This window comes from Carassius gibelio, chromosome B17, assembly GCF_023724105.1.
Source record: "Carassius gibelio isolate Cgi1373 ecotype wild population from Czech Republic chromosome B17, carGib1.2-hapl.c, whole genome shotgun sequence".
NCBI classification, from domain to species: domain Eukaryota; kingdom Metazoa; phylum Chordata; class Actinopteri; order Cypriniformes; family Cyprinidae; genus Carassius; species Carassius gibelio.
Genome location: NC_068412.1, coordinates 25,691,310 through 25,979,667, shown reverse-complemented (window position 1 = coordinate 25,979,667; position 288,358 = coordinate 25,691,310). Strand labels below are relative to the sequence as shown.

At 36.7% G+C, this 288,358-nt stretch overlaps 17 protein-coding genes and 3 long non-coding RNA genes across 45 annotated transcripts in view; 7 read left to right on the top strand and 13 right to left on the bottom strand.

The window, feature by feature from the left end:
* LOC127976276 (SAM and SH3 domain-containing protein 1) overlaps positions 1-1,383 on the bottom strand; it is an 81,595-nt gene extending 80,212 nt beyond the window's left edge. Inside the window, exons 1-2 of one of the 3 annotated variants that reach the window (XM_052580583.1) lie at positions 1,171-1,383; positions 312-1,017 (exon numbers count right to left, since the gene is read on the bottom strand). In XM_052580583.1, the coding sequence (XP_052436543.1) occupies positions 312-803 (492 nt within the window). In that variant the 5' untranslated portion in view covers positions 804-1,017; positions 1,171-1,383. The remainder of the gene's footprint in view (positions 1-311; positions 1,018-1,170) is intronic. The other 2 variants (XM_052580584.1, XM_052580585.1) reach the window with 2 other exon arrangements.
* Positions 1,384-2,403: 1,020 nt separating this feature from the next.
* On the bottom strand, positions 2,404-42,690 carry LOC127976083 (syntaxin-binding protein 5). Of its 4 annotated transcripts, XM_052580200.1 has the most exons (28): positions 42,163-42,652; positions 38,522-38,619; positions 27,889-27,970; positions 27,622-27,722; positions 26,911-27,045; positions 26,694-26,757; positions 26,498-26,581; positions 25,946-26,069; positions 24,068-24,146; positions 23,633-23,787; positions 23,014-23,086; positions 22,793-22,940; positions 22,649-22,716; positions 22,445-22,485; positions 22,002-22,222; positions 20,314-20,501; positions 20,033-20,158; positions 19,006-19,157; positions 17,758-17,817; positions 15,842-15,898; positions 15,713-15,760; positions 14,805-14,849; positions 12,560-12,799; positions 11,170-11,527; positions 10,930-11,095; positions 10,736-10,847; positions 9,683-9,903; positions 2,404-6,206 (listed from the first exon to the last, which is right to left on the bottom strand). In XM_052580200.1, the coding sequence occupies exons 1-28, from the start codon at positions 42,298-42,300 to the stop codon at positions 6,165-6,167; spliced, it is 3,426 nt and encodes a 1,141-aa protein (XP_052436160.1). In that variant the 5' UTR covers positions 42,301-42,652; the 3' UTR covers positions 2,404-6,164. The 4 variants fall into 4 exon arrangements, with proteins under 4 accessions (XP_052436160.1, XP_052436161.1, XP_052436162.1 ...); XM_052580201.1 differs by lacking the exons at positions 15,713-15,760; positions 15,842-15,898 and adding an exon at positions 15,309-15,338; XM_052580202.1 differs by lacking the exons at positions 15,713-15,760; positions 15,842-15,898 and having other exon boundaries at positions 42,163-42,690.
* Positions 42,691-48,513: 5,823 nt separating this feature from the next.
* On the bottom strand, positions 48,514-53,175 carry LOC127975770 (ras-related protein Rab-32-like). Its single transcript, XM_052579730.1, has 3 exons — positions 50,870-53,175; positions 50,282-50,559; positions 48,514-49,411 (listed from the first exon to the last, which is right to left on the bottom strand). The coding sequence occupies exons 1-3, from the start codon at positions 51,081-51,083 to the stop codon at positions 49,271-49,273; spliced, it is 633 nt and encodes a 210-aa protein (XP_052435690.1). The 5' UTR covers positions 51,084-53,175; the 3' UTR covers positions 48,514-49,270.
* Positions 53,176-53,323: 148 nt separating this feature from the next.
* On the bottom strand, positions 53,324-69,594 carry LOC127975768 (metabotropic glutamate receptor 1). 2 transcript variants are annotated; one of them, XM_052579726.1, is made up of 9 exons: positions 69,464-69,594; positions 68,192-69,024; positions 66,366-66,615; positions 63,434-63,669; positions 59,579-59,825; positions 59,066-59,234; positions 58,852-58,978; positions 55,883-56,813; positions 53,324-54,476 (listed from the first exon to the last, which is right to left on the bottom strand). In XM_052579726.1, exons 2-9 carry the CDS (start codon positions 68,922-68,924, stop codon positions 53,672-53,674), a joined length of 3,498 nt encoding a protein of 1,165 aa, XP_052435686.1. In that variant the 5' UTR covers positions 68,925-69,024; positions 69,464-69,594; the 3' UTR covers positions 53,324-53,671. The 2 variants fall into 2 exon arrangements, with proteins under 2 accessions (XP_052435686.1, XP_052435687.1); XM_052579727.1 differs by having other exon boundaries at positions 54,190-54,441.
* On the top strand, positions 68,818-77,382 carry LOC127975769 (kelch-like protein 10). Its single transcript, XM_052579729.1, has 8 exons — positions 68,818-68,965; positions 72,376-72,868; positions 73,712-74,137; positions 74,884-75,081; positions 75,275-75,424; positions 75,971-76,087; positions 76,440-76,531; positions 76,675-77,382. The coding sequence occupies exons 2-8, from the start codon at positions 72,449-72,451 to the stop codon at positions 76,805-76,807; spliced, it is 1,536 nt and encodes a 511-aa protein (XP_052435689.1). The 5' UTR covers positions 68,818-68,965; positions 72,376-72,448; the 3' UTR covers positions 76,808-77,382.
* On the bottom strand, positions 74,766-78,115 carry LOC127975771 (uncharacterized). Its single transcript, XR_008157615.1, has 2 exons — positions 77,981-78,115; positions 74,766-75,095 (listed from the first exon to the last, which is right to left on the bottom strand). It is a non-coding gene; the product is annotated as an uncharacterized LOC127975771 (long non-coding RNA).
* A 6,191-nt stretch (positions 78,116-84,306) lies between these two features.
* On the top strand, positions 84,307-89,578 carry LOC127975787 (pancreatic secretory granule membrane major glycoprotein GP2-like). The gene is made up of 9 exons (XM_052579754.1): positions 84,307-84,578; positions 85,089-85,177; positions 85,270-85,374; positions 86,921-87,081; positions 87,377-87,512; positions 88,031-88,125; positions 88,497-88,665; positions 89,067-89,181; positions 89,261-89,578. Exons 1-9 carry the CDS (start codon positions 84,497-84,499, stop codon positions 89,431-89,433), a joined length of 1,125 nt encoding a protein of 374 aa, XP_052435714.1. The 5' UTR covers positions 84,307-84,496; the 3' UTR covers positions 89,434-89,578.
* Positions 89,579-90,049: 471 nt separating this feature from the next.
* Positions 90,050-95,902, top strand: fbxo30a (F-box protein 30a). The gene is made up of 3 exons (XM_052581368.1): positions 90,050-90,227; positions 92,037-94,062; positions 94,155-95,902. Exons 2-3 carry the CDS (start codon positions 92,065-92,067, stop codon positions 94,356-94,358), a joined length of 2,202 nt encoding a protein of 733 aa, XP_052437328.1. The 5' UTR covers positions 90,050-90,227; positions 92,037-92,064; the 3' UTR covers positions 94,359-95,902.
* A 1,371-nt stretch (positions 95,903-97,273) lies between these two features.
* LOC127976746 (uncharacterized) lies at positions 97,274-99,283 on the bottom strand. Its single transcript, XR_008157922.1, has 2 exons — positions 99,158-99,283; positions 97,274-98,161 (listed from the first exon to the last, which is right to left on the bottom strand). It is a non-coding gene; the product is annotated as an uncharacterized LOC127976746 (long non-coding RNA).
* Positions 99,284-100,779: 1,496 nt separating this feature from the next.
* LOC127976501 (utrophin-like) lies at positions 100,780-114,877 on the bottom strand. Its single transcript, XM_052580950.1, has 11 exons — positions 114,618-114,877; positions 111,241-111,316; positions 110,333-110,393; positions 109,919-109,980; positions 109,671-109,745; positions 108,820-109,021; positions 107,313-107,398; positions 106,886-107,043; positions 104,924-105,090; positions 103,576-103,687; positions 100,780-101,190 (listed from the first exon to the last, which is right to left on the bottom strand). Exons 1-11 carry the CDS (start codon positions 114,717-114,719, stop codon positions 101,050-101,052), a joined length of 1,242 nt encoding a protein of 413 aa, XP_052436910.1. The 5' UTR covers positions 114,720-114,877; the 3' UTR covers positions 100,780-101,049.
* A 1,095-nt stretch (positions 114,878-115,972) lies between these two features.
* On the bottom strand, positions 115,973-121,794 carry LOC127976032 (utrophin-like). Its single transcript, XM_052580128.1, has 5 exons — positions 121,402-121,794; positions 117,905-118,035; positions 117,665-117,821; positions 116,636-116,747; positions 115,973-116,064 (listed from the first exon to the last, which is right to left on the bottom strand). Exons 1-5 carry the CDS (start codon positions 121,534-121,536, stop codon positions 115,973-115,975), a joined length of 627 nt encoding a protein of 208 aa, XP_052436088.1. The 5' UTR covers positions 121,537-121,794.
* Positions 121,795-128,896: 7,102 nt separating this feature from the next.
* LOC127976660 (syntaxin-11-like) lies at positions 128,897-131,275 on the bottom strand. Its single transcript, XM_052581248.1, has 2 exons — positions 131,112-131,275; positions 128,897-130,216 (listed from the first exon to the last, which is right to left on the bottom strand). Exon 2 carries the CDS (start codon positions 130,209-130,211, stop codon positions 129,330-129,332), a length of 882 nt encoding a protein of 293 aa, XP_052437208.1. The 5' UTR covers positions 130,212-130,216; positions 131,112-131,275; the 3' UTR covers positions 128,897-129,329.
* Positions 131,276-139,263: 7,988 nt separating this feature from the next.
* On the top strand, positions 139,264-151,996 carry akap12a (A kinase (PRKA) anchor protein 12a). Of its 14 annotated transcripts, none has more exons than XM_052580571.1 (5): positions 139,264-139,629; positions 141,484-141,583; positions 141,746-147,267; positions 148,282-150,687; positions 150,777-151,996. In XM_052580571.1, exons 1-4 carry the CDS (start codon positions 139,513-139,515, stop codon positions 150,646-150,648), a joined length of 8,106 nt encoding a protein of 2,701 aa, XP_052436531.1. In that variant the 5' UTR covers positions 139,264-139,512; the 3' UTR covers positions 150,649-150,687; positions 150,777-151,996. The 14 variants fall into 14 exon arrangements, with proteins under 14 accessions (XP_052436531.1, XP_052436527.1, XP_052436523.1 ...); XM_052580567.1 differs by having other exon boundaries at positions 141,746-147,930; positions 148,432-150,687; XM_052580563.1 differs by having other exon boundaries at positions 141,746-147,951; positions 148,123-150,687.
* Positions 151,997-152,084: 88 nt separating this feature from the next.
* On the bottom strand, positions 152,085-156,222 carry LOC127976269 (zinc finger and BTB domain-containing protein 2-like). The gene is made up of 3 exons (XM_052580575.1): positions 155,955-156,222; positions 153,507-153,688; positions 152,085-153,436 (listed from the first exon to the last, which is right to left on the bottom strand). Exons 2-3 carry the CDS (start codon positions 153,677-153,679, stop codon positions 152,275-152,277), a joined length of 1,335 nt encoding a protein of 444 aa, XP_052436535.1. The 5' UTR covers positions 153,680-153,688; positions 155,955-156,222; the 3' UTR covers positions 152,085-152,274.
* Positions 156,223-156,602: 380 nt separating this feature from the next.
* Positions 156,603-160,275, bottom strand: LOC127976271 (required for meiotic nuclear division protein 1 homolog). Its single transcript, XM_052580576.1, has 12 exons — positions 160,108-160,275; positions 159,375-159,781; positions 159,185-159,293; positions 158,999-159,074; positions 158,885-158,924; positions 158,538-158,638; positions 158,323-158,429; positions 158,149-158,213; positions 157,896-157,972; positions 157,674-157,794; positions 156,984-157,100; positions 156,603-156,791 (listed from the first exon to the last, which is right to left on the bottom strand). The coding sequence occupies exons 2-12, from the start codon at positions 159,777-159,779 to the stop codon at positions 156,759-156,761; spliced, it is 1,251 nt and encodes a 416-aa protein (XP_052436536.1). The 5' UTR covers positions 159,780-159,781; positions 160,108-160,275; the 3' UTR covers positions 156,603-156,758.
* Positions 160,276-160,918: 643 nt separating this feature from the next.
* On the top strand, positions 160,919-166,347 carry ccdc170 (coiled-coil domain containing 170). Its single transcript, XM_052581424.1, has 10 exons — positions 160,919-161,753; positions 161,829-162,085; positions 162,369-162,513; positions 162,581-162,766; positions 162,840-163,157; positions 163,236-163,415; positions 163,540-163,713; positions 164,341-164,583; positions 165,067-165,282; positions 165,375-166,347. The coding sequence occupies exons 1-10, from the start codon at positions 161,592-161,594 to the stop codon at positions 165,648-165,650; spliced, it is 2,157 nt and encodes a 718-aa protein (XP_052437384.1). The 5' UTR covers positions 160,919-161,591; the 3' UTR covers positions 165,651-166,347.
* A 177-nt stretch (positions 166,348-166,524) lies between these two features.
* On the bottom strand, positions 166,525-260,686 carry LOC127976769 (nesprin-1). Of its 6 annotated transcripts, XM_052581418.1 has the most exons (146): positions 260,454-260,685; positions 259,172-259,233; positions 254,102-254,197; positions 253,875-253,958; positions 252,143-252,235; positions 251,870-252,048; positions 251,554-251,750; positions 250,546-250,655; positions 249,503-249,535; positions 249,194-249,301; positions 248,892-249,029; positions 248,388-248,552; positions 248,191-248,303; positions 246,985-247,153; positions 246,782-246,878; positions 245,180-245,382; positions 244,932-245,096; positions 244,585-244,737; positions 243,593-243,736; positions 243,336-243,503; positions 242,483-242,641; positions 242,058-242,222; positions 241,802-241,936; positions 240,916-241,074; positions 240,620-240,828; positions 239,565-239,673; positions 239,317-239,481; positions 238,109-238,276; positions 237,851-238,027; positions 237,587-237,727; positions 237,109-237,269; positions 236,840-236,990; positions 236,119-236,346; positions 235,944-236,042; positions 235,676-235,863; positions 235,462-235,585; positions 235,055-235,221; positions 234,270-234,423; positions 232,216-232,841; positions 231,958-232,137; positions 231,024-231,174; positions 230,768-230,926; positions 230,500-230,682; positions 230,306-230,407; positions 230,027-230,230; positions 229,337-229,544; positions 229,124-229,236; positions 228,249-228,454; positions 227,912-228,061; positions 226,964-227,255; positions 225,852-226,024; positions 225,465-225,774; positions 224,231-224,395; positions 223,754-224,110; positions 223,529-223,665; positions 222,759-222,936; positions 222,503-222,685; positions 222,096-222,239; positions 220,935-221,090; positions 219,184-219,348; positions 218,770-218,942; positions 217,741-217,894; positions 217,508-217,651; positions 217,266-217,430; positions 216,058-216,375; positions 214,519-214,674; positions 214,232-214,405; positions 213,078-213,404; positions 212,385-212,537; positions 212,142-212,309; positions 211,802-211,978; positions 211,570-211,716; positions 211,343-211,468; positions 211,074-211,250; positions 210,285-210,550; positions 208,016-210,176; positions 207,479-207,816; positions 207,201-207,345; positions 206,877-207,095; positions 206,412-206,680; positions 206,025-206,190; positions 205,585-205,740; positions 205,301-205,453; positions 205,012-205,194; positions 204,708-204,845; positions 204,426-204,611; positions 204,134-204,256; positions 203,283-203,465; positions 202,764-202,907; positions 202,106-202,294; positions 201,482-201,622; positions 200,201-200,320; positions 199,955-200,116; positions 199,656-199,850; positions 198,829-198,990; positions 197,990-198,181; positions 197,116-197,160; positions 196,728-196,862; positions 196,463-196,563; positions 196,205-196,382; positions 195,130-195,261; positions 194,822-194,971; positions 193,705-193,914; positions 193,527-193,628; positions 192,989-193,108; positions 192,635-192,835; positions 192,371-192,544; positions 191,738-191,869; positions 191,373-191,569; positions 191,143-191,275; positions 190,421-190,603; positions 190,136-190,285; positions 189,762-189,938; positions 188,558-188,713; positions 188,311-188,466; positions 188,025-188,195; positions 187,811-187,944; positions 187,432-187,636; positions 186,208-186,390; positions 185,989-186,135; positions 184,989-185,143; positions 184,718-184,865; positions 184,442-184,536; positions 184,109-184,343; positions 183,838-184,032; positions 182,870-182,995; positions 182,645-182,800; positions 181,926-182,084; positions 181,627-181,793; positions 180,256-180,418; positions 179,985-180,172; positions 178,969-179,119; positions 178,710-178,892; positions 177,987-178,124; positions 177,713-177,904; positions 176,186-176,519; positions 176,007-176,075; positions 174,385-174,527; positions 174,169-174,295; positions 173,554-173,765; positions 172,291-172,491; positions 172,070-172,198; positions 171,772-171,984; positions 170,840-170,932; positions 169,175-169,233; positions 166,525-167,424 (listed from the first exon to the last, which is right to left on the bottom strand). In XM_052581418.1, exons 1-146 carry the CDS (start codon positions 260,530-260,532, stop codon positions 167,175-167,177), a joined length of 26,460 nt encoding a protein of 8,819 aa, XP_052437378.1. In that variant the 5' UTR covers positions 260,533-260,685; the 3' UTR covers positions 166,525-167,174. The 6 variants fall into 6 exon arrangements, with proteins under 6 accessions (XP_052437378.1, XP_052437381.1, XP_052437383.1 ...); XM_052581421.1 differs by lacking the exon at positions 197,116-197,160 and having other exon boundaries at positions 166,525-167,421; positions 260,454-260,686; XM_052581423.1 differs by lacking the exons at positions 176,007-176,075; positions 197,116-197,160.
* Positions 260,687-270,089: 9,403 nt separating this feature from the next.
* On the top strand, positions 270,090-271,963 carry LOC127975947 (myc target protein 1 homolog). The gene is made up of 2 exons (XM_052580010.1): positions 270,090-270,218; positions 270,722-271,963. Exons 1-2 carry the CDS (start codon positions 270,164-270,166, stop codon positions 271,237-271,239), a joined length of 573 nt encoding a protein of 190 aa, XP_052435970.1. The 5' UTR covers positions 270,090-270,163; the 3' UTR covers positions 271,240-271,963.
* On the bottom strand, positions 270,551-273,575 carry LOC127975948 (uncharacterized). Its single transcript, XR_008157705.1, has 4 exons — positions 273,261-273,575; positions 272,877-273,022; positions 272,205-272,316; positions 270,551-271,244 (listed from the first exon to the last, which is right to left on the bottom strand). It is a non-coding gene; the product is annotated as an uncharacterized LOC127975948 (long non-coding RNA).
* A 134-nt stretch (positions 273,576-273,709) lies between these two features.
* tulp4b (TUB like protein 4b) lies at positions 273,710-287,968 on the top strand. 2 transcript variants are annotated; one of them, XM_052579986.1, is made up of 16 exons: positions 273,710-273,815; positions 274,634-274,926; positions 276,137-276,406; positions 276,711-276,839; positions 277,520-277,681; positions 277,834-278,014; positions 278,555-278,662; positions 278,945-279,111; positions 279,855-280,079; positions 280,161-280,395; positions 280,493-280,637; positions 280,836-280,977; positions 281,954-282,047; positions 282,143-282,286; positions 282,380-285,858; positions 286,229-287,968. In XM_052579986.1, exons 2-16 carry the CDS (start codon positions 274,906-274,908, stop codon positions 286,343-286,345), a joined length of 5,619 nt encoding a protein of 1,872 aa, XP_052435946.1. In that variant the 5' UTR covers positions 273,710-273,815; positions 274,634-274,905; the 3' UTR covers positions 286,346-287,968. The 2 variants fall into 2 exon arrangements, with proteins under 2 accessions (XP_052435946.1, XP_052435945.1); XM_052579985.1 differs by having other exon boundaries at positions 280,493-280,655.
* Positions 287,969-288,358: the final 390 nt, after the last annotated feature.

Genomic DNA, 288,358 nt, shown 5'->3' with positions numbered 1-288,358 from the left:
TACATTTTGAACGTTAATTTAGAACTGGCCAAACAAAGAAAACCTCACACCGGTCGACCACCACAACACACGAACATTTAATAATGGATGACATTTACAAGCGACATTATGCTGGCACAACCTTTCTTTGATGTTTATTACTCCAAAAACTAAACCAAATCCACACACACCAGGTGGGTAAATTTCAAGCCAATGGGTAACCTTTGAAAACCTGAAGAAAATGTCAAAAACTCTTCTGCAAAACAAAGAGACGGTGCAAACATTTTCAGGAGATGTGACCAGAACTGTAATGATGTGAGGTTAGTACTCACTTTATACGAGTAGGGCATTTTGCTCAGGTCAATTCCATCCTTCACCAGCTTATCCCTTATCATTATCTTCAGCTTGAGTTTAGGATACACCACCGGCTCCTTGTGGTTCTCTAACGCTTTGAAGTCATTGGAGAGTCCGATCCTGGGCCGGTCCCAAGTAGAACTGACCCAAGACTTGGTGCATTTCTGTTTGCAGTCACTAATTTGAGGGCACGTGTCATGTGGAAGTGGTTCAAGGGTGAAATACAGTCCCGGTGCCACCTTCTTGTCATCATCCCGGAGTCGCTCCACGGCCCGGAGAACCTTTTCCCGATGATGTGGAGTGAAGACGCCGATGGCATCCAGGTCAGGGTCTCCTATCTGTTTGCACACCTCCAGGTCATCATAACCATTGTCAACAAATGACTCCACATACTGACACAGCTGGAGGGTTTTCAGCCACTCGTAGACGATAGTGGGTCCGCTGTTCATCATTCCCAAATCACAGGACATTCCCAAAAGCCATTACATACATTCTTGCCATCTTCAGTGCTATGAATATCAACACTGGCAGTCCATCAATAGTAAACAAGACTTTCCAGTGCTGAATTCAGTAATAAAAGGCGAGTGTTACATGCCTAAACATATGAGGGAATAGTAAATCTCAAATCAAATTTGGTTTCAGTGTAAAGAATCCATGTAAACAAAGTTTAAAGCGCATCATCACCTGCCGTGACGCACAGAATATGAATACAATGAATACAAGCTTTCGCGTTTGGAAATGCGTTCGCAAAAGTGTATCTTTTGTTAAATAAGTTACCCAATCTCCCAGCTTTTGGGAACTTGACAGACGCTAGTTTCCTCTCAGCAGATAACTTACACTTTATTCCTCACAGCTTCTGATCGTCTTTGGCGAATCGCTGTTTGTATCCAGTGTCATTGAGTCGCTTTCTTCCGCGTGTCGGTTTATTTTCCATTGATCCGATCCTTAAATATACAGGGCAAATGAAAACAAAGAAGATACAGCTTCTGCTGTGCTGCGAACCAGACAGACTGAGCTCGTCTAAGTAATTCAACAGACGCCAAATTGAAGTTTCCCTCCCCTTCATTCTGATGCGCGTTTCTCAGCTGTTTGACTTTAGAGCCCCCTGCAGGCCACGTGACGAACCGCAGCGCTATTTGACCCCACAGAGGAATGTTTTTAACTAAACGTTTCTTAGATAAATCAAACTAAGTGTAATCGTGACAGTTTTGTGTAGAGTTAACATAAATGGAATTACATAAATTGTTAAATAAGTGATTTATCGACATTTAATATTAGCCTTTATTACATTTTTACTCCTGTTTGCTTTCATTAGGCATCTATTAAATAAATAATTACTATATATATAGCCATCTTATCAAAGCAGTTGATATAAATGCAATATTTAAATGCTATTTAGATTATACATTTTCTTTCATATATTTATTTTAGTGCTGTTAAACGATTAATTGCAAGCAAAATAAAGGTTTTTGTTTACATAATATATGCATGTATGTGTATACTTAATTTGTATATATAAATACACAGACATGCATGTACATATTTAAGAAAAAACATGTTATGTTTATGCATTTAAAATATTTGTATATAATATAAATTATATGAAATATAAACATGAAAATATTTTCAAAATATATACTGCACGTGTGTGTATTTACATATACATAATAAATATACACAGTATACACGTTATGTAAACAAAACTTTTATTTCGGATGCGATTAATCGTTCGACAGCACTGATTTATTTTTCTAAGGTAAAACAAAAACCAGAAACAGTGAATATATATTGTATAATTATTATGTATTAATGAAATTATAAATATACTCAAATTGTTTAATCAGGTGTATAAAAAGCCTACTCATTTTGATTAGTTATCTAAAATATATAAATATGATGTATAAGTGTGTGCGTGTTGCAGAAATACGCATAAATATGTTTTTTATTTTCTATATTATATTTCTATATTACAAATTATTATTTTTTTTTTTCGGAATTGAGAGTTCAAGTTGTAAAACTGACATCTAGTGGCCAAAGTTTGCAAAATGAGGTGTGGAATCAAAACGGCTGTAAAGACATCTTTCCGTTACATTTATTTATGCCTTATAAACATGTTTCCTAAACTGTTGGGTGGCAGCAGATTAAGACAAACATTCATGTGAAAGTCTGAATAATAAAAATGTACATTAAGTCGACTGCGATGAGAAAACCTGCAACCCCACGGAGAATCTTCCCCAAAACTGACCGTTTTCAGGAGAGTATTTTTTTTCTGGAGTACAGCAATGATGTTCAGGGAAACTCAAATAACAATGCTGTGTGTATACTATCAGAAAAATAAAATAAAAGCACGCTTTCATAATAATCAATAGAGAGGAAATACTTTTGATTCGTTCCTTTACAAACATCTCACTAGCAGGACTAAAGAAAATTAACCAATATATAAAGTAGATGGATGTTTCAAGTTTGTAAACACGATATCATGCTGCCTTTTGTGCAAGAGAAACCAGAGAACGAACAGTACAGAGATGGCCAGTGATTTCAGAGACTCTTCAGCTCATCTTTTCCTCTTCCACAGACGACCAAGCAGATGGCTCACCAGAAAAGATTTCATATTTGATTAAGCGAGAATATTTACACAACAAGTTCATCTCAAAATGCACCCTTTCATATTCATTGTAAATTTAAAGTCAATTATATATATATATTAGAATATGATTAAACTGGCAATGAAGACAAATCTGAGAGAGTGTGCGCCACATTTACACCTAGCATATAGTTAATTTTGGTCCTTAAAGAAACAAAATGTCCAAAATAAAGACCAATACAATAAAATGATTTTGATGTGATTACAGTATAAAACACACAGTGCAAAACCACACAACCGCTCATAGAAGAGAAGCTGAATTTGATTTTCAGTTTGTCAACACTGACATTTGCAGATTTGTGAGATATTTACACAAACATCATGGCAACAGAAGGAGTAGTTTGCTATGTCTATCTATCTATACATGATGTAGAGATGCTATGAGGCTGATGCATCCTCTCCTCTCTGTGAGATCAAGTTTCACAGCAAAGCAACTCTTTGGAGTCTAGTCAGATCACAGCCACCATCTTCAGTAACTTTGACTGCGTAAGCACTCTCAAGTTTGTCTTCAGAAATAGTCATATTTACAACATTTGGCAGCAATGTGACAAACAAAGAAAATGAAGAGAAAAGCCTTCATGGAACAGTTCACCCGAAAATGAAAATTTACTAATCCTCAGTCTATCCAAGATGGAATTTATTTGTTCATAAGAACAGATTTGGAGAACTGTAGCATTGCATCACTTGCTCACCAACGGATGCTCTGCAGTGAATGGGTGCCGTCAGAATGAGAGTCCAAACAGCTGGACACACAGCTTTTTAATTGGTGGACTGCACTCTTGTGATGTTTTCATCAGCTGTTCGGACTCTCATTCTGACGGCACCCATTCACTTTAGCAAGGGATGTAATGCTAAATTACTCCAAATCTGTTCTAATGAAGAAACAAACTCATCTGCATCTTGGATGGCCTGAGGATAATATCTTTTCAGCAAATATTCATTTTTTGGAGAATTAACTCTTTCATATGCCTGATAGGAAAATAACAAGCGTCAACCGATTTGACAGATGCTCGTAATCTGAAACACAGATAGCAGCAATTCCTTGCACCTCATAAATAAGAAAACACACTTAAAGAAAACATCCCAACATATGCTTTCAAATATATTGTATCTTTAGTTTATATAAACGTGAGCATACACATATTCTTTCGCACATGTATGTTCACGAACACACGTATATGCACACGAGGTTAGGATATATTCATGGGTTGCAAAAGCAAAGGCAGAAGGTAACGCCCATCCGAGGGGCTGCTGACCGAAAGCATGGAGTTGCACTGAACATTTAGTGGTCGCCTCCAAACACAGAGATAGATATATTCAGCTCTCTGTGAGGATGACAAACTCATGCATTAGTCCATCCGAAAAGTCTTCTTAGAAAATACACAGAGAAATCCATTCCTTACGTACTTCAGAGGAGGAAGTCACCAGGTACTGTACTGAGTCTCGCATTAGCCTCGAGATTTCCTCGTCCAGGAGCAGTTGCATCATGGGAGATAAGGAGGAAGATGTTTTGCATATGAAGAATCAGTTCTCTTTGCACATTTCAAAGGTGTCTCTTGTGTCCGGAGAACGGACGGGTTTCTGACATGTCATTCATCTCAAGGCACATAATCAAGATCATGCCTGACACTTACCAACTCTCACTCGTGCTCCTCTTCATGATAAAAATATCCTGCTCCCTTAGATCAAAAATAATTTACGTGCTCCAGATCTCTGTTTGTACATAACCAGCAAATATTCAGCAGTTGAAACCTTTTAAAAGCACGTCTGGGTCATATTTCGCCCCCAAAAAAGTTAGAAAAACTTAGAAATAACAGTTTTTAGAAAATTAAACCATTTTTTTGGACTGTGAATAATTGGGCATATTTTTATTCTGTAAGTGAAACAAAATAAATAAATGTACCAAAATGATAAAAAAACATTTTAATTGACAAAATATATATATATATCATAGTGGTATTTGAACTGTCTTTAATTTATGCAACTAAATAAAACATTTAAATTGTATTACAGTGTTCTTTTCTAAGCACAATGCGAAAATGAATGATCTTACAAAAACTTGTCTTCATGCTAAATATAAATTTTTTCTTTTGATGTTGGTATGAAATATGAGCCAGACACGTTTTTAGACAGTCATGCTAATTAAATCTTTATATATGTATATTCAAAATCAATATCATCTTTCTCCAGTGTCAACACAGCGTATGGAGTACATCAAGTCAGATCTCTTCCCTAAAAGCTCTTTTGAGACCTGATCAGCGTAAACCAACAAAATGATGCATGATCAGATCAGCTCCACTGCCCAGGCCCGTCTGCAATTTCATATGGCAAACTAATCACATGATATGTGGTAAATACAGCAACTTCCAGCCCTTTAGAGGTGAAATTAAATGGTACTTCATCACACCTTACGTAAGACAATCCGGCCTTTTCCACAGCTAACATGATTACCGGGAGAATCTGATGAAATCTACTTATGCTTCAACCTAAAATCTAATTTATGTAATATTTTGCTTGAAGAACACCCCTGCCTCCTAAAAATAGGTTTTCTTTATGCAAAATATTGCTTTTGAGGTGAAATATTAGCTAGTTGAGATTCATCTCAATTCCAAAAACAAGAAAAAGCACTAATTTCCTAAATTAAATCACTAGACATGCAACCCATTCTTGCTCTAGTGACAGATTATCAGAAGCATTAAGCTTGGCAATGCTGCAGACGTTAGACTTTCTTTTGTCAGCTCTATGTCCCTCTGACCCATTTCATTCATCTTAAATCTTTCATTTCCCTTAAGGTCCTTTTTTGAGTTTCTTTGCAGACAGAATGGCAGTGAAAATGACAGCGTGGCGGGTGAAGGTATAAGACAAGGGGCAGCTCTGGTGATGGGCCTCCTCTCCCAAGACAAGATCCACAGCTGTGTTTTCAGAAGAGGAAGCTCAACTGCCACCGAGAAGGAAAGGAAATCCCGTCCTGATGCGTTTCGCCTGTCCCGTTCCTTCCCCTCCTGTCTCCTCTGTCTTTCCGCAGCTCCTCAGCTCGAGGTAATGCTGCGTGACGTTGTGCTGAGCGCTAGTGGCAGTCTCTGGACATCACAGAGAGAGAAAGATACAGGAAGAGAAGGAAGAAACGGAGGAGAGATGATGGATCTGCTGTCTTTATAGGAAGGTGCGCTGACTCCCTGCAGGGACTTCAGAGCTGGTACCATTTCTTGTCCTTGTATTTCAGCATCACCTGGTGGAGAAAGGCAGATGGTTTACTCATTATGAAACAAAATATGCTAACACAAATAGAATTCAGAATCAGAAAGAGCTTGTGCATACAAGGAATTTGTCTTAGTGACATAAGCTTCCAGTACACAGAGACAACAACAACACACAGACAATAAAATATAAGATGAGAATTAAAAAAATACACATGTAAACATAAATAGACAAATGTTGAAAAATGAATTGAAAAATAAATAAATTGTATGTACAATTGTGCTATAGATGACAGAATGGAATAGAATGGAATAAAATAGAATGCAGGGATGTACTAGGATGGAGGTGGTAACAAATAAATATTAGGTTATTGCACATTTTTATTGCATAATCTGGGGAACATTTAACTGTTCATGAGGTAGATAGCCTGGGGGAGGAAACTGTTCTTGTGACTGGCTGTCTTGGTGTCTGCGACTCTGAAGCGCCGCCCAGATGGCAAAAGTTCAAACAAGGGATAACTTGGATGTGAGGGATCCACAGTGATTTTCTGAGCCCTTTTCCTCACTCTGGATGTATAAGGGTGGGCAGGGGAGCACCAATAATCCTTTCAGCAGTCCGAACAGTTATCTGTAGTCTTCTGATGTCTGATTTCGTAGCTGAACCAAACCAGACAGTTATTGAAGTACACAGGACGGACTCAATGACGGCTGAGTACAACTGTTTCAGCAGCTCTTGTGGCAGGGTAAACTTCCTCTGCTGGCGAAGGAAATTCAACCATTTTTGGACCTTTTTAACAATGGATTCGATGTGAGTGTCCCACTTCAGGTCCTGAGAGATAGTGGTGCTCAGGAATCTGAATGACTCCACTGCAGTCACAGTGCTGTTCATGATGATGAGTGGGGAAAGTGCAGGGGGGTTTCTCCTAAAGTCCACGATCATCTCCACTGTTTTGAGCGTGTTCAGCTCCAGGTTGTTAAGACTGCACCTGACAGCCAGCTGCTCAACCTCTTGTCTGTAAGCAGACTCGTCGCCATCTTGAATGTGGCTGATGACTGTGGACTTCAGGAGCTTGACAGAGGGGTCTTTAGAGGTGCAGTCGCTGGTGTACAGGGAGAAGAGCAGAGGGGAGAGAACACATCCCTGAGGGGCACCAGTGTTGGTGGAGCGGCTGTTTGAAAGTGAAAGTGACGTGACATACAGCCAAGTTTGCTGACCCATACTCAGAATTCGTGCTCTGCATTTAACCCATCCAAAGTGCACACACACAGCATTGAACACACACCCGGAGCAGTGGGAAGCCATTTATGCTGCGGCACCCGGGGAGCAGTTGGGAGTTCGGTGCCTTGCTCAAGGACACCTCAGTCATGGTATTGCCGGCCCGAGACTCGAACTCACTACCTTAGGGTTAGGAGTCAAACTCTCTAACCACTAAGCCTTGACATCTGCATTTGCCTATCTGTCATAAAGCTGGTGATCCACTGACAGACAGAGCTAGGAACAGAGAGCTGGGTCAGTTTGGTCTGGAGGGCTGTTGGGATGATGGTGTTGAAAGCCAAATTAAAGTCAAAAAACAGGATCCTCACATAAGTCCCTGTTTTGTCCAGATGTTGCAGGATGAAGTGCAGTCCCATGTTGACTGCATCATCCATGGACCTGTTAACAGTTAACAGTTGTGTAGAGAGATAGTAAGAATGGGTGTGGGGGTTTTCTAATCTACAATAAACTCATTCAGGTCTTCATCAAGTTGTTGATTCGCCTCAGTGCTGGGGGATGTTGTCTTGTAGTTTGTGATGGCTTTCAGACCATTAGAAGTGAACTGACCTTCCAACTTTTTAGCATAGCCACTCTAAGCTCCTTATTCAGTGTGTTTCTGGCTCTGTCTTTGTGATCTGATCAGTGAGTTTTTGCAAAGCCAGGCTCAAGTGCGCTTGCAGAGGAATGTACACACTCACGAGTGAAAGAAGATTTAAAGTTAATGAAGAGCACTTCTAGATCAGGACAGCACATCTTCTTTAACAGTTATATCTGTACACCACCTATCACTGATGTAAAAGCATGTCCCACCACTGCACGATTTCCCCGTTGATTCTTTCCACTCTGAAAAGCTGAAAGCTCGGCAGATGTAGCTCGCTGTCCGGTTTGGTGTCATTCAGCCAGGTTTCCGTGAAACAGAGCAGCAGAGTGTGAGAAATCCTTATTTGTCTGGGTTTGTTAGGTAGAGAGCAAAGATTTTCCAAATGGATGCTAGGCATCGGCATTCAAAATCCACGCTTTCTGAGCTACACAAGCGTGCCGGCTCGCTTCCCCGTCTGCACGTCCAGAAGCATCTGATCAGAGCCGCTGCTCCGACAACAACAACATTCAGTAAAACATCAGAATAATTGAAAACCGGTAGGAGATTGTGGTTTGTTCTGCAGAATGTTCAGCAGTACATCCCTGGTGAAACTGATCATGTTTGAAAAAAAAAACATTAAAACAACTGGAGAGCAACGCACCATGGCTGCCATGTGTGGTGTCACCTTGATTGTTTGTCAAAGATTACGGCTGCATCTCAAAACCTAGAGAGCTGCCTACCTAGAAAGCATTTCTGGACATCAATACTGGACTCTTTTGACTTTACTTTATGGCCTAAAATGCAATATTTGTGTCATTTGTCCACTGCTTCTGCAGTGTAAATCCATAAAAAAAACGATGTAGATAGCATAAATCAGTTAAAGAATACAATAACCTGTAAATAATGCGCACTCTCACTGAATCAGCGTGTAGTCAGTGAAACATTATATACATTTGAAATGTTATACATTACTTCATGTTTTAACTTGAATGTTTTAACTTTTTTAACATATAACAGATTATGAGTGATTGTATTCACTCAAAATATTTTAAAAATGCATATCCAGCAAAATACTCAATATATTATTAAATAAAATCTTATCTACTGGTGAAATTAACCATTATGAGCACTAGCAAATATTTGCCACAATATACATTATATTTAGTATTTTTTATAGTAGTTTAATAACATCATTAACCTCTAGAAACTTTAATTTCATCGCACAAACTTTTAAATTTAAACAAGGCATTGAATTGTTTATGCAGCCGTGTCTCTTATGCCTTTTGGAAGCGAATAGGTTGAAAGTCTGTAGGTAGTGAATGAATGAGCAATGTGAAAATTATTTTCTGACTTAAGTGTTGGTTTTCCAGTACAAATATCTAAACATTCTTAAATCAATATATGTTTACTTAAGAAACTATCAGAAAACAAGACCCAATGTCTTCAGTCATTATGCATCGCTAATAAATATAATTTTAAGAATGTTGATATTGGAACCGGAAAATGACAAAAATACTCCGTAAATAAAGTGACTGTTTGCAGTGAATGATTTAATTATTTCTGTGATTGCACAATTCTGGAAAGACTGAGATGTGCTCACTAGGTTTTGAAACGCAGCCTCTGTATCACTTTAAAAAGCAGCAGTTGTAATGAATAGCAAGAGATTGTCTCACATCATGCGCGTGTTTAGAGAAGGAGTCAGCGCTGGCCATCATGGCTGCTGTCCTCTCCTCCAGCTCGCCTAGTTTCTGTCCTCTCTCATCCAGAGCTATCCTCGCCCGTGCCAACTCTCCCACCACACCGGACGCGGCCCCCTTCATGCCCTCCATACCACCTGGACCTGGGATGTGCTGCGCCAGGCTGCGTGAAGCTTTACCTGCAGACACCTCTCCGACTGCAGGCCAGAACAAACAAGAGGGATAGGATTCAGTACCAGCATACATTTTTCAAGAAAGTACAAATTCTTAAACAACACTTAGTATCATCCCTTGTAGAGTCATAGCAGAAATTGAAAGCTTGTCTAATTTTTATCTGTGATAAGTACTAATGTAAGTGTGTTCATCTCATATTTTGTCTAGCTGTTTTCACTTTTTGATGAGGAAGTAGTCAATATGGTGCATTCATTATCATACCTGTATTGGCTAAAACTAGTAGTTGTTTTTAAGTAACAGCGCTGAAAGCAGATATTAATTTATGCAAATTACATGAGAAAAAAAATCTGAATTAACATTAATGAGAATTTGGAGCGAAATCTGGCTAATTTTCGTAAAAATAAAATAAAAATCTTCCTAAAAAATTAAATCCTGAAAAATAGGTTTTATTTTTGATTTCACAAAATATCTATATTTGATCTATATATGACCCATTTTTTATTACGTGTCTTTGTGATATTCATTATTTGTTTTTCTCTTTGCCATACTTATAATAAATAAATAAGAAATAAAGGTTCTTTATTTCTTTCTGAAAAAAGTTAAAGGTTCTTTAGGAACCTTTCCATTCCACTAAATGTTCTTTATATGATTTAATGGTTCTTTCTGCTTTTTAAGTGTACTGCACATACATTTTTTTGATAGGAAACATTTAAAAAGTTTAATTGATTAAAAACATTATAGATATCATACAAAAAAAAAAAAAAAAGATAAACAACCGGACAGAATTTTAGATCGCTTCAATTAAAACAGTTTAAGAAAAAGATTTGTATGTTTGAGTGTCAGATCACTGCTTACACAGATCCTCTCGGTCTAAGGACTGAGCCCCGCCTCCAAATAAGCCCTTGAAGAAGCCTTGGTTTGGAGCCTCTGGTGTCTCCACTGGAGTAAACAGCTCTCCAAGCATCTCCTGCAAAAATGAGCACCTCGAAATAATGCCAAAATGGCTAATTTTGCCAAAAGATTATAAGACATGATGTACACAGTCTGACCTGCAGGTTATCACAGGTTTCCTGGATATAGGTGATTCTTTGGATCTCAGTGGGCGATGTGAGGTACAGAGCTTGGCCTTGGTTTGAGAAACAGAAGGTTCTAGCTATCCTCATGTCTGTCAGGGGAAGGTAGTTCACATCTAGCAGTGGCCGCAGGCTGGGCAAACTAAAAAAACAGACCATTTATGAGACAAAAAACTAAATATTCAATGGCTTTTAATATCAGTTTAATCATGTTACCTGAGGGTCATGATATGGCCATTGGCACAGAAGCAGGCGATGCCGACCCCTGCGGTCATCGTCACCACATCAGCTCTCAGTACGAAGGAGGTCTCTGTGATGTTGTGTTCATAGACACAGTTTTGGGAGGGCATTGCCACCACCTTCGCCTGTTTCTCTGAGCAGACCACAGCGTACTGACAGTCCGGGTTCTCCTGAGACGAAGGAGGCGAGGTGGGCCGGCGTCTCTGTGGCCGTTCTCTCTCCTCCTCAGGGGCGTTGGGCTCATACCAGGACTCGTAAACATGGGGCAGAAGGGTCCCGCTGGCATCCAGCTGGGCCATGCGCAAAATACCTCCCTTCAAACGCACGACTGGACCTGTGATGACAAGAAATCAAGATAAAGGTATTAGTATAGTGCTTTTCAAAATAAATATTGTTTCAAAGAAACTTTACAGAAAGATGTGATGTTAATGTTTATAGTATCTTGACATCTTCATGCCTTATAGTTGCATTTATCAGATCTGAGTGACAATATAGTTACATTCTGCGATGATACAAGCAATTAAAATTTGAAATATAAGTTTTACTTTATGCGGATAAAGTAGGACATACTTATATATCCAACCAGGCAATAATATGGTTACACTATGTGACAAAATAAACAAGCCGAGATTGCTATATACTGTATAGTATACTGCGTGTACTGTATACATTATATGCAAATCAAGCTGTTTATACTTATATATGCAGCTTTATTTAAAGAGCTGGCTGATAGTTGTATTTTACAAGATTCGCTATAAAGTATATATTGCTTTACTTGAATTTACTGGATGTATGCAGGTGTGAAACCAATAGGTGTTTTTCCATCAGCTGCTGTTTCCATCCAAAGTTACAAATTTAATTTAAAGCTGCAAATGAAACTTGTGCGAAATTTGTAATAATGCATGAAACCTTTTCCTTCCCATGTGTTCAAAATCGTCAGTTCCTGGGAAAACGATTAATTTCAGCAGGACTGCGATTGAACTTAAAGTTCTTCACACATGTTTTGCTCACATTCAATTTGCAATTTTGACTTGAAAAGTGACTTCTGAGGGAGATGTGTTTCATACATCGGTACATATAGACATTAAAAATGTCACTTTTTTGCCTGCAGATTTTTGCAAGTTATCTAATCACATGTATTTATGCACTGAATGGGTTTCCATCATAGTTTATGTACATTTTGTGGAATGGAAAGTTTCCTTGGATGTTAAAGACAATATGATCTGCCTCAGTGGAATGCATATTCATGCACTTTTAAAGATTTTATGTGTGTCTTGGCAATTGTATCTGGTGTTCCTATGCAGTATCCCAAAGTTTGTGTTAAAATAGGTGGACGGAAAGATAGCTAATAGTAAGAAGATATTACCACAGAAAGCGACGCCCAAGGGCTGTTGCATCCTCTGCTCTGGTGTGGAGGGCACAGTGAGGACGATGGCCAGCATGCTGCCCAATGAGGTGCCCACCCACAGGCTGGGCACTGCCACAGTCTCGCTCTTCTTGGACAGAGAGTCACAAAAGTAGAAGGAAGAAATGACCTCACGTGACTCTCTGTCAATGCTGGTCACACTGGAGCTGCGTGAGCGGCTGAATGAGTTGTCCCTGGCGTCTGAGGACACGGTGAACCATCAGGGACAAAAAGACAATAATAAGAGGACAATTAGCATGACTTTTTTAAAATCAAGTCTGAAGCACCTCAGGATACCTGAAATCTAAGGACAAAAGCAGTCAAACCATTACGCAGTTAATATATTGATTATACATTCTTAGTAAATACGTAGTGTTAATTTAAACTTTACATACAGGAACCGCACACACTGCCGTGAAATCACAAGAACAATTCCAATCAGTATGAAAAAAACTCGCAATCACCAATTACAGAACATTGTCATGCTGTTTTATTTTCACTCTCAAGAAACACAGATGCATTCAGATATCTTTCTGGCAAGCCTATAATTTTAGTGTAAATTACACATTCTAAAAGCAATGCAAAGATGAGTCTCGCCAAAACTTCTAAATCATAAAACCTAATAATAATTTGGGGTAAAATATGTCCCAAGCTTTTTGTGCTCGATATTTACCTAAACAATGTCTGAAATTTGTTAGTAAACTAAAAAAAAAAAATGGTTTGATGGTGTGTTATGTGTGTATTTTGGGAAGATGAATTATGATAATAATTTTTTTGTAATGTTTCTGTATTCCACTAATAGTATTATATTTTAATCGGTTTAAAATCAGACACTGAAAAAAAAAAAAAAAAGGTGAGGGAATTTTTCAGTTTCACTAAAACCAAAATTGGACGGCAACAAGACAACGGGGCAAACCCCACACGGCAGGCTCCAGTAAGAGTTAGTATGAACCAGGCCAGGTCAGGTCAGGTAAGGTCAGCCTAAAATAGGACCAACTCACTGGGGTCACAGAATGAGGTCTCACGGAAAGAAGCTGAGCGTTTCTTCTTCATTTCCTTCACTGAACTCTGTTGTTTCTTACCAGGGAGAGAGCAGTGACGCCGTAAACTCCTTTCTATACGCAGAACAGTGCACATTATAACTAGCTAGATAATGCATATTTCACCTAAAAACAATTGTACACTTTTCCATTCATGCATGTCAGTCTATATTCTATATACATATATTATTACCATGAAATAAGGTCTTCATGATAACAACATTTATGATACCAAAGATATGTCTTAATTCTTGACAAAAAATAAAGAACATAAATAAGAAATGCTATTGTATGAGGTAATCAAATGCATAAAACACTGCATATTCTTCACTGTGTAAATTACATTCATATTTCTTTTTTTAGTCTAGAACAGTTAGAGATTTTCTCTCTTCTGTTGTTTGATTTAAATGAAAAACAGACAGCAATATTAGACTGCTGTCACTTTAAGAGCTGCCTGGATCCAATATTCGGTTTCCATCTCCGCTGTCTGCTTTCACTTTAGACCTAAATAATTGTGTTTGACAGGATGTTTGCATAGATGGCCATTTTGACACTTACAAGGGTATATTTAACCATTCAAGCCCTATAAAGCGACAAAAATAATGAAGTTCAAAATCAATACTCCCTCTCCGACAGTGCTCAGAAAGTCTCTCAGACAGCGGATGCATATAGCAAATGAGTTTTCTTTCACTGCTGATTATGTATTAATGGCTTAAATTCACGTATTTATAAAGTGCAATGCTTAAAAATGCATGCAAACGATACATTTCTATGACCAAATATCAAGGTCATGTGAGCGTGTAACCACGATAGAGACGATAGTCCAAAATCTCTCAGCTGACACATTTCTACTGGTTAATAACGTCCACCAGTATATCGCACACCCCTAATTTGTTGCATGCAAAAAAAAAAAAAAAAAAAGTATTTATTGTTATAGTGTCTACTATTTAAGCTTTATTCAAACTCTACATAAAAACGGCAACAATGACTAGTTGTTTGTTAAGACCTGTACAGTTTCATTGAGCAGTTCTAGGCTAGAATAAGCTGCAAACTGGACTTATAGGTAAAGTAATGCTTCGTTTACATCAGCAGCATGGAAGAATTGAATCCCCTGCAAAAGATGCACAGCTACTCCTAGAAACTAAAGGGAGAGAACAAACTCTTACCATCTTTCTGATCAGCAATCATGTTAATTTTCCGGGATATCTTAGCTGGAAAAAAGAAAACATTGTTCTGAACATATAATCAAAATCATTCATCTGGGAAATAATGCTTACTAAAGTTAAATAAGAATTTTGGTAAGTATTAATCAATCGGTTTAAGAGAGAAATAAGCAGGTTGAGACTAAATTTATCAGCTGGAGGATCATGATGTAGAATGAAGCCAAAGAGCAGCCATGAGCCCATCAGCAGCTTTAAAACGAGAGGTTTGTTCATCTAGTATGTTACAATCAAAATCAGAAAAATGAGTGATTAGTGGCAATGTAAGCAGAACCGATCAAGAGTCAGAACACCAGGAGCCTCATTTCTCTCCAAGACGTCTGTCATTGTGTGTGACGTCTGTCTATGATTTCAGATCTTCAGTAGAGATCAGTGTGAAAACATGATCTGGTCAAAATCAGAAATATGTTAAACGTCTGATATCATTTTCATCATCCTGTGTATTTTTACCCTTGAAACGCACCAGGGCAGAGTAAAAGCCTGCAATGTTAAAGAAGGTTAGAAAAAAGCACTCCTTGAAGAGACAATTTCTAAAATGATGAGAATAAAACAGTTTTAATCTAAAATTTCAGTGCAGAATTTACAAACCATTTTGTGAAAAAAAAGATGACAAAACTTTAGATTAACATGCACTTGCACGGAATCATTCACAACTACTGTTGAAAACTTTGAAAGTGGTAAAAACTTTCACTGGTCCAACATTTACTGGCACACCTAAACACCACGCTCAAGTTCAGCTCAACTACGCACTCATGTTAATTTGTTTGGTTAGTTGAAATGGTTAGTGCACAAGAGCCCATTTAGCACAGAAACTGAGAGACCCAGACTGCTGTAATATGAATTTTATACAGTACCAAAGTCATTGGCAACAGTCTTGGATATCCGCTTGCTTTTGGACTTCACTGGAAAATGTATTGAATAGAACCAATCAAATAAAATAAAAGATCTCCTAAGACAAAAAAGCTGTTTATAATGCATCGTACCCCTGTCAATGAACTTTTGTTTGCTGTCTTCATCAGAATTGCACGGTGAACCGGAGCCTATAGCAACAACACAGTACAGTATACATAATGTGACACAGCCGATGGGGTCTTACATAACTTTTGGCAACCACTGTACATGTATATCAAAGTCAAATTCCTTGTAAATGAAATGCACTTAGTCAGCCCACCTGATTGGGATTCTGATGATGCTTGCAGATTTTTTTTTTTTTTATTATTATTTTAGCTGTGCTAAAGAATTTGTAACTATAATAGAGTTTCACGTCCAATGCTCTGGCATTGCAGCATTTGTCAATATGTCTGTCTATAAGTTGCAGTGTGCAGTTTCTGCATGACCAATGGAATTGCATGGGGTTGGCAGGACTACCAGTTTGTCCTTTAGTTCAGTTTGGTCCTGCAGAAATGACACTTTAGACCTTAAAAAAGCACAGTCCACACCAGTGCTTTAAGTGGCCCAAAAGAGGTGCCGGTACTCTATTATAGCCACAAAACAAAATTATTTTGGTTTTTTTTTTTTTTTTTTTTTTTTTTTTTTTGATGACTCCCCTCATCCCCTGAGGTAACAACAACTATCTTGAAGGGCTTTTATATAGGCTACAGCAGTCAACAGGCAACCTTAATAATAAATACTTTAGCTCCGAACTCCCGAACTGACTCAAATGAATCACGCTCCGAACTCCCGAACTGATTCAAATAATTCGCGATCCCCAAAGTGACTCAAATGATTCGCGAACCCGCTTTGAACTTCCGAACGGACTCAAATGATTCGCGAACCCGCTACGAACTCCCGAACTGATTCAAATGATTTGCGATCCCCAAACTGACTCAAATGATTCGCGAACCCGCTTTGAACTCCCGAACTGATTCAAATGATTCGCGTTCCCCAAACTGACTCAAATGATTCGCGAATCCGCTTTGAACTCCCGAACGGACTCAAATGATTCGCGATCCCACTCCGAACTCCCAAACTGATTCAAATGATTTGCCATCCCCAAAATGACTCAAATGATTCGCGAACCCGCTTTGAACTCCCGAACTGACTCAAATGATTCACGAACCCGCTTTGAACTCCCAAACTGACTCAAATGATTCACAAACCTGCTACGAACTCCCGAACTGATTCAAATGATTCGCGAACCCTATACGAACTCTCTAATTTATTCAAATGATCCGCGAAGCCGCTCCGAACTCCCAAATTGATTCAAATGATTTGCGATCCCCAAACTGACTCAAATGATTCGCGATCCTGCTCCAAACTCCCAAACTGGTTCAAATGATTCACGCTCCATACTCCGAACTAGGAAGAATTAGGAAGCGTGCATTTTGAAGAGTGCTCTGAAAAGCGGCAGTGAAGGCAAAGGATTAAAACCTCTATTAAAACAGAAGTCCAAATGAACGTACCAGTACGCTAAAAGCACTTACTGGGCACACGGAGAGGTGGTGGTACACTCAAGAGCTATATTTGGAAGTAGCGGTAATGAGTACTGGTGCGTACTGGCCCACTTAAAGCACTGGTCCACACAAAACGAACGTGTTGTCATCATGAACTCAACCTCATGATATATCAATCTTGTTTTATTCTCTTTTGTTAAATACAAGAAGCTAGAATACTTAAAATACAGATGCATATTACTAAACTTCACATTTTTGTAGCAAGAAAGTGGGTGGTGATTTATGAAAAACAAAGGATTTATGTTCTGTCTCCTTAAATACATGTTTAGAACAATAGAAGAGAGAGTAAATTATGACAGAAGCTTCACGTTTGGGTGAATTGTTCCTTTAAGAGTCTGTCAATCAACTCATCATAAACTACCATCAGTCAATGCTGTCAATATATTTTGTTCTACCAGTAAATTTGACGGAGAATAAAAAAAGAAAGAAGAAAATAGAATATTTACCTGTTGGTGATTTGCATTTCTCCTCTGGTGCGGCTGATGCATCATTACCATCACAAAGACCTGTTGAAACAAACAAGTCTAACCAAACAGCCTGGCTGACTTCACGCAATGAACATCATGCAACACTTAAATAATAAACCAGCACAAAAACAGACTATAGTGTTAAACAAAGAGAAAAAGAAGAATGCAGACAGATATAAAGAGAAGGACAAGACCTTTGATGAGTGCCATGTGACTTACTGAGGTAAGACGAACGAAGCTTTTTCACAGACTCAGAATAAAAGTTAGAGAGGCCGGACATGCAAGACTTCTTATGCAGAGTGTCTTTACGAAACCACAGAGAGAGACGAATATTGAAAGGGTGAGACAGAACAATGACACAAAATCAACTGAACAGCTCGAAGGCCTTTGAACTGACCAGAGACTGGATTCAGGGCAGACTGGACATTTGTTCTGCTTTTATTATTTTCAATAAACGAGTGAAGTCTATAAATAATAATAATAATATAAAAAATGGACAAAAAATGCACAAAAATGCACAAGACAATGAATACTGCACATCAAAAATCTAATAAAAAATGTAGTTTTTTTATTATTATTATACTTCCCAATTCCAGCAGAACTGGAAGCTTGTTTCTGCAAGATTAAAAAGAATAAATTTTTTTTAAAAAAAATTAAGAATGTCATTCTGATTTCTGACTTCCTCAGAATTACAAGATATATCCTCCAATTCAGAGTAAAAAAAGTCAATTGTGAGATACAAATTGTCTAAATTTTATTTATACCCCAAAAATTAGTAATAAGTGATTGATTGCTATTAAATAATGAATAAATTGCCTTTTCAAACACATCTTAAAATTGCTGTTTGGTCACAGATATTTTGTAGCAGTGCATCACTAACAATAATGTGAAATGTCGCATGGCCTTAAATTCAGTCTGTTGGCATCCGTGTATTTCAAAGACTGAAACTCAGATGAGTGAACAACAAAAAGAACAAGCAAAGACGGGACAGAAAAGAACAAACACCGGTGCCCTATTCTGAGCATATGGATCGGATGATTTTCTAAGATCGGTGCAGATGGTTTCTCGGCCAGAGATGACCACCTGCAGTTTGAAGGATGCAGGAGCATCACGGTCCAGAGACAGACACTGCTCAAGATGAGCATGTGCTTTACTTTATCAGACACAAACACAGACTGACAACATGCAGAGGTTATAGAAGAAGCTTTCTCTTAGATGTCTGTTCACCTGCTGAGGGCTGTCTGGTTTTGCGGGGCGAGCGCGGTTGTCTGTGGTGAGGATCTGTTGATCCATACAGCTCAGCTATGCTCATGTTCAGAAGCAGTGTTTTCTGAAGGTAATCAATCACTGCAAGTCCATTACCATTGCCAAAAGCAACTCTGTAAAACACACAACAGATTCACACTACCGGTCAAAAGTAAGGAATGATTAAGATTTGCGTATGGGTACTGTGTAAAAAAAAAAAGCACTTAAAGATCTATACATAAAAAGTAAACTGTTATTTTGTGCAGCATTAATTTAAATCACAATTTCTACTCAAGGTTCCAGAACACACCAGATGTTAACCTGAAATCTCCATCCTGAAACCTGAAACCTAGTTCAAAATTCTTAAGTGTTATAATAAAGAACAATTATTCAAGCATGGCTGCAAGGCTTTAATATGATTGATCATGACACATATCACTTGTCTGAAAGATAACGAACAGCTGTTGTGGAAAGGAAGTGTTTTTAAATGCTCAGTAAACTCATCATATGTGCGGTAAAAGAGCTACTTGAATTTCAACAACTAGATGAGCCCCAGAAACAGATCCCCAACGAAGACCTTATGTCCTAGAAAACGGGAACCAGATGAGTCCTCTGCACAATCTGACTTTGCTGCAGCATGGATCAATCTGCTGGTTCGTCTGGTCAGAGGAGCACTGACCCCCGACTGATCCTGGTTTCTCTCAAGGATTTTTCTCCATTTTTGTCACCGATGAAGTTTTGGTTCCTTGCTGCTGTCGCCTCTGACTTGCTTAGCGTGGGACAGTTCATTTACAGCGCTATCGTCGACTTGATGCACAGATACTATATTAAACTGAACTGAGCTGGTCGATGACATCACTGAATTTAATTATGAAATGCCTTTAACTGAACATTGAGTGTTTACTATTGTCCTTTTGCACTGACACACTATTTTCCTTTTACTGTGAAGCTGCTTTGACACAATCTGACACTGACTTGACTTGACTAGTGTTGTCGTTTGTGGACTTACAGGCCATATGCAGAGTTGACGGCCAGGCTGGTGATCTGTTGTGGCGGCTCCCCGCTGACCCACACCAGCTGAATGAGCAGCTCCACCTGGTACCCCGCAGACTGTTTGAGAGGAGAACTCCTGACCCTGGTCAAGTAAGACACAGGGCACAATTAACCACATGCTAATGTAAGCACAGGCCAAATCTAGGGGTCAAACATGTGAAGCGCCCAAAGTCTGAAGTTGTTTTAACATGCGGCTTAAGTACGAGTAAATCTGAAATAAATGAAAACAGAGTGTACTTGAGACAGGGCACGTTATCTCGCAGGCCGTCAGACGAGTTGTTGCTGCTGGTGGAGGGGTGGGACTGAGGCAGGGAGGTCTGAGGGCTAGATTGGGTTCCTGGGGTGGACACAGCTGACGCCTGCTCGCCTCCGCACTCGGGAGACTCCACTTCATTCAGCTCACACTGCATACGCACCTCCAGGAGCTGCAGACACAAGACAACTCTCATCAAATCTACACAACCACCTGTATGTTCAGGGTTATATAGACAGCTGACATGAAAGCAATTGCACTCTGCTCATAGGAAGAGTCGATTTATTTTTGTCATGCATTCTCTTCATTTTGTCTATAAACACAATGCAATTATGCAAATCATTTAATATTTTAGAATTTTCAACAAAACTGAGTGTCCTTGTTAAAAAAATCATTAAAATGATTGATATGGAGAGAAATTATATGGATAGAAATACTAAATAGTGTTGTTGTGTTGGGGATAACAATTTGCATAAATGTTAACGTTGCACTTTATTCATTTTTGTGTTACTGGATTTTCGACTTAAATATGAAAAGAGGCTCCGCCCCCTTTGTGTGTGAGAGACATAAGTTGGGTCGAAAGAGTGCCTTGCTGGTTCAAGTCGGGGGGGGGTGTACGGTGTGGGTTGTGGCCGACGACAGCCCAAATAAACCCCGCTTTTGCATCAAAACGCCTCGTCCTTGTCTGAGAAAGACGTTTAAATATATTAGCCTCATCTTATTATTCTTTTTTTTTTTCAGGCTTTGAAATTATCTTAGAGGTTGACTCTACAATGGAATTTATATATTACCTTGAAATAATATTCTATATTAATTTGAATTCCATACCAAAAAAAAAAATTCAAGGTCATTTGTAGTCATATGTAAAGTAAAAAATCTAAAAACACAAAGGAATCTCCATAACTCCCAGAAACAACTGAAGGACACCAAGTATAAAATTAAGAAGAAGAAAAAAACAGAGGGACAAACAAAGGCGGAAAATAAAATATACAGAAGGGACATTAGATTGAACTGAATATGCTTACACTATTATATACTGATATAATGAAATATCAAAATTTCTACATTTCTATAGTACACAGATTTCTCTTGTTAAAGTGACTCACCAAATTCATTTCTAATTGAAAAATTTCTCTGGGAACTTTAATATATTATATAATACTGCTAACATGCAGACAGGAATATATTCTCCAGGCTTGTAAGTATAAAGAAGAGTTTTACCCACTATTAATTATATTTGTAATATTTACATACAGTTACTTCCATGTTCATTTATTCATTCCTGTGGTGTGACACCTCCTCATTAAAAAACAAGGTTTTTAGCATTAATAAGCATAAATAAGTGAGAGCTTTACTCATTTGTGGGAATGCAGCATATGGTTTTCCAACTGTTGGGAAACATGTGTCAAAACAACTTCATGCTTAATGAAATATCCTGCAGTGTGCGTACTAAACTCCATCTAAAACGGCTTGAAACAGCACTTTTATAATTGCGTTATAATCACCATGCATATTAATATTAAGCATTTGTCACATTTAAAATGACCTTGTTAACGAACGTAATTCAAATGCTGACCAGCTGAATCTGAAATGTGTCTTAGACATTTGTTCACTGCACATATATACATCCTGCACATTTACACATATATACATGCATTTAAATGGGTCAGACCTGAACCACTTCAGTGGTGACTTCCTGTTTGCTGAACCTGTACACTATGACATGAGCCGAGACTCCAGCCACACAGAGCACACGGCTCTCTGGACACCAGGACAGAATCTGGATGGCAAACGGATCTTCATCCACAATTTCAGTGCTGGATTTCTCCTCTTTACTGCGGGGCTTCTCAAACACCTTCGCTGTTTTCAGCTTATACAAAACCTGCAGCATTACTGACAGACACAAAAGAACCAATTCAACATCTTTATTAGCTGTCGCTAAATATTTGTACAAATTCAATTCGAACTTCAATAGCATTTTCTGATTTAAATTGGAGAGAAATCTGTAAAATATCTGCAGGAATGTCTTAAATGTCGCTAAGAGTGTTTTACTCTTGGCAGCTGAAAGCATTATCAAACTGGCCAACTAAAAATAATGCTGTACATAAAACTCACATGCTGAGGCATCCCAAAACTTGATCGATCCATCAGCATGCCTGTGGTTTTCAGAAAGAAAGCAGAAGAAAACAATAACAGCACTGGCGCCAAACAGAAAAGCATTTTTCCTTCAAATACCAAAATTTCCCTCTCTAATCCAATTATTATACATCAAAAGGCTTCGGTACAACAAAGAGTGTGTGCATGTGAAAGATCACTTACCCAGTGATGATCATCTCTGAGAAACTTAGTGTTCCCTGGCCCCAGTTACCTCCACTTATAGGCCATTCCTGCATTAAAACACAGTTTTGTACCAGCCGCTTTAGGACTATCCATTTTCTTAAACAGCAGAGGACAGGACATTACCTTCTTACTGAACCCTTGTCTCTTCTGTCTGGAGCCCACGGAGTAAAGTGCAGGAATGACTTCAGCTGGACAGTCCGCAAAATATTCACAGCAGGTCACTGGAGACTCGTGGATGGACAGAGGATATGGATTCTCAAAGATCGGATACCTGCGCAGAGAGGTTTCTATAAAAACAGCTGCACAAAACAAGACAGTGTGAATAACGTTTGGCATGTACTCACCCAATTTGTGCAAGATCAATGAGAACCAAATCCTTCTCCAGCAGGACAACAACAGCATAAGGCTCCTGGAAATCTGTGGGGATACGGAAGAAATAATTATTTTAAAAACTAATGTAAAACATTTTTTTTTTGATAAATGCTTTTCATTACTAGATTTGTATTTTAGTTCTTGCATAAATGATCTACTTTGCAACAACAACTGTCCAGCTTAAAAAATATAATTAATTAAAAAGAAATCTAAAATAAAAAAAATTCCCAAGATTATATTGCCCAGCATAAAGCGTTTTTTTTTTTTTTTTGTCAGTATTTATCTACAAAAATAAACCTAAATATAAATAACATGAATGTCATACAAAGCATATATAAATATTATAAAAGTACCTAAAAATAAAATAATAATTTCCAATATATTGCCCGGCCCAACAATGTAGCAATTTGTCCAGTTCTGATTTTAACTTACAAGAAAATAAAAAATGAATTTTTTTTTATTAAACAATATATATATATATATATAATAAGAAAAATTAAACCAATGCTGTTTTGTATTGCTTCTGTTGTTTTTACAGGCACTGTTAAACATTCTGGGAGAAATCCAGTGATAGGTGGGGCAGTGACTTGCCGTTTGGATATGGGGTTTCACACAGCGTAAGGAAATCCACTATGGGGTAGTCCATCTCCAGCACTGCAGTGCTTTTCCCGTGCATCACAGTCAGACAGGCTCGTCTACCCACTGTATCATATGACAAACCTCCACACAGTATCATGAATGGGTCCCTTAACAAAACAAATGAACATATCTCATTTTTCCATGATGCAAAGAGAAGCCATGCTGGAAGTGAAACAAATTAGTGCTTCATTCAGAAAGAGTGGAATGAAAAATAATAATTATTAAATGAAATATAAAATGTACTGTATATTAGCTGTATATTTTATGTCAGTCTTCTGAAAAGCAACATGTCATCCCTGTAAACCCTATAAAACAGAAGCACCTATACCAGACAGTCAACGTGAGCATTGCATCATGCTCTGTTTGCTTCCTGAATGCAACCCTTACCCTGCTCTCGTAGTTTTGTACTCCACTTTCAAGATGGGCTTGCAAGGCTCCGGCTTCTTTCCATCCTTGGGCTGTTTACCTGCGAGAGCATATTGCATGGTAAACAAGGTGAGCAAATATGCCCTCATGTATTTTATCTCCTTTTCTATCACCAGTCTCTTTACAGTCATTATCATGGGAACCACAATAAATTAAGTGTAGACAACTTTAGGCACATCATGCTTTATTTGATTCTAATTAGATTCCAAAACCATTTTCAGTGCATCTACTACTAATTGAAAACATAATAACATGTTAATGATTCATTTCTGTAAACAGATGCTGCACTTTTAAAAGAGAATCACAATGCAATTAAAAAGATTATTTAACTTGACCCTTACTAAGGATCTGAATTTCTTCAGTGAAAAATCTGGAGTATTATAGCTGAATTTCATAATTTTTTTGGAGGATGAAACACATTCACACAGTAAAACACAATCAAACACAGTTTTTAGAAGCAGAGGTTGTCATTGCTGTGCAAACTTAGTGGTGAACAACAACAACAGATATTATTTTTTCTCTCCCATTAACACCAATAGCAAAATTCCATGAGAATGTATCTATGACTTTACAAATGAAGAAAAAAGTTTAGTAAGATTGATTACTTTGGTCTTTTTATTTGTTCTTTATTTATTTACATTGGTATTTTTATTAGTTATTTGTATGTCTAAAGGAGGTTAAGTGTTGGATGACTCAAAATCTGCTTGAGATTATGTTTTTTGGCCCTGCCAGAGGATGTTTAGATCTATCCACATATTTGGGTTCATGGTTTGATTATTGCCGTGACCAAATAAGGAATTTAGGTGTGGTGTTTGAACCAGAGCTGAAATTTTACAAGCAGATTAATGCAGTAGTAAAGAGTTGTTTTTTCCAGATTATATCTTTTGCTCGACTAAAGCCTATTCTGTCAAGAAAAGACTTAGATGAGGTTTGTTTTTTTCTTATCTGGTCTATTGCAATGTGTTGTATGTGGAGTCCTGCCAGTCCACTATTTCACGCTTGCAATTAGTTCAGAATGCAGCAGCTAGGCTGCTAGTGGATGCTAAGAAAATCCATCATATTTCTTCTGTTTTAGCTTCTCTCAAGAGACTACCAGTGAACTACAGGATAAAATATAAAACTCTTGTGTACGTTTTTAAAGCAGTGCATGGGTTGGCCTCTGCTTACGTGTCTGAGCTCATTGCTGTTCGTCAAGCAACTAGGTCTTTAAGATCCAATAATAAGTTATTGCTTACTGTCCCTCTTACTTATTTAAAGTTAAAAGCCGACCGAGGCTCTGGAATAGTCTTCCTCAGGAACATCTTTAAATGCTTTTAAAATTGAAGCCAAAAACTACTTCTCCTCTTTAGCCTTTGAGAAGGTGGGCTAGTCTTCATTGTTTAATAGGATGTGTCTTGTGTTAAGTTATGTGTTTCAATGAAGTGTTTTTTGATTGTTCAGGACTTTGGTTTGCAGGTGCAGTTGTAAAATCCTCTGTAAATAAAGTGAATGAATGAATTGGTCACAGAAGAGAAATGTAAAAACCCTCAACCACTGTGTAAGAAACACTAATGCTGTTAGTTAGTGTTAAATACATAACTTTGTTTGATTTACAACATTGATAACTGTTGATATGTGAAAAGTATCCATAAGTAAGTCATTCATAGGCTGCTTGACTGAAAGTTTAGTGACTCTTTAAAATCACTGACCGGTTTCAGAAACCTGTTTGGAAACAATCATTCGTTTATTTCAAACCAAATGACATATTTCACCGCTATGGTCTTGCAATATTTATTCTGTGCTCCCTGAAGCGTTCAACCTGAGGAACTTGGAAGGGAGTTTGTTTGGGCAGAAGCGTACCATGTGGCGTAATGATCTGGGCAGGCTTGGCAGGAGCGCGTATATTCCATGTGGTAAGCGTGCCATCTGAGTGACTGCACACAAACTGTTTCCCCTCGTGATGCCATGCCACGGAGTGGATCGCCTACAGGCCAAACAAAAGATGAGTAATCAACCACAGGAGAAATCAGGTCAGGCAAACTACGGTTCATGGGTTGTGACAGCATATATGAGTTCAATCTTAGTTCCGTTCCTCATTGATAACACAAACGCATCTTAAAAAAATTAGACTAGAGTTGTTTATTTGAGTACTCAACAGAGTTTTAAGAAAATGATTTTTATTTTATGTTACAACTGCAACAGGAAGGATTGCTGGAATTGAACAGCTGTTAATGTAAAGTTTACTGCATTATATAGAATAACATGCCATAACTGATGTGTTTTTGTGATTAGTCACTACTGTCACATCTGACAGTACTTGGAGTTCATCCCATCATTACTGGAGACCTTCCTTCCTTCCAGGAGGAGAGTAAGTTGTTTTGCTTTAAACAATGCTCTAGGTTTCGGTCTCACCTCATCATAGCTGTACCGATAGTCAGCTTTCTTCGATTTCAAGTCCCACAGCACAACTATGCCACACTCAAAACCAATTAAAAGCTGCAAAAAAAAAAGAGACACAACTTTTCTGAAATGATGCAATTTGACAGCTGAGCATTCAAAAAGTGTTTTGTGGGAATACTCTTAATCACAAAGGCTCAAGGTTTCGTACTTTCCCTTCGTCCATAGGGTTATCGCTGATATGAACTACAGGTCCAGGATGAGTCTTTGAGGAACTGTTGAAGAGAGGTGACGGTTTATGAGAAAAAAATATTTCGAGGTGGTATGCAAAGATCATGCATGATGTCCTTGTGTTAATATTTGCATACGAGTCCTCTAATTAAAATCTCCCAAACACAAGAGGAGATACACTGTGTCTAGACACTCACAGTTCGATGGCTTTGTTCCACATGATCACATAGCCTGAGAGGGTGAAGGACTCCACATTGACAATGTGAATGTTCCCTCTTTCCGTGCCCACGTACAGCCATTTACTCTGAAACGGCAAATGGCAAAACGTGATCCTGCCAAAGACAAGGAGAGGGCTGACCTTAATCAAAGTGAAATATCCTCTATGATTATCTCATACGATGGCGAACATTTGACTGATCTGTGCCTCGTGACACATTAAGCATGAAAAGGCAATAACAGCAGATAAATCTGGCAAAATGAATGAGTCACGGTTGAGAAATCATCTGGTATTTCTTTGAACGACTGTGCATTATTGCCATTGTGTGTCTTTTGAATGGGACACAAATCAAGAGCACTTGAGGACTTTGTCCTGCCCTTGTCTCCGAACAAACATTCATTTCAAGCTTTCATGGTCTGTTGATTACCAGAAAATGTAGAAATTCAAAGTACATTGCTACTTATAAAAAAGACAAAACTTCCAGGTAAGGCCAACTTTTGTATTTTCTGAAGAAAATGTGAGTGTTTACCAAGTGACAGATGATGTTTTGTGCATGCTGTGTTCCCAAATGCATGTTAAAGTGACACATTCTCAGAGCAGATGATTTATATACAGTATATAATTTGCGTATCGATAAACACACCAACTCATGCATATTTGTGCATGGTTTCTTTGGGTACAGGATGCTTACCTCTCCCGGTTAAATTTAAGAGAATGGAGGACGGCTGGAAGTTTTTGCCTCAGATTCCACAAATGAATACTGTCATCTGCCAAAGCACTTACTAGCGCACCCTATGGACCAAACAAACAAGAACACAATAAAGGACTAAAGAGCTCTACATTTTTAATTCATTACATTTCGAACAGATTAAAAGACTCAGTATTCAACCGAGAGCTGCAGGCAATGTCAGAGAGAGGGATAAGATCTGGAGAAATTAAGAAAGAGGGCAGAACTCACTTCATTTACAAGAAACTCTAGCTGGATGACCGCCGATCCGCTCTCATGCTGGCAGAAACACTCCACTCCAGCTCGGCCGAATCTGTAGGCTCAGTTAAGGTACATACATCTCTGAACACCTCGGAGTCCCTGTTAAATGTGCTGAACACAGGATATGATGACCAGTGTATGAGTCTAAAATGAGACTAAAAATGCATTGCATAATTAAAGGGGTATTTACTTCCGACACAGTATTTTTTTCTTTTGAGATGCAATTTGCATGCAAAAAAACGAGATGGTGATTTTTCCCACCAAGCACCAAAAAGTAATCCATATGCTTTCAATTCTTTAGAAATCATACTTTTTGTGTAAGTACTAACTGGCTTAAATTTGTATTACTCTTACATGTGTTTACGGCAAAAAGAACTGATTATTGCATGTCAAATATGAGAAAAACCTCTTGGAGCTTTGCAGTAAAAAAAATCATCAGTTTTCACTGCATAGAGAATAGCTCAGACTTTTTGGTCACAGCATCTAAAAATATACACCTTCATATACATTTTAATATAAAAACTAAAAGAAAAAAGGTCTCTCAATGTGTTCATGTTGCAACATGGTTCAGAACTAGAGGGAACCCCAGAGGTCTGTGCATCATAGCACCGAGGGTCTTCTCCATTGACTTAACTAAATGGATTATACAAAGTCTCTAATCACAGTCTTAAGTCTTGTAAGTGAATGCTCTGGTGTTGCATTGCATGCTGTCTATATGCATCTAAGCACAAATGCAAGTTCTGTTTCATATCAGGTTGCAGATACCAGCGTTTCATAACAGGCGAGGAAATGTTTGTGTTGTTGGATGTTCTTTCAAATCTGTTAGATCGTAATATAATCCAAAGAAAACCCACAGATACTTTATAGCATTCACTTTTATAAAGGTCCACTCTAACAAACAAATGGAAATGGTTCCAATGGAAGTTAAAAGTTGTTCATAGTAACATAGATGCCAATAAATACAATATAGGCGAGTAAAAAGAGCCAGTGTGACCCAGGGGCGAAGGCTACCTCACTCCAGCAATATCCTCAGCTTAGAAAGCTTCTTATCTGCCAAGAAGAATCACTGCAAAACAACATATGGACGCTGTATGTTGTTACCTCAGGACATCTAACACACGTCTCATGCCAGGGAATGAATGCTAAAATAGTTGACACTATAAACAGGAAATGGGTGTCTCATCCGTACTGAATGAGCGGTTTCCTGCAGCAGTGTACTAATTTCCTCTTGAGTGACTTACAACTGTGAAAACATATTTATAAGACCTAAAAGTCTTACGAGTACACAGAACCAGCTTAAAGTATGCGAAGCTTGACAGCATCTAATATGTTCTTCAGTCACATGCAAGCTAATGCATCTCTGTTAAACAGATCAATTATGGTAAACAGCATTGGTAATATGTGCACAGGAAAAAGCCATTACACTGAAGATGAACTCACCTTGCTGACGCGACAGTTTGCGAACAAGACAGCGCCAGAGAGTTCAAGAGGGCAATGAACTAAAAACAAGACGAAGCTATGGCCTGTTTCATGCCTTTAGTCATGTTAATATTTCACAGCTTCTTCATAAAACACCGTAGAGATTCGCTGATCTAGAAACTTGCAATTGCTCAGCTTTTAAATGGAGTTCAAATCTCTAACCTAACAAATTATATCCTTAAATATAACACATTTAGTGAGTATTTTGTTTTGTTTTTTACTTCTCTGCAGCCTCAGCCCTATTAATCATAGAGACAAAATTAGAAAAACAGATACATGAGATATTGTGGACATCAAAAGCTGACAGGGACTTCAACATTTCAGCTGTACTTTTTGCAATGGCGTGCACCAGCTAACCAGGACTATGAAAAAACGATATTGTTTTGCTCTGTTGTGTAGAACAAACAGTGTTCTACTATATTATGTTACTTTGAAGGAAAATCGAACATATAAATATTTAATGAAAGGATGACAGAAAAGCCGGTTCAGTGTATGTGTGACTTATATTTACTTATGTAAATACTGGGAGACTTCACTGATGAATAACAACACTGCAACTGGCAGACTGAGTTCAGTTAACCAAATTTAATTACCAAAACTGTATTTTCTGCTAAATGAAAAATTAATAATTCAGTTGCAGTTTTCAGGTAAAATGTTCATTTCGGGGATAGCTTTTGGCTCTCTCTTGAGATGCATTCATTTCTCGAGATGCGCTGATAGGAACTAAACAGGATGTTTACACAGCAGACTAACCTTCACCATATTTGGACTGAATAAATAACAGAGGGCTGTTATAAATAAGTTGCAGAGGACCACTGACTCATTATTTATTCATAACTGTAAGCACCAAGCCCTTGACCGGCCAGTTTCTCCTCATCTTAAGCTCTCTGTTGCGCTGGATCAGACAGCAGCTCTTCACATTCCCCGCGATCTGGAGCCCAACCAAACAAACAGATTCGATTACTGGATATAATTATCACCACAAACCAGCTAATAACTCTTTTTCAAGAGAGACTCAGAAGCTGTAGGACTAAAGATAAATGCTGTCAAATATATACATATTAAAGTTTTCATTTACCTGAAAACCCCCCAAAAAAAGTATTTACATTTAAATTTCATCATGTAGTTCAATGCTTTTATCAAGCAACTTAGAACTGACTTGAATCTGAAACATTGGTTCAGGGTGTCATGTTCTCGTGTGATATGAGTCAAAGATGACAATATTAGAATGTGTCCTGTTTAATTTAATTTTTTCCTGAGCAAAAAGTAATGACTATCATAGATTTATCTTTAAAACCACTGGGTTCTACCAGTTTGTCAGCAGGAAGTGTATAAAATATATTAAATTAAATCAAAATATAATCAAATTTAGCATGATCAATAATTCCTTAATGTATTTAACAAGTGCAGATCAGAATAAGCATGTTACTTCATTTTTAAATAAATATATCTGTTATTCTGAATGACAACTGAACATTATTTCACCCATATTTTAACATTTTATTTTCACAAAAATTATTTGAAACATTAAAATCACTTTACTTGCATTTAATATGCTTTTTATGTATATAAAGTCACTTTTGAAAATGTTATTTGATACAGGCACCAAAATGTGTCTCTCAACATCTCATCTTTGACCTATAATGATGCAGACACTAATGTAATCATTAATAAAAAAAGAATTATGAAAACGAAACTTACCAGTGAACTTTTTTTTGGGAAATTATGTTACTGGAATTAAAATACAATTCAATTAAGTAAATTAAAATGAAATAAAAATGCATGCAATAGACATAATAAAGTAAATATAACATAAATAAATCTAAACTGACACTTCATTACGTACAAAAACAGATTAGAATGCATTTTGTGTTTCCCGTCTGTTTTTTTTTTTTCATTCAATAAATGGCTAACACTTACTGCATACTGGTAAATTATTGTTCTATTTAAATTCACCTATAAATATAGATTGTGGGGAAAAAGTTAGCTGACTGGTTGCATATAATGTCAGTTAAATGGCCACTTCCTGTCTAAGTGGGCGGCAATTATTTGCTAAATACATCACAGTGTGTGAGAATAACTTTAAACAGACCATCCACTTTTTTTTTTTTTTTGTGAGTGACACTACTTTCATGAGAATTTCTCATTACGATAACCCAAAAGTAATTAATAACATGTAAAAGATTTAGATTGTGTCAAAATATGACCTGGATTTGTTTATTCAATATGTTATTAATTGATTAATACTCAATATGTACATGCAACACAATTATACATCCCATAAAGAACAAATTATCATAGCGCTGTAACATTTCAAATGTGAAATCTACAGAAAAGCCGACACAGCTCTATGTGCTATAACAAGCAAATGAACAAAGCTCTGTAACATTTCACATGGGAAATCTACAGAAAAGTTTTACTTTCAAAAGCATCACATTGCCGACCACAATGGGTGACTCAGTTCAAACAACAGCAGCTTCCGCTGAGAGCAAACACTGCAATCTGATAAGGGTGCTGTCATACTATATTCCCTAATAATACAGGCCTCAAGAGCAAAAGATTACAATGCAGCTAAAGCAGACAGGCTTGTCAACGTTCCCTGCAACCCTGACATTTGTTCCTGAGAACTAAACAGTGCCAACAAGGCAGTGAAGCAGCTCTCAAGAGAGCGAACAAGGAGAAGAGCAAAGCAGAGAGGAGATGAGAATGAAGACGAGATGATGTGGAAGGTGTGAACTAGTCAGAAAACTAACCAGAGGTCCAGAAACGATCAAAGCCTTACACACGTCTGTTCTTTCCTACATCTTTAATAAAACTGGCATCGGAGCATAATTAAAATTCTGTCTCACCGGCCAAGAGCTTCTTGATAAGTTCATTAAATGAGACTCAAATATATTTAATAAAAACACAATCTATTAACAAAGAAAGGAAGCTCATCAAGACAGGATCGTTGGCCTAAAGTCTTGCTGGAAAGTATATATATATATATATACATACACACACACACACACACAAACACACACACACAATAATTATAAAAAATATAAAATATATATAAATACATATAAAATAAAAAGTACAAATTATGGATACATTATAAAGCTCTAAAATAAATCATATGGGTCAATTTTATTTTCATTTTTAATTTATTTTATTTATTAACATTTCCAAGTGAAACTAAAAATATTGTATGAGGCTTGCACTTTAAGTGACAAACTGAACAGAATTAAATTATTAAAATAGCAATTATCTGTATGACATTTGATCGCCAGCTCACTGTGATCATGTCATGCCTGTTTTAAGAGTTGCTACTGTAGGTGCGTCTCAATCAGCTCCCATGTTCAGTATTAAGGGCACTGATCAGGGAGCAGGCCAGTTTAAGGGTTGTCCCAATCACGAAATCCTTCCAGTGCACTGGAACATTCGCCCCTTGAAAAATCCCACAATGCACTGCAAACACTAGGGAGCGTGTTTGCTATAATGTCACATTTCTGAAGCATGAAACATAAACCAGGAGTCAACTGCAAAAATATAACGCGATAGAAGATTTGAAAAGACAATTTTTTTTTCCAACTTTTACACATCACTCGACAGTTAATGAACATCTGATGAACATTTTTTATTAACATTCGACTGAAATGTTGTAAGAACAAGAATACACAATAATATAAAAATGAGATTGGTCCTGTCGGTTGTTTATTAATTCATGTTCTACTACAGTATGTTGTCCGTTGACGTTGCACGTAATCATGTTACTAGAATTGGAGTGATCACTGTCCTAACATGCAGTGAGTCTAGGGAACTTACCAGTGATTCACGACGAGCTCGGGAGCTGATTGAGACGCACCCTAAATCATGCAGATACATAATGGCTTTGCTAGAGAGCTGTGAAGGTGTTTTGAATGGTTGCTAGGACACTGCTTGATTGATATAAAAAATATAATCATCTAATGTCTACAGCAGAATCTGGCATGCTTCGGCAAAACAGACATGCACATACTGTACCACATTAATCTCAAACTCTTGTGCAATGCAATGCAATACAAAAAAAAAAAACAATTATAAAGCTATTTGACTCTACAGCTTGCAACTCGAGATAGGATCTGTCCAAGCAAGATTAAGAACAGTAATCAAACAGACCCTGGGTGCCTTAAACAAACTCTGGAGGAGTCTCAAATGGCCGTTATTTAAAGCACTTGGAGGTGGATGCTGCCAACAGCAGCCTACAAGAGCAGCAGAGAGGAGAGGGTCATTGATCACAAGGCAATCAACACTGAAACACCACTGATGATATTAAAAATAGCACTAATCAATTCAATTTATACCACGCTGAAGCCTAATAAAAAATTATTTGAGCGTGAATTGTAAAGCAGCACTGGCAACGTATCTAAGCAAGGAGCTCTGAAGATGGTTTCAGTTTTCAGCACACATTTCCTCACTTGGTGAGATCTGGGTGGCACTTCCTCATTCAGATACGTTTCTTAATCCATCTTTTAGTGTGCTCCTACACCTAGTGTCTGGTGTCAAGTGTAATATTACACAATTTACCACAATATTTTATAACCAACACTTTCTAATCTAGACAAAACACATATCTTTGCAAAGTTCTGCATCTCAAAGTTGCATAATTGTTGGTAATATTGTGATAGAAGTAATATTGAAACAAAAACGTATACATATGTGAAAGGAAAATAAAACAAAATTTCATTGGAGTATTTTTGTTATAGTGTCTTAACAACATCTCACAGGAACCTAAATTTTTGCTATATCAACTTCAGATCTGGAAAATACTCTTTAGCACATTAGAGGACGATAAATATAATTATAACCCACGCCATTAGAGACAAATTGCTCCATTTACACACTAATCCTGTATTCAGCATCTTATTACGAAATCACTACGTTGACAATCTTTAACATCTGGTAAACATTTTACAGTACAATCTACACTAAATTTTAGTTCACTTATGAATAAAAAACAGATCTAATGCACCTAATGTACTCTTTAGGTCAAAATGTCATGGCTCAGAAACCTAGTCACATGCCATGTCCCTCTTTTTTAACCCTACATCATCAAAGTTCATACAGCATTATGCAGCACTCGTTGTGAACTAAGAAAGGATGAAAGAAAGCTGCATTCTCAAAGAAAAGGAGCCAACTTCCTCATCTGGTAAACCACAGTGGCTTGTGGTATTTCTAAACACAAATGCAAAGAAGGCTTTCCTCATTCGACTGATAATGTAAAAAAATGTAATGCTCGACTCAGGCTCAAGTTTTTGTGGGTTAAGCACAGAAAATTCTGATTTATGGGTTAAAGGGATACTCCACCCCAAAATGAAAATTTTGTCATTAATCACTTACCCCCATGTCGTTCCAAACCCGTAAACACAATTTAAGAAATTTTGGATGAAAACCAGGAGGCTTGTGAATGTCCCATAGACTATCAAGTAAATTGCACCGTCAAGGTCCAGAAAAGTATGATCTGCCATCAGTGGTTCCACCGTAACGTTATGAAGTGACAAGAGTACTTTCTGTATGCGAATAAAACAAAAATAGCGACTTTATTCAACAATTTGTCTCCTCTGTGTCTCTCATCACCGTTGTGCCATTTTGGAGAATATTAACTGAACGCACACTGCATACACTCTTCTATGTCAGCCGCACTGCACTGATGCGCTGTTTTCTTTCAAATCAAAGCATAAATAGATGCAGAAAACGTATTTTTGTGGTGCAGCTGACACAGAAAAGCGTACACGGCCTGCATACAGCTCAAATTCTCCAAAATGGCCACTGATGTCAGATGCACTATTCTGACGATGCTTTTCATACTTTTCTGGACCTTGACAGTGTAATTAACTTGGCAGTCTAGGGCAACAGTTTTCAACTTTCAACAACTCAAACCCCACCGGATATTCACCATGATTCCTGTTCGAAGCGAGCGTGTATTCCATTCAAAGGGCATTAATGTCTGCAAGACAAGAATTTTAATTGTCTTTATTTATAGAGGTATATTATGTCACAATTCTCTACTAAGATGCTGCAGGCAGCAGTGCAGCACAAATCCATGTATTAATGTTCCGAGGTGAAGTAAACTTCAACAGATTTCCCTATTTAAGGCGTGGGAAGAAGTGAACACTGTGTAGGGAAATGTCAATCGGAACACAGTTCATTCATGTAGCTCTCTTCTAACGAGCTGGTTATCTGAATCATGTATTTAAGATAAGAGAAACATGCTAACTGTGCAGAGCGTGGGGGTGTGCGAGCACTGGAGCCTCCCGCTTTTTATCCAAAATATCTTAAATTGTGTTCCGATGATGAACGGAGCTTTTACAGGTTTGGAACGACATGGGGTTAAGTGATTAATGACAACATTTTCATTTTGGGGTGGAGTATCCCTTTAAACTTGTATCTTCAAGAAACACATTAATGTTTCTTAAACACCTTCGTTGGCAGCGGTTGATTAAGGTTTCAAGTCTTTACCATGCATAAAACTTTACGGACCATAATCAGAACAAAAAGCATTCAACAACAATCCATCTGTGAATTATTCATGCATAAAACCTCACAAATGTTTGCTTCTTAGTACTGTAACAGTGACGAAACTGCATATTAAAAGAGCGCTTAACTGTTTTAATGCAGCCAAGCATCTATAACAACAAACTGCTAGGATTTATTATAAAGCCAAGGCAGCTGAAACTCCCAACTCCTCAACATCAAGCAAGGTTTCTAGATGAAAACACACAGATAGAGACACAGGAGACCAATCATGTAAAATGAGATATTTACTGTTAGTAAACACCTGAGTTTGTGTCAGCTGAGCTGTGGCGCTGTTTCCCAATGCTGGGGGCAATGAGGCAAAACGATACATCCTCTCTTTTGATAAATAGCCTAATGGACTGAATGACAGTAAGCCCATCAGCCCTCGCTGCACATTTACAAAGAGGAGAGAGCCAGTCAACTCAACTCTCCACCACTCAGATCACTGACCTGGTGGGTGGCTTGTGACTTTCCACAAGGACAAAATGCCATTGATACAGTGAAGTCTTGGGCAACCTACTGCACACCATTACAAAAGCATAATAGAGCTGCGCTCCCACGACCAAGATTCATATCTGACAAGAAGAAGTCTGGCCTTCAACCATGAAGCCTTTTTTGGTACTTTTTTGGTATAACTAAAATCATGTTTCATGGTGTATTTCACAAAATAGATGAAGACGTCAAACATTTTTGGGAAGTAGACTTGCATTGTGACATTCTAATACATTTTTATGATAAATTGTATTAAATCATAAATCTAGAAAAATTGAAAAAACAGACAACAAAGAAATCCGGAAATAAAAATACAACATTTCAGAGGGCCCTGTTAATTTTAATAAATGAGTAATAAATTATGACATTTTAAAAAGTTTTGAAATCAATTGATGAGACTTAATTAATTGATTGAATAATTAAAAAATGTAATCCAAAAGAATTCAAATGGAAAACTGAGAATGAGAACAGACTTAATTTTAAAATGTATTAATAAATTATTGTTAAACTGTATACATTTCATAATTTCAATTAATTAAGACACAATTTTTGACTATTGAAAATCAATTTATCAATGAAAACATTATACAGAAAATTTTAAATAGAAAAAATATAAATTGTAATAAAATAAAATAGAATTTGGGGGAAAAAATAAAACATTTATTTCTAACTTTCTTTTTATGTTTTGTTTATTTGTATACATTTGATCGTTTTTTTTTTTATTACGGAAATGTAATTTAAATAAAGTGAAAAATTAAAATGAAAAAACAGAGAATTTTAGAAGAATAAAACCAATTTCATATGGCCCTAAAAATTTACTTTTTCAATTGTAGAATTTTCCTTATTTTACTTAAGACATGCTTTTTGATTGGTCATTTGATTTAACAATTAAAACTGAATCTACAATGACTACTTTATTTATTTATTTATTTTTGCATTTTTTGTTATTTTTAGCAACTATTTACAGACTGTAAGAAAATAAATATGAAAGTTTTTTTTAATAAAAATACCATTAAAAATATATTTAAAAACTCTACAGTTGCACAATATATACTACCCAGCCCTACTCTGTAGCCATGTTTCTTTCAACTGAAAAAATGGTGTGGTGTATATCTGAACATGAAAACACTCAGAAATAAAGCTGAAGCAGCTCTAACAGACGTGCCCAGCAGGACCAGCGATGTTTCCAGCACGTGCGAGGTGGCTTTCTGGCAGATAGTCGGCAGCACCAATGATGAGACGAGCTCTGCAACATATGGCAGAGGAGCTGCTCATGCCACAGTGGAGATATATTAATGAGCGCAGCTCCTCTAGGAATAAAGACCCTGCTTCTAGGAAATGTGCCTCTGAAATGAGGCTGCTCAAATGCATGACTCGGGCTGCTTTGATTTTTACTGCTTGGAATCAACTGACCTTCTCACTGATGACTTGAGCATTTAGTGCATTAAAGCATCAGTTTTGAAATGTTTTATCAATTTCTTTGATTTGCATTTCAGCCAAGCAATGGAGGTACTGTAGATATGGGCCCAGGCTAATATATAAGAGATTTTTACATATTTTAAAAGCAATGACCCACATAGTTTGACCACAGTTAATATATATTATATTAGATATCAGGATTAAATCAGCCACCCTGCCTTAAAAATTGGCATTGACATTGTTACTGAATAACATATATCAGTTGATCAACAATACTAGGCATGTTGATTTGTTAATGCAAATTTTTCTACAAGCCCGGGTGTCTTTAGTCTAGTTTTTCATGTTTCTTAAATCATTAGCTCCTATGAAGCTTCTCTAGGGTAAATATTCATATCTCCTGGGGGAACAGCAAGGCTCTTAAAAGCAGATTTACCAGAGGATGTTGTTACTTGTATTTTGCAACTTACATAATCATATGTTTCTGTGGAGTTTAGGAAAAAAGAGCAACGCATGCTTTGAACAAGTCAATTACTTTGTGCAACAAGACTTCCAGCACAGAAGGGTGGGAGGACTGCCTTTGTTTAAATATACATAAACAACACGACCGCATTTGACACTTATTGCCCCCCAGGTGTGTAAGGATGGGTATGTTGCCAGCTCTTCAAATAAAGGATACAGTCTCAGGGCTCCACTTTGTGTGCCAATAGCCAAAATTTTCTGCACAGGGTCAAAAGCCATGGAGGAGGGTTGATAGGGAAAGCCATGTCGCACTGTCTGTGAAGCAGAAGATGATTTGCATTAAACTACAAACAAAGCAATTGTGTTCTTAAAGGAACAGTTCACACAAAAAGGAAAATTGGCATTTACTGGCATTTGGATCAAAACCTGTGTTAACCATCAAGTGCACTATAAGTCTTCTGAAGCCAAAAGATTGGAAATGACAGAAATGTAAATAATGATTTGCTGGTAATAATGTCTGTAACTGCACACATTTACATTTATGGTGTTTTTTCAGACAAATTTTCTCTTCTTTTATTTCTTAGGAAACAACCTATATTTCAATCTGTTCCTCATACCAAGCAGGGTTATTATCTTTAAATAAAACTTAAAAAATAATAATAATAAATAAAAATCATCACTTGAAATAAAATAACAATTAACTAAAATGTTCTTATTTTATTTCAGCTAGATACCAAAGCTAATTTCCATTAAACTTAAGCTGATGAGATATGTGTTTATATATATATATATGTGTTTAACATGTTTTTTGGGGAGCTTTACAGACATGTTAATGCATGCATAAATATCTAAAAAAAATTGTCTGTTTGCGTTCCATTGAAATACTTCACAAGGGTCAACAAATTTGATTTATAGTTATAACAATTCAGTAAAACACAAATAATTCAAATTGAGCATGGCCTGTCTTCTTATTATTAGTTTTAGTAATGAGGTAGGGGACAGGGGTTTCAATTAGGATTTAATTACTTAGAAATTAAAATGGATATTAGAGATTTGGTTCAGACAACATGATGCTAAGAAGCTGACTAACATGTGAATTACTGTAGTGATACCAAGGTACAGTGATGATATCAAATGGTAATACTCTAACATTTACCATGGTACTGAATGATTACCACATTTAGACATTTGACATTATATAATATCTAACAATAGCCCAACTAATACAGCCTGTTGGTCACCAGAGAATTATTGTAGTGATTGCAATTAAGAACAAAAAGCACATATCTAATATGCTAAATAAAATGCCTTATTACAGGAATAAAGATCCATTACAAAAGCTCAAAAATAACATGCGAAACTCTGATGAAATGAAGAGATTAAATATTTATTATGAGTAAATATTGACATGAGTAATATTTGTTCATTAGTTATCAGATGTTCTCTTACTGTATTTTTTTGTCAAATATTTTGTTTTTGTTAAGTCAGTTTTGTTATCATATTGTTTTGAATGGTTATTAATAACTATTTTCATAGCTTGATTCTTGGTGAATTGGTCAAGGTCAGTTTGACCTAAAAACAGCCTAATAATTATTAGTTATATTATAACAGCATATAGAACCCATGACAATTAAGAAACAAAAACATATAAAAATGTATTATAGATAATAACAAGTGAGAGGGATAATCACCCCAAAATGAAAATTACGTGTTCAACAGAAGAAAGAAACCTATGGGCTTACATGTTTATACAGGATGAGTAAATAATGTCAGAATTTAAATTTTGGGGTAAACTTAATGACCTTGTAAACAATAACATTATGAATGGTCATGTGACAAGTGTAAACAGGGCCTTATTAACTAACTTGTACCATTTAGCTACAACAATTTTCCACAATGAGCGAACTGGAACACAAAGTATCTGTTCACACTAGCAAAAGATCTAATCTGTTCTACAATCCAAATTAAACTGTTAGACAAAACATTAAGCACAGGTATTTCTTGACAGACGAGACTGGCACACCTTGAAAAATGACATGAATGAGTCTGTCATTCTGTCTCATCCTAACTTGAATCAGTTCCGCTCCTTACAAAAAGTAATTTGCATGTTAAAGGGTTACTTCACTCCAAAATTCTGTCATTAATTACTCTGCCTAATGTCGTTCCAAATCTGTAAGACCTTCGCCCATCTTATGAAAACAAATTAAGATATTTTGTATTAAATCTCAGAGCTCTCTGGCCCTGCATAGGCACCAACACAACTGAAATGTTCCCAGACATGAAAACGTTGTAAAGACAAAGGTAAAACAGTCCATATAACACATGGCTTAACTTAAAATTTGCAAAGTTACAGAAATACCTTTCGTGCGCAACGAAAACAAAAATATCAATTTATTCAACAATTCTTCTCCCCGTGTTAACATCCTCCGCCATTTGGGAAAAGAGTACCCAGAAAAATGCCTGTGCTTTCCCCAGAACATAATCAACGTAATCAGCATTGTTTACATTCTGGTGCGCATGCGTTGTGGTACTCTCTAAACAAACGGTTCTGGTTCTAGGAACGTTTTAATTGTGTTGCTGCCTATGCAGGGTCAGAAAGCTCTCGGATTTCATCAAAAATATCTTAATTTGTGTTCAGATGATGGACGATGGTTTTATGGGTTTGGAACAACATTTAGGGTGAGTTATTAATGACAGAATTTTAATGTTGGGGTGAACTAACCCTTTAAATGAATTTGCTTTTAAAATAACCGCCACCAATACAGCAATGGTCAACTCAGACATCACACGAGCGATTAATCTCATATATCTCTGGGTGGTTATTCCATCCGGTGGTGGTTATAAACGATAAACGAGGTGTTTTGTTTTAACCGAGTTAAAAACCAGTGAACATTGGTGAGCTGCACTTCTAATTAGAAAGGATGGGAGAATCGATCCTGAAGTTTTAATATATCGATACTGATGCAAGTATCGAAAGTATCGATACTCAAAAAAAAAAATATTGATACTAAGGTGTTTTTATTTACCAATGATTTTGTTTATTAAACAAAAAATAATGCCTGTTGAACACGCAAATGTTGCAAGGCAGAATCAATCAATTACAGAGAGTGTTCACTCACTTCTCACAGTGCATTTAAATAGAGCTGCGTTTCCCAAGAGCAGCCTATAATTTGAAAGCATTTATGTTTTTGGAAAAGGCAGCCCAGAACAATGCAGAAAAAAACATAGGCTATATTCACAATATGATGAGTTATTTATAACAATAAACCTATTGAAATTGTCACCTAGTTTGTGCAGTACATGTATTTAAATTTGAATGTTAAAAGTTCATATTGCTCATGTTCTATTCTGTATTTTTTATATAAATAATACACTCTCCGAATAAAAAAAGTTGGATTTTATGCATGCAACAGCCTATTACTGGTAGTCCTTTATGACAGTGAACCATGGTAAAGTAAACATAGTTTAACTATAGTATTTGTAGATTTCCTTGGTTACAACTACAGTAAACATATTTTAACCATGTGTAAACAAAAATATAACCTAATTAGTTGCAATTAAGGCATATTGAATGTTAAAATTCATTTTAAATATAAAGTTAAGTAGGTATTATTACCCATTCTACTCATAATAATTAAATACATTTCATGATCTAAAAGTTCATTTTAGAAGTATCGTATGGGTAACGATATATCGGTATAGACGATACAGGCCATTAAAAGTAGCGGTATCGTATCGGAAACAAAATATGTGTTACTAATTAGAATATTGAGTCGAGTTGACGCCACTCACTCACCTCCACACACTCACTCACTCACTCACTCACCCCCCGCATGAGATCACAGTAACTAATCCCACCTTGCAGAGCTGGAAATGCTCTGACTGCAGGGTCTCCTGAATCATGTCATTCTCCCGGTTTCCCGACTGAAGGGACGCGGCGGAGGAGGAAGAGGACGTCAAGCCGTCCAACACCTTCCTGATATTAAACTTCTTCATATTGCCTCCAAGCAAATGCGAAACGAATGCAAAATGTGCATCAACAGAGCAAGCATAAACAGACGGTGGCGGAGACAGCCACACAAGCGCACTGTTGTTGTATTTGTCCTGACGTCTCACATGTCAGGCAGTGTTGTCATTCCGTCTCGTGTCATAATCCCACGCTCATTCCTTAAACACGGACGCCGGATGGTATGTCACGTCTTTTTCATTTTAATCGCGGAACGGCCAGCGTAATTCAGTTATGTTTGGCCACTCTCGCTGTGCTCCGTTCCCCCCGCTACTAACGCGGAAACGCAGAGCGCTGCAATCACCGCGACGCGTCTGCGCTGAAGAGGCGACACCCGGATGTGAGGGAGAGAGAGACGCCGCTGCGGCGCACTGACTCTGGATCAGCGCGCGTGGCCTGTGGCTGTTGTCTATAATAACCTTCAGGAAAGTCAACAGTTCAAACATTAGATGATGATTGTGATGAAGATTAGGGGAAACACCCACCATGATGGCTTTAATCGGATTTATTTTTGTATACACAATAGGCTAATTATACGGTTATAGGAAATCAATAAAAAAAAAAAAAAAAATCCAATAATATTTAAAACAATGATATATATATATATATATATATATATATATATATATATATATATATATATATATATATATATATATATATATATATATATATAATATTATTGATAAAAAAAATTCCCCATTTACCATAATAACATTATTTAATTGTTAACCTATTATTATTATTATTATTAGTAGTAGTAGTAGTAGGAGTATTATCTAACAATATTTACCAAATTATATTTAGATTTAATGTAATATTATCATATTGTTAATAATATAATATTAATAAAATTATTAAATACTATTTTATAATAAAATTATAATATTAACTTATTTTTATATAACTAATTATAACACTGTTATTATACATTTTATTAATATATTATATAAAATATATATATATATATATTATATATATATATATATATATATATATAATATTATCATTGTTTTATTAAAAAAATACCATTTACCATAATAGCATATTATTATCTAACGATATTTACTAAATTATATTCAGATTTAATGTAATACTATCGTACATTTACTACTATAATATTAGTTAAATAATTGAGTATTATTTTAGAAAAAAAATGATAATATTAACTTATTTTATATAAATAATTCTATACTTAATTATAACACTGTTATTATAAATATAATTAATCATTAATTAGAATTTTCTGATAAATAATGATGCTAATCGTTTGGTCTTTAACTGTACATATACATTTATACTCAAGTGTTTTAGAAAGAGTGCAGTTAACAGTATAACTAATTAACTCAACAGCTTTCTCTCTGTTACAGTACTGATTGTTCAGGTCTTCTGGGTACAAAATATTCTCAATGAAGCCTGTGACAGAGACATGTGACCCGTCCCTCCTGTAATGGTTGTTTCCGGATGCTTAGTAACACACAGTCTCCAGGGTCTCCTCTCAGCATCTCAGGAGATGAATGATCTAATTTTTAATCCTACACTATTGTCTATGCAGAAAATATTACAAAATTCTAAATAATAATGTGCATACATACTAACTGCAGTACAGTAAAATAATGGATAGTGGAGCCAAATACTGTAATTTGTATATTGGTTGCTTTATCATCACAATGGGTTTAAAATCAAGTTTAAACTCAAACTATACTTTTAAGCATTGTACCATTTCTGCTTCATTATGGGTGAACAACAAACTTGGTTAATTTTAAGCAACAAATCACTGGCCTCTTTGAAATCAGAACTAATTTAAAGGACAGTCTGTGTTACACACACTAGATGGAGCCATAATCATTCTTACATCCCAAATCAACATTGAAAATAACACAATCTCTATATTATAAGAGATAATGCCTTAATTATAGTGTCATCAGTAGTACTATCTGAGAGCAGCGGTAACACTTAACAATAAAGTCCCATTAGTTAATGTTAGTTAATGCATTAACCAGCAGCGGGCAATACATCTGTTACAGTATTTATTCATATTTGTTAACATCAGTGTATAAAAATACATATTACTTCATATTAGCTCAGATCCATTAAATGATGATTATGATGAAGATTAAAGAAATCATCCATTATAATGGCTTTGCTCAGTTTTAATTTTGTATACACTGAATAATAAAAATAATAATATATAATCTGGTAACACTTTGGAATAGGTAACACTTGTTAACTATTAACTACGACATTTCTCTCAATAAATTCTTAATTTGCTGCTTATTAATAGTTAGTAAGGTAGTTGTAAGGTTTAGGTATTGGGTAAGGGATGTAGAATGAGGTCAAGTAGAATAAGAAATTAATAAGGTAAATAAATATAAATACAATGTAAATCTTGTATCGAAATATAAAAAACTATATTATATTTAAATATTATTACTAGTGTTCTCAAAAATATTTAATAAATAATATGATTTACTTATATTCAATAATATTTATTTGTTTTTTGAAGTAATGTATTTTTGTGATTAGTTTAGAGTCTAAAAACTCTACAATAAATAGGCTTGGATAAATATGAAGTCTAGTTCTGATCAATTTCTTTTGTTGCCAATAATACTAATAATAATAATTGGAAGGAAAAACAATTCAATGAAACTATAAATTTACTACAAATGGCCATCTTGAAAGCACTGTTCATTGTTAGTTAATGTTAGCTAACATCCATTAAATAATATCAGATTCAGCTTTAGATTTTAAAGACTGTATTAGTAAATGTTGACAATTATGAAGTAAGACTATTAAATGCACTGTATTAATACAATATTTTGAAAGTTCTAATATTGACAAATGGATCCTTCTTGTGAAGTGTTAACAAAAAAAGTTAAATCTTTGTTTTAATTAGTTTAATCCTAAAATGTATTTCCGATTATGAAATTCACGGATTTGCAATATGGACCTCATGTACAGTATACTTGTCAAGGTCAGAAACATATTTGCAGAAAGGTCACGATTGGTTTGTGTTGCAGCTCCTCATGTGTCCTGTGGACTCTCTTCTTTCTGTCCAGCTTCCCTCCTACTTGTGTGATTCTCAGGCTCTGTACGTCGTCACAGTGATCATCCGCTTCTCCATGAGAGCCATCTGCTCACTCACATGAAGCCACCGCTTTACCCATCGCACACAAATACAGTCCCTTGTGTCCCATGACAGGGTTTGCTCAGGGTAAGTTGTGTCTTGTGTAAAGGGGAAGGTTGATGGAATATGAGTGCTTATTTTGAGTGCTTATTTTGCTGAAAATTACTCACAATCACCTCGCACCAGACAGGAAAAGGTTTAACATTCAGAAAACAATTTTCCCCCCAAATTTCTTTGTAGTATTCAATGGAGCGTTGCCAACAGACCAATGGTAACAGTATTTATTTGCTGGAAAGCTATTGTCATTATGAACAGAGCCACTGACTGACTGACTAGTTTGGCCTTCATTTAGTAATTCATGGATAATTTGGCAAAAAAAGAATAAAATATATTGCATACATTCTTAAAATAAAGGTTTTGGGGTTTATGGTTCCAGGAAGAAACTTTGTCATCCATGGAATCTTTCCATTCCATATAAATTTGGAAACGGCTTCTTTAGATCACACACGAAAACTGCATTTTGATGGATTTGTTTCTTACAAACACACATTTTTTTGAGTGCACTGGAGTGGTGTGGATCACTTGTGGGTTATTGTGATGTTTTTATCAGCTGTTTGGACTCTCATTCTGACGGCACCCATTCACTGCAGAAGATTTATTGGTGAACAAGTGATGGAATGCTACATTACCCTAAATCTGCTCCGATGAACGGACAACTTATCTCTATCTTGGATATTCTGTGGGTGAGTACATTTTCAGCAAATGTTATTTTTTTGTTTAAACTGTTTCTTTTAAACAATAATAAAATATTTGTCAGTGAGGTAAGCAAATAATAATTTTAACTCAGAATAATATAGTTTATAAATACCTTTAAACAAGGTTTTTCTTTTCTTGTTAAAAGCTTTAACTCACTTAATTGTAATACATTTTTCAAAAAATGAGCTTAAATATTTTATATTCTTTAGATATTTGTAAAAAGACATTCATTCGCTGACATTAATGCAACAATTATTTCAAATTATGAGACCACCGGAAGAATTTATGTTTTTGAAATGTATTATACATGTACAATATTTTTTTGCTTATTGTTGATGGATTTCCTACAAACACTCCTTTACTCAGCCTCTGAAACTAGGTCTAAAGGATATGGGATACAGACTTTGGCTTTGATGGTTTTCCTCTAAGCAAAATATCCACTTCAAATGAAACCAGAAACAGTTATAATGCATGTGCATCCATTAGAGCTGTCACATTTCATACAAAGTACCAAAGAGTTGCTAAAAGTTTCATGTGTTAAGATCAATAATAAAGGTTCTCAGGCTTCATCAGGACAGATGAATTCACTCCACATTATTTGTAAACAACTGCAGCGGAGGGGCTCAGATAAGTGTATGTAGAACAGATCCCTAGACACACACCAAGGATGCTACAAAGTAAAACTACGGGACGGTGCTGAACAGATGGGAGGGTAAAAATATCTGCCCTCCTGTATGCACCATGTCAGCAAAAACCTGCCTTCAGGCTCAGCGTTCACACGATGAACCAGAATGAGACCACCACAGCCCACTGTCCAAGCAACTGAGAGATTAATCAGCAAATTATTGAGAGGCAGAAAATTGAAACGTTAGTTATTTTAATCGAAAAACTATAAAATGCCATACACATTCAGTGAATGGGTGCCGTCAGAATGAGAGTCCAAACCCACAAGTAATCCACACAACTCCAGTCAGTCATTCAATGTCTTGAGAAGTTAAAAGAAACTGCATGTTGGTTTTTAAACAACAAATAAACAAACATTTAAAACAACTTTAAATAACGCGCTCATCATCCATAAAAACATTTCCTCCAGTGAAAACCTCCTGTTGTCCTCTCACAATCAAAATCCACCAACATATTTATTTAGATCAGTTTTGGACAGTTTTCATCTCATAAATGGTGCATATTTCCCTCCTAATTCAGAGGTCTCCTAATTTCACTAGAGAAGTGAAAACAGTTTTTCACTTCACAAGACATTAACTGATGGAATGCAGTGTTGTGGATTACTGTGATGTTTTTATCAGCTGTTTGGACTCTCATTCTGACGGCACCCATTCACTGCAGAGGACCCATTGATATGCAAGTGATGTAATGCTACATTTCTCCAAATCTGTTGAACTCAACAAATGAGTTAAACTCATCTACATCTTGGATGGCCAGAGGGAGGAGTTTTTTTTCATGTTATGTGTTTTAATGTCACATTTCATAATGTGTTTAATATAGTACAATAGTTCAAATACAGTAGCACAATGACTGAAACAGCATTTTAAAATAAATTAACAAATAAAAAGAAAAGAAAATCAAATTGAATTCATGAATTTATGTTGAATTTAATAGTTTTTTTTAAATGATTAATTAATTAATTAGATTTTTTAGAACTTTTAAATTAGCATATTCATTCACCAAAACTAGCGCAGAATAATTGATTCATAGTTTTATAACCCTGTTCTTATTATTGAGCAAATTACTTAATTATGTTTTAAATACATTTTTAATTGAATCACAGTTCATCTTCAGCAACAACATTGCGAGTCAACAGTGCCTTCTTGTTTTCTCACAATACTAGCTTGGAAATCTGCCAGAAAAGGTAAAAGCTCTACACCTGTATAACCTGTCTAGCAGCGCTAACAGATGGGAAGCACTTATGGCTGAGACGGGAACATTTCTGGTGTCTCTGGGGGAACGTGGTGAACGGCACACCATCAGAACTGTGTGATAAGTTACACAGCCTCGTATGAGAACAAAACACTCTGTAAATCCACTGAAACCTGCTTTTCCACGCACAGAATCCTCAATATGTTGGAAGCGGATGAGTGAGTTGAGGCTGCTATGGAGGCTTGAACGCGGTATTGTTTGCGCAATATAGTTCAGATCTCTGGGGCAGCATCAGAATGCTGGAGTTTTTCACATTCACTCAAAAATGCGTGGCAAAATTGGGTCACGCTGGGAACGGCTTCCTATTTCTGTGATATTAAACATTGTGTATGGAAGCTGTGCATCATGTTGTGTTTGATTTCTCCCTTGACCTGGATACGCTGTATGAGGCATATTTCTCTTCTATATTTTATAAACTTGTTAAAATAGAGCAGCTTTTGTTTTGTTTTGGACTTCTCGGTTACTAAAGTTTGCAGAAGTCATGCAATGAAACGGAAATTCTGCCACTTTTTGTCAAATAATGTAAGGAGAGCTATATTAGCTTGCGATCTGAGGCACAGCGTTACTCATTTATGCTTCATGAGAAGTTTATTTTGTAACACAGAAACCCTGGTGGAATATGGAGTATTATCCTGAAGCTACATTTATTTTTCATCAGTCTAACTTCATTAGATTTATTTTTGATTTCAAACACATTCTCTCCTATTGAAGTTTTTTCAAAGAAAACAAACTTTTGACGGCTATGTATGAAAATATAGGCCATGTCTCTGTGCAAACATGCTTTCTGCAGAGAGAGACATACTGTAATGAATTTGGCATCTTGACAGTATTTCTCGACACTCCTGACATGTTGTAGACAGCGGATCTCGGTTCGTCTCCTTCCATGCTGATGTATTTAATAACCCCTGTGCATGTAGCAGATTAGCAGGGGAAATGAGAGGTATTTATTAGATACTCAGCATGAAACTCATTCAACATGGTACTTGTTTGTGGCCCCCAAAACGCTTAGATGAGTATTAATCATTGACAATAAAAAAAAATACAAATTGCAAAATGATATGCTATACAGAAAGAATGATAAACTGCACCGTTATCTCTTGATTTTATCCTCAATAAGCAAGCTTCTCAGACTAGGATGTGAATCAGCAGCAGGTTGATTTGCTCTTTGCCTGCTGCTTCAGGTTGATTTGCATGTTCTGCTCTTCTTCTTTCACTGATTCCTCATTGTTTTGGAGAATGTGCTTCACGAGGAATTTAGCAGCTTCATCCAAATTGATATTCTCCTAAAACACAAACGAAGCCACAAAACTCCATTGTAATGAAACAGAAGTGGAATAGTATATGTGACATTACTATACACTTAGGCAATATTATAGATAGTAGCTGACATACAATTTCTCATAAAACTATAAACAATATTTTCATGAAAAGAAATATACATATTGATATGCAGGCATTCAGTCTTCAGTGGCACATGATTATAATTGTGCTTAATAATTTCACTTTATCATCAATGTTGAAAATATTCCTTATAAATAAATGATTACTTTTATTATGCAGTTGATCATTAAATTGATCAAAAGTGACAAAGACATTTATAATGGAACATGAGATTTCTATTTAAAATAAATGCTGTTCTTTTCAACTTTGTATTCATCAAATAATCTTGAGAAAAAACGGAAGTAGTACAACTGTTTTTAACATTGATAATAATCTGTTTAATAAATTTTTTTCTTGAGCAGTAAATACGCATATTAGGATGATTTCTGAAGATCTGAAGACTGGAGTAATGATGCTGAAAATTCAGCTGCGCATCACAGAAATAAATTCCATTTTAGAATATATTCAAATAGAAACAAGTTCTTTTAAACTGTAATAATATTTCACAATATTACTATTTTTACTGTATTTTTTCTAAAAATGAATGCTGCCTTGGTGACTTGAAGAGACTTCTTTTAGAAACATTAAAACTTGTTTAATGTTTACATAAGTTAAAATACAAAACTAAACCAAAAAATCAAATTAAGTGTATATTAAGTATGTAATTAATACAAAAACGAGGAAGGTCACTGGTTGGGTGAGGACTGAAAAACCCCTGTTTCTTACCTAAAATAGGTGTAAATATGGAAATAGCACAATAATAATCAAGTCACCTTTGCTGATGTCTGAAACCATTCAATGAAGCCCTTCCCCTGGCAGAGATTCTCCAGAAGAGAGGCATTCCTCCGACACACTTTAGTCTCATCACATTTATTGGCCAGAAGTACAACAGGGACTGGAAGGCCGTTTCTCAGCATTACTTGACCATCAAGTTCATGTTTCCAGATAAGAGCTCCATCCAATGTTGACCCGTTTGTCACGTCATACACAACAAGTGCACCACTGGATCCCTTAAAGCACACGCGGTTCAGTCCCCTTACACGCTCTTGACCTAAATAAACGAGAAAAAACACTTCCATCAGAAAGCACCAAACGAGCCTCTGAGATGCAAATTAACCTTAGAGAATCAAAAACTGATCTGTTTACAGTTGTGCTATTTTGGATCTTACGGCATGACATGTTTTTCTTACCTGGAGATTTATAGTCAATAAATATAAATCTAAAAGTAAAACTTTAACTAAATGATTGATAATGGCCAGTGGCATTAAAAAGTTTTATGCACTGATGATCTATTATGACCTATTAAAATAAAAACCTGCATAATTCTATTATACTAATTTCAGGTTAAAATAAAGGCTTACCTGCTATATCCCAAAGCTGTAATCTGACCCGCATGTGACCATCCCAATCTATCACCTTCATGGAAAAATCCACACCTATAGTCGTTTTCAACTCCTCGTAGTATTTATTTTTCACATATCGTTTAACAAAGCTGGTTTTCCCAACTTTATGGTCTCCAATCACCAAAACTTTAAATAAATGTTCTGTGAATCCTAATTCTGCGTCTTCTGACATTTTCCATAACAAATCGCATCTGTGGTTAAAATGACCCAGTTCAGATTTATTCTGCTGGTTGAATCTCTGCGCATTTTCCAACCATGCTACCAGGAACACAAACAGTTTCCAGCATTAAAAACCATAAAACAAAGACTTTACAAGGTAAATCAAATGTCAAAGTTCATCCATTTTGAGCGATTCAGGTGCAAAGCGTGCATAAAGTGAAAGTGAGACACACAGGTGCTGAAGACGATTCTTTAACATGGTCATATGAAAGCAATAACTGGTCACATTTTGGGAAATTATTCACTAAACACCTACTGTACAGCAGCAACAACCCTGAGAGCTTATGTACAAAATAAACAATATTTATCATAATCCTAATAAAACATGCTAAACAATTCCTGACAAATACAGAAACAGTATATCTTAAGATAGCTACATCTAGGCTCATATAGTATGCAATGATTGATTCTATTTAAAAAAAACATAGTAGCAAAAATGTTTTCTTAAATCTAAAGTATAGTTTCAAAACTATAGAATGCAATCTGACAACACTTATTGCACTACAACAGAAAAAAAGAAAACTTACAGCATAATCATTTCAGATAATATCTAAAATGTTACTTGAATACAGTCTTCTATGATTGCTTAAAATCCCATAATAATTTAGAAACTGCCATGTCGTATAGGACTTAAATGGTCATAACAAGAGGATATAACTGTCTATGTCGTGGTACATTCTGGAGAAACTGCTGTCGGTGGCCCTGCTGAGCATGATCTTCATTAACACATTGACTTTATAAAGCACGCAAGCATTTGGAGCTGATATGAAAACATTTAACCAACAGTTAATAGACGTTAACAAATACAGACAATAATGTCTAATGGAAAAAGTCCATGAAATAACTCTTACTTTATGTTATGACCATTTTAAATCCAGTAATATACGATATATATTTACATTTTCTTTATTATAAAAAACAACAACAACAAAACCTAAATAGAACAAAAAAATATATATACACTTCTTATTGTACTTTAAACACACAAACTATAGAAAAAGTACATAAAAACAATACAGCATGAAAAAATGCAGGTGGTTCTGACATTGGCACTGATTTTTGCAAACAAATTTACTATCTACACGTATTGTAGTTTACTGCATACATATGCTGCATGATTTGATGCTTTAACTACACCTAAAACTGTTTGATCATTATGTTTATTTTAATATAGACTTTTTAAATACAGTTTATAAAAGTTACGACTGTATAAAATACCTTAGATTCATTAAATAGTCACTGATAAAGTTGCTGCACATTGTTGGAATTCCTAAAGCTGATTTTTTTTTTTGTTTTTTGCTACAGTGGTTGTTTTCTGCAAGTCCTTTAGATGATTTGATCTATTACGAAAAGCATAAAGAGCTCAGAATATACAGCATTACAATGACTGGTGTTGGTTTCATGTCAACTACTGCTGCCATACTAAAGCAAGTGATAGTGACACAAATCAAAGAGCACCTACTGTACACATTTAGTTCCTGCTTTTACTCTCTCACTGGCATTAAGGTCCAAAATTAACTTTTCTTTGCCACACAAAAATGGCAGGATGTTAAACTGTATTTTGCTTTTCAGGGTTATTATTGTTGACCAAAACTGAAAGCATAAAGAAACATTAAATAAAAATAAATAAATAAACAAATGTAATGAACAAAAAACAAACAAAACAATTGAAACTTATTTTATTTTAGTTGGTTGCCAAGACAGCATCTAATATTAATTTAGTTTAATTAAGTACTAAATTATCTAAAATTAAAATAACCAATAAAAGTTATAGACAATTAAAGCAAAAAAAGAAAATACTAAAACGGATAAAAACTAATAAAAATGAGAAACAAAAGCTGAAACTGTAATTAAAATGAAAATGGAAAATTTAAATGAATTCAAAGTATAAATTAAGAACTATAATAGTATATTAGTTAACATTTTCGTTAACTGCCAGTTGCAGGTGAATTTACTAAAAAATGTTCAGCCATTAAATAATATTTTGTTTTATTGTTCATTTCTGGGATATTTTTGTTAACTAAAAGTGAAATCATAAAAAAAAAAAAAAAAAAAAAAAAATCCAAAATAGAAATGAATATACTGGAATCTATACAGGAAAATTTTATATATATATATATATATATATATATATATATATATATATATATATATATATATATATATATATATATATATATATATATATATATGATAAAAACAAAACAAAATTACTAAAACTTAAACAGAAATTAAAATGACAACACAGTATAAAAACTAATTATATTTAAATAAAAAGTATAATAGTAAATCAGTAATAGTAAAATAACACTGGCCCATTTAAAATAAGTTTTAATTTTATGTGCATTTTGCACTTGGCAAGTCTTAATTTTGGACCCTGTTGAACATACATGCCTTTCCATACTCTCTCTTTAAATCAAGCATATACTGTAATATTTAAGCTCTCCAGTTCAGGCGACTTGCAGTCACATTATTGCACAAACTAGTACAGTAGCTATTATTTCACAAAGCTGGAGCTGACATGATCTCCTAAAATAGATTTCAAAGGGTCGAGGAGGTTTGCTTATAGTCTCTGAGAATGACGGATGCGTACGTCACGCTCGGCGGTGTGCATAAGATGGACTCGGACATGGGGGAGTTGGGAATGGGACTGCCCGAGCCGAGTGAATCCCTAAACGGAGAAGGTGGCATGAGGGCCACAGAGTCCTCCATTGTCATTTTAATCTGCACCAACTCCTCCTCATCATGGATCTGCGCATTGTCATACATGTAGCCCTGAAGAAGCCCAAACTGGTCATTTTCAACCTCCTCCAAAGGGGAGGCGGGTTCGTCCGGGTATGCATCCATGTGCATGGACAAAATCGGATGCGGGTGCAATATTTGGGGCTGAAGGGAGGAGATCACCTCATCACCCAGCTCGGGCAGACTTATGATCTCATCCAGATCGGGCATGCTTGAATTGAACTCGAGCACCTCTTGATCGGCAATACAATATTGAGGGAGAACACTGTTTTTTTGTGGCACGTGTTGCTCAGGAGTGTAAAACGTCATATCAGCGCCCGATTTGATCATAGGCTTGCCCATCAGAGGAGGACTGCCCGGGGGATTGTATCTGATCGGGTCGCCCTCATCCTCCTCGGCTACATTATACAGAGTCTTGGTGCTTAAATCGGAAAACTCCATGCCGGGGTTATTGAAGGTATTAGTTAGGGGTTTGATGACAGCCGTCTGATTGGATCCGGCTTCCTGCCTCTTCACATGTACAGACAGTCTGTGCCACATGTGTTCCCCTTTCGGAGGATGTCTTGAACCTGGTTCAGACCATGACACAGACTTTCCATTAGAACTATGAACAAAATAAAGACGACTGTTATTTCACAGGAACCGAGAAAGGTGAACACAAGAACAACATTTCTGGTTCGTGTAAAAAAATTGTGCCATGAATATATACTAAATATTAGTATTCAGATATTTGGCATATGCTTTAAAAAAAGTTTATTTTTACAGATCATTCTAATATGACCAAGATCATAATCACAGTATACAGTATAAGCAATTTTATTTTAAAGTGACACTTTACAGTGAGGTCCAAAAGTCAACAACTACCTTGAAAATGTATTTTTTTCACATGAACTTAGAAAAACAATTAATTGGGAACAATTCTGATCCTGCTCTATGATGACTAATCAAATGTATTTGGAGTACATTTTTGTAACGAGGGTCAGATTTTCTTCCAGTAAACCTCAAGATGCTTTTTGAACATCTCAAATCATGCCAAAAAACATGATTTTCAGATCCAGTGCTGCTGCCATTAAAGAAAGATTTTTTTATTTAAATTCTGAATTTGTGTGAAAATTCAATCAACTTTTTACTCAAACGTTTATATATATATATATATATATATCAAATAATACTCCATAAAAACAAATGCATAATATAACAAATACATTCAATTTAGTTTATTAAAATATTACATATTATATTAAAACACAGGAAAATTGAAGCATTTCTATTAGTGCTCTCAAACATTTGGACCACACTTTATATCCCAAAATATACGTTACACATAAAAGGAATTTAATCTCATTCTATTTTCATTTTTCTCTTTCCATCTGGAAGTTATTTCGATTCTCAGCAAAAATTCAGATTATTCATAACAAATGAATCAGTCTGGCATCAGGGCAGAAACAGCTTGCATTATTAACACAGAAGACTAATATTATAAACAAATAGTTGCAACTCTAAATTTTGACGAGAGCCATTGCAAGACAGCCGATATACATGTACATATATTATGCATTCTATATTATGCAACAATCACAATTGTAAAACAATTAGTCACAACCATCTTTTACTTGTTTATAACAAGTCCTTCCACCTTTTTGCTTCTTGCTTTATTTGTCTACTGGTAAAAAAAAATGATAGCAAAATCTCTTCCAGTTGACAAATTTCTACTATTATATACAGACTATCATACCAACCAGCAGTGGAACAATAACAATTCTTGCTCTTTGCCTTTACATACATTTAAAGCTACTATAGTCCTACAGTCTCTCCCAGCCCTGCTGCTCAGACGCCCCGGGTGTGCAGGTTTTAATTGTAGTTAACCTTAATTGAGATGTTAATTGAAGAAGCTCCTCTAAATGGCATGATCTTAAGATCTGGAGGGAAGCTGTATTAACAGAACTGGACCCATGGGCTCTAACGCAACAGGACGGAGAGAGACTGTGCTGACACCGCTGAGCTACTTACTTGGCATTTCCAGACGCGTTCTTCTTGCGTTTGAACATGTTTAGCAGGGTGTTGCTCCTACAAGCAATTTTCCCATCACCCACATGCATGCGCACCACGTCTGAGGTGGTGAACGCACTGCGTACGTTCCTCTCGGGCTTGGCGATGATAATGTACATTTTTGGTGTGAACATGCAGCCGAGAGCCACCGTCACGCTGAGGCTCACGGAGAACGATGTGGTGATGATCTTATAGTTGGAACCGAAGTAGATCGGCACAAAGGCCAACCAGATAATACAGGTGGTGTACATGGTGAAGGCGATGTACTTGGCCTCGTTGAAGTTGGCAGGGACATTGCGAGTTTTAAACGCATAATAGGTGCAGCTGAGAATGAGCAGACCGTTGTAGCCCAATGGCGCCACCATGCCCAAATTGCTGGTGTTGCATATTAGAAAAACTTCTCGAATGCTGGGGTAGGATTTTATGGGCTCCGGAGGCTCCAAGATGATCAGTGTGACCTCCAAAGTCAGTTGCACGCTGATGAGTATGAAAGCGATCACCACTTGCGCCCAGGCGCTCATGAAGCGTGGTTTGCGTGTGCATATTTTCTTCTTGCTGCCGGCTAGAATGCGAGCGATGCGGTTGGTCTTGGTGACGAGAGCCGAGTAGCACATAGAGGCCGAAAGACCCACGAGAAGGCGCTGCAGGTAACACGAGGCTATGGTGGGACGGGCGATGAGAGTGAAGGGGCAGATGTAGCCCAGGAAGATGCCAGCCAGGATGATGTAGCAAAGTTCACGACTGGAGGACTTGACGACTGGCGTGTCGCGGTACAGTATAAAGATGAAGGTGACGAAACTGGTCACTAGGATGCCCAGACATGAAAAAACGACAGCCGCGATGGATTCAGGATGACTCCACTCCAGGTATTGCAGGGGAAGGGGCTCACAAACTGAGTAGACAAAACAAAATGATTAGATCATATGTGACTATGAACACAATGTATTCAATAATTAATTGTAGTGTTTACTAAGACAAGCATCCCTATTATTCACATTTATATTGTGCTATTAATGGTGTGCAAATAATTTTCTAAGCATCAGACTTTTTATTTGGTTGACAATAAACCCAATAAACTCTGTGAGAGTCAGTTGGTACTACTACATTACTATAATATTGAAGGTTAAAATTGACTGATTGTACCAAAGTAGTCAAACCTGTTCATTAGAAGGGGTGTCCGAATACGTTTGGCAATATAGTGTGTGTCTATAGTCATAGGGTGTGAGACATTATGAATTAATGCTTCCACCAATAAGCAAACACTCTAAAAGGTCAACAGGAGGTTGAGATCAATGCATGCATTGTTGAATATTCAATAAAAATGGTAAAAGCATACACTCTGCATTGCTTCGTGTTTTTGTAGAACTGGCCATCTGAGTTTGACCAGCTCGCTTATGCACCAAGTACTAAAGTAGGTTTTCAGCTCACCTAAAAATAAACAGCCCTTCCACTTAGGGACCGGCCGTAAGAAAGAACCAAGCCAAAGGAGACTTGAGAGACTGCAGCAGGAGAGAGGAAACCAATGCTTCCTCATTACCAACACCAGTATTCATGAGAGCTAGACACTTTTACCAGTGATAAAACTCAAGTTGAGTTTAAGGACAACAATTTGTAAATAGAAACACATGAATCACAAATTAAATTTGTATTTGTCCCATGCACATGGTTTATTATTGAACTATGTTGAATCTGTGCATTACTGCTGTAGCACAGAATGGAGCTGCAGAATACTATAGTGAACTGATGAAAAATACATTGCTAGAAACACTCTAGGCTGCTGCATTGACATTGACCATCATAGTGTATGAAAATAGGACAGAGAAGTAGCCGGTGAAGTAGGGCTGTCACAGGCGATAAGTTGCACGGCGCAAGCAATCCGTAAAAATGATAAATGGCCTTCAGGTGTCATGGGAAACCTTCTGAAAATAGGACAGTGAAGGTCTTTTAAAAGCCAAATCAGTAATGTAAGAGCTGGAGAATGGGATTCTGCATGGATGTTTGATGACGCATCTATGATGCTTTGATTCAGACACATGCTTTTTCCTTTGACTTTCCAAAAGCATTAAAGTGATTTAAACTATGTCGAAAAATCTACTTTTTAACATTTTTTTGAAGAAAACTAATTGTGCCTGTCCATGCAAAAATCACCACTGCAACTCTATTATCATTTAAAAATAATAAGTCTGATGGCTTAGAAAGATATAGCACCGGTAACACATAATACGCACGCTCTGATTGGTCAGATCGCCTGTCAATCAAGCTCTTTGCAAGCGGTCGGTTTAAGGTGTCATTCTTGTCTGGCATAAATTGTGACACTGAATTGTTAAAGCTTGTAGACCAAGTTATATCTTTGAATATTTAGCTTTACGGAAACATTTCAAATTTAAAATGTTAATTATGCCACACAGCAACCCCCCCACCAACAACTATGAAATCAAATAGAGATAAAATTGAGACTTTTGCTTCATTCTTCTGCTGATTCTAGTAATGTCATGTCTCCTCTAGATCTTCAGAAGAGTTCTCAACCTCAAGAAAACCAAATTACCAAAGCCAACTAAAATGCAAGATTTCAGTACTTTATTAAACACTTCTCTTCAAAGAATGTACATTTTCTGAGCAATATTATGCAACTAAATTTTACAGGTCTATATATCAAGTATGGTCTCATTTGTGTCTATTGTTATTTCTCCTGAGGAATATTAGGAGAAACAGCTGTCACAGATGATCCTTCAAATGAAAACCAACCACATTTCGGTTAGCACTACACATTTTCATAGTTTTAATTTATTGAATGTTTGGGCTAATATGATAATGCTTTCAGCTGCTAATAAGAGTGTAGTACTTTCAGCTACAACAACTCAAATTCATCATTTGGCCAGGTCAAGTCTGGGCCTGAAGTTTAACAAAATTTGCTATTGCAAATGAAATACCTTGCAGTTCTTTGTCCGGCCACCATCCCAGCTCACAGGCTTTGCAGGTGAACTCATCCTGGACATATTCATTGTCCTTACAGGCCGTACAGATCCAACAGCAGCTCACCTCCCCTTTCCTGATCACCTGTGAAGACACATTATACACATTTGTTTAAGAAGAAATGGATGCAGTGGAAATAAAGTGTTTTTGCTAATAAATATACAAACTGACCTTGATCTCTCCTTTGGAGCAGGGCTCACTGCAGACAGATCGGACCATCTCACTGCGGTTCATCTGGATCATATAATCATCGATACTTAAAACGCCTTCATGCCACGAGCCAACGTTTATATAGTCATAAACGCCAGGCTCCACAAACTGCAGGTTCATAATGTCATACCTTTAAAAAAAGAGAGAAGGAAATTAATCTACAATACAACTATTATCGCTCATAGTTGGGGTTTGCAATTTAAACAAACCCCTAAACCTAAGTATTAAACTTCAGCATATAATTCATCCTATCTTACATTTTCTTTGGCATGAATAATGCAAAACATTGATTATTGCCACCAAAAGACAGAATTATGGACAGAACAGCCAGAGTGTTTTCCAAAGTCAGGTCACTGCATTTATTGGATGCACAGCACACTCCATGGTGGTTTAAAAATTAATGAATTGCTATTTTTGTGTTATTAGTTTAGTGAATAAAACGTAAATTTATGTAGGCCAGTAAGTAAGACTGACCTGCCTGGTAAGTCCCCGTTTTCATCAAACCACACATCTTCTCCAGACACACCAGTAAACGAGGTCTTGAGGAGAAAGTCCAGCAGTTTGCTGCCGTCAATGGGGTCCATGGCGTCACACAGTCCCACGTGACCCGGACACAAGTGCTGATGCATATCATGAAGTCCGTGAGCCATGGCGTAGATGGCATTAATGACGAAACCCATCTTACTGTCCTGGACATAGTTGTCCTCTAGGCTTTCGTAACCTGTGAGAATCAGAAAACCAAAAAGCAATTATTAGAACATCAATGCAATGCAACCTGAGTGTTTTAGTCAACATGAAACAACATTTGCAACCCATTTTACATCACTATAGATCTTAACAGCTATTTGACTACTGGTTGATAACATCCAACCGCCTACATGGCCTAAGTGATGTTAGTCTTTTCATACAGGCAATGTAGTTTTCTTTCAAATAATGTGAACTAATGAATCATTGACAGTAATTACATGCATTAAGTGAATTCTGATTTCATGTTGACTGCGGTAAATCATTCAGCAATACCAGCAAATCCTAGAAAAAAGTTCCACATTTTGCAGCTAAAAGGCTTTTACTAAAATGAAAATCACAATGAAAATCTCCACTGTAACAGTTCAGCCATGGTATTTCCAGACCCCATTTTATAGTCATTTTTGAGCATTAGAAAGGGAACGATAGGGTGTCCAAAGACATCATTATTCCTAAGGCACAGGAAAAACAGTTAAGTAAGTTCTGTCTTTTTCTATTGGACAGCGAATCAAAAGACTGCAGCATTAAAACAGAAGATCAAATGAAATGCAGTTGCCCTGGCGAGGCAAACCATTTATGTAACCCAACGCAGCATTTAATTAGTAATGGACATGATGGGGACATTATTATTAATTAAGCAAGGAAATTAACTATTCATCCGTGTTCTCATTCTTGCCCATCTCCCTCATGACTCACAGTAAATGTGTCTGACAATAAAAAAAAAAAAAAAAGATTGCTGTGTTAATTCAAAGGAACGGGCAATGTCAAAGGACACCCTACAGTATCATCTGGTGATCTGTAACAAGCCAGCAGGAAGCAGTATCAGGCACCATAACTGATAAATATGGTGTATTTCAAAGATAAAACATACATATTCAAAGAAAACGCTCAATGTGATGGCTCTAACATTATATCTGTGAATTAAAGTGCATTGCAACAAGCCACGAGTGAAAGCTAAAACCTAGGCATGCTTCGCTTGTAAATACCTCATTTTTTGGGATGGGCTCAAACCATAATATAACAGAAAAACTTGAGAAAAACATGAAATACATGTTTTATTAATACTAGAGGCATATTGCGAGGATTTCTCTGTGTTTCTAACCCCCTGGCTCTCTATTAGATCATTTTTTTCTAAACCAATTTCAAAACTTTTATTTGGTATGTCAACGTTTTGTTTACATGCAACGTGAAATAATTAGTACTGGAGGCTTCAGTAAGGATATGATACTGTGCTATGATATCTATTCCCAAATATCATCTCATCACAAAATTAATCTCATCAACAGTTCATCAAAATCATTCCAATAATCAGATTAAAAAATCTGAAAAACAAACAATAGACGAACAACATTCCTAGTTTAGTATAATTTATTTTAGATCCTTAAATATTGATTTTCTTATGAATAAAGAAATAAAGTCACCATATACTTTACTTTACTATAACTTCGTCTACCCTATTTACAATGTGACACCAGATTATAATGTCTGGTCACAGTTTTTTTTTTTTTTTTTTGTATAAATTAGTGAGCACCAAATAATATTTTTTTACCATAGCCACAGTATGACATCAATACATATCTATTTTTCTTTCTTTTTTTCAGTTGTGAATGTTTAGCAGATGCATGGTGCAAGTGGAGCCGAATCTGTAGAAATAAGAAGTGTGACCTCTTTATTTCTTCTCTCTGAAGGCTCTGATTCATATTAGCACAAGCATCTAAAAATGCTTAAAAGAGTTCCCCACTGGAACATGCAGCAAAGCCAACTGGCATGATAAATCTAGCTGTTATTGGGATATAAAGTGCCCTTATAGATGCTCATTTCTTATTTGGGGGAAAAAAAACATCCCAATAACTTCATATATTAGAGGTCAACCGATATTCAGTACTGCATTGTGACCTGAGCTTATTTACAAACTCTCTTATCTAATAATGTTTAGTGATATTAAAATATATAGTAAAAAGGCAGAGTCACACAACATAATTTATTTTGAAATCATATGGTTGTATTATATCAGTCGACCTCTATCTATATTGCTGAAGTATCTCCACGCTAGCTCTTCAGAAAAATATTGACTTACCATCTTGGAGTTCTAGACAAAGAAATAATAACAGAACAGCAGACTATGACTATTTCTCTGTTTGATTATTTGTAACAGTTTGCATTTTGTGTTTATGTTTACATTTCAAAAAATTTTAATTAACATTTTGCATAAAGATCGCCTAAAAAACTAATTTTTTTTTTAAGCAAAGCAACGCTGTAAAAATATGGACAAGCAACATGAAAATAGCATAAATGTAATTCAGATCATAAAGAATTATATAGTTTAAAAGCATGTAACAAGCTAAAACATAAATATATTGCTTTGTGAAACTAAATGTGGGACTGCAAATGCAGAAAATAAAGTGTTAAATATGAACCCAGCCAGATAGAAATGTGCCATAAAAAGAGTACATTTACCTATATCGCCTTTTCAGTCACCAGAGATGGTTTCAAAGATACAAAAGGAGCAAAAACACAAATATATGATTTTAAATTATTATAAACCCTTCTGTTTTGGGAAATAACAGCTTATAGCATGCAAAATGGGTCATTCCTGTTCTGCCGTACATTTTAGGCTGATGATAAACTTTCTTTGCAATGTTGCCTTCAGTGGGCAAACAGATGAGACAAGGGCCCACAACTGATCTAAAATATCCAGATAGAAATTTGTTGCCCATTCTCAGTGGGAAAGTGCCCAAGCAATGATGCTTAAAAAAGTCGCCCCATGTATCATCAGCCTTAAACTCAGTAATTTGATAAAAACAGGAGAAATTATTATTATTATTATTATTTTTGCATGACAACTATAGCTACAAACCAAAGAATCCTTCAAATCCACTGCTCACACTTACAATTGTTTGTGCTAGTCCAAAATACCAGTTCATAATCCATAAAAATATTTCCTCCAGTTAAAAAGTCCACCATCTGTTGTCCTCTCACATCAAAATACACCAACATATGTGTTTAGAACTGTTTTAAACTGTTTTCAATTGTAAACGGTGCTTGATCTGTGCATATTTTTGAGTCTGGACGACTTTTTCACCGGAGAAGGCAATAAAGCACTCGTCTTTTAACTTAAAACGCCTTAAAGATGGATTTGCTTTTTCACTTCACAAGACATCAGTTGATGGACTGGAGTCGTGTGGATTACTTGTTGCGAATTACATTCCCCCCCCCCCCCCCCCGTTTGGAGTCTCATTCTGACGGCACCCATTCACTGCAGAGGATCCATCAGTGAGCAAGTCATGTAATGCTAAATTTCTTCAAATCTGTTTTGATGAAAAAAACTAACTCATCTATATCTTGCATAGAGTAAATATTTAGCAAATTTTATTTTCTGCATGAAGTTTTTAATTTTTTTTATTTTAGAAGTTCAGAACATTTACCTGAACAAAGTAACACATTCTGTAAAATTCACCTCTATGTTCACTTATTTGTGATTTTTAAGATAATATTTTATCTAATATATTAGGTCATCTATGATGGGGACATGAAAATGTACTGCATACTAGGAATGACCCATATACAGCCTCGTTCTTCTCGTACCTGAGCAGTTCTTCTTATAATTAGTGTTTTCTTGTGGATGTCCCGGGAGGCGGCACTGGAAACGGTGCTGCCAGAATTCAGCGAACCAGGGGTTTCTATTGTTGGTGTTGAGCTGTAACTGCAGGTAATAGTCATCGAAGGACGTGACCTCCTCTGTCTGTAGCTTCATAGTGATGCCACCCACAGCTTCCTGCTCGTAGCCCTCCACGACCTCATCCCTGTCCGCCCAGCCGTCACTGAAGAAAGGGTCACAAAGTGTCTAATCAGTCACCTAATTACCACCAGCTTCCTCTTCAATCTCTCACCTGCAATGCCTGAATAACACTGACACTCGAGTGCATTGACCTACTTTAGCACAGGCTGAAAAACAGACTCAGCGTGCACAACACTTTGTGTTAGATGGTTCATCAGTCAGTTGATTGATATAATCTTCTCTGGTGCTTTTAGCAACAACATTCAAAATATTTTACAACTGGCTGCCTTTGCACGGAATAAGATGCTATTTCGGCATGTCAAAAGAGCATGAAAATATTTACATGAACTATATAATAGTAAGATGTAACCCCAGGCTGTTTTTTAGTCCTAGTCCATCCCTACTTGAACGTGTGTTGTTTGAGCTTGTAATGAAGGTGTCTTTCTGTGGTCATGGCATCATCAGCACCATCTGCCTCTCAGCATCTTCTCGGCAGCATGCCAAAAACTGACTATTATTAGTGGACACTTCATATTTCACAGATGTCAATTAATCAAGAGCAGCTGACAAGCATTGTGTGTTCTCAAAGTGATTACAGCTGACCAAAGGAATGCCACAATCAAGTGTTGCTTCAACTTTTATTAAAACTGCTTCAAATTTTAGGTCCCAGGTGTTTATTTTTGTATTAAAAAAAATATATATATTTTAGATTTTACTTTTGTGTATCAAACTGACAAATGGTGTTTGATGATTTATTGATTGGATTTAACAGATTACACTTTCAATAAAACATTTCCAATTTGATGTAAAAAAATTTTTTTTTTTTTTATGTTTTGGCCAAATCTTTGTTCCTTGTACAGCTGTGACCAGCAAGCATCAATGACGTGTGGTGTCTGGAGCACCATGAATTGAAGCAATGATTCAGTCAAGGGCTTAGAATTTATTAGGGATACTATGTCCCTACTAATGTCAATCGATGTTAATAGTTTTGATCAAACAGTTGAGTATATGTAATTACTGCTATTGGAATTTTGACTGAATTCTGAAATCCTAATATTGATATTACCTGAGAAGTTAAGGTAAATATGCTAAAAATGTACACCTTTGAAATGGAGCTTTTCAAAACCCCAAATCAGTTAAATCATTGCATCGCAAAATTATTCACTGTTATGAAGCACTACAGTCGGATAGCATATCACAAATCAGTTTGATTCAGATCGGGAATTCAGAGCGCTTCGGAGCGGGTTCGACTTCAAAGCACTTCAGATCTTCAGAACAGGTTTGAGAATCTTTTCATTCAGATTGGGACTTCAGAGCACGTATCACAATTATTTTTTCTGTTTTTTTTGTTTGTTTGTTTTTTCCGTAAGGGATATGTTGCCAGGTTAACAAAAACAGTAATAAATGTACACCTTAAGAGGACACATAAGATGAATAGATACATTTTGATTGCTTTAGGATTAACAGAGCTTTGGATAGTTTTCCTAAAACAACTCTAAATAAATTTTAGATCCAGATATTTGTTTATGTATGTGAAATTTGGCTAGCAGGAAACACAAATTAGTTGACTTTATTTTTCTATATTCTCTTTTGAGTAGTCAAACAATCCAAAGAAAACATCTTTAAAACTGCTGCTGTAATGTTGTTGGTTTTACATAATCATATAGTCAAAATAATGCCAAATTATAGTCTGATGAATATGCTAACAGATAAAAAGCTCTGTTTATGAATTATATGTTAGCTATGTTAGCTTCCAAAGTTTTGGAAAAGCCATGTTTTCCCCATCATTTGTCATGCAAAACCAAAAAATACATTTTGTATATATATATATATATATATATATATATATATATATATATTTTTTTTTAAACTACTAAAATTAATAATGAGTACTTCTTGTGCAACACACAGGCTTGACCTTTGACCTCATTTTTGAACATTTCTAACTTCTGCAATTAAATGACATTTGAAAACTCATGATAGTTTTAGAATCTAAATATTTCACAATTCTGGATACAAGTGAATACAAATTAGCAATTACATTTTGTTACAATATCATTTACTAAATTCATTTCAAATACATAATATTCAAACAAAATCATTTTAATTGTTACTGTGCGCACACTGTTAAAGGGATAGTTCACCCAAACATGAATATTCTGTCACTACTCACCCTTGTGTAATTCAAAACCTTTATGAGTTGCTTTCTTATTTTGAACATAAAAGCAGATATTTTGAAAATTGCTGGTAATGTAGGAAAATAAATACTATGGAAGTCAATGGGAACCACCAACTGTTTGATTACCAGCAATCTTCAAAATATCTGCTTTCAGCCTGGTATAACTAGTATTTCTTACAGTTAAAGTTATTAAATGATATAGCTTTGAATTAGCCTCCTTTAAAACAGTCTCCTTGACCCAGAATAAAGCAGCTTGTCCAAATGATGTTCCTCTTTTCAGTCCATAGAGACTGCTTTGGCATCAAGACAGAGGTATAAAATACTTTACGCCAACAAGAGAGGGTTCAGCTGATTTCAAAAACTCAAGGCACAGTCATCCATCATTTTAATATCTCATTAATAGAAACCTGCAGCATCAGGAAATCACAATCATTTCTAGCAGAATCCCTCTGATAGATCTGATGCTTTATAAAACGATTAAGGGTTATGTTTTAATGCTTCTAAAGGCCCCCAGCATCCCTGAAGTGTCACATTTCATTAAATTAGAAATGAATATTCACCTGCCGATGAGGAGGAATTCTCCGGCTACACCGAGGCGTCTCATGGCCATGAGGAGACCACGAACAGTCATCCCCTCACAGAAACACACCACCACACGAGCTTTGGGCAGACGCTCTCGCAGTTTCCTCAGCAGACGGTCAAAGTGTTTCTCCCCAGCGTTGCTGTAGATCTTGTCCGAATGTGCGATACACAAACCTTCCTGAGATGCCAGTTCTTTAAAGGCCTCCATCCCGCTCTCGCCATAGTTCCCTGAGGAACGACAGCCAACACAAGAGCGTCTAAATCAGAGTCTCTCAGTGTCCATGCAATGAGTTTGGCACTTTAGTCTGATTTAAATTACAAGTGGCACAACTTACCTTAATAGTCTAACAAAAAAAAAAAAAAGTTGTCTATTCGAATGTAATAACTTGCTCTTTTTCTTTTATGAGTGTAAACTTCCATGTTAACATTGAATCGAATTGTGAACTGGAATGAACATTTTTCTAAATTTCAGGTATCGTCCATTATTATATACATCAGATGATATTAATCCTCAATGTTTGAAATGACTCTTATGTTTGTTATCGGTGTATATGACATTGGACTGATGATGACACAGATATTTGTTTCACTGAATGATTTGAGAGCTCAGGTTGTGATCCTGATTGTGCTTTTGAGTGCTGTTAAGAAGATTAGATTACTGTGTCACTTTTTAATCACAGATTGGGTTGTATTTGGAATAATGTGACAGGATATGAGACCAACATCAATCTCTTGATAATGATATGGTGATTAAAAGACACTCAGCATGCATACTGATTGTTTGACCTTGTAGAGGAATTGAAGTGATATTTGGATTCAAGTTCTGTAACTTCTGGTTCTTCTGGTCTGATTTCATTTTACCGTCCCAAACAGGCATATTAATGTTATTTTAAATGCAATCTGGGCTATTTTTGAAAGTCAGACTGAAGCATGGGATGATAATGAGAAAATAAAAATCACAAATAAGATCTATATCTATTTAAAGCTGCAGTCGGTAACTTTTGACGCTCTAGCGGTTAATAAACGGAACTGCTTGCATCTTGCGGAAGAACATTGTAGCCGGAGCTACTTCTCTCTGTTTATGTCTATGAAGAATCACAAAGGTACTGGGTTACTCCGCCGCGGTACCCCCGAAGCAATCTAAAATAGTCCGAATATAAACACTTATTATAGGTGCACCCTAGTGATTAAGGACAAGCTAAAAACACGGTTTGGAAAATGGATTCATGGTGTACTCGCTTATTATATATTTTTTTTTACATTTTGAACACAAACAAAGTTACAGACCGCAGCTCTGATTGGTTGTTTCTTAATGGGAGCGGATGCATTTCTGCAAATGGCAATAGGACACTGGGAGGAGCCAGAGAGGAGCTTGATTTTTTCACAGATTATCTGTCTTATATTGTACTGTGAGGACATAATGACAGGTTTAACAAATATGTAAAAAATATATTTTTACAAAAGTTACCTACAGCAGCTTTAAAACCTGATCTGAGACTAAATAGGGTGCAAATGGAGATTTCTGCTTAATTCTCCTGAGAAACAGATCCCAATAATCTCACAAGAGTTTCAAAGAGATCTTAACATCCTAAACTGTGCTCGGTTTTGCAAAAAAAAAAACTAGTACATGTTAAAGACCTCACTACATTTTGCATAAAATTATTTTAAGACCAGACGATCTGACATGCAATGCACAATACATTTTATAGCTCTATGATGAGAACCGACTAATTTGTGTCTGTTTTTCTATTAAGTGTGTTTTAGGAGAACCACATGCTGATACTAACTCATATATATAACTCACCCTCGGTGTGAACTGCTGACACATATGTCCAGTTGTAGCGTTTCACGATATCCAGGAGAGCTCTGGCCTGAAGAGTGTCCGAGGGCACGACCCTAAGGAAGTACTTATAGAGGGTTTTATCGCTCAGATCAATGCTTGTAGCCGAGTACGCAATCTGAGGGATGTTGAACAGCTGCAGCAGGTTCTGAACTTGAATGGCCACTGAACTGGATCCAGGTCCAATCACGCCAGCGATGGGTTTTTTGGTGGCCGGCGCCTGAGCGGGAGGATTTGCCTCGCCGCACCACTTCGTCCCGTCTTTGTCATCACGGATGGAGATAAGCGAGTCTCTTATGAACTCAATACTCTGTTCCAAAGCAACAGATGAGTGCCAGCAGGAGTCCCTGATCTCACAACCCAGAGTGATGTTGGGAAGAAGATTGGGATCTGCGTTGATTCTATCTAGTGTATAAAACATTGCTTCCACCCTTTGGATCCCGTACTGTTCTCTGATCTCCCCGCACTTTCTTTCCGCGACCTTCTCTGCTGCAGGTTGATGATGGACAGAAAACAGAGCACCGATGATTATATCACCATCCATCCTTGCCACGGAGCGGGAGGCTGCTCTGGGTACCACTGACCTCTGATGAACATCAGCTGATGAGAGGGGACAGGTGCAAAACAATAAGACTGAGAGACACAAAAAAAGGAGGACATTCATTCTCATCATCACCATCATCATCATCGTCCTCATGGTGTCAGATGTCTTCAGTTAAAATCAACTCCATCTTGCTGGTAAGAGACAAAGATATTTGTTGCATTCCAGTCCAGCCGTCATCATCCAAACAGCTTCCCTGCAGAATGAGGATGAGAATAAATCACTTCAGATCACATCCTAGCAGCAGCTACAGATGCGATAACTCTCATGATTTGTTCTTTTTTAATTCATGCCAGTATATTAAAGTCTGATGAGCCAGAACCAGGACAATGACATAATCGTTCGTAATGAAACTATATAACCTTATTATTTTTAGATGAATATTTGATATTCACAGACAATACATATGCAAATCATCCTAGATATCTGCGGTGGACTTTTCTGAATCAAACAGAGATTGAAACAACTTACAGAAGTCTCCTTAACATGCTCCATGTGTTCTAGATGAGCTGTGCTATGATTCAACTAAAATATAATAGTCAGCATGCAATAACTCCTAACAGGACACTGGTTTAGTGATCTGGCTGATGCATTATATCTGTGTCATGCATTCAATCCTCATTTAATCAGCTCACCTGAAATCACAGCACGTGTCGATGCATCTCTCTCCCGAGCTGCTGGAGCACACACTGAGCCTCCTGTATTCATCCTCCAACATGAGCGCAGGAACCTCCTCCTCTATCATCACGGCTCACACACCAGACACACAAATGCAGAGGAATATGAGAAAAATATTATACATCACGTTTAGCCAAGTATGTGTAATGCATGCCTTCTTTAAAATTAACAACTAATCTATAATGCATTTTTGTTGTTGTCTTAAAATAGTACTTATTGCAATATTATCCACATTCCCCTTCAATTATGAAAATACAGATACACAGATTTCATACAATTGATAATTGCAATAGTTTGTAGTAAGAAAACATCAATATTACATATCACATTGTACAGAAATTCAATCAAAGTTTTTTTTTAAGATTGTATGAAATAAAATATTTGACTAACTCTTTGACATTCTCTGTGCTCATATATTCATGCTTTCTATAAAAAAAAGTTTAACATAGACATAGAACTGAATTATTATCAATGCTTCAAATATTAAGTAATAAATAAAAAAATACTGAATTGTGGGGCACTTTAGAGTCCATTGGAATAAGCAGGTGAAAGGGCCCTCTGGTGGTGAGATTAACGTACTGCACTGCATTCACACACTTTTTTGACCTTGAAACATCACTGATTCTCCATGTCCCATAATTTCACTTGCCATTAATTATTAATAAAACAGCAACATTGCTAGGTAATACATTTGCAAATGTTTAAAATAAATACCTGACACGATCTGTATCTAACAGATTCTGAATTATGAGTGATGAACATAAACAATCTTTTGTTGAAAACACTTTATTGGTCATAAATTTAAAAAGGACAAAACTAATATTAGTAACATTTGAGTAAACCATTTTGGGTATTTTGAATAAAAAAGGTAAAAGTCATAATTTGAGAATGAAATATCAGTGCATAATAATGTTGAGCTCAAGATGATCATTGAATGTATTCAAACTCTGCTGATCATTGAGTCCCACAAAGACTAAATCTGACATGAGTTTGAGCCACTTCTTCAGTTTGACTGTGATTGTGAGAATGAGTGATCAGGAAGAGACATCAGCCTTCTACATTCAGCATAAGATGTGCTCCACGGCCTTTAACATTTCTAATCAAGTGTGTTTAGAAGATGACCCTCGGTTACACTCAGAGCAAGCACTTGCTAAGAGCTGTTTCCTGTGAGAAACTAAATCTTCCTCAAGATGGCGTTCAGAGACTCAGAAAGAAGTCCTGTTGAGCTGCATTCAAATGTCCATAAAAACACAACATGTTTCCAGATTATGTTAGTTAATGAGAAAGGCAATGTCAGTGTGTTGTCAACTGTGTGTCTCAAAGGAAGCATAAAGACACTGAGGAGCCCCGATCAAGCCCAAATCCAGCATAGAGGGATGTGTGTGTGTGTGTGTGTGTGGGGGGGGGGGGGGGTCACTGATACATTCTATTTACCACATTACCAGTATTGATAACATGCATGTTTGCTTAAGCAAGGGATTATTGTGTTATTATTCTTTCTTAGTTATATAACTGTAGTATAATAAGTATAAGTTTATTTTTCTCGCTTTAGACTGAACCGACGTATGGAATACTTCAGTGGCTAAATAATAAATGAAATTTACCACAGGCTATAATTTTTTTTTAAAAAGTTGTTATTTTTTAACTGTGCCTCTCATCTGCTCCTCTGTGGGTAGCACAGATTCACCAATAAAAACTCACAGCTCATTAAAACAGCCTGGGTGCTGATAAATATTTCTGAAATCAATATGTCTGTGAAATGCATTAGGTGGCACCATAGACTGTATTCTGTATTTGTAATTTCACCTTTCACAGTGTTTAATCAAGTACCATGTAATACCAAGCTATTCTGCATTATGTAAACTGTCAGTGTTTGACATCTGTTGAATCTGCTACTGTCAAAAACTCACTTGTGTTTTGTGTCATGTATTTGCATGATTGCATGTTCAAATGTCTAATTATTTAATCTCTTTGTTTAATTTTATTGGTCACGGAGTTAAAAATCAAATGGTTAATTATTATGAATTGTTAATATAAACTTTGGTTTTGATGCAAAAGCCAAAGACTAAGGCCAAAACACAAATTAATAATAAAAAAAGCCTATTCCATCTCTGCCACTATGATGTCACAAAGATATTCTAGAACTAGAATATATGGAACTCCAGAGACTTCAATCTTGAGATGAGAAGACTGCATACATTTACTAAAGACCAAAAGCTGGTAAATATATATATATCTGTAAAATGGAGAACATCAGTCCCACAGTCTTGAACGTGTTTGATGAAGCACGTTTACTGGGTGAACATACTGACTTGATCATCAGGGCAAACGACAGAGAATTTCAAGTGCACAAGATCATCTTGTGTGGCTGCAGCCCTTATTTTAGGTGAGCAGAAGCATTTAAACTGCAACTGTGTACAAAGTATCCTACCTAGAAATAATTATAATTATATATGCCTACATAATTTGCATCAGTTTGCATCATACTGTTAAAACTGTCTAAGATGTCTAATGCATATTTTAAATGAATAGAAATTATTGAGTGCATTAGCAGAACACAGGATATTACTACAGTATTTAGATAAAAATGTTTCTTGAAATTAAATTCTTCATTTTAATGGAATTAAAAGAATGTTTACGAGTTTACGCAGCATGTTGAAATCAATATATGACAACAATCTGTTACAAATTAATCAATCTGTGAAATACCATTCATTGAAGCAGCATTTATTTTAAAGCAATATGTTTTTCTAGTCTACTTGTGAAAACTGATTTGAAAAGGTTAAATTGTAAATAATATATTTCTTAATGTGTGAAACAAAAATACTCATTAATAATGCCTATATTTCTTTTTCAAAATTGTTTGCAGGGTTCTCTTCTCTGCTAATTGGACCAGAATACCGGAACATTTCTATGATATTCCAGGATTGTCCCGAAACATCATGTCTCTTATTATTCAGTACGCGTACACAGCATCTGTCCTGATTACAGAGGAGAATGTGCTGGAGCTCTTGGTGGCGGCTGATCAGTTCTTAGTCTCAGGTCTTGTAGATGCCTGCTGTCAGTTCCTGGAGTCACGCTTACGTCCGGAGAACTGCGTTGGCATCCGCATGTTCACAGAGGATTTCCACTCCTGCTCAAAGCTCTGCCGTAAAGCAAAGCTCTACATCCTGCAGCACTTTGAGGAGGTTCTGCAAGTATCTGAGGAGTTCCTGGAGCTCTCACTGGAACAGCTCGAGGACATCATTGAGAAGGATGAGCTGAATGTCAAACAGGAGGAGCTGGTTTTTGAAGCCGTGCTCCACTGGATTGATTACGCACCTGAAAGCAGGAGGAAACACATCACCATGCTTCTGCCAAAGGTAAAACAGCAGAGCTATCTTTCAACAGTCTGCACTGTTTTGTTTTTTTAGTTAAAAAAAAAAAAATTATAGTATGTTTGCCTTGTTTTCAATAACAAATATCTAAAAAGTCTTAAATCAAGATACATTTACTTGAGAAGGACAGTGACTTAAGATACTAACTCTTGTGTATTAAACAATATAAATTAATAACAAAATTAAGTGAGTTTACACCTTTTTATCAATATATTAAATTAGTTTTATTCTTGTTTTCTGTTTAATTTTAGTTTTAGTAATTTTTTGTGTGTTTTTGTAATTCTTATTAATATATTTTTTATAATCTATTTGAAAAAAATTGTGTTTATTTATATAGTTTTTAATTTTAAATTCGTTTTTAATTTATATTTATTTATAGTTTTATTAATTTGAGTTTTATTGTTATTTCAGTACATCAAATTAAACTAAATGAAATTGCGAATGCATTTGATGTTGCCTTCACAGCTGGGAAAAAAAAAATATATTTATTTTATATATATATATAATATATATATATATAAATATATATTTTATTTCAGGTCTAGTTTATTTTACTTTGGGTAAGAAAAATAATACTTTTGAAAAAAGTTTTTCTTGAGATATTTTTCTTATTTTAAGCATAAACATGCATAATAATTATATATTTTTCAGAAAACAAGACTTAATATCTTAAATCATTTGTCTTTGTATGTATCTTAATTTTATAAAGTTTAAATATTTTTTCTAGAAACAAGACAAAAAATATAATATTTTGTAATGGTGCAAGCACTTTGAACACCATATCAACTGCCTAGTAACAATCTAGCAATTCTTTTCCCTGTGCTTCAGGTTCGAATGGGATTGATGACATCAGACTACTTCATCAATAATGTAAAGAGCAATGCACTGGTGATGGAGAATGAAGCCTGCATGCCTCTCATCATCAATGCAATGAAGGCTTTGTTTGAATTTGACATGGATTTACATGGACCCATCAGCTTAGAGCTCATTCATCAACTGACACGCCCACGTCTGCCCTCTGCGATCCTATTGGCCATCGGAGGATGGAGCAACGGCAATCCCTCCAATGTGATCGAAGCATATGATGCAAAAGCAGACCGCTGGGTCAGTGTGACTCTTGAGGATGAGCGTCCCAGAGCCTATCATGGCACAGCTGTCCTGGATGAGTTCGTCTACTGTGTTGGTGGTTATGACAGTGTGGAGTATTTCAACAGTGTGAGGAAGCTCAATCTAATCACTCAAACTTGGCATGAGGTGAGAAATGTTGTAGGTCAGCCAGTAACTTTAATTTAGCTTCCTTCAAAAAAAAACTAATGGTGAAATGATGGGTATCCGATTGTACTTTGATATGGACCACAGTACTGAATGAAATTGGTTTAAAGAATACTTTAAAGAATAACACTGTATTACCATGGTTCATGTCCAAAAAATGGTGAATCCAGGATACATTTTTGTTTTCCAACAATTATTGTAGTTTCAGATATAATATATAAAGTTTTATTCAATTGTATTTCAGATACGATTTTTAATTTGTATTTTTGGCATTATAATTTCTATATATATATATAATTATTATTATTTTTAAATGTTCAATTTTACCTACTTTAGTAGATCAATTTAAACTTAATAAAAATAAGAAGAGTTGTTTTGGAAACTTACTAAAATAAGTTTAAGGGTTAATTTATTTTATAAATAAATGTTTCTTTGTTATATCATGCAATAAAATGTCATGCATTTTTTTGTAAGGGTTAAGTTTAAGTTAACTATAATAACCCTGATAATATAATATAATATAAATGTTTCGACCATAACAATCATAATTATCCTCAGTGATTCTGTCAAAAAAGTTTATATTTATTTAAAAGTCCATCAAAAATCATGGTAATATCATTGTACTTTATTGCAACTGATTAAAGAGAACAATGAAATAGTGTATTGATGTATGCACTGACTTATATGAAAAAAAAAAAAAAAAAAACGGTAAAACCATGTTGTTGTAGGTGGCTCCCATGTATGAACGGCGATGCTATGTTAGTGTTGCTGCTCTGGATGGGTTCATTTATGCCATCGGTGGCTTTGATGGACATGGACGGCTCAAATCAGCAGAACGCTATGATCCTGACACCAACCAGTGGACACTGACCGCATCCATGAACGAACGGAGGAGTGATGCCAGCGCCACATCACTGCACGGCAGGGTAAGAACACGCACCTGTACAGCAGAAGGACTGGTGAAATGGAGAAAACGGGACTATACCATAAGAGTACCTTTAAATAAGAAAGAGAACATTGTATGAAATATACTGAGGGTCGTAAACACCATCTATCACCGCTGTGTCAAAGGCTTTAGTAACGAACAGCATGTGTATTATATTTGTGTGTGTTTGACAGGTTTATATCTGTGGAGGTTTTACTGGGACAGAGTGTCTCTTCTCAGCTGAAAGCTTTAACCCTAACACAAACCAGTGGACTCTCGTCGCTCCCATGAGAAGCCGGCGCAGTGGTGTCGGTGTGATCGCTTACGGGGATCTAGTTTATGCTGTGAGTATTAAACACCGGCATCACTGCTATTTTGAAATCATTGACATTCTATTTTAGCTTGGATTCATATTTTGCAATTGATTTTGAAAATATGCATTTATAGATTTATTTTAGTTTATTTAGCCAATTAGTTTTGGTCATTATTTTTTTTTGTTATTTAAATATATGTCTATAGTAGCATATGCTTCTTTGTATCATTTTAGAACACAGTTTATGCATTTAAAAAAAGCTGTATTTTTTTGTACATAATTTTAGTACAAGTTAAACTAAATTGTTTTGTCAATATGGTTTTAATAATTTTTATATTAGTTTTAGTTTATTTTACTACCCCAAGTTAAACTAAATGAAAATGAGAAATGGTGCTTTGCTGAACTATCTGAAATCATTTGTTAAGTTTTTGGTTTCAAGAACAATTTTTAAATGGGGTAATAACCCTTGCACACCTACAGAATCATGGAAGTAATCATAGTTTAAAGATTGTTTTGTGTCTATGTAAATGCATGCATGAAATGCATAAAAATTCACAGAATGCATACATTTTTAAAGGTTGGTGGTTTTGATGGTGCCAACCGTTTGCGGACCGCAGAAACCTACAACCCACAGACTAACATCTGGTGTGATATAGCATCCATGTACAATCCACGCAGTAACTTTGGCATTGAGGTCAGTGGACAGTTATTAGGTGTATTTGCTGAAACTATGAAATAACATTACAATAAGTACTTGGTAATTATGAATTCAGGGAATCTATATTGGTCCCATATTGACAGCAATTGGAAAATTGGATCTAAAAAAAAAAAAAAAAAAAAACTCCAGAAGGTTTAATGGAAATCAGAATGAATCAATATTGGAAAGTTTGTTGGATTATGAAAACATATTCCTAATCTCAATAGTCAAGAAACTCTACATTGTATATTATTGGGTTTCACTAAAGTGATTCATCATTTAGTCATATTAAGGTAAATACTTTGACTAAACATCACTTAATTTCCTTTATACCTTCTTCAAAATCTAGGTAGTTGATGATCAGTTGTTTGCTGTTGGAGGGTTTAATGGACTCAGCACAACGTCTGATGTGGAGTGCTACGATGAGAAGACAAATGAATGGTAACATCCACAAACACAATCTCAAATCATTTGACACTGCATGAGCTAATGAGACCTAATTGCACGAAAAAAAAAAAATAATATCACTCAATGAAAGTGTAGAGTATTTTTCTTTGCATTCTCAGCCTCTGTTTTCCACACAGGTTTGATGCAAATGAAATGGCCATTTTCCGCAGTGCTCTCAGTTGTTGCATAATATCAGGATTGCCTAACATGGCACAGTATGCTGCCCAGCGAGATGCAGTCCAGATACGAGATGAGTCTGGCAGTGAATGACCTGCTTTCAGCACCATTCGGACCTTTCACAGCACCTGTGATGTCACACATGAATAAATGCAATCAAAAAAAAATTTTGTATTCTGAGTGTTAATCTTCCTGTCAGATATGGTGTTGTTCAGAAGATTGTAGGTTCAAATCCTTCAAGTGTAAAAATAATTCTCAGTTGTTGTCCCATTAGGACTGTTCCTGTATTATTGAACTAAATTGCTTTGGATAAAAGCTTCTAAATTACAACAAAATCTGAATCTTAACATATTGATAAAAACGACAGTAAGTGACTAAAAATGCGGTGTCTAATATTGGGAATAATGTTTAGTAAAATGTTTTGTTTTCATGAACGGTTTAATAATCACTGTAAACGACACCATGAATACATGTCATTTTTATATATATCTGATTACATATCTTGTATGATTGATTTAGCTCCTAAATAATCAGTGATGTTTTTATTACTGTATGACTTCTGAAAACAATCAAGAGTACACCAGTTGTACTGAATGTGTGTGTAACTTAGTAATTTATTTATTCATAAAAACATACATATGATACTTGTACGTTTAGCGCCATCTAGTGTTTAGAATATTACAGTGCCTTGTCATCGTTTTGGTTCCGACTGACGTCGCTTCCTGAATTTTAAATATTGCGAAAAAAAAAGAAAAAAAAAAAAGTTGTTTGCTGCTGACAAGAACACATCCGGAAACAAAACAAAAGTACGTTTCGACAGCTGATGAGGTGTTATATCGATAGTCTGAAATCCATCGAATCAACTCTGAATACTGATGTTCCACACAAGTGTATTTTTTTAGGTAGCCTACTCTGTCCAAAGGGAAGTGAAGAGGACACCCTGTGTGTGTGTGTGTGTGTGTGTGTGTGTGTGTGTGTGTGTGTGTGTGTGTGTGTGTGTGTGTGTGTGTGTGTGTGTGAGAGAGAGAGAATTATTAATGTGAGCAAAGGCTCAGGGGAGGGCAGGGCCTAAAATAAAAATAAATAAAAAAAGTCCACCAACTAAGTTAAGTTAGTAAAAGAGCTCCAACTTACCTTAAAGAAAAGGAAAGGAAAATAGTAAACTTCCCTCACCTCCCTCGCTATACAAAAACAAAAACAGAGGCAACAAAACAGGCGCACACAGACTATTATTTAAAATCACTTGAGACAAAAGAACCACAATACCTTTTGCTCAGCCACAACCTGGAACATTATTCACTAACAGTCCATGCAGAAACAAGAACTAGCCACTGCTAAACACAACTATTATCTCTGCATGAAAAGCTAGCACAAGGTTCAGTCTGGAGCAGGGGAGAAGTGTGTCTCCAAGCAGAGTCTGAACTGCCCTGATATCCTCTTGGTCTTCAGGCAAGCTCTCACAAACAAGCTACAGGTGGTGATGATTTTCCCTGAGGAGAAGCAGAGAGAGAGAGAGAGAGAGAGAGAGAATGAGGGAGAGACAGATCAAAAGCACAAAAAGTGCATTTAACCATGCCCACACCTGTTAACAACAATAAAACAAATTAATGAACAATAATGGTATTAAAATAATAAATATACGTCCAATATATAGTGCATAGTGCAATAATGTTTTCTGTAAATAATTAAATGTACAGCAAATAAGTGATTACATTTTTTAATCGTGATGTATTTTGGTTTAACATGTACTTCTGTGTATTTATTTGCATTATATTCAAAATTGATGTACATTCTCATAGTGTATAAATCTGCTAATTATCCACAGACTGTCTATTCATGTATTCTGATACATTTAATGAATTAACTTCCATGCATTTTAACTCGAAATGGTAAATAAATAGGAAACATGTTATTTATTAAACTTTGTGTCAGTTCCTCAGTGAAATGGGCTCATTAAAAGAGCCAATCGGCTAATGCAAAAATGTATGGAATTCTTCTATGACCTCATCGTTCCTGGTAATCTTTCGTTTATGACAAAAATAATATTTTAAAGAACTGTTATACCAGACATGATTTAATAATCCTTAAAAGACTGCTTTAAGTTACATTGTAAAAACGTAATGCAGTAATGCACTTGAGCCTGGAGGTGGAGCTGCACTCCAAGACCCACAGAGCCCAGAAGCAGAGCTGCACCACAGGATCCACTGTGCATTATTCTAATGTCATTTGCATAAGCAAATAAATTAAATGTATAAATACATATTAATGGACTAAAATTAGTCTAAAATAAACAATGAGCCTTAATACACTTTACAGAAGGACCAAAATATGGAATGTTTGCTTTTCATAAAATAATAAATAATATTTTCTGAAAGCAAACCATGAGGTGATTTCAGTTTATTTTTATAAACTGAGTTACAATTTGAAATTATTGCTGTGGCAACATATAATGCAGATGCTGCGCATATATATTATGTTATGTGAACTTTATTCCAATGGTCTCTTATTTCCGATCAATGGTAGAGATGATGGTGAATGAAGAGAAGGAGTGTGACACTGATCTGCAAAAGCAACAGCTCTCAAAGTTCAGGCATGTTCTACCAATGTTTTTTTTTTTTTTTTACATTATCTTTGTTGTAGGTCACAATTTGTAACAAAAAGCTCTTTTACAATCCCTACACTGGATGGTATTCTTTTTCTGCTTGGAGCAAAGCATACTGAGACTGTAGTTAAAATAGATGTGCATGGACTTTCTAATCTAAAAATATTAACATAAGTGCATAAGTCATTGTTTACATTCCCTTCAGCTTGATTATTGAGTTTCCTCTGGCTGCAGTGGACTGGCCTGGTGGGATCCTTGCTGATGAGATGGGGCTTGGGAACATATGGAAGTATTGTCCTTTATTCTTTGTAACATCCAGCAAAACCTGGAGCACGTGTGCTCACTTTAACAGTGGTAAATTTAAGATTATGTAATAATTTCAGTAACACTTTACAACAAAGTCCAATTAATTAATGGCACCTGCAAAGATAGTCAGTGGCCCCAGATGATTGTTGTTTATATTCATTGCATGCTAAAACCATCACACTTGACTATCTGTGTATCCTTAGAAAGATATATCAATAAGACATTTTTGACATTTTGTATAGAATAGCTAACTTATTCATATTCAGTCAGATCTGCTCCAGTTTGTTTGAGTTCAGAGTTCTTTACTAAAAGTGTGTATTAGGACATCTATTAACTTTTGTTTGAACTTTCCAGAAATGACACTTTTTGTTTTCCTCTTGTGTCTCTGTCCTCTCCGGAACGATCTGTGAATTACTTTGTCCCTCCTCCACCATTAGAGAGGCAACGAACCATGAAACATGAGGTGAGGCCCAAGGAGAAGATCATTTTTCCAGGTAAAAATGTTTTTACTAAACAAGGACATGTTCCTGGTTCAGCATGCTGATTGGTCCTGGAGCAGCATTTCTATCAGCCATGTTTCATTAACATGTCATCTCATTCACACTTCCTCTCTCAGAGTGCTGGTAAGAACTAACTAGAGAGCAACTATTGCAATTTACTTCATTTGACTGGTGGTTAGGACTTTGATTCTATTTTGCATTGTTTATTAAAAATTCATTTGTTATTAACAATAATGTCTAAAAACTGTGTATTTCGGATGCTTTTATGAATGGAAAGTTCCAAATAACATTTTGTAACATTATAAATGTATTTACTGTCACTTTTGATCTGTATAATCTAATTCAAAATGGATGAAAAAAAGGGAAGTTTTCCACACTAAATACATGGAATTATATTTTCAAATCATGCATTTTATGTATTTACACGCACCAGTCTAACAATATATAGTAATACATGTTATGGCCCATTCATAGCAAGAGCTGTAACTATAGAGATATCGATATCACTTTACAGTAAGATTCATTAGTTAAGATTAGTTAACTACTTTAATTTATATGAACTAAGAATGAACGATACTTATACAGCATTTTGTAATCTTAGTTGATACTAATTTCAGCATTTACTAATGCATTATTAAAATCAAAAGTTACGCTTGTTAACATTAGTTAATGCGCTATAAATTAGTATGAACAATAATGAACGACTGACTTTCATTAACTAACATTAAAAAAGATGAATAAATACTGTAATAAATGTATTGTTAATTGTTTAATACATTAACCACACTAATGCATGATAATGTTGTTTATTAGACATTTTTATCATTCATTAGCATTGAAAATGCTTCCAATAAAATAATTGCTCTGTTTTGTTATTGTTAAAGGAGTAGTTCACTTTCAAAATAAAAATTCTGTTATCATTTACTCACCCCCCACAAACTTGTATGAGTTTCTTTCTTCTGTTTAACACAAAAGAAGATATTTAAAAAAAAAAATGTTGTGGTTCTGAACGGTTGAATAGCACTATTGACTTCCATAGTTTTTTTTTTTTTTTTTTCTACTATGGAAGTCAATGAAGCTCATCAACTGTTCGGGTCCCAACATTTTTCAAAATATCTTCTTTAATGTTTAAAAGAATAAAAAAAACTCATACAGGTTTGGAACAAGTAAATGATGACAGAATTTTCATCCTGAATGTGAATTACTCCTTTAAGTGTGAACTTCCCAGTGCTCATAGAATTAGAACAATTATCAAAACTTATAGTTATTGGTGTGAATGTGAATTTTTAAGGTGTATCAGGGTGTAAAGAGACACGGTTTCAGCACTACTTATCTCGATATGTTGACATCCCCTGCAGCAGTAGCAAAGACGGCTTCCTGCTTTATTTAGGCATTTAATATGTATTTTACAATCTATGTCAAATACAACTGTACTGTGACCATGTGTCATTTTCAGGTCAGGTCAGACTTATAGAATCTCTGTAATCTCTTTCCCCTGTAGGGTTGCCTCTCCACGAAGGTCGAGGCTGTTGTTCGAGCCTTAAAGAAAAATTCAGATGACCGACCATGGGAGCCAAGTCTCTTGTGTTCTCCACGGTAACACTCTCATTAAATGAGTAACAACATCAAACACCAGACTGCAGCTCTTAACCTTTGACCTTACATATACATATGAAGTTTGCGCAGATTAACGGAATTAAAAAATTTCAAGTTTGTGTAATGAAACAAAATGTTGTTCTTATGAAGGATTTTTCCCTCTTTCTTTTCTGTAATTACTTAAATATCTCATAAAATGTGTATATCCAGCAACAGTTTTAATTAAATGAATAAAAAAAATGTATTAATAAATGAGACACAAAACTCAAGAAATGAAATGAATCAGATTTAAAACTGATGAAATCTATGCTTTCTGTTATTCATCCAATTGAGCAGTTCACCGAAAAATGTTCACCCTCAGGCCATTCAAGATGTAGATGAGTTTGTTTCTTCATCTAAACATATTTGGAGAAATGTAGCATTGCAACACTTGCTCAGAAATGGATCCTCTGCAGTGAATGGGTGCCATCAGATCAATTAATCCACACCACTCCAGTCCATCAATGAATGTCTTGTGAAGCAATAAAGCTGCTTGTTTGTAAGAAACAAATCCATCATTAAGACATTTTAACTTTAAACCATAATTTAATAAAAGTCCATAATGCATTATAACATTCCTCCAAGGAAAAGTGCATCTCACATCAAAATTCACTCCAGTATTTGTTTAGAACTGTTTTGGACTGTTTTCTATTATAAGCAGTGCTTGATATGTGCATATTTTTCTCCTGATTCAGATGAGACCATTTTTTCTGATGCAAGCGATGCTTAAAACAGCAGAAAAGAGCTGAGTCCTTGACACACAAAGAGGAAATTTAAAAACTAGTGCAGGTATGTTTCTCCCACTTTAACTATCCCTGTACCAATTTACTGGTTTAAAAGAACAACACATTTCAACACAGAAAAAAAACTGCATTTGTCAAGCCACTTAATGTAATCTTTAAATACATAGTAATAGTATACTCAAGTATTTTGTAGATTTCCTTTGTTTACTGAAAATGGCCTTGACTAAACTGTCTAAAAACAACATCTTCTCCAGTCATAGTTCCACGTCTATGAAGCAATCGGAGGCCTCCGTGTTTACAGTGGCAGACCTGCCCGAGCTGTTCACTTAGAGTAAATGTCTCTCCAGACCTGCCAGTCCAGAGGCCAGTAATGTGAACACAACACTAACACCAGCCAGGAGACGAGCTGCTCTCCAGCTCTCCTTTATGTTTGCTTTGCACATTCCCTTTTGCTCTGTCCAATGGTCCCATTTATTCATGATACTCAATGTAATGTACCACAGTATCGGTCCTGTATCTCTGTTTGTTTTATAGATTGATATATAGTGGGTGTAATTTTTATCAATGCCATCTTGTGCATGCATAAACAAGATTTTTAATATGATTTTAATGAACCAAATTGAAATTAGAATGCATTTCTAATGATGTACAATGCATTGGTTTTAACATTAGCACTCATGTATTTGTGATTGATCGATCAAACCTTTTTTAAGAAACCCACAGTAATCACAGTATGTCAGTCTGTGCTGTAAAGTCAATTAAAAAAACACATTATGTGACATTTTATTGGAATTATGCCCTTGTTTATTTTTTTTTTATCTAAATGCATTTTATGATGTTTTGGAAGGAAATTGCTTGATTTTACAGCAATCATCTTCCGTTCAGACTGTCTTTTCAGTGGATTGTCTGAAGAAAGTTTTGAGCATTTATCTGGTGCTATTTGCAAAACAAAAGACACGTGATTCAGTGTCCATAAAACTCTTCCAATAAAGAGCACTTGTAAAAAGGAAAACCAGAAAGTAAAAGGAAAGAGACTTTCTTTGTCCTAGAATAGACAAGGGCAGAGGAGGAAACTGAACTCTTTCTGTCAAGCTGGACTAAAATGCCAAATATCGTTCATGTTAAGTTATTATAACCCAAATACAGTATTGCATATTTTCTCAGACTAAAAATTGTCTTCATTGAAAAAAAAAAAAAAAAGATTTGTCAACAGAGGAATTAACCAAAAATAAATATTCCATTTACAAGAAGAAATGCATTTTATTGTATATTTCATTTGAATTGTGTGTAGTTTGAAATGTTAACATTTTTTTTCAGGGAAATGCTTAGCATTTTTTTTTTTAAATCCCCTGAAAATTGATTGATTGCAATGCCATCGCTTTGCATTTTGGCATCTAACAATTGAAAATCTCCCTCACAAGGTTGAAGTACCGACTTCCTTCTCTGTCCAAACAGTCTTAAAGACATCAACTCTATGGCTAAGATGTCAGTGAACTGCCCTTGAATCACTCTGACGGGATTTCTTTTCAAACAAATCGTTGGGGTTCCCGAAACAGTAAAGCGTTTGCCATGCCCTTTAAAAACCTATACAGACAAAAGAGAGAGATAAAACAAAACACCGCCCCTGTACCTCCAATCCGTTTGCATGACAAACATACTCAGTACAGTGCGCCGTCTGCTAAGTGGGTTGTCTTGTCGGTAGTATTTTTTTTCTACTTTTGCCTGAACTACTTTTGGTTGGTGTAACCTTGGACTCCCCGCAACTTGTCCTATTCATGTGTGGAATCTCATTGTTGGTGTGGACATCATTCAAGCTGGTGTTCCAAAGCAACTGGAGGTTCCCACTTCATTAGAGCTGTGATTCGGAGGGCTGGAGAGAGCGCAAGCACTACGTCTGACTCTGACAGCCAGTCAAAGTGATAACCAGAAAGATTTGGCTGAAGGGCCGAAGACAAAACTACATTTGAGGAGAGAAGAATCCAGAAAGGCATTAAGGATGACACCTGCTACACTGGCACTGACATGGTCTTTGCTCTCGATATGGACAGTAATTTCTGCTGTGCAGATGGAAGAAGCTGGTAAGTCTGATTAAACACATGCAAAGAGAAATATTCAAGTGCATGACTTTATTGTTACATGCACGTAAACCAGTTTGAATTTGTGATGTACCTGTTGGCAAATTTATTATAATAAACCTAAAATTAGATTTTAAATGTCTTCCATGCATTGTTTTACATTTTATCGCATTACAGCATCTACCACGGCACTGCAAGTAATATATTGTGTGTGTATAAATTAATATATATATATATATATATATATATATATATATATATATATATATATATATATATATATATATATATATATATATATATATATATATATATATATTAATATATTAATATTATATATAAAATATAAATTAATTGCAGTGCAATGGTATATATAAAATAATGCAAATATACTATTTTTTATGTTTTACTTTTTTTATTTTTTTGAACACTAAAGCATGTACCATCCAATATTAAAATATTATTATATGCAAAATGAATACTTAAACATTCTTCCTCTCTGTTTTCATCTAGATCTCAATGAGACCGTCATCTGCACAAATGATCAGATGCAAGTTATCATTCCCAGTTTGTTTTTTCTGAACAAGGATCCACCTGTTTACGTATGTTTATTCCATCTATTTCATAAATAATTAAATAAATTGAAACTTTTTTGCTGTTTAATGCCATTTTTTTTTTGCTGATCTCTTTTCAGGTTTGGGATTTGCACTTGAATGATCCTGACTGTCGAGGTGTTGAGGTCGGGAACGACTATGTCTTCAGCATCAAGACAAACCTCACAGACTGCGGCACCATTATGGTAATCCTCATTAACATCGTCAGGCCATTGTGTGTAATCATAAAACCACTTTAGATGATCACAAGGACTAGTTTCCTCCAGCCGACTGTAAACACTTGTTGCATGAAGGCAAACTACAAGATGGGTATCTTTGCCTATTAAACTTAAAAATACAAACAGTAAATTTCCTTATTTTACAATCCTTTCATTGGTTGAAAGGTCATAATGTTCTTTGTTTATGGAATTATGAAACCTTCTAAAAATATAAAGAATAAAATATTATAGCATACTCATAATTATGTGCATTGTAATAAGGGGAAACCATGATGCTTAGATATCCTTTTAAGGAATAATTGAGTTTATTTAATTATTTTTCAATGCACATCATTGTTCATTTCCCTCCAAATTTGCAATCTAGTCCTTTTAGAGCTCGGAGGGGAGGGCACACAGCCATGCGGCTCTAAATTATCCTGATTTATATGGAAATGATTACTGTGTTTTCAGCCATGGTGAAAAGGCCGACCATAATTCAGTGCCGTACTTTATAGTCCTTCTTTTATTCTGCCCTACAGCCAGCCTCAAACAGCGCTAACGCAACCCAGAGGACAAGCTTCACTCTGGCACGGCATAAATCAGTACTTGAGACCATGAGTATCGTTGAGAGCCTCTCTCGGGACTCAGCAGACTATTTCTTGTAAAGCCAGCAAAAGGTTAACGCAGCTTAGAAAGGAGACGAATTCCCTCCTTCTCCCTCTTCAGAAGTTTTACAAGCTTTTTTCATACTTGCTGGTTAAAGTAGGGCGTCTTTGGATTAGAGAAATAAAATCCTTGGATGTAGAAATCAGCTGTTTTTGAGAATTAGAATCTAGATAGGCAGCTTTCTGTCCCTTGTACATGCAGGATTGATTTAAACCGAAAAATATGAGGCGAAGAGCACTAACGTTTGGTCAAGAAGATGCTTGTTCAATGAATCAGGAGGTGTGTTTGTAATGGTCGGGGAAATAAAAGGACAATAAAGTTTGTTTTACCGGATGTGGTTGGGCACAGTTTAGCCCCTTCAATAGCACGTCGTTTCCTAATGTTGACCTTTAACTTCTTACATTTTATTGGCCTGTGAATGTCACTCAGACATTATTAAACATAACATAAACCAAAAGTAAAGTTAGACAAGACAAAATATATCAAAAGACTTTCAATGTAAACTCATCAAGATAAATTATTAAATTTAGCTAGCCTAGTCTGTAAGTTTACATCCGTTTGAAGGATATTAGATGTCTGAAGGTTCATTAGCCCATGTGTAGTTAGAATACTTAGAGTTTGAATTGAAGATAGTTTTGAAGTTTGAAGCTTATTTAAACTCATTATTATATGCATTGAGATAGATAGATAGATAGATAGATAGATAGATAGATAGATAGATAGATAGATAGATAGATAGATAGATAGATAGATAGATAGATAGATAGATAGATAGATAGATAGATAGATAGACAGACAGACAGACAGAAAGACAGATAGATAGATACTTATTTACTCAGTAATTAAAAGTGTTTCATGTTTTCCTCAGGCATCAGATGATTCTCATATCATGTTCACCAACTCGATCCGCAATAATGAAACTGATATCATCACCAGAAGCTACATCAACATCACATTTGGGTGTCGATACCCACTAAACTACATGGTTCAGCAGCAAAACGGGGGGAATCTGGTCAGAGTGGATGTGAGGTGAGCTTCTCTGACATCACCAGTTAATAAAGTCTGCAACTCTTTTTGGTTCAGAGCTCAGTCTGTCTGGGACTGCAGCACTCCATATGTAGTAATGACTTTAATTATCACTATTTTTCTGAGCTTAAAAAAGGCAGAGCCCCTCACTAATTGTTTGTTTGTATGTAAACACAATAAAGGAAGCTAATGGTAACAAAAGACTGCTCTGGGGTCGAACTCAAGAGTTTCATTCAATATTCATTGAGCAGACCTTTCAGTCTCTTCAATGAGTCTTTTAACATTCTCTGCCCCGCAGGACAATCACTCTGAACACAGAGGATGGAAATTTCTCGGTCTCCATGCTGCTGTATAAAGACGAAGAGTTTCAGGATAAATGGACCACTGTTCCTTCTCTCACACTTGAGGACAACATCTATGTCAAAGTTTACATGGTGTGTGTTGAGCTGAATAGAGGACATTACTCACTACAAGCTACTGCGGGCTTTCATGAAAGCTGCCGTGCATGTTCTTTATGCTGCAGTTGAGAACTGTCTGGCTCTTTGTTTTCAGATGAGCAGAACATTCTATCTATCCATCCATCTGTCTATCCGTCTGTCTGTCTATTGTTTGTTTGTTTGATGTTCTATCTATCTATCTATCTATCTATCTATCTATCTATCTATCTATCTATCTATCTATCTATCTATCTATATCTCTAATATTCTTTTAGAAAATACTATTTACACTCAGAATGACTAAATTAATGTTGGAAAGATTTCATGTACATAAATCCTGCTAATTACTTTGAATCACAAATTCTACATTCCAGTCAAAATGTACAAATGCACAAAAAATTTACCATATTTTTATTGTAAGACGCTGACACGTATTCTCCATATGAGCAATAATTATTTTCTAACGGAATCACTTGGAATGTGCTAATGAAGCTTTCCGGGATTTCATCCTACAGATTCCAGCAAATCTTTTTCTGAGAGTGGACAGATGTTGGGCCACACCAACCAGTGACCCTTACAGCAACATTCAGTATATCTTCATCAGGGACAGGTATGGGACATAAGTTTTAGCCTTTGCCTATCAAGCATTTAATTTTAGTGATTGCTTCATTAGTCTTTTGCTCAGGTTTTAAATGCTTCATTCAATCATAATTATCACCAGAGGTGTGAAAGGATATTGTTGAGACATGCTGTTGAAACCATTGCTAAAGGAGCATGCAGCTTTAGTCATGTGACGACCATCAGCAGCCATATGTTTCAGTTTAACAGCTGTGCTTGTCCTTGACTACCCAAAGAGATTCTCCACCAGGAAAAAAAAAAAAACTATGAAGCATTTAGTTTCTGAGAAGAATAGAGAAAACCTAATTAACTCATTCCCTTGAGTACAAATATCACACTGACTTACATTTCTCTTCACATCAGCTGTCCAGTGTTGTGGGATGACCAGACACTAGCCATGATGAAGAACGGTCAAGGACCAGAAGCTCTGTTCAGGATACAGATGTTCAAGTTTGTTGGAAGCTCCTACACAGATGTTTTCCTGCACTGCAACGTCCAGATCTGTCATAACACAGGAGGAGTGTGCCGGCCTGTGAGTTCCCAAGTCATGCATTGGTTTGATTAAATAAAAAACACAGTAAAAACACTAATATCATTTTCTATTTTAATATATTCCAAAATGTAATTTATTTCTGTGATGCCAAGCTGAATTTCAGTCTTCAGTGGCACGTGATCCTTCAGAAAACGTTCTAATATGCTTATTGTTGCTTCAGAAACCGATCATTTTATTGTAAAAATTTACTATTTTTTACTATTGTAAAATTTAGGTAAAATCTTCACCATCACTTTTGATCAATTTGATGCATCCTTGCTGAATAGAAGTATTAATCTTACTGACCTCAGACTTTTGAACAGTAGTTTAGAAGGTTAGTAAACTTTTCCTTTAGAATGTTGTTTGCATCATAGTAACTTTAAACACTTGGTGCATCACAGAACTGCTCTTCTGAAGATGCATCAGTACGGACACGCAGGGATGTTGCATCATCTCACACTCTATCGTATGGACCAATCAGAAGGCTCAAAACTGACATGGAGAATACTAGCCCCAGTAAGTCTTAGAAACTCTTGTGCCTTCATTAGAGTCACCATACTCACCAAATGTGCTCAACTTATTTGAACATCCCCAGATTCAAATGTGCCTCCTGTGGAAACCTTTGTGTTGGGTGGTCTGCTGTTCATCCTGATTGTCATAACAGGAGTTTTTGGGAAACTCTGGCTCCAGAGCAGGAACTCGTATCCAACCCAAGAGGCCCAGCTCACTCTCTCCAACATCCACCACATCTCAGAGGTGGCCAGCTAACCTGGGATCTCATTTACACAGTGTTGTGTCAAATATGTTCAGTTTGAATGCATTGTCTGCTAACCTATAGTGTTTTTTTTTTTTTATAGTAGTTGTTCTTTTTTTGTCTGTTATTGTGAAATAAATAAAAATGCTTTTTGATTTCCTAATGGCTTACTTAATATAGCTACTTTTCAAAATTAGTAAATAAGCCACTTTATGGTTGTGAAGAGTGCAGTTGAACATGCTCAAAGTAAATATGATGATCTACACCTTGCTAGAACACCTGTTTGAACTTGTGGAGAGCTGACTTCATATAGTTAAGCTACATCTAAAAAAAAGAAAAAAAAGAAGAAGAATAGGAAAATCAGTGAAGAAAATCTCTGGATCTTGATCTTGGTTTGATATTTTTTAAGCATTTTAATGTATGACTTAAGTTTACAAATAACCTAAATTTTATAGAGAGATTTATATAGAGAGAGTGTATATATGTAAAATGTGTGTGTGTGTGTGTGTGTGTGTGTGTGTGAGAGAGAGAGAGAGAGAGAGAGAGAGAGAGAGAGTGTGTGAGTGTGTGTGTGTGTGTGTGTGTGTGTGTGTGTGTGTGTGTGTGTGTTTACTGTTTAGTCTCCGCCCATCTATGGGCCTCTGTTCAGTTCAGTGTACAGTGTGACACAGATTTCAACAGAAACACAGACAGACAGCAGTGAAAACAACATCACTGTCATTATACTCGATTAAATATTATTTTTTTATTATTAAATAAATACTTTATTGTCCACATTAAACTACAGAACATTCGTCACAGATCAACGGTAAGACACTTTAATGTCTGTTTACTTTGAGTAGTTTCCTGACCGGCTCCAAGCGAATAACAGCCCGATCTTCGTTAAAATAGAAAAATATTATTTTTCCCTCATACTAGCATGATATCGCTTCGTCAGTGTACAACGTTTATTAATTGCGTTTGTGTTGTTTTCTTTAAATCTTGCAGTTCGCGGCTAACCAGCTAATGCTAAAGGCTTTGTGTTTGTCAGTTTACGTCATAATACAAACATAAAGGTGTTTAAGGATGTTTCAATGGCGTTAAATAGTAAATTATTGATATGTAAGAGATCATGACACTGCTGCCAGGTTCATGATTAGAAAGAACAACAAAAGCTGCTTCAAGTTTCATAAGTTTGACTGGATAGTTTAGTGCGTCTGTAAAATATGATTGCCATCATGTCATATTTGGGAAATATAGCCTAAGCAACTGTAATTAATGGGGAAAAATGTGTGTGTGTGTGTGTGTGTGTGTGTGTGTGTATTGTATTGTATTATATATAAGTTATATTAAAATTATTACAATTAAAACTATTTAATGACCTGTTATGTCCATAATATTGAGCTCATACTGTAACTGACATATACCTTAAGTATAAACAGTGTAGACTGGCATGAATAATAAAATTAAAAATATTATAATATTATAATATATTTAAAAATATTTTGCTTTTCTCCACCTCAGTTGTGATGAAGTTGTTTTAAATTCTATTGTTTCATAGAATTCATCCCATTTGAAAATTAGGTGAAGTGATTAATTGAAGCGTTAGACTCTGTTGTTGTTGTTTGTTTGTTGGAAAACTGTAGGAAGACATTAGCTTATTACCAACACTTTTGGTATATTTACTTATTTGTCTTAACAGTTTTTGTTTGCTATAAATGAACCTATAAGAATTTCAACTGGATTGAATTGCTGACCTTTCTGTTCCACTGAAAGCACACAATAAAATCCTATCAAATAAGCATCATACATCACAGATCTAAACAAAATATTTGTCTAATGATATGCTTTGAACCACAAGTTCTCGCACAAAAATGTAACCTATATAATGCCACAAATCTGAACCCCTCTAACACTGGAATCCTGAAGTCATGTCATGTTTGGGGTCATACTGACATGCTGTTAAGCGTGCGGTCTGTTGTAAGACCTTATGAGTGATTGCTTGTGCAACTGTATGCCTTATTGCACATGAGCACTAGATACCAAACACCTAAGTATTCAGAAAACATCCTCAGATGTGTTTTGCTGTTTCAAAAGAAGCCATCACAAGACACTGTGGCAGGCTGACACGCCGGCATTGTACAAAAAGGTTTCGCAATGTTTATGCCCAGCTGGTATTACAAGGGCTATGTTGAAAGTCAGCTTACACCACAGCAGGACAACCCCCCATCACCCCCCCCACCAGACCCCAGACCTCAACCCGACCCAACTGACTCAGACGGTTTGTATTTAGATCATGCCGGCTGAGTCTAGCTGCACATGTCTAGCCAAGCCCTGTCATGCTGGGGAGAGAGAGAAGCTTCTTGAATGACATTTGGAAGTGTTTCTTTTGAGAGGAAGCCATGACTGATTCCTATAACATATGGTTCAGAAACAAGGGGTCATGTTCCTCGAAGAACCGTGCAACTTTAGTTGAGAGTTGTGAAATGACAGTGCAATAGTTTAGTAATATGGTAAACATACTTAGAGAGAGCAATGGGGTCTGATTTACAAGCCGTGTAGTGATGATCACAAAGACACCCCACATGTGTGTCAAAATAAGATCGGGTCTAACAATCTCTTTTCTTTTCTTCCACAGTGTTTTGTGTAGCGTCTTTGGGTTTGCAATGGAGGAGCTTCATGTTCATTGCTTGAAATGCGTCAACCGCCGATGTATGATTAGACCAGAGCCTAGCATTTCCTGTGATCTCATGGGTTGCCCTCTTGTATGTGGGGCAGTTTTCCACTCATGCAAACTGAATGAGCACCGCTTGCTCTGTCCGTACGAAAGAGTCCCGTGTCTGAACCGTGGATTTGGATGTCCATTCACGCTAGTCAGGGTCAAAATGGCACACCACCTTGAAACGTGCCCAGCCAGCATTGTGTGTTGCACTATGGAATGGAATCGATGGCCAGTGAGTTATGCAGATTGTAAGTCTTATGATAACTTGATTAAGGAGGTTTGTGACGTGGAGCAGCTCGACATGGCTTTGGCCCTCCAGGATCAGCGAATGTTGCTGGAGTCGCTTAAAGTGGCGACCACTGTGACAAAATCTCTGGAGGAGCAAAATCAGGACGATTCCAGCCCCCAGGATTCAGACCCGGAAAATGAATTTACACAACCTTACACAATTTCAGTGGAAAACAGTAGAAGCTTTGCTGCCACTTTGGACGTTCTCCGTAGTGCGAAAAATATTGACTTGATTGTGGAGAATCTTGATGGTGAGGAACTGAATGGAGGTTGCAACAGTGTCAGGAATGGCGATGGGGACTTCAGCAATGACACAAAGGAAAGTGACACTGATTCAGATTCAGATCTGGGAGCGGTAGGTGGTGCTGACTGTCCTTTTCCAGTAGACCCTGAAGATGAAAGAGATGATTGGCTGGAGAACAGTGGATGTGGTGAATCTTCTGAAGAAGAAGGCGAAATGAATGGTGGGATAGAACTCAGTGGACTTCCTAATGAAGGGAACACTGACAGCCAGGTTAGACTTGAAAGAGTCAATGCCTCTTCAAACGTAAGCCAGGTTTTACCTGATCATTCCATACCTGCTCTAGCACAGGAGCCTGAAATTGCCCACTTGCCCCAACTACCTATTCCTTTTCCCATCCCTGTGCCTAACCTAATGCACAACAATGTTCTGCACCACTTCTCTTTTAGAATTGAGGACCGATGGCTGGAGCGCAAGTTGGAAAATCTCCAAGTACTCAGGGGAATGAACTTGTTTACAATCAATGGGCGAAGAACTCTGTTTTCTAACCCCTATTTATTCAAAGCCAAGATGGAGGACAAGGCTGTGGACACGTCAGACCTTGAGGTGGCAGATGATCCGATGGGTCTTCACGGCATTGACCTCATCACTGCTGCTTTGCTCTTTTGTTTGGGAGACTCACCTGGAGGTAGGGGCATCTCAGACAGTCGCTTTGTAGATGGGTATCGAATTGACTTTGGCACGCAAACCTTCTCCCTCCCTTCCGCCATACTGGCAACCAGCACCATGGTAGGTGACATTGCCTCAGCATCTGCCTGTGACCACGCCAGTCCACAACTCTCCAACCCCATTCCATTTCACACCCTCAGATTAGACCTCGTTCTAGAGTGTGTGGCACGCTATCAGACCAAACAGCGCTCTATGTTCACCTTCGTATGCGGACAGCTGTTTCGGAGGGATGAGTTCTCCTCCCATTTTAAGAATGTCCATGGTGACATACATGCTGGCCTTAATGGTTGGATGGAGCGAAGGTGCCCATTGGCGTACTATGGATGCACCTACTCACAAAGAAGGTTCTGCCCTTCGGTACAAGGATTCAGAATCATCCACGACCGACACCTGAGCTCCTTTGGGGTGCAACCTGGGTTAGCAGCTTATCCCGATGAGCCTCTATCCAAAACTGTAACCTGTCAGTCCAGGTCCCACTGTGACCACCTTAGTGACCTTCCTTTTGAGTTACTCCAGCACATTGCAAGCTTCTTGGATGGCTTTAGCCTGTGCCAACTCTCCAGGGTGTCTCACACTTTGAGGGATGTGTGTGCCAGTCTTCTTCAATCACGTGGCATGGTGGTCCTGCTCTGGGAGAAGACGAAGCGAGCTGATGGAACCTCATCCTGGCAGATACAAGACAAGGTAATCAAAGAGCCTTCACCTGGTTGTCTTGAAGCACCAAGCATAAAAAGCAATTTTTCACAATCTAATCTTGCTGATGTTTTTCATTTTAGGTGTGGCGCTTCAGTACGGCATTCGAAACTGTGAACGAGTGGAAGTTTGCAGACATTTCCAGCATGGCCGACCACCTCAAGACGTGCAAGTTTAACACCATAACACGGAGAGAAGAGGCTGTCCCACTTCCATGTATGAGTTTCACAAAAGAACTTACAAAAGAGGGACGCTCTATACGTTCAGTGCTTAAACCAGTGATATAGACTGTGAGGATTTCATTTTATAATACACCATGCCTTATGTGTTTAAGTGAACCGTGGGATTTGTTTGGCGACATAATCATTAAAATAAGAGCCTCAACTTAAACCACTTTTGGAAGAGTTGTTTTTGAATAAACGATATCTACCTGCTGTAGTGATGATGGTTGTGCTGTCTTGCACTTTTGATACAGTATATTCAGGCTTTTTTTTTTTACAAATGTATTGCTTTTGTTGAGATATGTAGCTTTAAACCAGAAACACTGAATTGTTAAATGGTGATGACCAAACGGAAAGCCATTGTCTTCATCTTTGTAATGCAGGAACACACAATACAATTATTTCTGTCATATAGATCAGTGGTCCTCAACTGGTTTTACTTTTGGACCCAAAGTTACATTGAACATGAAATGGTGACCATATACAAATCTGGACGTAACTCGTCTTTACTGTACTCTTGGTCATTTTTTTGTTTATTTTTAACCATACTTAGTTGTCCTCCTTGAGGATGATGTCAAGCAAATTCTCCATTTTGGCATTTGATTAAGTACATAAATTTGTTCCAAAATACAACGTTTGATTAGACATTGTTTAAAAGATATACAAACTGTTTTCTCTTTACAAGTCCATTTATATTACTTCCTACTTATTCATGGCTATATGGCTAACCGTTGATTTTATTTGATCAATTTCGTTTGACAAACAGAACAGACCTGCAAATTGAGAACCACTGATGTAAACTTTATTCACCTGATTTCTCTCTCATTTAAAAATCTATAAATTACAGTCTTTGATATTTTTAATCAGGTTTTCAGAATAAACACATAACAATTATTTTTCTGAGATGCATTAATATTATCCAGTTTTAACTGTGTAAGACATATACTACTTGATACTGTCACACACTACACTTCCAGTGGTCATCCTGAAATGTAAATGTACTTTCTATTTTGATGGCATGTGCTGAATTATTACTTTTTCAATCTACCTGATTGTGAGTCATTGTTCAAAACCTGCAGGACAGGTATAAGACTGCAGCTGTAGCCTGGTTTTGGTTGCACACGGTACATGTGCAGATTTACTTCTCTGTCTCAGGGGTTTAACATCAAGCATAAGCCATTATAGACAGTTTATCTTTGAGAAGCTAGACGCCAGCTTGTGATTTTCTACTTTTATTTGTTGATGGTTTAAAAGTCAAGTTTACAGTTCCTAAAAGTTAAGATTTTTACTGTAACTCTTTTCAGGTGTGCAGTGACAATGTTTCAGATTGCTAACATTTTGAAATGTTGCAATATTTTCATCTGAAAAGAAAACAATTCTCTCACCTTGTTAAACCTTGTTTAAGGGATTAGATGTGTGATATGTCTTACTGTTTGTGCTTTCTGTGAATTTTGAGTATGACAGTCCTTACATTTGTGTTGATGACAATAGAACAATATTCTGAAACATTTGAGTTATGAATAATCTAATTTTAACATCTTTGAAAACTGAAGAGTTATAAAAATGCTTAAAAATAAATATATATATATATATATATATATATATATATATATATATATATATATATATATATATATATATATATATATATATATATAATAATTTAACAGAGTTGACATCAGTCCATGTGCAATGTGTGATCATGTCTTTGTTTGAGTGATTTTTTTCCCCCAAAGGAACCAGATGCATTTATATATTGCATAAAGCCTTATTTTGTTTTTGAACAATTGTGATGTTCTTTATTCATTTAAGTATATTTACTCAGCTTTATATATATATATATATTTGCTTCAGTAATTACTTGGAAGTTTTTTAAGAATATAAATAATAAAATGTGCAATGCATATGCATTTAATATTTTAAGTGCATAGGGTGTCTTTGATTTTACAGATATTTTAAAATAACATTACTATATTTTTGTGTTTGTAAAGTGTTTTACCTCCAGGTGGTGCTGCTATATTCAGAAGCAGAATAGGCTAATAAAATAAGCAGGTCTTTTGCACGTTACATTTCCTGAGAGATACAAATTTGTTAATATAACAATTGATTTGTTTCCTAAGAACAGTGTTTAATGTTAATTAAAGTTGGGTTTGGCTTTTGAGTAGCCTTTATATCACCATTAATGAGGACAAACTTGTATAGACAAATACATTACGTCTATTTTTCAGCTTCTATCTCAGAATAATTTCACCTCTGCGTCGAAACATACACATAGACGGTGAAAAACCAAGATGAATGTCCTGAATGGATCCAGGCCTGAGGGGCTGGACTGTGGTCCGGTGGGCTCATCTGCTTTAGTATCCTTAATGGAAATAGGCTTTTACAGCAGTTTTTAGAAAGGTTAAGACAGACGAATACTACACCCAGAACCATCACCACATTTCTTAAGCTAAACAAAGAAAGCACAGCTTTCTGGAGCACTAATGATCTTCAATAAATAATGCATGTCTTCATAATAATCTTTACAGAGACTATGGATATATCCTTAATCCTTAAGGAGGTATGTGTTCTTTAGCAACAAATATCGTATGCTTTGCATCATAATTAATATTATGTACTACCGTAATTACCAATTAGGCATTCATAAAGAATGAAGGGTTCCTTAAACCATTACCCCATTAGAGAAAAGTTTCCATCATCTCCAAAAAAAGATGTGGGCGGCTTTAATAGCATCCTAGTTAAGGAAATAGACACTTTTTAGTTTGCAACATTGTATCTGGAAGAAGAAAAAAACAGCAAAACATCAGTGTAGCCGAGACAATAATCAAACTGGCATCCTATTAAAAAAAATCCTTAATTAATCAGGCATTACTGATATTCAGTTTGAGACTGATTATCAGTAATCTTTTATTAAAATGATGCCTAAACATGGCTTTTAAAATGCATTATCAAAATTTGATTGAAAATACAACAAAAACATCTGAGACAAAAATATATATTTATTACAATGCTGCTTGTCAAAGGATGGTGACACAGAAGCTTTTCAACAAATGCAGCAATGTTAAGTTAATTACCAATATCATTTTAAGGATTTGCTGTGATGCCAAAACATAAAATATAGTGTCATACATAAGATGCACACAGCAAACAAATGTATGAAACATATTTTGGAAATAAGATGGAGGAAACATTTATTACATGTCTAATATCAATGGAATCAGTAAAGAAACACTTGTGTGATTCCTTTTCAAAGTCTTGCTGCTTTTGCCATATAGATCGACAATAGTTCAGCGCATATATGTAGATGAGTTTACAACAAATTAAAATGAAAGCTCCTTGATGGATTTGTTTCTTATGTACACGCTGCTTTTCACTGCACAAGATGATAATTGATGGACAGGTGTGGATCACTTGTGATGTTTTTATCAGCTGTTTGGACTCTCATTCTGACGGCACCCATTCACTGCAGAGCATCTATTGTTGAACAAGTGATGAAATGCTACATTTCTCCAAATCGGATGAAGAAACAAATTCATCTTGATCTTGGATGACCTGAGGGTGATTAGGTTGTGAGCTCTGGGGTCTGATCAGCGAGTAATCTGTCTATACGGTCATCCTCTAGTGAACAGCTGACGAATAAACAAACACATCTGCACTGCGGTGGACTCCAGCTCTTGTCAGTTTGAGGAGCAGAAGACAGCGATGATGAAAGTCCTGTCGCACTAAAGCGGCATCAGTCATCTCGGTGTGGGGTGTGAGATGCTCTTACATGGGTGAAGAAAGATGAAACTCACACTTCAGGTCCTAGGCCAGCACTATCTCATCTGATTGAAGAATCTCATGTGAAGTTGCCAAAAACATCCTCAGATCTAAAGGAAAGAGGGTAGATTTTGAAAGATGGTTTCTGGCACAGAACTAAAACAAAATAATTATAGTTTATATTTATATTATATACTGAGTTTATATCTGGCGATTCTGACTTTTTTCTCAGAATTTCAAGATATAAACTTAGAATTCTAAAATATAACCTCAGAATTCTAAGGGGAAAGTCAGAATTGCAAAGTCTGGAATGTGAAAAATAAACTCTCAGTTGCAACGAAAAAAGTTATTATAAATTAATATATATTAAAATTTAATATTAATAAAAAAAATTATCTTTTATTCATTGGTGGGACCAAGAAAAAATAGAATTGTGAGATGGAAATTCAGAATTGTGAGAAGAGAGCTCGAAATTGCAACAACAACAAAAAAAAAAGCCAAAATGATGTCATTTCTGTGGCATAAACAGGCTTCCATAGTAGATCTAGATACTAGATTCAAACTTAAGTTTAAAACTTAAACTGTATAATTTGTATTTTCTGCTTAAATGTAGAAATGCTGTAGAAATGGTGTAAAAATATTTTATTTCATGCAAACATTTGACACATAGGCTGTGTCTGAATATGCATTCATTCTAAGTAGGCACTTTGTAATTACTTAGAGACCGCTGTATAAAATATGAATGTGTGTAGTATCAGTGTAATCCAGATGTTCTGCATTCATCATGTTGTCATTGTCATGTGACCTTCCAGTGCCAGTTGTGTCATTTTACTGCCATTCACAGATCCTCTGCAGTGGCCTCATGCACAATTCAGAATCTTGTCAGAAATAGTAGGTCATCTTGGCACTTTTTGTAGGTACTACTCTCTTTTCACATATTGTTTTGGTCTTCTGTATTGTAGGGAAGCATGTGATTTTGGATAGAGCCATATAGTAGCAGGCTATATGAGGTTGTTTTGCTAGCATTCGTAAGGCATCAGGCCACCCGAGGCGTCAGAAACACATCAGTGGCCCTCAGTGTGTATCAGGTGACATGATGCAGGTACCTGTCCGCCTCCAGACTCTGAGAAGGTTCCAGCTCATTCATCTTCTTCATCTCTGTGTCGGATGAGCTCTGATGTGCACATGGAGCTGCTCTCTCATCTGTCTGAGTGTGGATGTTGTCTGCACTACTGCAAAGATGACCATGATGACAGATCATTTTGCATACTCTTTTACATAATATTGCACTTTGCATAATCGATTATGTCTAATTAATTAGCAGTGACATCAAAGGCAAGCATACATTTGATTGGTTTTAGTATTGTTGTTTGAGAGTTGCCTTCTATTCTTTGCTCAGATTTAGAAATGTAGAAAACTATTTTTAAATTTGATTTCTGTGCAAATTAGTTTAACCAATTTTTCTGAAAGTTTAGTTCTAGATTTGAAATATTTAGAAAAGAAAAGAAAAATCATGGTATATTTATTAAAAACCAATGCTGAAAAATGACATATGGTGGCCAATCAGTGGCATACAACAAATAAAAAAAGTTGATCAATAATAATAAGGCGAATTAAGGAAAAGTAAGCAATGACACAAAGTTGTTAAAGGCAAATGCTTTGTTAATTAAATTTTTTTTTCCAAAATAATATTTTATAAACATATTTTAAACAAATTCTAAATTTCACGTTTTCATTTAGTTCAACTTGATGTAATAAAAACAAACTAAAGCTGAAATAAAAATGTATAAACACCATAGACATTTTTTAAAGAAAAAAAAAAGAAAAAATGACTGAAACGTCAAACAAAAAGAAAATCAAGAAAAAAAAATCTAGTTATATATATATATATATATATATATATATATATATATATATATATATATATATATATATATATATATATAGTAACAAACAAATCTCCATATTCATCGGGAAGAAGGAGGCGGGAACCGGCGCACAATCAAAAAGCATTTTAATACTCAAAAGTAAATACACAAGGGCGCACCAGCCCCTCGCGGACGACTGGTGCGCGCAAATAAAAACCAAAACATAAAATAATATCCCAGGCCTGGTCCTCTCTCGTCCTTCACGGTCGTCGCTCCAGTTTTATATCCTTCCATCTCCTACGTGGGACTCGATACTAGCGGTGGGGCTCAGGTGTAGCTCATCTCCAATCACTACACCTGGCCTCACTCCTCGTTCCCACGCCTCTCGGCCCCGCCCCACTCGCCACATACCCCCATCGCCCCTCGCAGGCCGGGGGGTACTCCCGAGACTGCGCTCTACTTAATCTATTTAATTTAAAAAAATATATGTATTGTTTTTTTTCATAGTTTAACATTAAGCATCTGGGTCTAGGACAATAAACTTTAATATTGCAAAACATAAAAATAAGCAAATAAGAACTGAAAGGACAACAAAACCACAAGCAGACACTCATATAATGAATCCGGACACATAATAAAGACACTCAACACAAAACTACTATTATCTGTGCTCTGACATTACAACAGCCAGCGAGAACAGCTGGTTTATTTCAATATTAAAGACTGTTGAGAACATGATAAATGTCCTGTCTCTTCATTTCCCCCTCGATCTCACTAAACAGACACCTGATTGCTTTTGTAATTAAATTCACATCCACGAGAGGGAAGCAACATTTACGTGTTGATGTTGAAGTGGCAGCTTTGGAATTTCATGAATGAATGGCCTCTCATCTGTTCCAGCTTTCGAATGACACATGAATAGACCTTTAGTAATTAATGAACTCCTCAGCAAAACAAAATCAGAGAAGCATGTTTCCCATGAGGCTGAGCGATGACGGGAATTGCTACAATAGAGAAATGGCATCCTGTAGTGTAAATCTAGGACGTATAATATAGTTTATTCTTGCGCTTTTTAGACAAGAATTAGAGAGGAAAGATGATATATTCTTGAATATATGCACTGGACAAACTCACGTCTCTAAATGCTCTTCCTCCAGGATGGTCTGCACGGGCAGGTAGCCGAGCCGAGGGTGTTTGGTGAAGTACTTCTTTGAGCGGAACTTGTTTTTCAGCACCTTGGTGAAGTCTCGCACATCTTCTCCTGAGGTGGTCTGTAACAGAGAGGCTGTAGGGAAATGTTCTGTTGTGCATGAAGAATTACAGTGACAGAGACAGGAGTGTTTAGACATTTAGGCATACAAAATTCAAAAAAAAAAAAAAAATCTAAAATATTAATGCACTTCTACACACACAATAAAGTAGATATATAAAATATCTAATATTATATTTTAGGGCTGTCAATCGATTCAAATATTTAATCGTGATTAATTGCATGATCGTTAACTTCACAATCTAATATTAAGTAATATTGACCACCACCTATCTCTCAAATGGACCATTGACTCTCTATCTACAATCTCAATTAGGAGTGTCAATGGTCCACTTGAGAGATAGGTGGCGGTAATGCACTTATAAGTCTGCGATCCGCCATAAAGCAAGTGAAGGAGAAGACGCCTCGCACCTCCCGCTGAGAACCAAGGGGCAAGGAACTCGACCGGAAGTTGAAGTCGGGTGGGGGCTGCCATCTTTTAGCAGAACTTCACTTGCGTTAGCATTCCCATTGACTCCCATTCATTTTGGCGTCACTTTGACAGCGAATAACTTTACATCTGAGGCATTTAAAGACTCTGTTTGTCCATTATTTATTTCTAAAGATACACAACAATGTATAAAGGGCTCCATTACCTTCTATGTTACATTATGGCCCCGTAGAAACAGTTTTTGTAAAAAATAGGCTAACGATTGCGTCATAACCACTTGGCTCTCTGTCGCATTACCGTGCAGACAGGAGGAGAAGCTCGCAGGCAATTAACTTAATATGGTGTACTGCCGTTACATTTTAAAATACTATACAAAATAATTAATCAGAATACTTACTCCTGCTCACTCACGACAAAGAACTCCCCGCTCAAGCTCGCCGTCTCTGCAAGATTAACGATGGCAGTTTGCACGCACAGCTACTAGAAGATTTACATCTGTCAGACAGGTTGCTGACGTCGTCAAGCTTCGTTTGAGTCTGCGCGTCAGAAGCGGAAGTGCTAAAAAACGCTAAAACTGAGCTTCATTTGTCTCAATTGAGTTCCAATGGGGTCGCTGTGTCCATTTCTTTTACTGTCTATGCTGAGAACACGCATAGGATGACAGTTTACACATTGCATGAATCAGAAGTAAAAAATGATCAATTCTGTTCAGTTTCTTGTCTTTATGGATCAGTGTACGGATCGAGCCGCAGGGTTTAATTTGGTTTTGTTTGTGTTTTTTTGTTTTTGTTTTATTGTATGTTTTAACCGTGATTCCCATCCACTTCCATTATAAGAATGATACACTGCAACGGTTTGAGTAAAAAAAATCCTGGTATGTCTTCTACTGAAGAAAGAATAAAATGTAAATTTTTGGGTGAACTATCCCTTTAATACAGGAAAATGAAAGAAAGAAAATCACTCACTGCTCTTGAGTGAATTACTCTGTAGTTATGAAAAATAAGGCGACTTAAATATTTTAATGCAGTTAACACACTGACCCCACGCCCAGACCTGTATATCATCTTACATTTCATACTGTTGACAAATATGATGAAGGTCAACAACTCATGCACTGAATACAGCTATGCCCTAAAATTCAAAATATTGGTGCGAGAATGCCATCGTATGTGTTTTTGTCTCCTATTTATATCATACAATAAGCGATATCACATGTGCAGCAAGAGCAGTAGGCTATATTACACAAGTGCTGATTTTAGAAAAAAGTTCAATAAAAGTAAAGGTTAATGTGTTAGATTTTAAACACAATATTACGTGTTTTGCTCAATGTTGTAAAGAATATATTACCTTTAAAGCCATAGCAGAATTGTTGTGCAGCTTCAAGCAACACAGCGTGTTTAGTTTCTGAATGAATCCGCGTTTAGAACGAATCGTGTGAATCAATGATTCAAAAGCCCATTCATAAAGAGAGTGGTTTACTTCATTCCTGAATCCTGAATGAATCAACCGTTGAATTAATGACTCATAAAGACATTTACTGTTTTGGTTAATGACTTCCATTTTACAAACAAAAAAATAAATAAATACTGAGATGTTTCTCAGAGTTTCTCTTCTTTGGTGTTCCATAGTTTATGTTAAACCATTGTAGCCTTAATGTTTATGTGTAATAAATCTGATGTTGAATCAAATAATTAAAATAATAATTTCTAAAACTAAAATTTGTAATGTCTAATTGATGGATTTAAATGATCTTTTGTATGTATTTTCATATTCAAATTTATTTTGTGATTAATTAATCTAAACATCATGTCATTGATTAGATTAAAACTTTAAATAGACTGACAGCCCTAATATAAATATAATTTATATTATAAAATATAATTAATTATTTCTGAACCATTTTTTACAATGAACCATTTGAAAACAACAAAACACAAGCGTCTTCCAGATGCTCACAGGGGTGCAGTACTCCACCATTGGATATCTGAGATGATGGTCCTTGGAAATCCTTCCCGAGAAGAAACACATCTGACACACATTGTAGCTGAAGTGCTTCAGACTCCGATACCTTAGAGATAAACAGATGCAGCTTAACACACTAGCAGCTATGAGTTTTGCAACACTGATACGAGCATCGAACACTGAACTAAACTGAGCTGAACAATGACACTGTTGTTCTCTGTAGAGCTGCTTATAACTTACATTTAATTATTTAAGAATTTTGCAACCTTAATACTTTTTTTCGGTTTATTACTGTAAAGCTTCTCGAAAACGATCTATAAAGTGCTATTTAAATAAATATGACTTGACTTTTATGGCACTGTCCACAAATAATATACATTGAAAAAACTTGTTGTCCATTCTGACAAGATATTGAAATTTTTAGTATTACTATTATAATTATAGTGTGTTTTATTGTATCATTTTAAATATCAACACTTTTTATAAATATTTAATTGTAATGTTAACTGCAAGAAAGTAATGAAATCACAAATATCAGGGTTTTTACACAATAATAAAGAATATATAAAGCATAATTAATCATATATTATTAGAATTTATTATAATATTTATTATATTTATTAATAATAATATGTGAACTTGGACCACAAAACTAAGCTTTCCATTGATGTATGGTTTGTTATGATACTGCAATATTTGGTCAAGATACAACTATTTGAAAATCTGGAATCTGAGGGAGCAAAAAAAAATCTAAATATAGAGAAATTAACTTTGAATATGTCCAAATGAATTCCTAGCAATGCTTATTACTAATCAAAAATAAAGTTTTGATATATTAACAGTCAGTTTAAGAAAAATTCACAAAATATCTTCACGGAAAATGATCTTTACTTAATAACCTAATGATTTTTGTCATAAAAGAAAAATGTATAATTTGACCCATACAGTGTTTTTTTGTTTTTTGTTTTGGCTATTGCTACAAATATACCACATCGACTTAAGACTGGTTTTGTGCTCCAGGGTCCCATATTATATATTATTAACAAATGTTATTAATAGCTAATAAAAGTATAAGTATAATAAAGTATAGTAAAAAAAAAAAGTTAAAAAATATATGTAATAAATAATAAAAAGTGCAACATTGTTATTATTATTTACATTTTTATTATAATTTATTTTATTTATTTTAATTGTATATTGTATTGTATAAATTTATTGTAATAATAATAATATAGGCTAATGTTATGCACCTCCTTTGCTGAAAAAAATGTTCTGTTTTCTATATAACAATTTCATAACTGTCCACCCTAAAACAAATTTCACCATAATTCCCTTTGTCTACCTGAAGCCCACCATGGGACACTCTTTACAGATGTTACATTTGGCCTGATGTTTGGCGGTTTCTGCAGCGGCGACTCTATGAAGTACAGGCAACCAGACCATCGACTGCGGCTCCAAATGCATCCAGTCCACAAACTGCTGCAGCTCAATGACATCATCACGGCCCACCTGAACCCCAGACGACAGACAAACCCCTCAATTATAACCACAATGCACTGCAAGACGCTCTATAATGGAGCCGTCTGAGTCTAAAAGCACTCAGATGGTCTCTTTATCATTTCAGAAGCATATTCAACTACAACCCAAAAACTATAATATCCTATCACAACCTTATTAAGCCTGAGGGGAAGAGATCCATTAGTAATTTTGAAGTGAAGCAAATGAGGCCAATTGTGATCATTTGTGTCTCCCCCGTGACTTTAAAACTACTACAACTGTTATGAATCAATTACAGCGGGCCAGTTAAAGCAGGACTATCAAGAGTTTTTCATTACATGCAACATTAAATGAAAAGAGCTCCACTGTGACCCAAGTAAAACAGAGAAGTATTGGAGGCTCCGTCCAGGATGGCTTTAAGGAGAGCTGAAGGGATTTATAAATACTCCATTACACCAGCGGATGTGGTCCACATCATAAAGCACTCCATCATGGGATATTATGGGAATGTGCGTGCACAAATCAAGTGGATTTCATTTAAATATCTCTCGGTAGCTTGTGCGTCAGCTGTCGAATCGAGTGCTAAGCGTCTGAAAGTGGCGATGTAAATCCACTCTTATAACTGAGCTCATCATTTATTTATATGTCAAAACTCAGTAAAGTGTAATGATAAACAAGCCTGTGCATCCGCCCTCATTTTAGGAATATATCATGTCTCGCACACCTGAATTATGTTTCATAGAATCATGTTCATTGATTTTCATGTCAGAATTATTTTTACATTGTCAACTTTTAATGTATGCATACTTTTTTGTACTTAAAAAAATATGTGTAGATCATTTGGCTTTGGAAGAAGTTTGTCCTGAGATCTGATTTTTCAAGTGCACACTTTGGTGTTACACTGATTACCATACAACTAACTCAAATAAAGGTGAAATATAAATATTAGACAAAAAAACGAAATAAACAAATTTGAGATGTTGTTTTTGCAACAACGAAATAAGTTTAGGCGCTAAAATAACTGGACATAAATCAAAACTACAACTAAACTAAACTAAAACTGAAATAAAAATAAAAACTTAAACAATAATACAAAAAATTGAAATAAAACGAAACCTGAATAATAAAAATAAAGCAATTCAAAATAATAATAAAACTTTAACAGGCTATAGAAAATTATAACTCATAAATCTCCCTTTAACCTTGATTTAATCTCAATGCTTTGGAATTAAATAAAACATAAAAACAACTCAGAACTAAAACTAACAAAACAAAAGCACACTATTAAAAAAGGGTAGCACTTTATTTTATAGTCCTGTTCCTCGTGTACATACTATGTACTTATTAAAGTAATTACAATAACTATGTAACAACTAGGTACTAACCCTGAACCTACCCCTAAACCTAACCCTACCCCATGTAGTTACCTTGTTTTACCAGAACTTTCTTAGATAAATACACTGTAAGTACACTATAAGTACAGGCTAGTACACGTAGTGTAAAATAAAGTGCAACCAAAAAAAGTGTATTATGATATTATTAGACTAAGCTGAAAGTATATATACAAAAGGTAATTTTAAATATTAATACTAATACCTAAATATAATACAGAAATAACATTTCTGGTGGATGAGGAGATACCCCCTGACAATGTAAAGCGCTTTGAGAGCCTAGAAAAGCACTATATAAATGTAATAAATTATTATTATGAATAATTATTATTCTCAGGAGAATCGGTCTTGTTTTGACCTGATAGAAAGCTATGAAGAGAGGTCTCTCATGATCTTGTTTTCTAGTGTTAACTCACATTCTGAAAGCAGCTCCGGACACTGGGCTCCATGTTACCCCCTCCGAAGGCTGCGGCCTCCCCGAGCTGGTGTGGGATCTGGATGCTGTTGTGAAGCAGTAACGCCAGCTGTCTCTGGTTACAGACGCCTGCAGCGCCGGCCACCTCAGCGAACAGATCTGTGGAGGACAGCAGCAGCGAAACATGATGAGACCAGGAGGGTGAGCGGCTAAGATTTTAGACTTAAGATCCAATTTATAAATGTCCTTGTAGGAGCTACAGCAAGGACAGAGTTGCATTCAATTCTCAGTAGGTCTGAGACACTGAGATCAAAGTGAAATTGTGCACATGCATTAAAGTGAAAGAGAGAACAGCACTTAATTAATTTATAAACTGAAAGAAGGATAGAATATTTTATGCCACTTATTTTCAGTATCAAAGCACTTGCATTTGTACTTATCCTTTAGTGGTCCTTTTGAAAGAGAAAACAGGCCGATCTTCATGGACAACACTTGAACTTTTCCACTTCTGTCGCTATAAAAAAAATAAAAATAAAGACAGCAAAATGCAAATTCAATATGAACATTTGTTTTTTTTTTTAAATGTTGTTCAAACAAAACTGGGATGTTAGTTGTAGCAACAATACACTGAATTCTTGCACAGCCTTCTGGCTACACTTACATTTATGTATATACCTCCCAAATTACTTATTATATTTTAAATGCAGATTATCTTGGGGAAAAACACTGGTTATGTCTTTACTAAGATGTGTTGTGTCAGCTTGTCCTCTTGGCAAAAACAGAAATATTGCTGCAGGACTGCAAATTAACATAAAGCGTTACATCAAATATGTATGAGAGCAACCATTGCAAGAGGATTGTCTGCAATCGTTTAGTGGTCATGAGACACACATTTTAGTGGCATTAAAAAGAATTGGACAACTTATTCAGATTTAAAATTTCATAAATGTCATTATTAGATAAAAATTGAACCAAGAGTTAAGCTTTTTTTTCAGAACAGAACTGACACAAAAAGTATAATCTTTTTTATGATTAAGCTGGCAAAAAAATGCCTTCATATATTTTTTACTTAATAAATGCCTTGCTTAATTTATTGGATGCATTTATACATTTTTAAGTTTGACTTAAAAGAATAGTCCACCCAAAAAATTTAATTTACTCACCCTTAGGCCATCTAAGATGTAGATGAGTTTGGAGATTTTGAAGATTTGGAGAGATTTAGCATTACATCACTTGCTCACCAATGGATGCTCTGCAGTGAATGGGTGCCGTCAAAATGAGAGTCCAACAGGCTGATAAAAACATCTAAATAATCCACAAGTAATGTGCATTCTTCACAAACTTTGTATGTGTTGTAATAAGCAAAGCAATCCTGACCTTTTTAACTTTAAACCATTTAAACCAATCCAAATAAAATAGATAGAGAGTCCTCAAACCATAATATTGCTTTCTCCACTGAAAAAGTAATCTAGTGTGAATCAGGAGAGAAACATGCAGAGATCAAGCACACTTTATAAGCAAAAAACAGTCCAAAACTGTTCTAAACAAATGTTTCAGTTGACATTTTCACTGGAGGAAGCATTATTATTATGGAATTATGGAAATAAAATACCTTGGATGGATTTATTTATTACAAACATGCAGATTTTCACTTCACAAGACATTAAATGATGGACTGGAGTAGTGTGGATTATTGTGATGTTTTTATCAGCTGTTTGGACTCTCATTCTGGCGGCACCCATTCACTGCAGAGGATCCATAGGTGAACAATCGATGCTACATTTCTCCAAATCTGTTCTGTTAATCAAACTCATCTACATCTCTGAGGGCCTAAGGGGGAGAACATTTTCAACAAATATATTTTTTTTTTGGTTGAACTATTCCTTTAAGTGTCTAAATAAAGGCCACTGTTTTAAAGATAAAACCCATACAGACCTGTCGTAAACCTTTAGAAGCCAGTTGAGACACAGATCCACACACAAAGGCACATTAACTAGATCCGGATGCACCTGCTGAAGTTCACGGTAGATTGTGCAGAGACAGTTTATGATGCCTGGAATCTCCAGTAGCTGTCCATTCTGCGTGAGTTTGTGTTGATCAAAGACACCCTGTGCGATGCTGAGCTCCAAGAGGTCCACTGAAACAGACAGACAGATTTCATCTCCACTCATTTCAGTCTCCACAATGAATTCCATTCAACGCATTTTAATGAAAGTCACCGGAGCGTAACTCATCCGTTGGCGTGTAATGAAAATTCCCTACTGAAAAGGCAGAAAAAAATGATATTTCTTATCAGCATTCATCAGATTTGCAACCAATTATACATTTCAACAACTAGCCTTTCACAACACCACCCACGTTCAAAGATATGAAGCAGAAAGCAGCTGCTGTCTGTTACCAAAAACACCATCCGGCTAACCTGACTGAAGGCTATTTCTGTACTAATGCTGTCAGCGGGTGGCCTGCCGGCTCTAATGCTCTCAAAACTCCTACTAAAGATCAAAGGCTCATAGCTAGTGCACCAGAAACGTCCTGACAAAATGAGCAGATAGAGCTGGAGATTGCTTCGTTGAAACTGCCTTTGTCTTCTGCAGTAATCTGTTTACTTCCAAAAGTCATTTCGAGTGAGAAGTGATGAGGGGTTTTTCACATTGATGGTAATTTGCAATGCAATGATAAATGTCCAAAAGCATATGGTATTTGCTACAAAATCCCCCACAGAAGATCCATGGAACTGTTTTTTATTAGGAAAGCATATAAGACTTAAATGATAAGGTATCACTCACAGCAGAGGGCTTTCTGTAGCCGGCGGCTCTTCATCGCCGTGCGGTAAGCAGAGAAACGCACATGGCTCAGATCAGCTGCACATTGAGGGTAAAACATAAAGACTGGATGTGAATATTATCAAGAAGAAAAGTCCTAGTTCTCAAGTTCAAATAAAGAGTAAAATGTAAGAAAGCATGCATACTGAACATGTTTAGTGAACTACATGGACAGAAAGACTTGACAGTGATTGACAGGAGCAAGAACAAACCCATTGACTGAAATAGCTGTGTCATCTTTGGATGATCCCATGAGGTGGTCTGCTGCTCATGACTGAAAGATAATTCATAATAATTCACTGCAATTCACCACCATGGAAAATGTATTTCGGTATCTGGTGAGTATAAGAATATAATTGAGTTTCTCACAATTATTCATATTTTTATTGTACAAAATCAATACTTTTATTCTGTGAGGATGCAAAAATATTCATCATTTATAATAATAAGAAATGCTTCTTGAGCAGCAAATTAGCATATTCGAATGATTTCTGAAGGGAATGATTATAATACATTTTAGTAAGGGTGACTGCAACTAGATTAAAATTTGTTGAACAACTTCATTCGGATGCAAAACTGAACACATGGGAAATCAAGGCAGAGATGATCATGTATGAAACACTCACTTGATATAATAAGGGACACCGTTATGAAAAACAGCTCTTTGCCAAGGGAACTGAACGGAAGCTGGTTGGGAGACAGAAGGTTTCAAAGTCATGACATTTGAATCACTTTCACGCAGAATGGTTTTTATTATACAGGGGGAAACGGATTTAAGACAAACTGGGTTTTCTCTACTTTTCTGAACAATGATTTTTCATGACTTCTTCAGCTGTTTCTGGTTGCCCGAATGAAGATTTTTAAGAAAAAATGAAACATAGAGCAATTTCTAGCCAGCTGGTGAATATCCTAGAGTTGAGTAAAACTGAAAAAAAAAAGTGCATTACCATTCAAAAGCTTGGGGTTGAAGATTTTATATTCTTTTTTGAAAGTCTGTTATGATGCATTTATTTGAACAAAAACAGAAATACAATAAAAGAGTAATATTATGAAATATCAATATGATTTAAAATAACTTTTTCTATTGTTTTGTAAATTATTCTTGTGATGCAAAGCTGTATTTTCAGCATCATTACTTCAGTCTTCAGTGTCACACGATCCTTCAGAGATCTTTCTGATTACTATCAATATTTTTTTCCAGGATTCTTTCATGAGTAGAAAGTTAAAAAGAACAGCATGTATTTGAAAATCTTTTCAAATCTTTTGTAACATTATAAATATCTTTACTGTCACTTTTAATCAATTAAATGCATTCGTGCTGAAAAAGTGATAATATCTTTACAAAGTCATGTCTAACTGACCCCATAATTTTGAATGGTAGTGTACACCCATTCACTACAGAAATGACTTTTCAAGTACTTTTTATTAATTCACATAAGTCTTCCAGGCTTGAAAAACACCATATTAAAATTAAAAAGGTTTTCCATGACTATGCGAGTACTGACAAATGTTTAAAAATGTTTACCCAACTTACCAGACAAGAGGTCATGGGAGAAATGTCTCTTATCTGTCTGAGAGCATTGCAAGTGCTGGTGATTACCCACAATCCCCTGGTAAGAATTGAAAAAGAAAAATATTCTCAAACAATCGAGATGGAAGGATTATGACTATACCAAATGGCAAGATAAAAAATGATGCCTAACATCTTACTGTGCTATCAGACCATAATGTTCTGATCGAAACAGACATAATGGTAGCTAAGATCAGAGGGAAATTACAGTGCTTTAAACTATGAGATGACTAAGCAGGGGGCAGTCTGGAGAAAAATCAAGACATCGTTCTGAGAATATGAGAAAGAAGTCTCTGGTACTTCACTCCTGAAATGACCAGACGCTCATTATCCGACACGTCTGTCTTCAAAAGTCCGTGGAGACACATCTCTGCCAAAATATAATGAGTGCCCTTTTCATCTTGTGTGACAGACAGTGCCACATCCCAACAGCACAAATGGTGCAACTCTCTCAGTTATACTTCAATTATAACTATTACATGAAATCCCAAAATGCTCACTTGGGGTGAATAATGTTGTTGTTCGAGCTCTAAAACTGAGTTAGTAGCAGCCTGACTTTGGTTTGATGAGGGGTGTTTGTGAAACAAGGCCCAAGAGTGTCATTGGGCAGTAGCAGCTTAATTATCTATGTTCTCCAGCTGCCCAGATCGATACCGAGGGTCAATATTTCTGCCCACAGGATCCTCAAAACAACATGACAGTCACACACTCGTCAACGCTGTGGGGTAAATTAGAAATCAAAAACAGACTGGACTCTGTGTGGTTTGAGTGATCCTAATGCATGATTCAGAATAATCGATTCTTTAAGGTCAACGCTGGGGTTTGAATGCACCTTATGAGCATTTCAGAGTGGGATGCCATCGGGCTCTAATAATGTGTTGCCAAAGTGGCACAAATTGGCATCTTTATAGCTATTATGTGGGTAATATTCTAAACCTGAGGTGTAAATTATCTGACATTTTGACCTTTAGTTCACCCAAAAATAAAAAACCTGCTAAACATTTACTCCCTCTCAGGCCATCCAAGATGTAAATGAGTTTGTTCCTACATTTGGAGTAATTTAGCATTAAATCAATCGCTCACCATTAGATCCATTGCAGTGAATGGGTGCCGTCAGAATGAGAGTCCAAACAGCTAATTAATTCAATTATTATCTTGTGAAGTGAAAAACTGAGTATAAGAGTGTACGGACGGAACATATCCATCATGGCGTTGCCAAAATAGTCCTTATTCCATAATAACGCTTCCTCCAGAGAAAAGAATCCATCCCCTGTTGTCCTCTCACAACAAAATACACTGGACTCAAAAAATAAAGCAATATTTTGGATAGAGGACTCTTGAAGTTTCAAACTTCTTAAGGATGAACATGTTTATTACAAACATTGAGCCTTAAGTGATGGACTGGAGTGGTGTGGATTATTGTGATGTTTTTATCAGCTGTTTGGACTCATTGGCACCCATTCACTGCAGAGTCTTCATTGTTGTTTCAGTGATTTTTTAAGTAATTTCTTTAAATCTGTTCAGATGAAGAAACAAACACATCTACATCTTGAATGGCCTTGGATGGGGTGATTAAATTAAAACTTTTATTTACATTATTTAAACTTAGCATGACCATGGATACATAAAGCTTGGGACGGTCCAATCAAACAGATGCATTTGTACAGTCAAGTCTGATCTTTCACTGGATCTGCCGTATACTATTCTAGGCTAAAATTACAAAGAAGCTGTCATATTTGATCATCACATGAGACATGAGGGATGTGCTGCCTGTGACATATCCAAGTGTAAAACAAAGATCTAAGTCTGTGGAGGTCAAACTGGAATAAACTGAAGAATAGAGAGTGAACACACTGACATCTGTAGTACTAGAGTAAATCTTCCCTCTTCTCTCAAAAACACTGATAGACTCTTAATAATAATCTTGAATATAGTTAGCATATACATAAATGTTGAACAGTACAGCATGTCATTATAAAACAAACACTAGCAGAGATTATAATAAAAAGGTTCCTAAAAACAAAACAAAAAAAGACTATTTTACAAATTCTAGTTTACACTGAAAGGTGATCATTTTAAGCTTTAAATGAATCAGGAATTAAAACATTTTGAAGAACAATTCTGAAACAAAATCAAAAAAAAAATTACTAATTCTGCATCAATAAGAAAGAAAATTAATTTGGTAGCATTTAAATTTTTTTCCTATTTGTTTAAAATTAGTTACAGAAATGTTTTGTGTCCTCCGCGCCACAAGGATGTGCTGTTTTTACGTGTATTTTAACTTTGATTTAAACTAAAACAGCACATCCTTGTGGCACAGAGGACACAGAAGAGCATACTCAGCACAGTGATATGAAGTGACACAGAGGAAACTATTGACAAAGGAATTATTGATTAAAGTCTTTGTTAAAGTTTTTGTTTTCTTCGCTTACAAAAAGTGTTCCCATCGTTTCATATAACCCAGATTGCAGGTCTGATGTCAGAAGGAGCATTCTGACGACGATTTTCATATCTTTTACGGACCTTGATACTGTTATTTACTTGGCAGTCTATGGGACAGTCTCAAGCCTCCAGGTTTTCATCCAAAATAAATTGGATGAAATTGGATCGAACTGAGCTTTTACGGGTTTGGAATGACATTGAGGTAAGGGATTAAAGCTGCAGTAGGTAACTTTTGTACAAATATATTTTTTACATATTGCCATTTGCAGAAATACATCGCTCCCGGTAAGAAACAACCAATCAGAGCTGCGGTCCGTAACTTTGTTTGTGTTCAAAATGTAGAAAAATTTATATAATAAGCGAGTACACCATGAATCCATTTTCCAAACTGTTTTTTTTAGCTCGTCCTGAATCACTAGGGTGCACCTATAATAAGTGTTTATATTCGGACTATTTTAGATTGCTTCGGGGGTACCGCGGCGGAGTAACCCAGTACCTTTGTGATTCTTCATAGACATAAACAGAGAGAAGTAGTTCCAGCTACGATGTTCTTCCGCAAGACGCAAGCAGTTCTGTTTATTAACCCCTAGAGCATCAAAAGTTACCTACCGCAGCTTTAATGACAAAATCTTAATTTTGGGGTGGAGTAACCCTTTAACTAAAAGAATTAACTAACAACAAAAAGTTATTCTAAAACAGTTATTAGTCTTAGTAAACGTAAATATCAACATTACCTAATACATCATTAAAATACATCATTACAAGAATTGTAATGATACAATAGTGGACATGATTAATAAATCCTGTAACAAATTAGTTGCTCATTATTAATTGCTATTAGTTATTGGATTAAGGGGCCTCGTTTTACATCCTTCCTGCGATTTTTAATTTGAACTCACTGTATTTTCCACGCTCTCCAGCACACAGTTGAGCATGCTGTGTTCCTCAGAGTGCCAGCTCTCGTTCTCCATCTCAGCCAGGCCGAGGTCCAGTTGGTTCATGGCTTGTTGGAGGTCCTGGAGTTTCCCCAGAGCCCAGTCAAGCTCGTGCGTCCAGCTGGCGGCCTGAGCACTGAACCGCTCCCAGTGCTGCTGGACCTCGATGGCCTGCTCCTGAACCGCTTGAGCCAGCTGGCGAATCTTTTCCTCCTGGACTGTCTCTGCCGAAAGTTAAAGACAGCATCAGTCATATGTCCTCAAGTGAGATGTTCCACGTCATGTCATTTTAGTTATTATTTAATCCAAAATAGCATCTTTTCTTTGATCTGTGGGTTTCTGCATACTATGGTGACATTTATAGACCACGATGACCATAGCGTACTTTACATTATTACAGTAGATTACAACATCATAACAGTAGACAGTAAGCAACTTCAAACTATGATTAGTGGAGTAGCTGTTTCAATGTCACAAACTTTAGCTATGCCTCCGTCTTATATGCAGCTTTGGAAAGTTCAGTTCTTTACATTTACATTTAGTCATTTAGCAGATCCTTTTATTCAAAGCGACTTTTAAATGAGGACAATAGAAGCAATCAAAATCAACAAAAGAGCAATGATATGTAAGTGCTATAACAAGTCTCAGTTAGCTTAACGCTGTGCATGTAGTAAGGTTTTATTATTTACTATTATATAAGAAATAAAAAGAAACCAGATATAATATAAAAAGAATAGATTAAGCTGTTAAAGGCTTTTTTGCTTTTGTTAATTGTATAAATGAACAGACTGCAAGTCTAAAAGGGACAAGTTTTCTAAGAATAGAATTAGAATAGAGTGCTAGAGTTAGAGGGTCAAATAAAAATAGAAAGATATGTGTTTTAAATTCTTTTTACTAAATCGATTCATTTGGACGGTTCTTGTAAATGTAGATTCCAAAAAGTGTAATTTCGATTCTGTTTTGATGATTTCGTTTTTGCATGCCTTTTTGTATAAATTAGGGACAACTATAATTAGGATATACATTATATGTTTACATGCATAATTGTAATTATTTATTCACTTGTTTTATAAAACTGTGGTTCTTATTAAATCATACATTTTAGAATAGTTAGATAAATTATTTAACTGAGTAGCTTCAATGCACTAATACTCTTTGTCAGTAAAGATTGTTTGCTCATATTTATCTGTTCATGTCAGATACATGTAGACTGGGTTTACAGGACTGAATATTTTAGGAGTCCTAGTCCTAACCATGTTACTGTGGACCAGCACTTATACCGTGTCTCTTTACTCTGGAATCTAATCTTTCCTCTGCGATCAGCTGCTATAAATCCAGCTCAGATTTAAATCCGTCCCCTTCAGCACTCTCTCACTTTTCACTTTGTGTCCTATAAGGTTTATTGTGTCCACTGAGCCATTACAGAGACACATAACTCAAGCAGCAACGACGCTATAGCCTAAAACTATGACCTCCAGAAATGAAAGGTGTAATAAAAAATTAGTGTTTGAATCCAGGAGACAACCATTTACATCAGAAAGACAATACACATAAAATCTGACACTTGGTGTCGTCTTTAATAGAAACAGACAATTGAGGACAAACCCAGACTGATCGGTGAAATCTGTCACTGCAACAACGTTTTTCTCCTACACAGTAATGGGAGTAAATTATTTTTTGTCCCCCATCTTCTCAGATGTTTCTCTTGAGAAATAGACCACTGTAAATCTCAAATCTGAGTTTCAGAAGGATATTAACAATGTCTCAAACTCTGCTGAGATTTGCCAAGACATCAAAGCCGGCAATCAAAGACATTTCTTATCGAATTCTCCCAAGACCAAATGATCTGAGCATTGTTATACATAACATATGCTGATTATTTTAAGAAACATAACTGAGAATTCCCGTGCAATTAAAGAGAAACCTCCAAAAGATAAAATGTCCCTCTGGGTGGACGCAAACTGACAAAAGCCGTCTCTCACCCGCAGCCGTCTCTGTATTGCTCAGGACTTCCATCGCTGTAGGTTGAACAGCCAGAGACAGACACATCTGATTCACATCCTGCCTCCGTCCAATCAACTCGCTTTGCCGGGCCTGTGTCAAACAACACATTAAAGATGCAGGGGTGTGACATTTAAACTAAATCACACAGATAAAGCTAGACATCCATTACAGCTCATTCCAGACAATTTAGAGGCGGAGAAATGGGAGATATAATTACTCGAAAAGCAATCGGTAAGTAATGTATAAACCCAAACATTAGCTGAGCGGAAAGTGACAAATCGAGAAACAAAATCACTGAACCAGAAGAAAGACGTTTGTGGTCAACATCAAAAAGAAAACTTTTGCTTAATTCTGTGTGTTTTTTATTGATAAAACAAGATAAAATCACCAACAAATCAGATATAAAAAAAATTTAAATGTGAAATCAATAATGAGGTATGCTTTACTATAAAATACTGTTTAATTCAGTCACGGTTACATATATAAAAACACTTCATAATATTGTTTACTGCAACTGATGCAATGTTTTAATGCAGTAAATGACAGTGATAAAACAGTGCTTTACATCTAAAGGACATCAATAATTCAGCAGAGCAATAACAAACAATATTCCAGCTTCGGTTTGAGGAACAGTAATCAAAGGGTTTAATTATTTTGCATTGTTATTAAAGTAAACATCTATATTATCAAGGGACTGCAAGATGCCTATTTAAAAAGGCAATAGTATGTGCACAGGAGGAGGTGCTGGGTACAAAGAGGAAAATTATAAGACATTATGTAAAAAAGATATGAAGACATTACACAAAATGGACTGTAAGTGTTCTCTTCTTGGTCGTTATAATCAGAGATGCCTGATTAACCTGTGAACATACTGCTTTGGCATCCTTTTTGAAGCTAAAACAAAATGCACTTTACATTCTTTTAAATTATAGAAAGAAAGACTAAGTAACACAGATTTTGAAGCCACAATAAATGTCACTCCCTCTTCCACACACAGCATGACTGACCGTACAGTAGCCTTGTTTCTGCAGTAAAGTATGTACATCATCTCCCACCGGCGTCTGCCTTGTCAGCTCCTCATCCTTCAGCTTTACCCAGAACCAAAGCTCTTCAAGGATGGCTATGAGTCCTGTCCATTTCTCTGCACCTGCCTCCAAACACTCTCTGAAAGAACATGAGAGTTTGAAGGAAAGTTCAGGACCTTGGAGGTAACCGTTTGTTTATATTGCTGGATATATTGCACAAACCTTCTCGAGGCTATATGAATGTGGTCCACATCTCCGAACTTATCAAGTTTTTGTGCCTTGGTATTCTGGATCTGACTCCCCAGAGCCCTTTGAGAAAGATCAGTCTGGGTATCAACATCTGCCTGAATGTCCTGAGGAGACATAACAGCATGCAGAAGCTGAAATTGCACCAATTCAAACTAATCTCAATAGACTCTGATTAGGTGATCGTCCCTTTGGTTTACGTGGCCTATAAATATGACTAAAATGAAGAGAAAAGAGCACTGCTGTTTAAAGAAATAGTTCACTCAGAAATTAAAATGAGCTGAAAATCTACTCTCTCTCAGGCCATCCAAAATGTGCACGAGTTTGTTTCTTCATCAGAACTGATTTGGAGCAATTTAGCATCACATCACTTGCTCTCCAACAGCTCCTCAGCAGTGAATGGGTGCCGTCAGAAAACGATAGTTGATAAAAACATCACAGTAATCCACAAGAAATCCACATGAATCCGATGAATAAACCAAATCATCTACATCTTAGATGTCCTCAGTATAAGATATTTTCAGCAAATTTTCATGTCTTTAATGAGACTAACGCAGCCTCACAAAATCTGGAAAACACATAACTAGGAATCCAAATAAACCAACCAGGATCCAGAGAATATCTGTGGTTGACAGAACACTTACCTACAAAATAAAGCTGCACACACCTCACCTGCCTTCAACGGTCTGCTGTAATTCATATCTATAAAACTTTCAGTTATAGTGACAGTCTCCTTAAAGCCTCCACAGACATAATGAAAGGTTGGTTTATATCAGAAAAAAATATAGCTCTCTCGTTTAGGGCCGCAGTGATGATATACAGCCAGAGAAAGACATCAAACAGAGACATAACAGACAGTCTGCTTATTATTACTCTGGAATCCATTAATATCATTATCTATTCTGCTAAAATGTGGAGCTGGAAAAGATGAAGGACAACTGCTATAATCAGGGCTCAAATTGTGGGTGAAGTGGGGGGATTGATCCCCTTGTTAAAAAAAAATGATAAAAAGCATCCACTCTGTAAAACTACCATCCCTTTAGAACAATAATGCTGTGTATTATGTAACCTAAAATTTATCATGCAAATTAAATATCAATATTCTTTAAGTATAATAATTGGTTCACTAAATAACAGCTATTGGCCAATCAGAGCTCATATTTTAACGAGCTGTGCGTGAGCTCATGCATGTTTTCGTAATTTTTCGTGCAAAATGGTTCAAGTTCAACTTCTGGCGTTCTTTGAAAAGACGACAACATAATGAGGTTTTATATTTTCTTGATTAGAGTTAAAAGACATTGCCCTGACATAACATTATTGTGCTGCCTGCACTATGTGTGTGAGGATGAGACTGAGCCAATAATTAAAAGGAAAACAGCTCATAAACCATTTCATTTAATTACGCTTTTTTGTTGTTGTTGTTTTTGTTGTTAAATAAAAATGTGTTTAAAAATTAGACATATTTTGTAAGCATTTGTAATCACAGGACACCCGCACCACCATCCACCTTGACATTGTTTTACAATTCGACTGCTGGCTATAACGATACCTTACCAAAAAGCAGTATACTTCATGTTTATTTTATTAAGTATATTTAAGTAAAGTCCCAACATATTTCTTAGTATACTTTATGTAGCAAGTATACAAATATCAGTGTTCTATTAGTATACTTGTAAGTGTACTGTTTCAATACTCTTTGGGACTAAATTGGCCCACTTTCTAGTATATAAAAGTATACATTTAAGTATACTTTAAGTATATGGATCACAACAATCAACTCTTCCTGGTGTTAGGACAATAAACCAAACAACTCTGTTACATATTGTAAGTGCTGAATAAGTGAATAAGCTGATAATGTATTACCCTCAATCCAATGATTTTATTATAACTCAATGCAACTGTAGTAAAAACACAAAGACATTCACAAAGACGGTTATGGGTCACTTCAACAACTGAACTGTCAGTGCATCATTACTGTTCATACTTTCCGTTCAACCAAGAGCAAATATGCTTCAAAACATGAAAATCCATAAGATAATATCTAGAGCTTATAAATTGTATTCATACTTGTTAGTGAGATTCACAGACCAGTAATTTCCTGCAGATCATCAAGTTCATCATTTTTCAATTTTATTCCAAATGGAGACCCCACTACACACTACAAGGCTGTGCTACAAGAGTGCTTTTGAGAGATGTGCCTAATAAATATAATAGCCTAAATCCCTAACATAGTCTTTTAAAGAGTTGTGAAACTTGGCATCTATGAGATAAGTAATAAAGGTTGCTTTTAGTCAGAGAAATCAGAGATTGGCACACTTGTGGTGAGGAAGATATTAAGAAGAAGTTTATAAATGTCAATGCACTTCTTGATACTTGCCATCTCATAGATATGGTGCCAACTGCAGTTTGTGCATACTGCAACAACTCTCTGTGATCAATAGTTTTGAAACCATAAGAAAACCATAAGAAAAGGAGCTAGTGCACGTGTAACCGGGATGAACGAGTGGTTAAGGTTTTGGACTTGGATCCAACAGACAAATACTCTCATGGGTCCAAACCCCACTCCTGGTAAATTTGCACAAAGCTTCAATTAAAAAAAGGTAATGCTCTCTGTTAAGAATGCTCAGTGCTGACTTATCAATGTTGTTCAGATGAGCCAAACATGTACTGTATATGTTTTCACTGATGCACCAATTTGTATGTAACTGATAAGATTTCAGAAAGTAAGCGTTCAAAATTATCTTAATAGGTTTCCTCCTGAAATTTGAAATTCATTAATGCCTTGTGCAGAAAAAAAGACAAGAAAAAAAGCTATGCAAAATATTGCACTTTGTTCTTTATATATTTTAATGTTTGAATTGCAGTCCATTGTCTGCTCTTTTTCTTAGATTTATCGTTTAATGCAAGCAGTAGCTTTATAAAGCATAAATGTAATATTCTTAAATGGGAAGTTGGGAACAAGCCTACTTTTTTGTCCCATACCAAATCTCTGAAAAGATTCCAGAAACTTAGCTTAGAACATATTTCAGATAAGCAGTGAAAGTTTGTTTGCTTTTAGTCTGGAAATTCAGAGACTGGCATATTGTTTTAAGACTTTAATAAGTTCATAAATGTCTATGTGCCAATATTCTTCACACGAGAAAGCAAAACATTGCTGTGAAAATATACTGATATCAGCCATAAACTGTGACCAGGAGTGGTTCAGGCATTGGGTCCAATGGACAAATGTGACCCTGTACAACAAAACCACTCATAAGTGTCAATTTTTTGCTATGCAATATTTGGCTGAGATGCAACTAATTGAAAATTTAGAAAATTGCCTTTAAAATTGTCCAAATGAAGTTGGTGAATGCACTTTTCATTTTCAAACACTGAGAAGCTGTGAGCCCAAATACACACACAATCATAAACAGATCGGAATAAAATCACCTTTGTAGTATAAACAAAGTAATTAAATAAAAACGCTCTTTTACCTTGCACAGTTTCTGATAACGTGGTGATGTAACGGACATTCTCTGGATGTGTTGTAGAAAAAGCATCACTTTCTGCAGTGAAGATCTCACCATAGCCATTATCTTCAGACTACCGGGCTTGTTTAAGATTCTCATGCTAAAGGATTGCCACTCCTGAGGTTTGCACAGTTAGCACATCATCTAAGCTTTGAAAGCGAATCCAACTATTCCTACAGCATGTCCAACAACTTAAGAGGTCGTTTGCAAGTGTGAAGAAGAGAAAACGCCTCTCCAAAAGCAGCAAACAAAGCAAACACAAAGATCCGACTCAAGAGATGTCCTGTCTTCAGGCTTGTACTCTACAGTGATCTTCAAAGGGATACTGAACAATGAATAGAGGAGCATGGAAATTGAAAGTTGGACTACGGTGCAAAAGCTTGTTTCCTTGTCAGCAAAAACTCCCTGTCTGCAAGAGATGATGCTGAGCGAGAGAACAAGAGTCTGAGTGAGTGGCAGAGAGAGAGAGAGAGAGAGAGAGAGAACACACAGCATGCATAGACAAAGACTGTATTATACAGTGAGGACTTATATAATGACAATGCCATTGTTTCATTACAAAATGTATTAAAAAAAAATAAAATTGTGATTTCAGATTATCTTAGTATTTGGTGTGTCATATATTACTTGCTCTACTGACAGCAGCACTAGAGCTGACAAGGATAAAACCAGATGAATCCAATCTGATTTGAGATGTTCTGAAGAACCATTTACCACCTTTACAAACAATCACATGATCATTGTCAGAAATGTCTTTGATTCTTTGTCTTTAAAATATAAGCTTAATATATGTGAATATGCAACACGTGAATTAAGAACACTTTTTAAAGTGTTTTTTATATTGTGTCATTTTTATATTGAGATAATGGAGTACATACACAAGGAGGAAATTAAAATTAAAATTAATTTCTGGCTTTCCTGATTTTTAACAGTATATCATCCAACTTGCTTACATACTTGCTTAGTATAAACTACCAATCAGATGGCACAAGGAATGTAGTGATTGTAAACGCTTTACAGCAAAGTTTTGATGATATTAGAGAAATGTGTGAGTCAAATGTATACAGTATGATATGATACAGATTTAGGACTCGTGTGATTAAACTCCTAATCTTTAATTTGAATACATTAATGGTAGTTAAACCCCAGTTGGCAGCAACAAATTAAAGGTTATGGCCAATTTGAAAATTTACGAGCGCGAATCTTTCGTGATTCCTGATCCGGCTCCGAACTCCCGAACTGATTCAAATGATTTGCGATCCCCAAACTGACTCAAATGATTCGCGAACCCGCTTTGAACTCCCGAACTGACTCAAATGATTCGCGAACCCGCTCCGAACTCCCGAACTGATTCAAATGGTTTGCGATCCCCAAACTGACTCAAATGATTCGCGAACCTGCTTTGAACTCCCGAACTGACTCAAATGATTCGCGATCCCCATAACTGACTCAAATGATTCGCGATCCCGCTACGAACTCCCGAACTGATTCAAATGATTCGCGATCCCCAAACTGACTCAAATGATTCGCGAACCCGCTCCGAACTCCCGAACTGATTCAAATGATTCGCGATCCCCAAACTGCCTGAAATTATTCGCGAACCCGCTCCTAACTCCCGAACTGATTCAAATGGTTTGCGATCCCCAAACTGACTCAAATGATTCGCGAACCCGCTTTGAACTCCCGAACTGACTCAAATGAATTGCGATCCCGCTCCTAACTCCCAAACAGACTCAAATGATTCGCGATCCCCATAACTGACTCAAATGATTCGCGATCCCGCTACGAACTCCCGAACTGATTCAAATGATTCGCAATCCCCAAACTCGCGAATCCGCTTTGAACTCCCGAACTGACTCAAATGATTCGCGAAACCGCTCAGAGCTCCCGAACTGATTCAAATGATTTGCGATCCCCAGACTCTAATAATTTACAAAGTATTAATATACTGTAATATTTTTGTTGTTGTTGTTTTTGCTGTAAAAACAGACTTAAGCCATCAATAGCCTTTGGCTTAAAATGCATTATATAAAAAAATAATGGGGCAATAATGACTGGTTACTAATAACACTGTTTAAATACATAATGTAGGCAAATACAAAATAAACAATTTATGTACGTTATTACAAATGCCATGTGATTGCTGCTGTTACATTTACAGGACGATCAAATCCTTGTTTAGGCTACTGATCAAACATTTCATTCATATTCACTTAATCTTTCATTTTTGGCCACCTTTTTGCTATAGATGACACAGTCTTTATAATTTCTTCAACAAAAAACGTGCATATCACAACCCTTACGAAAATAAACCATGGTTTTATCATAGTAAAACTGCTTAGTTTCCTTTTGCATGATTTCTGAATGCTTGAGACTATAAAGCCACAGGTAAATGTCGAGAGCTACAATTGTGTTTTGTAAATAATACAATTTATTCATTTAGTTTTTTATTTGATTCAAGTTATTTTTTCACCCCTATAGTAGGTTTTTTTCCATCATCGTATTTGAGGAAGGGGGGCACAACAATACAATCCTGCTTAGGGCACCCATTTGGCCAACAGCGGCCCTGAAGGCACACACCCACACACACACGCACACTGAAGCATGCGGGGTGTTTTCAGCTCTTCACTATATTGATCCATGATGTATGCTACACTTGTGCACGTCAGAGGATTTCACCATTTCATTTGATAAAACTATCGTCATTCATTCGTATCGTATACATAGACTGACAGAAAAGGCAATGTCTTTATGACAACTTGTCAAAATGAAATTTCTGTATAACTTGAAGAAATTCAAACAGAAATATATATGCTATACTTCCAGAAGGCCTATTAGCTAATAATAATAGTTAAAAAAAAATATTAATATAATCAATATATGCCATTTTCCACTGTACAACTATTATTTTGTTAAAAAAATACAGAAACTCTGCCTACAACTCACCAAAGTAAAAGTTCGGTCTAACTCAAAGAAATTATGTAAGAAATTGCTTAGTAAAATATACTTAAAAAAAGATATACTAAAACATTATTTTAAAGGAATGTCACACACGTTTTCATAGAAGTTTTAATTTAAGCTTGCTAAATCAATAACACCATATTTTTCAAAAACAATTTCTAAAAGTACATTTGTATTTGTGCCTATAATGTTTCTTTATTTATTATTATTGTCAGCTAATAAAACCTATGCTTCAGAGACCATATTCATATAACATCTAAGGCTAAATGTAGCTCTTGACTAATTGAGTTAGATGTGATTAACACTGAACAGTAGAAAATCAGTCTCCCCATCTGTAAATGTCATTGGGTGTTAAAGTCTTGTGTTTCTTATAATAAATTGACATATTGATAACACTGAACCTTTTATAATGCTCTTAATTACATGTTGATGCATACTGTATGCATTAGTGAGTGTGGTGGTGCTTTTTGGGGTATGATCACTTATTCCCTATATGTTTGTAATGTTTGTTATAACTGTTTCAAATGCAAGACATCGATTGCATGAGATTAAGTTTGTAAATGGCAGCCTGTGTCCTTTTGTAGTGTGCACATATATTTATCATCAAACTGTGATAACTGTGACTAAATTCAGTATATATACGGCTGCCATATGTTGCCACCCCTCAAAAATTCCTACCCCCTTCTCGCCACCCCATCAATATTTTTCTAGATCCGCCCCTGCTTATACTCCTGTTCAATATCATTTGTATTCACAAATGTATTTCATTTGCAGTGTAATTTTTCCTGTTATACATGTTTTTCCCCCTTTGAAATCCACAGAAAAAGAATGAAAAACATGACTCCAAATTCTGCCATCACAAAACATAAAAAAAAGGATGATTGTTAAAAAAAAATAGCATTTGTTAGGTACATTGTGAAGCATGGCTGCTGGTTTGAACTGGTTTAAGCTGGTTATGTGTTGGTCCTAAGATGGTCCTGAGCAATTTCTCCTGGTAGCTCCTCCTCAGAACCTTCTTAGGACCAGCACATGACCAGGATGTGGATTTAGGATCCAATTGCTACAATTTAGCTAAATAATTACAACTTTCAATAGAACACTCAGAACGTGTTTTATTATGAAAAGCAATTAGATCATGATTGTAATATGTAGTCCAGTTTTTTTTATCTTCATGTAATAAGTGTATTTCTTTTCTCAAAACATGTGTTTTGAGACAAAAAATACAATGCTGACATCTAGTGTTGTACCATTGCAACACTTTTCCACTATTATGATTCACTCAAACCTGATCGGAAAATTTGACTTGAAATAGAGTACTCTAAAATAGTGTAAATAATATTTACATTTTTATCATTTTTCCATTGCATTTGTTAACTTGCTCATAATATAGAAAGACAATATAAATGCATTCATAAATGAGAGTGCATTTGTGTTTTTGGCCTCTCTTACATAGATGCAGTGCCAACTACAGCTACAAAGTGAATTGCAGCTGTAGGCTTCATCACAACACATGCAAAATCCACAGAAGACTGAAGTCTTTTTTATAAGACTTTAGACTGATAGCCACATTACAGTCTAAATGGAGAAAAAAAAATAAAGAAAATGATTTTTTTTATGAAAATGTATTGAACTGAACAATACATTTTCTTTCTTTTTGCTGCATACTGTAACTTATTAGCTTCTAACTTGTTTACATTTTTTGAAGATCTACTAAAACTCAACAGAATTGAATTTCTGTGACTCCCCCCCCCCAAAAAAAAAAAAAAAAAAAAGCATTTCTACCAAAACCAGGATGGCCAAGTGGGTTCTACACTCCTGGTAGAACTTTTAAAGTGGATTTTATGCTGAATATATTGTTGACATTTGGGGAAAATGTGGCTAACCTAGAAACGAGTGACTAAATAGCCTAGTAAATCAATAACACACCTTATAATTTTATTTGATTACCTTTATGTATTACAAATATATTTATTATAAATAATATATTGACAGCTTCTTGAACAAAGACCAGATTACTTTTTTTGACAAAAGCAAATACATACAACTAGTTTTTTCACATGCATATATCATTACATTTTAGTTTTAGGTTTATTGTAAGGTTTCTAATTGGGAGCTAAATAATTTTTCAGAAATACCAAAACTCCTCAAGACAAGAATGTAAAACCTTTGACCCCAAATACACCACTACAAAAAAAAATCTAAAAGACACACATCATAACTTCCTAGTTTGAAGAAGGCCATTTTAATTTTAAAGAAGAAAGTTGCTATTTGGCTAGATGTGGTTATTAAAAACAAAGAACCAGCAAAATCTAATTCCACAATTTGAGGTCAGTTTATAGAATTCCTCAATTTGAAGCCGAACAAACCCCACAGTGACCAGGATGGCCGAGTGGTTAAGGCGCTGGGACTTAAGATCTCCTGGTAGATCTTCCTAACATTTAAACTATAATCAGTATATGCCATCTTCCACTGTACAATAGTATCCAACAGAAAAACAGGTTAGTAAAGCAAGGTTATGCTTAGTTAAATGCGACAGGTTTCCTTTTTTTTCCTAAAGCCCCACTACACTATCAGTGATCAGCAGAGGTGGGTAGAGTACCCAAAAACTTTACTCAAGTAAAAGTAAAAGTAATTCTAGAAATATTTACTCAAGTAAAAGTAAAAGTACTAGTCTTGAATAGTTACTTGAGTAAGAGTAAAAGAGTATCGGATAAAAAATCTACTCAAGTAGTTAGTTACTAGTTACTTTGGGTCATATATACGGAGCCTTTTTTTATATAGATATATAGACAAAAAATGTAAGTAATGTATGTGTGTGTGTATAAATGTATATATTTCATCAGCCTTTAATCCAATTTATGTAATTTATTATAAAACCCTGTCTGTTTATTTAAGTAACAAATATAGGTATCATGCCATAACATATTTTTAATACGACTGACTTTATTTTAAATGTGAATTTAACATTGAAAGTTAATGTGATATAAATATTGCTACTAATCTTTCATTGTTCAGAAAGAGAGCAAATAACATTTACATTAAACATAATTTTCACTGACAGTCTAGATTTCATTCACTCTCAGAAACTACCATTAAAATCACTGAAACTGTTAACACTGTGAAATCAATATCTTAATTATAGATTCGTACACACATCTGCACTTTGTTGTTTCTGACGAGAGAATTCGGCAGAAAGAGGTATTCAGTAAGTGAGCGAGTGAAGGAAGCACCGGCATTTCAGCGATGACTCATCGGAACGCCTCTGATTGGCCATTGCATTCAAAAGCTCAACAGAACCGTGTGTGATTGGTTAATGCGCAGCGCTGTAAAAACGCGTCTGTCTCTGGCTCAGCGCCAGCAAGCGATCACAGATCTAAATTTAGCAGCTGATGATATGACTTGCTGAACCTACTCGCACTGGTGTGATTGTATTAAAATTAATAAAATCTTAATCGGCTATTCTTTGTCTTTTGGAAGCTGCATTCAACCTGTTATAAGCCACACACGTACAACAAACTAATGACACAGTGGTATCGTGTACTGTAATCGAATGTAGCCCAAGTTATTACCTGTTAAACAGTAGGATCTCCACCGCAAGCAAATAATAGCCTTTGCAGATTAGCTTTCAATTCAGTGCAGTTCCATAGCCACGTTTTCAACGCTGCTGGTATTCTTAAACGTTACAACTCAGAGTGAACCGCTTCAGAGCTCAGCGCGTGCAGCATGGAACTGAACGACTCAATCAAACTGATTCATGAACCAATTCACTCGTTTGCCGACTGGTTTGATCAAGCCTTTGAACAGAGTTGACTCAAAAGAATGAATCATTCGCGAATGGGCATCGCTCATTGTCCAGAGAAAAGTAGACGGCGCGTTTGGAATAAACTGAAGCATTTATTGCATTAAGATAAAGTAACGAGAGGGGCGTCGCCCACAGTAACGAAGTAAAAGTACAGATTTTTCCCAAAAAATGTACTCAAGTAAGAGTATAAAGTACCCATCTTTAAATATACTCCGAAAAGTATTCGTTACCCCGAAAAATTACTCAAGTAAATGTAACGAAGTAAATGTAACTCGTTACTACCCACCTCTGGTGATCAGGTTGGCTGAATGGATAAGTTGGACTTAAGAACCAATGGACAAATGTCTGTGTGGGCTCAAATCCCATTCCTGGTAAACTTGTGTGATTTAAATGCCATATTTCCTTGACCTGAACCCATTGCATGCAAATGTGGTTCTTAAAGAAGCAGAAGATTGATTTCTCACATCGGTTCTGATGAAAATGTAAAGAAATAGTTCTCAGTATTTGTTCAAATGTATAATATTGCAGGGTTCGTATTAAACCACCAAACACTTTTATGCAATCTCTTTTGCAAGTCATATTGCAGAAGAAACTTTCAAACTTGGAAAACCTACACTGATGCAATGCTATGCATTACATAAATGTCCTTTAAGGAACGGTCCAGAATAATATGGTGATCAAACAAATGTAAATGCATTAAAAGTTAAAAATATTTATTAAATTAATGCAACAAACCATACATACACAAATAAATGTACATTAAAATAAAGCAGTGGATTCATCAGTAAAACATGTTTCTGTATAATATTTGCTGGTGCACTGTACATGGGCGTAAATAAACACTTTTACTTGTGGTTATATCTTATATCTTTAACACATCACGTGAATGGCCTGTGACTCTCGCAGATGTTTAGCAGCGAGATCGCAGTATCACTTTAGCTCATTTGCATTGCAGCTCCTGTGGTTTACAAGAAAACTCAAAGTTTTTTCAGAATGATAACCATCAAGCGCAGGCACTGGGCTTCTGTTGGTCTCTTCAGAGCACATCACATGACACGGTTAACACTAGCATGCCAGACTAGCCATATGCTATGGCTTTTGCGAAATGGTTAAGGCGGTAACACCGAGATCATTTATTGCAACATGGAAAACAGCAGCAGAAGAGCTGTCGACAAGGGTTTTTCTTCTTGTATTTGACAGCCTTCTTTATCTGAGTTGTGGCTTTAGCCACAAAGTCTTGGGTGGCATATACATTGGCCTCAATGTTGTCCACCATGAGCCCTTGTTCCTCCACCAGTAAGGCCAGCTGGAAAAACAGATCATGGATGTCTCTGATGCGACTCTCTAACTCCAAAAGCTCCTTATGGCGATTCTCGATCTCGTTGAGCGCTGAGCGAGCGGTGCGCCCATCTGTGAGCAAGTCGTCAGAGAACACGTTCCACTTGCCCGTCTCGATCATCTCTTCGATTTGTTCTCCAGTCACTTCTTTACCCATGATCTCTGCTTGCCTTTGGATGCGAGTCTTGCAGTTGTCCCTCTGTGCCATTTCAGCGCTGTTGTACTCGTTCATGGCCTCGTGAAAAGAACTCGTTATAGAGATGAACTGACCGCGTATCATGCGCACTAAAGCCGAATGGGCTCCGTGTTCCTCCTCCAACTCTTTACAAAGTGCATCCATCTTCTGTATCCGAGCATACAGGTTCTCTCCTTTGGTTTTGATGTTGCGTGCGATCGTGTTGGAGTCACGTTTGATGCTGCTAATGCGTCTGACGGAGGTGAGAAAGCGTGTGTTCTGCTTGCCCAGCCTCTTCACTTCCATACGGAGTTGGGTGATTTCTTTCTGGATGGACTGGGCTTCTCTAAAAACATCTTCCATGATGTCCTCACCCTCAAACACAACCGCATGCTGTTCAAATTCACCACTGTCCACATCTTCTCTGCTATCTACTTGGTCTTCCTCTTTGTGGTCTTTGGTGGCAACACCTCCCAGTTCTACCAGTCTGTCTCTCATCTTTCCTGGGAAATAAAGATCAAACCAGATGGAGATTCAGTTTGTTTGATATTATGACAGGCTTTTAGATCTTTATTGCATCTTATGCAGACACACTGGATCAATATACAATTAGACACACAGTTCACAATGCAGGCCGGAAAGCCTTTCATCAATGGTTTCAGTACAGCGGCAACCATTCACCATGCAGCTAAACTAAATACAAGACCAGACGTACTTGTCATTTAGTTAGTCACCGCAATGGCAACCATGATGCTGCACATTCCCCACCCGATATGGTCACCATAGAGAAAATACTGTACAGAAAGGGTGGGGACTTCCCTTAAGTCCTCTGTTGAACACCATGAGGCAATAAGAACAAATATATGACTTAAAGTGCTTAAATCTGAAATCCTTAAGTAAGATCATTATTGTCTCATTATGCACATACAAACCACAATTATAGCTACACAAGCGAACAAAACAATAGTCTTTTCTAAGACCATCTTTCCCGGATGTAAAGTCAACATTGATATATTACATTTGTTCACAATGTACATATTAATCTTAAGATTGTGTGCAAGTGCAGCCACAAATTAAAACTGACGATATCTTTTTGATATTGTGAACAATGATAGTTCAGTTTCTCAATTAGATAAAAAAGTAACTAATCATCTTAATTTTAACTTCCTCAAAAATAAACCAAGCTAGGTCTCACAAAATCAACCACAATTCAATCGAAGTTAAATAAAACAGGAGAACAGAGCTTAAACCGTCTCAGCAATCGTGTCGAAATTGAAATTTCCATGTTTAATTTAAGAGTAAATGTTTGATTTGACGTTCCGCTAAACAGCTTCGCGACAAACGTTTGTATAAATCGAATTCAAATAAGTTAAAATGATACATAAACTTTCACGTTACCTTATTTCATGTCCCCTCGTTCAATTGAAACCCTTTAAACGCGAGCTTTTATCGTTTGCTAACGGGCATCACCTTCTCGTGTCACATCGTTGCAGGAAATAACTTTCAGTCGAATGACTGACTGACTTTGACTGGTGGGAGTTTCCGACAAGTCAAAACCATACAGTCTACGGTCAAAACACGAACGTTTACTGGCGTTTACTTAAGTTTTAAATATAGAATTATCCTATAAACATTTACCATGGCAGTAGTACAATATTGTGCATTTTTGTATCTGGAAAAATATATATTTGCAGCAGTTATTTTCAAGTACAAATTACTTTTAACAAAAACTAATAATGTTTGGAATTGTGTATGTAGGCTATTGATAAATGTATCTGTAATATTTAAGTCTTCTAGGTATTTTTATGTTCAAACATATATGTTAATGTAGTGCAGTGGTAGATGTCATTAATGTTTTAATCTTTATTTTGAGTTCTTAACCCCTAAAATACCACACTTTCCTCCAAATATGATCATAACTTGGATGTTTAAAATCCCTTCCCATCATTTTTCTTTTAAAATCTTCAGCTTACACAATGCAGATTTTTTTACTACCACAATGTAAACACAGTAGCTGATTCTGTGGTGCAAAATCCATCTATTCTATTTTTACCAAGCCAGTTGAAAAAATAATCAATTTATAATTGTGGCAGTGCTGGAGCCTAACTTGTCAATACTAATTGTAAAAAAAAAAAAATATATATATATATATATATATATATATATATATATATATATATATATATATATATATATATATATATATATATATATATATATATATTTTATTAATGTTATTTGTGGTGGTGCTTATACTGCAGCCTCAGACCAACAATCCTGTGATAAAATGTTCTAGTCTTTTACCCTTGATTGACAACCTATAGGACAAACAGTTCATTGCATTTCTGTAATGCACTCATTAATTCTGAATATTTTGACAGTTTCTCTGGTAACAATACCTAAACCAATTGTCTTCTTGAGTATGTGGCTACAGGCCTATTGATCTATGCTACTACTTTAAACAATTAACCCTTTAGAGCAGATATATAGGCCTGGTTAACTCATAACATAGTCACATTCTGTTTAGATGTCAAGGAATTTTAGAAATATTGGTCAAAGCACAAACATTTCCAAAGTCAATTATTTTTCAGTTAGCAATTTTAAATATGAGTAATTATAAATGTTTTGGTGGAGTTAAAAGGTGTTGAGCCTCATAAATGTGATCTAAGGTGTTCTAACTCTATAGATTGGTTTACATTTGTTATAAAACTACTTCTAGAACAAATGGCAAACCAGATGAGTCAGAGTAATCATGTGAACCAAAGCAGAAGTGAAACAGCAAATGATCTGCCCAACACGTAGTCACACTAAGCAACACAATTCAGTGGTGTGTGCAAAAAATATTTTACATGAGATGTTTAAATAATCAGATGTTTATCTCTGTAAATTAATGAAATGTAATGGAATTGGTCATTTGGTTCATGCACACACCACATGATGGCAGTAGAGCTTGGATAATGATTCTCATAAACTTGTGACCAATTCTTCACTGAAGAATTGAAATCTGTGTTAAGTTTTAGCTCTTTGCTCTGCTATTTATTGAACTCATGTTTTTGAGCATTGCTGCTTCTTTCTGTTTCCTTTGCTTTTTTCAAAATCTAGGTTGACCAGAAGAGTCTGTGTTTCCTCTTTGAACCATGGTTCCTTCCTTACTCTCAGGGTCTCAGGGATTTTTTCTTTCTGTTGAAATTTAGTGCTTGCATCATGGCCTGAAATACAATAATTCTGTAAACTACCGTCATACAGACTAATTACACATTACACTGACTGTATAATTCTATTGTCTCCCCGGTATCCACTATAAACCAAGCCACAAGTACAGATGCATCTCTGAAAATTAGAATATCATGGAAAAGTTCTTTATTTTTTGTAATTGAATTCAAAAAGCTAACTTTCTTATATTCTAGATTGATTGCACACAAACTGAAATATTTCAAGTTTTTTTTTTTCCTGATGGTTACGACTTACAGCTGTAGAATTCTAAGGATGCATTCTGTTTTTGATCTATGCACAAAAAACACTGACTGTTTATCTGACATAATACAAAAAAATAATAAAAAATAACAGCATATTATAATTCTGACTTTTATCTATTTAAATTCTCAAGTATTTAGAATCAAACTTCGTATCTAAAGCATCAAGCTTCTTTCAGGATAAACAAATAGAAGAACAAAAATCCTGTCATTTGTCGTGGAAGGTTTTCTCGTTGCACTATAAAAATGGTTGCACCAATTTTAATATCCCAAAATATATTTTTTTTTTTAATAAATAAAAATATTTAATAAAGCTTAACACTGTTGGTGCATTTAAAAAAAAAAGTTTGCAAAATTTGAATTTATTAAAATGTTCCTGTTTTATGAAGTTACCAGTTTTGTACACTGTATGTATGACATTAATCTGCTTAGGTTAAGACATAACATTTGTTTGAAAGTGCTTTCACTGTATGCTCGACTTGTTATACATCTAGCTGAATTACATCCTTTACCTGCAGTCTCTGCTTTGTGAGAAGTTCGGCACAGTAAACATTGACACACTGCAAACACAGAGGCTTCTCAAATTAATTATATGGTCAGAATGTCATTTTTATCATTACATTAGGATATTAAATCACTTTAGGAAAAAGTTTAAGCAATATAATTAAAATCCCTTGGACTTTATGGCAGTAGAGTTCATGACCTATCATGAACAGCAAGAATGGTTTCTTTAAACTATTCAAATAGTTTTAATTACAATTGTTAGTTAATCTGCTATGCAGAAAATGGGACAAAATGAGTCCAGGTCTTTAACATATTGGAAAGGATAAGGAAATTAGGCAGATCGCAGAGTGTTTTCAATTTTTCATCCTAATCTACATGTGCAGAACATGTGTGTTTTTGTTAATCTATTTTAAGTCAGTTTGAGGTAGACATTAAATAATATTTTTTCTGCCATAAAACCAGTTTAGATGTTACCCAACAAACATTACACGAGTGTGAATAATATATGCAATATTGTTATACTATTCCTCCAGGGAAGTACAATTTTTTTTAGAGTAATAAAAATTCTTACATCAGTATTTATTACAAAAATGAAAATGTAGCAACTTGAACAATGCTTGAGGTTGTAGCATTGTTCTCATAAAAAAAGAATAAATGCATACAAACATATACAGTAGAATACATACATAAATATACATCCTTTTTCTCAAAAGTCCTCTGGCATTCAACCCTTTTGGAATTTTTTTTTTCCCATTACAGTAAATTACACCAAATTAGATGCCTGTAATTCTCTTACCATTAGCAAGTAACCACATAATTATGTAATCGAACATCCTGCAAACTTAGAAATTTTCATTTCATTGCTCCAGGTTACATTTACAAATGCAAACATAATGAATGTCTCTTCAAACATGATTTGATAAATCTGTGATTGGCGACACTCTGAACAAACTAGTTGCAAAACAAAATTGCATGGACGAACACGCAGACAGACTAACTCTTTCTCTCCGAGAGGGATGTGCATAGTGCATGCCTGTAGATTATTCACAGACATCGTTTCATCCTGAGTCCAGGGACTTCTAAGCTTCATAATGTCTGAAAAAAACATCAGCTGGTTTTGGTTAGCCGAACTGTGACTCAAATTAACTGATCCTGTTAACTTCGTATGAGAATCTCCACAGTGTTTCAGGGCTTTTGATTGAATTAGTGTTCATGTTTGTCATGTGTTTGGAGATCTTTCTCAGCTCAGTAATTGTCCGGTGCTGTAACCAACCATTTCCTTTATAAAGGAACAAAAAAACAACGATAATTTGTTGTTTTTTTCTCAACATCAGCTAACTGTTCAATTTAAATGAACAATGATACATCAAAACTATGAGTTTTCCACATTCACTGAACTAACTAAATGTGTACGTTCTGAAGAAAATGTTTGAGGTCTTTTCCCAGACAAAACTCTCTGAGTGTTTTTAGTGATTGCCACTGAATGATTTCTAAAGTGTTTTTGTTGTGGCAATGTGTTTGCAGCTTGCATATTAAAATCAATTACTGTATCCTATTCCTGTTTTTTTTTTTCATTTCAATTATTTCAATTATCATTTATTTATTAAATTAATCATTATAGATTTTTTTATAAATTTTTATTAAAGTTTTAGTGTTTTTATTTAATATTTTAATGTTGCTGCAATTATTTCTAATTGAAATGTTGTTGATATAACTTCAAAAGCCAGCTAAAGTTAACTAAGCCTATAATTTGAAGTCTATTTTAAGAATGAATGCACACACAAAACTACTTATACTGAATCATATAATTTTAGGCTGTAATAACTACAGCAATCATTTTACAGTGTATGTAATTATTTAATTTTTTTATTACCATTTAGTTATTTCAGTAAATCAATTTAAACTAAAGGAAAATGAGAAATTAACTATCCGAAACTATTTTATTTCAGTTAAGATTTATTTTAAGTAACATAATTTAATGGTTTTAGTTAACCATATGATCCTGTTTCTAGTAGTTTGCTTGTTTATGTCTTTTGTAAGAACTCAAACTTGGATTTAATGTGCATGCATTTGGAATGTGATGAAGTCCAAAGGTTATTGAACAGCTTGTAGAACTGTCACTTCCTGCTCTATGGTAAGTGATGCAAGTTTCCTGTGAGATTTGGGTTCAAACAACTTTGTGTTGGGTGGGCTCAGACCACCGACATGTTATGTTGCTGATGATCCACAGCATCTGTGCACCAGCAGATGAGCTAACGGGAATATTTCATCTGCCCTTGATGTGTTTATTTCCTGTTTTGTGTTATCTTGATCTTCAGTAGTAACGTTGATAATGTTCTTCATAAAACAAAATTGAGTGAATGGTTAAAGGTGAGGTGTGTCTCTGTGTTTGAGCCCTGACTCAGGCTGTTGAGACAAGTTTGTCATTTGTGGCCCAACTGGGCATTCCAAGTGGGTTGAATTTTTGTTTGCTGCAGCATAAATGACAAATAATAATTCATAACAAATGTTGTTCTGCAATCCAATACAAGGCTGAATATAACAGCTTGATAAATGATATACCATGAGATGCAGTGTGTCTGTGTGTAAATGCATGCATGTAAACATGAACCAAATACATCATGACATCACACACCATTGCTTCTCATGTTTCTTGAGATTTTGCCAGGTTTGTTATGCCACAGTTTTGTCCTTTTTGGAGCTTGACAGCCTTTGTGTCTACATTATCTGTATAGAAAAGTTCATCATAAATGTTTACCGTTTGGGAAAATCGTGGTTTCAAAACTACAAGAGGGGGCGCAAAATAATGAACAACTTTAGTTGTGTAATATTATGTTAAGTTATGTAATAGACAAAAGGTCTTTTGACCTTTCTTGAAAGGTTAAACTTTTCCTCTGAAGGAATGAAAATGTGTTTAGATGAACTCCTTGAGAAATGCAGAACATAAGAAAACCACTGCAGAGCATTTTATGTAGTGGGTTGTTTGTCATGCTTGTGAATTCACATGCCCTCATTTAATCTCAAATTGCATTATGATGGAGGCTGTTCCTCCTCTGAATAACATTTGACCAGTCAGTTGATTTTAATTCACCCTGTGCCCATACTTTCTGCTTTGGGGCATGAGTTGGCCAAAATGACTGAAAAAGTCTATTTGAAGTAAGAAAAGTGAAATACTGATTTCTTGTAAAACAAGCTACTGTAACATTATTTTTTTACAGTATAAGTAACACTAAAAGCAGAGCTTTCAGATGAAGTGGTTGTTGGATGCCTTTTAATGTTTATTAAAGTTGAAAAGTTGTTTGGAGTTCTTTATTTCATTTTCTCATTTCAGTGAATTACAAATTCTACATCCGTAAATAGTGCTGCATGTGGATTCACAATTAGATTAGGATCAGGGTTTTGGCTGGGCTTCTGTAAGACATTCACTTTCATTGTTCTCGAGTCACACCAATGTTTATTTCACCTTGTGTTTGGGATTACTGAAATAAGTGTTTGTTCTCAGCGTACAGAAAGAGATGTCCAATCTCTGCCATAGGAAAGCAGCTCAACAACATGACGTTTTAAGCTTCATACTTCACCAAAGGTAAGTCGTTCTTTGAAAGGTGTGTAATATTAGATTTGAGCCACATGTATGTGGTCAAAGTATATGCACAGCCCCTTGATTTGTCTATTCCTGTCAGGACATATCTTAATGCTGTAGCATGTAAAACTAGAAAAGCATAGCCTTTCTGCTTCAACAACATGAAAACATTTACTGGCATGAACTTGTTTTGATCTTCAAGATCAGCTGGACCACCAACGGCAAGCCAGACGTCTTTACTTAAATCTAAACTGTTGCAAATCCATGAAGGTTCCATGTTTAATCAGTGTTTAACATTTAGCGAAAGTTGACATTTAACATACAGGGAAAGGTTCATTCTTTCTGAACAGAAAACATTGCTCCTCAAACGTTTGCAATAAAGTTGGAAACACAGAATTCTCTAGAATGTCATTAATATGTGTCTCACTAGAATTGGTGGAATAGTAAAACCTGTTATTATTTAGGGAGTCCCACATACTATACACAATTTCATAATGGATTATTTATATAAATAAGTGGGCCATGTGAACTGGATTTCTGGTTTGACTTTTGATTGTTCTAGTTTTCTAAATTATTAAATTGGATTTACTGTGCTTAAGTGACATTAAATTAAATCATTTGATGTTTAATTGCTTTAAAAACAAATTACATCACAGAATACATTGTTTTGGAGTACAATCAAGTGCTTCCCCTCATATTCCCATGAGAAGATATGTGCTTCATTTTTACAACTTTTAAATTAAAGTTTGCTAAAAAAGTTTAAATATAAAAATACAGTTATTCCACACACAATAGGAGTTATTTTGAGTGCCTCAAACAATGGATGAAAAGTTTAGAGCTCTACTGATGATTAAGTCTAGAGTGTGTCCACCTTTGTGTGTGGGTCCATGTACATGCTGAATCGACAGGTAAAAAAAAAAAAGCCTCAAGTCCAAATATTCATTTATCACCAATTAACTGTTTGACAAACACTTCCTGCTTCGACGTTCAGATCTGAATTTAAAAAAATCTCAAACATGCTCAAAAGTCCCGATCTGAATCAACCGAGTCGCGAACAGGCTCCGAAGTCCCGATCTGAATCAACCGAGTCGCGAACACGCTCCGAAGTGCCGATCTGAATCAACCGAGTCGCGAACAGGCTCCGAAGTGCCGATCTGAATCAACCGAGTCGCGAACAGGCTCCGAAGTGCCGATCTGAATCAACCGAGTCGCGAACATGCTCCGAAGTGCCGATCTGAATCAACCGAGTCGCGAACATGCTCCGAAGTGCCGATCTGAATCAACCGAGTCGTGAACATGCTCCGAAGTGCCGATCTGAATCAACCGAGTCGCGAACAGGCTCCGAAGTGCCGATCTGAATCAACCGAGTCGCGAACAGGCTCCGAAGTGCCGATCTGAATCAACCGAGTCGCGAACAGGCTCCGAAGTGCCGATCTGAATCAACCGAGTCGCGAACAGGCTCCGAAGTGCCGATCAGAATCAACCGAGTCGCGAACAGGCTCCGAAGTGCCGATCCGAATCAACCGAGTCGCGAACAGGCTCCGAAGTGCCGATCCGAATCAACCGAGTCGCGAACAGGCTCCGAAGTGCCGATCCGAATCAATCGAGTCTCGAACATGCTCCGAAGTGCCAAACCGAATCAACCGAGTCGCGAACATGCTCTGAAGTGCCGATCTGAATCAACCGAGTCGCGAACATGCTCCGAAGTGCCGATCTGAATCAACCGAGTTGGGAACAGGCTCCGAAGTGCCGAACTGAATCAACCGAGTCGCGAAATATATATATATATATATATATATATATATATATATATATATATATATTCTAAGTAAACAACAATAGCCCAAGTTTAGTAAACATTTTTTATTGAGACTATAAAAAATAATTCTGCATCTATTTTTAGGCTACGCCACTGCCTCAAAGCCTCAGTCATTGGAATCTACATAAATACATGCGATGGATAAAGAAGCATAATCATGGGATAAAAACATTAATTGTACTAGAGGTTGTCCCTCGGTCATCCCGGGACTCCTGTTCTCTCTCCCACTGATGCGTTGAGGCGTGCCAATGTGTTCATGTGATGCAGGCAGGATGTGTCCTAAAAGAGTTTGCAACGAGCTCAACGGCATCACTTCTGAGTCTGACCACCGTTCAGCACTCATCTACAGGTATTCCCCCTTTTGCTTGCAGTTGAATCGGGTGAAAGGAAAGAGACCGAAGAGAACGAGAGAAGGATTGTGAAATGGGAGCTACGGCATCCTCCGCGCAACGGGACAGCAGATGTGAGGAGGACACAGCGGTGGAGGAGCTCCCTGCAGCGGAGAGCGATGCTCGGGACGACGCCGGTGCTGATAACAAGGTAGAATGCATGAACCAGACTCCTGCTGCAGAGAAATGCTTCACAAAGTTTCAAAGACCCCGAGCTCTGAATCTAAAGACACACAACTCAAAACATAGTGTGCTGCCTCCGTTACGGCATTTTGAAGGTAATGCAGAACATTAGGCTATATGATGCTCAAAATTATCTGTAGGTAGACAGGAACGATTTATTGTTCAGTGCTGCTCTTTTTAGCTGAGGAGAAGGGATTTCCGAGGTAGCCTACTTTTAGGATTTATAAAATAGTGTGGACTTTGGTGCTTTGGCAAATCTTGGCACATTTGTGAAAAAGTAGAGAGGAAAGTGAGAGAAAATAGAGAGTCTTTATTACAGGATAAGATTTTCAGATACAGCCGACTAAAACAATTTACTCAACTTTTAAACAATTTTCACCCATAAATTGCAAGTAAATGTCTTAATATATACAGAAATAGCAAGTGCACATTGGATTAAACATGGAATTTTGATGTATATAGAAAGACTGAAATAGTATTTTGTTGTCAAACTATATATTATTTTACGCATTTATTTTTAGCAGTTCATTGCTTTTTTATTAGAAAGAAACAACTGATATTCAAAACAGATCTTATTTGTGATTTTTCTTATGAGGAAACATCTTACCAGATTCTCAGATGTAGCTGTATGAAGAAAGGTCATATTGTCAGGCTCTCTGAAATAAGTTAGATTAGGATGAAAGTGTGTTTTGTTTGTTGAAGAAAATGTATTAAGAATACCCATAATGCAATAACCTGACTATCATTTACAGTCATTTAACCGCAGTAATGAGAGTCAAAAGAAAGAAGAGTAGGTGACTTTGTCCTATTTATAGGTGTTTGGCCTAAATTCACTGTATGAACAAAATATGCTCTGGTTCTGGTAGTTCAGATTAGACAATTTAGTTTAGTTTAATAAGAGAGCACATTGTTTGATGTGCATTAATTATATATACTGTATATATTTATCACTGAAGGCTTGTGGTCTGAGAAGTTGACATATTTGGATGAACTCGGATGTCAGCTGCCAAGTATGTCTGTTAATATTGCAGATATAATAAACTGCATTTATTCCTCAGTGTCTGGCAAATAATATGGTATCTTTTTTACTTGACTCCAAACTTTAAATTACATTTAAATGTGTATAATCACTACTAAACTGATTCTTATCATGTGGGTTGTGGTTTTTCCTTTGATGTTTGCTTGCTCTGAATTATTTTATTGGAATAAATGTGTAGGTTAAGAATTTTAAAATGTAATTTCGGTTTTTGAAAAAACTCCTTTCAGTTTTGGAATTTTTTTTTGTATTAATGTGTGCACATTAATGGAGGGATAGTGCTCTTATTCCCAAAGGATTACTGGAATTCTCCCTTACTGCACTGGGTGCATCGATTTTCCATGTAAAACATGATGAGGTCAGCCATGGTTTAACAGGAAGTCTGTGAGATGGCTTTTAGTCAAAAGAGAGCTTTGTGATACTCCGGTTCCATAAATGTGTTCATTTATTTAGTTTTGTTAGTTATCCCAAGGGCCATCTCCGTCAAACTACATTGTAGTTAGACACTTAAAATTCTGAAAATATATTATTGTGAAAACTTTTGTAAAAATGTTTGAGGAATTTCTTAACTTGAATTCAGACATCATAATTGCATAGTTGCACTTTTCCGTAGTTTCTTTGGCCTGAGTGAGCCATGCTGTATATAGATGAGACAAACTGATTGTTGCCAAAAATAGTATATAGATAATATGTATAGATAAGAGCTACAATAATGTAATGACAAATAATTTAAATATAATTTACTTTGTTAGTCACTCCTTAATCTGTCCTGTCTTTTACATGTAGTTATTACAGAAAAATGGCCAGATCTCCAGTTTGAATGTAAAGACAAGCAACCATGCAGATGAATTAAATGGCAACTTTGAGGAGAGAGTACTTGCAGATGGTATGTAAAACTATATTATTGCTATTACTTTAATTGTTTCCATTATTTATTCCCAGTGAAATGAGAACACCACTTTTTTATAGTAGTAAATATCAAATATTTTTTCAGTATACACTTACCATGGCACTTTTCATTCTTAGTTATTTATTTATTCATTGTCAGTTGGCTCAGGGTTTGTTACTCTGAAAGAAGATGGCACAGAAACAATTGAAGACATCCAGGAAATGGATGCTCTTCAACCAGTAATGAAGAATGAGAGCACAGAGATGGTTGATGCAGATAGTGTGACTGTGAAGGAGGAAACTGAGGAGGATGATATCAGTGAAGTTGGGTTCAAAAAAATCTTCAGATTTGTTGGATTTAAGTTTACCCTAAAAAAAGACACATGTGAAAACACTGAATCAGATGGACAAGCAGAAAAAGTTACAAGTCCCTCAGAGGACTCCAGTGACACCCAGGAGAACAGTACAGTAGCAGCAAATGAAAACACACCTGCTGAGACACGAGAAATTGAGGTGTCTTCCCAGCCTGATGCAGCTGAACCCTCTCAACAAACAGACAATGAAAAAGAGCTGGATCAGGACATAAAGATAGTGGAACATCATGTGGAGGACACACCTGAGAAAGAACTGGAAAAAGAAGGAAGTCCTGAGCTGGAGGAACCAATTTCACCAATCAAGCAATTCTTTACACAAGGAATTTTTGCCAGTTTGAGAAAGAAAAAGAAAGAAGAGGAAATGCTAAAAGAGAGTAAGGAAGACGAAATCAAGAGAATTGAGAGAATGGGTTTAGAAGAGGCCAAAAAAGAAGACAGTAAATGTATATGCCTTGATATCCCTCATATTACATCAGAGGAAGAAAAAGATACACAGGAGAAAGACAATGACACATTGTTACCTGAAGGAGAGTTTCAGAATTCTCTAGAGAAAGATAAGGTACAAGGAAGTCCACTTAAAAGACTTTTCAGGAAATTTTCCACAAAAAGGCAGCGAGAAAGTAAATCTGCAGAAAAGGTGATTGAGGCAGAAGAACAAGTCTCTGAACACCCAAAACCATCCTTGGAATTGACAGAGCTCGCAGAAGTGGAGGAACCAGTGGTTGGGGAACCAAAACCTGATGAAGAGGAGCTGGTGGCTAATGTAAGCCCTCAAGAGACCAAAAAGAAACCTGACACCACCGCTTCCTGGGAGGCACTGATTTGTGGTGGTTCTGCTAAAAAAAGAGCTAGAAAAACAAATGAGGATGAAACACCAGAGAAAAGAGAAGTATATGAAAAAGCAACTGACTCTCCATTGGGAAGTTCAACAGAGGGGGATTATGATCATCTCACATCATCTAATGAACAAAGTGGAAGTCCTGCTGAAGAAGAGATGGGATCCACATGGAAGACGTTAAAAAAAATGGTCATCCAGAAGAGAAAGGTCAGAACTGGAGAAAATAGTACCCCTGAGCAGATACCTTCAGATAGTGAGATGAACAAAGACGAACCGTTTACTATGAAGAAACTCATTCCAGGGCATAAAAAGAGAAAATCAGATGAAAGCAAAGACCAGACATCGTCCGATGGGGCTGCAAAGGATCATAAAACAGGTGATGAAGATGATGAGACCCCAGCTATTATTCCTCTGTCTGAGTATGAAATAATTGAGCCTGAAAGTCTGAAGGAGTTGCATGAGCAACAAGTTGAAATCACAATAGAACATGAGATGCCAGAGATGGCTTCACCAGTGTTAGAACAAGACACATCTGATAACTTGTTGCCAAAAGTTGCAGCTACAGTTCCAATTAACACTGGACCAACAGTCATATGTGGATTACCAGAAGACTTTGAAGAACTTACAGACTTCTTGAGCAAACATCAGCAACTGAGTGATATTCCAGAAGAAGGCATCATTGAGGAAAGCATTGAAACACCAAAATCCTCTGCTGAGTGGACAACACAGGATGACACCTTAGCTGAGGACATTGTGGAGTTGACAGCAGATGCGGTCACTGCCCCAGAACCATCAAGTGAACAATTTATTGGGGATGACACTACTGAAATGGTCTCGGCAGTCTCGCAACTAACCAATTCACCCAGGTCATCTGGGCATTTTACACCAGTGTCAGCTGAATATGGCTTACAAACACCAGATGTGATCCTACAGGAAGCTATTCAATCTATCTGCATGACTCCAAGTGTTCAGTCAGTAACTACAAAAGATGAAAGCCAAGAATCTCTGGCCATATCATTTTCACCTTATATTGTGCAGTCCTCCACAACAGAGGAAACAAAGGTTTTGGTTGCACATAAGAAAACTGAGGCAACAGCAATATGTACAGGACTGGAATCTCAAGAAATAGAATCTGTTGAAGAACATCTCCCTGCACCCTTAGTGGAGGTAATACCTGAAGTAAGTGATGCTGTCCCGACTGAATTAGTCTCTGATAACTTTAAAAATGAAACTGAAGTTGCAGGACTTTGGACAGATGAGGTCTATGAGGCTGAAATTAAGAAACTAAAGACTGAGTATCAGGAATTAATTGTAAGTGAAAAGGAATCTGCCACTGAAACTGAGCTAAGTGTAGAGCAAGTTATTCCGTTAGTGGCAGAGCCTCTTGTGGGAGAATCAGAGGAGACTCATATGGAGAAACAAAGAGAGGAATGTACAACTAGTATTGAACTCAGACAGGTAATTGAGACAATGCAAAGTGAAGCTGGGCTGGAACAGGTTATGTCAGATTACACCCATGATCCTGAAACAGAGTGTCCACTGCATTCAGTGTTAGAGGAACCTGTATATGAACAACCAGTAGCGGCTGAACCTGAAAAAGACCTCACGCTTTCAGATGTTAAATTGTTCGTTGCTGAGTATGATCAACCTGCATCAACTGAATTAGTTGAGACTTCGACACAAGGTGATACAGACATAAGTAAAGAAGTCAAAGAAATAGAAATTAATGCTTCTGCTGTGGAGTGTCTGGAAGTCACAGCGACTGATAGTATTATAAGTCCAATTCCAGATCACATACAGGCAGAGACACTGGGGTTAGAAGGGAGTTTAAAATTAGAAGCAGCTGAATCAATGCAAGTTGAAGCCTGTGAAATACAATTTGACATAAAAGATGCAGTCTTATTAGCAGGTGATTCAGCAGTGGCTGTGGAGGACATCAGTGGGAAAATACAAGAAAAAGATTATGAACAAACGGCACAGCAGGACATTAAGGAAATACATGTAGAAGAAGAAACAGGGGATGATGTTGCTTCAGAAGCTGTTAAAAATATTTCAGAAGCTGGAGATGAATCATTAGCCAGAGAACAGCTGCCAGCCAAGGGGGTGTCACTTCCAGAACCAGTATTAGTTGAAGAGACTGAAGAGCACCAGAAAGAAGACACTAAAATGCATTTGGATGATAAAGTGGAAGATGGAACGGATGGGATTTTTGTGAAAGAGGAAGAGGAACATGCAGTGAAGGAAGGGCAGCCTCTGACAAACACTGGCAGCAATGAAACTCCTATTTATGAATCTCCTGAAATAATTGTTGATCCAGGAAGTGAAATTGGAGAGATGGTTTATAAAATAAGAGAACACACAGTTGTTTCAGCATTTTCAAAAGATTTATCTGAGCACACAGAAACACCAGAATTGCCTCACACTAGGTCTGAAGTCATACAAATACCGCTAGAAATAGTATTGCCAGAAGTTGAAGCAGAACCTGTAGCACCAGAAATTGCACAACCAGCAACAACAGAGAATATTAAAACTGGTAAAGTTTTAGAAATGGTTGCCATTATTGAGAACACAACAAAACAATCTGGGAAAGAGAAGCCTATGGTACCTGAACCAGTAACACAGGTTCTTTCAAAATCTAAGCTACCAAAAGCAACAGAACAAGAGGGTGAAGAAATAGATGGTGACCAGTCCCCAGCAATGACATCATCAGAAATGAAAGAAATTGCAGTTCCAGAAGAAAAAGATACAATGGCTGTTGCTCCCAAACCAGAACCAGAAGGGGTTGATTCAGAGATGACTATGATTAAAATACCTACCATCACAGTGCTGGCACAAAATTATACTGCTGCAGAAACAGAGGTTAGTAATATGAGTGAAAAGGAGAATGAAGAAGATGAAAATGCTAGTCTAAAATGTGAATCTCTTGAACAGGTTACAGAAAAGATACTGTCAAATGAGTTGCATGTAGACAAGACAGAAATTAAAGATGAAATACCTGCAGTAATCGAAATAACAACCATTGCACAAGAATCACCACTGACCTCTGAAGTAACAGCAAAAACACCAGAAGTTGCTGTTTCTGAGATACAGTCAGAAGTAGTCAGTGAACTCAGGGCTGAGACACTTGAAGTGAGAGAACCAAAGGTAGAAATTCCTGTGGTATCAGAAGTGAAAGTAGAGACAGCTGTAGTAGCTGAGCTGGAAGTGGAGACACCAGTTGTCACCTCAGTGGCTAAAGAACTTGAATTAGAAACACTAGTGGTTACATCTATGGCAAAAACAACTGATACCAATAATTCCGCTGTTACATCACAAAATCAAAACATAGACTCTGACACATCAGTGTTAACAACGGTGATCAAAGAGCAAGTAGTGGAGATTCCCACTGTTATTTCTGTGGTAGTGACACCAGCTACACCTTTAGATGAATTAACACCAGTTGTAACTCTAGGCAATGGGTCAAAGGATGTACCTCCTGTAAAAGAGACACCTGTCGAAACACTAAATGTCGAATCAGTGATTGTGAAGACTGCTGTGTCCCCAGTAGTAGAGATACAGAATGTGATTCCAGTGGTAGCAACACCAGATCTTGGTTCAGTAATAGTAACAGAAGCTGCATCTCCAGTGGTAAGTACAGGAACAGTGACTACTAAAATAGAAGAAACACCAGTTTTGAGCACCGTTGTAGAAACACCTGTTTTTTCTGTCACAGAAGTAAAATCAACTCCAGCTACAGTAGAGAAAACAGTAGTGTCCCCTGTATTACAGATCCCAGCCACAGTAACATCTTTTGTGGAGACTCCAGCTGTTGATTCAGTCAAAGAAACTGTACCTCTAGAAGAGGTTACACTAGATGTGACCTCATTTGCAGAAACACATGTAAGCCAAGTAATTGAAACTCTCATTGTCTCCGTCACATCAGTAAAACCAACTGTAGTGGAAATGGCAAAGACACCAGACACTGAGATGCCAGCTATGAGTTCAATGACAGTGGCAGAGGCTGTATCTCCTGTAGTAGGTACATCATCTGGAACTCCAGTAGCATCAGAAACAATTATGATCCCAGAAGTAAAAACTTCAGTAGTAACTTCAGCCGCAGAGACATCACTTGTGACACCAGCAGTAGAAACACCAGCTCAGATTTCAGTAATTGCAACAAATGCAGCACCTCCAGTAACTCCAGCAGCAACTGCAGCATCAGAAACATCAGAAGCTGTAGAAACAGCTATTGTAGAGTCACCTCCAGTTGCAGTGGTTGAGACACCAGTTGTGACCCAAGTGGTAGAGACACTAGGTAAGGTTTTAGTGATGGTAACAGAGACTGTCCCTCTGGTAGATGTTTCAGAAGAAACTGCAGCAGTAGAAACACCTGTTGAGTTCCCAGTATTACAAACTTCCGTTGTTAATTCAGCTCCAGTTGCAGAGGATAAGACACCACTTGTGACCCCAGTTGTGCAGACATCAGGTCAGGTTTCAGTGATTGTAACAGAGAGTGCACCTCCAGTAGATGTTTCTGCAGTAACTTCAGCAGTAGAAACACCTGTTGTAATCCCAGTAGTAGAAACTCCCATATTAAATTCAGCTCCAGTTGCAGTGGATCAGACACCAGTTGTGACCCCAGTGGTACAGACACCAGGGCAGGTTTCTGTTATGGTAACAGAGACTGCACCTCCAGTAAATGTTTCAGTATTGACTGCAGCAGTAGAAACACCTGTTGTGATCCCATTAGTAGAAACTTCTATTGTAAAGTCAAATCCAGTTGCAGTGGTTGAGACACCAGTTGTGACCCCAGTGGTACAGACACCAGGTAAAGTTTCAGTTATGGTAACAGAGCCTGCACCTCCAGTAGTTGTATCAGTGGTTACTGCAGCAGTAGAGGCACCTCTTTTAATCCCAGAAGTAGAAACTCCTATTGTAAAGTCAACTCCAGTTGCAGTGGTTAAGACACCAGTTGTGACTCCAGTTGTGCAGACATCATGTCAGGTTTCAGAAAAGGTAACAGACACTATACCTCCAGTAGTTGTTTCAGCAGTAACTGCAACAGTAGAAACACCTGTTAAGATCCCCTTAGTAGAAGCGCCAGTTGTAAAGTCAACTCCAGTTGCAGTGGTTGAGACACCAGTAGTGACCCCAGTTGTGCAGACATCATGTCAGGTTTCAGAAAAGGTAACAGACACTATACCTCCAGTAGTTGTTTCAGCAGTAACTGCAACAGTAGAAACACCTGTTATGATCCCAGTAGTAGAAACTCCAGTTGTAAAGTCAACTCCAGTTGCAGTGGTTGAGACACCAGTAGTGACCCCAGTGGTACAGACACCAGGTCAGGTTTCAGAGAAGGTAACAGACACTACACCTCCAGTATTTGTTTCAGCAGTAACTGCAACAGTAGAAACACCTGTTATGATCCCTGTAGTAGAAGCACCGGTTTTAAAGTCAACTCCAGTTGCATTGGTTGAGACACCAGTTGTGCAGACATCAGGTCAGGTTTCAGAAAAGGTAACAGACACTACACCTCCAGTAGTTGTTTCAGCAGTAACTGCAACAGTAGAAACACCTGTTATGATCCCTGTAGTAGAAGCACCGGTTTTAAAGTCAACTCCAGTTGCATTGGTTGAGACACCAGTGGTGACCCAGGTGGTACAGACACCAGGTCAGGTTTTAGTTGCAGTAACAGACACTACACCTCCAGTAGTTGTTTCAGCAGTAACTGCAACAGTAGAAACACCTGTTATGATCCCAGTAGTAGAATCACCAGTTGTAAAGTCAACTCCAGCTGCAGTGGTTAATACACCAGTTGTGACACCAGTTGTGCAGACATCAGGTCAGGTTTCAGAAAAGGTAACAGACACTATACCTCCAGTAGTTGTTTCAGCAGCAACTGCCACAGTAGAAACACCTGTTATGATCCCAGTAGTCGAAGTGCCAGTTGTAAAGTCAACTGCAGTTGCAGTGGTTGAGACACCAGTTGTGACCCCAGCGGTACAGACACCAGGTAAAGTTTCAGAGAAGGCAACATACACTACACCTCCAGTAGTTGTTTCAGCAGTAACTGCAACAGTAGAAACACCTGTTATGATCCCAGTAGTAGAAGCACCAGTTGTAAAGTCAACTCCAGTTGCAGTGGTTGAGACACCAGTAGTGACCCCAGTGGTACAGACACCAGGTCAGGTTTCAGAGAAGGTAACAGACACTACACCTCCAGTATTTGTTTCAGCAGTAACTGCAACAGTAGAAACACCTGTTACGATCCCTGTAGTAGAAGCACCGGTTTTAAAGTCAACTCCAGTTGCATTGGTTGAGACACCAGTTGTGACCCCAGTTGTGCAGACATCAGGTCAGGTTTCAGAAAAGGTAACAGACACTATACCTCCAGTAGTTGTTTCAGCAGCAACTGCCACAGTAGAAACACATGTTATGATCCCAGTAGTCGAAGTGCCAGTTGTAAAGTCAACTGCAGTTGCAGTGGTTGAGACACCAGTGGTGACCCAGGTGGTACAGACACCAGGTCAGGTTTTAGTTGCAGTAACAGACACTACACCTCCAGTAGTTGTTTCAGCAGTAACTGCAACAGTAGAAACACCTGTTATGATCCCAGTAGTAGAATCACCAGTTGTAAAGTCAACTCCAGCTGCAGTGGTTAATACACCAGTTGTGACACCAGTTGTGCAGACATCAGGTCAGGTTTCAGAAAAGGTAACAGACACTATACCTCCAGTAGTTGTTTCAGCAGCAACTGCCACAGTAGAAACACATGTTATGATCCCAGTAGTCGAAGTGCCAGTTGTAAAGTCAACTGCAGTTGCAGTGGTTGAGACACCAGTTGTGACCCCAGCGGTACAGACACCAGGTAAAGTTTCAGAGAAGGCAACAGACACTACACCTCCAGTAGTTGTTTCAGCAGTAACTGCAACAGTAGAAACACCTGTTATGATCCCAGTAGTAGAAGCACCGTTTGTAAAGTCAACTCCAGTTGCAGTGGTTGAGACACCAGTAGTGTACCCAGTGGTACAGACACCAGGTCAGGTTTTAGTTGCAGTAACAGAAGCTACTCCTCCAGCAGTTGTTTCAGCAGTGACTGCAGCAGCAGAAACACCTGTTGTGATCTCAGTAGTGGAAAGATCAGTTGTGAGCCTAGTACTAGAAACTACAACAGAAGCACCAACTGCAATTGCAATGGCAGAGAGACCTGTTATGATCCCAGTGGTACAGACACCAGTTCTGGTTTCAGTGATTGCAAAAGAGGCTGCACCTCCAGTATTTCTACCAGCAGTGACTGCAGGACCAGAGGTGGAGACACCAGTTTCAGTACCAGAAGCACCTGCTGTGATCCTAGCAGTACAAACACCAATGAAAGAACAGGTAGCACAGACACGGACAACACCAGCCATGGTCTTAGTAAAGGCAACATCAGTTGTAACTGGGATGGAGGCACCCACTGTGACCGGGACACCTTTATCCCATGGGGTGATGGGACCAGCTGTTGCCACAGTTATAGTAGCAACAGCTCCACCTGTTGCTACACCAGAAGTAAAGAAAACAATGTTGCAGGTAGTTGAACAGGAGAAAAGGGAAGCAAAGTCAGAGGCTTCAGTTGTGTCTAAAGATGTTGAACCACCATTTGTGGCTGCGAAAGAGGTAAAGATATCAGTTTTAACTCAAGAGTGTATATCAGATGAAGAAAATGGGAAGGCTTCCTTGCGGCATACTTCAACAGAACCTCAGTCAGAGGTAGAGGAGGATGTGTGGGAGGATGCTGTAGATAATATTGGAGATTCCCCATGTCAGGTGACATACACAGAGGATGCGCCCCAAGATACTGCTGCTAAACAAACATCTGATGCTGCAATTTGATAGTGGCGTGCTAAACCAGATGAACGATTTGATGAGTTGGTAAGTCATTTTATTATATTGCATTCAGTTATCAGTCATTTTTGATGTTAGATTTTTTTTAAATCATAACACAAATTCTGTAATTTCAGATGCAAGTTTAACAAGGATAATTAAGAACATTTTACACCTGGAGGAGGCTGTACTCAGCACAAAATCAGCTGGGATTCACATTTCTGACAACGAAAAAAATGTAAAGTTACACTGCATCATTAAAGTTCCATTAAGCAAAGGTGAAACCAAAAACAGTAGTTATTCAGTGGAGAGGCTGTTTTTTTTTTTACTTTCATGCAGAAAATATTTTAACATATAAACCCCTTCAAAAGCTATTTTGATATATTTTTTACTGAGGATATTTGTCATAAATGTATGAATTGTTTTATCATTATTCAGACATTAGCATAAGCTTATGCCACATGATATCATGTTGTAAGAAAATGATTATCATTGTAAAAGGATGTGCAATTCCTGGGTTTTGAAATACTAAAGTACTAAAAACACTAAAAGTGTTAAAGATATTCACTAAATCAAAGGTAATATCCATTTGAAACATCATATAAAATTCAATTCAGTTCAAGTTTACTTGTATAGTGCTTCTTACGATACAGATCATTGCAAAGCAACAGTACAGAAAATTTAGTTTCTACAATATTTAGTATATACCGCTTGATATGCATCTAGGATACATTTATTTTATACTTGGTATATAGTAAGATGTAGACAGTTACTGAAACTGACAGATTGTTTAATTTGTTTTACAAAGTACAGTCAAAATCTTATCAAACTTATGATTTATTTTTTTGTTTCCATGTCATTGTTATGACTATTGTTTTTGTAATTAACAATTTTGATTTACAGAAACACCCAATTTTAGAAAATATTTTTGACTATATTTTTGGCATAAAAATGAAGCATGCAATCTAAAATTGCAACTACTGACTTTTCACCATGTAAGTTCTTTTATTTTTCTCTGAGTATCAAAACACTCTGTACTGCATACGATTGTTACACAGTTGAGCATTTTTGTTCATATTATACAGCCTGCCTTGCCTGTATTACAGTGGTTTGCATCTGGCCTGATGCAATAAGCCACAGCAGTATTGAAAACAAATTTTTTACTTATTCTAATATATTGCTAAGAAGTGTTCGAAACCACATGTACAGGTTATGCATCTTTAAAGAAATTGCAATATTAACAATCAACTAAATACAGGAGTGTAGTATTGTTCCTGGATTTTGCAATATTTAAAAATGTATGGTTTAATACAAATTATAATTGTAAGTTTTATTTAAATAAAAGAAAAGTTACCAATTTTGGACTTGTAATTTATAAAAAGTTGATATACAGCATGCTAGTACATTACAGCAATGTACAATTACTTAACGAGGCAACCCAGAAATGTTTCTGATTGGAAACATTAAGTTTCTGAATTTTATTAGTTTCAAACAAATTCACAAATTACAATAGAAAAAAAAAAGACATGAAAATGCTGTGGACCTTAAAAAAAACACATCTCTTGGTTCATAACAACACAAACATACAGACAGTTAAATACTGGCAATAATCTAAGACTGTTTTAGCATGACATTTCAAGAAGGAATGTTTACTTCAGGTGTAGTTGTCTCCAAGTCCTTCATTTGATTTTCCCCCAGTGAATTTTCTGCCAGTGGTACAGCATCACTCTCAGTCAAACACTGATGTTTGGGAACCTCAGAAGGACTTGCAAAAGGTGCTGCACACATGCTACATTTATAAGGTCTTTCAGAAGACTGAAAGAGAGCTTCCACTTGACTATTGTCTTCTCCACCACACAGAACCAAACTCTGTCTGTTGACCATAATGTACGAGTCTGTGTCCGGACTCGAACAAACGTGTCGAGTAGCTTGATTGGCTCTGCAGAAGTTTTTTCCACAAGCACTGCACTTATATGGCTTTCCGGTGTGAATGTACATGTGCTCACGCCAGTGGCTCTTCTGAAGAAACTTGCGAGCACAGGTCGGACACTCAAATTTTCTGCGTTTCATTTGACGTCCCATCTCGGTGCCCTCCAGGTTGTCTATATCAGCAGTTTCAGAAGGCGGCGGGGTGTCTTCCATCCACGCCTGTTGATCGGTATCGCTAATAACATCACTGTCAGCATGCAAATGTTCCTCCTCTATTTCCTGACCTTCGAGCTCAATAGTGTGATCATTTTGCACAGACAACACATGTGGCTCAGCTGCTTGCTTGGTGTGGACAAGGAGATGTTCTTTCAACATGCACCTCTGGTTAAAACGGATTCCACAATAATTACAGGCGTAATGCTTCCTGGAAGAACCACTCTTACTCATTATGCCATATTTGAGGTGTTGGACCATTGTGGCTGCAGGATTTTGGGTGGGTGACTCAATCCCGACAGGTTGTGGCGATCTGTAATCCATATCAGAAACGTCCAAAAATTCTCGGTTAACGCTTTCAGAGTTTTTAGTAGAGATGCCATCCTTGCATGCTGAATTTCTTTCAGGCCCAGTGTAAGTCTGATCAGGTATCTGTACTCCATAAAGTGAGTTTGTCAAAGGTACATAATGGGACTCAGGGTTTATAAGACGACTTGCCTCCTGTAATAAAGGGTAGGCATGCAGGAATTTTACACCTTGCTCAAGGCGAAGAGGGTCAATGGGCTGTGAGGTGAATTTTCCAGTGTACATTAAGTTTAGCAGGTAGCTGAAGATATCTGCTTGTATGTCTGAAGGTCTCAGTCGAACACAGTTACTGCAAAAGAGAAGCATTTAATAACAGAGTACTGCAGATGTGAACTTTTTTGCAATCATGTTTGTAGTACCTGTCTTGATGGATGAACAGCATTCGGAAGTAGTTTGAGAACGCTGCAAGAACGGCTTTGTGGGCTTTGAAAAGAACATCCCCGATGGCCACAGTACAGTCACAGAGGAAACCAAACTCTCTCTGAGCATTGAGGCGCTTAAGGAGAACGAGACCATGATGGGCCAAGTCCATTTTTTCCACCTAAACACACACACACAAATAAAAAGAAAATATTCGTTTTCAGTAGGTTCGGTCAAATTCTGGCCAATATACATTGTTATATTACAACAAATAGTAAAAATTAGATAGTAAAAGTTTTTTTTTTATTGAAATACATTTTAAAAATAAGTGAAAAAATATATTGGTATAAAATATACTGATGAAAATATATTCTGAATCATATTTGATTGTGTGTGCGCGCGCGCAAGAATGGTTATTTTTTCATAAATGCATTGCGAGTCTGATCTTTGAGAAAAAAGGTCAAATCCTTTACTGCTTTTTTTTTTTAACCAACTGTTCCATAAATGTGTCCTACGTTATGACAACAAAAATTAGGACAAAGAAAAAACCTCTTAATAATAATACATAAATAGCATGAGAGAGATTTATCTTCACTGTTAGACACTTACTTTCATATAGTGCTTTTTTTATTCCCGTGACAATTTCAAGACAAACTTTGCTATCATCCAATCAAAACTGAAAATTATACCATTTTAAGTTGAGTGATATTTGCATCTCCCATACTGCAATTTTTTTTTAAAGATAAAAACAAATCTGTGGTTCTGTTATGTGTCACACCTTAGGAAATTACATCACACTAAAGGACAGAAACAGTAGTTATTAAATGATTTCTATTTCATTTTGAACATGTCAAAGGAGAAATAAAGTTTCATTTTGATACAAACAATATCGACATGTATTTTAAAACAAAACAAAAATTATTTATCAACAAAATTCAGTCTCTTAAGCAATAAGTATGTTACTGAAACATTCTAGCCCCCGCTGCATGTGAGGCACAGCTAAATATGATGGATTTTCAGACTATAATCATTAAAATGTGAATGAGTCACTCTTTTTAAGCCATAATTTTGAATCGTTTTCTTTCTGCATTGTTCTCTTAGGATCTCTTCCCTTCTGCGTGGATCCTTGTTAATTTTCTGTCTATATTTCAGTGTCCTCTCTCTTCCACTAATTTCTCTCCCTCACTTCTTTAGGTCTCAGAAACAAAGGATTTTATTTTCATGACACTTCATAAAAGTACAAGTTTTCTGTAAAAAGAATAAAAAGGGACTTAAATCTTATTTAATTGTTTAAAATGCTTCTGAGATCTTGTGTCGGTCCTGGAGTCACGGTAAAGGCGTCACACCGGAGAACATTTTCTATCACATCGTAGGACGTTACAGCCTTTCGTGTCAAAAAATGACCTTGCTATTCAATGCTATTGCTAACCTGTCATTAGCGGTAAGCAAGACACATTTGCATAATTCTCCATTATTATGTAGTTTAACATGCAAATGTATTAAAAATATATCATTTAGGGGTGTCGCACCAAAGGATAACAAAACATAACACTTTTTGTACTGGTTCCAAGAAAGTTCAATATTTGAATAATTCTGAGACAAAAATGTACAATCAGTTCATGTCATGGGCTTCAGTAACATGACAATGATTGAGGTCCTTTAACTAATTCAGTTTTCTCTGGAATTGGCTGATTTCATGATATGGTGTGTGTCACACCAGAGGACATGGTTTTCAAAGACAAAATGTATCAATTTCCTACACTTTCAGAAATATATGAATGAAAAATCTCCATTTACTAAAACAGACAATTATGTCGGAGGGGTTTAATAACTTTTTATGCTTTTCCTTTTATAAAAGTTGTAAATTATTGAACTATACCTACCAATTGTGAGATTTTGCTCAATAAACAAAAAAAAAAAAAAAGCATAACATTGCAGCTTTCATAACAACAGGTCCATGTAGAACAAAGAAATGTTTAGTGATTTATTGCATTTTAAATAATCACAATATCAATTTTTACCTTGTGAAAACCTAAATAATGCTCTATTTCAGAAGTGCGGTTTCAGGGTCTAAATAGGTTTTGAGGCAACTACAGTACGTGTGTGCGTACGTGCGTGCGTATGTGTGTGTTGAAGCCCCGCCCACGCTGGTGAATTCCGAGTACAAAAGTTTCCGCGGACAAAAAGGAAACACGCGCTCACGCAATGACCCCAATAAAATAACATTACGTTAAACTTTAAGCGAGCGAAAGAAAATGAGGCAGATGAACAGAGCAATGAAAACCGTTAATCATCCGATAAACACAAAGCAATGCCGCTGCGAAAACTGTCGAAATAAATAATTTTCGAGAGTAATCGATAGTGGTCTACGTTTCTGGACTAAAAACAAGCCGACAACTGCGGTGTTAAACACTTGTTTGAAACAGAACCTTAAAGCCGTCTCTTACCGTCTGCTCTTTCTCGACAGAACTCTTGATGCCGTATTCGGTGTAGTTTGTTGTCTGAAGCGAAGGAAACCTCTCCACCGAGCAGTACGGGTTCAGTCAGTGATCCGCTGCCGTATTCCGGAGGCTTTGAATCACGTGAGCGCGCGCCGTATCGAACGGCTGTCAATCACTAGAGGCTGATCAATCAATCAGTCAACCGAGAGAACACTAGAACATCAGCATGACGTCATATTGTAATTGTAAACAGGTTCATTCGAGCCTCATTTTTAATAACTAGTGAAGTTATTAAGATTGTTTCTCAAGCTTAATATTGTATACGTGTTCCAAAAAAAAAGAGTTTGTCACAGCTTGTAAAGTAAAAAAAAAAAAGATGATAATTTATTGTATTTGTCAGAGGCTACTTAAGCACAACACAATAACAAAACTAAGTTCCATGCCACTGGCAACAAGGCAGCATGTGAAAAGATGTGCACATTTTGGAGTGGATTTATATTACTGAAGCTCATTTAGGAGTTTCAATCCACAGCTACAGTATCTGTTTAATCTGGATTTTACAGCAGGAGTAGATTTAAGGACATAGATTCAACAGTGATTTCTATTCCACACCTTCCTGAAAAGAAGGCAAAATAGACACAAAATTTGCCACTATTTATCCAATACTTCTTTTATTTCAGGTCAGTGTCAACATTAAGAATAGCAAAAGACACAATGATTTATCAATGAGAACTTCAACTATAGAAAACAATGATTTGCTGGTTTACAAAGAGTCAGTGTATGCCATTTTAAGACTGCATCTGTTGGTCTTCAGAAGATTACACGAGCAAGTTCAAACATCACCTATAGATAGAAGAAAATAATGTATATAGGTTTTGCATTGAATTAGCAAAATGTTTACTTTACATCAAATTTGAAGTACATAAATATGATACGATATAGAAATTTCAACAGTTTCTAACAGTGCAGCTGAATATTATTTATTATCTATTCAACTGGTGTATAAAATGAACGTGGATATCAGTGTTAACTAACCTCAATAGCAATCAGTACGACGATCATCCACTCCAGTCTGAGACTGTGTTTCTCACTGAGGTGATTCCTCATCAGGTCTGTAAGTTCAGTGCAGTGTTGTAACTTCTCGTTCACAACCTAGAAAACACAGAGTGAGCTAGGATCAAAGCAACATTTTATCAGGATATTTAGGAATAGTTTACCCCAACATTTTTGTTTTCTTAAAGTTTACTCACCCTTAGGTCATCCAAGAATGTAGATGCTGAAATTTAACATGACATCGCTTGCTCACCAATAGATCCTCTGCAGTAAATGGGTGCCGTCAGAATGAGAGTCCAAACAGCTGATAAAAACATCACAATAATCCACAAGCAATTTTCTTGTAATGTGTAGCGGTTTAAAGTTAAAACAGGTCAATGATAGATTTGTGTCTTACAAACACAGATTTTTGCATCACAAGATGTTAACTGGACTGGACTGGAGTGGTGTGGGTTATTGTGATATGTTTATCAGCTGTTTGGACTCTCATTCTGACGGCACCCATTCACTTCAGAGGATCCACTGATGAGCAAATGATGGAATGCAAAAGTTCTCCAAACGAAGAAACAAACTAATCTGCAGTACATCTTGGATGGTCTGAGTAAAAGTAAAGCTAGTTTTCATTTTTATGCAAACTTTTCCTTTAAGATAGATGCAAGTACTTTCACTAACCTTGACTCTCCGGTTAATATTGAGGAACTGACAGGTCTTGTCATAGAGCTGCTCAAGATCTTCTCTGTCCCAGTAGAAATCAGGTGTTATCAGTAAGTCAGAGCTGAGATTTATGCAGTGCCTGTAAAAGGTTCAAACGTTTGCTATAATTCCATTAAACACAGCAGGTTATCTCATACAAAAAATAAAAAAGATGATACAATGATACAAAATCAGCCTGACCTCAAGGAAAAGAGCTCCCCTATCTTCTGCATAACTTCAGCTCTGGACAGTTTCACTCTTTGTCCAGACTTCAGCAGCTGTTAAAAAGTGTTATGGCTACAATTACCTCCTTTTACACTGAGCTATATTTTGCATTTTTAGAAAAACAGAACACATGTTTGCATCTGTGCCATTTAATACACAGAACTATTTTAACTTGCTAAAAGCAGCAAATGCTGGTATTACCTATGAAAGAGTACATAAGTGGATCTACCTCAGGAATTGACTGGATGGACTCAACAAAGTTGTCAAGAGAGACCTCCCATATTGCTAGTTTTACTGAAATCATGCAAGGTAAACACAAATATTAACACGAAAATGCACAAATAAAAATATAACAACTCATCAATGTTTTTATAAAAGTGTAAAAAATGTAAACATATCCTACCTGACAGTGATAAAGCATTGGAAAATGCAAACTTCTCCAGAACAACCTGGTCATAATCCAGCTCTTCATTAAACAAGAAAATTCCACGATGGAGCTTTGAATTACCCCTAAACCAACATATAAATTAATAAATATGAAAAAATACTGGAAATTTCAGTAGGTATTGTATGATTTTAATGTAGGGTGCATTAAGAAATGAAGGATTTGTGACTCACTCTCCTACTGTATAACTGATCTCTTCATTTTCCCAGTGGACTAGTGCGACTTCATAGGGTTGAATTTCATGCTGTTCCAGTATCCTCATCACGGTCTTTACCTGAGTATAGACATGAGTTTAACTATACATCAAGGTTGGCTTATCAAGGGTGCATTCATTTGATCAAAAAGTCATATTTTAAAATATATTTCTAATAATTATTTAAACTAATATTTCTCAATATTGCTGTTTTTATTTTTTTACTGTAAACATCAAATAAATGCAGCCCCGGTCTTCTTTCAAAAACATTACAAATCTTAATTATTCCAAATGTTATGTGATGAATAAAACAGAACTTCTACTCACAGTTTTTTCTTCAACATTCCAGAACACCACAGAGCCTTCTCTTGTGTGGTAAACAAAACAAAACAAAAAATTCAAACCCCAGAAATTAAAATGACAAAACATCATTCAGCATACCTGAAGATGAATATTGTGCCACTATCATAAGGTTTTGCAGCGTTCTCTGTTCCCATCACCAAAACATTAGAAGCATCTGAAACAAGATGTATTCACTGCAAATATGTGTGTCCTTCAAACAAGAAAGGAATGTGGTAGTTTCTGTGTACAGTCAAAAACATAAGAAATTGCTGCAGACGAACAGACCTCTGGGAAATTCTTTGATTTCAGCGAAGTCATGAGCGATGAGATCGTGACAGAGGGTTGGTAAATGGTACTGATCTGCAGTTGCGTATGCGATGCACTGCATCATGTCCTGGAAAACATAGTTAGATGGATACATAATTATATATGCCAAAGATGATGTTAACAACAACAAAAATAAAACATTACACACCTCCTCCAGACTGGGCTGGTTGGTTCGTGAAGGCTGTTTGGTTCTTGGTCCCTTAAAAGTCCTTTTTCCTGACATGCCTCCTTGTTTCAGCACTGACATGGTGGAGGATGTTGTGGACTGCGATCTCATTTCTAAACTGGATTTTACATTTAAAGGAGCCAGCATTTCAAAATGTGGTCTCTGACACACTCCCCTCAGCAACAAGCATCTATGGTTGTGTAAACTGGTGTTTAAATTCCTCCAGTCTTTGAGAAAGTTTAACTTAGATGCACTGGATGCCAGTGTTGTGCAGTTTAACCTCTTGGCAGTGACACTGTTTAATCCATTTAGTGTCCTGAGAGCAAATCCACAGGCTTGTGTCATTTTCAAAGGCCGATGTAACCTCCAGAAACTCTTGAGAGACATGCCTGTATGAATCAAGCAGTTTCAGCATTAAAACAGTGTCAAATTCTGTCTACATCAGCATGCATGTAGTGGCCAAGAGGCCTTTATTTGAACTGACCTTGAATGACAAGCATGTCAACATAATGCATTGGTCATAGATAATTATGTATAACCTTCCTCACAATTAATGATAAAGGTCAATAGAAGCAAATGCGATTGGAGTTTTATTCTGATCAGCTGACATAAAGCAGCTACAATATTAATTGTTTTGAAACGCGAGCTGTTCACTAAACTTACATTTGATTCTAATAATTCACAGTAATTCGTTCTCTTTAAACCTTTAGCGTACCTGTCGCGTCCCGTCCCGCCAAATATTAGAACGTTCGGTGACAGAAAGTGTTACACTGGAGATACAAAGGTGGCAACATTCTCAAACATTCACACACAGTTTGACAGTCCGGTCTGCAGTGAGTGCATCAGTGATCCGGGCACTTCCTGTATTTTGATGACGTCGTCCAATTGAATGTAAAAGTCGGACAGACTCATTCGATTTTTTTTATTTTGAACCTTATTATTTATTTGGTAAGTTTCGTCTAAAAAAGCATATGTAAATTTAGGTTTGCTAAGTTTGTTCTCTTAATATGTTTCTCATAAGAAATCGAGATTAACGAGTTCATATCTATCTATCTATCTATCTATCTATCTATCTATCTATCTATCTATCTATCTATCTATCTATCTATCTATCTATCTATCTATCTATCTATCTATCTATCTATCTATCATCTAAATCATTACATCATCATCTATAATCATCTATCTTATTGAAAATGTTAAAATCGAGTAAATTTTAAATAGAACATCTTTATCAAGACTCTGCAGCAGGTAGATAGGAAGCTTTATGTTATTTGTCACCAAATTCATTGTGTCAGAACATAAAATGTAAAAAATAAAATGAAAATATTGTACATCGGTCGCTCTGATACAAGCTTCTACCAAATAAATGAATGTGGAACACGTGCTGGCGCGCCCCCTAGATGTGAGCACGCTTAATGTTGTTGTGTTGCTTGGAAACCTGCTAAACTACAGCGACACATTAACATGAAAAACCTACAAAAACTGAGCATTAAGAGGAGATTTGTTATAGACGTGGAGCAATAACAGAGACAAGTGAGTTTTTGTACATTGTGCCAGTTTCCAGAGTGATATGTTCTCATATTTCTTTACAAAGAGAATTGTTGCCTTTAATTTCTTTACTGTCTACTGCTGTAGCCATCATTTGATTTTGTTTCAGGATCAATAAAATGGTAAAACATTCACAGGACTTTCGAAAAATGACTTATTTAGTAAGTCAGTAAAATTGTTATTAAATGTCTTATACCACTATATCTGTTATGATCATATATACGCGATTTTGTTCATTTCTAACAAAAATGCATTGTATTTTATTAACATAAAAAGTTAATGAATATTCATTGTGCTCAGCAAACAAAAAGTATGTTCTAAAACATATTGTTAACATAGCCATTGAATTATTAAAGTGTTTTTTTATTTTTTTATGTCTAGATTTTTTGGTTTCAAAACTTCTATAAACATTCTAAAAAAAAAGCAGCTACATTTAATATGGAATGTCAGAATATCAAAAGGGGAAAAAAAAAAAAAGATCCATTAATTATTTATAAAGTTTTTGGGATTTGCAAACATTTTGAGAATTTTATTAAAACCAGAAATCCTTTATACGAACATTCTAATGTTCCTGGAAGAATGTTTGTTCATAACTTTTGAGAGATCCTTGCCAGAACATTCTGAAAATGTTCCCTGTTAGCTGGGTGAATGTTACTGTTGCTATGGATACATTCAGGTTTGACTGACAGCGGTTTGGCAATGGAGGAGTCTGTAATCCAGCAGCACCTCACACACTATAAACAGGCCACTGAGACGGCCCGTGAGGAGCTGGCCGTCCTGCAGACCAAATACAACAAACTCCAATCACAGGTCTCTATATTCACTGCTCATTTGTGGTGTTTTAGATGCACATTCTATATGTGAAATATCTAATGCTTTTAACAGCTCTTGGAAAGCCAATCCAAAGTCACATCTCAGGAAGAGACTCTGAAAAACTTAAGGGATGCTGTAGATCGACATAAAGAGAAAGAGGCGAGACAGGAGTCTCTCATCAGCTCGCTCAGAGAACGCAGCTACAACACAGAGCAAGAGATGCTGTCCATCACCTCCTCCAAAAGCTTCATGGACATGAGAGTACAGACACTTACAAAAGAGAATGAGGAGATCAAGAGGAAAATCATGGAGCTTGATATCAAATCAAAGTGAGCATTTACGGCACACTGCTAGTCAAACATCGGGACAACCCTAGAATCTCTTTGTTTTATGATGATACAATTTTCTATTTTCTAGTAAAACAGTAAATTAGCTTGCACCTCTCTCTCTCTTATTCTCTTTTATTGACACACATAAAATCAACAGCATTGAAAGCATTGGTAGTGTAAACAATCCTAAGGCTTATTATAAATGAGTCATTCAAAGCATCATCTTTATGTGATTTTATTGTTTAGATTTTCTCTTAGTAAACACTGTCATCAAATATTGCAGACAGTATTTTGCAGAATGCAACAAGGCAAAACAGGAAGCTGCTGAGACCCATAGAAGATCTGATGAGTTTATATCAGCAGTAGCAAACAAAGTGTCTGTAAATGTGGCAGGAAAGGCGGATCCTTTGGATTATATCATATCCACGGTAAGTGTTTTCACATATGCTTTTAACCAATATTCTCACGATCTCTAACATATCTGTCTATGATAAGTTGGACGGCTGCTTCAAGGAGAGAGACCGACTGAAGAACTGCATTTGTGCTTTAGAGGAGAGCGTGAAGTTGTACGAGGTGGAGTGTAAAGCCAGCAGAGAAACAGTCAAGAGACTGGTATCTGATGTAGAACGAGAACAGTCGCTCTCAGCCTCCAGAGTGAATGAGCTGAACTCTACCAGACAGGTATCTTACAGATCAATAATGCAAAAAATGCATTATGCAAAAAATTCATTTTTATTTGTATTTTTGTTGCAAGGAATTGGATGTAATCTCCCTGAAGAAACTAAGTTTGGAGAGGGAGAACCAGAGGCTGAAAACCTCCCTGCAGGAGTCTGAACTGGCGCTGACGTCCGCACAGCACAGCTGTCGCCACTATGAGAGTCTCTCTCAAGATCTGCAAAATAAACTCCACAGCTGCCAGAAGGAAGCTCAGGCATCTCACAGCCAGCACCAGGCCTTCATGAAGAATGTGGAAGCTCTGCTGGAGGATGAGTCTCGTCCTCTTCAACACACACAAAGTGACCTACTGAAGGCACTTACGGCCCTGTGCAGCAGGGAGAAAAGTGCGCAGAAGGTAATGTTTGCATCTCATATTATTATAACATAGACCGCGTTCCTATTTCTTCACTCCTGTGCTCTCTGTGTGCTCTAGTCTCAGCTGGAGACGGAGGGCAGGCTGGCGGAGGTGGAAGAGCAGTTGTCTAGACACAAAGAGAATCAGAGCAGCTCAGAACGGAGAGAACAGGAGCTGCTGGACAGAATCAAAAGTCTGGAGGACGAGCTGCTGACGGCTGGAGTCTGGAAAGATGGAATGAACCAGGACAAACAGCATGTGAGGAACTGGATTTATTCTGCCCAAGCCTGTTACTGTTTCTAGCCTCTGTCTCATTTGGAATTAGAACATAATTGGAAGGTATCATAAATGTCCTAAAATGAACGATCTTCTCTCTCTGTAGTACCTGCGGTTTGTGGAGCAGCTCTCAGAGAAGCTGAAAGTGGATCGTGTTGCTGCAGATCTGGGATTTGATATGAGACTCGAGGCCATTCTTACACGAGCTGAACAGCTGAGCAGACAGGAAGGGACAGCTTTACTGGAGACCAAGACACAAATCTACAGCCTTCAGAGAAAGGTGCTGACATGTCAAAGAGAACAGGAATGAATTTAGTTCTATGTTTTTGGTGCATAATCTTTCCAAATATACAATAATTGTTACAGGTTTAAAAATGTTGCCCTATTTTATCATAATTTATCTTGAAAAAGAGTGCAGAAATTAAAAAAATAATTGTTACAGATTTTCAAACAAATGCCCAATTTTAATGCAAATGTCCTTAGGTGATATGTGACATAGCTTAAAATTGTAAAAATAAAAATAAATAATAATAATAAAATAAAAAAACAGTTCAGAAATGCAAATGGTAAAATTCAAAGAGTGCAGTTTTTGGAGGGGATTTTTATTTTATTTTAAACATTTAATTAGAAATGTAATTAAAAACAAACGATTCAAAACAAATTAAATAACATTTTAAACAAATTTTAATCTTTAATCAAAACAAATTCTAAAAATGTATTATATTTTTATGTTGTATTTTTCTTATACTATTCATTTATTATACCGTACTTGTCATTTATATTAAAACCAGTGAAAATATGCAAAAAACGTTTCAATATAAAATAAAAAACATACAAAAATCCTACCTACCTATCATTTATATTATTATTTGATTAACTGGTTTATCCTTTCCATCAATGACTGCAGCTTAAAGAACATAAGGAGCGTTCAGAAAGTAAAGAGCTTCACCTGGAGCTGCTGAGGAGGAAGATGGTCCAGCTGGAGGAGGAGAAGAGGAGCCGCTCAGCTCTGGCGGTGGAGAAAGATGATGCTACTGTGGCCTGTAAGAAGCTCCAGAAGCGTGTGGATCGTCTGCAGGCGGAGCTGAGCACCTTACGCTTCTCCAACACCGAGCTGAAAGCCCAGCTGTCCCACACCAATGAGCTCAAGGTACAGGGACGAGGCCTGGCCCACAGACCCTCACCAAAAAGAGTCATTTCAGCTTAAAATACAACATTTTTAATTCAAAAACACAAATGTGACTCTGTAAATATATACCATTTTTACTGTATATGGCACTTGAGTTATATGACAATATGGTTCTATGGATAATAAAATAAATTATTTAGATCAGTGCTTTGGTTTCTGGATCCTTAAAGCATACAGATGTTTCATGTAGCTTGTAGAGCATCTGCCAAATGCATGAACATAAATGGTTCTAATTTTGACCCTTAAACTCATGATGAAATATAAAGTAGTGAAATTTAGTTAAGAATTACAGGGTCAAAACAAATCAAAGATGAAACATGCATTTAGAAAATAGTCTGAATTTGTCTTTCATGCATCTGTAAAAGTGCTGTTTCACATGTCGAGTGGAGTGTGGCGATGCTTGTACAGTAAGTGCTTAGTTTCTGCTGTCTTTGGTGCAACAAGATCAAAGTGATGGAACAATACCAAACCATAGAGGAGCAGAATAAGAACCTGGGAAAGCTTGAGAAGAACAAGGTAAAGACTGAGAAGAAAATGACCACCATCAAGTCAGAGATGAAAAACCAGGAACTCCGAGCCAGAGATGAGATTCAACAAGCCCAGAGACTGCTGGACACTCAGTCTAGTGCTATAGCAGATCTCACTCTCACCGAGAAACAGGTACAGAGCTCGATACAAGACTGTTATACATTACCACTCAAAAGTGTGCAGTCCACTTTGTTAAAAGTAACTAGTATGTTCCTACATTGCAGTTACTGGACTTCTACATGGTGGTGAGTCAGATGTTAGGTGTTGACTGCACAGGTTGCGTCCCAAACTATGAAGTTCTCAGAAGGCTGGAGGTTCTGCTTCAGTCACGGCACTGTCCTGCTCATCTACACCAGCATCACACTCCTCACATCTGGGAAGCTCCAGTTTCCTCCATAAACGTCGCTCATTCTCACGAGTTCCAACCCCAGGCTCTGCCAGCTCCCCCCGGAACAACCTCGGACAGCCCAGCGCCCCCCGTGAATAATAATAACATTTAAGCAACTCAAAGTAGTTTTTTGCCCTTGAAATACAATGGATGGATGGCTTTACAGCGGCAACAAACGCACGTGTGTATCTACCCACTGTAATTACAACAGACAGTCGATTACACTTAACTGTAGGGGCTCCAGTTACAAAAAAAGACAAAAGGACATACAATTGCTTTAATGTTCATCCCGTTCCCAGCTGAAGAGCCTGGATAGTCTGTGGCTTGGATGCTGCTGGTTTCTCCACCAGGCTTCTTAACTAGCTCAACCAGCACAATTACACTGGTCAAACAACAAGAATTGTTAAATGGTTGTTGTTTTTTTATAAACCAGGATTGATTGTGCTTTCTGTAACGGCACCATTCTGAAAGAAAGAAAAAGCACCTACTATTGATAGTAATTAAAAAGCAACCATGTATTGTGACAAAATAAACACATTTTATGCATGCATCATATTAATGGCAAGTATTTCATTAAATATTTAGAGATGTTTACCATGATTGCTGCGATAAATGAGACTCCACAAATTTGAATCAGGATTAATGGAAGTATGCAATGATTTGATGCATTTACCCAGATGTTGTTTCTGAATATTCTAAGAACTTTCAAACCATCCAGTTAATGTTTTCAAATTTTAAACTACATTCCATTTGATTATTTTGCAAAGCATTTTCTGAATGTTATTAAAGACCAGTTCATTTTAAATGAACATTCTATTAATGTTACTGAAAGAATGTTAATTCATAACAAAACTTAGTCAAATTCGGAGAACGTTCCCTGTTAACTGGGTAATACAACCCTGTAGATTTTACGAGCAAATCATTCAAGTGTTTAAACTGCGACAGAAAATAGGCAAGAAAACAATTATGATTCACAATTAATCAAATTATGGTCATTCAGTCTTTAATTGTAATGAAAAATACTTATCAGCAGGTTATGTGTACAGTATATCATATATATTTTCACTGCGAAGGTTTGCCTTAGCAAACTGTACGTACATAAATATCCTTTTCTTTGATATCAGTGGTTTACATACAGTAGAGTATATTCATGACACAGTTACCTTGAATATTACAGCAGGTTAGTTAAGATTAAAAATGAAAAATAAACAATGACTAATCCAATGGAAACCAAAGAATGACCACATGCCAAAAATACATATAAAAAATAATTGCAATATAGAGTTCATAGATTTTTTATCTTCTCTTTTTTACAAGTAATTTATTTGATAAAAGCAACCCAACACCTTTACGTTATTTTCCAAATAAACTTGTTCTTTCCTTGATTAAAAAAGGCCTGATTAACTCACAGTGCTGAGTTAATATCCTACGCTCTAGTTTCCTCCTTCATATCAAACATGGAAGAACATCAGTAGCACTAACGACAGCAGTTTTCAGTGCAGTAGGCTTCGTTCTAACATCTACACGAGACTCAGAGTGACATACTGTAAAATTAGCAGCTGTATTTGCTGTACAAGGACATGTTAAAGGCTGCCAAACTCAGTGGCAGTAGTCAGTCTTGTCTTAAAAGTGGAGCTCATTTAGGCGGAGGCCCGTTGGTGTATCTAAGCATTGGGTGGAAGGAGCGGGCAAAGTTGTTGAGGTGGGCACAGCTGTAGTCATCCTCACATGTAGGCACAAAACAGGCCACCACCAGCACCAGCAGCAGGATGATCTGCAGCGGCAGTGCGGCCCAGAAGACTCGCTTCAGGAAGGTTCTGCACCAGGATGCTGGTTCTTCCTCGTCAGAAAGGGAGGAACCGGATCCAGCGGCGTTGCGAGACCTGCTATACATGAGACAGCACAAGAGGTGGAAACGCTCAGATATAAAACTAGGCGCATGATAGGAATTACACTGGTTATCTAGCTATTCCTATCTGTAGCTGAAGAAATGGGCTTTGTAGAGTCACAAAAGACTTTCTCTCTACACTCTTAAAATGAAAGGTTCACTGGATCTTGGGCATTGATCGTTCCATGAAGAACCTGTAACATCCATGGAATATTTTCATTCCACAAGAGGTTTTTTATATAGTGGATAAAAAGTTCTGCAGTTGCATCGCTATGAAAATTCCCTTTTGGAACCTTTATTTTTAAGAATGTAAATAAGCTTTCTTGGTACATTTGCTGTTCTACACTGTTATATGACATTTGGGAACACATTAGATGCCAAAGCTTGACACAGATAGTTAGTTTGAAGTCTTCAGTAGCATTTAAAAGCAAAAGGGCCATTTTAAGAGAGTTTCTGTATTTTTAAATATGCCTTTTTTGTTAAAGCGCTGTTAAACAGAGACCATGCTAACAGGAAGAACAGCTCAACAGTTTCCAGTTTCAGAGTTTTCATTAATATATAGCTGTAGTTCGGGGCTGCCGTTGCCTAAGGGTTAAAAAAAATGCTGGAAAAATAAAAATGCTGTATGTTCAAACCCAACAAGATGCAATTCATGAGCAAAAATGCTTGATTATTTTATATTTAACATATAAAAAAACACTTAATTAACTTAATTAAATTAATAATAAATACACTTCTTGTAATTTTACCATGACCCACTACAAAGCAGCTGTTTGTGAATAACCACATTTAATACTAAATATATATACTGTGTATATATATATATATATATATATATATAGAATGTGGTAATTATATTGTGAATATTAATTTTTAAAGGGGGCATACTGTCATTATTTATACTTATGGGATGATAGTTAACAATTATAAACAATTAAACAATTATCTTAACTATATACATCTTATAAACTATACAATCTTAGCAATTATCTTAAATAAATATTATTAAACTTAATTATTTTACTATGATCCACAACCAAAAATGTGTGAATAACCATAGTTAATGCTGCTGACATATCATGGAAAACCAGATTTTGATGCTCCTTTCAATAATCTAGTTTTATAAGAACATATTATAAACTTATTTTATAATTTAAAATATCTTGTTGTAATTTCACCATAACCCACTACATGCTGACACATGGGAAATCTGATTTTTTTGCTCCTTTTAATCCCACGGAAGAGAGTCTTAACACGGAGTCTCTCTCGAGTCATGTTTCTCTAGCATGTCATCAAACTGCACGGATGGCAGATCGGAGGAGGGAGAAGATGATTGATTAGTCGGTGAAAGAGCAGATGTGACACACCAGAGAGAGAAAAAGAGAAAGTTGCCAAGATTGTTCATTGCAGACGCTTGCCGAATAGACAAGAAAAATGAACGGCTCAGCAGCAAGCAGCCTAGCGTATCCATATTTACAGCCGCAGAATATAGAAAACAAGCGCGCTTTTCATCTGGTGCATGAACTCCCTTAGTAGTGTCTATCTCAGCTCCCTAACCTGAGCAGTGTCTAGAATCACAGAAGATGATGGAAGTCATCAGCATGAGCCTGGAGCTTGTGTGTCATGGTTTGTAGGACACGGTCCACTCAAGGGTCAACCCCAGAGCCGTTAGCGCTAGGGGTCTACGCTCAGGTCATGGGTTGAGTTCCATTATCTTCCAAGTGTTCTAGAAACCAGGAGAAAGGTACCTGTGAAGTGGACTGCTCACACAGGCTCCGGGCTGTGACAGACTACTTTTGCCCCGAGGCTGTTTGCAATGAACAGGGGGGTAAAAGAAAGAAAGAATGTTTCAGTCCAGGCAAATAAAGACAAAGCTACTGATGAAAGAACCCCCAAAAAAGAAGAGCACCAACAAAATCAAAAGAGTGCTGATGGGGTGACAGCACTTCTATGGAGACAAAGAAACTGGTTCTTCATGACACCCTTCTCAGAAAACCCCCTTGCCAACAAGTGATCCTTTAATATAAATATTTAAAAGAAGTTTTCAGCTCATTTCATCTGTTTTCTGAGAATGTCACAGGTCATATTTTACCCAGGAAAAGGTGTATTACTTAAAATGCCATAAAACAGGAAAAATCTTTCAAATTAATGTTATTTTATTATTAGACTATCTATCTATATAAATATAAATGGTATAAACATAAATCTCACTCTCTCTCTCTTATATATATATATATATATATATATATATATATATATATATATATATATATATATATATATATATATATATATATATATAATTTATATATATTTAGTGCTGGCAAATGATTAATCACATCCACAATAAAAGTTTGTTTACATAATATATGTATGTGTACTTTGTTTATTTATTATGTATATATAATTACACACATGCATGTGTATATTTCAGAATTTTTATATATAATAAATGTATTTATTTATTATATAAATTATATGAATATAAATAATAAATACATGTAAATAGTTTCCAAATGTATACTGTATATGTGTGGGTTTATATACATATTAAATATAGACAAAACATTTATGCAAACTAAAACTTATTTTGGATGTGATTAATAGCGATTAACTGTTTGACAGCACAAATTATATTATAATTATATTATATTCTCATTAAGTATTATAAATATTACAAACAAAAATTAAGGAGCATGACAAGCTAACATTTGTAATTGCTAGAATAAGAATTTATTTATTTTAATTATTAAAATAATTTGAAATATACATACATTACAGTAGTTTGTTTTATTGTATTATTATAATGAGAATCTGATGAGAATTCTTAAAAAATAAAAAATAAAATAAAAAATATCTGGATGCATAATAGTAATAATATAAGAGGAAAATGTGTTTGAATGTCATTATAATGTTTATGATCATTATAATCATAAAATGTTAATGGACCAAAAAGGCTTCATTTTATTCATGAAAAAATTTTGAGGTTAAATATGACCTGGACATGTTTCTTTTTTTTTTTTTTTCATAGAACCAGTATTCCTTGATGACTACAGTGTGGGAATCTAGAATAAACATGAATGTGGGAAATGAGTGGAGGAACAAACCAAGCCAGAATTTAGGGGAGTGATAAGGGTGCGACTAGGTGTTTAAAGGATGTAAAACTGGGAACAATCGATAGGATGTAGAAACACAACAGGGACGAATCACATCTCCAGTTCTGATTCAGCTCTTGCATTAGAAGAGAGCATGCTGGGAAGGTCTTGAGCTTTGGAGGAACTCTGGGCAAACTAATAAGTATACTAATAAGGTGTCAAGTGTGTTTTTGACGGCCAAGTTCCAGAAACATTCAAGTGTCAAACCATCAGCTCAACGTGACGAGATACAGTGATCTCTGAAGTGTCATGTGTTACCGATCGCCGGCGGCTGGGAGTGCTGCGTCCAGAAACAGGGCTCAGGGAACCGGAAGTGTCCAAATCATCAGCAGACGACCAAGATGACAAGTCCTACAGAGATAGTGTGTGACGAGGACGGTTGGAGAAAGACAGTGTGATTAAAAAACTAGACAGACTGCACATCAGGGTTATTGAAGTCAAACTAAAATTATTCAAAAATTGTCACTTGAAATGAAAAAATAAATAAAATGAAACTTCAGCTGAAATGAAACATACTATATATATATATATATATATATATATATATATATATATAAAATGACAAACAACACAACCTAATTACTAAAAAAAACTTTAACTGAAATTAAAATGAAAACACAAAATATTGAAATAAAAACTAGTTCAAAATATTAATAAAAACAATTATATCTCAATGATACTAAACACTGCTGCAAATAAACAATTATGAAACTTTTTGAACTGTAATAGTATATTGCATATTGCGTATATTATAATATAATACTTGAAAAACAAAATGCAAAGCCCCCTATACATTATAATATAATAATCAGTAATTCATATTTACTTATTTATTAATCAATAAATTAATAAATTAACCACAATTAATTCAAGTTTCAAAAACTGGAATTGTATTGTATATTGTACTGTTCTAAAATAAAATAAAACTAATAGTAAAATAGTTTGTTTGCATGCATTTGTTAAGTTTGGTTATTGCAATATACTATTACTATTATTAATAATAATAATAACAACAACAACTTCATGCATTATGTGACCCATCCTTTTCTTGGCTGAGAACCACTGATTTAGAAATATTTGGAAATATGTAATAATTTGTATGAAATTAATTCCATGTTTAGAGGCACTAATATAATTGAAGTCAAACCCAGGCAAACTGTGTGCATGGACGCTGGCGGTCAGTAACTCACCTGCTGACTGCTGCTGATGTCCAGGGTCTTCTGCAGCTCTCTGATGTCTCTCGTCACCTCCTTCAGCAGCATCTTGAGACGGTTCCCGATCACATGCACCTTCTCTTTGGCTTCCAGACAGTCAGTGCCCTCCGAGTGGACCAGCAGCTGAAGAGACATGTCCTGCAGGGACGCCACCTTCACCTGCGTGTCCAGCAGCTCCCGGCGGAATTGCTGCGGAACAATCAGTGTTAAATCAAAACAAACCAAGCAACTTCTTACCCAAATGCTGTACCAACCGAAAAGAGGAATCAGTTACCAGAAAGGTTTTGTGATGCTCCTGTAGGGTATCGCTGTCCTGAGTGTGGTCGATCGGGACGATCTCATTCCTCCTGCGTTCGATGTTCTCCAGCCACAGAAGCAGACCGTGACTCATCTCATGGAAGTCCTGAAGATTAGGAAAAGGTCTGTGATTTTAACCCCTCAACATTGATGAAAGCAGAATTTCTGAAGGGATATCTTCTGATATCAGCTTCTTGCCTGGCACTGCATGAGCGCGTGCTGGAGCGCGGTCCTCCAGTCGTCCAGAGAGCTGCTGAGACGCTCCCAGCGGTTATTCATCTCCTTCAGCCGGCGCTGTAGGTCTCGTGCCTCCTCGCTGTCCGACTGCACAAACTCGGCGCTGCAGAGGTTAATGGACAACACGATGGCCTTGCGTTTATCCAGAGCCTTCTGCAGCTCCTGCACAGAGTCACAGGTCAACAGAGAAAAACATCAATGCCACAAAACACTGAACAACTGGACAACCAACGAACAAACCATAAGGTTCAAAGAATATCATGGCATTAGTGTCTTTTTAGTATTATTACTATTACAATACTTCTTAAAACATTGAATTGCCTTTTATTTTTAATTTTGTAATTTAGTTTTGTTTGTTTTAATTGGAAAACCAACAAACAATAAAACAAAAAAAAAACTCTAACCCTTACAAACAATAACTGGTTCAAAGAATATCATGGCATTAGTATTATTTTTGTATTGGTTTTATATATTTTTACAGTATTTATTAATATATTTTAATTAGCTTTTATATTTGTTGTTTTTATTCAAATTTTAGTTTAGGTTTTAACAACCTGTTTTTCTCATTATTATAATGATTAAATTTTTTTGTATTATAATATAGCTTTAGTTTATTTTTATTTCACTATTAAATCTAGTAAGGCAACATTCCTAAATAAGTTTTGTAAATTTAGGATTTTCAGTATTAAGGATTTTTTTTTTTTTTTTTGTGGCTCAAGTGGTAGAGCATTGCGTTAGCAGCGCATGTTTGTGGGTTCGATTCCCAGGGAACACATGCTAGGTTAAAAAAAAGCCTGAATGCACTGTAAGTCACTTTAAAAGCGTTAGCTAAATGCATTAATTTAGTTTGTTTTATTTGAGTTTATGATGGATAACCAACAAACAAGAAAAAGTTTAAAAAAAAATTTGTTATGTGTTACTTTCATTTTTATATATAATACATATAATTATGTCTAATTTAATACTGCTACATAGCAGGGGCATCAAACTCAGTTCCTGGAGGGCCACAGCTCTGCAGAGTTTAGCTCCAACCCTAATTAAACACACCTGATCCAGCTAATCAGGTCCTTCAGGTTTCTTTGGAAACTACAGGGAATGTGTGATTGAACTAAACTCTCCAGGCACTGAGCTTGACATCCCTGCTATATAGCTTCAACGTCTCAGTTTTGAGTAATCTGAGCACTTAGTAACAAACAGTGTGAGTGATGATTATCAGCGCTGGACCTTGAGTTTCTTGATGCGTAGCTGGATGGTCTGTATGTCCGTGCTGAGGTCCAGTCCCCGCTGCTGCTCCAGCTCTTCTTCTGTCTGGTCCAGCCAGCTGCAGATGCTGCTCAGGTCCGAGTTGAACTGCTGCCACTGCTGCATGTTCTGCTTCATGCGCATCTCTTTACTGAGAGCCTGAGCCTGCAGCAGCTCCCAGCGCTCGATCACACCTGCACAACACACACCGGTCACACTTCATAACAGCTGTATTCAGAAATACACATTTTATGATGCATCAGACAAAAGAAAATCAAAATCCAAAATATTCCTTTTATTATAAAATGCACACTGCACGCAAGTGTTTTTGCATCCAAAATATTGCTTGATAATAATGAAAGCTGCATGATCAGATGCAAGTCTTACTCAATATTACTACTGAATATTAATTTTTTTACTTCATTTAAAACATTCAAAATAGTTTACATTTGTTATGAAACTTTCATATTCTACATTTCCTCCAAGCCGATCTTTTATGTAACACATATAATGTTTAATGGCTTATATACCATCAGCATTAGTTTAAAGGTTGCATGTATTTACATGCATGGCTCAGAATATAATCTGGTTCTGTACCTGAAGTTTGGGACTCTGAGCTGTTGGGGTTGACGAACCCTGATATCTTGTCTTCCTCTTCTTTCAGCTCAAATCCCACTCGTTTTACTGCATCTATACTGCCACGACATTCTTCAAGAAGACGCATCTGAGAGAGAAATAAAGATAACAAAAGTGTTAGCAAAACCAGAGACAATTCTTCTACAGTACACAGTAGTCCTATAGATGATGACTCACATAACCCATGTAGGTGGCGTCCAGCTCCGGGCCGGTGGGGGTCCGGCTGCGTATGATGCTCTCCGTCTGCTGCAGATGGAAGCAGCTGGTGTTGAGAACTTTATCCAGCTGTCTGATGTGAGTCTCCAGTGATCCAGCGTCACCTGTAGAGGAACAGCAGATTCGTTTTAAAAGGAGGAACAACAGGAAGTTGCTCTGAGCTGCGTTTGGAACCGCGTTCTCTTTCTCAGGCCTGATGCAGTGCAAGATCGTCACATGATTTCACGCTTTCTCATTAGTCAAACATACTAGGTGCTTCTAAATAGAAGTATCATTAGTCAAAGCAGTTTACAATCAGTGAGTATACACACTGCTCTTCAGAATGGCATCTAATACAGCACTTTTAGAAATGTTTGTTCAGCGTTTCTTCAATCATTTTCTTATTAACAAGACGGACTGGTCAAGTATAATGGAGATTTGAAAGTGATAGACCGATTAATTGAATGCTCATTTTGAAAGGGTCACTTGTGTTTTATAATCTGCTGACCTATACCTTTTTTGCATTAACATATTTTCATGGCAGATTACTACAGAATTATTATTAATAGAATATGTCCATTCTCATTACTGTGATGCAAAAAATATCATTTAAATTGTGCATTTAAAAAAATGCATGAAACACTTTTTAAAACCGGTTTTGTTACTGTTAACTAAGAATTGTTTTTTATTATTAAAAAGAAGCTGAAATAAAATAAAAAATAAAACAGAAATATTTGATGAAAAACTTTTAAAATAGGAAATGTTGCTTTAACAATTGACAGAAATAAAATGCTGAAAGTATTAAAATTACCAAAAAAAAAAAAAAACAAGCTGAATAAAAACGAATTAAATGATAAAAACATAACAAAATGACTACAACTTAAACTACTCAAAGAAACACTGGAAATAAAAAGTAAAAGCTAAATCAGAATATTACAAAATACTATAATAGTACAGATAATAATAAAATAACAGATTTAAACAAAAATCCAGCAACGTGAATCTAATTACAAAAAGATATTCGGATGTTTAACAGTAATGAGAATTTTGGGGGGAAATTGCTTTACAATCAAAAAGTGTGAAAACATTTAGGAATTGTTCCAAAAATAGGCTTCATTTTCTTTATTTAAAAATATTTTTTAAGTTTTTCTTTTCTTTTCTATTTTTTTTTTTTTTAAATTTGACCTTGATATGTGAAATTCCTCTTTTGGACAAGTGCGACCATTGAAAACATACACATGGGCCATACTACTAATATTTGATTTTAAACCACTTGATTTAATACAATTTTTTTTTTTTTTTTGTAATTCACAATTTTCTCTGATTGCAAAATACTGTGAGTAATGCTGTTGATTTGGCAAATCCAAAAGCATTAGAAACCCAGAACAAACACCGGAGTGAACTCTGTGGCACTACAGTACATGCAAACACTGGAGAACTGATTACTGAGGTTAACACACAGAGTGAAGCAACACAAATCAAAAGAGAAGGGTTAGAGAATACAGCTCTGTGCTTTGATTCGGTTTGTGAGTAGAAACTAAAGATCACAATCTCAGGCGACAGACGAGTGAGTGAGTCTCAGATCTCGGACTGCTGTTGCCTACCAGCGCTGGACCTCAGAGCTTGCTCAGTAAGTTTTAGATATGCCTCAGGACTCTCTGGAATCTCTACATCTGAAAGAAACATATGCATGCATACAATACAAACATGATTGAATGCTGACCCACACTAACATCATCTGCTACAGCCACCAGTTTATTCTCTCTCAAGATCTCACACTGACCCGAGAGGGCAGACGCTGAGCCCTGCAGGTATCCGTCTTCTCCCTGTTCTCCTGGTTCGGAGGACAAGGCTCTGCTGGCGCTCTCCAGACCCCGGCTCAGGTCGTAATCGTGGTCCCACTCCAGAGGGATGGAGTCCACGCTGGCTGGAGTGTCTCGGCCCGAGCGTTCGGCCCGTAGAGGAGCGGCCAGCGACGCAGAGCGACTGGACGAGGGCAGAGGCGACAGAAAACCATCGCCCAGACGCTCACTCCAAGGAAAGCTGGACACGTCAGCAGGCTCGTCCAGATCAAACTCCCGGTCCGAGGACGAGACGTCATGTTCATCGTCTGTGAGCTGGATAAAGAAGAAGAATTCACAGTGGTTTGTGGGATCGAAACCTTGACTGAACTGATTAAAGTGGATGAAATAAAATGGGACCCTGGACCACAAAACCAATCATAAGGGTCAATTTTTTGAAACTGAGATGTATGCATCATCTGAAAGCTGAATATATAAGCTTTCCATTGATGTGTGATGAAAATCTGGAATCTGAGGGTGCAAAAAAATCTAAATAGTGAGAAGATCGCCTTTAAAGCTATCCAAATGAAAAAGTTCTTAGTATTAAAAAAAATAAGTTTTAATATATTTACATTAAATATATTAATTTACTAAACATCTTCATGGAACATGATCTTTACTTAATATCCTTATGATTTTTGGCATTAAAAAAAAATCAACAATTTTGACCTATACTATGTTTTTTTGGCTATTGCTACAAATATACCCCAGAGACTTAAGACTGGTTTTGTGCTCCAGGGTCACACATGTCCAAAAATGCTAAACAAAATATGTACATATAAAATGTTTGACTGAATGAATTAATAAATAAAAAGTAAACAAAAAAGACAATATAATTGAAAAAGGTTTATTTAAATGTGAAAATAAAATAAAATAGAATAAAAAAAAGGAATTAATGAATAAGGTAAAGAATATAAAGAAATATTAAAATATGAAAAAATCTAATAAATTTATTAATAAATATATAAAGATAAATAATAGTACAGTAGTCAAAAAAAAAGGTAAATTAATTTTTTTAGATATACATAAATATGAAAATAAATAAATGTAAACAAATAAATATAAATTGGTAAATATAAACAAACAAAAAGTAAACAAATAACTGTTAATATAAATAAAGATAAAATAAAATAAAATGAATGAATGAAAATAATAAAAATCTAAACATACACAAACGTAAATATAAATAAAAATATAAACAAATAAAAAAATCTATAAATGAATAAGTAAATAACTAAATAAATAAATAAATAAAAGAAGGAAGTCATAAATAAAAAGGTAACTATAAATTAAAATGGTACATATAAATATGAAAATAAATATAAACAAAAAAACTAATGTATAAATAAATAAATAAATAGGTTTGTAGATAGGTACATATAAATAAATCTGAAAATGAAACAAATTGAAAAAGAATGGAAGAGTCCTCCAGTATCAGTCAGAAAAAGCATCTGATGTAATTAAAGTACCGGTAATCGTGTAAGTTTCTTGTAGTAGCGCTCCACATGTCCAAACACGTCCTGGCAGTAACGCTGCAGTTCTTCAAGCTCTTCCTCGATCACAGCAGCATCGATCGGCTCGCTCTTTTCCAGAAGAGCTTCACCCTGCTGGAATATGTGGTCAATCTTGGCTGTGTTCAGAGTGATCTCCTGCTGGAACGCCTGGACGCAGAAGAAAACCTCCATCAGAGGATGACACAGGAGATACTGAGAACACATGCAGTGATAAAGGCCAGAGAGATACCTTCAGCTGTTTGAGTTTGGCCTGGATGTCCCACTCGGAGAAATGCTCAATGTTGGTTAACTGCAGGTCCATCTCTGTGAGCCAGACCAAGATACAGTCTCGTGCCGTCTCAAACTCCTCCCGCTGACATATAAAGTGCTGCGGAGGAAATCAAAAATCAGATTCAAAGAAGAAGCCCAATTGCATTTTCTAATCATTAATATTATTACAAAAGATATATATTTTTTTTAAACAGCTCATTTACGAATTACGAATTATATTATGTATGTGTGTGTATATATATATATGCATTTATGATTAATTATATTATGTATGTGTGTGTGTGAGTGTGTATATATATATATATATATATATATATATATATATATATAAATATATATATATATATATATATATATATATATATATATATATATATATATATATATATATGCATTTATGATTAATTATATTATGTATGTATGTGTGTGTGTGTGTGTGTATATGTTTAAAAAAATTATATTGAACTATTTATTTAAAGTAAATACAACATGTAAAAGTTAAACTATATTATTGCTGGATATTGTTCTGCATTTGATAAATTATCTTTGAATCAACTTTAAAAAAAGCAAAGACAGGCAGTTCTTTCACAGATTTGTGTTATTATAATATGTATCAAAGTGATGAGTCTGTAAGCATCAATTGAGTTGATGTTGGTGTAAAAGGAATCAGGGAGCTCTGTACCTTTAGCCTGCGTAGGACGGAGGACACTCGTCTCTGCAGGTTGTCCCAGCGCTGGTTGGCGTTGTGGGTCATTTCTCTCAGACTACAGGCCGCGTCGGTGCGATTCTCACGTGCCAGGCGCTGATACTGTTTATTGATCAGCTCCAGCTGCGTCAAACCTTCATGCACCTGCCGCTGGAACGTCTACAGAAACACAGAGCGTTAATATCATAAATCTGAGTTTAACAACACTACATTCATTCAGTCTGGGTGATCTCACCTCAAAATTCTTGAGCTCCTCTTTGGCAACAGTGTAAAGGACACCTGAAGAGTTTGGCAGCGCGGCTGTCTTCTCCGACGACATGAGCCACTCGTCCAAGTGAGAGAAATCATCCAGAAACTTCTGCCAGAGACGCCACGTCTCCTCAATCCTTTCAAAGAGCAAAGTTTAGGTTTACATTTGTCATTTAGCAATTATGGTACAAAACTAGTAAAAAATAAACTATAAAAAATTATTTTAATAGTTATAATTATTGAAATAAAACTGCAATAGATTGACATTAAAAATATAAAGTGCTGAGCAGAATTTGTTTAAATTTGTAATTAAGCACAATTATGATATAAAACTATTAAAAATAAACTTTAAAAATGATTTTCATTAATTGAAATAAAGCTGCAATAAAGCTGAAATACATTAACATTAAAAATATAAAATGCTGAGCAAAATTTGTCATTAAACAAAAATTTTTTTATTAAACAATTCAAAATAAACATGAAAGCTGAGAGTGTTCAAATAAAATAAAATACAAAATATAAAAGGTTTAAATTTGTCATTAGTCACATGAACAACAACACAAAGGTGAATTGTTATCATTAAATGTAAGTATAAATAAAACTATTAAAAATCATTTTCATTCATTGAAATAAGGCTGCAATAAAGCTGAAATAGATAAAATAACAAAAAAATATATACAATTATAAAACAAAATATAATATAAACACAGGAAAAACTAAATTTAGAAACGTTGCTTTGGGAACTAACTGAAATAAAACAAATGTAAGATGAACTGATAAAATTAGTAAAACTGAAACGGAAATAAAAAAACTATAAAAACAATTATTTTCATTAATTGAAATGAAGCTGCAATAAAGCTGAAATAGATTAACATAAAAATATATATATATATAAAAATGTAGAGCAAAACTTTTTTAAATGCTAAAGATCAAAGCTAAATATAAATATAAAAATAAAATGAAATGAGAAATAAAAGGATGCGGTGCGGTTGATGGTCGTACTTGAGTCTCCTCTCCATGGACATGGCACAGATGCTCCTCCAGCGGCGGTCCAGGCTGCGTGTGGCCTGCTGGATGGAGTCACACTCGGCGTCTGTAGCACACGCGTCACAGTCGTGCAGCAACACCTCACACAGGTTCAGCACAGACGCCACACCTGTGCTGTGCTTCTCGATGTCTCTCTGCAGCTCCTGAACCAAGGCCATGAATAATGCTTCATCCGAATGCTTTCAGAATGCAGTGTGTGTGTGTGTGTGTGTGTGTGTGTGTGTACCTGCTGTAGATCTAGTTTCCTCTGGATCTCCTGGTAGTCGCAGGTGTCGTACACGATGGGACGGGACAGTTCGGTCTCGATGTGGCCGAGCCAAGAGCGCAGGCTATTCATGTTCTTATCCAGCTGCTGAACGGCCACTAAAGTCTCCCGCAGCTTCTTCACCCTGAACACACACACATATTATCAGCCTTTTCACAATACAATATATTGTCTACATATATACTATCTTACATCAGGGTTATTATAATTATAGTGATAGTTACAATCAGTGAATATACACACTGCTCTTAAAGCTGTGGTAGGGAACTTTTGACGCTCTAGTGGTTAATAAACAGAACTGCTTGCGTCTTGCGGAAGAACATCGTAGCCGGAACTACTTCTCTCTGTTTATGTCTATGAAGAATCACAAAGGTACTGGGTTACTCCGCTGAAGCAATCTAAAATAGTCCGAATATAAACACTTATTATAGGTGCACCCTAGTGATTCAGGACAAGCTAAAAACACGGTTTGGAAAATGGATTCATGGTGTACTCGCTTATTATATACATTTTTCTACATTTTGAACACAAACAAAGTTACGGACCGCAGCTCTGATTGGTTGTTTCTTAATGGGAGCGGATGCATTCCTGCAAATGGCAACAGGACACTGGGAGGAGCCAGAGGAGCTTGATTTATTCACAGATTATCTGTCTCATATTCTACTGTCAGGACATAATGACAGGTTTAACAAATATGTAAAAAATATTTTTTTACAAAAGTTACCTACTGCAGCTTTGAGGACGACATCTAATACAGCACATTTAAAAATGTTTGTTCACCTTTATTTATCTACGTAATTTGATTAAGAATCATTTTCTTCTTTACAAGATGGACTGGTCTGGTATAGACCGATTAATTGGATGCTCATTTTGAAAGGGTCACTTGTGTTTTAAAATCTGCTGACCTAAAGCTGTTTTGCATTGACATATTTTCATGGCAATTTACTACAGAATTATCATTAATAAAATATGTCCATTCTCATTACTGTGATGCAAAAAATATCATTTACAGTAAATACATTATACGTAACAAAAAAAGACAAATAAAACATGATCAAATCAAATAAAATATAAACATCTTATTTATAATTCTAATAAAGCTTATTTGATCTAAACTAGTTGCCAAGGCAGCATTTCTCACTTCCATTTAGTGACTTGATGTACTAAAATTACAACTAAAACACAAATTCAAAAATCACATACGTGACAAGAAATAATTATTAAAAATGAATAAAACCCACAAAATTCCAAAGAATTACAAAATGAAATTATTAAAATCTAAAAGGAAATGTGATGAAATAGTGCTGATAATCGCGGTGTGTGTTCCAGTACCTGGCCCCAATGAGGTCGAGCAGGTGCTGCCAGCGTTCGTTGACTTTCCCCAGTTTGTGTTGGATGTCTGAGGCTTTGCTCTCATGACTGGCCCGAGCTAAACGTTCACCCAGCTGCTGGAGATCCTGTTTATTCTCCTGAACCACCGCCACCTCTTCCTGATAGTCCTGAGAGACAAGGAAAAACATCCGCGCTATGAGTAACAGTCTCTCTCTCTCTCTCTCTCTCTCTCTCTCTCTATATATATAAACATTCCACACACTGTATAACACAAAAGACATGTAATATTTAATCGCTACCTTTCGTAGTTTCTCGATCATCTCTTCGATGCTGATGTCTCCATTCTGGGATACTTTGCTTTCCATCTGCGTCAGCCATTCACACAGCTCCTTGTATTTATCATTGAAGATGGCCCATTCATTCAGCTTCTCACTCACCTGCTGCCTGCGCAGACACAGCTGCACACACACACACACACACACACACGGCTGAGCATTTAAACCAAATCTAATTACATTCAATTAAATATTAAGGCACAAAGTCTCTCTGTATCTCTATAATGTACAGTTACATGTTCCCAAAATCAGACCATAAAGACAGAAGGGCATTCTTACCAGAGCGCCAGTAAAAATAAAGCATGAGTGAAGAGTTTCTGACAGCCTGTGCCTACATTTAAATGTGTCTACGGAGATATCAAACATACGCTCACTTCCTGTGGTGCCTCAGCTCACGCACCGGATGCCACAAACACAGAAGGTGCATAAAACTCTTCATGCTTTGCATTTAAGTTTCACTTTGAGCGCTTAGAAATTGCTCTCTACTACCAAAAACATATAATAATATGTTCTGCAAAGCAAACTTTGATGCAGTGATTTATGGATGGTGTTAGAAAACCTAATGAGCTTCCTATGGAGCCCAGAGAGCATTAGTTTGACCTCTAGGAAGGTTTTGAAAGCGTTTGCACCAAGCATGCAGGCATATGTAGTGAAACAGCGCCACCTAATGGTTAGATGTGTACCTGGTGACAGATCTCCTCCCACTGGCGGTGCAGGAGCTCAATGCGTTCCTGCAGCACGCGCAGATCCTCAGGACTGATGAAACTGGACAGAGACTCTCTCAACACCGTCAGATGGGTCAGATCCTCCTTCCAGCCGTCAAACATGCTCTCCAGGTCCTGCAGGATATGGGCGTTTATTATGTCGCATCATTCCATAGTCATTCACTGAATCTGAAGTCTGCATACCTTGCAGCGCATCTGTTCAGACTGAAGCTCCTCATTGCGATCTGGAAGCGGCTGGGACAGCTGGCGTTTAAAAGCTCTTAGTTTCTCCAGAGATCCCCCGATACCTTTTTCACATCTCTCCCAATCCTACACACATTTTGAAACAAGTCAAGTAGGTTCTGGGTACATAAAACATAATATTAACAATTACAGTATCATGCATTGCTGTACCATGAAAAAAAGAAGAAGATTTAAACTCATTAGGCTAGAGATGTAGACAAACTCATGCAGACGTGTCTGAGAGCAAAATAACCCCTGGAACCATTGGATAGAAATATTTGACAGAATTACGGTGACAGTAAAAGTACAATCAAATTTAGAATAAACAAAAAAAAAACACCCTATTTTAGAATTAAAATTCTAAAATTTTTATATATTAGTTTTACATTTTCATCTGGATTTTAGTAAAATTTTTAGTAATTAGGTTATGCTTATTACATTTTTTAAATATCTCAGATTTTTTAATTAATTTATTATTTTACTTGAAAACAAGAACTAGCTTATTCAAAATAAATCTAACTCTAATCTAAAATATAAAAATGTTATTAAAGGTAACAAAATATTTTTTTTCCTTTCATTTTCAGTTGACTATAATAATACTGGTATTAGTATTTTAACTTGTATTTTAATATTATTATTATTAACTAATATTTATTTGCGTTTTTATTTTTAATATTATTTATGATATTTATGTATATTGTCATCATTAATAAATGATGACAACAAATAATAATTATTTCCCATTATTATTATATAATGATTTTTTTCAACATCATTTTTTTTTTTCCGATTTCATCGATTTCCAGACTTTAAAAACACAATTAACAATATTTCCTGATATTTTTTCTTGTGGGATGAATAACTTTAAGAATATTCTGTAAGAAAAGAATCATTAAAATGAAGAGAACAGGTGGGATAGAGATCTGTACCCTGAGCAGGACGGCCAGCTCTTTCTTTTGTTCCTCCAGGCGGATGTTGGCATGTCTCCAGCGCTCCTGTATGTCGAGCAGCTCCTCTTGTAGAGCGGCTTCGGCTCGTGTGTCAGCGGACAGAAGCAGCTGTCTCCCTGCCTCCACCGTCAGGATGTAACTGCCCTGCTGTCTCAGCAGAACCTTCTCCCTCAGCTGCAGGATCAACAGAGCGTCAGGAGGGGGCGCTCACAGCCAGCACAAAAGCATATTAACGTCAAAGGATGCTTACCTGAACTGCATCCAGCATGGCTCGTGCCTGTTGCAGTGGCACAGGTGCACCCGCCTGCAGGGTCTCGGCCTGATGGGATGCTTCCACCAACCACTTCCTCAGCTTCTCCACCATGTCTCTGTAGCGCTGCCACTGCCGCAGGAGACTGTCTATGATGCCCCTGCGCTGCTGTGCCCGTCTCACCACCCCATGCCACTGGTTACTGAGCAGAGCCAGCTTCAGCTTGAACTCATCTCTGGAGACACGGGTCAGGTTCGATATGAGCGTTCAGTGTGTTCAGGTATATTGAATGCTAGTATCCTGCACATGCATATATCTGATGATGTCACTCACCTGTCGTCCACCTGTCCCTGCTCCAGCATGTGTTGGCCATCACTGATGATAGAGTGAAGGATCTGCTGTCTGCTGAACATCTCTGCCTGAAACAGCTGTAACATTGCGCATTTATTAGTATCTAGGCAAGGTTTGCAACTCCTAATTTGCTTTTTTGCTCCGGGTGTGTGTTCACTGCTGTGTGTGTGCACTTTGGATGGGTTAAATGCAGAGCACGAATTCTGAGTATGTGGCACCATGCTTGGCTCTATGTCACGTCACTTTTGTACGTCTCACCTCATGAGCTCTCTGCTGCTCCATCAGGCTCTGGAAGTTTCCGGAAATCTCCACGGTCAGTTTCTCCTCCGTCTGCACCAGGAACTCCATCCACGCCTCGCACTTCTCCAGAAAGGTCTGCTGCTGTAGTAGCAGCGCCTGAAGTTTGCTGAGAAGAGAATTGAGACAACAATATCTACTGTAGTGCTGTGTATTTCCACGAAGCCCAAAAAAAACCATGCAGGGTATTTAAGAGAGATTGAACCTCTCTTTATAATGAGCCTGAGCAAACCTGAATCTCTCAGTGGTCTGAGCCGAGGTGCTGGACCAGCTTCTGTTGAGGTTCTGCATGCGTTTGATCTCCGAGTCGTTGAGAGGGAGTCTGTAACCCAGATCATTCAGCCGCTCCAGATCCGGAGCCATACTGCTGAACTTCAGCATTTGTTTCTGCACAAAAACAACAACAACAAATAAACAAAAACACTGGTGGCCAATTCATATACTGGTCTGGTCAATTTAAGTTATTGCACAATTTCAGTTTTCAGATATTCTGTTATTTTGATAAAAAAGTAAATTAATTAAAAACTGCTTGAATTTTTTTCTTACATAACTTATAGAAGTACAGCAATTTTGTAAAACAAATAATTGAGTACATACAGCAGCAAAAAAAATTGGAACAAAGGAATTTGAATATAAATAGAAACATAAATTAAATCAACTGTGTCTGATATTTTGACTTCCAGTGTACATATCGACCACCTGATCCTGGGTTATTTCGCTATTATTAATATACTACAATAGTTTTCTGAATTACTGTAGCTTTTATTTTTCACATTTTAATTGTGATTTAATTTTGTTACGTGAATGATTTTAAATCATTTTAAAAATATTTTTTTTCAGGTTTAGTTTTAGTAATTGTTATATTTTTATTTAAGTTTTATTTGATGGTTATGTATGTATTAACCCCTACTGTAGTATTTATTAATATTCCAAATGAGCTTTATTATATTTAGATTTTAGATTTACATTTTTAGTCTTTTCATGTGCTTTAATGATTTTAATTCATTTTTTATTTCAGTTTTAATAATTTAATGGTTTCATCTCAAAATATTTTATTATTTATAATTTATAATTAATTATAACATTTTTTAAAACTATTTATGTTTTATTTTAGCTTTATTTAAATTCTTGTGAAACCAAATGAAATTGTTTTTGAAAACTATAACAACACGGATCAGATTTTTGAATATTTCAGGCATCCCAGCACAACCGAACTCTTCATTGGTGTATACCTTGAGTTCCTCCATGCGGTCCCGGATCAGTGACTGGTCCGAGGAACCGTTGGGATCCTGACCTTTCAGAACCTCCTCAGCTTCCACGATCCAGCGGGACAGAGAGTCCAACTGCTCATTAAACGTCTCATAGTCACGAACCCCAGCCTGGAGAGAAAACCCCTCAGTACCAAACACTCAAACACTCTGACAGGGCACTGAATGCTCTTCTTCACTCACCTGCAGCGCCACCTGCTGTCGGCTCAGGCTCTGCTCTACAGCACCGAGGCGTTGGGTGAGACACAGGTGGTCAGACTGGATGGAGGCCGCAGCTGAGGTGTCCACCTGCTGTTTGAGCTGCTCTCCCAGCTCCAGTAAAACCTGCAGAGACGCCTGGACGGGAGCCTGAGAGCGCAGCAGCTCCTGAGGGAACATGGGATCAGAGGAAAGCACTGGACTGATTAGAAAACAAAAACATGTACTTAAGTAGTTCCTGTTCAGAATTTATGATTAGTGCATTAGTGAACACTAAGGGTCCACAAACACTATTCACAAACCACTTCTGTATTCTACAGGGTTTACAGTAGAGGGTTTAAATCATAAATAATGTCCAGATATTCTTAATGCATCATAAACATATCTATAGTGCCATATACTACACAAAATAAACTTTTTTGTAATTATTTCTGTAATTGTAATTGTTTCATAACCACAGCTGTAATGCACGATACCTAACTTACTCATGGTAACCATTTTTAAACCATTAAATGTATAATGCATGATATGATTTATTTTTTATAGCATTGATTATGTGTTTTAATGCATTATAATACTTAGTATTACGTAAAAGTAAAATATTACAATGTAGTATAAGTTATAAGAGCATACGTCTCATTTAAGACATTAAAATCTTATCTAAAAATATTAAATTCATTAAAAATAATCATGGATGATTTAAATGCATCCATAGCTTGGATTGAGGATGAATATGAAATTCAGAATTTATGTTTAGTGCATTAGTGGAATACATAAACATTTATGAGAGTATATCACACAATTAATTGTAAGGCATTACATAAAAAAAAAAAACATTTGAAAAATGTATTGAAATTAATTAAAAAATAAACAATTGGATGTAGGTATTAATGATACTCCTGACAAACCAGAGAATATATCAGATAAAAGAAGTAACCGATCACTTGATAAATATGCAAAAATTGTCAAGTTCACGTATAAAAATAAAGTTTTGTTGCTACAGTACACAATAAGAATGATTCTTATGAAAGTGAACAATGAACATGTTAATAATCTGTAACACTGTACAATGAAGTCTCATTAACATTGACTCACAAACTAAAAAACAATGTTTTTGCAGCATTTATAAACGTTTGTTGTTCATGTTAGTGCATTAACTACTGTTAATGTTAACAGATACAACATAATCCAAATCAATATTAGACTCACAGCACAGTCTTGGATCCAGGTGGACACTTCCTCCTCGGTGATGTCTTTGTGGCTGGCTGTCTTCAGCATCTGGTTTGCTCTCTCCTCTAGTGTCTGGATGCTGGAGTCGCTCTGTCCATGAAGATCTTTATAGCTCTGCCACAGCTGCAGGAGAGCCTTACTGCTCTTCAGACGCTCCACGATCTCCTCCTGCAGACTGGTCCACCTGAAGACCACGAAACACCCTTCTATTACATCAACCTCGCTCACAAAACCACTCGAGCCTAAAAATGACTTTGCATTTGCAAGCTTGCAGTTTGGATTACAAACATGCATTTTTCAGATGATATGTTTTTCATTGTAGTCTTAGACCCACACATGAAAAAAATGAAAACTGCACCTGGCGTTAATGTCTTTGAGTGTGTTATTGAGCGTGTCAGACACAGACGGGTGACACTCCTCCAGAAGCTGATGTGTAACTGATCCAAACTTCCTCTGACTGCTCTCTTGCTTCTCAAGCTCCTCCTGCAGGTTCTACAGATGTCCAAGGAAACAATATGAGACATTTTCCACTTTAAATCCACGATTTGCAGATGAACTGGAACTTGTTTTACCTGCAGACTCTCCACCTGTAGCCGCGAAGCCTCCAGAGATCCTGTGAGCAGACGGTAGCGGGACACAGAGTAGCGTCCCTCCATCAGGTAGACGTTGATCTCTTCAGACGCTTGTTTGTATTGACTCCACTTGTCCTGGACAGACTCCAGACTGATCTTGAGCTGTCCGATCTGAAACACAGCAATACAAATACAACTGACATGCAGAAATCCAGATATAAACACTATACCCTTTCATAAAGATACTTGTAGAATCAGATTATGCTCTAATTAAAACAGTAAGTACCAGGTGGTCCAGATTGGCCCATGTGTTGTTCAGGGCTTGTAGAGACTCCATGACCACAGCACAGGCCTCGTCGGTCTTATTCTGGACGAGAGCACAAGCCTGTTCCTCCACTCTCTCCAGCTCCTTCTCCTTCTCTTTCAGCATCTCCTCCATCTCCTGAAGTGACAAAAAGAGAGAAATTCTGTATTCCAGTCATGGAGGTCATGTTGAATAAAAGAAGCACGCGTGTTTGGTCAACGGGTCAAACCTGGCAGTCTTTGAGAGCGTTCTGCACAGAGGATAAGTTCTCAATCCTGTGTTTTCTCTTGAGTCTGTCCTCCTGAGCGTTCAGCCATGCCTGAAGAGTCTGAACTTTACCCTCGTATTCAACCCAGGATTCTGACAAGCCTTCCAGATATTGTAACTGAAACAACAAAAAATGTGCGATACAATTTAGCAATAATGTACCAAATAGTAGCACTAATAATACATCTTTATGTAATCAAATTAGTATGCAAATATTACAATGGCATCATCACTGACATGCACTAAAAAATAAATAAAAAAAATTATATATATATATATATATATAATAATATTTTTATTTTAATTAATTAATATAAAATAAATTAAACTATTAAAGTGGTTCTCAATCAGAAGGCCTCATAAACCTTCCAAAATGCTAAGTTAATTACTAAAAATGCTTAAAAAACAAGATCAATTGAAATATATTTATTTTTATATTGTATTATATTATTGTATTATATTATTATATAATATAACATAATATAATATTATATTATATTATTTTTTATAGCAGAACATGCTGTTTTTTATCAGGAAACAAAAAATTTAATATGGATAATAATTTTTAAAATTAATAGTATATTTTCAAATATCCAAATATCTATTTTTTTTATAAACTGTATGTGTATGTGTTATTTAAATAAATTTACTATATATATATATATATATATATATATATATATATATAGAAAATATATATAGAACTGCTCAGAATTCAACTATCTACCAAAAGTCTGAATAGAGTTTGAAAACTGTATATAGTATGTATGAGCTGCATCTGGGGCCTCATTTATAAGATGTTGCAATGTTTGAAGTTTGAAAGTGCATGTACGTCTCTCTTTCAGATGTGAAATTATGAATTGCAAATGATCCTGAACTTGAGTGCAACTGTATAGTTTCAGCTCTCTGCCTTATAAACGACTCCTAATTCATGTCATTAACATATAAAAGATCACCAGACATCGTACAAATCCTATCATTTAGAACAGCGAGCTGCAAGAACAGCTTACATTTCCAAAAACCTGTGGAAAAAGGTCTGCTCTGACCCTGATGTGACACTAAGCACGTTTCCACATCAATGGCAGTTTTGAGAAATATGAGCGCTGGCATGGATTTGAGCGAATGCACACTATAAGATCACACACACACACTTCATGAAGTCTCACCCTCTCAGTGATACGTGTCTGCAGTGTTTGCCAGTGGCAGTTCATAGCGCCCAGTTTCTCTGCGAAATCTGTTTTATCACTGCGTTTGCTCTCCACATCCGCACCACTAATCTGGAGCACTGACTGATTGACAAAGTCCACAGTCAGCTGTTTGCAGTTCACATCCACTCTGAAGCCCTACAGAAAGAAAAAGACAACAGCATGGAGAAAACAGTTAGCAAAACATAAAAATTCATAATTACTCTTGTGTAGACTTCTGATGATCATCATGAAATCCAGTCCAACCAACAGATAACTTTGGAAAAATATATCCCACTTAAATACAACAGAGGTTTCGTAGACTCTAACAGGGGTAGAACCATAAATGCTTTCACCTTGTATCGCTGCAGGTACTCCTGGATGACCTTTGACCCAACAGCCCCTTTGAGATTCTCCTCATCCTCTTCTATCACTCTCTCCATCAATGACATCCAGTTCACGAGCTCAGCGATAGCGTGACGGGATGCTAGCTTATCCATCTGAGACTAAAACATCAAACATAAAGTATATCTTTAAAAAAACGACAGACTAAGAAAGATCTGACAGGACCAATGAACCCCAGAAGTGCAACGAATCCTATTTATTGGAGCAGATAAGCTTGTTTAGAGAGCAGTCGGTACCTGGTGGAGTTTTTCTTGAACTATGGGAATGCGGGCGAGCAGTTCGGACCACTGAGAGTCCAGATGGGCGAGTTCAGAGCGCAGGGACGTGGTGTCCATCTTCTTGAGTCTGAGCAGCTGGTTTCCCTCGTTCAGCACTGAGGCCTTCAGACTGGAGCGGCTCTCCACCTCCTTACTGAACTCCTGTACAGAAGACAAGAGGACGCATGAAACCACATGAAAGGAGCGACTTCCTCATGAACATGCAAAGATATTAATAATTAGTAATGATTAATTAAAGCTTCTTTTAATACATCTATTATACATCTAACTGTAATAATCTATAATAATAATTATATATGAATAAAAAATGTAATAAAAAACAATAAAAACATACATTTTTTTAAATAAATATGGTCCGAGACACTGAAAAAAAAAAAAAAAAAAATATATATATATATATATATATATATATATATATATTTACCTTTTTATTTTTTTTATCCCAGTTTCTCGGACCATATTTATTAAAAAAAATGATTATGTTTTTATTGTGTTTTATTTAATTTTATATATATATATATATATATATATATATATATATATAAATATATAAATATATATATATATAAAATAAAAACTTGAACCAGTGAGGTTTTCCAGTGAAACCACTTGAACAAATGTACCAACATCCCAAACACCCCATGCTTGTGATTTCTTAACACTGCACCAGTCTAACTAACCAGAAAAGCTGATAGCTGGTCTTTAACCGTCTCCAGTTCCTGAGGACCAGCAACAAACTGTGTGTTCCAGAACTCCAAGCGTTCCAGAGCTTCCTGTAGCCAGCGACTCAGTTCACCAGACTCACGCTTATACCTGTGACAGTCAAGCACATCTCATCATGAAGATTCTGAAATAAAATTAATAAAACAATGCATCGCTCAAAAAAAAAAAAAAAAAATCAGCTCCTGACCTGGTTGAGTGCTTCAGGATGGATTCCAGGTTCTGTAGCTCTTTGTTGATCTTGGTGGAGTTGTTGAGCCAGTGCTCGCCCAAAAGAGTGAGCTGGTTCTCCAGGCTGGAGCAGCTCACATAAGACAGAAGATGCTTGCCTTCCTCCAGCACCTGATGCAGCTTGTGTTGGTGCTCCGTCAGACTGGCTTTAAGGGCCTAACGAGATGATAATGGAAGGTCAAGTCGATCAGATACAGATCTGGTATGATCAGATTATCTATCCTAATGCACCGATCATACCCATGCTGGAAAGTTACTCTAGACTTCATTACAACTAATCCTAACAAAGGATGGACCATGAAGATTCATGACTTGATTACATACCTGATGGAGCTCTATTCTTTCCTCCAGTCTCTCCTCCGTCTCCTCCACCAGGCCAGCGGTCGGCAGACTGCCCTCCACAGCCTCTAGCAGTCGGTACAGGGTCTGATAGTCCGAAACTAGACGACTCCACGTCTGATAAAGTCAGAGGAACATACAAATACTAAAAACAGTTTCATACTTTTATGGGGTCGGCAGGGTATTTTAATTGCTTTGAAAGTCTCTTTATGGTCACCTAAACCACATTTATTGGATCAAACATGCAGTGAATATAGTACTATTGTGAAATATTATAAACATTTGAAATAACTATTTAAATACTATCTAAATATGTTGTGAAATGTAATTGTTTTCTGTAATGCAAAGCTGAATTTTCAGCATAAATACTCCAGCCTTCATGAATTAATTCTGGAACTGAACTCAGGAATTAATTCTGCTATGCTGATTTGCTATTTATGAAACATTTATTATTAATATAATATGTAAATATCTGTATTTTTTGTGGAAACCACAATGCATTTTTTTTCAGGACTTTTTGATGAACTGAAAGTTCAAATGAGCAGTATATATTTGCGATAAAAATCTTTTAACAATATGAATGTCTTTACTGTCTCTTTAATTTAGAAACGTTGTTACCTCCGAGATGCACTCCAGCTCAACTCCTTTCTTGTGCGCTTGCTTAAGCACATCCTGAGCCCGAGCTAGTGTCTCCTCCAGAGTCTGACGCTCGCGTGGCAAAACAAAGGCACTGCTTTTTTTGTAGAACGTCTCGGTGAGGACCGTGTGCCATTCTAAGCCTTGGAAAAATTCCTGGAAATGAAACATTTGGAGACATGTGAGGATCAGAAGGACAAGCGCTATCTTTTAGACAAACAAGACGTAGTTGGGTGTTTGGTGTACCTTGTGTTTGTCTAGAAGGTTGTGCACATCCTCTACTGAGTTGGCGATCATCTTCTGGTCCGCGTTCATCTTATCTTGGGCCGTGTCCACCAGATCAATTAGATCCTGCAGAACTCGTTCATACTGATTCTTCAGTGCCATGTTCTGGTTCAACCCGCTCCGTCGAGAGCCCACCGTCATCACCAGCTCCTCATAAGCATCCTGTCCAGAACACACAGACCACTTTGAGAAGATTCAGCTATTTTATTTCTAAACCAGTATAACTTGGGACTACTTCATATGCTTCTGTTTTCAGAGTTATTGAGAACACAAAAGTGTTTGACAGATTTGTTGACATCATTGATTGCTTGTTACCTGTAGCTTCAGCAGCTCATTGGTGGAGAACTGGTCCAGCTGTAGCTCCGCCCCTCTGGCTTTCAGCTCTGTTATTCTGTGCTCAAAGTCTTTCAGCGTCTCCTCTGCTTCTGCAATGATCTGTCAGAACAAAAGTGAGTTCACTGTGATATGATTGGATGCACTGTAAACTGTTAACTAAAACTACACAAAGAACAGCTAAAAAATTTATCTACAAAATAATATGTGAATATAAGACAAAAATGTGAAATGCTGGCAACTAACTGAAATTTTTTTTTTAAGTTGAAGAACTAAAATAATAAAAACTGAAATAATAAATAGTGAAATAGAAATAGAAATATAAAAGAACCTAAACGAAAAAATAAAAATTTTCAAAATATTAATAAATATTATAATAGTATACAGATAAAACTGTAATGGAATACTACTACAATCACTGTTAATAAATATGACAACATCTAAAATTGAAATAAAATTAGTAATTGGTAATTATTTTAACGCATTCATTAATAATCAAATATGAATTATTCTTTCTTACTTCAATCTGTTTAGTTGTTGTGTGATCAAGCACTCCTGCCATTTTCTGGATAATCTGGAACTTGCTTTCACTGAGCGCTGTAAAGAGATGCTGCAGCTCCGTCTGAAAAGAAACAGGAACTGAGATGATGTTACTGTGCTGCATTGTTGAACAGAACTGAGCGATGCCTGATTCCCACCTGGAAAGCTGTGAGCTCCCGCATCCTGCTCCTCATGGTGTCACAGCGGCGGTCCAGTGCTGAGTCCAGAGCTCCCAGACGTCGAGTCAGACAGTCGAGGGTGTCCTTCATCAGGGTCTGCTCATCCTCAGAGAGTCCCACAGAGCCGACTATCAGCCCCTCGCTTCGGCTGAGCTGCCTCGTCACCTCCGTCACTTCTTTACCCAATGTCTGTAATGCAAGGAAGTGTTTGACAATTTAACTAATTTATACATGTATGCATTATCAGATGCTTTTATTCAAAACAGAAGTATACGTAATAATGATATTTAAAAATTGTTAGCCTGCATGCACTGTAAGTCGCTTTGGATAAAAGCGTCTGCTAAATGCATAAATTTAATTTTAAATTAAATTAAATTAAATTTAATTCATCACAGTGCCAACAATATCCTTTTACTTTTCACTATTAGCAGTGTTGCTACTGTGAAGTAAAACTATTAAAAAAAATGTATTCATTGAAATAAAATAAAATAATAAAAAATTAATATTATTATTAATATATTAGACAAAAAAACATAGAAATGTTGCTCTGGCAAGTAAAATTACTAAAACTAAAAAAACAAATACAATTTTACAAAACTGCTAAAACTCAACTAAAATGAAAAAGAAAACTATAACAATTAATAAATACAGTAATAGTATATAAAACAAAACTGACTATTAGGAAACCTTTAGTACTTAAGCATGTATATAAACAGATGGGGAGCAGCGGCCCAAAAATCTCTAATTAAAAATATTAATTTATACTATAAATTTTCTAAAAATACTGGAATTATACAAAAAGAAATATCTACTTAAAATGGCTAATATTATAAAAATTAATAACTTTAAGAATTTAAAAAGATGTAAAAAATCGAGAATAATTTAATCCAATTTTAAGAATTCCATGTAATTTCCAGGCCATAAGAAATATATATATTTCTTAAATATATAAATATATACATATAAAGACTACTGAGGTGCATTTCTATTTCTATGTCAGAGCACTGAATGTGGGCAATAGGACCTGGCATTCTTCTAGAGGAAGGCTATCTGTCTCACAGTAAATCAGTTATTAGCTAGTAAGATCTGTTCAGACCTCGTGGTTGGAGAGCTGCGTCTCAGCGTTCTCCATCAGCAGCACAGGGCCAGCAAACAGTGTGTTCTCCACATCATCCACCCACGAGGACGTGGCTGTGACTGCTGAATAAAGCTGCTGCTCCATCAGAACGACCTCTCGCTCTGTGGCCTGCACAAACCATCAGACATAACCTAGTGTTTACCATGACACCAACGACACACACACGTCAGTAACTCAAGAACGAACATTATCAGTGATTCTACCGTGGTCAAAGGGTGTAAACATTCAGTCACAACTGTTTGTATCAAAAAGTCAGAAGTGTCTACCTGAGGAGTCATCTCCTTTGCTGTCTGACTGAATTCATTGTGCAGAGACATCAGGTTGGACTTGTCCTGGACATGAGTCTCTCTCTTATAGACCGGAGCTGCAGTCTTCACACAAGCAGTTCTGGAGTAAAACTGTTTCACCAACAAAGGCAGTTTCTGATTATTACAACAGTTATGCAGTAATATTCCCTGAAGGACAGCCAGGCAACAAAAAGAATAGTGCTAAAGTTTAACATAGACTGATAAAAAGAGAGGAAAAGAGAGGAAAGACTAATCTGGTTATTTCAAGGAAATGCATGAACTGGTCAAATTATATAAAAGCATCTGCCAAGTGCGTAATATTCAGCATGCAGATTAGGATTTTAAAAACTATCAGTTTATCAAAAAATAATCATTGATTTTTTTTGTATGCTCATATTAATTCAAAGACTTCATGGAAGAAATCAATTTGTCACACTTTATGAATTTTGTGATCTGCAAAAAAATGTATGCATTTGAAGCTAAAAACTTGAAGCTAAAAAGAGTTCATGCTTCTCGTCATCTACCCTCTTACATTTCAGTGATGTGAACTAGTGTTGAGAGAAACAAAGCTTTTTTAAAACTTTGAATCAAATAAAGCACTTGCTTCAAAAATGATTCATTGTTTCAACACAGTTGAAAATGTTGGTCAAAATGGTGTAAAAGCAACAAAAACTAACATGCATAAAACACTTTTTTTTACAACCAACTGCATAAGTTTAGTTATAGTATAATCTCTAAAAAATACAATTTAATATGCAATATCTTGTATGAGATGTGTTCATTAAATATATTTACAGGTCTTGTTTTGTTTGTTTTATGGAGATCTCGATTAATCAGGCAAAATATTTCCAATTAAAATGTTTAATTTTAAATTTATAAAACCGCTAAAAAACATTGAGACTGGTTCATGGGTTCACACAGGTCATCCCCTAATGACGAACCGATTTAATTTAATGCTAAAGATTTAAGACGTGAAGGAACTTTGTTAGTTTGACACACTCTGAATCTCAAAGCTTGTGAAGCTTCATGTGAACACAGTAAGGAGTCACTGTACCGGCTGTTTGCTGTCTTGCTCCAGCGTGTTCATAAGGAGCTGTAGTTTAGTGGCCATGTCTTTTTTTAGACTTTCCCATCTCTTTCTCCTCTGTTTCTTCACGGCCTGGACGTCTCCCTCCTGCTCCACATCAGGCGAGAGGATCTCTGTCGCACTGCAGAACATCTGACAGACAGAACTGTGAAGAGAGAGTCAGAGATGTAAACGTTTGAGGGAACAGTTATATTCCAGTAAGATGTAAGAGAAGTGCTATTGTACCTGGCTCTGACGGGTGACGCCTGCTGGGTGAGGATTTCCTCTCCACGACTCGCTACAGATTTCAACAGCTTCTTCTGCTCTGCAAGTTGCTCTTCAAGCTCCTGAATGAACAATATTATCATTCCTTGTTTAGCAGATGCTTTCTTGATGAATGCGACAACTACAGGTTCAGTCCCAGTGGAAGACACGATGTTGATAGTTCTAGATCCATTATTATTATTTTTTTTTAGACCACAAAACTACTGTCTTGTAACATGTGATATACCTTCTGCTTCTGGAGGGTGTCCTGGTGCTGTAGGCTGCGTGTGGAGCGGGCCTGGGCCAGCCAGTCCTGCATGTTTGGACCCTGGGAGAGACTGGAGTCTGATTCACTGGAGTCTGACGGCTCCTGGAGGGAATCCTGCAGGAGAGGGAAAATGAAAAATAGTTGGATTAATAGTCACGAATATCGAAAACCATATTGCTGAAACTCAATCATGATCATAAAATCAAACGATCATCCTATTACAAATCATTCTGCAGTATTCTTTTATATAATAGCAGGAAAAAAGGAAGCCGTGCAGGAGATTTTCATATTTAGACCGAACCCAGTGCTGCTGAATTATTCTGCACATAGAGTGACAAGCAAAAGAGCTGAGATATATTATTATTACACTTCCTCTTTGAGGGCCTTTCAACTCCTCCCAAATTAAAGTCGCCTGCAGGACATAAAAGACAAACCGTTTAGAGAATCTCACAAAAAAAAAAAAACATGTCTTGATCATTTTTTATTTTATTATAGAATATCTATTTTCTGTTTACTTTAGTATTTTATTATAATAACATTATTAAAATTTAAATAATAATATTAAAATAATATATTATACAAACAATATAAATTATATTTAATTTTAATAAATGCCATTTTTGTAATAATCAGTTTGTTTGCATTGAAATATTATTTTTAATTACATTTCAAAATCATGAATTAAACTTTACTTAAGAAAAACTCTTTATGAGTTTTCTAAAACTGTAAAAACTATAACCGTTTCTCTACAAAACATTTTAATTAATTGTTTTTAATTAATTAATATTTTATTTTAATATGTCTTATTCTTTAAATTATGATTTTATTGTAATTTGCTTTTATTTCGTTTTTTTTAATTGCTTTTATTGCTTTCATGCTTACTTTACATAAATATTTTTATTCTCACCTGTGAACCATGTTAAGATTCAATTTATTAAAAAGAGTCTACATAAAGTTTATTATTATTATTATTATTATTATTATTATTATTATTATTATGTATCATGATAATACTATGTGTTTTTAGGCATTGTAATACTCTTTTTATTTTCTTGGAGCACCATCTAATGTAATTATATGATATATGGTAAATGCATAAGTTAATTATTCAGTATAATATAAATATAATAGCACTAACACACTTTTACCTCACCATGGTACCACCTCAAATTATGTTTTTAAAGATTCAAATGAACCTCTCGGACACTGAGCCAAAAACTGATTCAGAGTTCAAGTGGCACCTGAATGTTGATCTGCTTGTCCTGCAGCATCCTCTGCAGCTCCATCAGGCTTCCTTTCAGTGAACGCAGCTTCCTGGCCAGAAGCTCCGCGTCCTCCCTGTTCTCCGGCCGACCCTCCAGGAGAAGATTCTCGCTGTGTCTGGAGAGCTCGGAGAGAGCCAGCACCTTCTCCTCGATCTCCAGCAGCATGTTCTGCAGGAGCAACAGAAGCGAGGCCAGCTCAAACATGGTTCTTCCGCTCTCATCCCAGGCCCTTACTAACACCTGCAGCACTGTACATTATCCCTAATCCCTCACGTGCCATGCTCCCAGTTAATATTCATTCTTTAGGATAATGGGAATGTTTAAAAATACTTAAAGTTGTATTCACTTAAAAAATGTTAAGACTATGCACAAGCTTGCAATTAAAAGTCGAGATGTTGCACAGTGTAACCTTCCCATGAAGGCAAAAGTAGCCCCGCCCCTTTCCCCACTAATGCTGCAGCCACCCTCATGAATATGTAATAAGGGGCGGAACAGATTTCCCGTAAGCACCAATCCTCTCACAGGAATCCTCTAATACCCTTAAAGCCATTATGACTGTGAACGGTGTTACGCTGAGACATTTACATAATCTGATTACAGCTCGTGCCACAGACGCTTAAGAATCAGAGGTCCTCTAATAATACTGCTGTTTACGGATTTAAAAAAAAAGTTTCCTTGAGTCCTGTGGAATTAAACAAAACTCATAAAAAAAGAAGGCATAAATAACATAAAACAATAAATTTTCTTTAATACTTCAATCTGTAAATAATTCATAGAGTAGACATTTTGTGGTCTGCTTTAGGGGGCGCTCTAACCTGACAGTCTATGAGTTGCTCTTCCATGTCTGAGTCCTGAGAGCAGGAAGTGATGTCACTGCGAGTGCTCTGCAGCCATTGGTCCAGCTGGTCTGCCTGGTTGAGGTAGCGCTGCAAATCCTGCACCTGTTGCTGCTTCTCCACACGTTCACTCTGTCGCTCCTACACACATCAGCATGCATAACATGAGCGAAAACATTCACCATAACTTTACGAAGAAATGTCTTTAAAAATGAAAGAATTATAATTTTTTTTAAAGAAATGAATGCTTCTTTTTATTTAGCAAGGATGCACCAAAAAGGTATCAGTGAAGACATTTATAATGTTACAAACTATTTCTATTTCTACTTCTTTGAACTTTCTATTGATCAAACAATCTTGAATATCAGCAAATGTTTTCAACACTGAAAATGTTTTTGTGCATTATATTAGCATATTAGATTTCTGATTTCTGAAGGATCATGTGACACTGAAGACTGGAGTAATTAAGGTGAAAATTATGCTTTGACATAATTAATATATTCAGACAGAAAACAGCTCTTTAAAAGTGCAATACTATTTTACAATATTAAAGTTTTTCCCCCCTATATTTTTAATCAAATTAATGCAGCCTTGGTGAACATAAGAGGCTTATTTCAAAAGCATAAATGTTGTAGGTGTAATATTTAATGTTTAACCAAACTTTTTTAATAGGTGCCTAGTTTGCATTTCAAATCTACAACTGAAGTTGCAGCTTCCCTTACCAGAAAATAACGTTTTTGTTTACATTATTGTTTGCAAAATACTGCAAAATTAGACTTGTTATTTAATTATGATTCTAGGCATACCTCAAGAAGTTGGCGTTTTCCAGAAGCCTTCATGTGGATGGTGGTCATCCTCTCGGACAGCACAGTGAGCGTGGACTGCATGGCCAGCTGATCCGCAGAGTCCGAGTCCACCGCATCAGAGATCAGCTCTTCTGTGAAGCTGGACTGAAGCTCATCTATATCGTTCTGCAGTTTGACAATTTCCTCCATCTGATTCTGGAGGAATACGGAAGTATGGCGTTTATGTTATGCATCAATATGCTTATGAATCTCTTAGGGTCTACAGCTGGAGCTAGAGTTTAGTATTTCAATCATCTCACCTGGTGTAGCATCATTTGTCTGTCAGGACTGAGATCGTGCATGGGGGGCTCGTTTAATCTGGTCTCGATGGACTCCATCTTAGTCGAGATGGTCTGTAGAGAGCCCTGATAGCGCTGCTGCTTCTCCAGAGCCTCGTAGAGCGTCTTCTGCTTTTCACTTATCTGTAAAACAAAGAGATAAACTTACCAAAGACCAGATGTGAAATCCTGGTGCATCTGACTGTTGACCAGAAAAGTCATACGTACCACATTTTTCAGCGTCTCCCACGAGCGCTGAAGATCATCTAAGCTTGCTACAGACTCCAGCGCAGGATTGTACAGCTCCTGGATGGGCGCTCTGGTGAGAGTGGCCCTTCCCATGGACATCTAGATTTAGGACAGTCCAAAAAGATGATGATAAATAAGAGAGAAAAAATACATCATGTTAATGTACTGCAAAGTCACTGCACTGCTGTCTTTCACAGACCATACTGATTCAGGTTCAAATGAAGCGTATTATAATATAATATAATAATATCAATAACTGAGTGTTGTTGTTTTTTACTGTCATTTTTAAACTTTTTATATATCTATATAGAAATTATATAGAAACATTTTTTTATTGAGCATATACATATTATATAATTTTCAATCAGCAGTATATAAGAGGCTCAAGTATTTTTTTATAAATGTACATAAAGAAAAACACTACATAAAAAAATTAAAAAAAGGACATACAGTGCAAAAGTTGAATACAATTTTGTAGCAAGAAGTACAATAAAAGTTTATATACATAAAATGAAAGAAAATAAGTGTTTATACAGATACTGACTGTAAGAAGTCTATGAAGGGTTGCCAAATATTATAAAAACCTGAGAGATTGTCCTTCAACAAATATCTAATTCTTTCCAAATGTAAAGTGTTGGATAAATCTTGAAGCCACATTTTGTCAGTGTATAGAAATTATATAGACATAAGATATGTCTATTTAGTTTTTAGAATGTTTTTATTTTGGTTTTGGTTCGATTTATTTTAGCACATAAGGTTAAATTAAATTGAAATAAGAAATGCGACAGTTAATGTTTATTTTATTTCAAGTAAGAATTTTTTTTTAATGATTTCAGTTTTATAGACAATTATAGTCAATAATTTCCCACTACATTTACCAAAAGGCACATTATACAAACAGAGCATATTGCTATTTAATAAAACTGAAATAAAAATATTTAAAACTATTTATTTTAAATATTTGATTCTGTTTTTGGATATCAATAGGTAATTAGTATGCATTATCTGAATGTGGTGGACAAAGATAAGACACTTTTACACAACAAATAATGATGTTGTGCATTGCAACTAGTATGCAGTATAAACAACATATAAGATAGTGTGTTAAATTTCCATTCCAAACCCCTTTTTTTTTTTTTTTTTTTGAATAAAATTAAGGTGAAACTGGGAATTGCAAAAAAAATTAAAATAAAATAAAGGCAGTACAGGTCTGCTAGAAATCCTATCAAGCAACACATTTTTTTTTTCTTCTGTTAATACCTTGCTAATAGCTGCTTCTGTGTTAGTGATAGGAGAGAGAGATCGACAGAAAGCAGGAGAGCAGATCTCACTGCTGGTGCCCTCCTCGCCTGACTCCTCTGTCACAGGAGACAGGAGAGACTGACAGAAACCAGCCGACATCTGACAGCATCACAAGAGAGAGCAGAAGATATCAGCCAATCAGTTCACAGAGCTGTACAGTTAATGGATTATAACATGCAAAGATCCCAGCGAGAAAAGTAAAAATTCAGGTAAGAGAGTCAGAAGTCAACTTCTTATTCTGCATCATTCACTTAATTAGTACCTTTGTATTGATTTCATGAAACCATTCCAATATTAAAAACTACATTTGGATTAACTTGAAAACCTTTTTTAAAGGGTAACAATCCTAATATTTTAAGTAATTTGCTTGTCAAGAAAATGTATCTTGATTTAAGGATGATAATCTATTTTTAATACAAGACAAACATTTTAATTAGTCAATGAAAAACATGATTTGTATTCATAGGGTTACTTGGAATTTATGAACTAAGCGCAATTGCTTTTTAAACATTTAACACTTTAGTATGTTTCCTTTTCCCACAATTACACTGTCATGCCTGTGTTCAGGATAATGATACATACGGAGAGTTGTGATTGGGTCTTTCTTTTAGTAGCATCACCGTCCAGTTCCTCCAGATTCTGGGTTAAACCCTCTGCATCACTCACTGACAGGAGCGTGGTGGCATGTTTAGCTTTCACCGTCAGCATCTTACACTTAGAGTTCAGGGATGCAATTTGCTCATGGTAGCCCTTGATTTTCTGAGCCAGTTCCTGTATGGATAAAAACAAACAGAATACAGAAGATGTTATTTAGTTGCCATTTAGGTTAATGCAAGAAACAGGAAAGATCAGTCAGACTAAACACAAACAGTAGACGTTAAAACACACAAAAAAAAACAAAATTAGCAGACAGTGTAGCATCTCCGATCTAAATATCGATCTCACTTCATCAAAGATGGAATTTTTACCTAAAACTAAAACTCTAAAAATATTGTAATTGTTTTTGATTATTTGATTAATATATTTACAAATAAATGAAAATTACTGAAATAACGCTGAACTAAAATAACATAAATATAAAAAAACAATATCAATAAATAAAAAGCTATACAGGAATATGGAAAAAAATTACAAAAGCATATAACAAAATTATAAAATAATTTAATTAAAAATAATAACTTTAAAATTCAAATGAAAACTGAAAAATATGAATAAATACTATAATAGTAAATAAATGCACCTCATGATGGTTAATCTGTGCCTGCAGCTCTTGGATATTGCTGGTGTTCACAGGTTGGTCCTGAATGACCCGGTGAGCATCTTCAATCATGGCCTGCAGGTTTCTGACTTCCTGTTCGTACTGTTCATACTGCACCACCGCCTCCTAGACAGACATCACACAAATACATAAATTTTTTTTATTTAATATCATTACGGGGATGTCCTACTGGACTTACATTATCAGGTTAATTATAATTACTACACCCCAAACCTCTTTCATACATCTTTGACATATTTAAATACAAACTGAACCATTGTATAGTTTCTTTACCTCACGGAAATGTTCATTATCATTATCTACTTCCTCTATATACATCTCTCATTTATAATCCTTCCTGACAGATCATAAAACAAACAAACACAGCTTTTGTGCCTAATAAGTAAGCACTCAACACATGATCCGTGAAAATTAAGACGTGTTTGGTGGCTGGTAAACAGTGTTTTTATTCCCATCTGCTGCCGCAGCAGCTCCTCCTACCTGTAGGATGTTGCATTGCTGGATGGCGGTGTGCTGGAGTTGACTGGCCTCTTGCTGCAGATTCAGAGCAGTGCGGCAGATGGACAGACTGGTCACCACTTCCTCAGGGACTCTTACAGCGCTCTGACACTCCTGTACGGCCTCTACCTGCTGCTTGAAGCTCTCCATGTCCGCCAGCAAACGCTGAAAAATAGATCATTTTTTTTAAATGGTGTTCTTTTATAAGAACAAATCTGCTTCCCTTCCAAACTAAAATATGTATGTAGCAAAAACAAGTTGATGGAAATCACTCAATAATTAATCAGAAGAACCTTTCTGTTACCAGTCCAGATATTTAACCAGTTACACTACAGCCAAAGTCTTATTTACCTAGAAGAGTATACTTCAAATTATGTTTACTTTATGCATACTTGAAAGGAAAAGTTCACCCAAAAATGAAACCCTGCTGAAAATGCTACATCCAAAAATGTAGCATTAAATCACTGGCTTACCAATGGATCCTCTGTAGTGAAAGGGTGCCGTCATAAATGAGAGTCCAAACAGCTTATAATAACATCCCAATAATCCAAACCACTCCAGTCCGTAAATTAAAATCTGACCACAGAAGTGATGTAATGCAAAATTTCCCCAAACCTGCTTCCTGTGAAGAAGCTAACTCATCTACATGTCGGATGACATGAAGGTGAGTACACTTCTGGGTGAACTATTCCTTAAAGCTTTCCTGGTTTCCAACATCTAACATTCAGTCAAGCATGTTACGCTTGGAATTATAGGTATTATATAAAACCTTTTACAGGGTCTCTTAACGAGGAAAATAAATGCTTCTTGAGGATCAAGACAGATAAATGCACCTGTCTTTGAGTCAGTTGTTCTTTCAGGCTCAGTCGAGCCAGTTCAGGAGATGTGAGAGTGGCTTGAACCTGATCCAATGACACATGCAGGGCCTTCACTTCACTCTCAAACCTCTCCATATCCTGAAACAAATACAAATGCAGTCACGCTGAGCTAGAGAAAAAGTCTTCAGTGTAGTTAACAGTTTGATAGTTAGTTTATCATTTTCATTGTCATGTCAGCATCTGAGACTATCTTCATGGCAAAAATGGAGTTAGAATAGTGTAGTTAACAGAACAAAACACTTCTAACCTTTGCTGCGTCTTGTAGACTCTGCAGTCGTGATCTAATGCTCTGCTCCAGCTCCTCAGTGTGGCGGCTCAGTTCTGACACCTGCTGTCCCATTGCCTCCACCTGCAGCATCTCAGACAGTATTTCCACCTTCTCATGCATGACCTCCAGGTCACCATGGAGCTCACGCGACTCACGCAGAACAGACTGCAGGGCCAAAAACACAGGAAGGTTATTTCACAAAAACAACTGCAGTCAGACTCCATGCTATATACTGTATGTCTTCAGTGTATTGTGGTTCACCTGATACATCCTGATCTGCTCTTGCAGGTGCGAGGAGGAGTTCCAGATGATGTTGGCCTTCACCAGGCTCTTTGCTTTGTCTGTCCACTTCACTATGAACTCAAACATCTCATTGTGTTCGTCTAGGTGTGCATCAGCCTTGAGAGAAAAAGACACACCACATCACATGCAATGCATTAAAGGCTCTAATTAAAAGGTCAAAAAAGCAATTAGCCTGTAGGAAATAGGCTGAGGCTGTACCTTTTGTTCTATTAGCTGAATGTTTATTTTCTCTATTTTAACATACTATAATATATCATCTCACCTTCTTCAGCCATATTGTCTTATATTCAGCCAGTCGAAGAGTCTGATGATGAATCTCGCGTAATCTGGCAATTGCATCAGCCAGCTGCCTGGCTATCAGAGGGTTACGACGACCAAAGTCCTGCACTGCTGCTTCTAGCTCAGCGAGATTTCGTCCACAGCCTTCAAGTTCATCACAATGACTCTAGGAATACAGTCAGAGTACTTTATGCTCATTCAAAAGAGGGAAATTTGTTTATATAAAAAATAAATATTATAAATTGTACTATAATTGGGATGCAACAACATACTCTGGCCTCATCTTTGGCCTGGTCAATATCAGTGGCCTTTTCCTTTAGAGAGGCAGAGACGGCCTTCAATTTTTCGGACACGTCATGAATTCTGGAGTTGAACTCCTCTTTGATAACTCTGGTCTTCTGGATGTCTCTCTCCTTGGCTTGAACCTAAAGATATGATTTATTTTTTATATCTTGCATAAGGCTTTATTAAATATGCTAATGTTGATGTAAATATGTCTCCTACGAATTAATGAGAAACTGCGTATTAATCCAAAAAGAAAAGGGTAATTATGTACCTGGTCCTCAATGGATCCCAGTGCCAGGGACACTTCAGCCAGTTGCATTGAGATCTCAGACGGTAAAATAGTGTACAGGTCCAGGTATTTACTTTGCTGCTGTTCTGTGAGCTTATCCACATTCTGGCGATGAGTGATCAGCTCTCCATGCATCACCTTCACAATGATACAATTTAAAATCAAATTTATACAACCATTTTATTTATATGATGTTATCATAGTATGTACATTATACACAATGGTAAAATCTTCTAAATGCATGCAATGCAGGATGACACACTTTATTTGCTAAATGTGTAGTATACAATAAATCCTGCACTAGGCAGAAATACTGCATGCCATGTATTTAACTTCATTTCAACTCTCTTAACATACAAGCAATATAATGACAAGCTGTCAAACAATTATTGCTGGTTACAGAATTCACATATTTTGTTTACCTCCAGTTCTTGTGTCAGGATGTTCAGATCAGATGTGGGGTTCAGCAAAAGCTCCCTGGAGTCCTGGATCCAGCTCTTGACAAGACTCAGCCCTCTCTCCACACCTTCCCTATCCAACAGTTCCTGCTGAACCCGAGTCTTTCCTGTCCTGGCCTTCTGCAGAAGACTACAAGAGACACAGCATACACAGATTAGCATTCAGTCCATATTTGGCATGCAGCATCACAGTCTGATTAGACCATGACGGGAAGCAAAACTAGACTGACTTTAAACTGCTTAGTATTCAGTCTTTACTATTTGCACTAGATGCAAATACATTGAGTTACTGTATTCTTTGGTGGATTTAATTATTTCTGGTTTGTACTGGATTGGAGAAAGGTGATGTACCTTTCAAGCTGATCTTGCACAACTTTGACCTCCTTCAGACTTGGCAGTTGCTCATGATCAGGCGTTGGCACAGACACCTCCACACCATGTAGCAGGCTGAGAGCGTACTGTCTTAAGAGGGTTAGAGAAGACAGCTCCCTCTCCAGGTCCTGACTAACCAGCTCGTACTGGTCCAGATGTGACTGCAGTGTGGCTTTGGAGGCTTTCTCAGCAGCACAATCAGGAACACGGCCTTTCAATTCTTCTGTTAGAGCTCTTACCTTCATCATCTGAGCAACATATGTTGTTTGAAAAAATATATCAGTCTTTGTAATGTTTACCTGTTTGCCCGAAATCTCATACCATTTCAAACCATTTAAAAGTTATAGCATTGCATTTCCTTAATTTGATTAGGGGCAGAACATCATAACATTAAACGAGGACTCCTGGAATATCTGGCTACAAGTATCGACAGTGAAACTGTACCTTTTCCCTGAAAGTTCTCCATTCGTGGGCTGTATCCTCCAGCACCCTTTCTTGACCTCGTGCTACACTGCGCAACCTGGTCCAGCGCTGCCACACCGTAGTCATGGATCGACTTATGGTGGCTTTACTGGCATCACTTCCAACCAGCTCTAACTGGGAGGCTTGCTCTTCCAGGCCAGTCAGCTTTTCTTGGAAACTGTTCACCATGGACACCAATGACTGAAGGCCAAAGATGAAGACATTTTGATCGGTTTATCATGATGTAGACAGTTGAAAAAGTTTATCTACTCAAGAAAGAGAGTCAATTCCGCATACGTGGCTTACCTTATGACTACGGAGTTTCTCTTCAGCTTCCTGGCTTGTTGCAGCCTTGGCTGTGGAAAACTCTGTTAGCTTCTTCTCTGCTTCATTCATCAGCTCAATGACCGTCTGTCTGGCCTCCTGATATGAATTCCACTGGGTAACACAGCTGAAAAAGGTCACATTATTAATGTGACAACTAAAACATTGGTCTTCATTAGCATAAAACTTGTGTAAATTTACCCTTAATAGATCTAAGAGCTCAAATGTTCTGGAAAATTGTGTTCTGTACTAAACTGTACCTGTTTAAGATGTCTTGGTGGCACTGAAGCTTGTCTCTGACCTCCACACCTCTCTGCTGTGCAGACTCCACACTAAGTCGAAGCTGCTCCTTGGCTGTAGGGTTGACCAGGTTTTCAAGTTGAGGTGACAATGAATCGAGCTCCTCAAGAACACCCAGAAACTCCTGTTGAGTGGCCATGATGTCTTCCTGTTGCCTCAGACACTCCTCGTAGTTCTCCACATCCACCCCAAGACTGGCCTGCTGCAAGAAGCCCACAGCGTCCTCCAGCCACTCACAAGCTGTTTGCATTCTGGAGTGATACTTCTGGCACAAGGCGAGAGCTTGCTCTAGCGTTATCTACAGGAGAAACAATTGGATTCGTTAGTGAGTTAGCTAAGTGGAACCATTGGTTAACTAAGTCTTGCTGGCTTGGGTAGTTAAGAAGCTTGTTAGGTTCAATGCATCCCATGTCGAGGGATTATGTTGAAAATGTATGCAGGATTTTGTGCTTTAACTAGTAGTCTTGGTTCTATTGATAGATTGGATTAGAACTTGCCTGTTTGGAGCTGAGGGCACGTTGAACATCTGCCTCCAGCTTGGCCATTTCTTGTAGACTTGAGTCAACATGAGGGGGGACAAGCTCATTGGCACTGGTGTACTTCTGCTTCTCTCTGGTGCTTAGAGCTGCCACTATCCTAAGCCTCGACTGAACTTCTTCTTGCATAATCTGTTGTTTTCGGATTTCCTCCTGGACCTTCTCAACCTTGACATCTACCACCACCTCAGAGCCAAGTTCATCTTTGATCTGCTGGAGCCAAGTTAAGGTACGATTGACTTCGGTCTCAAAGTCTTTACTCTGCACAAACCTGTTCTCACACTCCACAATTAGTTCCCCAACAGCTGACTGTAAGGACTGAAGCTCATCTTGCCAAGAGGTTACTCGCTCCTTTGAAGCCTCGTGTGCGGCCGAATCCATGTGGGGTGCCAGGTTATCCATCTGCTCCATGAGTCGAGTGAGGTGAGAGCTGGCACCTTGAAGACTAGCGGCCAGAGAATGATAGTTTTTCAATCTCTCCTCAGCTGACTGGGTCTCTGCATTGACTTTCACCAGTTGCTCCTTGGTGGCCTTCAGCTCTGAATCAACCTGCATAGCCATGGCTTGATGGTCCTCGAAAGATTCCAGAGTGTCATCAAGATGTTCTACCCTCTGCTCAATCAATCTTTTGAGACTGTTGTAAAGGCTAACCAGTTGGGTCATTTCTTCAGGTCTCCAAGGTTGACCGGTGCTACGGAATCCCTCTTTCTTCTGGTTAAGCTCACTGACGGCTTGTCCAAGATTGGTCAGTTCTTCCAGGAGGGCTTTATAATCAGCCTGAAGGCTGACAACCTCCTCAGTCTTAATGCCGACAGACTGCGTCCCCAAGTTGTGGAATTGTTCCTCAAGTTCCTTAAGCGCTTTGTGGGTCACATCAATAAAGGATGCATATTCCTGTCTGGCAAGAATGGCTTGTTGTATTTTCTCTTGCTTCTCCTTGGCTAGTCCCAAAATATTATTGTACTGCTGTGGAAGAGCAATCAATTTCTCATCTAAGTAACAATGATCCACTTCATTCAGCGTTGAAAGTATTTCTTGACCTGTTCTTTGCACAGTTAGCAGGAGGTTCTCATATTCAATGGCTTGATCCAATATTTGTTGGTATTTTGTAAGCTGTGAACTTAATTCTGCATCTCCATTCATGAGGTTTATCTCCGGGAAGGTCACAATATCGGCTTGCTTCAACCACTGGCATATCTTTTCAAGATCTGCCTTGAAGTATTTCCTGGTCACCAACACTTTCTCCAGTTCCTGTAGCCTCTGGCTACACTTCTGTAGGGAAACTTCAAAGATATTCTGCAGCTCTTGGAGTTTGTTAAGCATCTCAGATGTCTCTTCTTCGGCAGCGTCTTTCATCAGATCCCTGCCTTGGGACCACAGGGAGGTCAGCTCACTCTGGTAGGCTCTCAAGCTGCTCTGAATATTCCTGCAAGTCCTCACCTGCTTAGATAGGTCATCAGGAAGAAGGGCTATGTACTCCTCTGCCTGTGCTTTCTTTTTATTTTGCTGGACCCAGTTGATAGCTTGGTTCACAGCCAAAAGGAACTGGGTTCTCTCTGTAAAGGCTTTGCTGAGGTGTTTCCTTCTTTGAGCAACTTTGACGCTCAAGGACTCTACCTCTGCTTGAGTTTCTGAGATGAGCTGCTGCAGTCTTTGCCTTTCGTTAAGCCCCAGATGTGCTAAAACCCTATCTGCATCACTCATAGCCTGAGCCAACAGAAGCTGCTTGGCTTCCAATTCACTGCATATGCTTAGATGGTCGAAAAGGAAACTCTGAGCTAGTTCAGGTGGAGGACTCATTTTCATGGCTTCGGATAAGGCAGGCTGCTGTTCCTCAGCCCATTCGCGAGCTTCCCTCAAACGGGCCTCAACTTGGCCCATGTCTTCAAGGGTCACAATGGAGTCTTGGATCTTCCTCTCTATGAGACTCTCCAGATGGGCCCATCGTTGCTCAAAGTGGCCAATCTGCTCCTTCACCAACTCTTTATCATCCAGGTTTAAGTGGTACATTACTTTTTGCTTCTGCTCTTTGAGATCCTCAAGTGTGCTTTTCTTTTCTTTAAGAACAACCGAGAGCTTCCGAAGAGCCTCCAAATGATCAGATGAACTCTCAGCATCAGTTCTACAAGATTATAAAACAATAATGTAACACAAATTACACTTCTGGTTTAGCACTAATCAAAAGTGACATATGAATACATTTACACTAAATCTTGGATAACAATTTTACCTGGCCAGGTTGTCCCATTCCTTGGAAACCTGTTCAAAGAGGGCTTCCATGGCACTGATGCAGTCATGATATTCTATAGTCCTCTGCAGATCTTCCTCTCTCTGAGCCTGCAGACTGTTGGCCTGATGGCACAGCTCAAGCCATGCATGGCTAAGTCGTCCAATCTCTGTATGCTCAGGAGACTCCTGCCCTTCTGTCATCTTACTAACAAGCTCTGTCATCTTAGTCAGAGTGCTTTGTCTGCTTTGAAGCTGCTGGCCAAATTCCTACAGGCAACATGAGCACAGAGAATAAGCCAAGTGTATAAAAAGAGAAAACATGACAAATGAAATGCAAAACATTCTTTTATGTTATAAATAAATCACCCTGGTCTTATTGTGAACAATTCATCAGCGCATGTTGTTCTAAAAATAGAAATTCTGTTTTCATAATCTATCATAAAAATTTAATAATGGAATAACTATCTCCACAACAGAAACATTTAGCCTTTCCCCCTTCCTGCTGATTTAATCAATGCCAGGGCATATGAAAAATAACATAAACCAATAAAATAGCCTACTTTCCATAATTCAGTAGAAACTAAATGAAGTCCAACCCTACATTATTTGCAAATAAATATATTGTTTGACTCAACATACAAGTACAAATTACAGATGTTAAATGTATGTAAATGTCATTTTAAGTTGTTTATATATATGTGTGTGTGTGTGTGTGTAAATATATATATTACATATCAAAGTTTTCTTTTTTTATTATATGTATAAAATTCAACCGAAATATGACATTTACTTTGGCTTGATCGAGCATGTTTTGAGCAATCTTGGGGTCCAACTCAGCTGGTCTCCTGGATAAACTTTGCAATTGCTGTTCCATATCTTGGAAAAGTGTTGAGAGTTCCTGTTTTTGCTCTTTAATCTCCCTCCAGCTATCCGACAGCTCTTGAGAAGTGGTCATCCGCTCCTCAATCTGAAGAATTCACATTATCAATCACATTATTAGTAAATGTATAATTTCAGATCCCATTGCAGTGCTAGTTGATTCTGTGTAATCAAACTCACCATCGTTTTGGTTTCCTGTATTTTGGCAGCTGTGGCTCTCACGGACTCATCAGATAAATCACACAATGAACAAACCAGGTCTAGATACGTGCTGGCCTGCTCCTGTAGAGCCCTAAAGTGCTTCACCTGTGGATAAGCAGTCAAAATGTAACTAAATATGTTTAGGTTGTCTAGACAACTTTGAAACTGATTTGTATTTAATCATTCTCCAGCTCTGTGGCATCTACCTGTTTCAGAGCCTCTTGGAGGCCATAGGGAGTCTGCGCCTGCAGCTGGATCTCCTCCTTAACAGTGGACAGCCACGTCTGACACTGCTGCAGGGTGTCCTGATGGCTGACGTGCTTCTGGAGCTCACGGTCCAGACTCTGATACACCTGATGAGCCAAATGTTAAACATTAGACTGAAATAATAAGAAGGTATTTGTGATAAAGAGATCCTTTATTAGCATGAGTGCTCACACGCTGAGCTGTGCTGCAAATAGCCGAATAACTGTCTCTGGTTCCCTGCTGGTGTGCCTGGATCTGCTGACTGATCTTGGCCTGGACTTGTTCTGTGCAGCTACTTGCGAGACGCTCGCCTTTGTCCTTCAGGCTGGTCAAACGCTCCTCAAAACCAGCTATCTCCTCCATTATTGCCTGAGAAGAAATAGGTCAAATCAATATGTGTGCAATATACCAGGTGCTACAAAAGTAAACAGACTACGAAAATAAATGTTTATGTGATTTCTGGAAGTTTTTTTGATTGCAAGTTACTGTAAAGCCACTGTTCATGGGATATTTTGATGCAATAATAGCACACCTTGTGTCTGGCTAGTTGCTGTGTGGCTGTCTCTAGATTGCCGCTTTGCATGGAATCAGAGGTGACCAGCCTGCTAGACATCTGTAACAACCATTTCTCTACTTCTTGCAGTTCACTGTTATAGTCTTCATGCTCTTTCACGCTCTCCGTCAAACTCTGAACGTGGACCTACAATGAAACAATATTAGATAAGCAGCAGTGCATGGAGTCTAGGAAGCCGTGACCATTTTTGCTTGACAGTACCTTGGCATCATTGCATAATTCTTGATAGTCAGCTTTCAGCTTGCTGATGTTCTCGCTGATAGACGGGTCACGGATTGTTTCAAGAAGTCCATCTCCCTTCCCTATAACTGAATTTACCGCTGACTCATGGGACTGGATGGTCTGCTGGATTGTCTAGAAGGGGACAAATGAAACATTTGACAAAATTAAGGATTTACATGACTCTGAAGATGGTTGCATCTATCATCCTCATAACTAAGGGAACTAAGCACTAGAACGACCAGACACAGGACCAGTTTCTTCCCTCAGGCAATCCATCTTATGAACAGCTGATAATAACGGCGAACACACTACACTTTATATTTATATACACATACACTTTATTTATCTAACACACATACTTAGTATACACTTAAATTTTGCACATAATATACATGTACATACATAACTGCATTTTGTAATATACCTGCCTACAATTGTCAATTTGTATATTGTCATTCACTATCTACTTATTTGTATTTTTTATTCTTTTATTATGTGTTTTATGTTCTATCTCTGTCATTCTGTTGTACCGCGGAGCTTCTGTCACGAAAACAAATTCCTCGTATGTGTAAACATACCTGGCAATAAATCTCATTCTGATTTCTGATTCTGATTTTTCTAATTCAGTGCATGTATCTTCTTTACTCACCAGAAACGAAGTGTTTTGCTCACCTTGTATTTGGCTAGCTGAGCCTTCTTTTGGTAAAGTTCAGCTTTTGGCTCCACTGGAGACGCCAGCAGTGATTTGGTCTCTGTAAGCCATTGTGCTTGAGTCTTGTATTTGTCCAGGAAGTCTTTAGAGAGCTGTATGGATTTCTCGGTGGCACTGAGCTCTGACCGCAGAGCTCTGATCAACGCCTCCAGCTGGGAAAGTCGGGTCTCGACTTCTTCCTTGAGTTGCTCTGCCTCAGGTTCCTCCAGGAACGTCATGGCACGATCCGTCTTTTCACGCATGGTCTTCAGGAAGGTGTGACCCAGCTCCATGTCACCTTGCAAAGCCTGAGACATTAAATGCAAAGTTTCTTAGGCACGTGAACTTTCAGAAGTCATTCTAATATGCTGATTTGGTGCTCAAGAAACATTTCTTATAATTATAAATGTTGAAAGCAGTTGTACTGATTAATATTTGTATGGAAACCATCATACAGTATTTTTCCAGTATTCTTTGATGAATAGAACGTCCACAAGTCCACTGCATTTATTTGAAATAGAAATCTTTTGTAACATTATAACTGTCTTCACTGTCACTTTAACCCTTTAACTGTCTTCACTGTCACTTTAACCTTTTAACTGTCACCCCGTCCCGTATACGGGACGCCTACATTTACTTCACTATATTACAATCAAATCTAATCTAATCTTGACAAACTGTATATATAGTTGGAAACTCCTAAATAGATATTTTACCAGTGTTTTTTGTAAAAAATTGTGTAGGAAAAGTAATAGATTAATTTATGACAAGAATGCACCCTCAAAAATCTACATTATCACAGGAGTTATAATGTCAAAAAAAAAGACTTCTTCGATGCCTTTTTCTCTATCACATTTTAGAAATCATCAGAAATTATATATCAACTGAAAACTTACAATCTCAAAATTCATCCTTTAAAACACATTTTAAAATCAGACATTGCATTGCCATGTAAATGGTACATCAATATCATGTTACAAAATGTTTTCATTCATGAATTATAAAATTTTTAGTTTGGATCATGCACTATAAAGTCTATGTTCAAAAATGTGAGTGACAGTTCATTAATTTAATGTGTCCTAGCTGAATAAAAGTATTAATAAAAAAAATAAAAAAAATTAATAACCCAAGATACCTCTAGTTTTTTCATCTTCTTCTCCATGGCCACACGATCGACCACATCAATAGTGGCGGTGGTCACACTGCTGAAGTTCTTTTGTGCTGTGCTCAACCAATCAGAGAAGGTGCCGAAGACACTCTGGGATTCTTCAATGCTGGAAACTTCCTCCTTCAGTTGCTTCATAGTGTCCTACAAACACATTTAGCACAATCCTTTGTGTTATATTGATATGTGTGTTTTAAGCCTATAATTTAACGACATAGCTGACTCCAAATCTAGGTGTGTGTGTGTGTTTAGTGTACCAGCAGGTGTAGCAGCAGTGCATGATAGCGTGACGTGAGTTGTGTAGCTCTAGTGCTGACTCTGCTGCTGATGGGCGTCTCTTCTAAAACTTGTTGGGCCAGGACACTGAGACCCTCTATCTCCTCCTGATAAGCCAGCACCTCCTCATGCCAACCCTGAAGAGACATCACAACAACATATCAGACTCCACAGGAACAGCTTTCTTTGCAAATAAATTGTTAAGCAAGAAAATGCTAATTCCGTTATTATTAAAGGGGGGGTGAAATGCTATTTCATGCATACTGAGTTTTTTACACTGTTAAAGAGTTGGATTCCCATGCTAAACATGGACAAAGTTTCAAAAATTAAGTTGTACGTTTGAAGGAGTATTTTTGTTCCAAAAAAACCTCTTCCGGTTTGTCACAAGTTTCGGAAAGTTTTTTTCGAGTATGGCTCTGTGTGACGTTAGATGGAGCAGAATTTCCTTATATGGGTCCTGAGGCACTTCTGCCGAAAGAGCGCGCTCCCGTATAGCACTGAGAGCACAACAGACATTCACTGATCAGAGCGAGAGCGTCGCGAAATGTCACAAAATGAGTGTGTTTTTGGTTGCCAGGGCAAGACAACCCTGCACAGATTACCTAAAGAGAAACAGCATTAAGGGACCAGTGGATGGAGTTTATTTTTACAGAGCATCAGCGGAGTTGTGCAAGTGTTTGTGTTTGTTCCCTGCATTTCGAAGATGCTTGTTCACAAGGCCCAGTTTGACGCCGGATTTGCACATCGTTTATTTCTTAAGGATGATGCAGTCCCAACGAAAAAGGGTCACGATCGTGTGTTGGAACCGCATGCGGTGAGTAAAACTGCTTCAAATATCTCTGTGTTGTTAACTTAGCTATCAGCGCGTAAGCACATCAAGTAAACAACATGTGATGTTGTCATCAAACTGCACTTTCCACATGTACAGCTTAAAAAAAAAAAAAAAAAACGACAAAGTGGAACTTAATCATTTTCCAAAACCGCTAAGCAAATATATACAGTTTCAGTACATACCACATAGAGCCGCTGTTGTTGCTGCTGCTCTTGTTAAATTTCAGCCTCTGGATCTGATTCTGGATCATAAATAAACGGCTGAATCTGACTGTAAGCCATGGTTTGTTTTGGATGGTTTTTCCCTCAAGTAATATCACAGCTTCCAAATGCTCTCAACGCAAAAGCTTACTGGCGCTCGTGATTCTTTAGCTCCGCCCACACGTCTCGCCTCCAGCCGGTCGTGTTTTTCCGGGAAAAATCGGTACAGACTATCTTTCTCTTATAAATATAATAAAACTAAAGACTTTTTGGAGTTATGAAGGATGCAGAACTACTCTATAGGTACTCAAGATTAACAGGATATTGAGTGAAAACGAGCATTTCACCCCCCCTTTAAATACTTCAAAATTTCACATTTAATTGAATGTGTTAATTGCTCTTTCTGCAGACTTGTGAAATCTGCTAGCAGTTTCATCAGTAAAAATGGATTCAAAGTAAATCCTAGACTGTATGGTTCCTAGACTAACCGTCAGAAGCTGTAGCTGTGCCTCTTTTGTTGCTCTGTCTGAGCGGCGGCCGGAGCGTAACTCTCCTTTAGTCTCCATCCCTTTGAGCCAGTTATCCAGCCGCTGGAACTTCTGCTCAATCTGCCGGAGTTTGGCCAGAGCGCTGTTGAGCTGAGATCTGGTGTCACCCAGCCGGGTCTGATACGAGCCCCACTCCTGCTGGACCGTCTCCAGACATCGGTCCTCTAACTGCGGGACGCCCCAGGGAATCACCTGCTCTCGGGTCACCAGCAGTGTGTTGAGCAGGGCTTGACCCTCTGTGCAATGCACCTGAAGCTCCTGGAGACAGAGGGTTATTTTTCTATGCATATTTATATTAAAACCTCAAATAATCAAACTATTCGGTAGACATAAAAAAAAAAATCCATTATGAATATGGATGCACAGTTTATTGGCAATTACATTGGTATTTGCCAAACTTGGAATTTCTTTAAATAATTGACTCTAAACCAGGGGCCCTGAGCGAACTTGGTGTCTAATTTTGGTGTAATTATTTTAATTATTTAAATATAAAATATGTTTTTAATAACCATTCATTATTTAATAATCAATAAATAACAATGTATTAAAAATAATAATAATAGTCAATCTAACTTAATTAAAAAGCAGTATTCTCTTCTTCTGTGTCCGGTCATAAAAATATTCAACAATTATGCAACAACTTTCTAGCATAGATTATAATGTTTTGATGCTTGATATTTACATATTCTTGCTATTTACATATTCTAGCATGTTATTTAAAAGCAACAGAAAAATCATGAAATAATATCATTTATAATGTCAGGCATTATAATAATTACATATAAATAGTAAGCTATTTCGAATGAACCAAAATTTATATAGACTATATAATATCTACTGCTAAATACTGGTGTAAAAAATCTCTCTCTCTCTCTATACAGTACATTTTTAATAATTCAGCATTATTTAATGTCATTTCAAACAGTCAGAAAGTTGGCATATCATATATTTTTGATAATATATTTGAATATACACGTTCTACTTATCTTAAGCATGTTATGTTTATGATGTATTTAAATCATTCGCCCAATTCTTTTTTGTTATTATAACATAACTAAATGTAAAAAGCATTCATATAAATATATGTTTAAAAGTCAAGATAGATCAAATGAACACATAATGTGTCACAGTTCAAGACGTCCTCTGACCTGTAGTTTGCGTAGCGTGTCCTCTAGAGTCTGGACGTCTCCCTCCAGCTGTGTGCAGCCGCTCAGTGTCTCCTGCTGCTGCTCCAGCCAGTCTTTAAACTCCTGCAGGGTGCGCTGGTACCCCTGATGGGCCGACACCAGCTGCTCCGCTTTGGCAACTGCACACTGTGGCAGAAAAATGTCCATTAACACAAATATTCAGCATATTCTATAAGGTGAGCGATGAGAGCGGTGCAGTATACCTGGGCTTTATCTTTGACAATATTGTAGCGCTCTTGCAAGTCCTGAATCTCTAGCTGGGTGACATAGTGCTCGGCCATGTTGGATCCCTTCATGGATATGACATCCAAGACGCTGCTGTGGCTTAAAACATCCTCTAGAAGCAACTGAAATGAGAATGTTTGTACAGTATGTCAGGACTAACAACTAGAACACAATTACTCGGAGACTCAAAGCACTGAGAGTAGCACCATACTTTGGCTTTGCCCAGGTTGGCAGTTTTGTCTCTCATCTCAGGGCACTGTTTGTCTGCAGAGTTTAAAGTCTCTTCCACCGTCTCCATCCAGCTCACAAACTGACGCACGTCCTCCTGGTAACTGGTCCACTGCGACAGAGCGCCTTCCAGTTGACTGTTTAACCCCAAACACATCAGTGAGCACGTTCAACTTCAGCCAACTTCCAATCAAGAACTGTTTTGGGCTGTACGGGATTCTAGAGCTGGCAATATAGGGCTAGATTTTCTCTTATGGGTCTTTTAATTAACAATTAATGAAAAGCTGTTTATTTTATTATTTTAGACTTATCATTTATTTCAATAATGAATATAAAACTGATCTTACTATTAAGAGCTTATTATTCATGTAAATAATATATGTAATGAAATTTGGGTCACACTTTATTTTAGGATCCAATTCTCACTATTAACTAACCATTAACTATGACTTTTTCCTCAATTAACCCCTTATTTGCTGCTTATTAATAGTTTATAAGGTAGTTGTTAAGTTAAGGGGAATTGGGTAGGATTATGGATTTCATGCATTATATGCACTTTATAAGCACTAATAAACAGCCAATATGTTAATAATAGACGTGCTAATAAGCAACTAGTTATTAGTGTGAATTGGACCCTATACTAAAGTGTCACCGAAATTTGTAATGTAATATATAATATTTAATAAAACATTTTACATATAGAGCAGAATACAATATATTTATATGAAAATGTAACTATATATATTTAATAAACCTTTTTTGCCCTTTCTCTCAACTACATATTTGTAGATATGTACATCGTGTATATATATATATTATATATTGTATATATATACTGTATATATACATACACACACTGTAATCACAGTATAAATGTACCGTAATGTAGTAAGATTTTGGTATCATTGTAGTATAGATGCTTTACATGACTTGAATCAAAGTGGATATTTAATATCTGTCTTCTCACATTAGGTGGCTGCACTGATATTAATAAGACCTTATTAATACTGACCTCTTGCATTGAATAGAAGCTGACAACAGTCCATCCAGTGAGTCCTTGAGGTCTTCGATTTGTTGTCGGACCAGTGGTACCCCCTCAGCGGAGGTGTTTCTCTGGACCGACTCTCCTCTCGTCAGCAGCATCTTCAGCTGTATCTCCTTCTCTTGGCGTGCCGTCAACAAAGCCTGGAAAACATGGATGCATTCATGTGAAAACAAACTACATTCTAAGAGCCTTCCGCTGAAATGGAGTACTAGTGTACTACTGAATACTAAAAGTAGTATGGAAAAACAGTATGCGATAATTAAAAAACAATAAACATTTCAATAGCGTAGTATGCTACACTGATGTTGCATGACCTCACCACATTTTATGTTTGATTCATGCAGCACCCAGTTGCGTCAGGTTATTTATTGTGTTCCTCACCTCGACTTTGATCATCCTGCTGTCCAGCACGTTCTTGTCTGCGGTGGGAGTGCAGTAGGTTTGCAGCATGTGACTGGTATCAGCCACCCAGTTCTGCAGCTCTTTCAGGCCCTGCGAGAACAGCTGGTGCTCGGACACCATGCGCTCAATTCTAGAGGCTTTTTCCTATTGGACAAGCACAACATAACCAGATAAATAATCACATCCCTGAGATAAAGTGACTCGAGAGAGTAACTGTGGCTTCTGTACATAATCATAACACACAGTTTAGTAGTAATTAATCATTCAGTACGGGAAGCTTCTTAATAGAGACAGTAAATGTGTTAAAAGGAAAGCAGCTGAGAGCTTTTCAAATCATGTTGTACAGTACATTTATTAATTCTGGAGGGCTAATCCATGAGTTTTTTTTTCTTTGTTTATTAGTAGATACCTGGGCATAAAAATGCCAACTTACACAGCTCTAAATAAGTCAATTCTGATGGAAAATGAAAAAATGAGAAGTAAAACTTAAATACAATATGAACGTAACATCAAAAAAAAAAGTTTAATTACTCCATATAAAGTTTCCAGAATAAAAGTTTTCTCCACCCAAAACTGAAACACATGAACTGTGTCCGAAAGCAAAGGGACTTAACAAACAGTGTTTATATGAAAGCACACTGGTTTCAGATGTCACAATGTCATGTCTAATGGTATAGAAGAAATTCATATTTGTATTTAGCATATCAAAGAAAATACTAAATGACCATAATGCTTCTTTCTTAGTAGAAATTATAAAAGAAATAAAATAGTATTAAACAAATAACAATTAAACATTAAAAATGTAAACAAATAAAAATTAATATTTGTATTTAGCATATCAAAGAAAATACTAAATGACCATAATGCTTCTTTCTTAGTAGAAATTATAAAAGAAATAAAATAGTATTAAACAAATAACAATTAAACATTAAAAATGTAAACAAATAAAAATAACATTATTTAAATATAAAATGCTTTAAAATTAAACAAACTAACTAATTTAATTAATTAATAAAAATTATAAATGAGTTCTAATTAACTGTTCAAATCAAACACCAGGACAGTGACAGGACAAAAAAAAATCTAAAGCAAAAATAATTTTAAATAAATAAATATTAAATAAAATTAAACAAAAGATAAAATACAAATAAACAAACAACTAAATAAATAAATCTAAATTAAGAAATTGATTTACTTTTACAACAGACACCATTTGGTGACAGGACATTAAAAATATATATATTATTTAATTTTTAAAAATATTACATAAAAAGAAACATAAATGAAAGAGAAAAAATATAACAACTTTTGCTGTCAGGGCATTACAACTATAAATATTATTTATTTTAAAAAATCTTAGATAATAAAAATGAATAAAAAATAAATACAACACCATTTGGTGTCAGGACATTACAATTAAAAATATTATTTATTTAATAAAAATCTTACATAATAAAAATAAATGAAAAAAATATAACACCATTTGGTGTCAGGACATTAAAATTAAAAATATTATTTATTTAAAAAAATCTTACATACTATAAGAGCATTTGGTGTCAGGACATTACAGAATCACTGGATTATGGCATATTTTGATGCCATTCAACTTTCATTTGCTGCCTAATAAGAGCATTTTAAGGTTTCAGTAACAGCCCTATGTACACATCCAGTTTGTCGACCCCTGCAGCATTAGGGACAGGTAGCCAGCAGACATACAGGTGGGACGTTACCTTGGTCAGGTTGCTTAAAGCTAGGTACTGAGCTGAGAGCTGCGAGACACGGTGCACAAAGCCCTTTCCAGCCGTGTGTCCGTCCCACAGCTGCTGGGCCTTCTCCCTCAACCTGTGCAGCTGAGACTCCTTAGAGGCTAATTCCTCTAGCAGAGACTGTGAAAGCACAGGCACATTAGCACAGAGCAGCATCGCACACACTCCTGAGTTAGCAGATGATTAATAAAGCAGCATGGCAGCACATGAACAGGACAGACCGCAAGACTCAGGACAAGCATGTTAATATGAGTATGACAGGAAAGCAGATTAAAGCATGATGTGAATACAGCTGCCTTATACATTTGATCACATGCACTGATCATTTTCTGCAAAAGTTTTGACATTAAAGTCAACATGAAACACAATAGACCCTACTTACTTTTATAACACACATGCCCAGTGTTGTTATTGTAACTAAAATACTAAACTTGTTTGCATTTATTGAAACAAAGCTTAAATAAAATAAAATATAAATATTAGATAAAAACTTTAAAATAAAAATTTACAAAATAATAGAAAAATGCAATAAATGACAGTGCTGGATACCATCGTTTTAAACCAAAACTGCATATTTATAAGTAAAAAAAAGAAAAAAAAAATACAAAAAAATTACTAAAACTAGAAAATGTTTCAAATATTAAAATAATTTTAAATATTAATAAACACCAGAATAGTATATAAATAATATTATTAAAACGAAACTGCCTAAAATGTTTATAATTTCATTATAACAAAATAACGTCTGCTTTTCATATTACGTCACCAAAGCTATGCACTGACTAATTTTAATCAACAGCCAAAGTATAAATCCACTGAGAAATTTGTCACTTCATGAAAATTAAATGTGCTGTGAATGCTATTTAATGTATTAAAATAAAAATAATATATAATACATAAAAAAACACTCTAAAAATAAACAAATAAATACAATCAAAATAAAGGTAACAATTTTTAATAAAATAAAATATATCTCAAATAAATTGATTTAAATACTCAAAACATATCTATATTTATTAACAAAATCATATGAGCAAAATATTGACCAAAAAGCCTATGAAGTTCATTAGAGCAGTGATCAGCTAGAATGATGCTCGTGAAGGGCTCTTGGAGCAGGTTTTTCACCTGTAGTCTGTGCAGCTCCTGCTTCTTGGCTGTGAGGTCATGCAGCCGACTGCTGCTCTCCTGAACGGCCTCCTCGGTTTCATTCAGCCAGTCCTGGAGCGGCTCCACGCTCGCTTCGAAGTCCCGCATCTGAGCCTGAAGATTCTGGAAGAAACGAATCAATGACGGTACATTTAAACAGAATGACTGATTAGCCAGATCAGATTCGTTTTTGGTCTACTGAGGTCGATGATATTAATTATTTACTTAAGTACACCTTGAGATTGCAAGTAATGTTCTAACCTTTCGAGAGAAAAACAAACGAATAACATGAATACTAAATGTAACAAGATTTTTAAAACATTGCGTGTAGTTGTTATTGTTGTTATTGCAAAGCGTCTGGGATCAATCAGATGACGGTCAGACACCTGTAAGGCGTTTTCTCTCTGGTGCAGGTTCATCATCAGTGTTTTCCAGTCTTCTCTGGCCGTGGTGTTTTTGGCTCTGATGGACTCTACTCTGTCTTTGGGAGCGATGCTCATCAGTAGCTCTCCGCTGGATGCCACTGCGTTCAGTTTGCCGTGGCCTTGCTCGCGGTCACTCAGAAACTCCTGCAATAAGAACTTACCCTTAGAATCGTGACTGAATTGAGTGGGAAACAATAGTAAATCGATAAGATGTTACCTGGATCTTCTGGAGGCTGGACGACGCTTCAGCCAGGTTCTGAGGCACATCGAAACACTTGGCCGTATTGATTTTGGCATTGACCAGCCACTGCTGAAAATCTCGAAAAGTGGCACGGAAGCGCTGCTCCAGGAGCTTCTCCTTTCCCTGACACTCTCGAGACGCCTGGAGACTGAGGCTAGGCGGAGGAAGAGAGATGTTGCAGAGGAAGCGATCTGAACATTGATACAATGTAGCCTCCTACACAATCCTACACAAACTTTCCATTCATTTCCAATGAACCATTTGTGGCGTCCGCTCAATTTTTTGAATGAGCTGCTGTTTTGTTGTATGCAGAACTATTGTTATGGTCAGTTTTCATTGATTTCAGATTTTCTGAAATGTTAAGTGTGTTATTGGAGGTTTTAAATATCAGTCTCAGCCAGTCTGTCTCAGTACAGTATTATAACTATTGTCATTTTTCATTTTGAATTAGCTGTTTTTTATATATATACATTTTTAGTTTTCATTTTGCTGTGGTTTTTGCAATTTTATTACCTTTTTTATCATTTATATTACTTTTTTTAATGTATTTTTGTCAGTTTTAGGCTCAATCTTTTTAATATATAATCTACTTCAATTAGTGCTAAGGAAAGATTTCTTATTTTCGTTTTACGATTTTTCATGAAGAAACATTCGGATCTGATGTTCTAATAACTCTGTGTACTCAGATTCTGCTAGAACTAGAACTTAAAGTACAGCTTGGAGGAGTTGGCCTTGAGCTCTCTTACCTGTTGTACTCTTTAATGAGGGCAGACACTCTCTCAGACTGAGCGCCCAGATCTCTGGAGAACCGGCACAAGTCATTCAGCTGACACTTCAAATTCTCTGACATGGGCTCAATGTTCAGCAGTGCTTCCAGGGCGTCCTGAGTCATAAAATCATTAGGTACAGTGACTTTTAAAGAACAGAATTCTTATATTATTATTATGTATCACTTGCTCTGCAGGCTTTACCTTTGCTATCTGCCATCCCTGCACAGCCTCTTCACCGGAGCTCATTTCTTCCACCTGCTTCAGTTTAATGCTCCACTCCTGCAGCCTGCTGCTGAACTCCTGCAGGTCCTGCTCCAGCTGCGCTGCCAGACTGCTGAACTCCTGCTCCGAGCTGGCCATCTGAGCCAGGACGCCCTCCAGACCGGAGCACGTGTGTTTAGCTCCGCGCTCCCACTGTTCCCAGGCCGAGAGCAGCCCGGCCTCCTCTCTCTCCAGGATCTCACAGCCCACCGTGGACGTGTGGTCACGTGTGGCGGCACCGCAGCTCTGCACACGGGTCAGACGCTCACGCCCTTGTTTCCTAGAGTCTAACAGTCCCTAAAATTGAATCACAAAGCTTTAAAGTCAACATGAAATCAAAATGAACTTCTGTTATAAATGTTTCTGGTCTTATTATGTGCACAAGAAGACATCAGAGCACAGTGTAGTTGAACATACCCTGACTTTCGAGAGTTTCCTCTGAACAGAAGCGGCGTCTCCAGACATGTCTGACCAGCGCTGAAGCTCTTCTTTAGCTGACGTGAGCCAGTCGTTCAGGTCACGCACCGACTCCATGTACAGCTCATGCTCTTTGACGATCTCCTCCATCTGCTGCACCTTATTCTGCAAAACAGGACATTACACGAAACATCAGAATGCTGAAACTCAGAAAACTGACCTTATTTAATAAAAAAAAGGTTTTAGGTTTTATTGTTAATGATTCGTTGATGTATATTATTATTACAACTATTATTCAAAATACATTTTTTATAGTCTTTCCTTAAACTTAATTTTTTTGTATTGTTTTGCTGATGTAACCAAGAAATCGACTAATTTCTTAAGCAATTATCTTGCTTATTTTCTCAATCCAATAAAATCTTGATGTGCATGTAATAAACTCTCCACCTACATTACATTAAACATTTTTCTTCCCAGAGGTACATTACGGATGTTAAATGTGATTCATGTTGTTTCTAAGGCATTCAGTAGACAGTACACTTCCAAGAAGTGGTTTATGTATTGTATTGCACTTTATTGTATAAAATAAAATAAAACAAGACCCTAGGTTTAAATTTATATCAGTTATATAATAATATGTGACCCTGGAACACAAAATCAGTCTTAGGTCGCTGGGGTATATCTGTAGGAATAGCAAAAAAACATTGTATGGGTCAAAATTATAGATTTTTCTTTTATGCCAAAACTCATTAGAATATTAAGTGAAGATCATGTTCCATGAAGATATTTTATACATTTCCTACCGTAAATATATTTAAACTTAATTTCTGATTAGTAATATGCATTGCTAAGAATTCATTTGGACAACTTTTATATTTTCTCAATATTTAGATAAATCAATATTTTTTTTGCACCCCCAGATTCCAGATTTTCAAATAGTTTTATCTCGTCCAAATATTGTCCAATCCTTATTCATTCAGCTTTCAGATGATGTATAAATCTCAATTTCGAAAGTTTGACCCTTGTAACTGGTCCAGGGTCACATATAATAATGATTATCAACAAAGAAGTTTGAGTTCAGGTTTAATAGAATATATGCCCAATGCCATAATTAACAAGAATAGTAGTTTCAAAATAAATACTTCAAATTATGGGCGTTAAATATGTTTCATGTTGTTAATAAGACTTGTCTAGAGTGACTAAGAGGAAGTGGTTTGCCTTCTATATTCTATACCTTAATGACAGCTGTGATGTTGGTAAACTGGGTGTTGAACTGAGATTTGGGTCCCTCTGCGAATGCCTGCTCTCCTGTCTTGTCGTACAGCTCTGTGGACTTCTCATTTAGACGTGTCAGTGCTGATGAGTGGACCTCCACGTCGGCCTGAATGGCCCGCAGGCGCTCCAGCAGCGCAGCTTTCTCTTTCAGCCCGGGCTGCTGCGGCAGAGTCACTCCTGCCTCCTGCTCCACCATCTCCATCCACTGCTGCAGCTGAGCTTTACTCTCCAGGAAACTGCCCCACTGAGCCACGGTCCACTCCAGACGACTGCAGCACACACAAACCATTATTACAGTACTCTGCCAAGCTACCGTGAGGCTTGATTACAGGACTCAGGAACTCACCTGTGGCAGCTCATGGCGGTCATGAGGATATTGGCCCAGGAATCCTTCAGACTCTTGAGCTGAGAGCGGATCATTTCCTGTTTATCCCTACTGCAGTTCTTCAGCACCTGTTCTCCCTTCCCTACGGTCATGTTGAGCTTCACCTCCCCTTCACCCTTCATCAGCAGGATGTCCTGAAACAATATCATCCAAATGTCAATGCTCATATAATTTCAGAATACATTTGTAAAAAAAAAATGTGTGCATTAATGATTAAAAAACTAGTGATCTCAAAATGAAATAAAAAAAATGTCCTGGCTATTATATTTGTATCAATAACATAACAATATGCAATATAATTTATATATAATATAATAATGATGACAGACAAAGAGTTTGTTTAATTAAATATATGGCCTATGCTATAATCATTATTTACAACAATAATACAATAATATATAATATCCTAAACATATTATATGATAAAGATGATTGACGAAAAAGTTTGATTTCTGGTTTAATATAATGCATGCCATTATAATTGACAAGACTGGTAATCAAAAAAAAAAAAAAAAAAAAAAAAAATTTAAAAGCATGGTTTTAAATTATATAATATCATATCATATTAAAAATATTAATAATGATTGACGAAGAGTTGGCATTTAGGTATAATTAATTGCATTAGTACGGAGCCCCGCACATGACATGCAGGAAAAAATTGTAGGCTAAATCGTGCGCACGATTTACTAATTAGTTCCCTCAATGTATTAAAACATGCACACTATTACTATTTCGTTCACTCAATTAATAAATTGTGCGCACAATTTACTAATTCGTTCCCTTGATTTGCTAAATCGTGCACACAATTTAGCAAATCGAGGGAACGCAATAGTAATCATGTGCACATTTTAGTACACTAAGGGAACGAATTAGTAAATCGCGAGCACAATTAATTGTCTCTTGCATGTCATGTGCGGGGCTCCGTACATTAGAGTGTCAGAAGTATTCATATTTGAAGTATGAGGAGTTTCAACAAAAACATTCACCTAGTGAGTACTTTTACAATTAAATATCCCATTATAGAAAAACAATCTCTGAATATTCATTTGAGTGGCATGACTGTGTTTTCTGACCTGAACCAGCTCCAGTCTCTTCTCCAGGGTCTCTTTATTCCCGCTGGTGCTGTTGAGTGAATTGAGGCGCTCCTGTACGCCGCTGAGCCATCCCCAGGTGCTCTGCAGCATCTCCTCGAAGTTCTGCTGCTCCTGCAGGCTGAGCTGACACATGCGCAGTCTCTCCCTCACCGCTTTGAGAAGCGTCTGATGCTGCAGCTGCAGCTGCGCAGACGCTCGAAGCTCCGCCCCACTGCCATGACCCCCCTCACCCAGAGACTGAGCCTCCTGGCACAGACTCTCAAACGAGTCCCTGCAGGATAAAAGATTGGAAAATTGTTTGTGTTGTAAATTACTTACACATTATATAAAAACATTACAGGAAATACTGTGAGTGAATGCAATAAAATTATTATACATGTATGAGTCTTAGCTCACATGTCCAGGTCACATTTCCCAAAAACAATGTTTAAGTACAATAAAAATATTATTTCACAACGCAATAAATAAATAGACAAAGAAACAAAGAAATGTAGTATTAAAATATTAATATTAGTAATATAATATTTGTAGTATTAGGAATTTTAACATGCTTCCTTCCAAGCACTATTACAATTAAAAACCCTAAAATAAAATAAAAATTTTATCCAGATTGTTATTTTTTTATTATTATTTATAAATATAATGCAATATACATTCATTAATAATGAAACATTGTTTATTAATTATTTATAAATAGAATTTCCAAAATTACTAAATATATTAGTAAAATAATTTATATAATTTATTATAAAATAATAAAATATTTCATTATTTAGGATATTTTATAATATATTTTCTAAACAAGTATTCAAAGTAAAAACAAATTATGGTATACTGGAGCAAAAAAACAGTGGGCCGTTTATTTACCCACTGAGGGCACACAAATAAGACAAAAGATTGCTATTTATCAGTTTAACATATTCTAACCTCTCTTTAAGCACTTCATGCTGGAATTCTTCCACGCGCTCCAGCGTCACTCGCTCCTGATCGCCATGTCTTCCCTCAGGCAGCTCTGTGCTCATCTTCACATCCATGCGCTCCAGCCAGCGGGTCAACCTCTGCAGACGGCTCTCAAAGCTAGAAAGACACAGTACAGATTTCAATTCACAGCGCTCGGTGACAAATAATCCCCTGCCAACTTGAGAACAGAGTGTAGGTCCTCCTCTCTTCCACAGACAGCAAAGCCGTTTATCCCCAGGAATTGTTTCAAACAATCTGCCGCTCTAATATTTAACCCAGTGTGACGCCGCTGCTGAGTTCTCACCCGCTGAGCAGACTGGCGCTCTCTTCCAGGTTCTGCTGGTTCTGTTTACACTGCTCCACGTAACTGTCCCAGTCCTGCTGGATGGAGGAGAGGTTCTGCTGGACTTGGCCAGCGCTGGCTTTGGGGAGGTGCAGAAGAAGCTTCTCACCCTCCGTACACACCAGCGTTAGACGGCTGTCTCCATCATCCACCCGCTCCAGAGCTCCCTGGATTACAATGTAAGTGTTGAAAGTGACACATGCATAACATCTCAGACATTGTTTGTACTACGGATAAAACATGCCAAAAAACAGCAAAGAATTTTATTGGAGGAGATGATGAAATACAGTACACTATCATTTTGTACTTTTATTCTGTAAGGATGCATTCAATTGATCTAAAGTGACAAGTAAAGACAAATAATCAAATAATTCCATTCTTCTTAGCTTTCTATACATTAAATTAATAATCCTGAACAAATGTATCAATGTATCCACAAAAATATGAAGCAGCACAACTGTTTTCAATATTAATAATAATAAGAAGATATGTTTGTTAAGCTGCAAATGAGCATTTTTCTAAAGGATCATGTGACTGAAGAATGATGCTGAAAATGTAGGTTTTGCATCATAGGAATAAAATATATTTTAAAATGCATTCTGTTATTTGAAATCGTAATAATATTTGACGTTACTTCCAAACAACTTCAATTTTTTTCTAACCAGTCACAAACATTAAGTATTGGTTTAAAACATTTTTCCTGATGCTTGGTATCAGTTTTTAGGTATGCTCATAATGCAGTTAATTATTACTTTATTAGCTGCATTAGTTTTTAGAGTTTTACATAGCATGTCCTTTTCAGTTTGGATGAGGTGTCATAAAAAATGATGAAATACCTTCAGTTTCTGCAGTTTGCGTTCCACCACGCTCATGTCACCAGAATGATCGGCACATTCTCTTACAATGTCTTTCTGCCCAGAGAGCCATGTTTGAAACTCCTTGACCAGATCTGAGAAGAGAAGACAAAATGGACAGTAATCTTTCCACAATATCTGTCCTTGAATCGATAGGGAAGATCATTTTTTAATCAGAAACACAGTGATTCTCACCACTGAAGTGCTGCTGGAGACCATGCTGCATGGAGCCCAGCTTCTTAACACAGAGCTGATTGACCGTTTCATATTTCTTGATGAGGTCGGTCAGAGAGGAACCCAGACCGGCAAGTTCCTCGGATGGGTATTTTCTGCAAAGCGTGTTCAGGTTCTCCCGGGCCGAGTCAATGCTCGTCTGCTGGTTCTGAAGCTCCTTTTGGAATTCCTATGAATTGTATACATAGATTTTTTTTTTCTTTAAAGTCCATTTATAATGCAAGTCAAGGTTTTTTGTAGCATAACAGCCATAATGTAGTGTCATGTGACCGTTTTTTACACCTCTCTGATCCCTAGAGCTATATGTGCAGTAAATATCCTCTGTTATGATTGACTAATTGTGATATGCCTTAAAAAAGTCAAAAAAAAAAGTTTCCAAAAGCTTCCCCCTCTATGTTGCTCTCTGGTGCAATGAGCAGCCAACATCCACCCAAACTGCTGAGACCATCACAACTTTCAATGTTCATTTTTCAGCTTTCTAATCCAGGTTTCTAATAAACATGGCACTGTATATGTCAAATATTACTGGCTCTACGATTAACAGCTTATGGTCTTCTATTGTAAGTCGCTTTGGATAAAAACGTCTGCTGAATGCATAAATGTAAATATGTTTCCTACAATATGGAAGAAAAGAAAACCCACTTTCTGTACCTTCACTCTGCAGATTTCTTCAGGAGCTGTTCCACACGGTGAATCCACCAAAGATCTCTCGACGTTCTTCAGCCACTCGGACATCTGGCTGAGAAAATCTTCCAGCTGCTTCTTCTTAGAGCAGAAATCTTGGAGGTTGCTCTTGGCTTGATCACATAACTCTTCAATGCTACTCATTTTCCTTCGGAGGTCCGTCTCCATGACCTGGAAGATGGCGAACAGGTGATAAATCCAGTTATCAAATCAATGAGCTGGAGAACAGATGGAGATCAGTCTTACCTGTAGTTTAGCAGGGATGTCTTGGCCACCACACAGTTGTTTCAGCTCTGAAACTTTCTCTTGTAAAGCATCAATCTTCTTTTCTTTCAGGCCAACATCCGCCTACACCGAAAAAAGAAATAATAACAGAAAATATATTACACAACTGTTGCTCTGGTTTTATGAATGTGTTTAATAACACAGCTTGAGCATGCCTTGACTTCAGAGAGTTTGTTTGCGGTTTTCTGGCTATCGTTGAAGTTATTGAGTCCGTCTGTAAGATCCATAACCGAGCTGTTGGACCAGCTTTCGATTTCTCCACTGATATTGTAGATTTCCACCCACAGAGCAGAGCTCCTCTTGAGACTTTCCAGATTGTCCTCGATTTTTTCTGAGACCTGTGTGGATATGAAGAATAATGGCTCTGTTATATGAGTTTTAATTTTTTTGAAGACTCAATAATTGTCCTTCGGATAAACTCACATCTAGCCACTGGTCCACAGTGGCATCTATTTCTGTCTTCACGATCTGGGTGTCGCAATCAGGGATCTTGTTTAATTCACTTAAAAGCTTCTTTCCTTTACTTGAAAATCGCTCTAGTACATCCTGGTTACTGGCCATCTCTGCTTTAACAGCTTCATGCTACAGAAAAGGAAGACCACACATTTAAGTTTATCATTGTTAGTAGAAGTTAGTAACTCTATTAACAGCTATTGCAAAATAGATTGTCAAGTTTTACCTTCAACAGGGATCTTCGTGTATCCTCTTGGTCTTTCAGGACAGCTTTAATGTCGGATATAGCATCAGCACTCTCCAATATTGTGTTTATTGAAGACTTTAAGCTCTGGTAGTCCTTCATGAGCTCTACCAAAATGCTGCTCTGCTCTTGCCTGGGACAAAAACATGCAAAAGTGTTAGTTAGACACTAAAAATCTGCACTTTGACATAACTAAAATATGGAAAGTTAAATTGATACCCGGAGGAAGTGATGCTCAAACTTTTAGACCAAGTTGCAAACCATGATTGATCAAATCAGACCATTCAAGAGCCATAAAGATAACTTGTTGTTACTAAAGATGTATGCTTTTAATGAAACATTACATGCAACTGTATGTTCTCCATAAAGATCCATCACATTGTCACTACATTACTGAATGAATAAGTCGAAAAGCTAAATAAATGTTTAATTTAGTTTAATTTCATTTCAAAATTTAAAAGGGGCCACTCATGCCCCATAATGTAATCATGTAACCACTAAAGGTTTAAAAAAAAAAAAAAAAAATTATATATATATATATATATATATATATATATATATATATATATATATATATATATATATATAAAGATAATAAAATAAAAAAAATAAAAAACATAAAGCTAAAATGGGAATAAAGTTTAATCTAATTTAATTTCTAGAAGAAAAAAAATATGACTAAAAGGGCAAATTGTCTACTACCAACAAAGCTGAAATCTAATATCTAAAATAGGGAGGACTAAATGTAAAAGTTATAATCTTAGTTAATAATTCTCCATTGACATATCAATCAACCATTAATATGAATACTGTGTAGCCATGAACATTATCTTACACTTAAAGTAATTTATATTTTTAATCATCTCACTACAAAGTGGAACAAATCCAGTATAAGAGCCTGTTACTGGCGGCTCACCTTTCAGTAATGAGTTTCTTGGTGTCTTCCCAGGTGGTCTGAAGGAGGTTAATTTCCCTCAGTACTTCTCCACCCAGCTCTGCGTCTCTCTGAGCCAGCTGTTGACCTTTGTCCCCGAGCCACTGCTCCTCGTGCTGGTGTGACTGCAGCTCATCTTCCAGCTGATTGAAGAACCGAAGCCTAAAAACATCACAAATTCAATAAGCAGCCCAACAGATGTGAAATAGAAACAGTCCTGTTGAAAAGAGTAAGCCATACCTCTGCTGTAGAGTAAGCACATTGGGCTCTTTCAGGCCCTGTTTATCTGCTCTCTCCTCAATATCCTCTACCGTTTTGAGCAGCTGCTCTTTACGCTGTCTGAACGAGCTCCAAAGAGCACCGAGAGCCTCAGCTTCACTCTGTTTGGAGCCCAGTAGGTTCCTCACAGCATCCAGCTCCACGCTCAAGGAGTCGGCCAATGAGCGACACGAGGATCGAGTGTCCTTTCCATTCATCAGGTGGAGATGAGCCTTACAGAGACTGCCATCCAGATTCACAGCAAGCGTTTCAAGGCGACTAATATCAGGAACGATAGCTTCGAGTTCTTTCTGCAGCTCGTCCACCCGGCTTTTATCCCAACTCCCAGCGCTCTCCACAGTCTGTCTGAGGCCCTGAAGGACGCCGGCCGCCACACTATGGGTGTGTAAGAAGGCCTCTAGCTTCTCCAGACTCTCGCCTCGTAGTTCAACCAGCTGATGTGCCTCCATGTACGGCTGCAAGGAGCTCTCCCACCTTCCCTGAAGCTGTTGGACCTCAGCCGGCTCACAAACATCACACAAGGCCTTAGTTTCCTGCTGGAGACTCTGTCTTATAACGCTTTGCTTCAGCAGATCATCTCTCCTCTCCTGGTGGGAATGATTATAAAACAATACTGCCTTGTAAAACTGCCAATTTCTCTTCCTGCAGGTAGGTAACATACTCTGTTCTTCTCATTTTATATTTAATATGGTTCTCAATTTAACACATTAAGCTATATATTACTTTGTCAGGTTTAGCTATTCAAAAGTAAAACTAAATATGATGTTTAAGTTGAATTTTTTGTGAAACAATTAAGATGGATTACCTTGGTTGAAAACCTTTTTTAAAGTAATAATAGAACAAAACAAGTTCCTCAAATTGATAGATGTACTTTCTCTGGCACAATAATGAATTTTTGAATTTCTCATCAAATACTCATAAATGCAATCATTTTCAAAACATCCGGACGACTGTATTAAAACACTGAATTTGATTGAAATTCACATTATTTACATAAAACTACCTTTTAAAAGTTTCGGGTTCATAAGATTTTTGTGATTTACAAAGAAATCTATGAGGATGCACAATATTGGATTTTGCCGATATCCGATATGCCGATATTTTAAACTCATTTTGCCGATAGCCGATACTGATATATTTCCTTTTGTTTCAAAACAAAACCAAGTCTCTCAAGTATCATGCTTGTGATTAAATTTTTTTTTATTCATGTAAGCTATGCAGTAGCTTCTGACCTTTAACTCAAAACATACTTATAATTTATTATCAATTACTGCTTTATTTAATCAGAAACACAGTCTAAATGTTGTGTTTTTTTACTTTCATTTCATTAGAAGTAGGCCAACAGCACCCCGTACAGAATTATTTAAAGCTCTTTACCGAACGGGTGTTAAAACCCAGGGGAGGCTGTCGCTGCTGCCATTGCACGTGATATTTTACTGTTTACTATCACACACTAAATGCTCATTCCGTACGTGATTTCTCAGTTTAAATGCAGTGACCTAAATCAGTGAATCTGATCATCATTCAGGCAAAACTTTGCTTCAAGTATGAGCTACATGCTGATGTGATCTAACCTCTAGCACACCCTGAGCTAATGTGAGTTAATGTATTCCTCTTAATGGCAACACATATCGGCATAATTTTTTATATTGGGTCAATGCCGATATTTACATTTTGCTATTATCGGCTGATTCCGATATCAGTCTGATAATATCGTGCATCCCTAAAATCTATTATTCTCATCAAGGCTGCAATTATTTGATAAAAACTACAGTAAAATCAGTGATACAGTGATTTTTTTTTTCTTTTTTAAATAACTGTTTTCTATTTGAATATATTTTAAAATGACATTTATTTCTGTGATGGCAAAGCAGCTACTATACATGAGTGATTATTGTCTATATTGCAACATAAACATGGGTGAATCAAAAACATTTCTATAATTGTCACTTTTTAGTTTCAACATACCAGTTACATACCATGCACTGAATGGAGGCTCTCATAATGGAACGTACCTTGATGTCACTGGTGAAAGGTTGAAGATCAGTGATATCAACGTGCGAAAACGAATGTAAAGATGAGAGGAAAGACTCTCCCCATTTGAAGAACTTCTGCAGGGTTTGATCAAACTGCTCCACCCGAGAAAGGTGCTCCTGAAGCACTTGGATGCTGGGATGAAGGGTTTGATGAACAGTACTATGTTAGACATAATGCAAAGTTTATCACTCCCTCCACCCAGACCATTCATGAAATTTAAGCCACAAACATACATAAGCACATTAACATACTGATCCAGCCTCATGAATAACAGCCTGATTTACAGTATGCCAGCACATGGAAGTTGGATAATCATAACAGAGGCCATTTATTTATAAGAGAATCAAAAGTACAATAGCAAAAATGATGCAAGAAACCTAAAGATGCAAACCTAAACAAATGCAACTTGAATAAATTGACTCATTTACTTTATACATAGCAGCTAACAGCTGATTTACATTGATATTTTCTATATATCACATATCACCTCCAGCTACAACATATATATCTATATTATATACATTTCATGCATACTTTATATATAATAATATAGAAAAATTGCTTTCAAAATCCTCACCTCTAGGTTCTACATAATATATAGATATCAGTTAGGAGCTGATTTACCTCAATATTTTTTGAAAGTATCAACAGTACAATATATAAAAAAACAGCTGTCAGAAAGCTTAAGTACAACTATTTTTTGATGCAAGAAACCTAAAAATGCCCCTTTAAACAAATGCAGCTTATGCTTCATATGACTGACCTTTGAGGTATAGCTGTGGTCTGACACATCCATCTCTTCTCGAGCTGTTCACGGTCTTCTTTGAGTGTTTTCACACGTTCATCTGATGCAGTGGTGTAAAGTGTTGGTGTTTGTGCCACCAGACTGTTGTAAACTGACTCCAAAGACTGAAGTTCACTCTGAAGGTGCTTGAAAAGAAGTTTAAGAAACAATATGAAATTGAAATATTTAACTTCTGATATTAAATATCCCGGCCATTTCCAATATAGCAGGTCTATTTTTCACAATTCACTTAAATCCAAATGGATAAAACCAAGCCTGTAATTCATGATTTCTGGCTAAATATTCAGTTTCACACAGAAATGTGTCACATTACAGATCGTAAGATACACTGTGAATGTTGTTTCATGCTTTATTTAATTTATTACTTTCAGTTCCAGCAGTTCTCCATCCAGCTTTAGTTTATCGATCGAGAGGAACTGAGAGTCAGGGCTGGTTATGGATTCACATCTCTCCAGGCATGACTGCAGGGCAGACCGATCCTTTTCATACCTGAAATAGACAAATTAATCAAGAGATTAAACCGATTTAAATGTTTTTTACTAATTTGATAGTATATACCAACAGAGACAGCAAACATACTTTTGCCAGTGTGACAGAAGGCTCTCCATTTGGTTCTGTTTCTCCTTGGCCTGTTTTAAACACTGCTCGTAACTTTGCTGCAGGGCGGCCACGGCTCTCTCGGCCTTCTCTCTCTCGCTGAGCCTGCGGGTGCCAGCAGACAGGGACAGCAGGGTGGCCTTCAGCTTCTCCAGGGACTGGAACATATCCTGAAAACCAAATTCACTTATTCAAGCTGAACTGGTGCAAATAAATGAGTATGATGTATCACGCAGTGATCATACTGTACCATGTGACTCTGTAGAGTTTTGTAGGTCTCGGATGAAGACACGCAGGAGGTGACAGGGCTGTCAAGTTTCTTCTGGATATCTTCAACCTCTGATTGCATCTTTTAAAATAATGCAATGTCATTAGAGAACATAAGACTTCAGAAAGATTGCAGTAAACCGCATGTTTAAACGTACCTGTTGAAGGTTGGCATTGAACTTCGTCTGGTGGGAGGAGCTTTCCTCCAACTGTCCATTCAGGTGTTCCACGCTCTCCTTAAGCTCCTCCCAGTATCTGCCAATCTGTGTGAGACGGGCTTTGATTCGTGCAGATTCGCCTGATGACACAAACTGGACCAGCGCTTGAGATTTCTCCTCCAGGTTGGACAGGACCTGTGACCTCTCCTGCAGACCTTCTCTGATTGTCTGTCCATCAGAATATAAGAGACAGAATGCTTCAACTTCAGCGGGAGTTTATACAGAAAATTGCATTTTATTGAAATAGTTAGTTTGATAAAGAATGAAAAAAAAAAATACTATAAGCGTAATATAAGCTATTCAGTTCATAAACGGAGGACCACACCTATGCATGCAACTTAACACATTAAAATAATAAATTAAATTAGTGGATATTAAATTACAAGCAACAATTAAATGTTTAGTAACATTAGATGACAAGATATGCAATTAGAATTTATAATTAACAACATTAATTATAAACTAATATAATAAAATTATTATACATACAGTCAGGTTTCTTGAAGTTATGAAAAAAACGAATTATGTAAAATATATAGAACATTTTAAATTAAACAAATAATTTTTTATAGAGTCGTTGAAAAGTTTTTAAATAAATACAGAAGCCATGTAGTCATTCCAAACATTTTACATGATTTTAAAAATGTATTTATTTTCACACCTTTACTGTACAGATCTGCTGGTCCAAAGGTGTGCTGGAGGTTTTCAAGGCATCCATTTCTCTTTCTCTCTCCGTTATCCATGTGGAAAATGCTTCAAACTCAGTCCCAAAAGTATCCCACTGGTCTTTCATCCCCTCCAAAGTCTTCACACTGAAAAATGACATACAGTTTAATCAAATTCAGATTCATAATGAATTCACAGATAATGTTTAATGCATTTGTCTAAATAATCCTAGCGTAGAATCTGTGAAATAAAGTAGGGTATTACTCTCGCTTGAGTCCAGTCTCGACTTTGTCCACTTGTTCACTCAGAGCACGTGCTTGATCCTGGAGGAGAGAGTGATTTTTGGGGCCCAGTTGGATCTCTGCAGCCCTCTTGAGAAGAGTGTTCACCTGTCTGGCCTCGGTTTCACACTGTTTCAGGAGATCCTGCAGGAACAATAGCAAACGATGACGTCAAAATGGCATTGTTTTGTTTGTTTTTGTGAAGCAGAATAAACCAAATGATTTCAAAACAAAAGCCTGTAGATCTTTAGCTTTTATGCTGTTTACAGTTGAGTGTATATTAGCTATTTTACAATGGCTTGTAATGAGGCTCATTAAGTCTATGCCCAGAGCAGATTTTCTTATGAGGATTTTGGTTGCAAAAGCTCTTGCAGCTCTTCTGTTTTCAAAATAAAGACGCTCATGTTTAATTAAAGGTGACTCATTACACCGAGCCCTTGGAGATCAAGTGTTATTCTCACCTTGGTCTGCTCCAGCTCTGTGCTGAGACTGTCTGGACTGCTGAAGTTCATCTCTCTCTCTGTGACCGATCGCACTTTACCCACAAACTCCCTCACTGCTGCCTGCTGACCCTCAAACTCCTGCCAAGCAGCTAAAGTCACCTGACAACAGAGATGGACATTGTTTCAAAGCCAGAAAATATTTGATCTGCTTAATAACAAAACAAAATAAAAAAAATAAATGAATCAACGTGAAACTGCAATATATAAATTAATACACTAAACCTCCAGATTCTGTTCCTGTGACTCTGTGCTTTGATCCATTTTGCTCAAGGTAGCCTCTAGTTTCTGCAGGTCTTCCTGTAGGCTCTCCTCCAGACCCTCCTCTACCTGCAGCTGCTTTCCACGGTTTATCTGCTCTTGCATTTCCTTCCTCTTCAGCCGGAGGCGCTTGAGCTGTTGCTGCACATTAGAAAAGCACATGAATGTGTTAGATATACATATGATGAATCAGGGTTGCGTTTCATTCAGTGAGGGTGGCACCTGATGAAGCAGCAGCAGTTGTTGGGCTTCTCTGACGGACTCAGAGTCCAGAATCTTGCTGGTGTCTGACTGCAGCTCCTGCTGACCCTGTGTCAACTCCTCCAGAGTTGTCTTCACCTCCTCTCTGAACTGCACACAGTCGCTCACCGCCAGCACCACCTTCTCTGACTATCACAACACACACACACAATCTGTTTGAAAGCATCGGTAACACTTTAGAATAGGTAACGCATGTTAACTATTAACTACAGCACTTCTCTCAATAAATTCTTAATTTGCTGCTTATTAATAGTTAGTAAGGTAGTTGTTAGGATTAGGTATTGGGTAAGATTAGGGATGTCGAACAAGGTCAAGTAGAATAAGGCATTTATATGTTTTTAATTGGCACTAATACATAGCTAATAATCTAGTTATATGCATGCTAATAAGCAAATAATAGGTATTACCTATTCTAAAGTTTTATCAGAGGATCATAACACAGGAAAGACTTTCAAGTCAAGACACAGTAGCAAAAACATCCAGTTTAATTCTAAAACGGTGGAAAATTGTCATGTAAGTCTGAACCCAAAATTAGAAACCATTATGAGTGGGTAATAGGGCAAATGTTGGCAAAACTACATAATCTCAACAAAAAGTTGTTTAATCCAAAGAAAATACTTGAATAAATTGACTCATTCACTTTATACATAGCAGCTAACAGCTGATTTATATTGATATTTTCTATATATAACATGCCACCTCCTGCTACAAAATATACATCTATATTATATATATTTCATGTATACTTTATATATTATAATATAGAAAAATTACTTTCAAAATCCTCACCTCTAGGTTCTATATAATATATAGATATCAGTTGGCAGCTGATTTACTTTGATATTTTGGTAACACTTCAGAATATGTAACACTTATTATTTGCTTATTAGCATGCATATTACTGGAATATTAGCCATGTATTAGTGCTAATTAAGAACATATTAATGCCTTATTCTACTTGACCTTATTCTACATCCCTAATCTTACCCAATACCTAAACCTAACGACTACCTAACTAACTATTAATAACTAGCAAATTAAGAAATTATTGAGAGAAATGTCATAGTTAATAGTTAACAAGTGTTACCTATGCTAAAGTGTTACAGATATTTTTCCAAATGGAAGATGATTCATTTAAATAAATAATTTTAATGAGTAATGAGTCTTACCTCAGAAAGGGATGTGAGGAGACCCTTGAAGTCACAGGAGAGTTTGCTGAGAGCAGCTCCCTGTCTCTGAGTGTCACTCTCTGTGCAGACCTCTATCAGAGCGCCCAAACGCGTCTTCAGCCAGCTCACGTTCCCCTCCTGCAGCTCAGCATCGTTTCTCAGACTCTGCAAACCATGAAGGGGCGATCAATCAAGATTTCACACAGCTGTCACATTCAGTTTCTGCCCACTTCATCTTTGTTTCTCACCTCAATAGTGGATTTGACCTCTCCAAGCTTGCCGGGGTCTCCAGCTCTGTTTCGCAGAAGCCTGAGTTGACTTTCCTTCGATGCAACCCAGGCGGAGAGATCAGAGAACCTGCAAGCACACACAAATCAAATGATATTGTCAGTATCAATATTCTATAAATTAAAACTGATTGATATCAGCAGTGATTTCACATGCAACAGATATTTAAATCACATTTGTGACACTGGAACACAAAACCAGTCATAAGGTAAAAACAACTGAAATTGAGATTTGTTGGGATTGGACAATATTTGGCCGAGATAGATATACTATTTGAAAAAAAAAATATATATATATTCGGTAGGAAGTTTAAAAAATATCTTCATGAAACATGATCTTTACTTAATTTGCTAATGATTTTTGCCATAAATGAAAAAATATATATATATCATTTTAACCCATACAATGTATTTTTGTGTATTGCTACAAATATACCCCAGAGACTTAAGACTGCTTTTGTGCTCCAAGGCCACATTTATGAATATAGCAATTTATACAATACAGATTTTTTAAGCAGCTTCACATTAATAAACAAGAAAATAACAGCAACACTGCACTAAAATCCATCAATTACTGAACAAATACAATTTCAACAGCTCGAAAATGACAACAGTGTCATTATATAGCTCAATTTAGTTACATTTTGATTCAATTTAGATCAGTAACAGAGGGAATGTTGCAAATAGTTATGAAGCGAATACAATTGAACAGTAAAGCAGCTTGACAGAAGGCAATTAAGTCTTTATTCAGCTCAGGTCTGTTCTATGTTGATTCAGTTCAGTTCAATAATTGTGCAATCATGAAATGAGCTTAACTGAGCTAAAAACAGCTTTACGAAAGACAATCGAGTGATTATTCTGCTCAAATCCATTCAATATTGATTCAATTCGATTCAAACTGTAGATTTTTCTAAAAATAAATATTCTTATCCGAATGTGCAGTTAAATAGATAATATCACTGAATATTAATTTTTCAACCAATTAAAATTCAATATTCAAAGGCCCAAAGGTTCACCTGGTATTAAACTCCTTCCACTTGTCCGGGTGCTGCATAAGTTTCTGATGTGTGCTGTCAATATCCTCTCTGACCTCTGCAAACGCTGTCCTGGCGTTCTCTAAAGTTTGCCGGGCTTGTTCGCTCTCCGGAAGCTTCGAGCACAGCTCCTCCATATGCTGTAAGCGCTTCTCACAAAGAGCCTGTGGACCCTTTTCCTTAAAAAACATCTACAGAAAAATATCCAATATAAGTCTTGCCTGTTTCGAAGGTCAGAAAGAGTGCTTCTAGAGGGGTGTAATGCTGGTGGCTCTCACCCTGTGCTCTTTGATTAACCTCTCGCTGCCCATGCTGGGAAGACTGCGGTTCTCACGGGACAGTTCAGCCTGACACTCCTGCACCGAAGCCATCAGACGACTCTTCTCCAGCTCCACCTTCAGATGCAGCAGGTGAGAGGGAATCTCTGTTTGGACATCCTGCAGAAAACACGCATTTTCATATTGTGGGTGCAGTTCAATGCAACTTGCAAAGTATTTAATTACTTAAAAATGGCAGGTTTTGCATCAGTTTCCATTTGTTAACCCCTTTAATTGATAAAAGCACACATTTACATCCCAATTACATTATAGAGTAGGTATATATACATATGTGTGTGTGTGTGTGTGTGTGTGTGTATACTGTACATACACAGTATATATATATATATATATATATATATATATATATATATATATATATATATATATATATATATATATATGAAGTAACAGAATATAGTGCAATCCTTGAAATGTAATTAGATGTTTTATTTTATCTTTGTTTGCTTCTTTATATACTTACATTCATTCCTTAATTTTGAAGTAGACTCTAATGTTAATAATAGTTCAGCATTTATTTACTTATTTATTTACTTATATCATTATATATATACAAATATTTGTAAAATTAAGTGCTTATGTACTGTTGCTGTTCTGTAACAACATAAATTAAAAACATACATGAACAGTCAAAACAATACCAATTTATAACAATAATAATAATATGATCAACTTAAAAAAAAATATTCCTATTATTATAAAAAATTTAAGTGAATAATTTAGTAACAACAACTAAAAACAGATTTTTTTTTAAATAGAATTATTAGTAAACTTTTGAGATGTTATAGAAATGGTTTGTATTGTGAGCTGAGTCAGAAATGCTGACCTTCCACTGTTTGTGCAGTTTCCTGACTGTTTCCTGCAGATTCTGCTGTTCTTGTTCTGGTAGTATATCTGTGAGTTCATCGCAGGCTTTCAGAAAGGCATTGAGGACTCTCTGATCCAGCTGCCCAAAGAACTCCTGCAGGACATTCAATAGAAATGTTATGAAATCATTTCTTTCTGGAGACCGAATAAAGATCAAACTCTGCTTTCGGCCTATTTGCAAGCACTAGAATAGACGGTGGGGTTTCATTTCTCACAGTGTGTTTTTTCAGAAGGTCCTCTGGGTTTCCTCTCTCAGTCATGCAGCTGTGAGCTACTTTCAGAACCTTCTCCAGCTCCACACGAGACTCCTCAAATCTCTTCATCAGGCTGCTGTTTGCCTCCACATGCCTCTTCCATTCTGTGGTTTCTTTTACCATGCCCTTTTTGAGATAGAACATACAGTACAACAATGGACATTTATAAAAGAAAATTCACAAAGTGTTTCTCCAAAACTACAATGAGACCCAATGGATTCTGCCTAATTCTCCTGATTCTCAGATCGTTGTTCTTCTGTATCTGCTCTAAAGTTTCAGAAGGGACCTCAACTGTGCTCTGATTTACCAAGATACCATAGTTTGCATTCTTTAGTCATAGATTTTAACATCAAACATGCATTATGACATGAGGTTGCTCCTCCCACCTGTGAAGAGGCCTGGAGCTCTGCGATCCTCCTCTCTAGCAGTGACGTGTCCAGGTGTTTTAGGTTCTTGCTGGTGTCCAGTGATTTCAGAATGATCTGATGGTTTTTATCAATCACTGACAGACACTTTTTACAGCTCTGCTGATAGGTCACAAGCTCCTGATGATTGTGTGAACAGAGAAAATACAAAGAGAGAGGATTAATGGCAAATACATTTGTTAAGATTGTGTGCTCATAAAACCTTTTTAAAAACTTTTTTTTGGACCAAAACTATTGGACAATTTTCATCATACCCTAAAATATTTGGACTCCTGAGTAAACATTTTGACTGGATACAAACGTTAAGCAAAAACATTTTTTTAATTACATAGAAGAATTTTAACCAGTGTAATTTAGAGATACTATTATAGTTTTTATTAATATTTAGAATTCATTTTTTTAATGAATGCCTTGGCTGAAATTGTTTTCTATATATGTATTTTATAAACAAATAGAGTTTAAAGTATCTGTGCGTGTGTGTGTGTGTGTATGTGTATATATATATATATATATATATATATATATATATATATATATATATATATATATATATATATATATATATATATATATATATATATATATATATATATATATTTTTTTTTTTTTTTTTTTTTTTTTTTTAAGTTAACATTTATTTTATCTCAAGTTATTTCATGGCTTTAGTTTTAGTTAACTTCTGTATTTCAGAATTGAATGATATATTATACTATAATGCTTTTAAAAATCATAATTCATGGAGCTAACATTATTATAACCCTAAAATCTCATTGTCACGCCACCTTTGAGTTCAAAGCCATAGTCCTTTAGTCACCTGACACTTCTGCTTGAAGTCTCCTGGAGCCTCGGAGTCCCGGGAGGAAGTGATGCGACTGGCCTTCTCCAGCGACTGGTAGAAGCCAGTGATATGTTTCTCCATCTCCTCTAATGGAGGCAGCATGGCCTGGGAGTCCCTCAGCAGGGGCAGAGCTCTTTCTCTGATCTGAACATTGAGACATTGAGGTCATAATGTGAGACGGTGAGATTACGGTTTAATGTGGCAGTTCATGGGAGAAGATACAGGACAGGCACCTTGCTGAGCTCATCCTTGATGTTTGTCATGGTAGCCAGCATCTGAGCGACCTCCTCCTCAGTGAGGTCTTTGGTCAGCTGCTGCGCATTACGTGTGGCCGTCTTGTACGCCGCCTCCATGAACGGCACCTTGTGCTTGATGTCCTGTGAGAAATGAGTTTTATATAATCTCTAGCTGATGCATCAATAAACATCATATTTTTGGATAACTATATAAATTCACATATTACAGTATGCACACTACCATTCAAAAATTTGTTGTCTGCAAGATTTTTCTTTAAGGAAATTAATTTAAACAACAAGGATGCATGAAATATTTACATTTATAATGTTACAAATGATTTCTGTTTTTGAAAATGCTGTTCTAATTAAAAAAATAAGGAAAATAATGAATATTTATCATGCATTCCACAAAAAGATTAAGCAGCACAACTGTTTTCAACGTTGATAATAATAAAAAATTATTCTTGTGCAGCAAATCAGCATATTAGAATGATTTCTGAATGATCGTGACACTAAAGACAGAAAATTCAGCTTTGCATCACAGGAATGAATTACACCTTAAAATGTAGTCAATAGAAAAAAGAAAACTACTTCAAATGTAAATAGTACTTCACAATTTTATTGTTTTAACTATATATTTTGAATGATTAAAAATGCAGCATTGATGCACATAAGAGGAGTATTTCAAAAACATAAAAATAAACCTTATCAAGCACTTGCATATTATTGCTCTTTTCTTTTTTTTGATTGCTTCTATGGTCATCATTTTTACGTTTTTTAGGATAAAAGCATCTGCTAAATGACTAAATGTAAAAGTCAAAACAATTGTTTCAACTCCAAACATTTGAATGGTAGTCTGTCAAGTCAGTCAATAAAGTAAACTGGTCGAAACTGGTGGAAATTCAAGAAAGTGAAAAAAGTGGTCTATGCTGCGACTGACCAATCAGTATCAAGTATTCCAGAGAACCAGCTTTGTGAACTCTGATTACCTCAACATCTTGTAGATATGTCCGTATGTTCAGAAATGAAACTTGAACTGGAGTGTTCATCCTCTCGTTGGACGAGTCAATAAATGCCTTTAAAGCTTCGATCCCATCGTCATAATCTTTTCTCAGTTTGTCCACTTCATCTGCTCTTGCATACTAAGAAACAAGATATCATCAGAATTATGTTTACACCAATATGAATACTGACATCATTTCATAAAAGGTACAGATGCAACAGACTGTCAGTAAGGGAAACAAAATTATGACTGTGTTGGGTGAAAGAAACCCCTGACTTGAGGGATAAAAACAAAATGCTTGATGTGTAGTGTAGAATAAGTCACATGTCTTACATGTTTGACTTTGACAAACAGCTCTCTCCATCTGCCGTTGAGAAGCAGCAACTGCTGTTTCAGTTCTCGAGACACGGTCTCATCGCACGTCTCAATCAGGAAGTTTCCAGCATCATTCATGTCCATGTGCTGCTGAATCCAGTGTGGAAGATTCCGGAAAAACTCCTGCAGAAGAATTCACACTGTTCATACACAACCGTTTTGGTTCAACAGCATTTCATCTGAACGTCTCAAACTGGTCAACGCACCCGTTTGTCGCTCTCTGACTGGTTGAGCATCTTCTCGGCGTCCTCCAGCCAGGCCTGCAGGCTGGCCACTGTGCTGCTGTATTTCTCCCAGTTGCAGATCACTTCCTCCAGCATGCTGCGGACGCTGCGCACCTCCACTGACAGGTTCTTCCACTGCGCCGTGGCCTCGCTCAGAAACTTATTCACCCCCTCTACCTCCTCGGCTGAAGGCAAATCACATTATGAATAACAGAGTCTCGCACACTAAAAACAAATGCATTTCTCAGTCTGATTTCCACACAAATCAATCCCTAGAGTCAGGAAGGTCCCAGTGTTGTGGATTAGACTACGCTAAGAGAACTGACAGAAGGGGTTAGCAGACGTGAAATCACTGTATTGTGATGTTCCACACATCAATCAAGAGCAACCATGTGATCTAAACACTCTTGTGAAAAATAAACATACTAAAATGTATTTGAAATACATTTATTTCATGCTAAGTATAACACAAATAGATTTGAATGTATATGTGCTTATTAAAAATAACCTGCAATTGTACTTTTGGTATACTAAACTGTTAAAGTCTGCTAAATTAGGAAAACTAATATTGTACTTTAATTGTGCTGAAGTCACGCTAAAGTTATAATGAAGTATATTTGGTTGTGCTAAAGTGGAACTATTGCAATTATACTTTAAGTGCACTTTAAATATCTTTTATTTAAAGACTGGTATTATTCATACAGGCCTCATTGAAATTGACATTAAAATACATTTTAGGCTTAATATTAAGAAATGTGCATTGTGCACAAATAGTACTCGAAATAAAGTTTAATTAATATTTATCAATAATCAATATGTCTCAATTGCGATATGTCAGTAAATATGTTAACACATTTGAACTATACTTAGAATGGAATAAATGTATTTTAAATGTTACTTTTCTACTAGGGCAGTCACTATGTTCCTCTAAACTCACCTCTCTTGGGGATTTGACTGCCTAGAATATGAAACAGTTAAACAGCATTACTGCACTCCACATGGCACCTTTGTACTGAGTCCTAAAACCTAACAATAACACATCCAGCTCATGTTTCTTACCATTTTCATAAGAAATTATATCTTGCATAAAAATAGGCTATATCTATTCTTTTTTAAATTTTATTTACTTTAACTTTTTTTTGGGGGGGGGGGGGGGTATGTCTCGTATGCTACTTCTTTAATCAAAAATATATATTAGGACACAGTAATATTGTGAAATGTTATAATTTAAAATAACTGTTTTCTATGTGAATTTATTCATATATTTTATTTATCCCTCATTTCTTAAATTCATCCATTCTATATATTCAATACATTCGATGCATTCACCCATAATATATTTAGTATATGTCAAAGAATACCATCAGACTGAGCGTGTCAGATATAATATTCTAAGGAACAATATTACTCCACAGCACTAATGAAGGTTTCAAGGATGTGTGACAGAATGAGGCTGCCTGATCACAAAGCAGTAGGCTCATTTCAGCTGCTAGAGTTCAGAAACGCTGCCAGGGAACGATTATAAAAAGCTGCATGAATCTCCAGCCTCAGGGGAATAATGCTTTAAAGTGCGATGTATCTTACCTGAAGCCCCAGATTTCAAGTAGGAGTCTGCAGCTTGTTTCAGAGTCTGGAACGTGGTTTCATATTGCTCAAAGAACTTATGGCCTTCGATGAACGCCTGTGTGTAAAAGAGGACAGTAATGGGAAGATGTTTCACAACATGTCAGATAAATCAGTTTTTATAAAGCAGATTAAGAGTTTATGAAATACGCTGGAGGACATACAATATAATTTTGCAGAAGAAGCTCCACTGAGTCCCGCCGGCCGTATTTAATGATCCAGGATTTGAGCTTTGACTCGGCCAGCATGAGAAACGCCATGAGACGGTACTTCAACTCCCAGAACTCAAACTTAATCAGATGGACGTGAGATGAGGTGGACACGTAATTAAACCTGCGGAAACATGACATATTAGTAAATCTAGCAGTAACTCATGGGATTTGGGATTTTGAGCTTCTATAATTACAGTCTATAATGTCAATTTAAAATCTTAATCTATTAATAAATGTTGCTGGTCTTATTCGGGAGTTCTGGGTGGTTGCTAGGGTGTTGCTATGTGGATGTCTGGGGACATCTGGGTGGTTGCTAGGGCGTTGCTATGTGGTTGCCTGGAGTGTTCTGTGTGGTTGCTAGTGCGTTGCTATGTGGATGTCTGGGGAGTTCTGGGTGGTTGCTAGGGTGTTGCTATGTGGTTGTCTGGGGAGCTCTGGATGGTTGCTAGTACGTTGCTATGTGGTTACCTGGAGTGTTTTGGGTGGTTGCTAGGGTGTTGCTGTGTGGTTGCCAGGGGAGTTCTGGGTGGTTGCTAGAGTGTTGCTATGTGGTTGCCTGGAGTGTTTTGGGTGGTTGCTAGGGTGTTGCTGTGTGGTTGCCAGGGGAGTTCTGGGTGGTTGCTAGAGTGTTGCTATGTGGTTGCCTGGAGTGTTTTGGGTGGTTGCTAGGGTGTTGCTATGTGGTTGTCTGGGGAGCTCTGGATGGTTGCTAGGGCGCTGCTGTATGTTTGTTTTAGGCATTCTGGGTGGTTGCTAGGTTGTTGCTATGTGGTTGCCAGATGAGTTCTTGGTGGTTGCTAGGGTGTTGCTAAGTGGTTGCCTGGAGTGTTTTGGGTGGTTGCTAGGGTGTTGCTAGGGTGTTCCACTATTGTACTCTACACTATTTGTACACTATTGGTAACGACGGAACTTGCGACCATAGTTGTTGTTGGGAAAGCACCCCTGGATGGTTGCTTCATGTCTCAAGTCATTTCATGGCTCTAAATATGACTAAGTTTGTAATCTATTCAAGTCTATAGCAACAGTGCAGTTAATACTCTAAATTGCCATTGTTATGTATTTGATTGTACATAACACAACATACATTAAATGCATTGCAGTTGCAATTTCATGGCACCTTTAAACAGTTAAATGAAACTCAAGGTCATCAGATTTAACCTTTCTGCCATGTCCTGAAGCTGCTCTGGTGGAACCGGGACGCCGTTTACCGATCGGTCTCTGTGAATCTGTTGAAATGTCTGTCGGTGACCTTCCAAATTCTTCAAAACCTCCTGCACAGACATTGTTTTTAATTTGAGCAGCACACTGATCAGAGCAATTCCCTTAAGAAAGGGAAAAAAAGTTCTTGCACCTACCTTGTGCTGTTCCAGTTTTCTGTGGATGATGTTGGCCGTCTCTTCGTGGGCCTGTTGAATGGGAATGTCCTCTCTCAGGGAAAGTTCTGCCCGATGCAGCCAGGCTCCGATCACTCCCAGAGGTCCCGGCAAAGACTTATCCAGATGGATGTGCCAGTCTAAGAGCTGTGCAAGCCGCACAAAAGCATCGCAAATATCAAAAGGAGAGATTTGCTTTGAAAGCTGTTTGCTGTCTGTGAGGACCCTTCAAGCTGTCAAGTGTCTGGCCAGATTGCAGTGTCCGCTCTGTGGACTCCTCTGTTCTATTAAACAAAACATTCTCTGTGTGTCTGTCCTATTTCCTCAGTAATGAAGCCTGTATCTATGTTCTACGCTTCAATTCACACTTCATTAAAGCTAATGACAGCTAGAGAAGCACAGCAGTAACAGTTCAGAGTAGAACTAAAACTATTAGACTAGAAGTAAAAACTATTTTCAAACATAATCAAATATACAATCACGCACCCTGACAGACACGTGATCCCAGGCCTGTTTGACCACAGCCTGGTCTACGGACAGTTTGCCATCCTTGTGCACCGGCTGCAGGAGAGACTCGATATGTTTCTTTCTCATCTCATACTGCACACGGTAACTCTTAAAAGCCTGCAGTCAAAGAAGAAGGTTTGAGGAGAAATCATTACATCTGACCTGATAGCAAACTCACAACTCATATCTCATTTCATTTCAAATGCGAAAAGTTTAGCCAATCATAACAGAGCTAATTTGCATATTGCAATCTTAAAAGCAGCCTAAAGATCATGATTCACCTGATATTTGTCGGTGAGACTCTCTTCAGATCCCTGTGCACGCAGTATATCTCTCTCTAGCTGATCCAGCCAGACCTTCACCTCCCTCAGCACCTTGCGTTCCTCTCGCTGTGCACATCAGACAGAAAGAAACAAAGATTTATCACTCGCTTAGCAGGTATTCAGCAAGAAACCCTTATAACAAGAACCCAGAGCAGGTAACACAGCAGTGTGAAACAATTCCAAAGAATAAAGAAGATCTCCACTATTTTGTAGTTTGTTACACATAATACAGAGCTGTTATGGCCCTATGTATTAATATACACATACCTCAAGCATTAGCTCTATATCTTGTGGATCATACTGTCCAGGAAAGCAAAGGCACATCAAGAGATGCAAACACAACACAGTCAAGACGTTAGCAAGATCAAAGCCAGAGAAAGAGAGGAAACAAGCAGAGAGTATCCACCGCCGCCAGGCCATTCTCAGCAAACAGTGACATTTGTGTTACAACTGTCTTTAGAAACAAATAATCATATAATTAACTAGATTTTAGTTTAGTTAAGTGTATACTGCTAAACAACATTTTTAAATAGTTTGTTTTTATTAAAAAGATCTACCACAACTTTTTTTTTAAAAACAAAAAATTATGCTTCACTGCCTTTATGTAAATATCAATATGTATAAATAAAAATATTTGTTGTTCATGCACTTTCATTGCATTTAAGGAAAAATACATTTTAAGAAGTAAACAATGTGTGTGCAATTATGCTTTGCGACTAAAACTTCTTTATTTTTGCACAGATCTTTAACCCCAAATCCTTTTTGGACAAAATCGGTTTTGAATGAGCACAATCATTAGATATTAATATTATTTTCAATTATGAAATGTTATTTATTGATAAATACTCATTATATTTATCCATTATATTTTATGATAAGCATATGCATGTTTCTGCAATTTACTAAGTTAAAGTAACTATGTTGTAATAATGTTTCCGAAACTTTTCTAGCACATATGGCATCGTTTCTTGAGAAGGTCCCATGCACTAAATGAACCTCATGCAGACGAGACATAATCGACTCTTACCTGTAGAGCTGGGATAGAGAGAGCGAATGTAGGAATGGAACGAACCAGCTACGAATGCGTATGGCGAGTGATACATACAGAGAGACAGAGTGAGCACACATAGCAATGCACCATGGGCGTGATTCTAGAGTAAAATGATTCTTGAATGGATCCCACATCGTGATGGACTACAGTAATGTTAGTGACTGATGAGGAAGCACTACAGCAGGGACTGCAGTAAATAACAACAGCAAGCGGCTAGTGTATTTTTAGCTTATACAAGAGCATAAGCACTAAAGCGTACCTCCTCTTGCTGTCCATCTGTCTCAGACTGGTGGGGATCTGGATAGTGCTTCAGGAACTGAGCTACGTATGTCATTATGGATTTCTCATCAGGCTTGTCCACATCCACATCTGCAATAAAACAAAGTTGTAGATTTGAACCACAAAATTTTAAATCCTTTGCACTATTTATGTATGCATCTATGCATGCATTTAGTTTTTGTTTGAGTTTTACAGTGCATCATCAGGTGACTGTCACATTAGATGATCCACTGACCCGAAGAGCCAAATGAGGCTTTTTATAGCCTCTTCAAAGGGCTTCTTCCAGATCACACCATGATGTCATGCTACTCTCTGTCTGATCTAGACTGATGACATGCTTGACCTACAAACTATAACAGCGTCTGTCTATAATGAGGCTTGATAATGATGGATCTCTAGTATAATTAAGAAGTGTCTATTCAAATCAGACTTGAACCAAATGAGTGGCTCTACAAAAGCACAACAGATCATTGACAGAATCTACATTATTAAGAACACAATATTAGGACTGGCGATATATTCATGGTATTAGGTGGTTAAACCATACACAATACTTTTACTATAGTTATTATATTATTTCAATTTTTATTTTTATTTTACTGTAAATTAGTTTTGGTTTTTATATTTTCTATATACGTGTCTATATTTTTTTTATACATTTTAGTTTAAGTTTTAGTTAATGTACTACATCAAGTTAAATGAAATAAAAAAAGAGTAATGTTGCCTTGGCAGCCAGCTTTTTTATATAATGTTGGCTTTATTTCAAGAATGTTTTTATGCTTTAAATGTATTATAGCATGGTACCTGTGTTGAAAGCAAAGGTCATTTAAAAGAATATCATTATATTAACTTTGCACATATCTAAAAAACATGTAATTCTCAAAGAACTATTTTCAAAGACCATGTTTACACAATTTTGTAAGTCGACATTAAGTCGACATCGCTTACCTCAAGGGAAATTAAAAAGTAAAATAAGCCGTATCCTTACCTTCAGGATCTAGTAAACGTGGTATTCCCAGTTCGTTCTCTGCCACGCTGAAGGCCTCTTCAAGGTTCTCCCGATTACTTCTTTTTCTCACAACGTCCATGTCCACAAGGTTTGGCCGAATGGCATGAATAACAGAATGGAAAGCCACACCACTGCGCCAACTAGGACCAAAGTCTTTAACTTCAATCCCAAGACGCCTCCAGAGAAGAAATAGCATCTCATTAGAAGATTAGGCCAGTTTCTATACACAGTTCTTATTGGTTGACATATCCATTTCAAATGATACATTTAAACCCTCAATAGAGCTTGTATTTACTTGGTTGCTGTGCTCTGGACCCATCTGAGCAGGGCTTTTTTGGCATTGCCCTGAAACTTTGTCATCACTTTGCGTTTCATAGGTGGGCTTCCCGTCTCCGAGCTGGCCATGCTGTCCACCGAAGACGCACTGCTGGATAAAGCCTGAAGCGCTGGAAGATTACTGGTCAACTCCTCAATCTGTAAAAGTTCCAGGGACAGATCCTCACAACCCAGATACACACAGACCTATTACAGTTTTCCAGATCCTACCATCATAATTGGCAAACATTACCTGGAAATAGAGGATAATGGTCCATATCAGCCCCAATACGATGGACGGCCGTCCATCAGCAATGTCAGTGGCATTGATATTGACTAATTTGATCTGGAAAATAAATATTTCTCATGTTAGAAAGTCTAAATCATTTGAAAATATGAATGTAACAGACATTATCCACAGATCTGAGGTCAGTGCAAACAAGCCAGTCTGAACCAGCACTAGGAATCGTGCAGAATAACACCAGGAACGTGCATTAAGAAAACAAACAGGGTTTATTTTAACTTAACGCCGACTGGAATAAAAATCAGTAGCCAGACATATTCACTTCTTAGTGAATAAGCAAATATGAATGTACCGAGTATATGAGGAACATGTGAGTGAATAGAAAAAAGCAATTTGCTCATGGTCAGCCAGTCACGGACATCATAAGAGATGCTGTAGAAAAAACAAACTTTCTAAAAATAAGTGCGGCTCTTTCAGCCAGTAGCAGCTACAGCAGAGATCAGCAAATAATGGAGTTTTCACTGAATATGGTACGCATCATCAAAAAGCAGATATGCGTAACAAGAGGAGGTGTTTGTGAGAACTGTGACTAGGAGAAGTACTGACCGGAGAACCTCGGTACACAGACTGAGACAAGACATGTTAAGAGAGAACACACAGTTAGAAATGAAGAATGACGACGGATGCCAGACTGGGACAAATGAACATATTCAATGATCAGATAAGACTACAGATACGGCTGGATCACTCTGTTCAGTTCATTCAGCATCAGTAAAAAAATAATAATAATAGAGGGTGGTGAAATAATACTTTTATTTAGCAGGGATGCAATAAATTGATCAAAAGGGACAGTAAAGGCATTTCTAATGTTACAAAAGATTTCTATTTTAAATAAAAGCAGCTTTCTATTCATCAAATATTCCTAAGAAAAAAAATATGTATCATGGTTTCCACAAAAATATTAAGCAGCAGAACACTTTTCAATAATTTAGGAATTTGATTACAGTACAATATAAATTTTAAAATATATTCAAACAAAACAGTTATTTTAAATTGTAATAATTTTTCACATATAACTTCTACTTTATTTTTTAATTCACCTTTAAGCATAAAACATTCATTTTTTTTATAACTGAAGTCAGTTTTTCTTTTATCTGAAATATTTGTACATAATTTATTTTAATATATATAATTAATATATCATCTATTTTTTTTTTTATAAAATATCTATTAAATATAAAAACAATATCCTTTTAATATTGGTGATCAATTTATATGTTTTTCTTCCATATCAAGTCCATAAAAATCCCTATTTCTAAACGCAGCTTTAATGACACGGAAGTGACATCACGTTTGGTGGAAAAACTAAAGGAAGCTTCATCAATTCATTTAATGAATTCTTCGAGCTGTCACTCTAAAAACATCTATCATACTTGATCAAATTGCACAAATCAGTTTAACTCTTTTTTTTTTAATAGAAAAAAAGTTATTTTTTTAAGTTGACACCCTCAATTATTAACTTTAGCCCTCATTTCCATCCTGTTCATTTCTTGTCCTTGTCTGATCTTTAACATAGCATATTTCTGACAGCCTGCTATATCCTTTCCTAGAAAGACTTCCTGAAATTATAGCGCAATCATATTAATTTTAAAAGCTAGAAAGGTACTGCAGAACAGGAATGACCCAGCAGGGAGTGTTACACAGAATATCCCCATGTAACTGAGACAGATGAGCAGCTCACCTTCCTTCCCTCCAGGAACTTAAGAGCTGTGCCGATGTTGGACACCCAGTGGATCCTTTTGAGCTGGCGGTTCTGTTCGCATGGCTGCGGGGAAATATGAGGTGTTTATCAGGAGTAAAAATGAAAGGAAGGACTCTATCAAGCCCATCATCTTGGCATGAAACAGACTCTGTCCCACCAGCTTCTGCGCTCAATGCAGAGGTTTATTGCATCACAGAAACACTTACTAATCTCTGTCCAGACAGCACTTCTAACAGAGCCAGCAGTTTCACCCCATCCTTGATGTCCTCAAAGAGGTCGTTGACTTCAAAAGGAGGTTTGTGCTGGAAAAGGACAAAAAGAAGAGGAATACATGAACGGTGGACTTAATGAACACTTATGGTGCTTTGATTGCAAATGTGTTGAATGCTTCTGCACTAATGTCTTTCGCTTTTATTATTCTCATTCTACTTCATTCTTATTCTACCTTATAAGTCGATTTAGATCATCTTCTGAAGAAATGCATTGAAATGCTTTTAGGTCATCAGAAATTCCTCTCTCTTCATTCCCAGAGGATTTTAAGTTTCTGGCACAGGAAATGATCTTTCATGGTTTGGGATACATGTAGTATAACAAGTCCTCACTATGTTTACAGCAGATGTTATGTCTAATAGCCTAATAGCATGATATTAAAAAACATATACTTAAAAAGCATGTTACACTGAAGACTCGAGTGATAATGCTGACACTTCAGCTTTACTTCACTGGAATAAATTGCATTTTAAAATATATTAAAATAAAAAATAAAAAAATATTTTCCAATGCTACAATTATTCCATATTTTCAATCAAATAAATGCAGTCTGGCTGAGCATAATAAATATATATAAAAAAAGAATAAAAAATATTACAAATAGTACTACAATCTGACACTTGCATCATTAAAAAGCTACTGTACCATGTTTGTGAGGACTAGAATTCAGTACATGATGCAGGTCTGGGTCTATTATTAAAATCTCAGCTCAGTTGCTAACGTACAAACACCAAAAAGAGTGTAAAGGCACTTTAAATTTTTAAAGGGAAATGGACACAATAGGAAAAGATAACAGATGTGTCAGAGGTCAAACCAAAATAGACAAAACTTTCCATCACGCAAAAGCTTCATAAGTGAAGTGCAAAACATTAACTTTGGTCATGCTGACTATTGATAAGACTAAAAAATAAAGGAAGCTAGACATTCGATTTATTTCTATGGAACAAATGCAAAAATATTCAATAAAACAACACAAGATAGCTGGACAGACAGGCCGAGCAGCACACACACAGACAGCATCTGCAGACTCATGAAGCTTTACGAAGCATATTCTGCAGATCAGTTAGTATGCATTGAGCGTGTGCTTTCTGTACGGATGCTGCTTCACTGCAGTGGAACCAAAGGCTTTGCACTTATTCAGATTCTTCAAACTTTCTTGTTTTGCAGCAGATTGTGTGGAACAAAAGATGCCTCAGTGCAATCTGTGCTGACTGGAATACTTAAACCCACCATTTGTGTCAGATTATCCTCTCTTTGTGTGCTGCAAAGTGCCCCATCGCCAAAGCAACTAATCACGCATAATGAGGCGAGTGGGAGGAGCAACACTCACAACAGCTCCACTTCAGCATGTGGGTCATTATACAAAACCACGTGACTTTAACAATGAACAGCTGATGTCATCATTTACTATGTGCTATTAAAGCATTTTCTTACCACATACATAAAAGTATAGTGACTTCCTTCAGTTTTTCAAATGCTTTCTCTTTCTATTTATTTAAATGCATGTTTTTAGACCTGGCCCAAAAACTGTTTCTTCTTTTCACTGCATTAGCAAATGCACACTTTTTTCTAAGGAACATTGTTTACTCTTATGCACATTTTCAGATTCAGGTTAACAAAATAAGTCCAGAAATCACTGGGTTTCTTCAAATAGTATTTTCTTGTAAAATGTACTCTAGTGTACAGTGTAGAGGATGATCATAAAGTTATTCTGAATTTGTAAACAACTGATTATTACTAAAATATTATTTGTATTTATACAGCTTCACTCAGAAATAAGACAAATTATGACAGTAAAAAGGGTTGCAAATGCTGTTAATGGAAATTAACTCCTTTTTCCAAATTAATCGCTTTTTCAAAATGTAAAGTGCATCATATAATGCTGACCAGGTTCTGAATGATTGCATCTTGAATATTCTGTTGCTGACTCTTAATCACAGTATCTGAAATCAGCGGACACACACTTCGAAGACCTCAGGAGCGAAACATGTTTCTTCCCACTGAGAATTGTTCTAGCCCCTCTCGACGGCCATCTGCACATACCTACAGTGTCCAAAACTTCCCAGAATTACCCTTGTCTCCATGGACAGGGATTCAATCTGCATTTCCACATAATGTAAGAAATGGTTACAGGGGATCTATATATCCCAAAAACAGTCAACTTAACGTAATAAGACCGATAATCTTACAGAAAGTCTCAGTTCAGTCAAAGCACTTTCACCTGTCAGACATAAACTCTGCCCTGCTGCTACTTTAGCACAAGACACAAAGATCATATATATGACTTAAATACATCCACACACAGACAAATGCATAAATATATATGAAAAATATATGAAAGCCACATAAAAAAACACTGTCTTATGAGATAAATCTAAATTATGAGATATAAAATCATAAATGTGACATAAAAAGTCAATAGAGGGATAAAAAGTTAATATTAATGACATAAGTAAAAACTTTCTGAAGGCATAATTATATTCCAGTATATATAAAAGAATTTTCATATGACTTGTGTCATAATTAAGAAATTAAGTCAAAATTATGATATATATAATTGTAACATAAAAAAGTTTAATTTCCGATATAAAAAGTCAGCATTTGTGGAAATGTCAAATTAAACTAAAATGTTCATCTTCAACCTTTCTGAAGTCTAAAGTGCATCCCAAAATATACAGTATAAAAGTATTTTATATTATGACTCAAAATTATGAGATAAAAAGTCAGAATTATTAGATAAAACCCCAGGCCTCTGGTTCCATGTCCCTGAAATGATTGCTTTGCTAAATGAAGCTGATCTTTAGGTTAACAGACGAACAACACACTACATTTAGTAAATTAATTGGGTTGCTTATCCACAATGGATCAGGTCTTCAGATAGAAGAATGAATGATGTATTAAATATTTTTTTTAAATTGTATTATTTCATATCATCAGAGTATGAGAAAGGAAATGGAAAGAACGTATCAGAATTGTTTTAATATATATAGCATGACAAGACAATTATTCTTACTTATAATGATCTGTCATGCAGTTGACAAATGACACCACAATATGCTGATGTGTCTGCTGTCTAATTTTCCTTACTACATTGCAAAGCATAGACCTTTTCCCTTTTATATCACTAAAATATGCTGCTCCTCATCATTTTAAAGTGAAGAAATTGAGAAACTTTTATTCCTACCGGCCAGTGATGATTCTGAAAGGACATAACTGTAGTAGTAACTAAACCCAATTTCATGCATCCTGCTCTTATTTTAGTGCAGTTGTTAAGATTGTGGTTATTTCAGTAAAAAGTTTCATACATTTTAACAGTGTTAAGTTAAACTTTTTGAGATCCTAAAAGGAAAATGCTTAACGTGGCATAACTGATTGTAATTATTTATATATATATTTTCCTTTTAAGCTATAATTAGGTACATAATTATGTAATTGCTTTTTTTATAATCATCTCATAATGTCAATGTTTTCATCATAATTATGACTTATGTCAATTTTAAACAAATTGCCATTGCCTTTTGCCACAACATCATTTTTATAAATTCAGAACACATTTTCAGGTTTTTTTTTAATTCTCATCCCACAACAAGATCTAACAAGATCTAACAGAAGATCCCCACTCATCTCGACCATGGCAGTGGGCCGCAATCACAACACAGCACTCATTCCTACAGCACACAGCACAAACAGCGCTCTTCATGGTTTTTATTAGAGTATTATAGCATTACGCCCCCTCACTCACTGTTTACTGTCCTGCACAACGATTAGTCTTTAATCATTGGAGTTTTACTTGGTTTCACAGACATTTGCCCTTTAGAGTAATTATGACATTAGGCTACAAAGCAAATCACACGGACCATTCACTGTTCACGGATGATGGGTCAGGAAGACAGGAGAACAGTAACACAGACATTAGTGCATAAGACAACGCTGGTGTGTTTCCTCAGAGTAACACCAACAATCTAGCATTATATACTCAGTTAGTGATTGTCTATCATGATGTACCTCAGCAAAAAAAGCACTTAAGCAACATTTATAAAGTGTCTAAATGTCGTTGCATAAAAAAGTAGTTTATTTTGAAGAAAGATATAATTTGCATAATTTTTAAGCAAATACAAGTTTGCTATGTTTTACATGATTGTTTTTGAGAAAAATCACCAAAGCTGCATTTATTTAATCAAAAAAATACAGTAAAACTGTAACATTATGAAATATTATTACAATTTTAAATAGTTGATTTCTATTTTAATATAATTAAAAATGCCATTTATTCCATTGATTGAAAAGCTGAGTTTTTAGTAGCCATTACTTCAGTGTTCAGTTCAAGAACCTTTGATAATTTTAATGCACTACTGTATTTTAACGCATTACTGTATTCTAATGACTTTTCCTGGTAAAGCAGTAATGTAATGATTTACATTTTAATTGTATGCATATAATTTGATTAGAGTTACTAATGTCAATAAAATTATGTTACTTAAGTTACAATTGCAGTGTTAACAAATATGAAGTAAAAATGTTGTTTTGCACGTCAGTATGCCCTTTCATAAATCACTGGAGGTTTTTGAGCTAATGCAGACGAGTCCTCCAACATTTAGATGCAATTAAAGGTTGTATCTAAATGTTGTATGTAAGGTCATATTTCAACATGTTGAACTCGATTTCACATATTTTAGTCTGGCATTATAGTTTGGCAAAAGCTCAACAAGTGAATGTGTACAGGTTTATGCCACAGTAACACCAAGTAAAAATAAATGACTCATCAAAATGAGATCAGCTGGATAAAGTTGATAAAAACTCATTGCAAAAAACTGCTCAGAAAAATGAAAGCAACATTTGTTCAATATTTCAGCACAAAAGACGCATGATATTTTGTTATATAATGCCATTACATAGCATTTTTTAAAGTGTCCAAAAGTGTTTTTGTTGTACTGTAATCCAGTGTAAATAGTACTACAAGCTAAATGTTGTGGGATTCAGCTGAAATAAACTGTAAAACATCTTACCTTGGCCAAGTGTGAATTAATCCACTTTGTGAAAGTTCTTTTCTGCACTGCCTCTTGTTCATCTGCAAAAGACAGAAACACAATAACCACATAAGTGAGCAGATATGATTTACTCTTCAATATCCAATCAGATATTACGCTTTCCTGTCTTCTTCACCCTACTCACAGTCATCATGACTCGTCTCGCTATTTTCTTATATTTGTGAGGATTAACATTGAATACTGTGCATTTTCATTATAAGTCTAGAGAGCTAGAGAGGAGATATTCACCAGCACAGGAGGGCTGAGAGTCCACACGTGGCATGAGCAAAAACATCAGAAACATGTGCCAATATTCCCATTATTACATATACTCAGCATAAATAACATAAATGCAGATTTTACACAGACACAGGCAGATATGCTCAACATTAGCATGTATGCGCAAACCACAAGCTCTCAAGGAGATGCAAGAAATGCAAAAGCCACAGGGTGGTTGTTAAAGCTTTGCTATGCAGTTAGGATGTTCTGAGCGGTTGCCAGGGTGTAACTATGGATTTGCATTGCTATGTCATAGCTAGCATGGTGTTGTGCGTGCTGCTATGTGGCGTCAACCCAAGTTTATGTAACATTCTACCGATTTTTTAATTGTTTGCAAGGTGAAAAAAGTTTAATACTGTAACTCTTTAGTACTGTATAAATCACCAATCCTAAGTATGAGGAATATTAATAGAGATGATTGACTTCACAAACAGCAGGAATGGAAGTTTGTCTGTTAACACAATAGACAAATCCAGCAGAGCATTTTTAGACACAGATAAGGTCATTCAGGTCACCAACAAACACCCACCAGACATATTTATGCATGATGGGCTGAGACAGACCAGCAAATTTTCACAACAGACAGCATCCTACGGTTGCATGCATTAATAATGCAATGCACGGGGCATGTTTTGGAAGCATCCTTTACTGTACTGTAGCACACATGGCATGCCAGTGCATCCTTAAGCACACCGCAGCCGTCATAATCCAACATGCGCAGCTGTAAAGAGGTTTGCATCAGCACTCGTGTGCAGCCGTGACCCGTGCCAACACGGTGATTACCTCTCCCGAGGAGGAAGATGAGGAAGACCTCAGCTGGCCAATAATGTCTAGTGAGCCATATGACCCAGAGACGTGTCACTGCATATCTGGATCATGCATCTGTTTCACCTACATTCAGTGGAGCACAGACTACATGTAAATCTGAGCTATAGGCTCCCACACTCCATAGGATGAGAGGAGACATCGATGTCCCACTTACCACGGAGATACTGAAAGAATCCCGTCACCAGATTCAGAGACGTGGTCTTTTTCATGGCTACGTCCTTAAAGTGAGCCATTGTGCGCCCTGCATTTGTTTCTTTGTGTCCTTCATGTGTGAAAGTGCGCAAGTGTCATCCAGGGAGGAAAACCAGATCAGCTATCCTTTATTTCCTCCGGGAAGCAGAACAGAGCAGCAGGAGGAGCTTTCCGTGTGAAAACACAGCGCGACTGAGTGCTGGAGGATGAAACCTCCCCCTCCTCCTGTTGTCTCTCTCTCTCTCGCTCCCTCTCTCTCTCCTCCGCTGTGGATGGGCTGCTAATCGAGGGCAGTTTTTAGGAGCCCTGAGACTTCCGGTTGTTGGTGGGGCTGGGGAGTCGTGCTGGTCTGGATGCTCTGTTCAGGTCTGTTCTAGTTCTAGCAGCATCCCACAGCTGCAGCCATACTAACCGGCTATGGCACTGATCGGCCAATCAGCATGCGGGGGGCTGTGATGTCACCGGACAGCTGGTGTTATCCTGATTTATATGGGAGGGTGGGGGTCAGTACTCGTGCTACACAGCTTGAACTCCACCAGGCCTCCTCTACAAGCACCGCAGACACCCTACTGCAGGCATGGCCTAACAAATAATCAGATTCGATGCAGTCCAGGATGCTATACAACAAAGGACTCATGACATGACACAGTTAATCTGGGTTTGAATGTGTTTGCATGTCTAAGTAAGAAACAAAGCAAACAGAAAGTGATTTTTCTGTCTTTACAATGATGCATAAAAAGATGTTAATACATGTTTCTGGTCTTACTGTGTGCAATTTATTAATTAAATATTATTACGCGTGTTTAATGAGGCAAGAATCACTATATTGTTTTGAATTAATGATCTGAACAAAAGACTAAAACTTATGCTAGTATTAAACTTTGAACCGTAATTTAGCTTAGAGAATTTATTATGCAGCAGCACAAATGTTTTCAACATTGATAATAATAGAAACGTTTCTTGAGCAACAAATCAGCATATTCGAATAATCCATGAAGGAGCATGTGACACTGAAGACAGAAGTAATGATGCTAAAATTCAGCATTGCACCCCAGGAATAAATTACATAACATCAAAAACAAAATAGTTATTTTAAATTGTAATATATATATATATATATATATATATATATATATATATATATATATATATATATATATATATATATATATATATATATATATATATATATATATTATTATTTATTTTTTTTATCACCTTTACTATGTAATCTAATAAATGCAGTCTTTTTGCACTTTCGAATGGCAGTACATCAAAAGTAAATAAGTAAAATCAAGCTCCACTATTTTCACATTTGTTATTCTGTTTAATTCAAACATACATTTATGAAATCATGTCTTTTTAATTTATCATGTGTCTATGGCAAAAGTCATTCAATCATACTAAATAACACATGCATTATTTGCAAATGGGTATATGGCAACTGGGAGCAAACTACACTCAAAGTATTGAATCATTTATGTCACAGCCAGAGCAAAGCATCTGCCACCTGCTACGGTGCAGTCAGTGACTACATCAGTCTATTATTCCTGACCATCACCCCACAGCATGAGCTCCACACAAACCCAATCCACCACACAACATACTTATTTGCATCCTCATATATATTTAATCGTGCAATTATAAGACCATCTTATGACCAGAAATGGACTTCCCCAGTGTTAAGTCTTGATCTTCCATGCTTCCACTCCTTTGTGTTGTCTTGTTTAAAAAAACCACGCTTTATTAAATTACTTCATTCAATCTCATGTTTCCTTGCACTGAAACATAAGTGCATATACAAAATATAACTGTTCTTTCTCAAGTCCACTTAGAAGAAAAATCCATTCTCTGACCGCTCACTCACCATGGCATAGCTCAGATATTTATATCTCAAAAAGCCTTTTGTGTTAAAGATCGAGGAATGTACCTCAAACTGTTTTAGTCACAGAAGATAATGTAATCTGTGAAAAAGTGCTACTGCCATCACATGCTCATCTAATGAGTCACAATTTGTTTCAATTAGATAACAGGGTTAAAGCTCAGGGTTCTTTAAAACATATTAAAAAGTCCTGACATTGTGTGGATTAGACTAAGGTGAGAAATTGTATTGTATTTATTTTATCTAACATACATATACGGTATATATACATTTATACAGATGGATGGATGGATGTATGGATGGATGGGTGGATGGATTTTAGCCTAAAATTTAAGGCTAAAAAAAGTCCCACAGTTCTCCATCAGTAATCAATGGATGGTCATTAGTGTTTAGCATCTACAGTCAATTCCAGTGCTGCAACAAGACAAACTGGATTCTTCCATCTACAATCAAAAAGCAGCTTTATTGATGGTCTTCTTGTAGCACTGCCCACTTGCACTCACACATAGTGTTAAGACTGAATTAGAGTTAATTAAGTATTAATGAATGTACAGTCACTTTCTGTCTGCACACAGAAATAAGAGAAACAAGTGAGTGGAGCATCTGAAATTTAAATGAGTGCGTTCAACACAAACTCGGGACAGATGATATCATGGGCAACAGGTCAGATGTTGCTGTCATCTGTTGAATGGAGTGCGGTCTTCAATACTCTACACATCACTCTTGCAGTTTCAAGAGAGAAATGCAAATGCTGATTTTGTGCATTAGGCCAAAAAAAGGATACATTTAAAATATGTAGAATAAAATATAAAACACTGAAATAGTGCCATCTAGTGTCCTATTAAAAACATTATGTGACGACATCACATGGCCTGCATCTATATTCAACCATCTATTCTGATCAGTGTAATAATGATGATAGTCAAAACAACTCAGCCTTTATTTATATAAAGCTCTTTATAATACAAAGTAGCTTCACAGTGATAAACAAGGAAATTGTGATTCAATTATGTAAACAGATCTAAATTAACTGTAATTTTTTCATGCATTCTTCAGCTGAAATCAGTTTATTGTTGAGAGTGGTGTCTTTAATGATAGAAAGCATTAAATCCTAATCAGGTTTGAGCATTTAATGGCTGTAGACATAACCTTTGTTTTAACAATATATTGAAACAGTTACTGATCTTACACCGACAGTTTTGTAATTCAGTCAAGACAACAATCTTCTCATGCAGACATTGTCTCAGTAAAACAACAAGATCCTTTGTCGTTGGAGAGATTTCATCTGATATGTGTCTAAAGGAAATGGCTGCTGTATAAAAATCATTCGTGCCAATGAAAGGAAGATGGCAAACGGTTTTACCACAGGCTTGAAACTGGCATGCGCCAGTCACCACCACGGAGAGGGAAACTCTGAAAGTTACTCTGAAAACAGTAACCACAGACCTTCTGTCGCATAAACCACACATCGCCTTATTTGCAGTTGATGTGCCACGTTAACTAGCACACACCTCTTCTGATGTGCAAAATATATTTGACCATATGCATGAACACATTTCAACAGAATTCCCCTCGTATGCAATCACTGTGTCGCCATCAAACGCCAAATCTACTACGCTACAAATGAAGCCAATTTGCTAAATAAAAACTTAACATGCACTATAAATTATTTTTCCATTAAATATGAGTAATGCATGCTGGAGCAAAATTTACCGCCAATTTAATAAGGTGTTCTGGATGTTGGTAGGGTGTTGCTATTCAATTGCTAATGTGTTCTAAGTAAGTTTTATACTGTCTGTTGGAGGGTTAGTTGGGTATATTTTCATCGAATTAAACAGACATTATTTAAGATCGCCTACAAAAAAACTAAAAAATGCATGACTGACTCGGAGGTAAAAACAGAAGTGCAAGTTATCATGCATACGTAACTTCCTTCCTGAAGTGTTTGAATACTAAGTTCCTCTCTGTAGCTTCTTGTATCATCGAAGACTATATGAGCATGTGGGCATTGCCATGGTGATAAGAAATAAACATGAAGTCTCCACAAGGAAATGGTTCAATATTCTCTACAGGTTACATAGGAAATGCATTAGAGGCTTTTAATAATTGCATGCGCCACACTCTTCCATCCCTGATCATTTTTAACTATTCATAAAGTGTTTTTATTGAGATTTTAAGGGACATTTAAGGAGTTCTTGTGGGTTACTGTGAAAACAAAACCTCCACTAGACGTGAATAGATAAAATCTTAATGTCAACCTGACATGTAGTGTCTTAAAATATCTTCCTGGTCTTACTGTGCCTCATTTATCAATGTATGGTATTTTAAAGACAAAATATTGTTCTTCAGTTCCTCCCCTACAACACCCTGCCATATACAAACACGCTTCACCATCCAATCCACTTAATACATTTATAAAATCAAGTCCCAGCCTACGTTTTCTCTCAAATTAGTATATAAAAGTATATCAAATTGAAATTCTTATTGAATTAATCACGTCAGAGTTAGTCATCTGCTTGCTTGTGTATATGATTGTGTTACCCAGACATGACCTGGTTATTAAGTTTAAAAAGATGCTTTTATTATTGCTCTTTCCACATACTCCTGCTCTGTTTGTTGTTGTTAAGAGCAGTTGAAATCATTCTTAAATCAATTATTGAGCAGAACATTGTACCAGCCTGATGCTGTTATTATTACTCTTCCACGAAAGCCCACAGAGAAACATCTGCCTTCACTTAGTCACGGGATGAACACTCTCAAAGGTCTCACTATGCTCGACCAACGGGTTGCCATCAAACCATTTTTTAAATCTATGCAGAGGGTCACAGGAATGAGATGACAGCTAATTTGTTACCGCTTTTTATTGACTTGCCCTGCCTCTGCCAACACTGAGTAACAGCCATCAGTCAGTAAGAATGGACAGGGAGCCAAGGAGTCCAAAAATTGATCCGTTCCATCATCCAAGAACAGGACATCTTCAAAAGTGGTGTCAGGCTCTTCCTGTTCCCATACACACCACCTACTATAGAGGCCCTGTCCAAATCTAGACAATTTGGGCACTGTCTGAGCATATCGGTTGGTCTGGGTGTTTTATCACAATGTAGATTTTTACACTTCAAAGTAAGAGCAATCGTAATTTACGTAAATTCTATTAATTATTTTAATTTAATTCTGCCATTCTTTACTTACTTTTAAGACATTCAAAAAACATGATTGTTTTAATGTTAAAGACCAAAAAAGATATTTTGAACAATACTGGAGCCCTTTGACTATATATATATAGTCCAGAGAACTATATATATATAGTCCAGAGAACAAACTTTGTTTTTCTGGTTTTATTATTATAGTGTTATAGTATTGAAAAATAGTTTTAATTAGCTTAGCTGAGATTTTTAATCTTTAATTTGGTTTTTATTTCAGTTTAGTAATTTTACTACATTAACCAAATTTTTGATATTTGCCAAAGCAACATTTCTCATTTAAGTTTTTTTAGCTTAATTTTTTTATTTAATATTTATCATTTATGTTTTTTTTGCTTTATTTCAATTATAGTTCAAGATTTAGTTAACAACAACAGAAGAAAAAAAGCCATACAGTGATGGATAATACTGGAGCTTCCCAGCAGAACAGGTGGATTATGGAAACATTTTCTATCAGCACAAGCCCTGCATCACAACGTCGTCCCTCACTCTCAGAAGGGCAATCACCAATTCTATGTTTTCTTTTGGGTGGCTTTATATTTTCCCTCCTCCAAAAATTACTGCAAAGCATTCAGACTCTTCGTGCCACCTTAAAAGCATGACCCATAATTTTGGTAGGCACCATATCAGCAGCACTATGTCTTAACACATCCATCATTTTATATGACATGACAGAGTGCTCCACCTTATCATAAAGAATATCAATATCATCCAAGTAAGAAAGGTCAAACTAAACTATACCCCCTTCATGGCAACACAAGAGTTAGAAAAGGGCCTTTGTCAAGGACAACTTCCTGTAAGATAAAACAATGATGACCTTCACAGGCTAAACTATTTTAGACACAAACCTAATCAAAGATTATTTTATCAATTTTCATTGTGAAAAAACAACACTAACCCTTACTATTGCAATTTAACAATACAGCTCTTTGTACTTAGATTTCATGCCTTCTGTGCTTTTTTTAAACTAAATTACCTATTTATTTCAGCACAAAGCAGACAAAATTAGGTCCAAAATGCGCAGAAATCATCACGACGCAAATAGATCCTCTATTCCTGTTTAAAAGGGGAGAAAAGCAACTTGTCCTCAAGCACTGCAGCACACAACCTGTCAATTTGAACCAACAGCTGATAAACCAAGGCGTCCGCAAGCCATCATAATGAAAGTACACGATTCCCTCTGGACATTTCTGTTTGCAACACTGACATAAGAGTAACATGAGCTGCATATGATGTCAACATTAGTTTAAAGACAAATGGATGGACACACACAGCCATTATGGAAAGCATCAATATTGATTTCTCAAGTGGGTAAGTTCCTGTGCTGTCAAATATGGTGCATTTGTGCAAGAGGCATCTGGCAAACTCTTGGTGTGAAGGCACTGAATCAGCTAAATTCTTCCTGACTCACAGAGCCAGAGGACGTTTGTGGGAGGTAAAGAACAGAAAGACAGCATCACCTACCTTGCAGCCTCTGCATCACATTCATAATGTCCTTGCTGGACCGTCCGAAAGGGCTGAGGGAAGCCATGGTCCCTCTTTACAGTCCTGTGCTCCTCTGACACCGGATCACTCATGCAGTCGGCACAGAAGACAGAAGATACTGCACGACTTTTCTTAAGGGGGCATCCCCATCTGCCCCTCCTACAACTCTCTCTTCCTCTTGCTGCCTCTCTCTCTCTCTCTCTCTCTCTCTCTCTCTCTCTCTCTCTCTCTCTCTCTCTGTCTCTCTCTCTGTCTCTCTCTCTCTCTCTGTCTCTCTCTCTCTCTGTCTATCTCTATCTCACTCACTGATGCAGGAACTCCAGGAGCTTGATGTGGCCCAATAGAAAAGCAGGTTTCACATAGGTACTCGTCCAAGTAGTCGACCAATCAGAAGTCCTCTTCTATCTACAGTCAGTGAACCGAGAAGGAAAAGTAACAGCAAGGGTGTCAGAACAAAATCACATCATAAGAAACACTAACAGGTTTAATTTAAGCCAGATTTCTACATTAATTATGACTCAATAAATATGGTTGCAAACCAAATCAGTCTTAACAATTGTAGCACCCTTACTTTTTTATGTTCAGCATTTCTAATTTCCATTAAGTTTTTCATCTAACATTTATATTTTATAGCAACTTTATTTCTATGACTAAAAAAACTATTTTTAGTAGTTTGAGATTTAGTTAACAGTAAGAACACCACCACAGAAGAAGAAATGGTCAGGGTGAATAAATGATCCATTTAAGAATGCAAACTTGTTGATGAATGATACCGAAGCACAAAGAAAAGTAATTTTTAAGAGAAAACTGCACATTTTTTAGTTAGTAGCTAGTCAATATTTAAAGAAATGCTTGCCCATCGGGATAACAGTTAATCTTACATTGTGTATTGCACATGAAATGCATGATAGATTTGTATGTATATTAATTAGGCAAAGTTATGCACGTAACTAGGTGAAGACAACAGAAACTCAGCAACAAGATATATATCTGCAGTCAAAAGCATTCTTACAGATTGCACAGGAAATCTACTGCTCACATTTCCAAGAAAATCGGCCCTGATTTATCAGAACACGTTCTTCAGTTTTGTAAAGTTTTTCATTTATACTGCGTGTGTTACCTTGAGCAGATGACGCTTCCTTTCCCGCAAGGCTCTTGCGTCTCATGTGATGATGATAAAGCTCTGTTAGACGAGTTGCTATGGAAACCGTTAAACAATGTTGCAAGGCCGTGTTACTTCATTTGATCTTTACCGCCATCTAGCGGTGGTACAGAGAACAACAAAGGGGCGTCCACACATCAAAGCAGAGTGATGAAACAGACCGCGGTCTGAGATAGATAGATAGATAGATAGATAGATAGATAGATAGATAGATAGATAGATAGATAGATAGATAGATAGATAGATAGATAGATAGATAGATAGATAGATAGATAGATAGATAGATAGATAGATAGATAGATAGATAGATAGATAGATAGATAGATAGATAGATAGATAGATAGATAGAATTTTTTGAATATGGTATTGTTCTCTTTGCCTCTCCAGAAATGAAAGTGAAGTATCTCTCCTGAACCTTGCTGCAGTCTGTCTGAAAAAAAAAGTGCTGGTGAAACTCCTTTTCACTAACAGAAAACAACTTTTACAATCATCCGTACAATTTATCAGTACAAAAACAGTAAATAACATAGAAAAAGCTATGAAGCACAACAGATGGGTTTCAAAACAAAAAGTCCCTAAATCTACAAAAATCTTTAAGTTCAGAGTTACCTTGACCTTTGAGGTAGGCTAGCCTACATCTGTGCTAAGCTACAAAAGAGTGCAATAATAATCGATAAACATTCAAATAAATAATTTTCTTATTAAATAAGACTGGGTATAAACACCAGCAAGGTATCAGCAATCCAGGTTAAATACATAATTAAAATACAGGCTAATTAAAATTATTTATAGAGAGAGGGCATTGCTAGGTTTTCTGATTCATCAAAAAAAAAAAAAAAAAAAAACACATCAGAACATTTATTTCATTGTTTGTGTTGTAGAGATATTTTATGGATGAAATGAAAAAATATCATTTTACAGAACCTGTATTTTATTACATTTGTTTTGGAGCTGGTTAAATAGCTCGTCTGCACACTGAATTTGCTCACCTCAATTGAAGTACGTGACTTCTAATACTGACCATAGTACTAGCCAATAGCAATCGAGAACGGGATGTGATGGAGATAGATAGATAGATAGATCGATCTACATCACAGTTTGCATGGTGATAGATAGATCTACATCACAGTTTGCATGGTTCAATAATGACATCTGCTGGCCAATCCGGGTTTTTTTTTTTTTACAAACTCTGAGCATGGATGTCCTCCTATTGTTTTAGGAATAATCTATGCTTCACTCAAAAATTTTGCACAACTCATCACACCAGAAGTTTTAATTGACTGGGAATTTTGTTGCATTTTGACAATGCATATCATCTCCAAGTTTCTTCTGAGAATGCATGCATTTTTAGGCAATTTCAGTTATAGTACTTAGTGGGTATTTGTAAGAATAATTTTAATAATTGGTTCTCTGTTCATGAAACATATACAGTGATATGCCAGAAGGTACAGACACTAGGGCAGTAAGGAAATCCCCTGTGACAGCTGAGAACTTATCACCTGGGGGGCGTTTTCATGTTCTTTTGGAAACGGTGTCAAATAAAAAGCTTGAGAAATCTATTGTTCGTTTTTTTCTGACAAAAGTATTTGTTTATTTTTCACTCAATCTCAAAACAAATCTACAGCAAAAGAAGAAAATTCAAGTGCTGAAAGGTGTAAGTTGGTCTATTATAATATAATGGGGTGAAGAAGCCATTGTATTGTATCCACTGAAAAGAAGGAAATGATGCAAGAGGAAACAGCCCTGTTCCTCTGGATCTCTGTCCTGAACAGATAAGCCTAGCACTTGCTAATTATACGAGTAAAGAGGCAGGAAGAATGACGACAAAGTTTCCCTTCATGCAAACAAAAAAAGTGCCATAATCCCTGAGAAATACAGTGAACGGTTCCTGTGGGCTCGGAGTGAGAGTTTGGCTGTATGTTGACATACTTCTGCTAACTATAATGGCTTCAAATGAAACAAATGTGATTTGGGAAATGCTTAAACCTATTGATTTTGGTAAGAATTGGCATGAATTTGTTTTACTAGTTTGCTTCAGCTGGCTTAGTGTAAATTTCGCTTTTATACCTATATAAACTGTGTGCGAAAAGTATTTAAGAATGTTTGTAGAAATGTATCTCCTAATCAATAATGTTCTATTTTTATTTATTTATTATTATTTTCCCAGTAATGTTAACTTGTTCTGAATGTAGATTATATAAAGTTATGCATGCATGCATGCATGCAAAAAATGTATAGAAACATTTCTCATTTTAGCAATGGCTAGTAAATTTTACAAATAATTCTAAAGAAATGGCAAGTAACACATGCATTAAATAAAACATTAAATATTTAAGTGGAAAGACCAGTAATATGTTTTACTTACAACTTAAAAAACATCTTGGTGTGTGTGTATAAATTTAAGTAAACATTGAACTCTATTATTCAATATGTATTAAAGATTGTTTTTAGTATATAGTATTGATTTTATATACTCAAAATACAATAACCTTTCCACCCAGAGGAGCTCATCCTGGCGTTCTGCTTGTCGATATTAATTGGTCTACTCATCGGGATCTTGATTTTCCTCCTCCTTACATGGATGTCAAGACGGAGAGCTTCAGTCAGGATCACCAGACGTCAAACCCAGTCGTCAGAATCTAAAGGCACACGTAATCAGCACTGCCACCTCAGACATTACAAGAGTCACGGCTTCGACAAGAACAGTGAATCTGCAGGAAGAGTGGTTCTGCCCCTCCACAGACAAACCTCTGTGGACCCCAATGAGCTGCTGGGTAGAAGCCCTAGCTTTCAGAACTCCACTTTTCGGCCGCCACCAAAAAAGACCAAGAAGACCGGCAATGAAACAGAGGATGATAACCAAGCTGCATTACTTCCTAACATCACAGATCCATTTAGTGCAGAACCAGCGGAGTCCTTCTGGCTGGGGAAGGGCAGTCTAAGGGGTTTCCTACCCAGACAGACTCCACCACCTGCTTATGACAGTGTCATTCACATCTTTCAAGAGTCCTGTACCTGACTGCACTGTGATAAGAGACAAAGGATTGCACATAAATCCCAAAACACGGATAAAACGTGACAAAAGAGGGAAAAAAATAAAAGAAAGTCTGGTTCTAATTTGAAATTAACCCTGATTTTACACACATTTGCATTACTTTCATGGGTAACACTTAACAATAAGATGCCATTAATTAGTGTTCATGCATTAAATAACAATGAGCAATAGATTTATTAGTATTCTTTAATCTTTGTTAACGTTAGATAATTAAAATACCACTGTTCATTTCTAGCTCATGTCAGCTCAGGTTCATAAAAAAATAATAATAAATACAAGAGATATTTTTGATTTTAATAATTTAAAGACGCTTTTCTCCAAAGATGGGAGCTGTTCGTCAAAGAGTCACCAATAGTCATGATGCACAATGCCAAGTTGTTTAGACAAATATGTTGAAATTAACATTCACTATAAGATTAATAATTGCTCAAAAAATATTTTTATTATTAGGTTATGTTATCTAATTAATGTTATCAAATTTAACCTTATTGTAAAGTGTAACCCATGGTGTAAAAATGTGGAATGGAATTATTTTGTGTTTCTTAGGATAAACCTGGTCATTAAAAATCACAGATGCTTTATTGCATCTAAATCTTTACATTCTTTTGTCACTGTTAGTTTTGGTTGTTTGCTTATTGAATTGAAGCAGTGAAGTAAAGCAAAGCACAAATAAAAGAATACTAACTAATGCTGACATTTTTTTTGGATTATCGCATCATTAGCCACGAATTTCACAAAGTATCAATGTGACACATCTGTCTAAAGCTATTTGTATACTTTGCATCACCATGGTACTGAATGATTGCTGTATTCATAAACCACAGTACATACATGCCACAATACATTTAAAAATCATGGCAATTTCATGGTAAGTTAAAGAATACTGTATACTTAATTTCTGTCTATTAACTAAAGTAAACCATACATACGTCAGAAAGTACAGAAGAAAAACTCCTGTGAATTTTTTGAATATGGTATTGTTCTCTTTGCCTCTCCAGAAATGAAAGTGAAGTATCTCTCCTGAACCTTGCTGCAGTCTGTCTGAAAAAAAAAGTGCTGGTGAAACTCCTTTTCACTAACAGAAAACAACTTTTACAATCATCCGTACAATTTATCAGTACAAAAACAGTAAATAACATAGAAAAAGCTATGAAGCACAACAGATGGGTTTCAAAACAAAAAGTCCCTAAATCTACAAAAATCTTTAAGTTCAGAGTTACCTTGACCTTTGAGGTAGGCTAGCCTACATCTGTGCTAAGCTACAAAAGAGTGCAATAATAATCGATAAACATTCAAATAAATAATTTTCTTATTAAATAAGACTGGGTATAAACACCAGCAAGGTATCAGCAATCCCGGTTAAATACATAATTAAAATACAGGCTAATTAAAATTATTTATAGAGAGAGGGCATTGCTAGGTTTTGCTAGGTTTATCAAAAAATAAATAAATAAATAAACACATCAGAACATTTATTTCATTGTTTGTGTTGTAGAGATATTTTATGTATGAAATGAAAAAATATCATTTTACAGAACCTGTACTGTATGACTTTTGTTTTGGAGCTGGTTAAATACGGTCTGCACACTGAATTTGCTCACCTCAATTGAAGTACGTGACTTCTAATACTGAACATAGTACCAGCCAATAGCAATCGAGAACGAGATGTGATGGAGCAGTTCATTGGTTGGGCTGCTGAACAGATACGCCCCTTTGAAGGAATTGGTGTTTTGCAGTTGTTTATGAACTGAACATTATTAAAACAAACTGTTAGTATAATATACTTAGTTTATCGTTGTTGTGCGTTTACACAACGCATTAATAAAATGATTTCAGCATTTTAGGAAACTGATGGGAAAATCTATTGCCATTTCTGGGAAAATCGCGTGTTCAGGTCGCGAACGAGTCGTTTGCGTTAATGATTCATTAACTCATTCGCAGCACCTGTACCCATAGACATTGTTTACTTCTATGAATGTACCTACCTTGTAAAACGATACACCGAACAAATCTTTGTGATGAACATGGTCTATAGCAGCTATGTGTTTAAGCAACCACGTATCAAGGATTTTTTTTAATGGATAACAAAGCACTGGCGAAGTGTTGAAATGATCAAAACAACTTGAGATATCACTGAGATGAACGAATGTTTTGAAACATATACAGTATTATTCTAGTAACTTGCTCTACAGTCTTTAAAATGTGTGCTTTCTTTTCTCGTTGAAACTTTACATTATTCAGTTTCATGCATCCTAAAACATATGGCAAAATAAGAGTGAAGCCGGGTGTTTTTATCAGTCCAGTTTGCCTGTAAAACCGCATTTGTTTTATACTATCTGGATGGGGTTGGCAGTCATGTGATCAACAGCACCATTCCGTCAGAGCGCGGGTTGCCTTCACACGACGAAAAATCCCTCACTCGGGGATTATTTTGCGCCAATGCACAGCATCCAACTGCATTGAAATGAATGTTCTTTGGGGTAAGATCTCCCATGAGCATCTGGCTACCATTTAGACGCATTGAGAGCGAGTTGATAGAGGTGAGTTTGCTGATAGAAATGTATGCAGAATTTTTATTTTATTACTCGAATTAATTGTTTTCTTTTTGGCTCACATTGTTCTCATTTTATTTCTTTGGAATGTCTCAGTAATAGTCAATGCTGTGTACTGGATGGTTGTGTAATTAAATCACGAGTGTAGGTGGCAACCATAGTTGATGGATTTCTTCTAAACTGCATCCAGCTTAATTACCTGCCACAGTTTTTATATACTATAAGCAGATGTGTAAAACTGAGCTATAGTTATGATTCGACGGCCCTATATGAATATTTTTATATTGATTGTATTGTAGTTAAACCGTGTGAATATGTTTTAAACGATTTTTTATATATATTGTTAAGCCTAAGAGAAACGCATGGGGTAAAAAATAATATTTCTGATGAGAATAAATGCAGTTATGAAGTCTTAGGTTGGGTGTCATTAAAATTCAGCCATCATCACATCCCTGTTGCCATGACGCCTGTGAGCTGCCTCAGCCTTAACTGTTCATATTTTTCAGTATCTTTTTTTCACGTATGCATGCTTTTTTATACAGATGCTTCGATGCATAATTTCTGTTACGTTATTCTGAGTATAAAGCATGAATTGCAGAGGCTTTTCAACGTCCTTTGACGTAATGGGGACCAATGTCAACTCAAGTGTGGGTGCAGACAGAGAAATTAAACGCCTTTAAATGATTCTGCATGCATAGCTTGTCTCATCATAGGTGGCTTATTCTTCCTTTTCAATCTGCAAATGATAGAAGGCTTTTTCATATAAATAAATACATTTGCGTGTGTGTGTGTTTCTCTTTGCATAGAAATCCAGGACTACCGAAGACTGGAAGCTGGTTTTGTAAAATGAGGATAAACTGCAATAGGCCTTGACTTTTGATTTAGACGTAATTTACAATATTTGGAACAGAAATAGAACAGACTGCATTGCTCATAGTCTCAGACTATAATGGCCTGATATTAGTCACACTTTTTCTTAAGACATATCTGCAGTTAAGCATTTTCAGGTTGTACTGCACATTTTTTGAATAAGCAAGCAAAATGGAGCACTCCTTCAAAGACGGAATTCGGACCAATAATGTCCAGGGACTATGAAGAGGTGAGTATTTTCAGAAACTACATTTTGCATTGTGTTTTCTGGTGCATCGAAAGCATATATGTTCTTTAATACAGTTGTAGTTCATTTTGGAAACAGAAACTTGACAGATAATGTCAGATAGTTAGTTTTTGCAAGTGGCATTCCACCTACAACCAAATCTGAAACCATTATACACTATTTTTTATAAGTACTTTATTAGGCCTGTATGTTTGCAGTTTGTATGGTATTAGATGTGATTTGTCAGACCACAGGTTTATTTAAAGGTAAAGTGTGTGATTTCTGTGCCACTAGCAACACAAAACTGAATTGCAAAAATAATGAAAATATTTTTAAAACAGTTTTCAAATCCAACTATTAATGGCTTACGTTTCTATCGCATGTTATATTCTTTGTCAGCTGAAGGTATATGTAGTAAGCAGTAAGGTAATGTTGATTTACAATGGTGATCAGTTGCTGCATTTAAAATGCACACTTTTTTAACCTAAAATTTTGATTCTGAAGAAAAATATCTCCATGCTAAATTAGATTTTCATTTTCTATATTTTACTTATGCTTACTTTTATTTATTAGTTATTCATTATGTTTACATAGATTTTATGCTAATCAGTTTAAATTACCAATGTGTTTGGAATGTGCTATAGACTAAAAAACATAAAAAATATATAAAAGGTACAAAAGCTGTCACTGGGATTGTGTCCTTTTTAAAAGGTACACCTTTATACTTTATTTACTCCAAAGGGGTGCATATTAGTGCATTAAAGGTACATATTAGTACCTAAATTGTACATTAGTACCTTTTGAAAAGGTACTGCCTTAGTGACAACTTTTGTACTTTTTTTAATCTTCTGAGTGTGTATAAATAAACTTGATTTAATAAATACCCATTTACTGAATGAATATGCACTGATATAACTTCATTACTATTAAAAGCGATAGATTTTCCCCTGGTTTCACAGACAAGGCTTAAACCTAATCCCAGACTTAAATCTAATTCTGATCTGAGCTGAAACTTGCTCTGACTGACCTTAAAATATATCAGTGCCTTTATTTTGTTTCAAAATGCACACCAGTAATGATTTTTCAAAGGCACGTTTATAAAAATTATGTTATAACTGAACTATGGCCTAATCCTGGCTTGGTCTAAGCCCTGTCTGTGAAACCATTATTTATTTTTGCATTAACTCCCTCTCATCTCCCTCAATACCTGTAGCCTGGTCAGTCTGTAGGGATGTTGGCTGCGGTGGAACATGGTCCGGTCCTCTGCAGTGACTCCAACATCCTCTGCCTCTCATGGAAAGGGAGAGTTCCCAAAAGTGAGAAGGAGAAGCCGGTGTGCAGGAAGCGCTACTATGAGGAGGGCTGGCTGGCCACTGGGAACGCCAGGGGTGTTGTGGGTGTGACGTTCACGTCTAGTCACTGTAGAAGGGACAGAAATACCCCACAACGAATCAACTTCAATTTACGGGGTCATAACAGTGAGGTGGGAGTTTGCCTCTTCATTGTAAATCTTTGTAAATTATAAGATGACTTCCAAAAACAGTATATTTTACTGTAAATGTACAACTATTACAGTTTTTCACCATCTTTACCATCACAATTCTGACCATTCTTACAGTGTATGTTTTGATAAATGTGTTTAAAAGGATTTTAACCATATATGAGGTAAGTTTCTAGTATTCTAAGTTGAGCTAAAATGACCCTCTTATTGTGAGTTCTATATGAGTAGCATGTACTCCTGCAAAATTCTATTAGAACTTAATTTTCATTGTGCTGTTCTTGTGTAGGTTGTTCTTGTTAGGTGGAATGAACCGTTTCAGAAGCTTGCAACGTGTGACATGGAGGGAGGGATATTTGTGTGGATCCAGTATGAAGGAAGATGGTCCGTAGAGTTGGTGAATGACAGAGGTGCTCAGGTACAGTATGTTAATATTTTGTGCTTATTTTTAACCTGTGCTGAATGTCAATTTATTTCCATGATGTGTCAGTATTCCTAAACTGCATAAAACATGCATCATCTTAAATGCATTATTGACCTTGTAAAGCCTAAAATATGAAATAATAGCCAGAAAACATTATTTTATTCTTTTTTTTTTAACAATGGAACATTTAATTTAATTTTTTATTGAACAAAATAATAAATAATATGATATTTTAAATCATCGGGCTTTAATAGCTCATATAATATGATATGACAATATATAGCTCCTACTCGACAAACTATAAACTATCAATCAAATGAAAAAAAGCATGTAGTAGATTGTTTACAACAGGTTTTTCAGCAGTTTAGTTGTTGGTAATTTAGAGGTCTTAGAAATGTGTATATAATAAAATATACAGCAGGATTTATAGTAAGACCATTTAAATAAGTATGAGATAGTGATTCAGTTATTTCTCTTTTCCATGCCACTTTCTCATGTTATTCACCATCGGGGATTATTGTTCAAAATTACTCAAAAAATTTAGTTAATTAGTCAACTTCTTTTAATAAAACTTCTCAACTCCTGCCCTTTTCTAACACTATCAAGACCATGAAAAGTTATTTTCCTTGTTATTCTAACTGAACTGCTCAATGATCTGGTGGTTTGTCATCTAGGTGAGTGACTTCACCTGGTCACATGATGGTACACAGGCCTTGATCGCCTACAGGGATGGTTTTGTTCTGGTGGGTTCAGTGAGCGGTCAGAGACACTGGTCATCTGAGATCAATCTGGAGAGCCAGATCACCTGTGGAATCTGGACCCCTGATGACCAGCAGGTAACTCTTTGCTGTGGCCTCATCAAATTGAGGCAAAAGTGCATTTGCTGTCAACAGGTTGTTTGCAAACGATGAAATGACTTGGACCGCTGCCTTTGGACCGATGCCTGAGTTTTCCTAATTTGGTGTTTGCATTCATTTAATCTCCCTAGGTGCTTTTTGGAACAGCAGACGGGCAAGTCATAGTGATGGACTGCCACGGCCGTATGCTTGCCCATGTTCTCCTGCATGAGTCAGATGGCATAGTCAGCATGTCTTGGAACTGCCCGAACTTCCTGGTGGAGGACAGCACTGAGAGCGATACAGACTCCGATGACCCTACTCAAGCTCACGGTACTTTACACTCTCAAATAAAGTCACATTTATTTGTTTAGCACTTTTCACAGTGCACATTGTTTCAGTGCAGCTCTACAGCAAATCGTGATGTTGATAATATCTTATCTTCATGACTTACTGGCACATTTAGCAGATTAGCACTGGACGATAATATAATAATATGATTATGCAAGCTATCAGTTAGTTGAAATATTCTTTAATGTGCAGTATATTGTGCTGAGTGAGTATTCTGTATGTATGCGGATGAAGTTGGACATATTTGTATATATAATAAGACTTTTTTTAAAGTATTCTTGCATTTCTTGGCGATTACAAACTTTTGAGATTACATAATAGGTTTTTAAGACCTGCATGCATCATCCATTAATTAAAGAAAAGTGAAGCCATAGAGTGTTTTCTAAAGAACCATAAAACTCTACTTTGGATCTTATTTTAAGAAATGTTTATGCAAAGACATTTTTATGGATCTTTGCAAGGCAGTGATGTTTATTTGACTTTCTGAATGTTATTAACTATAAAACCATGTTTCCTTTCAAGTGCAAAATCTCAAACCAATGCTCACGGTCAGCTTCATATCAGGAGACATTAGTTTGATGAACAACTATGATGACCTTTCACCTAACATTATACGCTCAGGACTGAAAGGTAAAACTAGGTTGTTTTTGCAATATATAAATTACCAAGTACGTGTTTTATAGCTGACACTGGATGGTTATTAACAGAATATTCCAAGTTATTTTTAATATAATGAGCATCTGTGGCAAGCTGTTGATTATATTTTATAGTAACAAGGTTTTTCATGGTTTATGAATTCTTGGTTACGCCTACAGAGTAATTCAGTAAAAATAACCAAAAATCCTGTTGATCCTCTGTGACAGAGCCACACATCGTACTGTAATCTAACTGGACATGCTTGTGTTTTTTCAGATGTGGAGGTGCAATGGTGCTCTCAGGGAGACCTGCTGGCAGTGGCCGGGATGGAGAGACACGGCCTGCCCGCTGAATCAGCATGTGCCTCTTTAATGAGGAACGCCCTTGTCAAGTTTTACAATGTCCAAGGGGAACATATATACACATTAGAAACTCCAGCCCAAGTGAGCTGTAACCAGTCTTCATTTAACAGTTTAAGCGTATATGTGACCCTGGAGCACAAAACCAGTCTTAAGTCTCTGGGGTATATTTGTAGCAACAGCCAAAAATACATTGTATGGGTCAAAATAATCAATTTTCTTTTTTTTGCTTAGTAACCAAGGTTGCATTTTTCATAAAAAATACAGTAAATCTGTAATATTGTGAAATATTATTACAATTTAAGGCAACTGTTTTCTATTTGAAAATATTTTAAAATGTAATTTATTCCTGTAATGGGAAATCTAAATTTTGAGCATTATCTCGTCATTCTTCAGTGTCATGATCCTTTAGAAATCTGATTGGGTACTGAATTATGAGTTATTATCAGTTTTTGCTGATGAATATTTTTGTGTAAACAGTGATACATTTTTTCTAAGACTCTCTGATGAATGGAATGTTCACATTTGTCACTTTTGAATTATTTATTGTCCTTACTGCATAAAAGTATTAACTCTTTTTTTATAAATCTGTATATATCTTTTATGTATCATTACATGTTTTAATTTCTTTTTATGGATATCTTATTCGCCCCAAACTTTTAAATTGTATAATAGTTTCCACGAAAATATTGAAGGGCAAAACCTGTTTACAATGTTGATGATAATATTAAGCACTAAATCAGCATATTACAATTATTTCTGAAGGATCATATGGCACTGAACTTATAATAAGTAAACTATATAATAGAAGTATCTTTCTATTTTAGAGGCCCATCACCACGATTTGCTGGGGTCACAAGGACTCGCGTCTGTTTCTGGCCTGTGGACCAGCCCTGTATGTAGTGCGTGTGGAGCACCGTGTGGCTAGCCTGCAGCTTCTGTGTCAGCAGGGCATTGCCAGTGCTCTTAAAGAGGAGAGAGATGTGGGAAAACTGAACATGCCTTCACTCCTCTGTTCCTATGTTACCACTGCTTTCATCCCAACTATCAAGGTACAAGAGAAGCGAGTGAAGTTTTTGACGTATGCTAATGTATGCATTGAACTTAGTGCATAATCTTTTACATCTCACCAGCCACCCATCCCAGATCCGAATAACATCCGAGACTTTGTGAGCTATCCGACAGCAGGGAATGAACGCCTGCACTGCACTATGAAACGTTCAGAGGAGAATCCAGAAGCAGGAGGCCCCTGTTACACCCTCTATCTGGAACACCTGGGAGGTTTGGTGCCTATTCTCAAGGGTCGTCGCATCAGCAAACTGCGACCGGAGTTTGTCATTATGGACCCAAAAATGGATGGTAAAGCAGGTACTGTGTATGCACTCACGTTGCTCACGTACACTTTAAACTCAAGCTTAATGAGTAAATGCATTGGTCTTTAATTTGATCTAATCTTGTCTTTCAGATGAGGTCTGTGTAAATGGGATGATCTCCTATATGACTGACAGCTGTAACTGCTCAGACTCAAGCGATATTGAGTTGAGCGATGAGTGGGTTGGGCGAAAGTCGCCCAAACTTTCTAGAGGAAACAGGTCTCCTAAGCTTCCTAGGTACTCTAAACATATAAGGTACTGTTGAATATGAAATTCACACAATATTACAGGGTGCCTGAAACTTAAAAGAAATGTTTGTTCGTTTACAATCTTGACAAAACACAATACAGTAAATTTCGGAACAACTTAATTTACAAAAAAAAACTTTTTTAAACTTGATAGCAAGTTAAATTTCATATTTGTTTTATTCTCTAGAATTAATATGGAATCAAGAAAGTCTCCTAAACTTGCCCAAACATCTCAAGAAATGTCTAGGTCTCCTAGATTACCAAAGAAGCCTTCAGTTCGGTCTCCGAGTCTTACTCGAAGAGAATTTCCAGTTGATGGCTTTAGTGAGGTACTTAACGTCTTATTTGCAAGCTAATTTTGGCAATAGTTTTATATTAACCTAATTGCCTAGAATTAATATGGGAAGTGTTTGTATTTATCGTCTCTGCCTACTTGATACTGATTGAGACATTTGTCACATTTACTGCAGCATGACTTTAGCAGACACCTAATTTTCTTTAAACTCCTTCTTGAAGAGAAATGACAGTAAACCGACTATGACAGGGATATGCAACATCGGTTCTGGAATGCCCCTGTCCTGCAGAGTTTAGCTCCAACTATAATCAAACACACCTGAACAAGCTCATTAAGGTCTTTAGAATTACAAGGGCTAAAGGCAGGTAGGGCTGTCTAAATGACCGAAAAACTAAATTTGAATTTTCTACTTAAATATTCAAATTATATTTGAATTTAAAAGGCATAATTTCAGTTAGTCGGAAAAAAGCTTTTGGCTTTTCTCCTAAAGCCACAAGAGAGCGAATTGCACAAAATGTTATGCACATTTCTTCAAAGTGTAATAACATAACACGACTGTCTTTGGAAAAAAAAGTGCATAATGTTTAAAATAATGTTTATAAACCATATATAATTAATAAAATTGCTTAAACAATTAGAAAAAAAAACAGCACCATGCATGTATGTATAGTTTAATACAAAGGACCAAAAAAGAATCACAAAGATTCTTTCTTCATTTAAAAACATGAGATACAGTGGGATTGCGAAAATCCGCCATAAAGTCTTGAGACATGTTTTTTTAAAGTTGAATTTAAATTAATTTGACACAGACCTAAGATTCGAATGCAACGTTTTTGCGACGAATATTTGAAATTATATTTTTTTCTTGACAGACCTACAGGCAGGTGAGGTTTTTTTTTCAAAGTTAGAGCTAAAATCTGCAGGGCATCTGCACTCCATGACTGACATTGCCTATCCCTTGAATATGACCTTGAATATTTTCTATAGCTATCACTTAATTTGCTTTGCAGCATAATTACTTGGCCCAGGTCACCTCTAACATTTGGGGAACAAAGTTTAAGATTGTAGGCCTTGCCTCATTTTTGCCAGCTAACTTGGGAGCAGGTATGTTGTCATGTTTTATATTCAAACAGTTTCACATAATTATTTTAAATAATATTCTTAATGTTTTTAAAATATGTCTTGACATGGTGTTCCAGTTATTTATAAAACTAGTTTGCTGCACCTGCAACCTCGTCAGATGACGATTTATTTGCCTGAGGTGCGTAAAATATCGCTGGACTTCATGAGTCTGCCAGTCTTTAATCCCACTGTGTTCAGTGAAGATGAAGATGATTTACCTGGTAAGAATCAGTGGAACATCTTTGTACATTTTGTCTCTGTGTAGCTCAAATAAAACAAGAAAGAAATCTCAAGACGTTCTTGCTTATTTCTAGTTATGGGACCCTCAGGAGTGTCAGCCGACAATCCTCCTTGCACAGTTAATATCCCCATTGCTCCAATTCACAGCCCTGCTCAAGCCATGTCACCTACGCAGAGTATAGGCTTAGTGCAGTCTCTCCTAGCCAACCAGAATATACAGCTTGATGTCCTTACCAATCCCACTGCCACTGCAGCAGCGGCAGCTGCAGCAGCAACAGCAGCAGCAGCAGCAGCTAATGCAACAGCAGCAGCAGCTAATGCAACAGTATCTGAGCACAGTCAGGACACTGTAACAGCACAATACACTGTGCCAACCAGATATTCCAACCCTGGACAGGTGATTTTCAGTGGACTGGAAATGAGTAATATCCTGAGTGGAACTCTTCCTCCTCCTCCACATCATCTACCACAACAACCCCACCAACAACGTCAACAACAACAGCAACAACAAGACCATCAACAATCTAAATATCAACAGCAATTACAACCACAGCAGCAGCATCTGAGATTACAACATCAGTCACAGCAGCTGCATCAACAATCGCTGCAGCAGCAACACATGCAACATCAGCAGCAACTGCAAACGCAGCAGCATCAACAACAACAACTGCAACAGCAGCATCAACAGCAACTGCAACAGCAGCATCAACAGCAACTGCAACAGCAGCATCAACAACAACTGCAACAGCAGCATCAACTGCAACAGCAACTGCAACAGCAACATCAACAACTGCAACAGCAGCATCAACAACAGTTGCAACATCATCAACAGCAACTGCATCAGCAGCAAATGCAACAGCAGCAACTGCAACAGCAGCAACAACAGATTCAACAGCAAGTGCAGCAGCATCAACAACAAATGCATCAACAACAATTCCAACAGCAGCAGCATCAGTTGCAGATTCAGCATGAGCAAATGCAGCAGCAGCAGCAACAGATGCAACAACAGCAGCAACAAATTCGACAGCAAATACAAGAAATGAGACAGCAGCAGCAACAACTTCAACAGCAGCATCAACAAATACAGCTGCAGCATCAGCAAATGCAAAGACAGCATCAGCAAATGCAGCAGCAGCTTAAAATGCAAATTTCCCTTCAACATCCACCTTCAGGGTATGCTACTCTATCCCTTCATCAGCTGCAGCTAATGCCTCAAATTACTCATCCAGACCAGCCTCCAGACAGACGAGAAGTTCTCCCTCTGAAGATTCCCTCACGACCACAGTCATTTATTGAAACTGACTCCATTGAGATTCAGATGCGCAAAGTAAACCCTCCACCACCTTACCCAGGTACAGTGGTATCTGCTGCAGCTGCCACACCGACTACGGCCCCTCCTGGTCTTCTTGTTAGTAATGAGAATGGCACTACACTGTCAACAGATCCATGTTTAACTAAGGATGAATTCTCTCTCCTCCCAATTAGCCTCCAGTACCCAACTCCACTAGGCTATGAAAGAATCACTACTTTTGACAGCAGTGGAAATGTCGAAGAGGTGTGTCGCCCAAGGAGACGTCTTTTAAGGAACCAAAATACCTATGGGATGCAAGAACTGGGCAGCTCCGCCACATTGAAAGTAACCTCATCTGAGAACAAGAAAGTCCAGTTGCCATACAGCTCTGCAACTCTTAGTCGCCTCTCAGTGCCTAGATATTCCATACCAAGCGGAGACCCACCACCTTATCCTGACACATCTAGCCAAATGAACACAATCAGAAGTCCCACGCAAAGGATTGACAGCAGTTTGATTCATGCCACTTTGCGCCGTGATCGCAGGGAACCGACCCTGAAGGTTTCACAAATGGTGGATACAGTGAGGACTCTACCGACTAAATCCAAAATGAACGGTTCCCTCACACTCTCCTATCAGCCAAGGATACCTACGGCTTTGTATACATGCACTCAGTGTAGTAGTAATAGCAGCAGCACTAGTGTAAGTGTCACTGGTGGGGGCACCAACAGCAGTGGAATTGCTGGAGGAACTGTGGTGAGGCAAGACTTTCCACCTGGAAAAGGGGCTCAACACAGCACGATTATTGTGCACTCCAAAAGTACCTCGCCATTAGCCTCCCAGTCGTCCTATAATCTCCTGAGTCCCATTGACAATAGTAGAGACAGAACTGTCTATGTGAACTCTGCCTTTACGGAAGACGAGACACTAAGTCAGCAGTGCCATCTTGAAAAGTCAGTGCGGCATTTAACACTTGATGTCAATTTGACAATCAAACGGCCGCCACCTTACCAATGGGACTCTCCTGCAGCAGAACAACTGTGGATACCTCAAGAGCAAAATATATTGCCTGGACCTCCAGGACCACCACATAAGCCACCACCATTTTTACTTAGCCAACCACAGCACTTAGACATGACCCGACTACCTTTTGTCCTTTCAACGAAACCTCCCACCAGTCCCAGCTCTATGACCCTCCCTTCATCATATCAGTTATCCCTTTCACCCTTCCCATCAGTTGTAGGGCATGGTGGATCTCAGCTACAGCCTTTGCAGAGTCCTGCACAATCATGTGGCCCCAGTAACATGGTAACATCTAGCCCTTTCAGCCAAGCAGACTCAACTTTAGTCCTACCCCCAGGTTATCCTGCAAATTTGACCAATCTAGGTTGTTGCACTCTGCCTCCCATGTACCCAGGGACTAGCTCATGCAGCAACCTTCAGCTGCATCCAATGAGCTTGCATCCTTGGAGCACATACAGCACTTGTCCTCCCATGCCAGACCACTCTGCCACACTGCCCAGTAAGACCCATCAGGCCCTGGAGAAGCCGGTTCTCTCTCCACCTCCACCACCTCCACCTCCCCCACCACCTCCTCCTCCACCTCCTCTTCCTCCTCCTCCTCCACCCGTTGATCTCTTGAACCATCAGAGCACCTCTGAGGTGATTGCAGAATCTGGGGAGAGCTTTCAGGATCAGTCCTCTCTCAATGAGAGTCCACAAGGAGCAGAGAGGTTCAGCAAGAAGACACGTAAGAGGCTTGACAGTAGGGCAGAAGAGGCCAATATGTCTGGAGTTTCTGAAGGGAAATCCAAAAAAGAGAATCGCACACTCTCTGACTTTAATTCCCTGATCTCCAGCCCAAGACTTGGCAGCAGGGAAAAGAAGAAACCTAAAGGGCAGAAAGAGCCATTGAACAAGGCTAAGAAACTGAGTAGGACCTCCAATGAGTTCCAGGACAGTTCAGAGAGTGAGCCTGAACTCTTCATCAGTGGTGACGAGCTGATGAATCAAAGCCAGAGCAGTAAGAAAGGATGGAAGAGCAAACGCAATATGCGTACAGCAAACGAACTTGAGGAAATCAAGTGTCGTAAAGCTAACGAGAGAGAGGATCGTAGTCTTGGCAGCCAGGGCTTTGTCTATGTCATGGCCAACAAGCAGCCATTGTGGAACGAAGCTACCCAGGTTTACCAGCTTGACTTTGGAGGACGGGTGACACAGGAGTCGGCCAAAAACTTTCAAATTGAGCTTGATGGACGCCAGGTAAAAGATTTTATTTATTCGAGATACAAGTTTGAAAATAATATTTAGCAGTTCCATTTTGTGACACAAGGGGCAGGAAATTACACCTTTAACAAATATGCACCATAATCAGTAGCTTTGAGGATTGGTTCTTAATTCTGGTCGTAGGTATCCATTGCATGTCTCCCTTTATTTCACACATCTGATTCAGATCACAAGCTCATTAGGAGAGAGCTCCATGAAATGAACTGTTTGTCAGTTAAGGAAGACATAGAAAATGTGCAAAGCAGGGTGTCCCCAGGACCAGGATAAAATAACCACTGGCTTTGAGTAATAAACATCTACCCTGCAACCATTACCCTGCATCTAACCCCATAATTCTCTATTACAGGTAATGCAGTTTGGCAGAATCGATGGCAATGCATATATCCTGGATTTTCAGTATCCATTCTCAGCGGTACAGGCATTTGCTGTGGCCTTGGCCAATGTAACTCAGAGACTTAAATAAAAAAAACCTCTCCAGCAATCTTGTCCTTTATAACAGATGGACTGAAAAATAGTTTATAGTTAATTGCAGATTGTGAGAAATATTACATTCTCTGCTGCCATAACGTCTGTACGATGCCAGTTAGTAGGCGAGAGATCTGGTCACTCTCAGGCAGAGCGTGCACAAGACGTAGACAGGTGGTCCGAAAATAGATGTAGTGCTTTAAAGTACCTTTTTGTTAACAAAGGTGCAAGCTGATTTAAGGTTCCACCTAAAAGGTGGTTGGTATACATCTGAAAAAAAGTTAATATTTGTGTATCGATGGAATACTGTTTTATTTATTAATTCACTTTAATTGATTTTTTCCATGTATTTCATTAGCATATACTGGTGTGATTTAAATATAAAGATAATTACTAAAGGTGAATCTTAGACTGTGGGCTTTGTTTCTTTCTTTTTTTCCTCTGATTTCCCCACCTCCTTTTATGTTTGTACGAGAGATTTATGTGCCAAATTTGGATTTCCTATGTATGATCATTGTAAAGTGACAGATTTTGACTGTTGTTTGTGGTCAGTAACCAATGAAAATCTAGAGAGGAAAAAAGCAAGTTATGTCTGAATATTCTCATCCCGTGACTCACTTCCATGAAGTGAAACAGATAGTATATTCAAGTTATAATCATATTTTCCCAATTGTGCCACTATAATGAATGCATTTAACTTTAAATTGAACTTTTTCTTCACAAAATGTCTTATGTTATATTGCATCATTTGCACACTGTGTTATTGCAGTATCTCAGTAATGTCTTTTTTGAATGAATGTTTGCTTTTTAATGTTAACAGTAACAAAAAAGTTAAAACAATTTTTAATTACTTTCAAATATGTTATATAATATTGTCATTGTCATGTAAGTGACATGACAGTAAAGTGCTGTAGTTAGATGTACCTAAAAATGTACTCATATCGTCCATTACACTTTAGCACGAACTATATAGTATGCATTAATTTTGCCAAAAATGTCTTATATCACTATATAAATCAAACTTAACACACTGTATATTATGCAATGAATGGGATCTAAATGAAATCATAAGCTGATATATAGGAGTTTTTCTCATTCCTAAGTTAAATAGTCAACCTAAATTGCTTAGTTTGATTTATGTAAAGGAACATCTTTTAATAATTATATTTAATATTTGGTTTCAAATATTTCATTTATCAATGTTTAATATTCTGCATCAATATTTAATAGTTCTTATGGCAAATCAGCTAATTGATTTGTTTGTTGTTGCTTATTTTCTGATGGTTTCTAGTAAATTCATTTTTAATCACATTTTTGTTGTAAGCCAAACCGTGGTTCAGAGTGGGGTAGTGATATGGTTGACGTTTTAAGCACTTCTTGATTATTCTTGATGTTGTATGCTTTGATGATTTGCAGTTGCAGTTATTTCTAGCCACTTTGAACTGGGATATTCAGGCCTAGATTAAATTATGTGAAATGTGCGGCTTGTACTGTGCTTTATTGTTTAATTATTCTAATGTACATTTACAAAATGTAATTCAAGGGTGTCTTGGAAAAGCATTAGAATGTCTGTGCAGAGTAGGCTTAAAGTATGAAATAAAATCAAACTAGTTTGATGAAATCTGTGTTGGTTATTGATGCTGTAAAATAATCTCAATTACATTTTTTAGAAAATCACAGGTTTGAAAAGCAGTGCAACTGGATAAACACAAGTAGGTATCGCTACAAGCCCGAAGACCTCCAAGTGGGAGGAGCTTTTGCCGCAAGTGGGCTGGACTTCACGGAGACCTCCATGTGGGAGGAACTTTTGCCGTTAGTGGGCGGGATTCTACAAATGGGCGGGGTTTACGCGGAAATTTCAAATTGCGTCATTGCCGGGGTGCGCGCGAATGAGGATGGCATAAAGTAGCGATACTATTGAAAAACAGATTTATTGTTTTTCATTGTAGTTTAAATTTTATTAACAAGAGGTTGTTATTTAATTTTGTGACAACTGCAAACATTCAAGTAT

What these genes read in the sequence shown, in the direction of transcription:
- LOC127976083 (XM_052580200.1), bottom strand. Translation starts at nt 42,300, where the DNA reads ATGAAGAAGTTTAATATCAGGAAGGTGTTGGACGGCTTGACGTCCTCT. An exon ending in ATTGATCTTGCACAAATTGG is followed by an intron (nt 22,941 to 23,013) that starts GTGAGTACATGC and finishes CTCTCTGCGCAG; the next exon opens with GTATCCGATCTTTGAGAATC. An exon ending in GTCAACTCTGCATATGGCCT is followed by an intron (nt 19,158 to 20,032) that starts GTAAGTCCACAA and finishes TGTGTTTTACAG; the next exon opens with AGTTGCTTTTGGCAATGGTA.
- LOC127975770 (XM_052579730.1), bottom strand. Translation starts at nt 51,083, where the DNA reads ATGTCAGAAGACGCAGAATTAGGATTCACAGAACATTTATTTAAAGTT. An exon ending in ACAGCTTTGGGATATAGCAG is followed by an intron (nt 50,560 to 50,869) that starts GTAAGCCTTTAT and finishes TCGTTTATTTAG; the next exon opens with GTCAAGAGCGTGTAAGGGGA. An exon ending in GGTTTCAGACATCAGCAAAG is followed by an intron (nt 49,412 to 50,281) that starts GTGACTTGATTA and finishes TTTGTGTTTTAG; the next exon opens with GAGAATATCAATTTGGATGA.
- LOC127975768 (XM_052579726.1), bottom strand. Translation starts at nt 68,924, where the DNA reads ATGAGGACGATGATGATGATGGTGATGATGAGAATGAATGTCCTCCTT. An exon ending in GCTCCAAAGGAGAGATCAAG is followed by an intron (nt 58,979 to 59,065) that starts GTCAGTTTGTAT and finishes GTGTCTTCACAG; the next exon opens with GTGATCAGGAAAGGGGAGGT. An exon ending in GCCGGACAAAGAACTGCAAG is followed by an intron (nt 56,814 to 58,851) that starts GTATTTCATTTG and finishes TTGTCTACTCAG; the next exon opens with TTTGTGAGCCCCTTCCCCTG.
- LOC127975769 (XM_052579729.1), top strand. Translation starts at nt 72,449, where the DNA reads ATGTCTCTTATTATTCAGTACGCGTACACAGCATCTGTCCTGATTACA. An exon ending in ACGGGGATCTAGTTTATGCT is followed by an intron (nt 75,425 to 75,970) that starts GTGAGTATTAAA and finishes ACATTTTTAAAG; the next exon opens with GTTGGTGGTTTTGATGGTGC. An exon ending in GCAGTAACTTTGGCATTGAG is followed by an intron (nt 76,088 to 76,439) that starts GTCAGTGGACAG and finishes TTCAAAATCTAG; the next exon opens with GTAGTTGATGATCAGTTGTT.
- LOC127975787 (XM_052579754.1), top strand. Translation starts at nt 84,497, where the DNA reads ATGACACCTGCTACACTGGCACTGACATGGTCTTTGCTCTCGATATGG. An exon ending in ACAAGGATCCACCTGTTTAC is followed by an intron (nt 85,178 to 85,269) that starts GTATGTTTATTC and finishes ATCTCTTTTCAG; the next exon opens with GTTTGGGATTTGCACTTGAA. An exon ending in CTGGTCAGAGTGGATGTGAG is followed by an intron (nt 87,082 to 87,376) that starts GTGAGCTTCTCT and finishes TCTGCCCCGCAG; the next exon opens with GACAATCACTCTGAACACAG.
- fbxo30a (XM_052581368.1), top strand. Translation starts at nt 92,065, where the DNA reads ATGGAGGAGCTTCATGTTCATTGCTTGAAATGCGTCAACCGCCGATGT. An exon ending in CCTGGCAGATACAAGACAAG is followed by an intron (nt 94,063 to 94,154) that starts GTAATCAAAGAG and finishes TTTTCATTTTAG; the next exon opens with GTGTGGCGCTTCAGTACGGC.
- LOC127976501 (XM_052580950.1), bottom strand. Translation starts at nt 114,719, where the DNA reads ATGAACCAACTGGACCTCGGCCTGGCTGAGATGGAGAACGAGAGCTGG. An exon ending in ACAGCTATTTCAGTCAATGG is followed by an intron (nt 109,746 to 109,918) that starts GTTTGTTCTTGC and finishes CTCAATGTGCAG; the next exon opens with CTGATCTGAGCCATGTGCGT. An exon ending in ACTAAAGGATAAGTACAAAT is followed by an intron (nt 107,044 to 107,312) that starts GCAAGTGCTTTG and finishes TGTCCTCCACAG; the next exon opens with ATCTGTTCGCTGAGGTGGCC.
- LOC127976032 (XM_052580128.1), bottom strand. Translation starts at nt 121,536, where the DNA reads ATGAGAATCTTAAACAAGCCCGGTAGTCTGAAGATAATGGCTATGGTG. An exon ending in ATTCATATAGCCTCGAGAAG is followed by an intron (nt 117,822 to 117,904) that starts GTTTGTGCAATA and finishes ATGTTCTTTCAG; the next exon opens with AGAGTGTTTGGAGGCAGGTG. An exon ending in AGAAACAAGGCTACTGTACG is followed by an intron (nt 116,748 to 117,664) that starts GTCAGTCATGCT and finishes TGTTTGACACAG; the next exon opens with GCCCGGCAAAGCGAGTTGAT.
- LOC127976660 (XM_052581248.1), bottom strand. Translation starts at nt 130,211, where the DNA reads ATGAGAGACAGACTGGTAGAACTGGGAGGTGTTGCCACCAAAGACCAC.
- akap12a (XM_052580560.1), top strand. Translation starts at nt 139,513, where the DNA reads ATGGGAGCTACGGCATCCTCCGCGCAACGGGACAGCAGATGTGAGGAG. An exon ending in ACGCCGGTGCTGATAACAAG is followed by an intron (nt 139,630 to 141,483) that starts GTAGAATGCATG and finishes TTTTACATGTAG; the next exon opens with TTATTACAGAAAAATGGCCA. An exon ending in GGAGAGAGTACTTGCAGATG is followed by an intron (nt 141,584 to 141,745) that starts GTATGTAAAACT and finishes ATTCATTGTCAG; the next exon opens with TTGGCTCAGGGTTTGTTACT.
- LOC127976269 (XM_052580575.1), bottom strand. Translation starts at nt 153,679, where the DNA reads ATGGACTTGGCCCATCATGGTCTCGTTCTCCTTAAGCGCCTCAATGCT. An exon ending in CTGTTCATCCATCAAGACAG is followed by an intron (nt 153,437 to 153,506) that starts GTACTACAAACA and finishes TCTCTTTTGCAG; the next exon opens with TAACTGTGTTCGACTGAGAC.
- LOC127976271 (XM_052580576.1), bottom strand. Translation starts at nt 159,779, where the DNA reads ATGTCTCTCAAGAGTTTCTGGAGGTTACATCGGCCTTTGAAAATGACA. An exon ending in ACCAGCCCAGTCTGGAGGAG is followed by an intron (nt 159,294 to 159,374) that starts GTGTGTAATGTT and finishes TATGTTTTCCAG; the next exon opens with GACATGATGCAGTGCATCGC. An exon ending in AATCAAAGAATTTCCCAGAG is followed by an intron (nt 159,075 to 159,184) that starts GTCTGTTCGTCT and finishes ATCTTGTTTCAG; the next exon opens with ATGCTTCTAATGTTTTGGTG.
- ccdc170 (XM_052581424.1), top strand. Translation starts at nt 161,592, where the DNA reads ATGTTACTGTTGCTATGGATACATTCAGGTTTGACTGACAGCGGTTTG. An exon ending in GAGCTTGATATCAAATCAAA is followed by an intron (nt 162,086 to 162,368) that starts GTGAGCATTTAC and finishes CAAATATTGCAG; the next exon opens with ACAGTATTTTGCAGAATGCA. An exon ending in AGCTGAACTCTACCAGACAG is followed by an intron (nt 162,767 to 162,839) that starts GTATCTTACAGA and finishes TTTTGTTGCAAG; the next exon opens with GAATTGGATGTAATCTCCCT.
- LOC127976769 (XM_052581418.1), bottom strand. Translation starts at nt 260,532, where the DNA reads ATGGCTCACTTTAAGGACGTAGCCATGAAAAAGACCACGTCTCTGAAT. An exon ending in CACTGCTGCTACACCTGCTG is followed by an intron (nt 214,406 to 214,518) that starts GTACACTAAACA and finishes ATGTGTTTGTAG; the next exon opens with GACACTATGAAGCAACTGAA. An exon ending in GACAGCAGGTGGCGCTGCAG is followed by an intron (nt 186,136 to 186,207) that starts GTGAGTGAAGAA and finishes TTTTCTCTCCAG; the next exon opens with GCTGGGGTTCGTGACTATGA.
- LOC127975947 (XM_052580010.1), top strand. Translation starts at nt 270,164, where the DNA reads ATGGCTTCAAATGAAACAAATGTGATTTGGGAAATGCTTAAACCTATT. An exon ending in GCTTAAACCTATTGATTTTG is followed by an intron (nt 270,219 to 270,721) that starts GTAAGAATTGGC and finishes CTTTCCACCCAG; the next exon opens with AGGAGCTCATCCTGGCGTTC.
- tulp4b (XM_052579985.1), top strand. Translation starts at nt 274,906, where the DNA reads ATGTCCAGGGACTATGAAGAG. An exon ending in TGTCCAGGGACTATGAAGAG is followed by an intron (nt 274,927 to 276,136) that starts GTGAGTATTTTC and finishes CAATACCTGTAG; the next exon opens with CCTGGTCAGTCTGTAGGGAT. An exon ending in CATTAGAAACTCCAGCCCAA is followed by an intron (nt 279,112 to 279,854) that starts GTGAGCTGTAAC and finishes TTTCTATTTTAG; the next exon opens with AGGCCCATCACCACGATTTG.